The sequence below is a fragment of the Heloderma suspectum genome, chromosome 1 (assembly GCF_057233095.1).
Source record: "Heloderma suspectum isolate Gila_16-S chromosome 1, 16-S_ref, whole genome shotgun sequence".
Taxonomy (NCBI): domain Eukaryota; kingdom Metazoa; phylum Chordata; class Lepidosauria; order Squamata; family Helodermatidae; genus Heloderma; species Heloderma suspectum.
Window position 1 is genome coordinate 323,713,143 of NC_139458.1, and position 288,358 is coordinate 324,001,500.

Here is a 288,358-nt window from a genome sequence, read left to right on the forward strand (position 1 = left end):
ATTAGGGTGGTATCGTCTGCATATCTGAGGTTGTTGATAATTCTCCCGGCATTCTTAATTCTGACCTGTGATTCATCCAACCTGGCGTTTCTCATGATGTACTCTGCATATAAGTTAAATAAGCAGGGTGACAATATGCAGCCTTGTCGTACTCCTTTCCCAATTTTGAACCAATCGGTTGTTCCATGTCTGGTTCTTACTGTTGCTTCTTGACCCTCGTACAGGTTTCTCAGGAGACAGGTAAGGTGGTCTGGTACTCCCATCACTTTAAGAATTTGCCACAGTTTGTTGTGATCCACACAATCAAAGGCTTTAGTGTAGTCAATGAAGCAGAAATAGACGTTTTTCTGGAATTCTCTTGCTTTCTCCATGATGCAGCGAATGTTGGCGATTTGATCTCTAGTTCCTCTGCCTCTTCGAAACCCAGCTTGTACTTCCGGTAGTTCTCGGTTCGCATACTGCTGAAGCCTAGCTTGTAGGATTTTGAGCATCACCTTGCTGGCATGTGAAATGAACGCAATTGTGCGGTAGTTTGAACACTCTTTGGCGTTGCCCTTCTTTGGAATTGGAATGTAAACTGACCTTTTCCAGTCTTGCGGCCACTGTTGAGTGTTCCAAATTTGTTGGCATATTGAGTGCAGCACTTTCACAGCATCATCTTTTAGGATTTTCAATAGCTCAGCTGGAATACTGTCATCTCCGCTAGCTTTGTTGTTACTAATGCTTCCTAAGGCCCACTTGACTTCACTCTCGAGGATGTCCGGATCAAGTTCAGTGACCGCACTATCATGGCTATCAGGGACCTTCAGATCTTTCCTGTATAGTTCTGTGTATTCTTTCCACCTCTTCTTAATCTCATCTGCTTCTGTTTGGTCCCTGCCTTCTTTGTCCTTTATCATGCCCATCTTTGCACAAAACGTTCCCTTGAGATCTCCAATTTTCTTGAAGAGATCTCTAGTCTTTCCCATTCTGTTGCTTTCCTCGATTTCTTTGCATTGTTCATTTAAGAAGGCCTTCTTGTCTCTCCTTGCTATTCTCTGGAACTCTGCATTCAGTTGGATATATCTTCCCCTTTCTCCCTTGCTTTTTGCTTCCCTTCTTTCGTCAGCTACAGCCTCATCATGCAGCCACTTGGCTTTCTTGCATTTCTTTTTCTTTGGGATGGATTTCGTTGCTGCCTCCTGAACAATGTTACGGACCTCCGTCCATAGTTCCTCAGGCACTCTGTCTATCAGGTCTAATCCCTTAAATCTATTCATCACCTCCACTGTATATTCATAAGGGATATGATTTAGTGCATACCTGAAAGGTTTAGTGGTTTTCCCTACGTTCTTCAATTTAAGCCGAAATTTTGCAAGGAGCAGCTCATGATCTGAGCCACAGTCAGCTCCAGGTCTTGTTTTTACTGACTGTATAGAGCTTCTCCATCTTTGGCTGCAAAGGACATAATCAATCTGATTTCGATATTGACCATCTGGTGATGTCCATGTGTAGAGTCGTCTCTTGTGCTGTTGGAAAAGAGTGTTTGCTATGATCAGCGTGTTCTCTTGGCAAAACTCTATTAGCCTTTGTCCTGCTTCATTTTGTACACCAAGGCCATGCCTGCCTGTTATCCCAGTGATTTCTTGACTTCCTACTTTAGCATTCCAATCCCCTACGATGAAGAGGACTAGGGATGGCGGAGAATTTCTCCCCGAAACTTCGGGGGGCTGAGCGCCAACGTGTTCGGCCCCCCGAACAAGTTTCGGGGAGAAATCCTCTGCACCCCCCCGCACCCCGCACCCCCCCCCCCGGGACGGGACTTACCTTCGCCAAATGTCCCTCCCGGCGGCAGGTCCGGCTGGCGGTTCGGCAGGTGTTTGTGCGGGGCGGGAGCGGCAGCCGGTCTTTCGACCGGCTGCCACCGCCGCCATTGCAATCAAAGAAAAAAAAAACGCCCCCTGATAGGCTACGTGACGATTCACGTAGCCTATCACGGCTAGATTTGCAAAGTCAGCCGTGATAGGCTACGTAAATCGTCACGTAGCCTACCACGGGTGACTTAAAAAAAAAAAAAAAGCGCGTACGGATAATGGCGGCCCCCATAGGGAGCCGCCATTCCCGTTCCTTATTTGGTCGCTGTAGTCTACGTATAGATTTACGTAGACTACAGCGACCAAATAAGGAACGGGAATGGCGGCTCCCTATGGGGGCCGCCATTAGCGTACGCGCTTTTTTTTTTTAAAGTCACCCGTGATAGGCTACGTGACGATTTACGTAGCCTATCACGGCTGACTTTGCAGATCTAGCCGTGATAGGCTACGTTAATCGTCACGTAGCCTATCACGGGGGCGTTAAAAAAAAAAAAACTTTCAAGTTTGCGGCCGGGCGAGGCAGGAAGCATCCCCCCCCCCGGCCTGAACTTCGCGGGGGGAGCAGCGAAGTGCCTCCCCCCCACCGCGAACAAGCTTCGACGAAAGGTAAGTGACTTTCGTCCACCCCTAAAGAGGACATCTTTTTTTGGTGTTAGTTCTAGAAGGTGTTGTAGGTCTTCATAGACCCTCACCCTCAGCTTCTTCGGCCTCAGTGGTTGGGGCATAGACTTGAATTACTGTGATGTTGAATGGTTTGCCTTGGATTTGTACTGAGATCATTCTATCATTTTTAAGATTGTACCCCAGTACTGCTTTTCCCGCCCTTTTGTTGACTATGAGTGCTACTCCATTTCTTCTAAGGGATTCTTGCCCACAATAGTAGATATGATGGTCACCTGAATAAAATTCGCCCATGCCTGTCCATTTTAGTTCGCTGATTCCCAAGATATCGATGTTCAGTCTTGCCATCTCATGTTTGACCACCTCCAGCTTACCTTGATTCATTGATCTGACATTCCAGGTTCCTAAACAATATCGTTCTTTACAGCATCGGATTTTCTTTTCACCACCAGACACATAAAAGAATAGCATAGACATATAGGGTTGGATCCAGCTTACGTTCCACTGGCATTTCCTGAGCAAAGTCCCACTCAGAATGTTCCCACCAGTGGGAAGCGGCGGCGGGGTGGGGGGGGAGGTGATCCTTGCCAATTCCTCCCACCCTCTGTAGCCCCAGCACTTCTTCTTCCACAATTCTGGAGGGTACCCCGACCTTCTGGAGCATATTTTTGGAGAGGAGAGGGGACTGCAGCAAGAGCATGAAATCCATGAAGATCACCTCCTCCATTACCATTACACTATCAGAAATCCTCCACATCAGAAGCTTTCCATGGATGGAAGGAGCCCTTCTGTCCTTGGAGGTTCCAAGTCAATGCTGATTTTAGCAAGACCTATTCACAGAACTTTCATGTAGCAAAGCACCTCCTCTAAAGTTTTCTCACAAGATCCCCTTTTTGTTTGGTAGAAACTGAGGGTGTACTTGCAGAGAACTTAGAACGAAATTAGTTTTTCATGTCATTTTTGTAGGATAGGATTGGTGAACATGATCAGGGTTCCACTTGGGTACTCCAGAAAACTGATGAAAAATCAATCCCACTGTAATGTTTCAATGTATCAGATGGTCAATTCAAATGATCTTAGGAGAGCCAAAGATTACATCTGAGCTGTGATTGTTATTATTATGGTTTTTTGCAGATATCAAGATCAGAAGGATGTGGACTCACATTATTTTTATTGGGAGTGAAACCTAACATCCCTAGAAATGTGAGTATTCATCTTTCATGTAGTTATTGTGTGTGTGTGTAAAAATGTGGAACATCAAAGGAAATCCAAGTCCCCAATTTCACATTTATTTTTGTACAAGTTGTTCATCTGGGCAATTATTCTGAATTTTTAAAATGTTCTGAATGTATCATTCATTTCATTTCATTTATTATTTCATGTTTAGCCTTGAGAGGGGAAGACTGACAGAAGATATGATAGCGCTGTTCAAGTACTTGAAAGGTTGTCACAGAGAGGAAGGCCAGGATCTCTTCTCAATCATGCCAGAGTGCAGGACACGGAATAATGGGCTCAAGTTACAGGAAGCCAGATTCCGGCTGAACATCCGGAAAAACTTCCCAACTGTTAGAGCAATACGACAATGGAACCAGTTACCTAGGGAAGTAGCGGGCTTTCACACACTGGAGGCATTCAAGATGAAGCTGGACAGCCACTTGTCAGGGATGCTTTGACATGGATTCCTGCATTGAGCAGGGGGTTGGACTTGATGGTCTTGTAGGCCCCTTCCAACCCTACCATTCTATGATTCTATGATTCTGTTACATTTCTATATTGCCCAATAGCAGAAGCTGTCCGGGCAGTTCACAAAAATTAAAACCATTACATTATGTAAAACATAAAAAGCCATGCACATAAGGACATAACATAGATAGCACACACAACAATGACATATGTCTAAAAGAATTTAAAACAATCAGAGACAATCCAGGTCCTGATCAACACACCATGAGATCTCAGACTTGCCACACCCAAAGGATGGACGGATGGGTGGATCTCTGTGATCAGTCCTATCTCTCAAGGGGAAGCTCCATATGAAGCCACTTATCACCCTCAAAAGAGGAAATGCATCACCCCAAATAGGACTTCAAGTTGCATAAAAAATTGCATATGCTAATGTATATGGCTAGATAGGGATGTACGAAAGTCACTTACCTGTTCACGGATTATGCTGATGCTGGGGGGGAGGCACTCTGTCCCTCCCCCCAAGATTCCCCCCCCCCGAATCCAGGCCAGCCGGTTCCGCTCCGCAGGGATTCTGCAGAGCCGCTGGCCAGCTCCGCCAGCGGCCGGACATCCGGCCACTGGCTAGCAGGGACGCAAATGGTGGTGGCCGTAGCTGCCACCGTTTGTGTCCCTGCAGTCAGCCATGATAGGCTACGTAGATGTTTACATAGCCTATCACAGCTGGTTAAAAAAAAAAAAAAAACCCACGCGTTTTTAAAAACAACAACAACAATTAAAACAACAACAACAACACGGGTATGCAAATGGCGGCGCCCATGGGTGCCGCCATTTGCGTTCCTTGTTTTGGCACATCTTAGTCTACGTAAACATTTACGTAGACTACGGCGAAAATAAGGGGAACGCAAATAGCGTAGCATCTACGCTATTTGCGTTCCCCTTATTTTTGCCGTAGTCTGCATAAATGTTTACGTAGACTAAGATGTGCCAAAATAAGGAACGTAAATGGCAGCGCCCATGGGCGCCGCCATTTGTGTACACATGTTGTTGTTGTTTTTTTAATCAGCCATGATAGGCTACGTAAACATTTACGTAACTTATCACGGTGTTTTTTAAAATTTAGCCGTGATAGGCTACGTAAATCTTTATGTAGCCTATCACGTTTTTTTGTTTTTTCATTTTTTTTAAACTTGGAAATGGTGGTGGTGGCTGCCGGTCGGAAGACCGGCCGCCGCCGCCGCTGGCGAACTGCCGCTGGAGCCGCTGCCGCCGCCACCAGGAAGATCCACCCCAAGTAAGTCCTGTCCTGAGGGGGCGGGGGGCGGGGGGCTGTTCCACCACCGATTTCGGGGGGCTGAATGCCCTGGCATTCGGCCTCCCCGAGATCCGTGGTGGAACTTTTGTACATGACACCATAGTGTGGAAGATGGTGACCAGGGGCTTCTTCATATGGAGCTTTTATTCTGCTATTGAGATTGCTCACTCACAGAAGTTTGTGGGTCCTTTAGAAGCCGTAGTTAACCTCCAGGGTGTCTCCTGCACTAAATGACCTTTATTCCATTTTTAAATAGATCTGCGATAATGAGGTATCAAATTACCCTGCTTGTGTTCCACTTGAGTTTCCTCTGTGAAAACCACCAGGTGAAAACCACCAAGCCACCAGGAGAGGAGCTGGACCAATGAAACATATGGAAGTCTCACATAAGGGGGCGGAGGAGGGGCAAAGGGGAGGGAGGAAAGGAAGCACATGTAAAGGGAGTCTGTTGTGGTCCTCCATTTAAATGGGAGCAGAAAGCCCCCTTTTAAATGTGGGATTTTAGGCTGGTGTAGAGATGCTTCAGGTGACCTCTCTTCCTGCTTGTACAGTCTGCTATTCAGGTGCTAACTGTTAAGAGGCAACAGTTCCTATGAGTTTTTAAAAATTCTTTAAATTAGAATTGGAGAGGGCTGCCCTCTGTAAAAGAGAACACATCGCCATCCTAGGAAAGCCACTCACATTTGTAGACAAGATTGTTTTCTTTACATCTCTGTGCCGTGTCCTTTTTATGCTCCACAGAATCTCCTTCTCCTCTATCCTGAGTGGTCCTCATATTAACTCCCTTTTCCCCATGCCACACTCACAAGCCTGCAAGTTGGCAAGTGGCCCTCACCTTTGTCTTCTGCCTGTGTCCCAACACATTCCCCTATAGAAAATTCATGCTGCAATCCTGAGACTTACTTCTGAGTAAACCTGCATAGGATTGTCAGCCTGCTCCAGCTCTCCCTTCACCCAACTTCTCTCTGTCTGTCTTACCACCACCATAGGCCACTAATTTCAGTGGCAGTGTAAAAAAACAAAAGCCCTCAGGGAAAAAAGAAGAAGCTGTGCTACAACCACTGACAGTGGTGAACCTCATCTCTAAGAAAGTGCTGGAGAATTTTTCACCCCCCTGGAGAAAGTCAGGGAAATGTTCTCTCTCTCTCTCTCTCTCTCTCCCCCCCCCACCCATTTTTTTCTGCTCACGAACAGGGTGGAAAATTTTTAAGAAACCATTTGCTCACAGCTCTAGGTATTACCTCATCAGAACAGATGTGTGAATTGGGCTTTGAGCACTAGCTGAGACAAATCATAAACATGTGCGTTTCTCTATGTTGCATATGACATATGAGAGCACCAGCTTTTTACCTTTGGGAAGGAAGAAAAAAAAATTGCCCTGGCTGCATGGAGCTAATGCTATATCTGCTTTGCAAATTGCAATATGAAATGACCTCTAGCAGAAGTAAGCCTTAATAAGAATATGTGTTTTCTATTCACCAGGAAGTGATAAACTCGGACATCTAAATGTCAAGTGGATTTGCAAACCTGGAGTGTATTTGTTAACAGGCTTTTGTTATCGCTGCTTCCTTTTGGATGCACAGTAGTGGGGGAGAAATGTGTGCAAACAAAAAGGAAGTATTTTTGTATGTGCTGTCAGAGAACAGTGGTTGATCATTGCAGTGGGTACCATGCTTACTAGGGTTGCTTAGCAACACTAACCATCATTGATGCTGCTCTGATGAGGGAAGGAGAGGAGTTATAGATAGTAGGAAGTTTTGCTTGTTTGTGTTATTGAAAGAGATGGGACTAATTTTGGATATAGAGAAGGAGACACAATTTGGAGCTGGGAAAGTGACCTTTCTGAACATTTCTAGTTGTTAGTCATCTGATTTTAATTAGAAATAATATGGATTTTCAAGGGGTTTGTGTAGAATTCACTGGGCACACCATCCATAAACTGCTTTCCAGATTTGAGATGATGTTCAGTAGCTATCAGTCAAGAATTGTGTGGCATCTTTTCTCTTTTCCCTCTCCCTGAGCCAAGGTCTCTCAGAGAATGCTAAGTTGGCAACCATAGTGTCCTGTCCAGCTTGGCTCAAGATTCCCCCAAAGAGAAGTTCTTAAGCAGCTGCACTTACTAGAAGGATATGGAAGAGTCATGTCCAGTGAAGCAGAGTAGTCGAGTACAGCTATGCAGGATGGCAAGGTCAGACCAGGCAGGTTTGCTCAGGACCCTGGACAGATAACTGCAGCAGGTGTGGGCTGGCCTGGAACTCACTTAAGAAGAGCGGTTGTGTTTGTTTAGGGATGTTAGAGAATTCCACCACAGATCCCAGGGAGGCCAAATTCCAGTGAATTCGGCCCCCCGGAATCCGTGGCAAAACGGAGCAACCCGCCCCACCACCCCGCGAAAACCCCACGAAACAGAGCCTAACTGGCTGCGGCTCCAGTGGCTCCAGTGGCGGTGGCAGCGGCGGCTCCGGCGGCTCCAGTGGCGGTGGCAGCGGCAGCTCCGGCGGCTCCAGCCACTGCCGGGCTGCAGCTGCAAATGGCGGCAGCTACAGCAGCTGCCATCTGCATCCCTGGCAAGCCGTGATAGGCAACCTAAGTATCTACGTAGCCTATCATGGCTCAGGGCAGGGAGGCAAATGGCATAGCCGCCACCATTTGCATCCATGTCTTTAGCCATGATAGGCTACGTATATATTTACGTTAGCCTATCACGGCAATAGGAAGGAACGCAAATGGCGGCCTCCACCATTTGCGTCTGTGTCTTTAGCCATGATAGGCTACGTATATATTTACATAGCCTATCATGGCTGAAGACGTGGACGCAAATGGCAGTGGCTACAGCAGCCGCCATTTGCGTCCCGGTGCAGCCCAGCAGCCGGATGTCCGGCTGCGGGCGGCCTCGGCTGATGGCTCCGCAGAGTCGCCATGGAGCAGAGCCAGCTGGGGAGGATTCCAGGAGGAGGGATGGAGCGCCTCTCCCCCACTGCAGATTGCCCAGCGTGGAGCCAGGTAAGATTTTCATACATCCCTAGTTGTGTTTCAGGATGCTGGAGAAATTTGAGAAGGGCTAAAATAAGCTCAGATTTCTAAGAATCCAACCTGTGGAATTCATAGTCGCTATGGAGCGACCCCCTCAGGCTGCTCTGGGTCTGTGGACTTCCAGATGATTTTTTTTACTTTCCCAAAATTTACGGACATATATCCGTAGGAAAGTATGCAAGTTTCTGCTGAGGAAACGTTGAATGGAATGAGGGACAATACCCTAAATGTTATGTACTGAGGTAAATTATGTAAATCCTTCTGTAAATCCTTATGTAATTATTTGCGTATTTTCCTGCATAACGAAAAATATATTTGCATCCGTCTGTGGGCAGATGATGGAAAAAAAGGCACCCGACAATCTATGAAATACAGATGGAGCAGATTTTACACAGTCCATACATCCCTAGTTGTGTTAGCAACTTGCAGAGGCCTTCAGAAGTAGGGATGTACGAAAGTGACTTACCTTTTCACAGATTCTGTTCATGGGGGGGAGGTGTTCCGTCCCTCCCCCCGGAATCCTCGATGGGGGGGAGGCGATCTGGTCGTTCCCACCGGAATCCTTGATGGCCGGCTGTGCTCCATGGCGGCTCCGCGGAGCAGCCGGCCAGGCCCAGGCCAGAGCCGTCCGCAGCCGGATTTCTGGCCGCAGAGGGCTCTGGGTAACAAAAAAAAACCACACACGCGTTCGCAAATGGCGGCGGCTACGGCTGCCACCATTTGCGTTCCTTATTTTTCGCCGTCTTAGTCTACGTCAATATTTACGTAGACTAACACGAAGAAAAGAAAGGGGAACGTAAATAGCGTAGTGGGCACTATTTGCGTCTCTTTTTGATTCACTGTTTAAGCCTACGTAAATATTGATGTAGACTAAGATGGCGAAAAATAAGGAACGCAAATGGCGGCGGCCGTAGCCGCCACCATTTGTGTATGCGTTTTTTTTTAAAACCCAGACGTGATAGGCTACGTAAGTCTTTACGTAGCCTATCACGTCTATGGGGGGGGGGGAGACACAGACTGCAAATGGCGGCAGTGGCAGCCGTTCGGAAGACCAGCTGCCGCCGCCACCACTGCCAAAGCCGCCGCCATCCGGAACACCCGCCCCAGGTAAGTCTCGTCCCAGGGGGGATCTGTGGGGGGCGGGGGGGTGGCAGGCCACTCCGCGATGGATTTCTGGGGGCCGAATGCACTGGCATTCGGCCTCACCGAGATCCGTCGCGGAATTCTCTGGCATCCCTATTCAAAAGCCTTATGAAGGCTGGCAGGTCTGAACCCGCTGTTCACCCTGCCCCCTCTGAGGAGCTGTCTACTTCTTAAAGGGCCATTGTCTGATTCTGCAGCTACTAGCTCCTATGGTTTATGGGAGGCGAGGACTGCATCAAACCCAAAGAGACTGGTAAAGCCAAGTTCTCTGGCTTGGAAGTCCCAGAGCAGCAGAAGATGGCTTACTGGATGAACCCTCCTCCTCCTCCTCCTTTCCTGAACCATGGAGGGGGGGAAGGTGAAAATTAAGGCTGGGGAACATGACACATAGATGTACATACAAAAATGTAGATTTTTGACCATGGGTGGTCAAAAAGTTTATGTTTTGGACTTCAATTCCCAACTTTCCTGAATATTGGCCTTGCTGGCAGGCACTAGCTTGGAAAAAAGGAGGGTAAGGAGAGACATGACAGAGGTCTACAAAATTATGCATGGTGTGGAGAATGTGGATAGGGAGAGATTTCCCCCCCCCTCCTAAAATACTAGAACCCGGAGTCACCCTATGAAGCTGACTGGTGGGAGATTCAGAATAGATAAAAGGAAGTACTTCTTCACACCACATATAGTTAAACTATGGAAGTCGCTACCACAAGATGTAGTGATGGCCACCAATTTGAATGGTTTTAAAAGGGGGTTGGACAAGTTCCTGGAGGAAAAGACTATTAATGGCTACTAGTCCTGATGGCTATGTGCTACCTCCAGTATCAGAGGCAGTGAGCCTGTGTACACCAGTTGCTGGGGAACATGGGTGGGGGGTGCTGTTGTGCTCATGCCCTGATTGTGGCTTCCTGGTCGACAGCTGGTTGGCCACTGTGTGAGATCTACCTTCCGCCTATACCTGCTGTATACAGAAACATTCCATGCAGTGAAGTGCTAGAAAACACTTAGGAAAGTTATCCTTGATGTTTTGTACTATTCATCTGGCCACGGACCTTTGTCACTTTTTCATCACACACAAGCCCTATTCTCTCGTTATTCATGTCATGTGTAGGACATTCATATGGTGAAGCAGGAACACTGCTATTTATTTATTTATTTATTCATTCATTCATTCATTCATTCATTTCAATAGCCGAAGCTCTCTGGGCAGTTCACAAAAATTAAAACCAAACAGCACACAATAAAACAATTTAAAATATATAGAACATTAAAACCACAATATAACAATACAACCACAATAAAACCTAGCAGCAGTGCAGGAGTTTAAAATACAAATTTTTAAAACAGCAAAGCTAAAAGTTTAGAAAGCTAAAATGCTAAAATGCCTGGGAAAATAAGAAGGTCTTCACCTGGTGTCGAAAGGAATACAGTGTAGGTGCCAGGCGAACCTCACCAGGGAGCTCATTCCAGAGCCGGAATGCCACAGCAGAAAAGGTCCTCCTCCTAGTAGCCACCCACCTCACTTCCTTTGGCAGGGACTCACAGAGAAGGGCCGCTGAGTATGATCTTAAGGTCTGGGCAGGCACATATGGGAGGAGGCGATCCTTCAGGTAACCTGGCCCCAAGCCGTTAAGGGCTTTGAATGTTAACACCAGCACTTTGAATCGGGCCCAGAAATGGACTGGCAGCCAGTGCAGCTGGAAAAGTACTGAAAAAGTACTGCTAGCTCCATTCCCAATGTTACAGTCTTGAGATATACTTCCCTCCATATCCCCATGTTGAACACTGTTGTCTGCCAAGGAACCCCCTATGTGTGAGCAACTGCTCATGTAGTGGTGCTCCATGTAATTGGGATCCCCCATGCACAAGCAACTGTGCATGAGTAGAGGTCTGTTTGCAGATGCATGCACTCAATGCATGGACATTAGGGAGCAGGCCTAGCCAGGGAATGCACCCGTCAGGCCTGCTCCTGCTGAACCACATGAGTGCCCTACACATGAGTAACATGTGAATAGGGCACACGTTTGTATGAACTATGGACAGCTTGTATCTTCAGGTCATTGGCATTTCCATGGATGGCCACTTGTCTGTACAGTATACCAACACATTTATGACTTAGAGTAATGCTTCTTCAGCTCTTTCCACAACTTTCAAGATGTCAACTTGAAACTGGACCAGTCCACTCGTAAATTAAGGGATGGAGTGTTATTGACGAGCAAGCTCTGTTCCATGAATAGAAGAAAAACCAGGCAAAAATAGTCTGTCTCCAGTCCTTTTTGCCCTGTGGATTTTTCTGCTGCCTCCAGGTGAAAATCTTCCCCACCCCCTGCAATTGCCTCCACCAAACCAGCCTTAAAACTCCCTGGATCTTGGGGATCCACTCTAGATAGAGTGGATGTTGGCTATTAGATGTGGGGTGGGTCACAAGTTTTCAATTAACAACATTTAAAAGTTTACTGAAGAAAAATGTTAATAGGAAAAAGTTTAAAATCTGAATGGACGCACAAACACAACACAATGTGCTCACACAAAGGGTAATAAAACAACCAGGGATAAATGTACCCAGCTTACCTAACTAGGTTGTGTCCCTATTTTATCTAGATCCTGTATCCAAGCATTATCTTACTGTCAAAGGTCCAGCACTCTCAACCAGTTGTCCAGTTCCAGCAGTTCTGACCCTTTCTTTCCTTTGGGACTGTGGGTTTCTCCTCTGTTTCTGCCTTAAAATTAGTCATTTTCCTCCCCAACTCCAGCCAATCACCGGGGGTAGATCTTTGTTCATATTTGCCCTAAATTCCTTTGTCTAAGCATTTCTTCTGGCCTTCTGCAATTTCTTTTTTCTTCTTCCTGAGCAGACGTCCTGGCTCCTAGAATCTAACTAAACTTTTGACTTGATCATTCTGCAAACCATTGGCTTCCTGAGCAGAATTCGTGGCTCCTATAATTTAAGTAAACTTTTGACCTTTTGGTTGAAACTGATCAACACACACATAATTTAATCCCATAATGTCCAAAACCCAAACTAAATACAAAAATGGGGGGGCAGTTGTTTTCCTTCATATGGAGTATCATTCCCAATCCAGAAGGTACTTATCCCTCTTTAGGTTTTAAATTAGCATAGTAGGAAACATAGGATTATCATCACCAGTGACTGCTTTTCTGAATAGGGCGCTCTATTTTTGTCTTGTATATTTATTTAAGAAATTTATAGTCATAGAATAGTAGTAGGGTTGGAAGGGGCCTACAAGGCCATCGAGTCCAACCCCCTGCTCAATGCAGGAATCCAAGTCAGAGCATCCCTGACAAATGGCTGTCCAGCCTCGTCTTGAAGGCCTCCAGTGTGGGAGAGCCCACCACCTCCCCAGGTAATTGGTTCCATTGCCGTATTGCTCTGACACTCAGGAAGTTTTTCCTGATGTTCAGTCGGAATCTGGCTTCCTGTAACTTGAGCCCATTATTCCGTGTCCTGCACTCTGGGATAATCAAGAAGAGATCCTGGCCTTCTTCTCTGTGACAACCTTTCAAGTACTTGAAGAGCGCTATCATATCTCCCCTCAGTCTTCTCTTCTCAAGGCTAAACATGCCCAGTTCTTTCAGTCTCTCTTCATAGGGCTTTGTTTCCAGTCCCCTGATCATCTTTGTTGCCCTCCTTTGAACCCTCTCCAGCTTGTCTGCATCCTTCTTAAAGTGTGGTGCCCAGAACTGGACACAGTACTCCAGATGAGGCCTAACCAGTGCTGAGTAGAGGGGAACTAGTACTTCCCGGGATTTGGAAGCGATGCTTCTATGAATGCAGCCCAAAATAGCATTTGCCTTTTTTGCAGCCACATCACATTGTTGGCTCATATTCAGCTTGTGATCGACGACAATTCCAAGATCCTTCTCGCTCGTAGTGTGGTTGAGCCACGTATCCCCCATCTTGTAACTGTGCATTTGGTTTCTTTTTCCTAGGTGCAGAACTTGGCATTTGTCCCTATTAAATGCCATTCTGTTGTTTTCTGCCCAGCACTCCAGTCTATCCAGATCACTTTGAATTTTGTTTCTGTCTTCCAAAGTATTAGCTATCCCTCCCAATTTTGTGTCATCTGCAAATTTGATCAGCATTCCCTGCACCTCCTCCTCCAAGTCATTAATAAAAATATTGAAGAGCACTGGGCCCAGGACTGAGCCCTGCGGTACCCCACTCGTTACCTCTCCCCAGCTTGAGAAGGTCCCATTGATAAGCACTCTTTGAGTCCGATTCTGTAGCCAACTGTGGATCCACATGATCGTTGTTTCATCTAGCCCACTTCGAGCTAGTTTGCTCATCAGGATATCATGGGGCACTTTGTCGAAAGCTTTGCTGAAGTCGAGGTATATGATGTCTACAGCATTCCCACGGTCTACAAGGGAGGTGACTTGATCAAAAAATGAGATCAGATTTGTCTGGCAGGACTTGTTTTTGACAAATCCATGTTGGCTTCGAGTAATCACTGCATTGTTGTCAAGGTGCTTCCAGATGGATTGCTTTATGATCTGCTCCAGAATTTTCCCAGGGATTGATGTCAGACTGACTGGTCTGTAGTTCCCAGGTTCCTCCTTTTTACCCTTTTTGAAGATAGGGACAACGTTAGCCCTCCTCCAGTCATCTGGCACTTCCCCGGTCCTCCATGATTTCTCAAAGAGAATAGACAGCGGTTCTGAGAGCTCTTCTGCCAGTTCCTTTATGACTCTAGGATGCAGTTCATCTGGCCCTGGAGATTTGAACTCATTCAAAGTAATGAGGTGTTCCTTGACCATATGCCTGTCGATCTCAAGCTGCAATCCTGCCCCTTCAGCCTGTACTTCGCCTTTGCCAGGGGGGTCATAGACCCTCTTTTGGGAGAAGACTGAGCCAAAGTAGGAATTGAGCACCTCTGCCTTTTCTTTGTCATCTGTTATCATTTTGCCATCCTTATTTAATAGCTGAACAACCATTTCTTTCCTCTGCCTTTTACTATGCACGTAGCTGAAGAAAGCCTTTTTGTTGTTTTTAGCATCCCTCGCTAACCTCACCTCGTTCTCCGCTTTAGCCTTCCTGACGCCATCCCTGCAATTCTGTGCTACCTGCCTGTACTCTTCCTTTGTTACTTGGCCTTCTTTCCACTTCCTATATGTGTCCTTTTTTGTTTTCAGGTCATCCCTAAGCTTTTTGTGAAGCCACATTGGCTTCTTCTGTTGTCTTCCACCTTTTCTTCTTGTTGGAATTGTTTGTGATTGTGCCTTGAGAATTTCCTTTTTTAAAAGTTCCCACCCATCTTGGACTCCTTTTCTCGCTAGCATTGCTTGCCATGGGACCTTACTGATCATTGTTCTGAGTTTATTAAAATCAGCTTTCCTAAAATCCAGGGTACGCGTTTGAGTACACTCGGCTTTTGCTTCCCTTAGAACCAAGAACTCAAGTACAACATGGTCGCTTTCCCCCAGAGTTCCTGTAACTGCTACTTTATCCACTAAGTCATCTCTGTTGGTTAGGATCAAGTCAAGGATAGCCGATCCTCTAGTTCCTTCCTCTACTTTCTGTAGGAGGAAGTTATCCGCCACACAAGTCAGGAATTTCCTGGAGGGGCCATGTTTTGCAGAATTTGTCTCCCAACAAATATCGGGGAAATTGAAGTCCCCCATTACTACTACATCATGCTTCCTTAAAACATTGGCTATTTGCTTTTCAAAAGTTTCATCCTTGGCTTCTCCTTGATTGGGTGGCCGGTAGTAGACTCCGACCACCAGGTTCCTTTTATTCTTTGCTCCATTTATTTCAACCCAGATGCTCTCGATGGGGCTACCAAGCTCCTCCTCCTGTATTTCTGTGCAGAGATATGTATTTTTCACATACAGTGCAACCCCGCCTCCCTTTCTGTTCCTCCTGTTCTTTTTGAACAAGTTATATCCTTCAACTGCTGTATTCCAGTCATGAGAGTCATCCCACCAAGTCTCAGTTATACCTATCAAGTCATAATTTCCCTCCTGTATTAAGAGTTCAAGTTCGTTCTGTTTGTTTCCCATACTCTGGGCATTAGTATATAGACATCGAAGACCATGTGCTTCATAGTCTGGCTTTCTTCCTACATGTGTCTGAAGACTATTATTGGGCGCTATCAGCGCTGTTCTCTCCATTGCAGTGCATGCGCCTACGTCCATTGTTACCCCCAACATTACATCTCCCTTCCCCGTAGGATTCAGTTTAAAGCCCTCCTGATGAAGTTCTTCATGCTGTGGCCAAACACATTCTTCCCAGCCTTTGTGAGGTGCAACCCATCCCTAGCCAACAGCCCATCTTCCAGGAAGTATAGCCCGTGGTCCCAGAATCCAAATCTCTCTCGTCGGCACCACCTTCGTAGCCAGTCATTCACCCGGAGTATTTTTCGTTCCCTTTCTATCCCTCTTCTAACTACTGGAAGGATGGATGAGAAAACTATCTGGGCCCCAAAGTTCTTGAGTTTCCTTCCCAAAGCTTCAAAGTCTGACGTGATCTCTTCGTAGCTCCGCTTGGCGGTATCATTTGTTCCCACATGGATGAGAAGAAAGGGATACCTGTCAGTGGGCTTTATGAGTGCAGGCAACCTTTCAGTCACGTCTCTAATCTGTCCTCCCGGGAGACAACATACCTGGCGAGTCCACGGGTCTTCGCGACATACTTGGGTCTCGATCCCACGCAGCAAGGAGTCTCCCACTACTACCACTCTTCTCTTCTTCTTCTTGTAGGCCTGGGTTTCATCGCCTCTGTTTGACTGACCTTCAGCCTCTTGCTCACTCTCATGCAGGTTCCCCTGTGATTCTTCCTCTGCAGGCTGTCCTCCAGTCTCATCTGCAAGTACCTGGAATCGGTTCCACAGCTCCACCGCTTCCACTGGTGCAGAGTGGCGTCTAGTTCTTCTTCTCCTAACTGTCACCGTTTTCCAAGGAGTATCCTCTACTCCATTTTTCTTCACCTCAGCATTTCCCACTGCCTCATCTTGCTGTTGCTCTTCAAGCTTCTGGTCTGCCCTTTGCTGCTGTAGTTCCCCCATTCTAGTCCACCTTTCCATGTGTCAAAATGTCAAGCATCATTTTAAAAAATGCAAAAAAATAAAAAAAACAGAAAAAGCAGAAGCATAGCATTAGATTGATAAAATATAAAGACCATAATGAAATCTGAGAGTAGAAATAATAAACATACCCCCCTCATGGTTCAATTAAACCCATAGACAACTAAAATAATTTAAATGAATGGCTAGAACTTTAAAAAAGAATTCTCTGAATAGAAATGTGCCATTGCTATCCTCTGATGATATCATACAATCATAGAATAGTAGGGTTGGAAGGGGCCTACAAGGCCATCGAGTCCAACCTCCTGCTCAATGCAGGAATCCAAGTCAGAGCATCCCTGACAGATGGCTGTCCAGCTTCGTCTTGAATGCCTCCAGTGTGGGAGAGCCCACCACTTCAACAGGTAATTGGTTCCATTGTCGTATTGCTCTAACAGTCAGGAAGTTTCTCCTGATGTTCAGCCGGAATCTGGCTTCCTGTAACTTGAGCCCATTATTCCATGTCCTGCACTCTGGGATGCTCAAGAAGAGATCCCAGCCTTCCTCTCTGTGACAACCCTTCAAGCACTTGAAGAGCGCTATCATATCTCCCCCCATTCTTCTCTTCTCAAGGCTAAACATGCCCAGTTCTTTCAGTCTCTCTTCATAGGGCTTTGTTTCCAGTCTCCTGATCATCCCTGTTGCCCTCCTGTGAACCCTCTCCAGTTTGTCTGCATCCTTCTTAAAATGTGGTGCACAGAACTGGACACAGTACTCCAGACAAGGCCTAACCAGTGCTGAGTAGAGAGGAACTAGTACTTCAGGGGATTTGAAAGCTATGCTTCTATTAATGCAGCCCAAAAGAGCATTTGCCTTTTTTGCAGCCACATCACATTGTTGGCTCACATTCAGCTTGCGATTGACAACAATTTCAAGATCCTTCTCACTTGTAGTGTTGTTGAACCACTTGTCCCCTATCTTCTAACTGTGCATTTGGTTTTTTTTTCCTAGGTGCAGAACTTGGCATTTATCCCTATTAAATTTTATTCTGTTGCTTTCTGCCCAGCGCTCCAGTCTATCCAGATCACTTTGAATTTTGTTTCTGTCTTCCAGGGTATTAGCTATCCCGCCCAATTTGGTGTCATCTGCAAATTTGATCAGCATTCCCTGCACCTCCTCCTCCAAGTCATTAATAAAAATGTTGAAGACCACTAGGCCCAGGACTAGGAGTGTATGAACCCCACTCACCTGAGTCCACTAGGGGGTCCGCGGGGGAGGAGGCGACCCGTTCCTCCTCCTGGAATCCTCCTTGGCTGGCTGGCTCTGCTCCGCAGTGAGTCTGTGGAGCTGCTGGCCGGGTCCGTCTGCTGCCAGACTTCTGTCCACTGCCGGGCTGCAGCCGCAAATGGCGCCTGGCATAACAGATGTCATTTGATTGATTTGAATCCCTGCTCTTTGCCATGATCACAGCAAAGATCAGGGATGCAAATGGTGTAGCGGATGGCAGTGGAGTGAGCGGACGGACCCAGACCTGGTGGGTGGGAGGTAGGATCTGGCTGGTGTGAACTTTGCGGGGTGGCGGAGGTGAGTGGTTCGTTCAGCCATGGACTCCGGGGGGGGGGGAGATTCTAATAATGCAGCCTTATTGGAGTCCATAGCAGAATTCTCCACCACCCCTACCCAGGACTGAGCCCTGCAGTACCCCACTTGTTATCTCTCCCCAGTTTGACAAAATGACATTGATAAACACTCTTCGAGTCCGATTCTGTAGCCAACTGTGGATCCACCGGATCGTTGTTTCATCTAGCCCACTTTGAGCTAGTCTGCTCATCAGGATATCATGGGGCACTTTGTCGAAAGCTTTGCTGAAGTCAAGGTATATGATGTCTACAGCATTCCCACAGTCCACAAGGGAAGTTACTTGATCAAAAAATGAGATCAGATTCGTCTGGCAGGATTTGTTCTTGACAAATCCATGTTGGCTTCGAGTAATCACTGCATTGTTTTCAAGGTGCTTCCAGATGGATTGCTTTATCATCTGCTCCACAATTTTGCCAGGGATTGATGACTAGTGTGTAGTTCCCAGGTTCCTCCTTTTTACCCTTTTTGAAGATAGGGACAACATTAGCCCTCCTCCAGTCATCTGGCACCTCACCCGTCCTCCATGATTTCTCAAAGAGAATAGACAGTGGTTCTGAGAGTTCTTCTACCAGTTCCTTTATTACTCTAGGATGCAGTTCATCTGACCCTGGAGATCTGAACTCATGCAAAGTAATTAGGTGTTCCTTGACCATATGCCTATCGATCTCAAGCTGCAATCCTGCCCCTTCAGCCTGTACTTCGCCTTTGCCAGGGGGGTCATAGACCCTCTTTTGGGAGAAGACTAAGCCAAAGTAGGAATTGATCACCTCTGCCTTTTCTTTGTCATCTGTTATCATTTTGCCATCCTTATTTAATAGCTGAACCACCATTTCTTTCCTCTGTCTTTTACTATGCACATAGCTGAAGAAAGCCTTTTTGTTGCTTTCAGCATCCCTCGCTAACCTCAGCTTGTTCTCAGGTTTAGCCTTCCTGATGCCATCCCTGCAATTCTGTGCTACCTGCCTGTACTCTTCCTTTGTTGCTTGGCCTTCTTTCCACTTCCTATATGTGTCCTTTTTTGTTTTCAAGTCATCTCTAAGCTTTTTGAGAAGCCACATTGGCTTCTTCTGTTGTCTTCCACCTTTTCTTCTTGTTGGAATTGTTTGTAATTGTGCCTTGAGAATTTCCTTTTTTAAAAGCTCCCACCCATCATGGACTCCTTTTCTCATTAGACTTGCTTGCCATGGGACCTTAATTATTATTGTTCTGAGTTTATTAAAATCAGCTTTCCTAAAATCCAGGGTACATGTTTGACTACACTCGGCTTTTGCTTCTCTTAGAACCAAGAACTCAGGTATAACATGGTCGCTTTCCCCCAGAGTTCCTGTAACTGCTACTTTATCCATTAAGTCATCTCTGTTGGTTAGGATCAAGTCAAGGATAGCCAATCCTCTAGTTCCTTCCTCTACGTTCTGTAGGAGGAAGTTATCTGACACACAACTCAGGAATTTCCTGGAAGGACCATGTTTTGCAGAATTTGTCTCCCAACAAATATCGGGGAAATTGAAGTCCCCCATTACTACTATCTCATGCTTCCTTGAAACATTGGCTATTTGCTTTTCAAAAGTTTCATCCTCATCTTCTCCTTGATTGGGTGGCTGGTAGTAGACTCCGACCACCAGGTTCCTTTTATTCTTTGCTCCATTTATTTTGATCCAGATGCTCTCGATGGGGCTACCAAGCTCATCCTCCTGTATTTCTGTGCAGAGATATGTATTTTTCACATATAGTGCAACCCCACCTCCCTTTCTGTTCCTCCTGTTGTTTTTGAACAAGTTATATCCTTCAATTGCTGTATTCCAGTCATGAGAGTCATCCCACCAAGTCTCAGTTATACCTACCAGGTCATCATTTCCCTCTTGTATTAAGAGTTCAAGTTTGTTCTGTTTGTTTCCCATACTCTGGGCATTAGTATATAGACATCGAAGACCATGTGCTTCATAGTCCAGCTTTCTTCCTACATGTTTGTGAAGACTACTATTGGGCGCTATTAGAGCTGTTCTCTCCATTGCGGTGCATGAGCCTTCGTCCATTGTTACCCCCAACTTTACATCTCCCTTCCCCGTAGGATTCAGTTCAAAGCCCTCCTGATGACATTCTTCATGCTGTGGCCAAACACATTCTTCCCAGCCTTTGTAGGTGCAACCCATCCCTTGCCAACAGCCCATCTTCCAGGAAGTATAGCCCATGGTCCCAGAATCCAAATCTCTCGCACCAGCACTACCTTCGTAGCCAGTCATTCACCCAGCGTATTTTTCTTTCCCTTTCTATCCGTCTTTTAACTACTGGAAGAATGGATGAGAAAACTATCTGGCCCACAAAGTTCTTGAGTTTCCTTCCCAAAGCTTCAAAGTCTGATGTGATTTCATCGTAGCTTCGCTTGGCGGTATCATTTGTTCCCACATGGATGAGAAGAAAGGGATACCTGTCAGTGGGCTTTATGAGTGCAGGCAACCTTTCAGTCACGTCTCTAATTCGTCCTCCCGGGAGACAACATACCTGGCGAGTCCATTGGTCTTCGCGACATACTTGGGTCTTGATCCCATGCAGTAAGGAGTCTCCCACTACTACTATTCTTCTCTTCTTGTTGTTGTAGGCCTGGGTTTCATCACCTCTGCTTGACTGACATTCAGCCTCTTGCTCACTCTCATGCAGGTTCCCCTGTAATTCTTCCGCTGCAGGCTGTCCTCCAGTCTCATCCTCAAATATCTGGAATAGGGATGAGGGAGAATTCCTCCATGGACCCCAATGAGGCCAGATTCTAAGAATCCAGCCGCATGGCAGAACAGAGCACCCACCTCTGCCTCCCCCCGGAATCTGTGTGGGTTGGCTCCCTCCGTGTGTTGATCCTGCGGAGCCAGCTATTGGCTCCGCTTTGCTGGTGATACGGCCCACCACCATTGCCATGCCGTATCGCTGGGGTACGGTAAGTGAGTCTCCGGACACAAATGGTGTAGTGGGTGCCATTTGCGGCTGTAAAGCTGGTAGATTAGCCAAAATGCAGCCGTATATGGCTGCATTTAGGCTAATCTACCAGCTTTACAGCTGCAAATGGTGCCCACTATGCTATTTGTGTCCGGCGACTCACTTACCTTACCCCAGCAATACAACACAGCAATGGCGGCCGGCCGTATCACCAGCGAAGCGGAGCTGACGACTGGCTCTGCAGGATTGCCGCGGAGTGGAGCCAGCCCGGATGGATTTGGGGGGGGAGGGACAGATCACCTCCCCCACTGCAGACCCCCCCCCCGCTGGACCTGGAAGTAGGAGATTCGTACATCCCTAACCTGGAATCGGTTCCACAGCTCCGCTGCTTCCACTGGTGCAGAGTGGTGTCTAGTTCTTCTTCTCCTAACTGTCAACCTTTTCCAAGGAGTATCCTCTACTGCATTTTTCCTCACCTCAGCATTTCCTACTTCTGCCTAAGCTTGCTATTGCTCTTCAAGCTTCTGGTCTTCACTTTGCTGTTGTAGTTCCACCACTCTGTCCAAGATCTCTTCGTGTTCTCTTATGCTAGGGGTGGACGAAAGTCCCTTACCTGTCGTCAAAGGACGTTCGCGGTGTGGGGGAGGCGCTTCGCTGCTCCCCCCGCGAAGTTCAGGCCGGGGGGGAGGCTTCCCGCCTCGCCCCGGCCGAAATTCAGGCCGGGGGGGAGGCTTCCCACCTCGCCCCGGCCGCGAACGCGAAATTTTTTTTAAAAAAAACAAAAACGCCCCCTGATAGGCTACGTGACGATTCATGTAGCCTATCACGGCTAGATCTGCAAAGTCAGCCGTGATAGGCTACGTCAATCGTCACGTAGCCTATCACGGGTGACTTTAAAAAAAAAAAAAGCGCATATGCTAATGGCGGCCCCCATAGGGAGCCGCCATTCGCGTTCCTTATTTAGTCGCTGTAGTCTACGTAAATGTTTACGTAGACTACAGCGACCAAATAAGGAACGGGAATGGCGGCTCCCTATGGGGGCCGCCATTATCCGTACGCGCTTTTTTTTTTTTTTTAAGTCACCCGTGATAGGCTACGTGACGATTGACGTAGCCTATCATGGCTGACTTTGCAAATCTAGCAGTGATAGGCTACATGAATCGTCACGTAGCCTATCAGGGGGCGTTTTTTTTTCTTTGATTGCAATGGCGGTGGCGCAGCTGCCGCTCCCGCCCCACTCGAACACCCGCCGAACCGCCGGCCGGACCAGCCACCGGGAGGGACATTCGGTGAAGGTAAGTCCCGTCCCGGGGGGGGGGTGCGGGGTGCGGGGGGGGGTTCAGAGGATTTCTCCCCAAAACTTGTTCGGGGGGCCGAACATGTTGGCGCTTGGCCCCCTGAAGTTTCAGGGAGAAATTCTCCACCATCCCTATCTTATTCCCTGGAGGGTCGACAGTTGCCGCTCCAGTCCCCTTACTTTTTCTTCCAGCAGTGTGATGAATTTGCACTTCTTGCAGGTGCCATGTTGTTCTCAGGCAAGAAAACAAACATTGCACACACCTTGCAGGTCACCACCACTGGAGAGTCTTGTCCTTCCATAGCCTCTTTTCCCTTTTTGTGTCTAGCTTTCTGATTGTTCTAGACTAGCCTGTGCCTGCTCCTCTACTCACTAGAGGTTAAAAGCAGAGTCCCACTGGTGTGGAAGTGTGTGTTACAAGAAAAATAATTTTAAAAAAATTGTTATGGGCCTCCCCCTTGATCTTCCCTGCCGAACTGCCCTGTCCAACTCCTGTTTGCTCCCCCTGCTCACTCGCTCTGGTCGCTTGTTCTCTGGGAGCTTGCTAGGGATGTCAGATAATTTTGTGACAGATCTCGGTGAGACTGAATGCCAGTGCATTCAGCCCACTGAAATCTGTCGTGGAACGAAGCCCCCGCCCCCCAACCCACGAAAGGCGCGTGGGACAAAGTCCCCGCCACCCCCACCCCACGAAAGGCGTGCAAAACGGAGCACTTACCTGCTTCCGTCCGTGCTGCTTTGCAAATGGCAGCCATCCTGCAGCCGCCATTCGCTTCCTCCTCTTCATAGCCGTGATAGGCTACGTAAATACTTACGTAGCCTATCACAGCTAACGCAGGGATGCCATTTGCGTCCCTGTGGAGGCTGAGATAGGCTACGTAAGTATTTACATAGCCTATCATGGCAGAGGGGAAAAAAACCCAGCGTATGCAAATGGCGGTGGCTACCGCCATTTGCGTACGCTGGGGTTTTTCCCCCTGCCTTGACAGGCTACATAAATATTTACGTAGCCTATCATGGCTCAATACAGAGATGCAAATGGCAGAGGCTACGACAGCTGCCATTTGCGTCCCTGCAGGGCTGCCCAGCAGCCGGATATCTGGCTGCGGGCGGCTGGAGCCGGCCGGCGACTCTGCGGCTTGGCCGCAAAGTGCAGCCGGCCAGGCAGGATTCCGGGGGGAGGGACGGAGCGCCTCCTCCCCACCATGGATTGCCCGGCACGGAGCCAGCTAGGTGTTTCGTACATCCCTAGAGCTTGCTTGCTTCTGTAGTCCCTGGACCAGCTGGAGCAGCTTCCTCTGCTCTGCTCTGCTCAGCTGGGGGCAGGAGGAAGACTAAAACATGTTATTATTGCTAATAATTACTACTAATTATTTTAAAACTTTGTTGTATAAATGGAAGCATTACATAGCATTATATGTTTCTCTGCCTTGAAATGAAATTGATAGAATCTGTTTTGACAAACTTTGGATTGCATCCATTATAGCTTTATTTACCATTATTTCATTGTGTTTAGAGATGATTCAATTTTTTCTATCTTTCCCAGTTCGCTTTTGCAAATAACCCCCCCACACACACACACACACACAATACTCTAGAGTATCTGGCTATACCTTTATTCACGTTGTACATGTTGCTACATAATTATTTCTGCTATAATTTCATGAAGCTGAACATTGCCTTTGCATGTATCAAAATATTTTTTCAGCACTCTGAAATCTGTAGTGGTAAGATAAGCTTTATACCAGATCTCACTCTTCCCCTTCTTTTTCTTAATTATACTCTGGGTTACAGCCAAGTATTATTAATATGGCTTTGTACCGATCACTGTTTTTATCCATGGTGCAAAAATAATTCTTTTTCTGCCTAGACATTTTTTATTTTCATGCTATAGAGTTAAATACCATAGCATTTTGCTATGCCTGCCAAAAGAAGTGACATCCTTGACCACTAACTACTTGTCAGCCAAGCACTGATTAAAGAGTGACATGAAATATAAAAGGCTGGTCTATTTTATTATTGATTCATTTATTGCAAATTAAAGGATTTTCCTCTTATCCATTTCCCAATATTTCTACTTCCAAAAGATACCCACAGATAAACTAAAAGTGTCAGATTCATTAAAATTTAACTGGCAGAGCTTCTATTGCGCACCTGGGGAAAGAGATGGCATGTACTTCCACCCCTCAGGCATGTGGAATAACATGAGGATATTATATTATACACGCAGAGTCACAATCAGTGTGATACTTCCACTTCCCTCTTAAAAGTCCAGGGGTGGGGGAAGAGAACATGAATTGCACTACCATATATACGGGCCTTCATGTAGAGTGTTTACCTCCTAAATTACATGATAGGTGAAATGGAGAGGAGGGGTATGCACCCACTCCTCTACTGCACAAAAAGGATCACCACTAGTTAGGGTATGGACTGGGCCAAGAGCATATAATCCATCTGGAGAATTATGCCCCCCCCCCCTGCCAGTGATAGATGTGTGAATGAATGGCAAAGAACATTTCTGACCACAATGTCAACTCAATCAAAGGTCAGCCATTGTATATGTGGTACAATTATTGTGAGTTCTGGTCTGAGGGAGAAATACCAAGTGGTGAGCTGGATCCTGGATGATATTTCTACACAATAGCAGTAACAGATGCAGAAGTCTTCACCACTTCTGCATCTACTACTGCTGTGGGAAGAAAAATGAAGGAAGAAAAATGAAAAATGAAGCCGCCCCTGTCCTCTTTCTGCCCTGGCAGCATGAGCCTGGCAGAAGTGGTGGTTCTTCCACCTTGGAAATTTCTTCTCCCACCTCCATAGGTTTGTTCTGTCCAGCAGTTACCAATGAATGGCCTATCTTAAACCAAACTCAACAAGAAAGAGCAAAATAGGTTTAAGGAAGCTTATAAGTAATTGAGAATAAAAATACAGCTACAATAAAACAAACTTTTAATGAAATAACTAGACTAAAATGCGAAGTATAAAAAATGCTAGTTAAAATAGGCTTTTCCTAATACAGTTCCAATGCAGTAGGCTATACTAATACATATCAACCTAGCCCAAACGCGTTTCGACCGTTAAGGTCTTAATCAGTGGGAAATTGACCATAACGTCCTATTTTGAGAATTCAGTCTCATAAAATTTATTGTTGTTCTTTGCGCTACAGTTAAGGTCAAATTTTCTATGTAGACTGAACATAGAATGCAACCCTTATGTTGTGTGGACTGTTCTAATGGATATGGGCTTAAGGATCTAAAAAACTAAGTACGCATACCTGCATTACCAATGCATATTAGCTTTATACCAATTTAACTATCATGCCTCAAAGAACCCTGGGAATTGTACTTTAACAAGTAATTCTAAGCATTGTCTCCAGAGATCTCTAGCTTCTCTCAGGGTGCCAGAATCGGGTGGCTGTTTGTCCTCCTTTAATGGAAGCAGTCCTCTATTTGAAGGCCTGCCAGAGGACAGTCCTCTATTTGTTCAGGCTAAGTCCCATTTAAAGATAAAGAACCATAAAAAGGGAGAGCAGGGAGGGCCATAAAGTTGAAGCCCATCAATAGGTAGCACAGGTCACCTGGTCTTCCCCACTATAGTTTATTACTTAATAAATTTAAATTTCCATTTAAATAATAATAATTACTTCTAAATGTGCACACACACACACACACACACACTATCATATGCAAATTTTATGTGAATAGATGCCATCTTTTGTCCTCTTCTTTGGTGATATTTCCCCTTCTTGGGTGATGGGGGTGATGTGAAAATGGCCACCCTATTCCCTATCCCCAAACTATACTTCCCAGGGTACCCTGCAAAGAAGCTGTTACTACTAGTTTATAACAGACTGTTATTGCTAGTTTATGCTGTGGTGTAGATATGCCCTTCAAAGTCCAGGTTCTTGTGCTCCTGTGCACACTAATAGGGATCAATAAGCAGTTTAAAGATTGTAAGTACACAGTCTTCTGGTTTCAGTATTCTCCCAGTCTCCAAGGTGAGTATATTAAAATATTCTTTTTTTCTGTATCCAAAGGAAAATCTGTTTCTGAGCTTGAGCTGTGCATGATCTGGATTTGAAATATCTTATAAAAGCAGCAAATCATCTTTAATTTAGATGCTTTGTGCTGTAATTTATATATTCTCAGTGAATTTTAATGGCACAATATATTTAACTTATTAAGTATGGGGCCCCAGTAGCATAGCAGAAGCTACTGAATCAATAAGCCTTTTAAGATAATTTTATTTTTTCAAAAAAAAAAAAGTCTGGAAAAATTAAGGTAAAAAGAATACTAATTCATATGCCAAGTGGAAAGAGAGATTCAAATGACTCTGTTTTGGTTTTAACAAAGTCTTCAGGTATCTTAGTTTGATTTTAAGTTAATACAACTGAAAACACTAGTGATATTGGATGTGGTTTGAGGGTCAGCATATTCAAGTATTGGTTTTCTCTGCTCAAGTGTCTTGGACACTTTCTGCAACTAACACCTCAAGGACATTTGCTTTGATCTATTAGTGATATGAGCCAAACATTAGGAAACAGAGTAGCCAGCATGTAAACACAGTCCCCATCTTCCCCATTGGCAAGATGGGGGAAAGGACAGGGCAGGTGGGTACATACCAATGTGGGGAACCCCCCTCCACAAGTATGTAGAAAAGCATGCTTTTGACCATATGATCCACTCCCACTGCAAAAATTAGCAAACATCAAGGGCAACACGTGCATCCTTATGGCCGCAGAGAATGTTGACAGTGGAGGGCACAGAGACAGACCTTCAGCCAACCAGAGCTATGCTGGAGTTTGAATATGGTGCTAGGCCCAGGGGTGCTGAACTTCTTTCAGCCTGAGGGCTGAATTCAGTTTTTGAGAAGCTCTTGTGAGCTACATTCCAGTGGTGGGGCCAAAGGCAAAAGAGGTGACGCCCCAAATACCAGAAATAGTTTTGCTTATGGCCAGTAATGAAGCCTTAGGAGAGGCATTTCAACCTTTTAGAATGGCAAAAAGCTGCACAAAGGCTGGGAAACCACCAAGCGATCAATGATTGGGAGAAAGGGTATGGGGTCAGGGGAAGAGGGCATAGTCATCTGGGCAATCCTAGAGGGCTGAATTGGGATCTGGTCCCTGGGCCTGAGGTTCTGAACCATTTCATCCGACTGACCATCAGCTGGATAACCTGAAGAGTGAAGAGGGAATTGGCCTCAGGATGGATGTAGGCCCTCAAGCATCCCTCAAGTACCCCCACCCATGGCCAATTTCTTCCCCTCAAACCTTCCCCCTTCAGACTAGCAGATTTCCAGGCTAGCTTTGGGAGTTAAGAGGAGGAAATGTCTTTATTTAAAAGACCATGTGTACCTTGAGCTCAGTGGGTGATAAGACCCTGCGATAGCTTCAAGGCTGAAGGAGGGGAATCAAGCTCATGTGTACATAGGTTTCAGTTAGTAACTGAAGTAGAACTGCCTGGCTAGAGAGGAGGAACTGCTGGGGGCCATGCAGAACAATGGATGTATTTATTTGTTCACTGCCACAGCCTTTTTGCCTGAGCTGGGCAAATGGATGGGATGTTTAGCTTCCATTTTTATCAATCATCATTGCTCTCAAGCCATCTTGACATTTGCACGTTGGAGCGGAAGGTGATGAGGTCTTTCCTCCAGTTCTCCGACAAAGCTATAAAATGCCATTCTAAAGAACATATTTAACCATTTTATAAAAACGCTTTGGTTAGATCGTCAATATGACAAGAGAGGACATTTCTCTCCTGCTGCTTAATGAAAAGCAATGCAAGTAACAAGTAACTCAATGGGATATAGACATGTATAGGGCACTGCAGCCCTAAGCTGGGGCATGCTGGGAGTTGTAGGACTGTCTTCTGCCTAACATGAATAGGATTGTGCCCTAACTGAGATTTGGATTGTCTATGCCAACATCACAGGTTGTCTGTGGAAGAAGCAATGGGGACTAGGGGCTGATCTACACTGCGCCCACCATCGCAATGAATTCGGTGTCCCGTTGGGTTAAACACTCTTGCATTAAAACGTGATTATTCACACTCACCCATTTCCCCCGTTGCAGTGCTTCATCGAATGTGCAAGCTCGGTTCACACTCGAGCACTGTGCTGTTTTCCTGCGCGCGCTTGTCTGATCTTGGATGCTAAGTGGGGTCGGCCCTGGTTAGCAGTTGGATGGGTGACCGCCTAGGAATCAGGCTTCCTGCACTGAGCAGGGGGTTGTTGTATCCCCTCAAATGAGACTAAGTTTTACGCCCTCCTATCCCCCGCTTCAGATGTTTTTTTAAAAAATTAAGGCGTTATCCTCGCAGAATCAGGGCTTCTCCGTGATGGTGTGTTTTTTTTTTCTAATTGAGGCATGATCTTCGAAGCTTCAAAGTTGTGAATCAGAAGCCCTGACTGGGACCGACCCTGCTTAGCTTCCGAGATCAGACAAGCGCGCGCACATCCAGCCCTTTGCTTGTTGCTGAGGAAACGGGGGCTGCTGAGGAAGCTATGTGATCAGTAGCTGAAAGAAGACATGGGGCTGTCGAGAGCTCTGATTGGACAGGAGGGAAATACAAACACCGCCGCATATGGACAGGCGGGGGAGGGGACTACGACTGGATATTTTAGCGAAGGCGGAAAATCAGAGCACATTAAGGGGAAATACCAGGATATTAGGGTATTGAAAGTGGGAGCATGGAAGTGGGAAATTCCGGTTCCAATTCGAGGCAGCTACTGCATAGTGTGAAAGGCGGGTGGTGAAATCTCATTGGAAGCAAAAAAAGGCGGTAAGTGTAGATCCAGCCTAGGTCTTCAAATGTTGAATTTAGGCACAGTGAATTAATTGTGCATTGTAACCTTTACAGGCCAGCCCCAGACTTTTCCTTTCCTCTTTATGTTTAGACTAGATGACCCCCCGCTGCTGGTCTGTTTAGAGCCTTTGCCAACGAGCTAAGTAGAATCCTGTTAATAAACTATTTAGGGTATCAGATAGGGATGGGTGAATTTGTCAGTTTCACTTTCTCACACATTTGACTTTTTTAAATGTCAAGGTCCCCCCACCCCAAATATGAAGAACTTTGCAAATTTTGGTAAATTCTTACAAAAAATGAACTGAAACCCACCTGCACCACCCAAACTCAATTGGTACAGCTATTCCCAGCATGGAGAGGACCACGATGGACCTGCCTGCTGTACAGCTGTTAAAGACGAGGAGCCTGTTGGAAAAGAAGAAGTGCCAACCCTAATTCAGCACTAACATGGTTGAATACATAGCAATTCTGTTTGGGTCACTCCTTTGGGGAGTGATGAGGGCAAGGGCACCACCCCCTTCTCAATCATCTCCCTCCCTGTGTGTGTGTGTGTGTGTGTGTGTATGCACATGTGTGATTGTCTTGGGCAAGTGAGCTATCCCAGGGTGAGAGTGTGGAATAGCTGGGGAGGCTGAGGTCCAACCATCCCCTAGGTAAGAGCTGAAGGGTGGGGGCAATTGGCTAGGATGAGAGGCTAGTCTTAGCCTGGATGACAGCCTTATGGGAGTGTAGAGATGTGGAGTGCTGGAGGGGGGAGGGGGAGGGGGAGTAGGCCTATTTTAATTTTAGGGTGTTGCTGCTACAGTTTTTTACTGGCTTGGTTTGTTTGTCTGGCTGTACCGGACTTTTGTTATTAGTTTTATATCCTTTTAAAGTTGTATATGTGCTCAGGTGAATCTCAGGGGAGGGGAAAGAATGGGGTGCCCCTATTGGAGTAATCTTGGGCAGAGGGAGGTATGGTGTTGGGGGTTGGACATGCCAGGTCAGGGAAAGGTGGGACAGATATTTGAATCTGTCCCCTATCTTTCGGTCCTTTCCCCATACCTCAAAAACTAGGTTGTCCTGTCAGCCCACCCTCTGATCTGTTGGTGCTGCTTTTGAATGCCAGGTCAGTAAAACAATAACTATCCATGACTTGATTGTGGATGAAGGGGCTGACCTGGTGTGCATTACTGAGACCTGGGTGGATGAACTGGGCGGGTGGATCTGTCTCAGCTTTGTCCACTCGGGTATTCAGTGCAGCACCAACCTAGATTAGAGGGCTGGTGGGGAGGCATTGCTGTCATCCATAAGGATTTCATCTCCCTAAGGAGGAAACCCATCCATCCTAGCACCGGTTTTGAGGGTCTGGTCTGTACCTTGTGTTGGGCTAAAGAGACAGAACAGGTATGCTGCTGGTGTACCGCCCACCCTGCTGCCCAGCAGTCTCCCTTCCTGAGCTGGCTGAGATGGTCTCATAGGTGGTGCTAGAGAACCCTAGGACAGTGGTTCTGGGGGACTTCAACATCCATGCCAAGGCTATTCTGACAGACCCTGCTTGGGACATGGCAACCATGACAATGATGGGGCTGTCTCAGTACATCACTAGCCCAACACATGTGGCAGGACGTACCCTGGACCTGGTTTTTGCTGTTGGGTGGATCTGATTTTTGCAGGGGGGGGGGTCAACAACCCCATTGCCATGGTCAGATCATTTCCTTGTGAAGTTTGGTTTGCAGGCAGTACCAGATCCTCCCTGCAGGGGTGGGGGGCTGATATAGGGTTGGCGGAGAATTTCTCCCCGAAACTTTGGGGGGTCGAGCGCCAACATGTTCGGCCCCCTGAACAGGTTTCGGGGAGAAATTCTCCGCCCCCCCGCCCCCCGCACCCCCCCCCCGGGACGGGACTTACCTTTGGCAAATGTCCCTCCCGGCGGCGGGTCCAGCCGGCGGTTTGTCGGGTCTTCGTCCGGGGCGGGAGCGGCAGCCGGTCTTTCGACCGGCTGCCACCACCACCATTCAAATAAAAGAAAAAAAAAACACCCCCGTGATAGGCTACGTGACGATTAACGTAGCCTATCACGGCTAGATTTGCAAAGTCACCCGTGATAGGCTACGTGACGATTAACGTAGCCTATCACGGCTGACTTTGCAGATCTAGCCGTGATAGGCTATGTTAATCGTCACGTGGCCTATCACGGGGGCGTGGTTTTTTTTTAACTTTTTAGTTCGCGGCCGGGCGAGGCACCTCCTCCCCGGCCTGAATTTCGGCCGGGCGAGGCGGGAAGCCTCCCCCCCGGCCTGAACTTCGCGGGGGGAGCAGCGAAGCGCCTCCCCCCCACCGCAAAAAGCTTCGAGGACAGGTAAGTGACTTTCGTGCATCCCTAGATTAAGATGGTTCGCCCCCAGAGAGTTATGGAATCTGATGGATTCCTGAATGCTCTGGGGGATTTTCTGGCTGATAGGGCTGGTGATTTGGTCAAGGCTCTGGTCTCACTATGGAATGGTGAGATGGGAAGGGCCATTGATGCAATCGCTCCCAAGTGCCCACTCCGGTGCTGTGGAGTCTGTAATTCACCTTGGTTTACAGAAGATCTACAGGCAATGAAACAGGTTGGACAACAGCTAGAGCGCAGGTGGAGCAGGTCTTGGAGCGAGTATGATCGAATATTAACAAAGACTCTTCATTGTCCCTTTTATGTGGCAGTGAGGACGGCAAAAAAATCTTATTATCCATCCATCATTTCATCCTCAAAATGTTGCCCAGCAGAATGATTTTGAGTGGTGAAGAGCCTGTTGGGGTCTTTCTCAGGCTCAGATAAATTGGGATTGGAGCCCTCAGTCATTTGCTATATCATATTTGCTAGGCACTTTGAGGAGAAAGTCACTTGTATGTGCACAGAACCTGAAGCCACAGTTATCGCAGAGTCTGGGGAGGTGTCCAGTGTTCCGTCTGGTTGTGTTTCCTGGGATCAGTTTCAGTTGTTGCAGACTGATGATGTGGACAAGATGCTTGAATCAGTCTGGCCCACCACATGTAATTTTGGCCTTGCCCATCTTGGCTAATATGATCTAGCAGGGGTAGATTGGTTGGTTGGGTCCAGGGGGAGATAAATGCTTCGCTCTGTCAGGCAGTGGTGCCTGCCACCTTGAAAAAGACTGTAGTGCACCCTCTCCCGAAGAGGACTTCCCTGGACCCAGTGGTATGTAAGAACTATCACCCCATTGCTAATATTTCCATTTTGGGCAAGGTGCTTGAGCATGTGGCGGCTGGGCAGCGGCGGATGTTCTTGGAAGAAACTGATTACCTGGACCCATTTCAATCTGGTTTCAGGCCAGGGTACAGCACTGAAACAGCCTTGGTTGCACCGACTGACAACCTACTCCGGGTGAAAGAGAGGGGGAGTGCCGCCCTGTTGATCTTTATGGATCTCTCAGCAGCTTTTGACACAACTGATCATGGAGTCTTACTCGATTGGCTCTGTGGGATGGGAGTTGGGGGCACAGTTCTGCTCCTACCTGCAGGGCTGATTCCAGGGAGTGTATTGGGATTTCTGTTCTACCCCATGGCTTTTAAGCTGCTGGGTGCCACAGGGTTCTATTCTATCCCCCATGCTGTTCACCATCTATATGAAGCTGTTGAGAGGTCATTAGGAGTTTTGGGATGGGGTGTCACGAGTACACTGATGATACTCAGCTCTATTTCTCCCTGTCATAGGAGTCGGCTGAGGCAATGAAGGTGTTGGACCAGTGCCTGGAGGCTGTAATGGGCTGGATGAAGGCCAATAAACTGAAGTTAAATCCTGACAAGATGGAAGCTCTGTGGATTGGTGTTTCCCGAGTCTGGGGACTGGGTAAGCGACCTGTTCTGGTTGAGGTTGCACTCCCCCTGAAGGAGCAGGTGCATAGCTTGGGAGTACTCCAAGATCCATCCCTGTCACTGGAGCCCCAAGTGGACTCTGTGACCCGGAGTACTCGGGGCCAGCTTCAGCTGATCTGCCAGCTACGGCCTTTCCTGGACAGGGATAACCTAGACACAGTAGTGCATGTGCTGGTAACTTCCCAGTTAGACTACTGCAATGCACTTTACATGGGGCTGCCCTTGAAGATGACTCAGAAGTTGCAGTTAGTGCAAAATGCAGCAGCTAGACCGCTGACTGGAACATCATATAAAACCATATAACACTGGTTTTAAAGGAATTGCCCTGGCTGCCAATATGCTTCCGGCTGGAATTCAAGGTTTTGGTGATGACATTTAAAGCCCTAAATGGCTTGGGACCTCGATATTTGAGGGAGTGTCTCTCCCTATATATGCCTGCCCAAGGACCGAGATCTGTTGGAGGAGACCTCCTCTGGTCCCACCAGTGCGAGACATACACTGTGTATGATGGGATGTGGGAAAGGGCCTTCTCTGTTGTGGCACCCTGGTTGTGGAGTGCCCTCCCCTTGGAGGTGCTGACATTGGTTTCATTTTGGTGCCAAGTAAAAATATGGCTTTCCCTAAAGTAGCACACTGTTTTAACTGTTTTATTGTTTTAGATTTTAATTGGTCTTAGCTTGTTTAATGGTTTAATATGTTTTTAGCCATTTGAATTATTTATTATTTTATACTTTTAAAACTGATTTTGTCTGTATGCTGCCCTGGGATCTTAATGATATAGGGAGGGATACAAATGTTTTAAATAAATAAAAAAAATAAAATCTAGACTTTTAAGAGCTAAGCACTCAAAGTCCTGGGACTGGATGGATGAATCTGTCAGTTTTAGTTTCTCCCATATTCAATTCTTTTTAAAAAGTCTCAAGTTCTTTTTTGTCCTGAAAATGTAGAACTTTGCAGATTTTGGTAAATTCTTCTCAAAACAAAACTGAAATTCTCACCCATCCCTACTACCAGCACTTGATCTACTACCAGGTGTAGAGCCTGATCATGGTTCCAGAGACAACATAAGACATATGAACTGGGAGAACTCTGGACTCCAGGTTTAGGAAATTAGGATTTTAAAATCTCAAGGGGAGCCTGCCCTGATAGAGGAGGTTTTCTCTGCAAACAGTCACCCTCCACATGTAAAGGGTGATGAGAATGGTGAAAGAGGGGGGCAAAGCTAGTAGAGTTGTCTCCATTCTTTACTATGGATGTTGGAGAAATCCATTTGGGGGTGGAGTTCAATGGGTTTCCCTAGGCTTGCGCCCCCCCAACTTTGTTTTGGTTACCACCATGGTGCCCAAGTCAATCTGCAGTGAGTTGGGCCAGTTCATGGATTTTCCTGAAATGTTGCACATTTTGGGGGGAAGGTTCTACAATTTGCACAAATTTCTGAACAATTTGTGCAAACTATGGCTGAATTTGTGTGAATTACAGAAACTTCCAAAAATAAATGCACAAAAAAATTCCCAGAATTCAGGGAAAAGCCTTCAGCTTGGCTCACAGACACAAACTGGGTCATACATGCCACAGAACTCCATTGAGCTGAAAAAGAATTGGATTTCCCAGCAAAGACTTCCCCATTTTATATTTATGTATTTATTTCATTTCATTTCTATACCACTCAATAGCCAAAGCTCTCTGGGCAGGTCACAAAAATTAAAACCACAAAGCGCAGCGTAGAACAATATCAAATATGGACGTTAAACACAATATAACAGTACAACCAGAATAAAATGTAGCAGCAATGCAGAGATTTAAAATACAGATCTAAAACGCCAAAGCTAAAATGCTAAAATACTGGGAGAATAAAAAGGTCTTCACCTGGCGCTGGAAGGAGGTCTTTACATGGATAGCTTACACATGAGGAAAGTTCCTGAGTAGGGCTATGGTTGCAGCAAAATCTAGAAGTGCTGTAATATTGGTACTTCCCCACTTGTATGCGATGTGTGTCTGTGTAGGGGATTGAAATGGACAGAACAGTAAGACATAGGCCATGTTAGGAGATGTTCCTCTGATGATGTCATTTAGGAGAGCTCTTGGCTGCTTATGATTATCAGAGTTAGTTTGGTTCATATTTTAATGCAAACCTGCCTGATTTCAAACTTTTGAATCAATATGTGAACTGAAACTGATTTATCCTTTGAAATTCACAGTTCTCTGAAATTTGCAGTGGAGCACTCTAATCACACACACACACACACACACACACACACACACAGATAGAAAAAATATGTATACTAGGGAAAACATAACATTAAAAAATAATTTTATTAGGAAAAGTGCTTGTCAAAAATGAATATTGGACAAAATTGCATACAAATATGCATGGATTAGAAGAAATGTGCACAAAACAGCTTATGAATTTTCATGCATTTTTTAAAAATCTCCGTGTTCAGAATGAACCAAATTTAAGATGGGAAAAATGAGAAATGGAGAGAAACCAAAATGGAAAGATTCATCCAAACTGCATTTTTTGTATCTGTACTCTGCTGCTGCTTACAGTAGTTTGTGTGCACTGTGATCGAAAAGCAATATATAAGTGTGTAAAGCAATACAGAAGTGTGTGTGTGTGTGTGTGTGTGTGTGTGCGATAGATTCCAACTGTCTGGCAGTCATTTAGGTATTTTCCCCCTTCTGCAAAAAAACATTCTAGTGAAATCTTAAAATAAGTTATGCAAATTTGATCCTAGATTATTGTTTGAAGCACCCTCCATCACTCAATGTTCTTTTTATTGCTGGATCTACTGTGCTTTTGTAAAGCTAGTGTAAAACCAGAGAAGCACTTACGTTCCCCTTCTTAATGCTCTTTGCAAGCCCCTTCCCTGCCTCATTGGAAGCTTTCAGGCTAGTGACGAAGAGCTGAACTGACAAGGCGGAAGAGCGAGTCTCTGGTACTTTTTTTTCACGTGGACACCACTACATGGTTTTAACAGATCATTTTCCTCCAGCTTCTGACTTTTTGCAAAATTAATGATTTTGTGTCTTAAAATATTAAAATCTCCTACCAGCCCTGTGCATTTCAAATGCCCTTGCCCCAGTCTGCGATGGAGCAAGGACAAAGGGTTTGGAAAGAAAAAGAAGAAAGAACATGGGAAGCACTAGATCTGTTTTAAGGCATCCTGCACTTTGGCTTGGTTATTTTTTAAAAATATTCTTAAAAAATAAATAAAATAACCTAAGTAGGGTAAAGAAAAGAGAAACAGCTTGCATATATATTCCAGTGCCCACTATACTATAGTGGATGTGCTGTTGAATTTCGATTCAAGAAAACCACATCCAATGACCCTGTCTAATCATGATGCTGAACTCAGTTGCAAGAATGCCAACAGCTTTGTACCCGAAGGAGGCATATAGAGGGCGGTGCCTGCATGCTTGGGGGAACCCTGGGATCGGTAAAATTACTAGGAAGAAAAAAACTTAGGAAGAAGAACAAAAAAGACACTAAAAAGGGGTAAACAATACTGTATGCGTGTGCAGCCATGTGATTTGGGGGTGGCAGGAGAAAGGAGCATGGAGTGACTGCATGTGTAGATGAGTGAAGCCTTAGCCATTACATTTCAAAATCATCCCCCTCCCCGATCCTAACAGGATAACAGGAGGTAGGAGGAGGTGGTGGAGGAAAAGGAGGGTCGTATCTCTTGAGATGGAGGAAGGGGAGCAAGAGAAGAGTGGGAAAGAAGCTGAGTGGTGGATTGGAACATTCCCCTGCTCTCCAGGCTTGGAGGAAATGCAAGGAAATCTCCCTTGCTAGTGCCCAGGCACAGGGGGCCTTGCAAGTCAGTAGGTCAGTTCCATACCTTGCAAACCTCTCTGAGGCTGGCTGAGCATCATGTTCATCAGCCTCCACAGATTTCCTTCTATAGGAGGAGGAGTAAGGGGAAAAAAACCCCAAAGAAAGGACTCTGCTGCCCATGATGAGGCATTGGGCAAGGAGAGAAATAAAAAGGAAAAAGTGGGGTTGTAAATCCCCAAATCCTGGACTGCACATACATTGGGTCTGAGCATGTGCCTCAAGGATGATGGTTGTTTGACTTGGAAGAGTGAAAAGCAGTACTCGTGGAGGACAACTCCAAGCCTTTGAGCCAGGGAATGATCCCCTGGCATGGTTATGCAGGTAGCAAGGAGAGATGGGATCTCACCTGCCCTGGCCTAAGGGATGTAGCTGCTTCCAATGGGGTCAGGGCTGAATACATGGGGACTTAGGCAAGTTGCAGATCCTTGGGAGCCAATAAAGTGGTTTCTTACCTTTATTACAATTATGGCTGTTGTGTGTCTTCCATTTAAGGAATGTGGTCAAGCAGTGGCCACATCAGATTCCAGTGGATTCCATTAGCTCCATTTGACCAACATCTCACCATATGCACAGAAGCCTTCTGCATCAATGGGAAACAATCAGAGGACACCATTGAGCATGTTCAGCATAATGAGTTCATTGAGCCACATCAATGCAGCAAGCATATGTTATTGCATGGCATGGTAAGATCTGCTGTATTAACTGTGAGGGCTGTTCTTTAACAATGCCTATGAATTAACATTGTTCTTCCCCAATAGCCTAACCAGTTTGTAATATCCAATTTAGCTCCTGCCTCCTTCTCTGCCCCAGTGTGGTCTCCCACTTGGGTGAATCAATGCTTGTCCCATCCTTTCGTCAGCTCTACCATGTGGCATTTGCGCTGCAGCTCCTGCCCACCTATTTGAGTGGATCAGATGAAGTGTAGCATTCTTAGGAAAGGACAGAATCCCATCAACTGCTTCATACAGCTGCACTGGAAATACTGAAGTAAGAGAGTAAAGAGAGAAATAACACAATAACGTTACTTGGGCCTGGTTTATAAAGTGGGTTGGACCTAGATTTGGTCATACTTGGAGTAGACTTGCTGAAACCAGTGGGACTCAAGGTGGTCATGACTAACTCAAGCACATTGATTTCAATAGGTCTAATGTAGGTATGACTAAATCTGGTTCCTACCAGAATTGCAATATAGGATCCAGTTTTATATGGTCCTAATCCCCACACCACACCATTAACATTTGTAAAGAGTAACCACATTGAACAGTCCAATCATATGACTTTTTCCCCCCAAGCCAGGACCAGAGTTCACCTAAAATTTAGTAAAATATGTAGCAATATATAGATATATAGCATATATAGATGTGTGTATATTTCTCTTGAAAATTAGGGACATTGCCTCAAAGGATGTATTCAAATATGTAATTAAAGCCTTTAAGTAATTAAAATGACAGCCAAACCTAGCACTGAAATATTTATACAGAAGCCATAATATGTAGAGAAATTATTTATTTGTATTATCTTTAAACATTACTATCATTAATTGAACATAATACAATATAATTGAAATACAACACATAATTATGTTCAGATTTATCTACTGTTTTATTATTAGTGAATTTCCTATTGTTTGATTTAAAAGGTGATTTCTTTGGTGAAAAAAATGTGTCTGTCACTTTGTGTGTTTTTTTAAAGCAGAAAAGCAACTAATAAATAAATGAATGTTATTTAATGTGAATGTTGCACTGGTATGTTAGCTATGGGGTCGACAGGATATTTGACCTGATTTAGTTAGGCTAGTCTAGAGAAATCACCATCATGTCCAATATGAACTCCTATTTTCAGAACAGGAAAATCAGATTGTAAAAACATGTTTTGAAGAAAATCTTGTCTGCTATTTGTCTGCTCATGGGGAGATTTCAAATGGACTATGGTGGGACCATCTTCATGCTAACAAGCTCTGAACTGGTGAGACACACTGGTCCTAAGGGATTTTCTCAGGCAACTCCCCAAGCTGATGAACTCTAGGATTTCCCTGAGGACCTCCTCTTGCCAGCATGGGGATGCCTCAGACCACACGCGTTATTATCCGTCAACTATTTCCCAACCTGAAAGAGGCCATAGAGTTGTGATAATATTTATAATCCAAAAGTATTAATGTCCCATCCTTACCCTTGATCAGTCAAACACATGATTCCTGAAACTATAAAAATAGCAGTGAGCAAATGTGCTTTTCCCAACCAAACTGGATTAGGGAACAAAAGAAGAAGAAAGCCTAAATCATCCTAGGAATGGATTTCAGTTTCTGTAGTTTCTCATTTTTCAGTCTTAAAATCTGTGTATTCATTTATTTACTTACTTACAGCATTTTTACCCTGCTCTTCAGCCCCCCAAAAGGCTCCCGGAGTGGCTTATACAGATTAATATAAGATGGTCCATGCCCTCAAGCTTGCAATCTAAAAGACAAAGGGGATTCAGAGGGAAGAGGAAAAAGGCAAAACTCAGGCACCAGTTCTTGGTTTCAGAGTTTTTATATGAATGAATTGTTCATTTATAACAAAGTCCTTATAGATTTTCTGTCTGGCAGGGAAGAGCAAAAGAAGCTCCCTGCGACTCTTCCTTCTCTGGCTGATTATGGGGACTAGGCTGGTCTCCCTCTTGACATGATGTTTATCCTGGGAGGCAGGGGGCCCAGCCCCGCTCCTACTGGCCCTGGGCCTGGGTGCTCTGGCCAATGAATGAGGCCAGAATCTGCAGTCCCAGGGAACTGACAGCTCAGATCTGACAGTTTTCCAATCCTAAATTTGGTTCATTCTGAAGTTCGAGATATTTTTAAAAGTTTGCATGCAAATGTGGATGCAGTTTTGTGTGGATTTATATGAATACACACATTTTTGTATGCATGTTTGCCTAATATACACATCTTTGTATGCCTGTTTTGACTGGAGAACTCCATTGCAAAATTTGGAGAAGTGTGAATTTTGAAGATTAACTGAGTTTTGGTTTGCTGGTTGGTTTGAAAGTGCAACATTAGGTAGGTTTGCATTACAATGTGAACTGAACAAATTTCTCCTCCATCCCTACTTGTCCTCCAAATAGCAACCAGCTAATCTCATGTTGACTTGCTTGTCAGTATGTTCTGACAAGTTCCAAACACAGTGAACAGGTAACCTGCCTGGTCTGAAGAGTCCAAGCATAGCTGTCTTCCTATTGGTCTGTTTTCATCCCCTGAGGTGCATGAATGCAGCCTACCCAGCCTTCAGTAGGCCACTCATGTTTTTGTTTTTTTGTTTGTTTTCCTGGAATAAGTCATCTCTACCATGGAGCTTCAAATATGGAACTAAAAGATGGCTATGAATTCCTTTCTCTCTAAAGGATATGTTGGTGATCCAGAAATTCTTTCCCCATGAATACAGTTTGCAAATTTCAAAATATTTAAGCACATGCCTTGACTGAAATGGGAACTCTAAATGAAATAGCGGATGAAATCTAATCAGAACGGTAACTCCTGGAGCATTTTGTTGATACATACAATAACAGCATGAACACTCGATGGCCACAGCAGCTTTTTAAGAGATGCATTTTTGGCAATGAAATATTCATGGAAATTAACATGGCCATTTTGTCTTTTTCATCATGTGTGCTTTGTCATGCCGCCATAAGGTCAGGCACCCTGATCAATCTCTAGTCTCCCCTACTCTTTTGAATGCTTTTGTTTCATTAAACTCTATTAAATATGGAAGAGGTTTCAATGAAGCAGCAGTCCTTTGCACCTATTCAGGTTAGCACTCAATTTAGCACAGTCCACAAACTATTATTAGGATCTAGAAAATCACAACATTCATTAAGGAACAAAATGTTTCTAGCCCTTATGTTTGTGTGTGTCTTTAATGTAAATTATATACAAGTCAAAGACAATATATAGGTGCTAATGGTTTAGAAACAAGGAGTGTTAACCTTCTCCTGGGTGAATCAATACTTACGATGAATAATTAAACCAGTGACCACAATAAATGGCTTTAAAAATGGAATGGGTTCAAGGACCTATTTGTATACTTGTAAGGGATGTGTAAAGGTTTGGTTAAGTGTCCCACCTCCATGACCTGGTCCAGTGCATATAAATCTTTTAGTATGGCAAAATATGCCTTAACTGGGGACCTCTGAAGGGGACAAATAAATGAACACACAAAAACACTCCAGAACATCTCATGGCACAATCCAGTTAAGGTGATCAACACTTTCATTTCAATGGACCTCTATCCTGCTTAGCTTTGACTGGATTCTGTCCACAGATGTTATTCTTAATGTGAGAATGCCATGGCACAATATTCTGTCACTGTGTTATGCATGGGGTCATCGCTTTACTATAGGCCAGAGGTGTTGAACCTCTTTCAGACCAAGGGCTGAGTCCAATTTCTGAGAAGCTCTCAGGGGCTACGTTCCAGTGGTGGGCAGCGCCAAAGTACCAAAAGAGAGAGAAAGAAAAGTCTATTGTAGCTTAGACCTCTTACTGCCAATATCTTATGAGATATATTGTCAACCATTACAACCTTTTAGAATGGGAAAAAAACCTGCAGAAAAGTTGGGAAACCACAGAATGGTCAGCAGTCAGGGAAAAGGGGTGGGGCCAGGGAAAGGGAAAGGGAAGCATCTGGGGAACCCTAGAAGAGTTCCTTCTGGAACTGCAGAGGGCTCCCTCTGAACCCCACAGGGCTGGATTGTGGCCCCAGATGGGTTGGATTTGGCCTGTTGCCTTGAGATTCAACTTTATCCCCTCTTGAGACAACTACATCCACAGGAGAATATCTTCCTCACATTCTCACTTGCAGAACCCTGCTCCTCTATGTATTCCTACTGAATTCTCACATGACAAAGACATAAATTTCAGACAGAGAGTGCTAACCATCCACACACTGGAGTCTTTAACCACTGGACCAAAGTCCTTCACGGCAGGCAGCCTGGGTAGGCTGACAGGTGCCCTGGGGATGAGGCCTCAGAGTCTCTTTGCCCCTTTTATCCTCATTCACTCATGCAAACACACAGATAACATACCATAAGGAGGAAGCCAGATCCTGGGTCTAACAATTTAGTTTGAATTGCAGTCTGACCATTCTATTGGCAGGTGGTAAGAGTCCACCCCTTTAGAGATTTCAAAAGGCCTTCCACCTCTGTGATGATGCCAGGGTGGAGACTCAGTCCTCCAGGGAGACAGCAAAGGAGCAATCTGAGTCATGGCACCAGACACTTCAAAAAGAATAGGCCCTTTATTATTTTTTTTAAATGAGAGGGAGATGTGTGCTACCACGTAGAGAGGGGTAGTGCAGCCCTCAGAGATTTTGTTTTAGAAAATAGCATAAGGGGAATGGAAGTAAAACAAAACACAATGTTCACAAAATAGAGGAACATTACTATAAGAGCATGGAGTAAACCAGCAGGCACCAAGAACTTAAAAAAAGAAGCATTCTTGCTTTTGAGGGGTGAAGCAGAGGTGACAGCACAAGAATGGTGTGATACCCAGTCTGGGAAGAAGCAATATAAAAATAGATATTACAAAAAGTCAGAACAGCTTTGGCCAACACAGCATAGTAGCTGAGGTTATTCGAAGGGACAATAACTGATAAGTGAAGAAAGGGCAGAATATGGCACAACAATGTGTGGCTATAGTTATGTTGCTTTTTACCACTGATGTCACAAACACTATCCAACTGACTCCTCTAACACTGACAAACTGCATTCAGATTAGCGCAACTTAGGGAATTTGCACAAATTAAACTGGGAATCAGGAATGAGAAGAACATGATCATGTGTCAGTGGACACATGCTCACACCCATGTTTGGAGCTTTGAATGAGGCATGCTCGCATGTGTTGTGAACAAAAATGAAATTCTCATTCTTGTTGTTGTTCAGTCGTTCAGTCGTGTCCAACTCTTCGTGACCCCATAGCATGCCAGGCCTTCCTGTCCTGTGCTCTCTCCCGGAATGTGCTCAAGTCCATATTCATTGCATCGGTGATGCTATCTAGCCATCTCATCCTCTGCCGTCCCCTTCTCCTTTTGCCTTCAATCTTTCCCAGCATCAGGGTCTTTTCCAGGGAGTTTTCTCTTCACATTAGGTGGCCAAAATATTTGAGCTTCAGCTTCAGTATCTGTCCTTCCAATGAGCACTCAGGGTTGATTTCCTGTAGGATTGACTGATTTGACCTCCTTGCAGTCCAGGGAACTCGTAAGAGTCTTCTCCAGCACCACAGTTTGAAAGCATCAATTCTTCGGCACTCAGCCTTCCTTATAGTCCAGCTCTCACAGACATATGTTGCTACTGGGAAAACCATAGCTTTGATTATATGAACGTTGGTTGGCAAGGTGATGTCTCTGCTTCTTACTATGCTATCTAGGTTTGCCATAGCTTTCCTCCCAAGGAGCAAGCATCTTTTAATTTCATGGCTACAGTTACTGTCTGCGGTGATCTTGGAGCCCAAGAAAATAAAATCTGTCACTGCTTCCATTTCTTCCACTTCCATATGCCAGGAAGTGATGGGGCCAGATGCCATGATCTTAGTTTTTTTAATGTTGAGTTTCAAACCAGCTTTTGCACTCTCCACTTTCACCCTCAACAAAAGGCTCTTGAGATCCTCTTCGCTTTCTGCCATTAGGGTGGTATCGTCTGCGTATCTGAGGTTGTTGATAATTCTCCCGGCAATCTTAATTCTGACCTGTGATTCATCCAACCTGGCATTTCTCATGATGTACTCTGCATATACGTTAAATAAGCAGGGTGACAATATACAGTCTTGTCGTACTCCTTTCCCAATTCTGAACCAATCGGTTGTTCCATGTCCAGTTCTTACTGTTGCTTCTTGACCCTCGTACAGGTTTGTCAAGAGATAGGTAAGGTGGTCTGGTACTCCCATCACTTTCAGAATTTGCCACAGTTTGTTGTGATCCACACAATCAAAGGCTTTAGCATAGTCAATGAAGCAGAAATAGACGTTTTTCTGGAATTCTCTTGCTTTCTCCATGATCCAGCGAAAGTTGGTGATTTGATCTCTAGTTCCTCTGCCTCTTCGAAACCCAGCTTGTACTTCCGGTAGTTCTCGGTTCACATACTGCTGAAGCCTAGCTTGTAGGATTTTGAGCATAACCTTGCTGGCATGTGAAATAAGTACAATTATACAGTAGTTTGAACACTCTTTGGCATTGCCCTTCTTTGGAATTGGAATGTAAACTGACCTTTTCCAGTCTTGTGGCCACTGTTGAGTGTTCCAAATTTGTTGGCATATTGAGTGCAGCACTTTCACAGCATCATCTTTTAGGATTTTAAATAGCTCAGCTGGAATACTGTCATCTCTGCTAGCTTTGTTGTTAGCAATGCTTCCTCAGGCCCACTTGACTTCACTCTCTAGGATGTCCAGTTCAAGTTCAGTGACCACACTATCATGGTTATCAGGGACATTCAGATCTTTCCTGTATAGTTCTTCTGTGTATTCTTGCCACCTCTTCTTAATCTCATCTGCTTGTGTTAGGTCCCTGCCTTCTTTCCTTTATCATGCCCATCTTTGCACAAAACGTTCCCTTGAGATCTCCAATTTTCTTGAAAAGATCTCTAGTCTTCCCCATTCTATTGTTTTCTTCGATTTCTTTGCATTGTTCATTTAAGATGGCCTTCTTGTATCTCCTTGCTATTCTCTGGAACTCTGCATTCAGTTGGGTATATCTTCCCCTTTCTCCTTTGCTTTTCACTTCCCTTCTTTCCTCAGCTACTTGTAAAGCCTCATCAGACAGCCACTTGGCTTTCTTGCATTTCTTTTTCTTTGGGATGGATTTTGTTGCTGCTTCCTGAACAATGTTACGGACCTCCGTCCATAGTTCCTCAGGCACTCTGTCTATCAGGTCTAACCCCTTAAATCTATTCCTCACCTCCACTGTATATTCATAAAGGATATGATTGAGGTCATACCTGAATGGTTTAGTGGTTTTCCCTACGTTCTTCAATTTAAGCCGAAATTTTGCAATAAGAAGCTCATGATCTGAGCCACAGTCAGCTCCAGGTCTTGTTTTTACTGACTGTGTAGAGCTTCTCCATCTTTGGCTGCAAAGGACATAATCAATCTGATTTCGATATTGACCATCTGGTGATGTCCATGTGTAGAGTCGCCTCTTGTGCTGTTGGAAAAGCGTGTTTGCTATGATCAGCATGTTCTCTTGGCAAAACTCTATTAGCCTTTGTCCTGCTTCATTTTGTACACCAAGGCCATGCTTGCCTGTTATCCTGGTGATTTCTTGATGTCCTACTTTAGCATTCCAATCCCCTATGATGAAGAGGACATCTTTTTTTGGTGTTAGTTCTAGAAGGTGTTGTAGGTCTTCATAGAACTGATCAACCGCAGCTTCTTTGGCCTCAGTGGTTGGGGCATATCCTTGAATTACTGTGAGGATGAATGGTTTGCCTTGGATTTGTACTGAGATCATTCTATCATTTTTAAGATTGTACCCCAGTACTGCTTTTCCCACCCTTTTGTTGACTATGAGTGCTACTCCATTTCTTCTAAGGGATTCTTGCCCACAATAGTAGATATAATGGTCACCTGAATTAAATTCGCCCATGCCTGTCCATTTGAGTTCGCTGATTCCCAAGATATCGATGTTCAATCTTGCCATCTCATGTTTGACCACCTCCAGCTTACCTTGATTCATTGATCTGACATTCCAGGTTCCTAACCAATATTGTTCTTTACAGCATCGGACTTTCTTTTCAGCACTAGACACATCCACAGCTGAGTGTCCTTTCGGCTTTGGCCCAGCCGCTTCACTCTTTCTGGCGCTACTTGGAAATTCCCTCTGCTCTTCCCCAGTAGTATATTGGACACCTTCCGACCTGAGGGGTTCATCTTCCGGCGTCATATCTTTTAGCCTTGTGATACGTTCCATGGGGTTTTCTTGGCAAGAATACTGGAGTGGGTTGCCATTTCCTTCTCCAGTGGACCACATGGAGTCAGAACTCTCTGCCATGACCTGTCCATCTTGGGTGGCACTGCACGGCGTAGCTTATGGCTTCACTGAGTTACGCAAGCCCCTTCGCCACAGCAAGGCAGTGATCCATGAAGGGGGAAATTCTCATACATCCCGAATTTCAACATTCTAAAAGAGCTATGCAAGGACCAATACAGTGGCTGGAGGTTTACCCTAGCCATATGGTAAGCTCATGACACATTTCATGTGCTTGCACAACAAAGCATTTGTGAGATGACTCCAGTTTTCATACATGTCTATCAGCCATGCATCGTGAGGTGCAACTCCTTGTACACATCCTAATCTGGGGCAAAAAACTCAGTTTGGCCACATGTCAGAGCAATGGGATGATCACACAGCCCGAGTCCTTCACCAATACCTTAAGAGGCTATACCTTGATTGATACAATGTTCTGCATAATTTTTTTTTTACCTGTCACAAGGTGCTGCTGTGAAAACAGGTCTACACAATTTTGTTGTGACCCACGAAGATGAATGTAGTTACCCCGTTATACATAAAGATTGTGGCTTAGAAACATCTTGAGACAGAAAAGTACTTGAAACAGAACAGAAGCCAGTTTCAGACTTCCTTTGTCTATTCAAAGAATGAGTATGCCTGTGGCATTGTGGCGGCCAGATCTTTTTGGACTTTACAATGAATGCCTGTAAGTTGGGGAGGGGGGAGAAGGCAGCCTCCCACTGCACATCAAACACCTGCAATGTGTGTTGTTCACCGAACACATGAGGAATGTGTGAAGATCTGTGCCAGCTCCAAGTTTTTGATGGCCCTTGGGCAAGAAACCCTCAATGGGCTCCTCTCTCGGTGAGCTTATCTTCTCACCACCATTGCCACCAGCTGTTATTGCTCCTCCTTCTCTTTCTCAGCATTGCTACCACTTGCTTTCTTCTTGACAGGCAGAGAGAGCCAGTGAACAAGTAGGCAGTGACATCTACTGCACCTCCTTCTCACCACCACCATTGTCTGGGCCAGAGTAAGAGGGAGGTAAACAAGTAGGTTACAATGGTGAAGAAGAGGAGCAAGGCCAGGGGGCTCTTGTCAGGGCGCCCCTGATGGGATGTGGACCTTTGGCAGGTGCCCAAACATACCCACTCTTGGTGCCCGTCCTGGTGAGGATATACATGTGAGATTTTATTGGTATAACTTGATTTTAACTATTTCTTTAATATTCCCTCTTCACTGCTTGGGAATCTTTTATAGACATAGAGCAGTTTATAATTTTAAATAAATACATAAATAAACCTAAGAATGATCATCTAAGAGTTTAACAAATGAATATATTTGATATTAAAATGTATTACTTATCATAAGAGATCTTGGAAACAAGCACAAACTGCTTCTACTGTGTGGGTAATGCAGCTTTTCAAAGGGTCCTTGGCCCATTACTGAAGCCCCTATACACTGTAGAAAGAGATATGAAAAATACTTAAAATAACATTCAATACACTTGCACTCTAAATTGGAATTATGTCCATCCAAAATCAAACAGTAAGATTTCAGAAAATAGCTGCTTTTAATTACATATAGTAGAGTACAGCATTATAAATATAACATAGCAATTTATCTTAGAATATGTCACACAGTTATCTCCTGGAACAAAAAGTCAATAAATCCATCTGCTCACTATTTAAGCTTGTCCCCAAGGTGAGTGGCCCCTTGCATTGGCCATTGATTGCACTGGAGTGTTCTAGCCTGGTGCCTTCACTTTTAGAGGACAAAACAACAACAACAAAGCTTAACATGCTCCTTACAGGCTGCCTGAAGCTCCAAAGATGGCTGATATCAAAGTCATGAGCTAATAGAACCAAAACTGGTGAGCAAAAGTCCCAGAGGAATAGCCTGCTGAAACTATAGCCCAACCAAATGAAATCACATTGCATTCAACTAAGTAAGGCTGCTCATATAATTAATTTTAAGAAAACACAGAAACAGAGAAAGATAAATGACACTACATACATCCCTTTAATCACCACAATCTGGTAGTCATGGAGAGCCATGCAGTTTTGGAATTGGCTGGCTGCCAATTAAAAAGACAAAAAATGAAAATTCTGGGCAAGATCCAGGGTGCTACGTTTGAGGTTAGGTAACGCTTGTTCAAATCAATTCATTTTCTGACTTAAATGGTTCTAAATTCATGCAGCATATATATAAAAAGGTGTTTTGTAGCCTCCATTTTTCCTTTTTCTTAGGTACAATTATTAAGGGTTTTGTTTGTTTGTTTTTAAAAGCAAGCAATACATTATATTAGCATTTCTATGCTGCTGGAGACAGTAAAATAAAGGTGGGGGAGGAAAAGACATCATATATTCAGAATACGAACATTGCCAAAGGCTCGGAGTATGTTAAAACAACAAGAACAGACACTAAACACACACACACACATGCACGCTCGCGCGCGCGCACGTGCGTGCACACACACACACACAGAGAGGCATAAGGAAAGTCTTAGCAAAGTATTATCCATTATTAAATAGAAAGGCAGACCACCTGGAGGAAGCTGCTGCGAGGAGGACTATGTCCTAGTCATAGTTAATGTAATTCAGATCCACAGAGTGAAAGATCATTCTGCTACTAAATCATAACCACTTCATTATAAACGTCATGATTTTAAACATAGATTCCATTTAAACATTAAAACAAGTCTGTGGGCCTACCTTCAACCTTCCCTAATAGCTCATGGGCAAAAGATAAGAGAGAAGTGAAATTCCTTGGTTGAGATCCAAACTGTTTTGGTGGAAACAGGAATGGATTCATTCTACTCCAGGGTTGGGCAGAAGGTAAATCTCCAGATGTTTTGGATTTCAACTCCCAGAAGCCCCTGCCAGCATGGCCAATGGTCAGGAATACTGGGAGCTGAGGTCCAAAACTTCTGGAGATCTACCTTCTGCCACCTCTGTCTACTACTTTACCACAATTCCAGAATGGACTATGGAATCAGAACTGGCCTTATATGATTCAGTCTATTTGCCACCTCACTTATATTATCTACTCCAACTGGAAGCAGCTCACCAGCAGAAGTCTTTCCTGTTACTAGCTATGCAAGACTTTTTGCTGGAGATGCCAAGAATTGAACCTGCAAGCTTCTGTGTGCAAAGCACATATTCTACCACTAAACCATGGTCCCTCCCTTAACTATTGCCCCTCCCTTCTGCAATCCAACTTAGGCATGCACAAAGAGCTAATATGTAGGGACGGCAGATAAAACCACTGCAGACACAACTAAAGCCTGATTCTCAAGAACTTGACCTGTGAAGTCCACAGCGGAGTGGCTCTACTCCCCACTGGGTCTGCTGGATTCCCTGCGGGTTGGCTCTCCTCCATACTAAATGTTGTGATAGGGTAAGGCAGAACGGCACTTGGACACATAGATTTATATGCAAGATTCATGACTCTATTTGTGTATATGTCTATGGGCACATCCTCCCGATCGCCATTTTTTTGTTTTTAAGGACATGGCAGTCAGCAGAGACAGGGAGGAGGCAAATGGCTCTGGCTGGCAGGAGGGAAGGTAAGTGCCCCCAAACCAGCCCCCCCCCCGGAATCCAAGCAGAGTGGAACTGCTCTGGAGGATTACAGGGGGGAGGAACGGATCGCCTCCCCCACCGGATTCCCCACCGGAATAGACAGTGGGGAATCTGTACATCCCTAGACAGAAGTAACTCTCATTGAGTTCAGTTGGGCTTACTCCCAAATAAGTGGGTATAGCATTGCAGCCTTAGTCACAAAAAGGTGAATTTGAGCATAAGGCACATTATATAGATGCAATTTTAGAGTGATTTGCTTATAACCTGGGAATGCACTGACAAATTTGGTTTATTTGGCAATGGCTACTTCTGTCACTTTTAAACCGTACTTTTTAAATTAAGGATGAAAAATTTAATCAGGTCAAGTTGACGTTTACAATTTTTGGTGTTGATATGATGGTCAGAATACAGAAATAATTTGATTCATAAATTAACCCTATTGATATACTAGATGTTAGTAAATCTGCTATAACTTTCTTCCTTTTACTTTGTGGCCTACAACTTTTTTATTTTTTTTAACACTTGGGATGTATATTTAATCAGCAGCCAATATTGTCAATGTGATAAATGGGGATTGGGTATTTTAGAGAGGGAAATCTCAAGAGGGTTGATTAGACACCCCTGCACCGTACATCAACCAAAAGGCATTTCAGCATGACAATCAGTTTTGCTGGTGCAAAACCGTATGTCTAATTTGACAGTAAAGTTTCATCATCATCATAACTGTCACCACCACCCTTTTTTATGGGATTTCACCTAATGCACATCACAACTAGATGGACTTGTCCCACATATTTAGCAAAATGTGCCCAAGTAAGTCCTCCATCACAAGGTGGATTCATAGCGGGAACTCCCCACACTGATAATCTCACAGTTTTGCACTTAAACTGTTGTGGATTCAGTACCTGACAAATGTGTTTGAGGAACACAGGAAGCTGCCTTATACTAGGTCAGATTATTTCTCCATGGTCTTCTTTGTCTACCAACTACTGTCCAAGGTTTCAGGCAGAGGTCTTTCCCATCACCTGATCCTTCCAACTGGAGAGTCCAGTTGGATTGACTTTGGGATTTTCTGTATGCAAAGCATGTGCACTGCCACTGAATTTTGGTACCTCCCTGCCCAATCCATGATTGGGCAGTATTATCTGTGGTAACCTCATACTCCTACAATGGACTATTTGGACCAGCAGGGTCAGCACAGAGATGGGTACATTTGCCACGTCACTTGTGGGTGTCAAATATGCTGAACTAGTGTACCCCAAACCTAAACACAAAGCACTCCAGAATGACCCTTAGCCATCGAGGTGTTCAAAAACCTTTTCCTACCTTAAGGAAACATTGATTTTGCAAGTTTTACTGTAAGAGGTGGAAACATCCAGGTCTCCTTCTAATATGTACACATTTTTTATCATAACAAAGCAATTTCTACAGTACACAGTTGCTTTGGGGACTTTAACTTGATCCTCTATTTACTTTTCCAAAATGAAATCATTTTATTGCATATGGGAGTGGTTCTACACATTTGGGAAAGAGCACATGCATCTTTATACATCCAAAATCTTTTCATTCCATGACATATTATTACACTTAGAGGAACCATAAATTATTTCAAGTGGTTGCATGACTCTGTTTTATATAATACATCACTTAAAATAATAAAAATCATGTCAGGTATATGTTGTTGTTGTTGTTGTTGCCGTCATTGTTGCTGTTTGGTCGTTAAGTTGTGTCCGACTCTTCGTGACCCCATGGACCATAGCACACCAGGCCTTCCTGTCCTCATATCATTCCCTCTAAGACCTATCACTTTAGACAAAAAATAGGACCACTCAAAATAAGGCATTGCTTTCTATATATATGGGAGACTCCCTAAATACATAGAAGTAAGGAAGTTTGTTATCTGTCTGTCTGTCTGTCTGTTGATCTATCTCATACTTGCCTAGAATGGACCTGTGAGCTTCTGGGATCTCTAAGCTGCAGGATCCCAACAGACTGGGCATAGAGACAAGAAAATTCTAGAACAACTCAACTCATTGTCTGGATAGAGAACTTCCAGGTTCACATGGAATAGCAGCAACAGGGATTCCTGCCTTTGCTTTCTTTTGTTTAGGAGGAGTGGGGGCTCCTGCCCAGGAGAATAAAAAAAAAGGGTCTAACTGGGCATTGAACAGATTCTATGACTGTTTCTATTAAGTCTATGAGTGACAACAGTTGAGCCATGGAATTGTGAAAGTGTCTGTTAAAAATAAGATGATAAGAGGAGAGGGAGGGGGAAGGCATTAACCTGCTTGAACCCATAACAGCTTACACTACCCTGGGGGTAAGCATTAAGGTTGAGGGGAGTGCATTCCATGACGTTCAAAAACTCCTCTCTAAGTAATTGTCATGGATCAGATCTCTGAACCATCATCCCCAGAGGAGTCTGACCCTTCACCCTCAGAAGAGGCTCCAGACTTTGTAGGAAAAGACTCAGCTATGGAAAGTCATTGTGAGGATTCTATTTCCCCAGGACCCAATTCTCCAGAGGAACTCCCAGGGGCGGCTCTCCTGCATCAGAGGAAGCTCCATTACCACCCTCAGATTCTGAGGACTTGGGCCATGAAGACACTGGTATGCCACAACCACTCACACATTGTGAGATCTTCAGGGGAGGCACTTCTCACGTTCCCGCCACCATCACAGGCTTGCCTGATAGGAATGCAGGAGAGGGCCTTCTTGGTGGCTGCCCCAAGGCTCTGGAACTCCCTTCCCAGAGAGGTGAGAGTGGCACCCTCCTTGGTATGTTTTCGCAGGCAGGCAAAAACTTTTGTGTTCCGGCAGGCCTTTGAGGATAGGTAGTCTGGACCTGTGAGAATATGATAGAGTGGTACTATTGTTTATATTGTTGTTGGCTTTTTACATTCTAAAATTTTATACCATTTTAATATTATTGATGATTTAATTATATTTTTAACTTTTGTATATTTCTATTGATACATTTTAATGGTACAAGTTTTTAATGTTGTAAAGCCACCTTGAGTCCCAGGATTGGGGAAAAGGCAGGATAATAATAATAATAATAATAATAATAATAATAATAATAGCCCGTGGCTCCTAAAACAGACCAGGCCCCTTTAAGGGGCAAACCACAGTAGAAGTAAGGTGGATCTAAACAGCCTAGAGGCCAGGAACGTCCTATTTTAAGCCCCAGTCTTGGTCTGGATTTTGTTGGAGCAATGTATAGACATGCCTGTTTAACTTTCAGCCCCAGCCCAGCATCACTTGGAGCTTTCCATGGTGCTGATCTATTCCTATTCCAGAAAGCTGTCCTTGCTGATTGTTCCTGATTCCTGACCTTCCTGAAACCCCCATCTGATAGAAGTATTCTGCAACACTGGCTTCACCAGCATCTCAATGATACTGAGCTTTCACATCAGCAGAGGCAGAACAACAGAACAGTAATATGGCAATAAACAATAATATGCTGGGTTCAGGACTGGCAGCCAACCCCAAACCCTTATGGTGCCCTTTAGGGATACAAAGTGGATGTGGGAAGGGCTGGGGGGTGGGGAGTGTTTTCTGTGAACCCTAAGCAGCACTACAAAGCTCTTGCTCCAGGTTGGTTCAGGATGTAACATTTTGTTCACAGAGTCCCACTTGGGTTGATTTTTGTTTGTTTGTTCACTGCTTAGGTATTTTATCAGATGTGTATAAATCTTCATCATGTTGATGATGATGATGATGATGATATATGTCTACAGCACCATATCCCCTAAACCCAGAGGGTGTCAAACATTTAAAAATACATAGATATCTACAGTTAAAATGTCCCCTTAACTGTTTCTAGTCACTGAAAATATGCTTTAAAAAAACAACAACTAAAATAACTTCAGATGTTATAATCCAGAAACTCATATATTCCATTTAGTTCAATGGGGCAAGCACTCACTTGGCAGTGAACTGAATAGGATTTTAGGCATGCTTAACCTTCTTTGTATTGCATCAAACTCCTGGATTTTGGTAGATCTGAAGGGGGAGTACATTCCAGGGCAGAGAAGCTTCTATACCTTTTCAGCACCTTTTTCATGTCAGTATATTGGCAAAAGGTCCCAACAGATAGAAGTAATCATGACAGAGTTGTTTGGTGGCAGAATCAATGTTACTGTAAGAAAGAGATCATAATAGGCACTTTACTGGCAACCATAAGAATGGTGCCTTTAAGAAAAAACTGGCTTGAGCCAAAGGAGAAACATTGGCCTTAACAAAGGAGATTACTCAGCAAGTTTCAGTCACATGCTCAAGGCTAGATCAGGCCTTACCAAACCAATTGAGACTGCAAATATTCAAAAGGCCTCAAGGCAGGCAAGAGGTAGAATGAATCAAACATGCAAGTCATGAATCCCTGAAGTAAATCCACATCCTGACTAAAAGTCAATGGCTTCCTGATATAATACTGTGCGATGATCTGGTGACTAGCATTTCTGGTGAATGCAACTAAGTGACCTTGAAAATGTGGAGGGGATAGGCCCTCTGAGGGTTTTGGTTGATGTCTTGTGTGAACTGGCTGCTGGGTCGGAGGTTTAGCAGTGGAGATGTCATTCCCCACCCAGTTCTCTCCCCGACCCCCAGCTGGCTTGCATGTTTGACCTCACTAAGCCACTCCTCCACAGCTGCCTCACCCTTATTGGAACCTGTACTTGCTTTGGGTCTAAGCAGAAATGTGTCCCTGAATGGCTTATATGACAGCCAGTGGGACTGTGTGTGTGTGTGTAGTTTTTCATGAAACATGGGGATTACAAGGTTTGAGATCCAACTGACCAAACTTGGGCATACAACTAGTAACACCATTCTTTGCATCCCAGTGAAATACCTCCATATTTCCTGAGGGGTCTCATGACCTTACAAGAGATCTATGTGAATCCAACCTCTAAAACTGACATGATGGCTTTCAGATTCTGCACATCTCTGACAAAAGTTTCACAGACATTTAATTTACCTATTTTATATCTTACATTCCTGTTACAATGATATGAGAATATTTTGCCCTTACTATTAGCTTTCTGCTCATTGGAAGGACAGATACTGAAGCTGAAGCTCAAATATTTTGGCCACCTAATGCGAAGAGAAAACTCTCTGGAAAAGACCCTGATGCTGGGAAAGACTGAAGGCAAAAGGAGAAGGGGACGGCAGAGGATGAGATGGTGAGATAGCATCACCGATGCAATGAATATGAACCTGAGCACGCCCCGGAAGAGAGCGGAGGACAGGAAGGCCTGGCGTGCTATGGTCCATGGGTTCACGAACAGTCGGACATGACTGAACGACTGAACAACAACAATTAGCTTTCCGCAACTCCAAAAGATGGCTGGTTCTCTCCTATGTAGTCCTAAGTACTGAGCAGTAGACAGTCACTGTTTTATGTATTAGCTTCACTGTGCTGTGGTTGTTATAAATGTATTTAACTGAAGTCTACATTTACATATCCTTCTACCTGTAACACAGTCAGGAGAGTCTCTTGCTCTTTTGATAGTAATTATCTCCATCATACTGCTATGAGATGCTGTTGCTGAAATAGAGTGTAGCACATAGTCTCCATTATGTATTACCCTGAAGCAGCAATTAAAAAAATTGAAAGGCACTCTCTCACTTTTTAAAAACTTTTCGGGGGGGGGGGATAACCTGAGTACATACCAGATATAACTGTATCTCAATCCTGATTTTTTACACCAGAAACTGAGGTTCTCAGATTTTAATAAGGATATTATGGACCCAATCAACTGCACTGGGAGAACTGATTGGAAGCCATCTGAAACCCTGCTGATGTGTTTTCCACACCCTGTATCAGAACATACAGCACTTGGATCAGAAGCAATGAGTTTAAAACATATGAAACATTTTCCTTCCAGAAGCAATACAGCTATAGTAGGGCATTAATCAATAGATAGCTATATGTTTTCCTGTATGGGGCAAATAGCTTTGCAGAGGGTGGAATGTTGTTTGGCTCAACAAAATGGTGCAGTGGGAAATGATTACAGTAAACCCTTCAGCCCCCAGTACTATAGCTCCAATCTGAATCACAAGCCCCAACAGTTGAATTTAGCTTACAATCCTATACGTACTCACCTGGGAGTAACTCTCATTCAACTTGTTGTGAACTGCCCAGGGAGCTCTGGCTATTGTATAGAAATGTAATAAATAAATAAAGTTAAGCAGACTTACTTCTGAGTAGACATGCATAGAATTGCACTGTTAACCATTAAAAAGCCTCTGAAGGTGGCCTGATCACGGATCACCATAAACAAGCTGTCTTTTCTAATTTGGCTTTTCTAATTTCTTCATTTGCCATAGACAAATCCTAGGATTACAGGGACTTCTGGAGTGATTTCCGTGGAGCCATGCAGATAGAAAATATTGTATTACTGGAAATAAAGATCTATGTGGTTTTCTTTTTTAGGGATCAACTGTACATAGGAGGAAATATTCTTCCCAGCTCCTGCTCACAGATTCTTTGGTAAGAAGTCCACTCAGGCTTGCAATTTCAGTGTAATGTTCTTCCATGAGAATATTCCCATTATTTCATATAACATATAAGATTAGGATGTGAGTGACTTCAGTGAATTGTTTATGCCATCATCAATGTATTAGTTCTTAAGGTGCCACAAGACTTTTTGTTGTTTTTCAGAGACTGGCTAGAACAAACAAACAAAAATTATATCAAGGCTTGTTTGCACGATAAGATTACAAAACCCAGTCTGTTACTTAGCTCAGATCTAAGACCCTATGAGATCTTCCAAGACTTTAGATCTGATCTACCTATTCAGCTTTAGTGGAGTTAATGAATTCACTCTTCTCTAAGAAGTCCCTCTATTCATACTTGCGGAGTAAAATAAAATATTTCACTTCTTTGTTCAGGCTTAAATCCTGGTAATATGATGTATCTTGAATGTTTTTGGTTTGAGAAAAATACAAAAGATATCTGAAAAATGAAATTATTAAAATATTTATCCTTTTTTTCTTGTCTTTCATTACAGCTGATGTGGGTGGGAACTTCAAGATCAGGAGGAGGAGCCTAAATCTTTCCCCTTTTCCCATTTTCAATAGACGGCATGGCAGATCTGTCTGGAAGATGTAGACTAAACACAGTATTCTTCCATTTTTTTTGTGTCAAATAATGCCTGTAATATGGAAGAAGAAGTAGAAAGACAGAAAGGAGGAAAGGAAGCCCACAGCTCCCCCAGATCTCCTTTCCATACTCATATTTCTTTCACATAGAAATCCAAGAAGGAAATAAAGTCATATATATTTGGGCCAACTCATTGTTTCACAATACCACCTGTCACAAACTGACCAAGAGCTTAATTTTAACCATATATTTAATTCTCCAGTGTACACTATAGTTTTTAAAGTGCCGGTAGCATGTTCTAAACATCTATAGAAAACATTATGGAAAGGAAATGGCCGTTGGGGTCACTCATAATCAACATTTTAAATTCACTTAGTTGTCAAGCCTGTCAAGTGCAATGTGGCCTAGTGAATACACAATTAAGAAAAACAAATTCAAATGTAAAACCCAAGCCCCACACAATGTCCTTCAGAGATTATATGCTGAAACTCAATAACCTTAAAAAGGGGCTGTCTCTCTTGCCATTTTCCATTTGTATATGTAGCTTATCTGAAAAAAATGGTTCCCTGTTTCCACATGTCTATACAAAAGGATGTTGCATTCCTATATGGTGATGATGCAATCAAAACACTGTAGATATGTGGTCAAGAGTTAGTGTACTGATGGTGCAACCCAATACACATTTACCTGGAACCAAGCCCCATTAAATTCAGTGGGCCTATTTTGAGTATACACCCACAGATTGCAGAGAAAGGGCAGCTTAAGGTAAACAATTAATACACTATAGTCCCTTGATTATATAATTTCAAACCATATATTTATTTTTACTCCATCCCCTGCCCCCCACCCGACAACACACACACTGGGTCAGTTCGCATCATTGCAGCAAGGGAAACAACAGCCCATGGGTTATTTGAGCCTTGCTCCCCCCTCAAAGAAGCCATGCCGACTGGGTTCAGATGGCATAGCAAGCCGGGCCAGCAAGGGTAATTAGCAAAGTGTGGCTGGTGTGCAGCCAGCATTCACAGCATTGCTTGATAACCACGCCATGATCATCGAACCAAATCACTGTGTAGGTGAGTTTACTAAAGTAACTGGGTGTATTTTCTTTATAACTACAGCGGAGTTGATGTCTGCACTTGAAAGTGGACATCATAATATCTAGAATCCTTGTGCAGAAGTAGCTCCAAACTATACCCAAATCATTCTCGTTCCTCTCACCACCACCATACAAGTACCTTATCCTTTGCTATCTGTATACATGCATATTGAATATGAGTGTATGTCTATTCTTATGCTGTGCATAAGTTGAGCATCTTTTTAACAATTCTTATGGTTATGATAAACATGAGCATTCTTGGTTGCAAGGACATCCCATAGGAATCCAACCTACCTAACAACAAATTTGGACCATTGCATGCCAATGTTTGGCCACGTTGCTCATAAGTATGGATGTTGCAAGCATTCAGACAGAGGCACTTGCAAGAAAAAGCACCCTGTTCAAATGCTCATAAGCATTATCAAAGTGAGCAGGACTATCTGGCCCATGGTCACCTTGATACTGCAAGCACTGCCACTCCACGTGTCACAAGGAACTTACCTGGGACATGAAAAGGAAGCAGCTGGTGGCAGCGGTGGCAGGCACTCCCAGAGCTCCAGCTGAGCATCTTTTCCCTCTCAAGAAGATTCTCCAGCGGGAAAAAGATTCTATTGAAGGAAAACCCTTAAGGGTGCAATCCTATATATATTTAGACAGAAAAAAGTCCCATAACTGTAGGACTTTTTTCTGTTTAAACATGCATAGGGTTGCATCCTAACTTAAGGGAACAATTTTACTTCAGGTAAAACTAGACTCATATTTACCTCAGATTAATAATACATCCTAAGACAGAAACTCCAACTACCCCTGCCAGTACCTACTCCCTAACGTAGCAAAAGTGTATTGGCTTGAAGATGGTCCTGTACCTTGAGCTCTCGTGGTCATTGCTTTTCAGAAACATCTCACTTAGGCTGTGGCAGTTTGGCCTCATCCATAAGTGGTATTATCAACAGATACTTGGAACATCAGCCTCAGAATGGTGTGTTATCTGTCTAAAGTGCAAGTTTTGACAGGTTTGCACCATTCAAGACCTACTATTTGTAGTATGAACTCTGTGTCAGGTTATGTAGGCAGAAGTGTTATTTATAACACTTGGTGTGTGTGTGTGTGTGTGTGTGTGTGTTTACCATACTGTTCATTTACTGTAACAATAAAGTTTTGCTAATTATAGATGAAGACTAATGACAATATTGTGCCCTTTTTTCCCTGCAGTTACAATTTGGTGCAGTCACTGGGCATTATACACACATGTTCATGGGCATAATAAAGCTTTAAGTTAAAGATTATTCCCATGCCAGTAACCAATACCCATTTGCAACTACCAGTTACTGGTAGCAATGTTGAATGTTATTGTCTGGGCTGTAGAAGGAAAAATGAGGGCTCAGGTGTGTTTGTCACAAGAGAATGCATTCATATAGTAAAACACTGTAGAAGTCTGGCTTTTAACCTATCTATAGATAGCTGTCCTTTATCCAGTGTCTGCAGAAGCAGAAATAAAATCAATATGTGGAAACGAAGATGTGTGCAATCTTATTTCTCTTCATTCAACAACTGAGCAGATACATTTAGAAAAGAAGTCAGAGTTTACTGGTAATCACAGAGTTGGTTTTTTATGCCATGGACATCTAAAATATGCAACTTCCAAGGAGCTGGAAACACACTTTTCTGCATTAGAGTCCAAGACGGTGGAAGATTCATTCTGTCTTCCATGCCAAAATAGCACTATTTTTGAAGTCATGTATCAGTTTTGAAAGCAATAAGGTAGGTTTTGTCGCATTCAGTAGTTGCCTTGCCTGCCAAACACCTTCAGCAGAGGAATCATGCATCATCCTTTTGATGACAATGGAATAAAAGGAAGGGCTCACATTGTCCTAAGAAATATGAAAATATGCATGAACCATCAGTAATCTTCATTCCTCTTCTCTATTCCAAAGAACTGATTACCACATTGACTCAGAGAATGCATTATCTACAAGTCTTGCTCTTCAGATGACATTTACAGAGAACAAGCAGGACTTCCAAGTGGAAATTCCATTCCATTTCCTGCCAGGTTTTCCATTCCTCCCCACCATAAGTCCATCAGCATTCCTGGGCCACTGAAGACAGTCTTCATTGGCCTGTTTTGGGGTCTTGCAGCCATTAGGTCCCCTCCCCATATATCTTTTTTGTGGTTCTGCAAACCACAGAGTTCCCACAAACCTACTGATACTTCCCTCATGTACATGGGTGCTGCCATTTTAGCACTCAGAGAACTGGGATAGCTAATACTGTATATAGTGTCTGTGATATGGCCATGTGATGAAGCAAGCACATGCTACTGCTTGGAGGCTAGAAAGTCAGGTCACAAAAATGACAACAACAACAACCCCCAAACAAAGGGAAGACATATTCATATTTTTTCTGCCCCAAGCACTGATTATGCAAACCTACATTGCTGTTACTGTTGCTGCTAGTACATTTGTGTAGCCATTCTCAGCAGAGTGCTTTACCATCGGTATCTAAGTTCTCTTCTCAGAAACTCTGGGAGAGATTGTCTGGAGTTTGGGGGTTCAGTGCCACCAATATGCTGTGATGATACCCTGCTCTGCCTCTCCTTTCCATCCAAAGCCAAGGAAGCTGTTCTAGTTCTAAATCGGTGTCTGATGTCCGTAATGGATGGGGGCAAAGAAACTGAAGCTTAATCCAGGCAGGACAGAGGCACTCCTGGTTAGTTGAAAGGCAGATCAGGGAATAGGGATTCAACTAGTGATGGATGGGGTTACATTCCCCCTGAAGACTCGGGCTCGCAGTTCAGGTGTACTCCTGGACTCTGCCTTGAATCTGGATGCCCAAGTTTCAGTGGTGGCCAGGGATGCATTTGCGCAGCTGAGGCTAGTGCGCCAACTGCTGCTGTTCCTAGAGATATCTGATCTGGCCACAGTCATGTATGCTTTAGTTGCATCCCATCTGGACTATTGTAACATGCTCTATGTGGAGTTGACTTTGAAAATTGTTCAGAAACTTCAGCTGGTCCAGAATGCTACAGCCAGACTGTTGATCAGGACTGGTCATAGGGACTTCCTTGTTAAAAAAGCTTCACTGGCTACTGGCCTGTTTCTGGGCAGAATTCAAAGTGCTAGTTATGATCTATAAAGCCCTGTATGGCTTGGGACCAGACTACCTGGAAAACTGCCTTCTCCCATATGAGCCTGCTCAGGTCTTAAGATCTTCAGGAGAGGACCTTTTTTGAGACTGCTGCCTTCAGAGGAGCATTTGGTGGCAACATGAAAGAAGGCCTTCTTGGTGGATGCTCCCAGGCTGTGAAATTCCCTGAATGGGAAGTAAGGGGATGGGTTTGTGCCCTCTCTGCTGTCCTTTTGCCAGCAGGCAAAGATTTTTCAGTTCAAGCAGGCCTCGGCATTGAGCGGGTCTGTTGGGTTGGATGCTGTTTTTATTCTGTTGTTGTTGTGTTTTTAATTGTGTTTTAATGCATTTGTTTTATTCTTGTTTTAATCAAGGTTTATTTCTGATTGTAAGCCACCCTGAGTGCCATTTTTTCTTGGTAGAAAGGCGGGGTACAAATAAAATAAATTAATAAATACATTCTGTGGGATAGGTAATTTCAGAGATTATGTGCTTAGTTCAAGTGCCACCCAATTTGTGGTATGCAGAGCAGAGATTTGTGCCAGGGGCTCCCATATCCAGTCCCAAGTGAGCACACAAGCAACTCAGATTAATATAAGAATATCATAACACTTTCCCAACAGGCTTTTCCCTCTTGCAGACCAACTCAGGGGGCCGCCTAACTCTACTTTGTCTTAATAGTGTGGCTTGCAGCATTCACATCAGGGTTTTCAAAATTTAAGTGTGTGTGTGTGTGTGTGTGTGTGTGTGTGATTTCCATCAGGACCACAGTGCACAGAGAGAGGATATTTAACCCTTTTTCCCCCAGCCATGATTGCAATGAAATCACACCCTGAACTGCAAATAGCAATAGAAACAAAGCTCCCATTGGCACCCTGATTTTGCAAACCTACATTACTACTACTGTTATTACATTTGTGTAGTAGTCCTCAGTATACAAAGTGCTTTACCATACATAAGTTCTCAGCAGTCGTGTGAGATAGGGTTAGGACTGTTGGCTGGTTAAACTTTTCCTCTCCACACACTGTGCTTCCAATAAAAATTCCACACCCGCATACCTAATATTACGTTTTTTAAAAACTTGGACATAGCTGTAAACCACACTATTATTGTAATGTGCAGTTAGGCCCTGATGTACAAGCCCTTATTTAGAACAGACTGAATGGAAAAGGTTTGGAAAAAGGTGAAAGGAACATATGTTATGTTATTATTTATTGTTGATTTGTATGCCGCTTTTCAGCCCCCGAGGCAACTTACAAAGTTTAATACAAATACCAAATTCAAACAATACAATAAAATACAACTTCCGAGTTTAATGCTCAGCATATGTTGAGAGATATTCTCATTTTTATCATTTCTGTTATATATTCCAAGGCTCAGTCTTGGCAAATCAAACAGATTCTGGGATTCTGATCGTGCCTATGGAGGGAGGCTGGGATATTTACGTGGGGTTTTTTTTATTCTACCGCTCTGAACCGTACATGCAGAATACTGAATTGGTTTTGGTATAACTCCACTTAGTGCCACCAAAATGTCACTATATATTTCCTTATTCATAATTTCCACTGTCCTTATTTCAATTTGTACTAAAACTTTATCTCTTTATCACACAATTGTAGTGAGGGTCTAGGCTATAGGCATGGGATAAACAGACAAGGAGGTTTATTTAAAAGTAAAAAAATATTCATTTAAATTTATTTACATATTAGGATGTTCAGATGTTCTCAGTATGCTTTAATGATTACTTGCTTTAGGGAGCAATCCTATTGCCACTAGACAGTGGCTAGTCGGCCATAGGATATGTTGCTTTCTGGGAAATGACCTCGGAGCCCACACTCTGAGGTCATTTCCTGGAGAACCAGCCTCCCCCCACTTCCATGCTGCCTCGGAACAGCCCCGTCCTCTGCACTCGCAAGAGGAGTGTGGAATGGCTGCAAAGGGGTGTGACTGGGGGTGTTCCAGGGTGGGGAGGGCGGAACTGTCTGTACAACACATCCTATGTGTCATACAGCAGCCTCCTTCCCTGCTCCATGCTTCCATGGCTAGAGAGGCGCAATCGGCTCTCTAGCCAAAAGTGCAGGGCAGGAGAAGCACGGAGGGAACAATCCCCTCTGTACTTCTCCTCCCCTGCTTCTGATAGGTGGTCGCCTCCAAGTTCAGAGGCAGCCACCTATCTCAATAGGATTGCACCCTAAGATATACTTTTTCTTTAGGAAGCAGCTGTTCCTTCATTCTAGTTCACTTCCCTATTTAACCCAGTTGCCAGTTTACCCTTATGCTATCACCACCTAGAATAAGTCAGGGGTCTGGGCCTGGCATTCTCTTTCTGGTCAGGGACTTATTGCAAGGTTGCAAAAAAGCCTCTCACCTGTCTCTAAGGTTAGACTTGCAGCCCCATGAGATGAATGATCTTCAACAGGCAGGCTTGCCTCAGCTTTCCCTGAAGTCTCCTTCTCATCAGGGACTTGATGATAGGGTTGGTGGAGAATTTCTCCCCAAAACTTCGGGGGGCCGAGCGCCAACATGTTCGGCCCCCCAAAGAAGTTTCAGGGAGAAATTCTCCGCACCCCCCCGCCCCCGCACCCCCCCCCGGGACGGGACTTACCTTTCCCGAATGTCCCTCCCGGCGGTGGGTCCCAGCGGCAGTTCATCGGGTCTTCGTCAGGGGCGGGGGAGGCAGCCGATCTTTCGACCGGCTGCCGCCGCCGCCATTCCAATAAAAGTAAAAAAAAAAAAACGCTCCCGTGATAGGCTACGTGACGATTAACGTAGCCTATCACGGCTAGATTTGCAAAGTCAGCCGTGATAGGCTACGTAAATCGTCACGTAGCCTATCACGGGTGACTTAAAAAAAAAGCGCGTACGGCTAATGGCGGCCCCCATAGGGAGCCGCCATTCACGTTCCTTATTTGGTCGCTGTAGTCTACGTAAAGATTACGTAGACTACGGCGAAAATAAGGGCAACGCTATTTGCATTGCCCTTATTTTCGCCATAGTCTACGTAAAGATTTACGTAGACTACAGCGACCAAATAAGGAACGCGAATGGTGGCTCCCTATGGGGGCCGCCATTAGCGTATGCGCTTTTTTTTTTTTTAAGTCACCCATGATAGGCTACGTGATGATTTACGTAGCCTATCACGGCTGACTTTGCAGATCTAGCCGTGATAGGCTACGTTAATCGTCACGTAGCCTATCACAGGGGCATTTTTTTTTAAAAAAAACTTTTTATTTCGCGGCCGGGCGAGGCGAGGCGCCTCCTCCCCGGCCTGAATTTCGGCCGGGCGAGGTGGGAAGCCTCCCCCCCGGCCTGAATTTCGGCCGGGCGAGGCGGGAAGCCTCCCCCCCCCCGGCCTGAACTTCGGGGGGAGAGCAGCGAAGCGCCTCCCCCCCACCGCGAAAAGCTGCGAGACCAGGTAAGTGGCTTTCGTGCACTCCTACTTGATGACAAGGACACAGCAAAGAAGGAGTCATCCAGTTGTCTCCTTCTGAAGTTATGCTGCTTCATGAGGCCAACTGTCTTTTGCTGACAAGCTCGCCAGAAGTCCCACTTCAGAACTGCTTCCAGAATCCTCCTCTCGACCTCTCCTAGCAGCTCGCAGCTTCTCCCTGCTAAGATTTCATCTCCTTTCCTCAGCCTCTTCACTTAGGCTATGCTGTCTTCTTGTCCTTTCTCAGGCTCTTCTCTGCCTGAACTGACAGATCAGCCTCAAGTGACTCTGGACAGTGTTGGGACTGTCTTTTATACACTCTGTCCAGAGCCAACAGACCAATTACTTTTTGTGACACTGTTAGCTGCCTATCCACTGGCCTATATCTATGAGCCAATTAGAGTAAAAAGGATGTTAATAAACTAGCCTTTCACAAACTGTCCTTTATTCTCCTATCCAGTATATATACACCTGTTTCAACTGGAAACCTGCTAAGGTCATAACTGCTTCCTTGGTAACAGCAGTAACATCTTTATTGACAGTTGGCAAGCTGCCAATGGTGAGCCTCAGTTGCAAGGTAACTATTAAGCCTCAATTGGAGGTAACCTTTTCACTTCTCACCTTTAACAACTTCTAGTCACAACAATGCTATATTACATAATGCACACTTATTTATAAATTGTACACAACATTTTAATAACTTTTCCCTCAGAATACACTGTTTCTCCACAGTGCCCAAAGATATTCAGCACAAGCACTCTCGTATACCCAGCAATACTCCTTGTAGGTTTTAAGGATGATTACAAAGGGAAGCAGAGATAAAAAAAAGTAACCAAATCCCAAATTCTCACAGGTCTGTTATCTTGCTGCAAGGAGTCCAGCCAAATTAAACTGCTGCCCTTTCCTTTATCACCAAATAGGCATTTTTTCCTCTTTCCTATGAAGTTACTTTTTCCATCTTCAGTCCATGCATAGTTTGTACTTCAAAGAACTCAAGTGAAAACTAATTTCATGTCTTGCTTGCACACAGTATTTTTTTCTTTGAATTTTAAAAATCAGACTTTTCATCAGTCAGTTTTTGAGTACAAACAGGTAGTTAGGAGCTACACAAGATAATGTTTTCATATAAATTATTGATTTCACATTGGAAGAGATTCAGGTAACACCATAGGTAACTTTGAAGAAATTAACGTATCCCTATCACTCATCGATATTTAGGCAGTCTTTGTAATCCTATGATAAGTACACTTAACTTTGACTTTTTAGCTCAATCCATTATTGTTGTTGTTGTTATTATTGTTATTGTTGTTGTTATTATTATTATTTTGCTTGGAAAAGGCACAGAAACAAACTTGTATCTGCTATATGTTCATTATCAAACACACATTAATGGCATATCTACACTTCAAACATATCAGTTTTATGCAAGTTTATCTACAATGGTTTTCCCCAAAGAATCCTGGAATTAGTAGTTTGGCGGCAGTGTTGATAATTCATGGTAATCCCCCTCTCATGATTAGAGTTTCCAAGGTTTGGGGAGAGTGGGAACAAACAACAAATAAATCAGTTTGTGGAACATATTCTATTGGCATGCACTGTTATTTCAGAAATTCCACTCCTCCTCAACTCAGCTTTGTGGCCCAGTATAACCTAGGTGTTATGGCCTGGCCATACATTTATTGCAAGAGCACAGCACCTTGGGCAGAGCAAGTCTAAGATGGTGGTCATGGGAGATCCACAGCAGACAAACCACTTCCTAAACCCTGTCAACTCGCATCAGCCAAGTTGGAAGGTGTGGGTGGCTGGATTTTTCTTTTCTCTTCCCCTTCCCATTGCTTCCAATGATGAGAGGGAATTAACTATGCTAGTCTTTGGGCTGGCATGGTTTCTAGTTCTGTTTGGAGGTGTGCTAGGGAAAAGAGGAGGCCTAGGATTCTGCAGATCCTTGGCCACCCAAGACACTCCCCCCCCCAACTGCCCCATTGCTATCCCCTCTACCAGCAGGGTAACCACAGTGGTGAAAGATCCTCCACCACTGTCCAGGATGGACTTCAGCAGGTGCCAAACAGACCTCCCCCTCTGCATTATCCTACGGTCCCTGGGATGCTCTCCCAGGGTTCACAGCATTTTACTCTAAGGAGGAAATAACACATCTGCTATTTTTTTTTAAATGGCCACTCACTGGTTAATGACATGAATAACGTCACATCTTGTTTGAACCTACACCTGAAAGCATGAGAGATATTCTAGGGAAAAGCAGGTATCTTCCTTCTACCTCCCCAGGATGGCTCATAAACGGGGCTAACTATCCATGCACATACATGGCAGCCTTTACCATAGACTGAATGGACAGCAGATTGTGGGAAGTGCTGAACCAACTTTCTTGGTCCCCAACCCTCCATAGAGCGGGAGTGCAGAGACCTGCTTCAGGCTGCACCATGAGGCAAGGCAGGAACTGGTGCATGGTGCAGTGAGGCTTCTGGAAGTGTTGGTCCTAGCAGAAGGGGGTGGGATGTAGGATCCACTTCAGGCAGGAAAATGTCTTGGGCTCGCTGTTCTCTAGTGCCAAGAAAAGAATAAAAAACACTCCAGCGCTAGAACCTCATATCTCTTTCTGTTGCTCCTTCTCTGCGTCAGCACAAGTTGATGCTGGAAACACAAAAGTGAAAATGTAGCTACTAGGGTGGACACTTACACACTGCCAAAAATCAGGAAACACATCACCAAAATGGAGGACAAGAGGGGAAACAGATTTGCATAAGGTTTGCATGTGCTACATTTGTATGCACAGACACAAATTTAGAAATAATTACTTTAATTTAAATAGCTATGCAATCCATCTTGTCAGAGTGGGGAAGACTGTGACCAAGTGACCTGTGCGCCTTCTCAGTCTTGATGGGCAACTTCAAGCATCCCACCACGTGCTCTCCCCTCTTATGGTTATTGTACTGATTTGTTTTTATTCTTTCATCATTGTGTTTTGGATTTTGCTTTTAATGTATTTGTTTTATGCGTGTTTTAATTATGTTTTTATCTTACATTTTGGCTTTTATTGTTTTTAGCCACCTTGAATGCTCTTTCCTGGTAGAAAGGAGTATAAAATAAATACACAAACAAACAAGCAAATATCTTTGAACAGGACTTTGACTGGACAGCCCTTCAAACAGAGGACTGTCATCTGACATCCCTTCAAATAGAGGACACCTTCAGACTGAGAACTGTCCTCTGTACAGTAGGACATATGGCCACCCTAGCCATCCACACTGAGTTATAGCAGAGCAGGGTATGGTTCTGTGCCTTTAAGTTTAGTGAAAGGAAAACAAGAGCAGCTTGACAGAGACCAGCAGAGACAGACTCCAAAGATCCCTTCTTTCAAAGTACATTTGGCAATGAGACTGTGGAAACATACGACCTTTTACATACTTAGAGTGAGAAAGATGAGTTCCTGGGGAGGAAGAAAAAGTGCTCAATGAGATTAGCAGGGGATATCTTCGCTGCTGGGAATCCCACCACAATGTTTGCTCATCTGGAAGGAATCTAGCCCCGCTGTTTATATTTGATTAATAGCATTTTAACATACATCACAAAACTTAATACTTATTCTGTGGGAGAGGGCACTTATTTTGCAACTTGAAAAAAGAAAAGAAAAGGCAGAAAGACTTCTGTAAAATGGGCCAAGTGCAGCCAGGGGAATGTTGCCCAGGTTTTTCCATTAATATTAATTTGTTTCTGTAACGAATTCACACCAGTGAGATTTGCCAGGCCTGTTTGTGTTTGCAGTTAGTTTTCTGGCCAATGGGTTCCTTGCTTCATCAGCTAATTTGGTAGAATTATGCCTGAAGTGAATGTGGCTCTGCATACATATTGTGGAGTTTCTAAAGCAGTAACAGGAGCTCCTGGTGAAACAGCAACAGCTTTGAGAGGCAAAGAGGTGACATATTTAATAACCTCCGTTCCATAAATGAGGTATTCTCAAAGAAGGAAAATAGTGATAGTATTGTTTCAGGATTACATCTGCATCTATTTCATAAATATATTTATATAAAATATTCACTAAATAGGATGTGTTTACTTCTGGAGTCTCTATGAAACAGCTGGTTGAGTGGTAAACCTGATCCAGGTGATAATTGAATGTCCCCTCATGTTAAGCAAAACAAAAACCTCTCCCTGCAAATAGAAAATATGTCATGAAGAAGATTCTAGTCTAGTGGTCTCTCATGAGCAAATTTATCCTTTTTAGACTGCAGTCCTATCCCTACATACCAGGAGTAAACCCCATTAAACTTACGTCTGTATAGACATGTATAGGATTGTCACTTGCAAATATTTTGAATGGTAACAAATATCTTAAGTTCAGACACCCGCATAAATTTGTGTAACCTTTTGCGCCCAATATTTCCTTTGTGTCTGTCACTTACATGTTCTCCCATTCTCATATACCAGTCATTCCCAATCCAGTGCCCTCCAAGTGTGTGTGGTGCAACTCCCATCATTCTCAGTCAGCACGGCCACTGGCATTTGCTCACATTCATGCTCATACTCCCATTTAGCTAATAGGCACTGGCTGCCTATTAGCTACTAAGCCATGCACAAAGTTATCTTATTGTCACATAAAGCCATAAACACCTTGGGACCAGGATACCTAGCAGACCGCCTTCCCTTATATACATATACTCAGGTGACATTTAAGATCTTCAGAGGAGGTCCTGCTGGTCATTCCAAAATGAATGGAATGTCACCACGAAGAATCACAATGGCAGACCTTCTCTGTTGTGGCACCCACCCACTGGAAAACCCTCCCCTGTGCAGTTCTGGAGGCAGAAAATGTGACATCTTTTAACTGCCTCCTGAAAACACATCTTCTCACCAGGCTTTCCCTGGGCTATAACTGTTGCTGGGTTTTACTTTGGTTTTCCATGGTACTTTTAAACTTTTAAGGTTTTATATTGTGTTTTCTTATGTAGTATTTTATGGTTTTAATTGTTGTTAACTGCCCAGAGAGCCTCAGCGATTGAGCGGTACAGAAATGTAATAAATAAATAAATAAACAAATAAACAAATAAGCAAACATATCACTGTCATAATCTCAGTGGGATTATGGTAATGCACTCTATGTTATTGCAATTCACTCTTTGATGAGTCTTTATATAGAAACTTCAGCTGGTTATGAATGCAGTAGTGAGCATCTAGTGGGCATGCAGCCGGGGAATTGCATTACACCTGTCCTGCAGCACTGGTGACCAATTAGTTTCCAGGCACAATTCAAAATGTTGGTATTTACCTAAAGCCCTACTGGATTAAGGATAGTTTGGGGATCTCTACTTTCCATGCTAGCCTGCCTGCTCCCTAAGATCTTCTAGAGAGGACTTTCTTACTGTCCCATCCATCACAGAAGCTTGATTGGTTGGGACAAGAGAAAGGTCCTGTTTAGTGGCCACACTCAGTCTGTGGAAATCTTTCTCCAGGAGGCTTCGTTGGCCCCCTCTGAGGCTAAATTTACCAGATGGTGAAGGCTTTCCTTATCAGATAGATAGACAGACAGACAGACAGACAGACAGACCTGACAAACAAAGCCTTCACCATCTGGCAAATTTAGCCTGAGAGGGGACCAACCAAGCCTCCTGGAGAAAGAATGAATGTGTGTGTGTGTGTGTGTGTGTGTGTGCCTGTTTAATCTGCTGAGCCTGCCTTTGCTTTTATTTTATATTATTATTTTTTATTATTGTATTATCAGTCCTGGATCAGTGCCTAGACTCAATAATGTACTAGATGAGGGCCAGTAAACTGAAGCTGAATCCTGGCAAGCCCTGTGGGTGACTGGTTCCCAGGTCTGGGAGACAGGATCATTGCATGTTCTGGCCAGGGTTGCACACCCTCTGAAAGATCATGTTTGTAATCTGGGGGTACTCCTAGATCCACCATTTGTCGCTGGGGGCCCAAGTGGCCATGGCAGCTTGGAGTGCCTTTTACCATGGCAGGGACAGCTTGGCCACAGTAACTCCTAGAAACCTATTTATTTCAGGAACCCTTCCTTGACTGACCAGCCATGTTTTTGTTACTGGAATTTTGTTTTTTTAAAGTAACAGATTTGAATAAGGTGTTTTATTCTTTTATCTTTTTATCTTTCATTGTTCACAGCTCTCGAATCTGTTTAGATGTGGAGCGATATATCAATTCAGGCTGTGTACTGCTTCGGAGCCAGATCCAAATCCCAAAATGAATTGGGGGGACCTTCTGGGGGGCTTCATTGATCTCTGAAGCAGGTCAGAACAGCCCCGAGGTGGTCCAAAATGAAGCGGGTCGCTCCAAAGCACCTCAGTGTGCCTTGGAGATTTGGAACTATTCTGAAACCCAGACAGCCTATCTGTAAAATGTATCGACTTGCGAAAGATCAGGGGAAGAGGAGGTGGAGTGAGGGAAGAAGGGGAGAGGAGGAGGACAGAGGGGGGAAATGGTGAGCCTTGGCAAATGGCAACTCTAGATGCCAGATTTGGGCTGAACTGAATTTAACCCAGGAGTCTCCAATCAGTGAAAGTGGTGAAGGGTGTGTGTGTGTGTGTGTGTGTGTGAATTCTTCTTATAACAGGAGATCTCTCTGCTTTCATTTCACTGTGAGAGAGAGTTGGTTGCTGCTCGGGATGTCAGAGAATTTCGCCAACGATCTCAGTGAGGCCAAATGCCAGTGCATTCAGCCCCCCAAAGTCCATGGCGGAACAAAGTCCCTGCCCCCCAAACCTACGAAAGGCACGCGAAATGGAGCACTTACCTGCTGCCATCCACGCTGACTTGCGAATGGCGGCCGCTGTACGGCCACCATTCACTTCTTCATCATAGCCATGATAGGCTACGTAAATACTTATGTAGCCTATCACGGCTAATGTAGGGACGTCTTTTGCATCCCTGCGGAGGCCGTGATAAGCTAAGTACGTATTTACGTAGCCTATCACAGCAAGCCCCACCCCCCAGAAAACCAGCGTATGCAAATGGCGGCGGCTACGGCAGCCACCATTTGCGTTCCCTATTTTTAGTCATTTTAGCCTACGTAAATATGTATGTAGGCTATTACGGTGAGAAAAAGGGGAACACAAATAGAGTAATGGGCGCTATTTGTGTTCCTTTTTTATTTGCCGTTTTAGTTTGGCAGGTTCAATCACCTCCACAGGGGCTGCCAGGTCCCTGTATTTCATGTATTTATCTTCATAACAACTGAAAAGCTATGATTGTTTCTGCAATTCAGATCAGGTTCAAATCAGTCCAAGGTGACTCAAGGTTGATTCAGAAGGTCCAAATCAGCACCTGAACCATATTGGGGGATCTGTGCACACCCTAATATAAATATCAATGTAAATAAATAAATAAATAAATAACATTATGTAGTTGGTTTTAATTGTTGTAAGCTGCCCTGAATAATGAATATGGTATATAAGGGTATATACATCTTTTATATTCTATCTATCTATCTATCTATCTATCTATCTATCCAACCATTTATATAAATAGAACATAAGAACATAAGAAGAGCCATGCTGGATCAGACCTAGGATCTATCTAGTCCAGCGTTCCGTTCACACAGTGGCCAAGCAGCTGCCCATGGGAAACCCACAAGCAGGACAGCACCCTCCCAACCATGTTACACAGCAACTAGTGTACATAGGCTCCCTGCCTCTGGTACTGGAGTTAGCACAGAGCCACCAGGACTAGTAGCCATTGATAGACTTATCCTCTAGGAATTTGTCCAACCCCCTTTTAAAACCATCCAAATTGGTGGCCATCACTACATCTTGTGGTAGCAAATTCTGTAGTTTAGCTATGTGCTGTGTGAAGAAGTACTTCCTGTTATCTGTCCTGAATCTCCCACCAATCAGCTTCATAAGATGACCCTGGGTTCTAGTATTATGAGAGAGGAAGAAAAATGTCTCCCTATCCACTTTCTCCAAACCATGCATAATTTTGTACACCTTTATCATGTCTCCCCTTACTTGCCTTTTTTCCAGGCTAAACAAACCCAGCTGTTGTAACCTTTCCTCATAGGGAGATGCTCCAGCCCCTTGATCATTTGATTTGCCCTTGTCTGCAAGTTTTCCAACTCTGCTAAAAATATCCTTTTTTAGGTAGGGATGTCTAGGGATGTCAGAGAATTTCACCACGGATCTCGGGAAGGCCGAATGCCAATGCATTCGGCCCCCCAAAATTGGTGGCAAAATGGTCTGCCCCCCCGCCCCCCCCGGGACGGGACTTACCTTGGGCAAATCCTCCTGGCGGTGGCTCCGGCGGCAGTTCGGCGGCAGCGGTGGCTGGTCTTCCGACCGGCTGCCACCACCGCCATTTCCAGTAAAACAACAACAACAACAACAAAACGTGATAGGCTACGTAAAGATTTACGTAGCCTATCACGGCTAGATTTTTAAAAAATACCATGATAGGCTACATAAATGTTTACGTAGCCTATGACGGCTGAGTAAAAAAAAAAAAATTACGTAGGCTAAAACGGCCAATCAAAAAGGGACGCAAATAGCTCACGCTACGCTATTTGCGTTCCCCTTTATTTTCGCCATCATAGTCTATGTAAATATTTACGTAGACTAAGATGGCCAAAAATAAGGAACGCAAATGGCGGCGGCCGTAGCTGCCGCCATTTGCATACACGGTTTTTTGGTTTTTTTACTCAGCCATGATAGGCTACGTAAATCTTCACGTAGCCTATCATGTCGTTGTTGTTTTTTTACAAGACAAGACTGCAAATGGTGGCGGTGGCAGCCGGTCAGAAGACCAGCCACTGCTGAAGCCGCCACCGGAGCCGCCACTGCCCAGAACATCCACCCCAGGTAAGTCTCTTCCTGGGGGGGATCCGTGGGGGGGCAGGGGGGCAGGCCGTTCCGCCACTGATTTCGAGGGGCTGAATGCTCTGGCATTTGGCCTCACCGAGATCCGTGGCAGAATTCTCTGACATCCCTAGGTTCAAGTGCAGCATCCCTCTTGTACAGGCCCAGCATGTCCCCACATGTCCCCTAGTGCCTAACAAATCTGAGCCTTTCCTCCCTACACTGCCATCTCATCCACTCATTGAACTCCTCAGCTTCACCTGTCCAGCTGGCCCTGTGTATGGAACAGGTAGCATTTCAGAGAAAGCCACTTCTACCTAGCAACCTAAATTTGGCTTCCAGGACCTCATAACTACATTTCCCTATGTCATTGGTACCAACATGGACCATGACCACTGACTCCACCCCAGCACTAGCTATAAAGCTATCAGAACAGCATGTGATATCTGCAGCTGTCACACCAGGCTGGCAGTTTACCATGTGGTCTACATGCCCATCACAAACCCGCTGTCTATGTGTGCAATGAGCAAACCTCCCACTGTCACCCCCCGCCCGAGGCACCTCCTCAATGCGAGAGGATATTTGCTCATCTTGCAAGGAATAGGTCCCTTTTAAGTAGGGATGTTGGAGGAATGCGGGGGGGGGAGCAGAGCTCAACAAGCTTTCTTCAGTCCCCCCCCCCAGACTCTGCCAGTGCCAGCTGGCCCGCCTCGGTCTGCAGCGAGTTGGGTCAGTTGGTGGATTGTCTGTATTTTTTTAAAAAAATCGTGGAAATAGATATGTGTGCAAATTGCAGCCATAATTAGCAAACATGTTGGCTGCGATTTGCATAATTTGTCCAATTACACAAATTGTAGCCACATTTTGTGCAAATGTCTATTTCCACAAATAAAATTTTAAAAAGTAAAAAGTCCTCCTAATTCAGGGAAAACACACGTCATGGCTTGCAAATGCAAGCCAAGTCGCGTGCACTGTGGAAGTCCAGTGAGCCCTAAAAGGGCCAGATTTCCCAGAGATGGACATCCTTACTCCTGAGGGATCATTTCCCTTTTCCTCAGAAAGATGCCATCCTTCCTCAAGACACCCGTTCTCCATGATAGCAGAGGAGCTGTCACCCAGGGATTGGGACACTGCTATTAGGTCCCTGAAGGTCTCGTCCACGACCTCTGTGTCTCTCTTAGCTTTTCCAGGTCAGCACCCTTGACTTCAAAGGAACAAACATGTTCCTTGAGAACCAGGAGCTCATTATAACAAGTACACCCCCATGACTTCCGTCAAGCTCGTAGATAGTCATACATGAGGCATTCAGTGCAATACGCTGGATAGACCCCTCACCCCTGCTGGCTTTCTACTTTCGTAACTGTTTAAAATTTCCATTATTGGGTTTGTTATCTGGAAAATTAAGTTTACTAGGAGAAGGTGGGGAATTTATGTATGGTTATTTATTTATACTTACTTATTATGAGAAGGGAGGAAGAGTCGACTGCCCTGGTACGTGAGTGCTTAACTCACTTGTGTGCTGACATTTTGTCACTGGGGCTGAGACACTTCATCACTGGGGCTCCTCATGCTCGGAGAGCTGGCTCCCTTGCAAGCCTGACTCCTTATATAGCTCTAGCTAGCTTGGCCCGAAACAATGTTCATACCCATTATCACTGTTAACCAATACTGAAACAATGCTACCTTCCATTTTCTGCCATATCCCCTACAGCCAACAGCTCAAGCCTTCTCTGTTGATATGTGTTGTGTGCTGCTAGTTTGAACTTCTGAACTGGGATGGCCCAATTGGGATGACCAAAATTCTAAAACACCTCTGTCATTAAGCCAATATGGGGAGGGAGCTCATTTCATTTCAACAGAATGAAGTTAGAATTCTTACAGCTAATTAGCTCAGAAAGTTTGAAGGACTAGGGACCTCAGTGCCTCAGGATTCACTCCCCCCTTTTTGTTGAATTTCTTTACTTGGGTGTGGGGGCTGGGTGGGAAAGGGAAATCAGCAAATCCACTGTTTCCCTGAAAATATATGTGGTCTGTGATCTAATATGATACTTCATTCATTTCTCAGTGACCATGGAAACTGCTCTAACAGCTCATCCAAAGCTGGCTTTGACTTCACAAATAGGCCTATAATCTTTACTATTAAAATCACTTTAGCACTAAAATAAAAATAAAACAAAAAATAAAACAGGTACTATGTTACAGGACATTGCCCCAAAGCTCTGAGCTTTGTATTGTTCCAGTGTCCACTTTGTACCTGATTTGAGTATATTTTAAAAACCTGGAAAGTCACAATTTGCTTTCCAAATAATCAACCTAGACAGCCCAGGAGCTGAATTCTCTAACAGGATATTCAGCTATTGAAGGCTGCAGTCACAGGTGGCCAGAAGTGCAGCTGCAAAGAACTTCCTGCCAAGGGGGCAGAGCGGGTCCACAGGAAGAAATGTTCCTTTCCTCTCTCAGTCTGTTTTCAACTGTAAGGGAAGACATGGCCTACATGCCTGCACAATATCTGCCTGTGCAGCTTGCTTGCTTGCTCTTTCTTTCTTTCTTTCTTTCTTTCTTTCTTTCTTTCTGCTGTAGTAAACCCAGAGTAACATTTTGAACAATACGTGTCATGGAAGGATCAAATCATTCACAGGGGTTTTAAAGAACAGGAGGCCCTAGGCTCAGCCGCAGTGCTGCCCTCAAAAAATAGTACAGGGTTATTGTGCTGCTGGTTTTGTCCTTTTATCCTGACAGCAAATGCTTTTGAGAGCTGTTGGGGCTATGTATTAAGGCATGGACATTTTCAGGGCCCAGAGAATATGCAAATAACCAGGTCTCCCTTCTTCTCAGATTAGAATTTGTTTTTATGCAATTTTTATATCACGCATCACTGAAGTCCTCAGGGCAGTTAAAACATTTGTTGTTACAGTGGACAGTGTAAACCAGATGAATAGAGAAGAGAACACCTTGTTTATCTTTTGACAGAAAAAGATTAATGCTGCTCATATTTTTTCAAATACATAAATTTAAGCCGGTCCAAGTGTGTGCAGTGTAAGGACTGATATTTGAACAAAAGCCCAGTGATATCAGTGGAAAGGAAATTATTTTATTCACTTTTCTTTTGGTTGCTATCATGACATATGACTCAATATTTGGGTGGAGATCCTTTGACTTCCATTTTTTTCATCTTAGAATTGGCATTTAATATCTCTGCTGGGATATATGATTCATATATACTGTATTGTACTCATGTTACTTTTGAATCAATTCCATTTACAAATGTATGAGTCCCAGCTACCTTTTGGTAGTATGTATCACTTGAATCAAAGTTTGTTAAAAGTTTGGAAACATAAAATCAGAGCAATCCATGGAGCCAGAGTGCTGAATGTGGACTGAGGGGGAGGCTTGGGTTCAAATCCTGGATGCTTTGGGCAAGGTGCCATCTCTCAGATTAATTTGCCTCATGGTGTTTTTATGAGGATAAAATAGGATAACCCCATGTATGCCAGGCCTAAGCTCCATGAAGAAAGGGCATGATATAAATGCAACCAACCAATAAATAAGCCCATTTGTGCATATTATTAACAGTAGGCTCTAAACATTTATTAAATGGAGAAAAGATACAAAATCGGTCATTAAAAGGCCATGAGTGTACAGTGGGATCTTCGAGGCCTATGTAAATTTCACTCAAAATATAACTTGGCATAATATAACTAGGGATGTATGGATTCCCTACCTTCTGTTCTGGTAGGGAATCCACCCAGGGGGGAGGAGATCCATTCCTCTTCCCCCCCCCTTGGAATCCTCTGGAGTGGCTCCAGTCTGGGAGGATTTCGCAGAACCGCACCCCAGCTCCGTACCACTGACAATACGGTAATGGTGGCTGCTATTACCGTATCGCAAAGGATCTGGAGCTGGAGTGCTGGTCTGCGGGGGATCCTTGGGAGGTGGAGGTGAGTCGTGCCATTCTGCCACGGATTCTGGAGACCGGATTCCAAAAAATCTGGCCTCATTTGAGTCTGTGGCAGAATTCTCCGCCATCCCTAAATATAACTGAAGAAGATTACTTTGAAATAACTAGGAAGTAATCAAACTGTGCTAATGCTCTCTTTTTCATGGATGACCTGATATCTGTAATCACTGTACAGCATTTAGAATCAAAGGTGGGAAAAGAAGAAAGCAATCAAAGAGAAGCAGTTTCAGAATTGAGTGTAGATATGAACATAAGAACATAAGAAGAGCCCTGCTGGATCAGACCAAGGTTCCATCCAGTCCAGCATTCTGTTCACACAGTGGCCAACCAGCTGTCAACCAGGAACTCACAGGACATAAGTGCAACAGCATCCTACACGTGTTGCGTTGATCTGGGATCTATACTACACAGAGCTAGATATCTATCTGTATAGATAGTTAAAAGTCATCTGTTCATGCAGGCTTTTGCTGATTTGCTTAGTACACTTTTTGTTTTTATGGTGGCTTTGCATTTTATGTTAATTGTTGTTTTTATTAATTTTTTAGACCCACCCTGTGATTTGGTAATTAAGGGCAGTATATAAACATTTTAAATAATAAGAAGTAAATCAGATTGAATATATAATAAAAGTAATTTATGAAACATGTTTATTTGAAATGAATACATAAAATCCTACTGGTCTGTTTCTGGGCACAATTCAAAGTGATGGGTATGACCAATAAAGCCCTATATAACTTGGGACCAGGCTACCTGAATGACTGGATTCTCCTGCATAAGCCAGCCTGGGTTTTAAGATCTTTGGGGGAGGTCCTTCTCTCAGCCCCATTGCCACCAGAGATACATTTGGTGGGGACATGAGAGAGGGCCTTTTTCTCTGTGGTCCCTCTTAAACTCTGGAACTCACTGCTGAGGGAGGTTAGCTTGGCCTCCTCTCTGTTTTCCTTCTGCTGGCAGGCAAAAACATTTCTATTGAGGCAGGCCTTTGGCATATAAAAAGGGCTGTTGCTGAAGGGGTTTTTAATTGGTCGGGTGCTGTTTATTTCTTTTATCTTTGTGCTTTTTATTGTGTTTTTAATTTACTTTTGTGTTATATTTAAACTAAGATTTTGTTTTTAATCCGTATTTTACCCTGAACACCATTTTTGGGCGGAAAGGTGGGGTATAAATTAAATAACTAATTAATAAATAAAATCCTACCTCCTTCACAGATTTTTACTTAATGCTGACCCAAGACATTTTGTTGCCTGAAGCAGAGACTAAATGGTACTCCCCAGTCCCTCTCCAGCCAAAGCCAACACTTTAAAAAGTCTTGGAGCACCATTTAGGGCATATCATAATCCTGTGGGCTATGTCCTCATTCAATGGAAGCCTCTGATCTCAGAAGCTTTTGAGTATCCAATGTCCTGCTAGGTTGCTGCCAGCAGGGCGGGAGGAGCAATGGAGGTGATTTTTGCCTCGCCATCCTCCTGTTTGTACATTTTCCTCTAGATAGGCCTCTGAGCCCATGTAGAGTAGTCATGCTGGTGTGGGCAGGGCTGGGACTGGAGATGCTATAGGAAACATTGTATCCTGGCTTCTCCTCTCCCCTCCCCCTTCCACCCACTGGAATGCCCCTTTTCAGACCTCTCTGAGGTTCTCTGGGGCTGCTTTTCCAACCTTGGAAAGCAGTCAGTGTGGTTTTTTCCATGGCAGCTGTGATGGGGCCGGGGCAGGGTGAGGGATCGAATTCTGGAGTCCCCCATCCAATTCATAGCAGTGTCTGTGGCCTTGGAGGGAGGACACTAAAGAATCTCATGGTCCCTGGGAAACCCTCCAAGGACCATAGGATTGATCTCTTGGACACTAATTCCAGCCTTCATCTATACCCTACTTCATGGAGCTTCACTCTGCTGCATGGCGGGGTCAGCCTTGTCATTGTAGCATTATCCCTGTAGAAGATACGGTTATGAAAACTGACATCACCCAGATTCCTTTCAATAACTCAAATGCATGCTTTTTCACGATGCTCAATACATTGCTTCAGAAAGTTATGTTATCATTGAAATCATCACAGTCAACTTGCAAGCACGATCACAACAGTGTAAATTGCAAGCAATACCTTTGAATTGTAGACAGTAAAAACAAGTGATGGGCAAACACAGCCCAACAGAAGTTATAATTTGCTCGAGTTACAAATTCCTCTGCCCAGTCTTTGATGAAAGCTCTCCATTATTCCAAGATCTTGTTGTGTATATACGAGTTGTTGCATATGCACATCAACAAAGTGCAGCTTGGGGACCTAAGCATGGCGTCGTGCTTTGCATTGTGACATCATGCGTCATTATGTGTCCCCCCCTCTGATTGGCTATTTGCATACGCTCTACCGCTTACCCTGCAGCTGGAACTGGTGCACACAGCTGCAGTGTGAGTGGGTGTGGCACAAATGGCACGAGGAGGCGCTGCAGAACAGGCATGCCCATCTGCCAAAGCTGAGCTCCCTGCCTTGCCTGCCAGCTGCCTCAGGCTATGCCGCTCCCCTACCAATCTACTCTTCCTTGAACTTCCATTCTGGTACCCCTCACAGTGCAACCCACCAGCACCCAAGTCTAAACTAAACTTTTACTTACCAAGAAAAAAGATAATCCTGTCCAGTACTAGTGGAAAATGGCCTTGGTGGACTTGATGGACACAGGAAGAAAAATAACCCACAAGTGAAAAAGAAACGTTAAACAAGGGGCAGATGCTTGCAATCTACATGTTTGTTTCTTTGGTTTTCAGATCCAAACTTTTACACTGACTGGCTTGGAAAACAGTAACTAAAGAATTACGTGACATCATTCCACAAGCATGAGCACTGAAAACCGGGCTTTTACATTTCCCTCAGAAAGTAAATAGTTCAACCAACCTACATCATTCAGGACAAGCACATAAATGGCAGAGTTTAGATGTTTTAGTCATGCTGACTGCACACTGGTACTCATAGGGCTGGGGAAGAATCTTGCCTGAAGCTCCTGAGAGCTGCTGCCATCAGTACTGGGCTAGCTGAATCAATGGTCTGACTTGGTATAAGGCAGCTTCCAATGCTCCTATGGTCTATTCAAGACAAAATGGCCTTAGAGGACTTACGGAAGAAAGCATTCCAGTTGTATCTGGGGTTGCTTGCTACATCCTGTGGGAGGGGCTGTGGCTCAGCGGTAGACCCCCTGCTTGGCATGCAGAAGGTCCCGGGTTCAATCCCTCCATCTCCAAGTAGGGCCAGAAAAGAATCCTGCCTGAAACCCTGGAGAGCCGCTGCTGCCAGTCAGTGTTGACAATATTGGGCTAGATGGACCAAGAGTCTGACTCAGTATAAGGCAGCTTCCTGTGTTCCTATATGTGGGAGCACTGTGTGATTAACCAGGGAGGTGCACTTTGCACCTGCTCAGGGGGTATTTTCATTTCTTCCTGTATTATGTGTCACTGTCAAGGCCAGGCCCTGGAAACAGATGCCAAGGATGAACCCTGGTGACGCAAACGAAATGGAGCCCTTTGTCTAAGGCTGTCACCAAGATGCTAAAGTTTTAAACTCGTTGGTTCTGCCTCCGCCATAGGATCCATTGATCCAAAGGGAATGTTCTTCCAGAGAATGGCAGCCTGATACGGCCTGGCCACTTTATCTTGTTAATTACATTACATCAACGTAAAAGGTGAAAGTGATGCATCCTGTGTTCCTATGTTCTTAACATAATAGATTCTATCAACGAACCACCCAATTTTGAGTTTCGGTGGCATCCCTAAACACAAACAAACAAACATGTAAACCAATTAATCCAGAAAAATTGTAATATTCTCCATTGCTTTGTCCAGTCTCTGGCAATGTTTCCCCCCTGTTGATCATTTTCTAATTTATAGTCCCTTGAAAACTTTTTCGACTAATTTATTCTCCCAAACTCTTCAAGGAATGCACCTAAATCATCACCTTTCCCTTTTAAATATCCAGTGATTAAAGTACCATGTTCTAGGTCTTATCTTGTGAGATACAAGTTAGTGCCTAATAGCCCAGCAGCTCCCAAGATTACCTGTTCATGTTGGTAATTTTCACAGCCTTGAAAAAAGTATTGAGATAAATCACATCCGTGAAATACTTCATGCTCTTTACTTCCCTGAGCGGCATGATATTTCAGGGCAGTCTTTCGCTGGGGCAATTGCTTTGTAAGGAGAGAGTACTAGAGCTTTATAGTTAGACTGGAGGGGGAGTAGCTTCTCACCCTGCCCCACCAAAGACCCTGTTGCCACAAGGAGCCTTGGTGGGGCTGCACTTCATTCCTGCTCCAGCCATTTTTCGGCAGAGGGGCTTTTTTCTCCCTACACAATGGAGATCACTCCATTGGCTTGTATAGGGAACAATCCTTGCTGCTGAAAATTGGCTGGGGAGGAGAGTTCACCCACCCCCCACCAAGGACCCTGTTGCCCCAAGGGTCCTTTGTGGGGGCTAGACTTTTCCCCCTCTCCGGCCATTTCCCAGCACAGATTCCCCCCCCCCCCCGGTACAAGTGAATGAAGGAATCACTCACTCCATTCACTTGCGTCAGGGGGGAAACAGCTTGGTGGGCACTTCAGCCTGACCTTGTGGGCGCAGTGGCACCTACAGGCACCACATTGGGGACCCATTATTTGAAGGAACTGAAAGGGAGAACAGTTTGGTTCCACCCATACTTATCACTTTGTTATATGAAAATATCTGGTTATTTATTATCTAATCTCTTACAGACTCGATGATTAATTTTAAAATTACACAAATAATTACTTTAATTGTTCATGTGCTTGGTATTATAAAAAATGCTGTTATTTGACTTAAGATTAGACTTCTACTTATCTCAAGTCTCTTCAAATTGATTTTCATATAAATTCCTTCAGGAAGGTTTGGTTCTCCTGCTGAATGCTGTATATGAGAACATCATGTTGGGACTCCAGAGTGGGGAATCTTATTCTTTATCAAAATTCTCATTTAAGGTACAACTGTGTTCCCATTTTAAGATGTGAGTGACTTGGATATTCTAATGATGTTCTTTATTTCATGCAACTGCAGCTGTTTCTTATATTTAAGTAACAATAGCTGCAATCAAAATATATTTCTGTCATTGTCTATTGCAATCATCACCAGCTCTGCTGAGGTCTTAGTTCTTTAAGATATGATGTTAAACAAGCTTTGCTGAAATATGTACCATTAAAAAAAAATCAACACCAATGGAGTATTTGACCCCTTTTTCTAGTTCTGGTGCTGTTAGAGAAATGGTTTCTATTGTTTCCAATTGGGAGGAAAATAACATATCTGATTTCAATAGAAACAGCCGAGATGGGGAATTTAAAATAGAACATTTAACACGAAGTCCCCAAGAAAACCCATTTAATATTGACAAAATCCAAGGATATGACTTTCATATTTCAGTGCTATCATATTCTCTGTCCTTAAATATTTTTCATGTGATCCTCAGCCATCAGAAATTGCTATGCATTAACTGTCTCAGATGAGAGAAAATACTGAGAGCATAATCCAGCCAAAGTCAAGCACTTTTAAGTTCCGTTTCTAGGGGAGTTAAGCGTGCACTTAAATTGCTCTCGTACAAACCAACAGCAGATAAATGCTTTGTTTCGCTTTGTGAAAGTAGCACAGTCTAATGATCTCCCCAAGGGGCCCAAGTAGATTTGACATTACCTATGGTCCTAATGAGTGAACAGTTTTATGCCTTGCAATGGATTGTTTTAATTCATCCATGTTTGGCGAAAAATAGCGGACAGCTCCTGGCTGAGTGTTTGTCCTTGCCTCCCTACATGATCCCTGTTATCCATGCTTGTCTCTGCTGTGTTTTGGTTAAAAATGTGCTAGTTCTGAGTCAGCTCTACCACACACACAGCAGCCAGTCTTCTGGAACAGAGCCAGTTCTACTCTACCCGCCCCCCAGTGCAATATAAGCTAAATTTTCCCAGTCATTCGTGTTCTTGAAAGGATTATCACCTGAACACAGAGAAGTAGTCTGTAGATGTGTTTTGAGACACACATCCTGAGCAATCCCGGGAAGAGATAGTGATAGCAGTTAGATACCTACAGAAAAACACACACTTCTTCAGAGTGGGCAGATTGTTCCTCCAGCAGTTCATTTCGTTCAAGAGGTGTAGCGTATTCCCCCTCCTCAGAAAGGACAGTGATTACAGCAATCTTGTAAAAATATGAAGTCACTGTTTGTTTGTTTGTTTGTTTGTTTGTTTAAAACATTTCTTGGCCACCTTTCAGGGCAGAAGCCCTCCCAAGGTGACTTACAGCAATACAGTACATGAAAAGTCAGTGTGTTGTTCCTTGCAACACTATTTTTATACCTGATATACTAGAAAAAAGCAAGCCTCAAAGATATTGTATTTGAAAGTAGCCCCATCTCATCCTGTATTTGGTTGGGCGGGGGATCCGAGATTAACAGTGAATTCTATGCATGTCTGATCAGAAGCAAGCCCCATTGAGTTGAACAGGATCTACTCCCAATTAAGCATGCTGATCAATAGGGCTGTGTACTGCTTCAGCCCAAGGCCCGAGTCAAAGTGGGCTGCTTCAGGTCACTTTCTGCCCCCTCCGAGGTGAAGCGGAGGGGGCATGAAGTGATCCGGAGCGGGTCGGGGGCTTACCGAAGCACTGTCTCAGTGTGCTTCAGAGCTTTGGCCCCTGGCCCAGCGCCCCCCCCCGGTACCTCCAGGTCCTTGCCTGAGCTGTCTTCTCCGCCGCCACCACTACCATCTCCTCACCACTGTGCCTCTGCCTTCTCCACTGCTGCGCCGCTGCCGCCTTCTCGGCCGCCATCTTCGCCTTCACTGTCTTCATCACCACCCACCTCCATCTTCTGAGGCCTGGATGCGCAGCGACTCATCTTCTCCCAGGGAGTCACCTTTTCTAAAATGGCAACCTCCTGGAAGTTCCAGGAAGTTGCCATTTTAAAAATGGTGACTCCTTGCAAGAAGAGTCACTGCATGTCCAGGCCTCAGGAGCTGGCGGGCAGTGGCAGTGTGTCAGTCCCACTTACATCATTGCTGCCACCTTTGCCAACACCACCACCATCTCCTGAGGCCTGGACATGCGGTGACTCTTCTTGCAGGGAGTCGCCATTTTTAAAATGGCAACTTCCTGGAACTTCCAGGAGGTTGCCATTTTAAAAATGGCAACTCCCTGGAAGAAGACGAGTCTCTGCACATCCAGGCCTCAGGAGATGGCGGTGGTAGCGAAGACGGAGGTGGTGGTGAAGGCGATGGCAGCGGTGAAGACAGCAGCAGAGGGTGGTGAAGGCGGTGAAGGTGGCAAAGATGGCGGTGCAGTGGAGAAGGCAGCAGTGGTGCGAAGGAGAAGGTGACGGCTGTGGCAGCAGCAGAGGAGGAGGCAGCCCAGGTAAGGAAATGGGGGGTTGCATGGAGGCGTCAGGGGGGACCCAAAGTGGGGTTCACCATCCCAACCCCGCTTCAGGTTAGGGGATGAGGCAGGTTGCCCCCGCCCCTGAATCTGCTAGAGCCAGATTGGGCCCTCCTCAGAGGGTCCCTGCACAGCCCTACTGATCAATCAGTGCAACAAAGTCACAAAACCATCTCTAATTGCTGGGTCAATTTTACCCATACATGCATGCACGCATGCACACACACACACATGTGTTGAATCACAGTTTCTCTACAGCAGGAGTGGGCAACTTCTTTTTGGCCTGCAACTCACATCAGCCAGAGCCAGCATAGCCAATGGTGAAGGATGATGGAAGTTGTAGGCTAAAACATCTGGTGAGCCAGAAGTTGCCCACCCCTGTTCTACAGACACACATGCACCCAGACACAGAAACACACAAGCATAAGAAGAGCCCATCTGTACCAGACAGAAGGCCTGTCTAGTCCAGCATTCTGTTCCCATAAGCGGCCAACCAGATGCCTGTGGGAAACCCACAAGGGGGACATGAGCACAACAGCATTCCCCCACTCATATTCCCCAGCAACTGGTCTTTAATAGTACAGTGTCTCTAATCTGGAAGCTAATAGTCATCATGACCAGTAGCCATTGAAATCCTCCATGAATTTGTCTAATCTGTTTTTAAAGCCATCCAAGTTGGCATCCATCTTTACATCTTGTGATAGCAAATTTCACAGTTTAACTATGCACTGCGTAAAAATGTACTTCCTTGTGTCTGTCCTGAATCTGCCACTATTCAGCTTCATTGGATGACTCAGGTTCTACTATTATGAGATAGGAAGAAAAAATCTCCCCTTTCCACTTTCTCCAAACCACGTATAATTTAATACCATGTCTGCCTGGATCCACACTTTCTCCCCATAGCTAAAAGGCTCCAAACATTGTACATTTTCCTCATGGGGAAGTTGCTTTGGCCCCTTGAGTATTTTGGTTGCCCTTTTCTACAACTTTTCCAGCTCTACAATATCTGTTTTAAGGTGTGGTGACCAGAACTGCACACAGTATTCCAAGTGTGTTTACATTGTAGATTTGTATAAAGGCAGTATGATATTGGCAGTTTTATTTTTTTATTCCTTTGCTAATGGACCCCAACATGCAATTTGCCTTTTTTCATGGCAGCTGCACAGTTGGTTAATGTTTTCATTGAGCTATTCGCCACAATCCCAAGATTTCTTTCTTGGTCAGTCTCTGCTAGCTCATATGCATATATGTAAAGTTAAGTTTTTTAGTCCCATTGTGCATCACTTGTTTACATTTAGCCAAATTTGCCATTTTAATGCCCACCCACCCCCCAACCCTAACCCCAGCACTATCTACCAGGCTATCTAGATGACATGTGACATCCACATTCTGGGCAGAGGAGTCACTATGTGGTCTACATGACTATCATAAACCCAGCTATCTGTGTCTCTAATGACTGAACTGGCCAACACAAGAGCTCCCGTCCCTTAGAGACATATCCTTGGTGGAAGAGAAAGGCTTCACATCTGAACATTTCCCTCATCCTTGGAATGCCGCCTTCCTTTCCTGAAACCTTCATTCTCTGTGACAGCAGAGGAACTCTCACACTGGGCATGGGATGCCACTATCAAGTCTCCAAAGGTCTCATTCACCAAACTCTAACCCTCTCTCAGCTTCTGCAGGCCAACCAATGTGGCCTCAAAGGAATGGGCTTGTTTCCTGAAAATCAAAAGGTCATTGCACCAAGCACACACCCATGGCTTCTGTCCAGCAGGCCAGGCAGATAATCACACACGTGCAGTACCCTGGATAGCCCCCACAGTCCTGCTGGCTTTCTAGCTTCGTAACTGTTTTTCCTTGTTGGATTTGTTTAGCTGGAAAGCTACATCCTTTATTATCAGAAAAGGGGGAAGTGTTGACTGCCCTTGCCTCCTTCCTGTGTTGTTAAACTTGCACAGGTGCTTAACTTGCTTGCTTGTTTCTTTGTTTAACTCCTTATTACCTTTACTCTTTGTCACTGGGGCTGAAATACTCCATCAGCTGGGGCTTCTCTTCACACTCACAGAGCTGGCACCCTTGTAGGACTGTCTTGCTTTTAATAGCCCTGGATAGCTGCCCCCAGTGGCACCCAATTAAATTAGGAGGATCTTCTTTAAAAAACAATGGTGTGTGTGGCTCAACTACTGGACTGCTCTTACTCCAGTGAGTAAAAATCTAAACTGGTTGAACCTCCTGGGAATGTAGACAAAGGGTGGGGATTAAGGGGAGAAGCCCCTCTGAGAATGCAACCTCTGACTACCTAAATCTGCACTTTTCTAGACTTACACTCTGTTTTTTTAAAAACTGAACTAAAAGCTGAACACCAAACTTTAGCTTGTGAACTGTAGTTAAAGACCTAAAACTGAGCCTACACTGAGCTATACACTCACGCACACACAAATGCACACAGATATATATATATATATATATATATATATATATATATATATATATTCAGTTACTGATTATTTATTCAGGTTGATATATAATCAGATTAATCAGTAATTGGAGTCCAGATTCTGTTCTTAATTCATGGTTCTCGAAAACATAATTCCAATGTAATAGGTGAAGCTTCCACTGAGAGAAAAATGTGAAACAATGAGAATTATGTTACATAACACACTCACATCTGTTTTCTTCTTCTTTCCACCAAAATCCCTGTGTGGATAGCAAAATGTGATATTATTCACCATTCCCAGCAGGGCGTTGCTGCTGTGTAGACTCCACAGAGTGAGGCTCATAATCATGCTGAATGAAGAATTCTCATATAAATGCCACCTCAAATCTTTCCTGAAAACCTAACTTTTTCTGGCAAGCCCTTGGCTTAACCCCTTCATTCTGACTCCCCAATGAAACAAACCATAACTTATACAACTGCATTTGCCCATATTTATCCCATTATCCTTGCCTCTTTGCCGTCTCCTGACTTGAATTTAGATTGTAAGGTCCTGGGAGCAGGGACATGTTTGTTTGTTTCTTTATATTGCTCTTCAGTGCACCATGTCCACCATCATTATCTTTATTCATATAAGAATTTGTGTGTGATTCAAAGCTTTATTTTTGTGTGTCTGATTAAATAAGAAGAATGTGTGTGTCTTTAAAAGTTGAATTATGAAGCCGTACATGTGCAGAAGCATTCTGTTCTATGAGTAAAAGCAGTATGCATAGGGGAAAGTTCCATTTAATGCATAGAGCACTTTCCTGCTTAATGAGAAGAACCAGGAAGCTTCCTGTGTGCATAGAAGTCTACAGATGTGTCAGAGCCACTGACTGAGTTCACACAACATGCTAACCCACACTCAGTGGTTGGGTGTGGGTTATTTGTAGGGATGTACGAAAGGCACTTACCTTTTGCAGATTATGTTTATGGTTGGGGGGGAGACGTTCCATCCCTCCTCCGGAATCCTCACCGGGGGGGAGGCGCTCCGTTCCTCCCCCCCCCCCGGAATCCTGGCCGGCCGGCTGTGCTCCGCAGGGATTCTGCCATAGCCGCCGCCGTTTGCGTCCCTGCAGTCAGCCGTGATAGGCTACGTAAATGTTTACATAGCCTATCACAGCTGACTTAAAAAATAACAACAACGCACGTACGCAAATGGCAGTGGCCATGGCCGCCGCCATTTGCTTTCCTTATTTTGGCACATCTTAGTCTATGTAAACATTTACGTAGACTAAGATGGCGAAAATAAGGGGAACACAAATAGCGTAGCATCTGCTACACTATTTGCATTCCCCTTATTTTCGCTGTCTTAGTCTATGTAAATGTTTATGTAAACTAAGACGTGCCAAAATAAGGAATGCGTACGCCAAAATATGTGCCAAAATAAGGAACGCAATTTTCGTACGCACGTTGTTGTTTTTTTTAAGTCAGCCGTGATAGGCTACGTAAACATTTATGTAGCCTATCACATTTTTTTTTTTAAACTGGAAATGGCGGTGGCGGCAGCCGGTTGGAAGACTGGCTGCCACAGCTGCCGCCACCGAACCACTGCCGGAGCCGCCGCCAGAGCTGCCACCGCCAGGAAGATCCGCCCAAGGTAAGTCTCGTCCCGGGGGGGGCGGGGGGCAGGCCGTTCTGCCACCGATTTCGGGGGGGCAAATGTGCTGGCATTCGGCCTCCCTGAGATCCATGGCAGAATTTTCATACATCCCTAGTTATTTGTTGAACTGTGGGTAAGGATGGACGAAAGTCCCTTACCTGGTCCCGCAGCTGTTTTTGGTGGGGGGAGGTGCTCCGTTTCTGCCCCTGAAATTCTTGGCGGGGGGAAGGCACCCATCCCTCCTAGCCAAAATTCAGGCCGGGGGGGAGCGCCCCACCTCTCTGGCAGCAAAAGAAAAAAGTTATGTAAAAAAAACAAAAAAGGGATAGGCTACGTAACGATTTACATAGCCTATCATGGCTAGATTTTCAAAGTCAGCCATGATAGGCTACATAAATCCTTACGTAGCCTGTCACGGCTGACTTTGAAAAAAAAAAAGCGCGTACGCAAATGGCGGCGCCCATTGGCGCCGCCATTTGCGTTCCTTATTTGGGCACGGGTAGTCTACGTAAAGATTTACATAGACCACAGTGAAAATAAGGGCATCGCTATTTGGCAACTCATTTGTGTACGCGCTTTTTTTTTTTCCCGAAGTCAGCCGTGATAGGCTATGTAAAGATTTACGTAGCCTATCACGGGGGGGGGGGGGGGGACGGCTGACTTTGAAAATCTAGCCGTGATAGGCTACGTAAATCGTTACATAGCCTATCACTTTTTTTTTTTTTTTTTTTACTTTACTGGGAAATGGTGGCGGCGGTAGCCGGTCGGAAGACCGGCCGCCGCCGCCAAAACGCTGCCGAAACGCCGCCGGGACCCGCCACCGAGAGGGACATACGCACGAGGTAAGTCCCATCCCGGGGGGGGCGGGGGTGTCGGAGAATTTCCCCACCAATTTCGGGGGGCTGAATGCGTTGGCATTCGGCCTCCCGGAGATTTGTGGAGAAATGCTCCGACATCCCTAACTGTGGGTTATTTGTTGAACCATGGGTTAGCATGTTGTCTGAACCCAGGACATTTTCTGCAGGGTGGCTTGTTAACCATGCAGTGCGGCTTATTTTTCTCAAACAAGCCACCATGAGAACCCATGGTTTGTTGCATGGTTAAGCCACACTGCATGGTTAGCAATGCCATCATGTTTACCTATTATGTGAATGTTCTTCTATGGGGCTGGCTCACCAGTAAAACAAGAGAGCTATTTAACGAGAAAACCACACATTTTATAATGAGATTTCAAGAGATTATTTTTGTCTGAACTTTTATTATTAAAGTTCTTCAAATGAGGACGGGGCCATTAAATTTTTTTTGTTAATGAATTATGCCCTGCAGGAATATAATTTCTTGGCAAATATATATATATATATATATATATATATATATATATATATATACACACACACACACACATATATATATATATATACTAGTCTTTACTTCTGGGAAAGATTGTGCAGTATTTTTATATCTTCTAATAGTCTTGGAAATCTAAACTCAAGATGATCCTTTTGAAATAACACATTGAAAAGAAATTAAGGGCACAATCCTATGCATGTTTAGACAGAGAAAAGGCCTACAACTCCCAGCCTTCCCTAGCCAGCATGGATTTAGGATTGTGCCCTAAATGTTTTAACAGTTTTTAATTAATTTAGACTCCTGAGCTTTGTTCACCTCTAACATTTCCCTTAACCGATTCACAAATGTAACTGTTATGAACTTTCCTGTGGGTCTTAGGGAATTTGTTTTTCATCAAGGGTTGCCATAATCATATAATTACATCACTATTGATGAATTGCAATAACAAGCATTCATTATCGAAAAAACAGCATGTCAGGCATGCACCATTTCCAGAAATCATATGGCAGTGATGTATAAAAGATCCACTGTAAATCAATGCTGCCTTTCCAGATCACTTTTAGCATACAGATCCAGTGAGCGATGTAAGGCAATTCTCCCTCTGAGAGCCAGACAAAAATGTTAAGTGAGGAAGTGTTATAATAAAGTGGTAATAGATTCCTGCAAAGGGCATGTAAGGAAGTTCTTTATAACATTAACTACAGAGGCCATAGGAAACCAGGCTTAATAGTGGAACCCAAACTCGCCCCAGAAGGAATTGGATAGTATAACCAGAGGTAGACTTCCTTCTGTATTAAACACACCATTGAAGGAGTATATGTGGTTATTTCAGCTTCTTAAGATGGATGGAGACATTCAAACAATGTAAAAAATGAATTTTTGGGGAATAGAATCCCAACTGTTGCCCATGCCCCCAACCTACATATGTTGATCAGAACCTGCACACATGAGGGGCAATAGGTGAGAATTTAGTTTCAGTCAGTTTGAGTTTTATAAGAATATTCAAAAATTCATGAAGTTCTTCGTGGGCAGTATCCAATGCGATCACTCCGCTTATGCTATTGACATTGCAAATGGACTGTAGCGCAATGCCAATAGTGTATGCTAGTGTGATGGGTATTGGGGAAAACCTGTCACACCAGCATACATTATTGCAGTTATGCTAGAAGTCACTTATACTGGCCCAGCACCAATGGTGTAAGCAGAATGGCAACATTGGATGCTGCCCCATATTCAAGAAAAAAAATCAAATGTGGAAGAAATGGAAACTGACTGGATCCTTAGCTCTTAGGAGTCTTTGTTTGAATCCCTATATATTCAACAACATTAGTGCTGAATTAGGGTTACCACTTATTTTTTTCTGTCAGGCTCCTCATTTTTAACAGCTATACAGCAGGCAGGTACATCATGTGCCTCTCCATGCTGGAAATACCTGTACATATTGAATTTGGGTGGGGGAGATGGGGAAGAATTTTGTTTCAGGTCATTTTTGATAAGAATTTACCCAAACTTGTGAAGTTCTTAGTATTAAGGAGAGAAAGACTTGAGATGTAAAAACTTTGTATGTGGGAGAAAGCAAAACTGTCAGATTCGCCCATCCCTAGTATCCCAGTGTGTGTAGACTCTGCAGGTATAATCTGTATTATAGTACATGGTTGCAGGAAAAATCCTGTTGACTACAGACAATCAGGAATTTGCAGTGACATTCTCTGAAGTCGCTGTGTCAGCTCCAACATTTCAGTTGGACCTTGCCCAAACATGAGGCAACTGTGACCATGACATGTAATGTATTGTCTCTTCAAAAATAAATAAATCCAGTTTTAAAAGCCATTAAGCAACTATTAACAATGAGCAGTACATATTCTTTTGTATGACATCATGAAGAAAGATTAATTTCATCTGGAACTCTGCTAATGCATCTAGTGTTGCTGCTTATCAACACCCATCAGTGAAGGAAATGGTCACATATTTTTTTACAAAAACAAACACTGCCTGTTTTCACAGCCTGACCTGTATCTTTCTGTGTTTGTAATGCTTTTTACTGGACCCCAAAGCAGGTGTAAGGCAACTGAAATAGTATTTATGATTGATTTATGTGATTATGTTAATACGAATTGCTCTAGTTTACACGTTGCTGAGAAACAAACTACCATTAAAAGTTTAATCATGATATAGGCTATTGGCCACTGATGAATTTGTGCCAAGGACATTCCATGCCAACTGAAGGAGTTGCACTGGCTACCAGTTGTTTTCCAGGCCAAATTCAAGGTGTTGGTTCCTTTAACTGGCCCAGCCTATCTCCAGGAGCACCTCCAGCAACACCAGACAGGCCGCTCAACAAGATCAGCCTTGGATGGCCTCTCTGTCCAATCAGCCAGGACAGCTAGGCTGGTGAGGACGAGGGAGAGGGCCTTCTCTGTGGTGGCCCCCACTCTGTGGAACTCCCTCCCTTGGGAGCTCCACCATGCCCCCTCTTTAATGAAAACATGGTTCTTCAGGCAGGCATTTGGGGTGGGCTAGGGAAATTTTAAATAATGTTTAATGTGTAATTTTACTGTTCTAAATTGTACTGTTGTACATTCCCTAGAGTGGCTGGGTGACCGGCCAGATGGGCAATTAAGAAATTTAATAAACAAACAAACAAACTGACTCAGGCAGACCTCTGTGCACCTGTGAACAAATGGGATTTTGCATGACTGGACTTCCCTGCTTCATTCATTCCACAGGCACAAAGGCATGAATATACAAAAGAGCCTGCCTCTTCCTTTTGGGAACAGAATGGGAAACCCCTCACAAATAGAACTCTATGAATACACAGATGGCTCCATGTACAGAAGAAGTCAGTTGGATCCAGCATCTTTTCCACTAGGAGGATTCCCTGAGTGGAGGTCTGCTTAGAATGCTCCCACTGGAGGAAGGATTCCATCTGCATCTCCCAGCATCACCTCCCCCACTGTTATGGAGGGTCCACCAACCCTGTGAAGCAGATTTGGGAGGGCATAAAGGACTGCAGGGGGAGGGGGAATCAACAAAGATTGCCTCCCCTTTTTCCTCCAGCAGCATTCCTCCACTAGGGATGTATGAAAGTCACTTACCTTTCCGCGGATTATGTTCATGGGGGGGGAGACGTTCCATCCCTCCCCTCGGAATCCTCGACGGGGGGGAGGCTATCTGGTCCTCCCCCCCCGGAATCCTCGATGGCCGGCTGTGCTCCACGGCGGCTCTGCGGAGCAGCCGGCCAGGCCCAGGCCAGGGCCGTCTGCAGCCGGATTTCCAGCTGCGGAGGGCTCTGGGTAAAACAAAACAAAACGCGTATGCAAATGGTGGCACCTACAGCTGCCGCCATTTGCATTCCTTATTTTTCGCCATCTTAGTCTACGTAAATATTTACGTAGACTATTACAGCAAAAATAAAGGGGAACGCAAATAGCGTAGTGGGCGCTATTTGCATCCCTTTTTGATTCGCCGTTTTAGCCTACGTAAATATTTACGTAAGCTAAAACGGCGAATCACAAAGGGACGCAAATAGCGCCCGCTACGCTATTTGCGTTCCCCTTTATTTTCGCCGTCATAGTCTACGTAAATATTTACGTAGACTAAGATGGCGAAAAAGAAGGAACGCAAATGGCAGCGGCTGTAGCCACCGCCATTTGCGTACGTGTTTTTTTTTTCTGGGATGTGATAGGCTACGTAAGTCTTTACGTAGCCTATCACGTCTCTGTAAAAAAAAAAAGAAACAAAATGCCAGACTGCAAATGATGGCGGCGGCGGCGGCAGCTGGTTAGAAGACCAGCCACCGGAGCCGCCGGAGCCGCCGCCGCTGCTGCCCGGAACATCCACCCCAGGTCTCGTCCCGGGGGGTATCCGCGAGGGGGCGGGGGGGTGGCAGGACGTTCCACCATGGATTTCGGGGGGGCGAACGCACTGGCATTCAGCCTCACTGAGATCCGTGGTGGAATTCTCTGACATCCCCATCCTCCACTAGATCAGGCTCATGCGTGTGTTCCCTTTCTGTTCCTCTCCCATTCTCTTCGGGTAGAAAGGAATTGATGAAAGGACACACTACCAGATTCTTTGTTTTCAGAATCTCACAGAAGACAGAACCTCTCTCTGTAGCTTCTGCCAACCAGATATGGACAGTGGGTTCGGATGAATCTGCATATAGATGGACCTAATATGGCTTGCTTCAGTTAATACATCATTTTTTTCTACCTTGTTGAGAAGAGGAGTGGAAGACAGGGCAGAAGGGATCTATGAGAAATTCATTTTAGTTCATTTTTAAATCAGAATTTACCCAATTTACACCTTCCAGAACCTAACGCAATCTGTGGCTGAAGTCTGTACATTTCTGAGCTTGTAATGCAATTTGTGGAACAAAAGAATGTGTTCAAAACATGTGTACATTTGAAAGAATTCCATGTTAAAAATGTGTACTTTGGGGAAATTTGCACAAATTTGCACTGTAATCAATGGGAGAAAAATATGTACATTTCAAGAACATGCACAATTGATGTGTACATTTGGAAAAATGTGCATGGAGATATGCATATGCATGGAAAAATATGCACGGAGATTCATGTGAAAAGAAAAATAAAGCTTGCAATCTTATGTGGACAGAAGCTGGAATGAGCTTCAAGGTGAAATTCTGAGAACCTCAATGAATTCAAGTTTTGCTGATTCACATACAGGGCAGTGCAAGGACAGGGCTGCTTGAACCTGAGGCCTAGAGTGCAATCCTAGTCATATATACTCAGGAGTAAATCCCATTTAGTTCAATGTGGCTTACTCCCAAATAAGTGGGAATTGGATTGCAGCCTTCCTCTCCATCTGTCCTGTTCCAACAACTTTATAATCTTCATTGGTTTTTAGTAGGGGTGGACGAAAGTCACTTACCTGTCCTCGAAGCTTGTTCGCGGTGGGGGGGAGGCACTTCGCTGCTCCCCCCGCGAAGTTCAGGCTGGGGGGGGAGGCTTCCCGCCTCACCCGGCCGAAATTCAGGCTGGGGGGAGGCTTCCCGCCTCGCCCGGCCAAAATTCAGGCTGGGGAGGAGGCGCCCCGCCTCGCCCGGCCGCGAACTCCAAAGGTTTTTTTCAAAAAAAACAAAAGCCTCCGTGATAGGCTACGTGACGATTAACGTAGCCTATCACGGCTAGATCTGCAAAGTCAGCCGTGATAGGCTACGTTAATCGTCACGTAGCCTATCACGGGTGACTTAAAAAAAAAAAAAGCCCGTACGCTAATGGTGGCCCCCATAGGGAGCCGCCATTCACGTTCCTTATTTGGTCACTGTAGTCTACGTAAATCTTTACGTAGACTACGGCGAAAATAAGGGCAACGCTATTTGCATTGCCCTTATTTTTGCCGTAGTCTACGTAAAGATTTACGTAGACTACAGCGACCAAATAAGGAACGGGAATGGCGGCTCTCTATGGGGGCCGTCATTAGCCGTACGCGCTTTTTTTTTTTTTTAAGTCACCCGTGGTAGGCTACGTGACGATTTACGGAGCCTATCACGGCTGACTTTGCAAATCTAGCCGTGATAGGCTATGTTAATCGTCACGTAGCCTATCACGGGGGCATTTTTTTTTCTTTTCTTTTCTTGGAATGGCGGCGGTGGCAGCCGGTCGAAAGACCGGCTGCCGCTCCCGCCCCGCACGAACACCCGCCGAACCGCCGGCCGGACCCGCCGCCGGGAGGGACATTCGGCAAAGGTAAGTCCCATCCCGGGGGGGGTGCGGGGGGCGAGAGGGTGCAGAGAATTTCTCCCCGAAACTTGTTTGGGGGGCCGAACACGTTGGCGCTCAGCCCCCCGAAGTTTCGGGGAGAAATTCTCCGCCATCCCTAGTTTTTAGCCTTGTGCTTTCTTAGGCCATCATTTATCTTGTACTTTCAATCATGTAGTTCAATGATTGTCCATGGTAAGCTACTAACTAAAAGACAAATAAAACACAATGGTTTGTCCTGGGACACCTTTCATCCTTCAGTCGGGAAACCTAATCTCCTTCTAAAGCGTTTCTTATGCTACAGGCTGCCAAATCAGCAAACCTGAATGATGCTTCATTCATGCACAAATAACATTGCTTTTCAATATGGATTGTTAACCTATAATTAGATGAAATCACAGTTTCTAGTTAATGAATCATTCTCTTAGGCTCATTTGTACTTCAAGCCTCCTGAGAGATAGAATATTTGAATTCTCTTACCATTCTACCTCAGAACTCTGTCCAAGCTCATGCAATATTTCCTGAAATAAAAATTGCTCATGCTCATTTCCCCCCATCAGCATTCTGTGAGAGAACTAACCAGATTAGAGGCATTGCAACCCAAGAGGTAATATATTATAATTAACAGAATAGATCTTGTTGCGTAAGCAAGCCTAACTGTACGTTCACTGAGTGTTTGGGAGCGAGCCACAGTTCTCACTCAAGCTTAGTCACTGCACCCACTCATATGTGTGCACACATGCACAAGCATGCAGGTGGACACAGACATGCACCGCCTTGCCCCTGCTGCCCTCTTATATGCACAGTCTCTCACATACCCTCAATTTGTGTTTGAGGGCCTCCAACACAGAGAGATGCTCTCCCCCCCATCTCAGTGTGCAGGGCTGGGGAAGTTTCAAACTCCTTCCTTGCACACTGGGAGCACTTTGCACCAATCAGCTGGGCAGTGGAAGACTAGGCATGTGATTTAAATGAGGAAGACAATGTGCAGGGCTGACTCTCCCATGCATCTTCTTCCCCATTGAAACCACACTCCCGGCAGCTCTTGATGTTGAATTTACGAGGTGGATTTCCTAGGTGAGAGGTGAGCAACATGCCAGCTGCATGCACTTCCCCAAGGGGAGTTTTTCAGCCCCCATTGGGTTCCCTGCCAATGTGGTGTGGCCCCCACTGCTGCTGTGATACCAGATTCCCAGTGCTTCTGCTGGGAAATAACAAGGCACACACTTCCTACGCACCTTGTTTCCCAAGAGAATTGCTGCTTCCACAGAGAAACAGGGCACACAGGGATCCTGCACTGTGTTTCTCTGCAGGGTCTTGCTCCCCCAGCCTACCTAACAGCTGTATGGTGGGCTGGGGGAGGGCAGTTCTGCTGGGAAGCAAGGTGCACACTCCCCACACATCTTGTCTCCCAGTAGAATCACTGGGAATAAAGTCGCCCCACCACTTCTGGTTTGTGGCATGGCCACTTCTAGTTATGGCTGTGGCAGATGAGGGCTGCACCCCACGGAGGGTTCTGGGCAGTCCAATGTGCCCCCCCAACCCTCTGCAGTTGCCCACCCCTGCTCCAGGTACAACACTGGTGGAGGGACTGCACAGTTTTAATGGCCTCTCTGTCTCACAGTTCCTCTGCTGAATGTTCCCTTAATTGTGTTACTGCTGGTGTGGCACTTCTGGCTGAGGACAGGCGCGGACTAGCTTGTGCTGATACAGGAAGCATTACATTGGTAGCCATTGGAGCAGAACCATAAGAGAAGGCTCCAAATCAGTTCGGTTCTAAGTACTTCCTATCTAGGCTATGGATTAGGCCATTTCATAGAATCATAGAATGATAGAAGAGTAGGGTTGGAAGGGGCCTACAAGGCCATCGAGTCCACCCCCTGCTCAATGCAGGAATCCAAGTCAGAGCATCCCTGACAGATGGCTGTCCAGCCTCATTTTATCCAGTCTGTCCTCACTATAACCCTGACAGGTAGGTCACTCCATGTTATAGATCACATATGGGCATCTGGTGGCCCTCTGTCTTCAGAGGCCTTTTGTGTGTCCTGCAAGGGTCCCCTAAGCTCCTGCCTCCTCTGCTGCTGAATTCTCCTTCCTGCCCCATTGCTGCTGCTGTGATGGGGCTGGGGAAGATGGCACACAAGGAGAGTCATCCCAGCACACCATCTTCCCCAGCACGATTGTGCTCCCACCAAATTGCGGAGGCAAACGACAGAGAGAGGAGGTCCAATGGGCCCACTGCATTGGCCAAGTGCTGCAGCACTGGGACCTCCCGCCCCATCCCTCACTGGGAGCAGTTAGGGCAAACACTAGGGATGTGAGAACCCACCCCAGCTTGGGTTCCCCGGGTGCCTGCTGAAGCGCCATCCCCACTCACCTTCCCCTGGACCTGCATTCGGGCCACCCATGGGGTTGGCGAGTTGCCCGGACTCACCACAATCCCATCTGGTGAGTGCCCACAATTTTCCCACCCTTGGTTTCTGCATAAAAAAGTAAGTTTAAAAAAATCTGCATATTTAAATATGTGCAGTATGGGGCCAGGAAAACTTAATATGGACAATATTAAAGGCATTATATCTCTAATATTGTGCATATTAAGCTTTCCTGGCCTCTACTGTGCATATTTAAATATGCACATTTTAAACTTCCTTTTTTATGTAGAAACCAAAGGCAGGAAAATGGCGGGTGCTCACCGAATGGGATCCTCATGAGTCCGAGAGGGCGTGAGCGGGCATGAGCGGACGCGAGCAGGGGGCAAGCAAGGACAGCGCCTCGGCGGGTGCAGTCCAGGGGTAGTGCGCCCCCCGACAGACTCCTGGACCCAGTTGGGCACCCACAACATCCCTAGCAAACACCCCACTGCCTGCAAGTCATGGGCTGGAAGACCACCAGTGTCTTTGGTTTCTCTGGACCTCTCATTATTTTGCCCAGTTTGAGAGAGGTCACATAGATTGGTTGTACAGCATGTTTTGTATGGCTGAGGTCCCAGATTCAAACAAACCCCTAGTTTCTGGTAAAGACTCCCAGGTAGGAGGGAAAGATTTATGCTGGAGTTACGGGCAAACACCTGTTGGACAGGGGCCAACTGCATCTGTATGTCCACTGCCCTTACTGTAGACAAATAGTTACTTTAGGGGAAGATGTTGCATCCTGCCCCAGAGGTCACTGAAGTAGAATATGCAGTGCTGATTCCCAATTCAGTGGTGAGTGCATCCCATTTTGGGCATAACAAATGCATAGCCAGCCCCTCTCCATAACGGAAGCTGAGCTTTCTATCCTCCAAAGGTACTGCGCTCATGCAAGGAAGCCATTTGCATGAGCAGTAAAATTGGCAGGAGAACTGCTTAAGGCAGTATATGAACTCACTCCTAGATGGGGATAAGAAATGTCTGAAAATAATGGTGTCTTGAAAATACATGGCCTATGCCTGGGTTCTGTTTGGAATGGATGATCCCTGTAAGGCAAGGAGAGAGGCAGGGTGTCCCTGAACTATGTAAGCATGAGTGCCATCTTCACCTTGGTGTGTTTATTTCCCTTTCACACCATCAGGCATAAGCTTTACCCTTCCCATTGTGAAAAGTGATAATAGGTTTTACCGGTAGTTGTTGGAGCAGGACTTCAGACATCGATCCATTGTGTGTTCATTTGCTCTGCTCCTTTATAGGGCTGGGTGAGGAATTTGTTTTATTCATTTTTGGTCAGAATTTACCAAAAATCACAAATTTCTTCAGAAACAGAATGGAAAGAACATGAGAAATGTGGAAGAAAGTGCAGCTAACAGATTCTTCCATCCAAACAGAGGGCTTTGAGAGCTTAGCTCTTAAAAGTCTGGATTTGGATCTCTGTATATTTAGCTATGTTTGTGGTGTTGAATTAGGGTTGTCGCCTCTTTTTTTCTGACAGGCTCCTCATCTTTAACAGCTACATGACACTGATGACAGGCAGGCACAACACGGTCCTTTTCATCCTGGGAATAGTTGTACCTATTGAATTTGTGTGGTACAGATGGGTGAGGATTTTGTTCAGTTTATTTGTTGAGAAGAATTTACCAAAATCTGCACATTTCTTCATAAACAGGATGGAAATAACTTGCAATTTTTTAAAAAGAAAATGAATGTGGGGAAAAGTGGAACTAACAGATTTATCTGTCTCTTTTGTTGAATTACTTACCACGTTTACTCATTTTGGTTATTTATATTCCTAGGGGCACAGTCCTATGGCTGCTAGATAGCAGCTAGATGACCAAAGGATTGGTTGGTTCCTGAAGAACTGCCTCCCCACCCCCTCCCCCACTGCCTCTTAGGTGGCTGGATCGTCCTGTGCTCCACGCTTGGAAGAGCAGTGTGGAGCGGGGGGAAGGGCGGGGCATTCCTAAGTGCTGGTACAACACTTCCTATGTGTCGTCCAGCCTCCCTACCCCATGCTCTGATGTCCCACAGCTAGACAGCTGAAATCGGCCATCTAGCCATGAATGCAAGGCGGCTTGAGTGCGGACGAGACGATCCCCTCCACGCTCCTCCCGCCGTGCATTGGATAGGCGGTCGCCTCTGAGTTCAGAGGCGGCCACGTCTCTGCATGGGATCGCTCCCTAAATAGTTTAACTGTTATGTTTTGTTTCAGTCACTGAGGACTAAATGGGTTCGCAGTAGAAGAAAGATGAATGCTTTTTACTCAAGGCTTGTGCTTGAGGAAAGTGACATTGTAAATATGGTGCGCTGGCAAAGTGGCAGTTACTCTTACGACTAAGAGGTGAAAATGAAGCCAGCTTTCTGTCTTTATATATGGGAAGACAGGATTGAATTCTGTACCATCTGATTGGAGAATACCATTCTAAAGATGCCAACTTGCCCTAAGGCTACACAGTGGTGGGTTGATGGAATGTTGGTCACATTAAATCTGATTGGCTGGAGAGTTCCAACAGGAGCAAATATGAGGAATCTGAGTCTGACGGGAGTCTGTCAGGAGAGCTTGCCTCAAGAGTCATCAAGAGGCTGGGAGCCTGAGGAAGGCAGCAGCAGGAAGAAGAGCAGCTACAAGACTGGGAGGCTGAGCTTAGAGCATGGGAGGCAGAAGCTGGAGAAGGTCTGCAAGTGAGGAAAGGAAGACTCCTGGTAACCTGTGGTGCTGAAGCCTGTGGTGGTGGTCTGAAGACTGAGCAGCTGCTGAATCAAACTGAAGACTTCTGGAGAAGCCTGGTGAACATCCCTGAAGGTTCCAGGTAGAAGTCAAACCCAACCAGAAAGAAGACTGCCTTTCAAGCCCTCATTGTTAGGCCTGTGAGTGAACTGGGGTGGAGCTTTTTGATAGGGGAATTGGCTTATGGTTGGTTGGGAGCAGGAACTGGAGCTTCTAATATGTCTTGGGTGGTAAAAGTAACCATACAGAAACCCTGTTTGAAAGTAGTAACAACATTCTTAAATAATAAGCTTTCTTGTTTACTTTTTAATAAAATACTTCATGTCTTTGTTTACTTTCCTGGTACCTCTGATCTAATTTGTCTCATGCCTAATGACCAGCTATCTTAGAGGAAAAGGTGTATTTTGAATAAAAGGATGTAGTTTAATGGTGTGGCAGCAGAAGTGAAAGGAAGGATTACCCAGTAGTGAGGGGTGATCTTCAACATTTGGTAATAAAGGGTGGGTTTGCCCTAGTGGAGATGTCCCCACTCTCAAATTCTCCACACCTGCGCTCATAGCAAGATAGTGCTGACTATCAAAGCAAGGTGGTGCTGAGATATTCTGTTTTTGCCACTGACTGGGACAGACATAGTGTTTAGGAGGGAAGCATTTGACCATTTCCATGGAAAGAATTAGGTGACACATGTTTTTCTGTTTTTGAGGAAATATACATGGATAAAGAAGTGCCAGAACAGATTAAAGTCTCTGATCTCAGTTTCAGAGTCTGGAGGGATTTGTGGCAAAAGCAGAGATTAATGTGACTTCCAGCACTGAAGCTAATGGCTATGGCTGGCTTCCAGTGAGGACTGAAGGACTATGAAACAATTAATATCCTACTTACTTTATTAGAAAAATGTTGATATAATGTTTCAATTACAATCCATCTTTCTGTATACTTTATACACATATTGTAATGTAAGAAAGTGTGATAATAAAGGACCCTTGTGTATAATTAAAGTTACAAATGACTTCAGCCAGTAACAGAGAGAGACAGAGAGAAAAGCACATGCCACTTCTCCTGGAATAATTTCTGTAGTTATGTTAAGTATCTTCAGAGACTGAACCATATTATGCAGCTGAGTGGGTTTCTTTCTGACCATCCAGTGTGCTATTTTCAGAAGTAGAAAGATCCCTCCTCCACATACACACCATTGCTACCGTAACTGTTGACATGGGAAGCTGAGCTCAAAGCCAATTGGATCCTTTGGACATCCTCAATATCCATCATCAGCTAGTCCCAGTCCCTTACATGCACACTTACCTGGGAATAAGCCCCACTAAATTCAAGGGGGGTTTCTTCCTAGCAGATATCCATAGGATTGCACTGTTTGGCTGCAATCCTATGGTCCCTGGGGTAGAGTCCCAGGGTATGGGGGATGTGGTGGACCTCCCTCTCCATGGGCAGACAGGGAGATCTGTCCTTGGAGGTCCTACCTGGATGGTGGCAGACAAATCCAATACAATGTCTATCCATGGGGCATCCAACACCCTTGAGACTTCCTCCCAGGGACCGTAGGATTTCAGCGTTAGTATATAGTTGTTGTTGTTGTTGTTGTTGTTGTTCAGTCGTTCAGTCATGTCCGATTCTTCGTGACTCCATGGACCATAGCACGCCAGGCCTTCCTGTCCTGTGCTCTCTCCTGGAGCGTGCTCAAGTTCATATTCATTGCATCGGTGATGCTATCTAGCCATCTCATCCTCTGCTGTCCCCTTCTCCTTTTGCCCTCAGTCTTTCCCAGCATCAGGGTCTTTTCCAGAGAGTTTTCTCTTCGCATTAGGTGGCCAAAATATTTCAGCTTCAGCTTCATTATCTGTCCTTCCAATGGGCACTCAGGGTTGATTTCCTTTAGGATGGACTGATTTGACCTCCTTGCAGTCCAGGGGACTCATAAGAGTCTTCTCCAGCACCACAGTTAGAAAGCATCAATTCTTCTGCGCTCAGCCTTCTTTATAGTCCAGCTCTCACAGCCATACATTACTACTGGGAAAACCATAGCTTTGATTAGATGGACCTTTGTCGGCAAGGTGATGTCTCTGCTTCTTACTATGCTGTCTTGGTTTGCCATAGCTTTCCTCCCAAGGAGCAAGCGTCTTTTAATTTCATGGCTACAGTCACTGTCTGCGGTGATCTTGGAGCCCAAGAAAATAAAATCTGTCACAGCTTCCATTTCTTCCCCTTCCATATGCCAGGAAGTGATGGGGCCAGATGCCATGATCTTAGTTTTTTTAATGTTGAGTTTCAAACCAGCTTTTGCACTTTCCTCTTTCACCCTCAACAAGAGGCTCTTGAGATCCTCTTCGCTTTCTGCCATTAGGGTGGTATCGTCTGCATATCTGAGGTTGTTGATAATTCTCCTGGCAATCTTAATTCCGACCTGTGATTCATCCAGCCCAGCGTTTCTCATGATGTACTCTGCATATAAGTTAAATAACCAGGGTGACAATATGCAGCCTTGTCGTACTCCTTTCCCAATTTTGAACCAATCGGTTGTTCCATGTCTGGTTCTGACTGTTGCTTCTTGACCCTCGTACAGGTTTCTCAGGAGACAGGTGAGGTGGTCTGGTGCTCCCATCACTTTAAGAATTTGCCACAGTTTGTTGTGATCCACACAATCAAAGGCTTTAGCGTAGTCAATGAAGCAGAAATAGACGTTTTTCTGGAATTCTCTTGCTTTCTCCATGATCCAGCAAACATTGGCGATTTGATCTCTAGTTCCTCTGCCTCTTCGAAACCCAGCTTGTACTTCTGGTAGTTCTCGGTTCGCATACTGCTGAAGCCTAGCTGGTAGGATTTTGAGCATCACCTTGCTGGCATGTGAAATGAGCACAATTGTGCGGTAGTTTGAACACTCTTTGGCGTTGCCCTTCTTTGGAACTGGAATATAAACTGACCTTTTCCAGTCTTGCGGCCACTGTTAAGTGTTCCAAATAGGGATGGCGGAGAATTTCTCCCTGAAACTTCGGGGGGGCCGAGTGCCAACGTGTTCGGCCCCCCAAACAAGTTTCGGGGAGAAATTCTCCACCCCCCCACCCCCCGCACCCCCCCCCAGGACGGGACTTACCTTTGCCGAATGTCCCTCCAGGCGGCGGGTCCGGCCGGCGGTTCGGCGGGTGTTCGTGCGGGGCGGGGGCGGCAGCCGATCTTTCGACCGGCTGCCGCCGCTGCCATTCCAATAAAAGAAAAAAAAAAAACTCCCCCGTGATAGGCTACGTGACAATTTACGTAGCCTATCATGGCTGACTTTGCAGATCTAGCCGTGATAGGCTATGTTAATCGTCACGTAGCCTATCACGGGGGCGTTTTTTTTTTTTTAAGCTTTGGAGTTCGCGGCCGGGCAAGGCGGGAAGAATCCTCCCCAGCCTGAATTTCGGCCGGGCGAGGCAGGAAGCCTCCCCCCCCGGCCTGAACTTCGCGGGGGGAGCAGCGAAGTGCCTCCTCCCCACCGTGAACAAACTTCGACGACAGGTAAGTCACTTTCGTCCACCCCTAGTTCCAAATTTGTTGGCATATTAAGTGAAGCACTTTCACAGCATCATCTTCTAGGATTTTCAATAGCTCAGCTGGAATACGGTCATCTCCGCTAGCTTTGTTGTTACTAATGCTTCCTAAGGCCCACTTGACTTCACTCTCGAGGATGTCCGGCTCAAGTTCAGTGACCACACTATCATGGCTATCAGGGACATTCAGATCTTTCCTGTATAGTTCTTCTGTGTATTCTTTCCACCTCTTCTTAATCTCATCTGCTTCTGTTAGGTCCCTGCCTTCTTTGTCCTTTATCATGCCCGTCTTTGCACAAAACATTCCCTTGAGATCTCCAATTTTCTTGAAGAGATCTCTAGTCTTTCCCATTCTGTTGTTTTCCTCGATTTCTTTGCATTGTTCATTTAAGAAGGCCTTCGTGTCTCTCCTTGCTATTCTCTGGAACTCTGCATTCAGTTGGATATATCTTCCCCTTTCTCCCTTGCTTTTAACTTCCCTTCTTTCCTCAGCTACTTGTAAAGCCTCATCAGACAGCCACTTGGCTTTCTTGCATTTCTTTTTCTTTGGGATGGATTTCGTTGCTGCCTCCTGAACAATGTTACGGACCTCCGTCCATAGTTCCTCAGGCACTCTGTCTATCAGGTCTAATCCCTGAAATCTATTCCTCACCTCCACTGTATATTCATAAGGGATATGATTGAGGTCATACCTGAATGGTTTAGTGATTTTCCCTACGTTCTTCAATTTAAGCTGAAATTTTGCAACAAGAAGCTCATGATCTGAGCCACAGTCAGCTCCAGGTCTTGTTTTTACTGACTGTATAGAGCTTCTCCATCTTTGGCTGCAAAGGACGTAATCAATCTGATTTCGATATTGACCATCTGGTGATGTCCATGTGTAGAGTCACCTCTTGTGCTGTTGGAAAAGAGTGTTTGCTATGATCAGCGTGTTCTCTTGGCAAAACTCTATTAGCTTTTGTCCTGCTTCATTTTGTACACCAAGGCCATGCCTGCCTGTTATCCCGGTGATTTCTTGACTTCCTACTTTAGCATTCCAATCCCCTGTGATGAAGGGGACATCTTTTTTTGGTGTTAGTTCTAGAAGGTGTTGTAGGTCTTCATAGAACCGATCAACCTCAGCTTCTTCAGCATCAGTGGTTGGGGCATAGAGTTGAATTACTGTGATGTTGAATGGTTTGCCTTGGATTCGTACTGAGATCATTCTATCGTTTTTGAGATTGTACTCCAGTACTGCTTTTCCCACCGTTTTGTTGGCTATGAGTGCTACTCCATTTCTTCTAAGGGATTCTTGCCCACAGTAGTAGATATGATGGTCACCTGAATTAAATTCGCCCATGCCTGTCCATTTGAGTTCGCTGATTCCCAAGATGTCGATGTTCAGTCTTGCCATCTCATGTTTGACCACCTCCAGCTTACCTTGATTCATTGATCTTACATTCCAGGTTCCTAAACAATATTGTTCTTTACAGCATCGGATTTTCTTTTCAGCACCAGACACATCCACAGCTGAGTGTCCTTTCGGCTTTGGCCCAGCCACTTCACTCTTTCTGGCGCTACTTGGAAATACCCTCTGCTCTTCCCCAGTAGTATATTGGACACCTTCCGACCTGAGGGGCTCATCTTCCAGCGTCATCTCTTTTAGCCTTGTGATACGTTCCATGGGGTTTTCTTGGCAAGAATACTGGAGTGGGTTGCCATTTCCTTCTCCAGTGGACCACATTTTGTCAGAACTCTCTGCCATGACCTGTCCATCTTGGGTGGCCCTGCATGGCATAGCTTATGGCTTCACTGAGTTACGCAAGCCCCTTCGCCACAACAAGGCAGTGATCCATGAAGGCGTAGTATGTAGTATATGAGCCCAAATAGGTTCTTGTCCTTAACTGGTCATCTCTCTTGATTTTCAAGCTGCCTTTCCCAATCTAGTTCCCTCCAGATGTGTTGGATGACAACTCCCATAATCCCATCAGCACTAGCTGGTTGGGAATGATGGGATCTGTAGTCCAACATATCTGGAAGGCACTAGGCTGGGGAAAATTGCTTTACACCTTCATACGTTTGAAAACCTATATCTAAAACAATGAGATATGGCCAGAGTATGATCAAGAATATTTTCAATCCATTCACTTTCATGACTTTAATTTTTTTTACATTGTTTTCTTTGTTTGAAACCTTCTACATTAGGTCTGCTTAATATATTTTAGGACATTTATTTCTTCTTGATAGGTATGTAATTCTACCTGTTTTTGTAGACTAGGGGAATAAGTGCCATTATGTGTTCTTGAAGCCAAAATATGTGAAATAACAGCCTATCCATGCCATAGACAACAAAATCTAGTAAGTCAACCCATATGAATGTTTGATTTCATTTCACCCTGTTTCAGACTTTAACAAGGAACACCCATCTATCCAAGGGTTTACATTTTAAAACCATAGAATTAAAATATCTTCCTCTTGATTTGAAACATATCGGGAACACCCTCACTTCAGAAATCCAATATTCCCTTCATCAGCAGGACCCAAACCAGAAATAGGTCACACCCTTCTGACAAATCAACAGTGTTTTTTTGAGTAGAGTGCCAGTGATAGTATTCAGAGATAAAAAGTGCTACATGATTTTTAGGAATATGAACCACTGAATTCATGCCACACACACACAAATAAGAAAGAAAGAAAGAAAGAAAGAAAGAAAGAAAGAAAGGCCTCATCTTTAGCTCAGTCCAAGTCCAGTTTAAAGATAAAGAACCATTAGCAGACAGAACAAACCGAGGCCTTGAAGTTGCCCATCAACAGTGTCTGCTGCCTAGTTGCTGAGCGGCCAAGCAGATCCCTGTCTTGCTCACTATGGTGAGATGAATTGTATTTCTATTGAAATTATAGTACTTATTTCCACATTAACATTTAGACATATAAATTAGTATATGCAAATGTTATGCAAATCTGTGACTTCTTTTCTCCTGTATTTTTGACAAAGCGTTCATGGCCGCCCTGGCACAGGACCTGTGTATTTGTGGTGCAATATCACTGAATAGGGGTGTCAAAATATAAAATACTCTCCCCATAAAACTCTACCATGTCATGGTGAAGGGGTCTTTTTGTCTTCTTCCTGAAGCTCTACTATGAATTATTTATATTTATTTATAAAGTTTATAAGTCACCCTTCATCCACCCCTGTCTTGCACTCAGGTTCTTGGGCAAGTTACTCAACTTTAGGTCTCACCCATTTGCTTTTCTGTGAAACCGTTATTTTGTGATTTGTTGCACCCACCATAGCAGCCATTTTGTGAATGGCCAATGCCATGGTAGCCATTTTGTGACTGTACCCATGCATATATATTTTTTCAAAATACTAAGTGTGTCCACTGGCCCAGAAATGTTGTGGACCCCTGCTAGAAGTAGCTCTGTAGGGTTTCAGACTGAAGAATTGCCCAGTCCTACCTGGGGAGGCAAGGATTGAACCCAGGACCTTCTTCATGCAAAGCATGTGCTCTATTCACTGCAAGGCCCATTTTAGTAGGGTATGTTTTGGCCTGGTTAAGCTTCTCAGTGGCTCCAATGGATGGCCAGCACTCTCACAACCAGACCAGAATGTATGGAAGCACCCACTGGATGAACAAGTGACTCCATTGGGGGTGGGATGGGTGGGGAGGGGGGCTATATACATTCAAGTCTCCCCCCCCCAGCTGCCATAATAATTCAAATTGGGGGTTCTGGCATGTATAGCTGCCATGTGGAAGTGTCACTTCATACAACTGGCACCTCCACACGATCCTGTTTGGGTTGCAAGCCCACCGGCAGCCCTGTACATTGCGGCAGGTAATCACATGGGGGCTACCAAACATCTGAACCTGGACTGAAATAAAACAGCATGTTGGATGAAATCAAAACCTGCTGCTTTCCAAGTCTATGATTTCTTAAACACTACAATCCCTCTGACTACATTAATAAAAAATGCAAACCCACACTTAGTTCCACACTTAGTTCCTAAGTCTTGCTTAGAGCAATGGGGTTTACTAGTGCAGCCTCTCTCTGGCATCTCTCTGAGTTGGTTCAGTGTCAACAACCATACTAAGGCCCCATTACTATTTTTATTGTTGATGTCTGAGTGAATAATCCGTTTTAATAAGTCTTTATTTGTGAGTAAATATTTCTAAGCTGACACAGCCTAAATGTGTCCATGCATACAGTGAGAAACCTTATGCTTAATGAGAAAATGAAGGTTCTTCTTTTTTAACTGTTTGTTTTAATGAAGGAAATGAAAGGGGCATTAATGGTCGGATTTTATGGCTCTTTCCAAATGGCTTTGAAGAAAGTATTAAATGCAGTTCCAGGACCAGGAATGTGATCTATTGCTTCATAAAGGATTGCAGTTCCACAAGGGAGCCGTAGAACTACTTAAGCATGAGAAAGATGACACCAAATAAATACCATTACTGGCATTTGTTCTCTGTCTTCTGAAACTTTACTGTTTACTTTGCTTATACTGCAGATAAATAGGGATGGATACTGGCATGCTGCTAAAATCTATCAGGGCAAAATTCAGCAGCTGTTTACAGTCTTATGAGTTAGTCCACACATATTCTGCAGAAGGCAAAAAAGAGGAAGTACAGAACTTGTTTTTAAAACCACCGTGCTTTGGTTTTAAGCACTGTCATGCTACTCTGCAAATTGTTTAACCACATCATTGCATAGAATTGACTTTCTAGTTAATTCCTATCCATTTTCGCCAGAATAAGACCTATATCAGCAATATAATACATTTATAAACTAATCAGGGACTTTCTGTGTTGCTCTTTAGTAGTGTCTGCATCAGAAAAAACAACAACAACATTGAGGGTACAAAGTACATATCTAGTGCATTTCAGGGTTGTGTGTGCTTTGTCCCACATGTTAGCTTTCTGGAAGAGAAAGAATGGTAGATTTCACATTCATGCTTACATTAAACATTCAACATTTTTTTTCTGAGTTAAGACCTATTAATTTTGATGGAGTTAACTTTTATCTGTTTTATCTGTTTTTTTATTTTATCTCTTCACCCACAAAAAGTTGGTGACAGGGTAGCATACAAAGATTTTTAAAATGTCTACTACAACAAAGCATCAATCCATAAAAAGGAGAGGGCTAGAACAATTCACAAACCAGCTAAAACCATACCAGCAAACAAATTAAAGTGCCTGGGCAAATAAAAAGTTTTACCATGGTGCCTAAAAGGGTACCAAATTCACGCTAAATACATCTCCTTCGGGAAGGCATTCCAGGCTCAGGGGCATTATCACAGAAATATCCCTCCCCACTGTGCCTTCATAATGCACTTTCCTTACCAAAGACAATGGAAAAAGGCCTCAGTGACCTTAATGCCTGGGCAAGTAGGTATAGGAGGAGGTTTTCCTTAAAGATATTGGGTCGCAGGCCATGGAGAGCTTTAAAGGTAAACATCAGCACCTTGAATTTGGGCTTGGAAGTGATTAGATAGTCAGTGTAATTCTTTCCAGTTAGAATCCTGACCACTGAGCTCTGCACTAGTTGACGCTTCCAAACTGTCTTCATGGGCAACCCCATGTAACAGTAATCCTACTTTGGAGGTTACCAGAGCATGTGAGAGTCACTCATATGTGAGTGAATGGCTTGGAAAAAATTGAAATAACATGTTAATGCCAACCTTTCCCATGGAATCAGCACCCTGTTCTTGGAGTGCTGTCAATTCCATGGGAAAGATGGATGCAATCTCTCTCCTGCCCCCAAGGTTTGTTAATTTCAGTATGCTTCTAGCTGCACTGAAGTTTCTCATGGCTAGTGGATCCCACTGAGCTGTGAGAATGTCCAAAGTGTGCTTGACTTAACACCACTAAAACATGTATCACTCTAAGTGGGATATGTCCATGATTCAGCTCTAGATATACACCATAATGAGGGCTCCCAGATGGATATGTACTTACTTATCCACAGCAAAAGACAAATCCAGGCACTGCAATGGGGCACAGTGATTTATTGATTTATTTATAACATTTGTAGCACACAGTATCTCAAGGTGGCTGCCAAATGGAATGTAAATGGAAATTATTAAAATGATAGTTTTAAATACATGCCTCACAACAACAATTAAAATAATGTATCATCAATTCCATACAATAAAACAAACTGAACTAATTAACATAAAAAACTAAAACATCAAAGCCTAAAAAACAGTACCACTGCAGCACATTAGACTTTCCATCTAGTGAAAGGTCTTCCAAAAGAGAGGGGCAAGTCAAGGAGGAAGAAATACTGGTGAAACTCTCAGTATACATGCCACAAAACAGGGGCAACCACTAACAAAGTCATGCTTCTTACCACTGACAAAGGGACTCAGAAGTGGGTTCTCAATTATGACCTTAAAAGAAGAGTGAGTTCATATAGGAGAGGTGCTCTTTGCAATATGTTGGGCCCATGCATTTTTTTAAAGGTACAATAATTTTACAAGAGTAAGTAGCTGAATATATTCCCTTGCAGAATAAAAAGCTTCAACAAGTGGAGATGATTATTTTTTTTATTTATGGAGGGAGCAATCCTGTGTGGATCGATGGTTGCCTCTGAGCCCAGGGGCAACTGCCTATCCAGTGCAGGGCAGGAGGAGTGGTGAGGAGAGGATCTCCTCCTCGCTCCCCCCGCCCAGCTCTCATGGCTATTTAGCCAATTTCGGCTGTCTAGCCGCAGGACCTTGGAGCACAGAAAGCGGCGGCCAGACAACACATAGGATGTGTCATACCGGCATTTCTGATGTCCTCGCCCCGCCCCGCCCCCAGGAACGCCCCATTTTTGCTGCTCTGCACTGCTCTTATGAGTGCAGAGTGAGGGGCCAATCCACGCTGCCTACAAGGTGGTGCGGGAGGGGGTCGGTTCTCCAGGAACTGACCTATCCTATGGCCATCTAGCCACTGACTAGTGGCCATAGGATTGCACCCTTAATTACATTTCTATACTGCCCAATAGTCGAAGCTCTCTGGGTAGTTCACAACAACTGAAACCATAAAATACAACATAAGATGCACTATAAAAGTTTTAAACCACAGTATAAAATAGAAGTAAAAGCCAAAATAAAACCTAGCAGTGATACGAAGATTTCAAATATAGTAACAGATTTAAACAGAAACTGAAAGACTAAAATGCCTGGAAAAATAAAAAGGCCTTCACCTGGCCACGGAATGAGTACAATGCAGGTGGCAGGCAAGCCTCTCTGGGAAGCTCTTTCCACGACTGGGGTGCCACAACAGAAAAGGCTCTCCTCTTAGTAGCCAGCCACCCACCTCACTTCCTTTGTCAGGGACTCCTGGAAAAAGACTGCTGAAGGGTCTTAGGGTCCATCAAGGTACATATGGGAGGAGCTGATTCTTCTGATAACCTGGCCCCAAGCTGTTTAGGCACTTTGAATCAGGCCTGGATATGGAAAAGTACTGGCATAATATGATCACGTTGTCCAGTTATCTTGCAGCCCTCTTTTGGACCAGCTGAAGGTTCCAGACTTTCAAAGGCAACTCCACATATAAAGCATTGCAGTAATCCAGATAAGAGGTTACTGGCGCATGGATAACCGTAGCTAGGCTATCTCTGTCCCTATGAGGATGTAATTGGTGTATCAGTCTAAGCCACTGAGTGTCACTGAGTCTACCTGTGCCTCGAGTGGCAGTACTGGATCCCAGAGCACCCCCAAACCAAGAACCTGATCATTTAGAGGGAGTGCAACCTCTAAAGGTTTAACTTCATTTAGCTGGGAAGATGAACCACCCATTAACAGTACCTCCATCTTGTCTGGACTGAGTCTCAGTTTATTGGCCCTCATCCAGTCCATTACTGTGCCTAGGCACTGATTCGGAACAGCCACTGCTTCACCAGGGTTTGATGAAAAGGAGAGATAGAGCTGGGTGTCATCTACATCTTAGAATCATAGAATCATAGAATAGTAGGGTTGGAAGGGGCATACAAGACCATCGAGTCCAACCCCCTGCTCAATGCAGGAATCCAAGTCAGAGCATCCCTGACAGATGGCTGTCCAGCCTCATCTTGAATGCCTCCAGCTTGGGAGAGCCCACTACGTCCCTAGGTAATTGGTTCCATTGTCATATTGCTCGAACAGTCAGGAAGTTTTTCCTGATGTTCAGCCGGAATCTGGCTTCCTGTAACTTGAGCCCATTATTCCGTGTCCTGCACTCTGGGATGATCAAGAAGAGATCCTGGCCTTCCTCTCTGTGACAACCCTTCAAGCACTTGAAGAGCACTATCATATCTCCCCTCAGTCTTCTCTTCTCAAGGCTAAACATGCCCAGTTCTTCCCGTCTCTTTTCAAAGGGCTTTGTTTCCAGTCCCCTGATCATCTTTGTTGCCCTTCTCTGAACCCTCTCCAGTTTGTCTGCATCCTTCTTAAAGTGTGGTGTCCAGAACTGGACACAGTACTCCAGATGAGGCCTAACCAGTGCTGAGTAGAGGGGAACTAGTACTTTGTGTGATTTGGAAGCTACACTTCTACTAATGCAGCCCCAAATAGCATTTGCCTTTTTTGCAGCCACATTACATTGTTGGCTCATATACAGCATGTGATCAATAACAATTCCAAGATCCTTCTCGCTTGTAGTGTTGTTGAACCAAGTATCATGCATCTTGTAACTGTGCATTTGGTTTCTTTTTCCTAGGTGCAGTACTTGGCATTTATCCCTATTAAATGTCATTCTGTTGTTTTCTGTCCAGCACTCCAGTCTATCAAGATCACTTTGAATTTTGTTTCTGTCTTCCAAGGTATTAGCTATCCTGCCTAATTGTGTGTCATCTGCAAATCTGATCAGCATTCCCTGCACCTCCTCCTCCAAGTCATTAATAAAAATGTTGAAGAGCACTGGGCCCAGGACTGAGCCCTGCAGTACCCCGCTCGTAATCTCTCCCCAGTTTGAGAAGATCCCTTTGATAAGCACTCTTTGAATCCAGTTCTGTAGCCAACAGTGGATCCACTTGATCGTTGATTCATCTAGCCCACTTTGAGCTAGTTTATTCATCAGGATATCATGGAGCATTTTGTCGAAAGCTTTGCTGAAGTCAATGTATACTATGTCCACAGCATTGCCACAGTCCACAAGGGAGGTGACCTGATCAAAAAAGGAGATCAGATTCGTCTGGCAGGATTTGCTCTTAACAAATCCATGTTGGCTTTGCATACTAATCACTGCATTGTTTTCAAGGTGCTTACAGATGGATTGCTCCAGAATTTTCCCAGGGATTGATGTCAGACTGACTGGTCTGAAGTTCCTAGGTTCCTCCTTGTTACCCTTTTTGAAGATAGGGACAACATTAGCCCTCCTCCAGTCATCTGGCACTTCACCCGTCCTCCATAATTTCTCAAAGAGAATAGACAGCAGTTCTAAGAGTTCTTCTACCAGTTCCTTTATTACTCTAGGATGCGGTTCATCTGGCCCTGGAGATTTGAACTCATTCAAAGTAATGAGGTGTTCCTTGGCCATATGCCTGTCAATCTTGAGCAGCGATCCTGCCCCTTCAGCCTGTACTTCGCCTTTGCTAGGGGGGTCATAGACCCTCTTTTGGGAGAAGACTGAGTCAAAGTAGGAATTGATCACCTCTGCCTTTTCTTTGTCATCTGTTATCATTTTGCCATCCTTATTTAATAGTTGAACCACCATTTCTTTCCTCTATCTTTTACTATGCACAAGGAAGCCTTTTTGTTGCTTTTAGCTAACCTCAGCTCATTCTCAGCTTTAGCCTTCCTGATGCCATCCCTGCAGTTCTGTGCTACCTGCCTGTACTCTTCCCTTGTTGCTTGTCTTTACTTCCACTTCCTATGTGTGTCCTTTTTTGTTTTCAGGTCATCTCTAAGCCTTTTGTGAAGCCACATTGGCTTCTTCTATTGTCTTCCACCTTTTCTTCTTGTTGGAATTGTTTGTAATTGTGCCTTGAGAATTTCCTTTTTTAAAAAACTCCCACTCCTTTTCTCATTAGACTTGCTTGCCATGGGACCTCACTTATCATTGTTCTGAGTTTATTAAAATCAGATTTCCTAAAATCCAGGGTACACGTTTGGCTACACTCAGCTTTTGCTTCCTTTAGAACCAAGAACTCAAGTTTAACATGGTTGCTTTCCCCCAGAGTTCCTGTAAGTACTACTTTATCCACTGTTAGTTAGGATCAAGTCAAGGATAGCCGATCTTCTAGTTTCTTCCTTCACTTTCTGTAGGACGAAGCTTTCCACCACCCAAGTCAGGAATTTCCTGGAGGGACCATGTTTTGCAGAATTTGTCTCCCAACAAATATCGGGGAAATTGAAGTCCCCCATTACTACTATCTCATGCTTCCTTAAAACATCAGCTATTTGCTTTTCAAGAGTTTCATCCTTGTCTTCTCCTTGACTGGGTGGCCGGTAGTAGACTCTGACCATGTTCCTTTTATTCTTTCCTCCATTTACTTTAACCCAGATGCTCTCGATGGGACTACCAAGCTCATCCTCCTGTATTTCTGTGCAGAGATATGTATTTTTAACATATAGTGCAACCCCACCTCCCTTTCTGTTCCTCCTGTTCTTTTTGAACAAGTTATATCCTTCAACTGCTGTATTCCAGTCATGAGAGTCATCCCACCAAGTCTCAGTTATACCTATCAGGTCATAATTTCTCTCTTGTATTAAGAGTTCAAGTTCGTTCTGTTTGTTTCCCATACTCTAGGCATTATTATATAGACATCGAAGACCATGTGCTTCATAGTCTGGCTTTCCTCCTACATGTTTGTGAAGACTACTATTGGGCGCTATTAGAGCTGTTCCCTCCGTTGCAGTGCATGAGCCTTCGTCCACTGTTACCCCCAACATTACATCTCCCTTCCCTGTAGGATTCAGTTCAAAGCCCTCCTGATGAAGTTCTTCATGCTGTGGCCAAACACATTCTTCCCAGCCTTTGTGAGGTGCAACCCATCCCTTGCCAGCAGTCCATCTTCCAGGAAGTATAGCCCATGGTCCCAGAATCCAAATCTCTCTCATCGGCACCACCTTCGTAGCCAGTCATTCACCTGGAGTATTTTTCTTTCCCCTTCTGTCCCTCTTGTAACTACTGGAAGGATGGATGAGAAAACTATCTGGGCCCCAAAGTTCTTGAGTTTCCTTCCCAAAGCTTCAAAATCTGACGTGATTTCTTCGTAGCTCCACTTTGCGGTATCATTTGTTCCCACATGGATGAGAAGAAAGGGATACCTGTCAGTGGGCTTTATGAGTGCAGGCAACCCTTCAGTCACATCTCTAATCCATCCTCCCAGGAGACATACCTGGCGAGACCATTGGTCTTCGCGACATACTTGGGTCTTGATCCCACACAGCAAGGAGTCTCCCACTACTACCACTCTTAAGTTACCTCAGCCCATAACTCTGGATGACTGCTCCTAGAGGTCTCCTATTGATGTTAAACAGCATGGGGAATAGAATAGAGCCCTGTGGAACCCCATAGCATAGTTGCCAAGGCACAGAGCAATAATCCCCCAGCTCCACCTTCTGCAATCAGCCATTCAAGTAGGAGTAGAACCACTGCAGCGCCGTGCCTCCAACTCCCAACCCAGACAGCCTATCCAGAAGGATCATGATCTATCCTATTTCACATTCTAACAGAGACAAATACAAGACTGGTCTACCTTTCTTACTTTTCCTAGGGGCAGGTAATACCCAAATTTGAAAACCTGGTCATAAGATGGAATCAGCATCCATCACCCATCATTACCCATCATTCTTGTATTCAAATCATAGTATGGTAGTTACAAAACTCTATGAAGCCCCCATGAAGTTTTCCTTTCCATCCAGCTTGTTGTTTATTCGGTCAGTCGCTTCCAACTCTTCATGTGACTTCATGGACCAGCCCACGCCAGAGCTTCCTGTCGGCCGTCGCCACCCCCAGCTCCCCCAAGGTCGAGTCCGTCACCTCCAGAATATCATCCATCCACCTTGCCCTTGGTCGGCCCCTCTTCCTTTTGCCTTCCACTTTCCCTAGCATCAGCATCTTCTCCAGGGTGTCCTGTTTTCTCATTATGTGGCCAAAGTACTTCAGTTTTGCCTTTAATATCATTCCCTCAAGTGAGCAGTCTGGCTTTATTTCCTGGTGTATGGACTGGTTTGATCTTCTTGCAGTCCAAGGCACTCTCAGAATTTTCCTCCAGCACCACAGTCCAAAAGCATCTCTCTTCCTTCGCTCAGCCTTCCTTATGGTCCAGCTCTCGCAGCCATAGGTTACTACGGGGAATACCATTGCTTTAACTATGCGGATCTTTGTTGTCAGTGTGATGTCTCTGTTCCTAACTATTTTATCAAGATTTGTCATTGGTGTCCTCCCAAGAAGTAAACGTCTTCTGATTTCCTGGCTGCAGTCAGCGTCTGCAGTAATCTTTGCGCCTAGAAAGACAAAGTCTGTCACTGCCTCCACGTTTTCTCCCTCTATTTGCCAGTTCTCAATCAAGCTGGTTGCCATAATCTTGGTTTTTTTGAGGTTGAACTGCAACCCAGCTTTTGCACTTTCTTCTTTCACCTTCGTCATGAGGTTCCTCAGCTCCTCCTTGCTTTCAGCCATCAAAGTGATATCATCTGCATATCGGAGATTGTTAATGTTTCTTCCAGCGATTTTAACTCCAGCCTTGGCTTCATCAAGCCCAGCACATAGCATGATGTGGTCTGCATACAGGTTGAATAGGTAGGGTGAGAGTATACAACCCTGCCATACTCCTTTCCCAGTCTTAAACCAGTCCATTGTACCGTGGTCTGTTCTTACCGTTGCTACTTGGTCGTTATACAGATTCCTCAGGATACAGACAAGATGACTTGGTATCTCCATACTACCAAGAACTTGCCACAGTTTGGTATGATCCACACAGTCAAAGGCTTTAGAATAGTCAATAAAACAGAAATAGATGTTTTTCTGAAACTCCCTGGCTTTCTCCATTATCCAGTGGATATTGGCAATTTGGTCTCTAGTTCCTCTGCCTTTTCTAAACCCAGCTTATACATCTGGCAATTCTCGTTCCATGAATTGCTGGAGTCTACCTTGCAAGATCTTGAGCATTACTTTACTGGCATGTGAAATAAGTGCCACTGTTCGATAGTTTGAACATTCTTTGGTGCTTCCCTTTTTTGGTATGGGGATATAAGTTGATTTTTTCCAATCTGGTCGCCATTCTTGTGTTTTCCAAATTTGCTGGCATATGGCATGCATCACCTTGACAGCATCATCTTGCAAGAGTTTAAACAGTTCAGCTGGGATACCGTCGTCTCCTGCTGCCTTGTTATTAGCAATGCTTCTTAAGGCCCATTCAACCTCACTCTTCAGGATGTCTGGCTCTAGCTCACTGACCACACCATCAAATCTATCCCCAATATTATTATCCTTCCTATACAGATCTTCCGTATATTCTTGCCATCTTTTCTTGATCTCTTCTGCTTCTGTTAGGTCCTTGCCATCTTTGTTTTTGATCATACCCATTTTGGCCTGGAATTTACCTCCGATGTTTCTAATTTTCTGGAAGAGGTCTCTTGTCCTTCCTATTCTATTATCTTCTTCCGCTTCCACGCATTGCTTGTTTAAAAATAATTCCTTATCTCTTCTGGCTAACCTCTGGAATTTTGCATTTAATTGGACATATCTCCCCCTATCACTGTTGCCTTTTGCTTTCCTTCTTTCTTGGGCTACTTCCAGCATCTCAGCAGACAGCCATCTTGCCTTCTTGGTTTTCTTTATCTTTGGGACTTTTTTTTGCTGCCTCCTGAACAATATTGCGAACTTCTGTCCATAGTTCTTCCGGGACCCTATCTACTAAATCTAGTCCCTTAAATCTATTCTTCACCTCCATTGCATATTCATTAGGAATATTCATGAGCTCATATCTAACTGACCTGCGGGTCTTCCCTATTCTCTTTAGTCTGATTCTAAATTGTGCAATAAGAAGTTCGTTATCTGAACTACAGTCAGCTCCAGGTCTTGTTTTTACCAACTGCATAGATGTCCGCCACCTTTGGCTACAAAGGATGTAGTCAATCTGATTTCGGTGTCGACCGTCTGGTGAAGTCCATGTATAAAGTCATCTCTTAGGTTGTTGGAAGAGACTGTTTGTTATGCACAGTGAGTTGTCTTGGCAAAATTCTATCAGCCTATGTCCTGCTTCATTTTGTTCTCCCAGACCATGCCTGCCTGTAATTCCAGGTGTCGTTTGACTACCCACCTTAGCATTCCAGTCTCCTGTAATGAAAATAACATCTTTTTTTGGCGTACTATCCAGTAGGTGCTGCAGATCCTCATAGAACTGATCTACTTCTACTTCTTCAGCATCTGTGGTTGGGGCGTATATTTGGATCACTGTGATGTTAAATGGCTTACCCTGAATTCGAATTGAGATCATTCTGTCATTTTTTGGATTGTATCCAAGCACTGCTTTAGCCACTTTATTATTAATTATGAAGGCTACTCCATTTCTTCTGTGGTCCTCTTGTCCACAGTAGTAGATCTGGTGGTCATTTGATGTGAAGTGGCCCATTCCAGTCCATTTCAGTTCACTGACACCCAAAATGTTTATATTTAATCTTGACATCTCCCCAATAACCACATCCAATTTGCCCTGGCTCATAGATCTTACATTCCAGGTTCCTATGGTGTGTTGATCTTTAGAACATTGGATTCGTCGTTCACCACCAGCATCATCGGCTGCTAGCCATCCTTTCGGCTTTGAGTTAGCTGCGTCATCACATCTGGGGCTAGTTGAACTTATCCTCTGTTCCTCTCTTCCTCCCCAGTAGCATTTTGACCATCTTCTGACCTGGGAGTCCCATCTTCCGATGGTATACCGACCTATCTCTGGTTGTACTGATCCATTTAGTTTACGTGGCAAGAATACTGGGGTAGGTTGCTGTTTCCTTCCCCAGGGATCGTATTTAGTCTGACCTCTCTGTCATGACCTTCCCATCTTGGGTGTCCCTTCATGGTTTAGCTCATGATGTCATTGAGGTGCTCAAGCTCCAGCACCACGACAAGGTAACAATCTCCTTTGCTGGAGTCTGTCCAGCTATAGCAACATAAATATTTTACTGATTATCTCCTAGAGCTCAGGGAGATTCTCTCAGTTTTTATGTGACGTGAGTTCTGGCTACATAAGATCTTGAATTATGTTGTTGTGAGTGTGACCATCTTGATTCTTAGGGATTTTAATGGAAGCTGAAAATGGTTGAAAATGTTCTATTGATGGCCAGGCAGGTGACACCTCCATGGCTGATGAAAACTTCATAAGTTGTGAGGAATCTGCAGGTGGATTTCTGAACATTTTTATTTGTGCTTTAAAGCAGCCACTGGGGTCACTGAGTTTTGAATGGAGCAGCAATGCTGGTGAAAATGTAGAAAATTGACCTTTTTCTTAATTTTTTCAAGTGCCCCCTGTCAAAACACACACATATACACACACTGTTATTGTTTCTACTGCAGGACTTTGGAGGATGTGACAAATGTGACTGTACGAAAGTCACTTACCTTTCGCGGATTATGTTGATGGGGAGGGGGGAGGCGTTCCGTCCCTCCCCCCAGAATCCTCGCCGGGGGGGGAGGCACTCTGTTCCTCCTCCCCGGAATCCTCTGCGGCTGGCTGTGCTCCGCGGCAGCTCCACGGAGCAGCCGGCCAGGCCCAGCCAGGCCAGAGCCGACCACAGCCAGATTTCCAGCTGCGGAGGGCTCTGGGTAAAAACAAAACAAAACCGCATACGCAAATGGCGGCAGCTACGGCCGCCACCATTTGCGTTCCTTATTTTTGCCGTCTTAATCCACGTAAATATTTACATAGACGGCGAAAATAAAGGGGAATGCAAATAGCATAGTGGGCGCTATTTGCGACCCTTTTTGATTCACCGTTTTAGCCTACGTAAGTATTTACATAGGCTAAAACGTCGAATCAAAAAGGGACGCAAATAGCGCCTGCTACGCTATTTGCATTCCCCTTTATTTTCACCGTCATAGTCTACGTAAATATTTACGTAGATTAAGACTGCAAAAATAAGGAACGCAAATGGCGGCGGCTGTAGCCGCTGCCATTTGCGTATGCGGGGGTTTTTTTTAACCCACCCAACCATGATAGGCTACGTAAAGATTTACGTAGCCTATCACGTCGTGTTTTTTTTTTTTAACCTAGCCATGATAGGCTACGTAAATCTTTACGTAGCCTATCACGTCTTTTTTTTTTTTTACAAGCTTGGAGATGGCGGTGGCGGCAGCTGGTCGGAGGACCAGCTGCTGCCGCCGCTGCCGCCGAAGCCACCGCCAGAGCTGCCGCCGCCCGGAAGATCTACCACAGGTAAGTCTCGTCCCGGGGGGGATCCACGGGGGGGTGGCAGGCCGTTCCGCCACGGAGTTCGGGGGGCTGAATGCACTGGCATTCGGCCTCACCGAGATCCGTGGCGGAATTCTCTGACATCCCTAGACAAATGCCTTTTTCTGCTGTAGCTCAACAGTGCCCCCTAGAGTATCTGGTAAGCTGGTACCTTGCCAGGAAGTTTGAATAAGTACACATTCTATTTTTTGTCTGTGAATATACATCCAGACCTTGAGCTCTTTTGAGCACAGCTTTGTCCAGTTGGAACTTAGATGCAAGTTTATAGTTTTTAAGAAGGTGGGTTCAGCTGCTAAGTAAATTTCTGTTTTATTGGCTAGACCACTGACATAAGACATCAGTGTATAGCAGTGATCTGGCATTAAATAGCAGTGTGGTGCTGCTATTTAATGCCAGATCAGTCTGCAATAAGACTGCACTCATTCACAATTTAATTGTGGATGAGAGGTCTGACCTAGCATGTTTTACTGGGGCTTGGGTGGGTGAGCTGGGTGGAGTCAACCTGACTCAGCTCTGCCCACCTGGGTACTTAGTGCAGCACCAACATAGGTTGGAGGGCTGGGGAGTTGCCATGGTTCATAGAATTTCCATCTCTATCACCAGGAGACCACTCCACCTTGGAGCGGGCCTTGAGGGGTTGCACCTGGTGTTGGGCCATAGAGACAGATTGGGGATGCTGCTGGTGTACCACCCACCCTGCTGCCCAGCATCCTCCCTGACTGAGCTGGCGGAGGCAGCCGCAAGTGTGGTGTTGGAGGAAACCAGGACGGTGGTTCTGGGTAACTTCAACTTCCATGCTGAGGCTGTCTCTAGAGTTCCACCTCAGGACTTCATGGCCTCCATGACAACCATGGGGCTGTCTCAGTATGTCATTGGCCCAACACATGAAGCAGGGCAACCCTTGATTTGGTTTTTGCTCCAACTTGTGAGATGGGTAGTCTGAAGATTGGGGGGCTCCAAGTAACCCCATTGTCATGGTCAGACCATTTCCTGGTGAGATTTGAACTTACGGTATTACTCTCCTCCTGCGGGGGTCGGGGACCTATTTGGATGGTCCGCCCCAGGAGACTGATGGAATCCAATGGATTTCTGAATGCTCTTGGGGATTCCAGTGGAGAGAGCTGGTGATCCAGCCGAGGCCCTAGCCTCACTGTGGAACAGTGAGATGCAGAGGGCCATCAACTTGATTGCACCTGAGTGCCCTCTCTGGTACTGAGGAGCCCATTCTGCTCCCTGGTATAGTGAGGAGCTGCGGTCAGTGAAACAGGCTGGATATCAGCTAGAGCGCAAATGGCACAAGACTTGAAGTGAAGACGACCGAGCACGCTCTAGAGTGCATAATCATGCCTATTGCATGGCAGTGCGGGCAGCAAAGAAGGTTTATTTTGCTGCCTCCACTGCATCCTCAAGTAGCCATCCAGAGGAGCTCTTCTGGGTGGTCCGGCGGTTGTTAACATCTTTCCCAGTAAATGGGCCCTGGCCCTGTCAAGGACCCGCTGTGACCTTTTTGCATCACACTTTGAGGACAAAATCGCTTGTCTCCACAGCAACCTTGATGCTGTTGTTGGTGCAGTACCAGTCAAGGTGTCTGATGCCACCATCTGCCTGATTTTGTGGGATCAGTTCCAGTTGTTATGGCCTGATGATGTGGACAAGATACTTGTAATAATGCAACTGACCACGTGCCCTCTTGATCCCTGTCCCTCCTGGCTAATAAAAGCTAGCCGAGGGGGTATGACTGGGTGGATCCAGGGAGTGATAAATGCTTCCCTACAGGAAGGGGTGGTCCCTGCTGTCCTTAAGGAGGCTGTAGTGCGGCCACTCCTGAAGAAGCCCACTCTGGACCCAATGGTATTAGACAACTACCGCCCAGTCACAAATACCCCTTTTCTAGGGAAGGTACTTGAAGGGGTCATGGCGGCCCAACTGCAGGCACTCTTGGAGGATACTGATTATCTAGACCCATTTCAGTCTGGGTTTTGTCCTGGTTATGGAACTGAATCAGCCTTGGTCACCCTGATGGATGACCTTTATCAAGAGAGGGACAGGGGGAGTGCAACCGTTAATTCTGCTCGATCTCTCATCGGCGTTTGATACCATCGACCATGGTATCCTCCTGGATCAACTCCATGGGATGGGTATTGGAGGCACTGTGCTACAGTGGTTCCGGTCCTACCTACAGGCCAATTTCAGAGAGTAACATTGGGTGACTATTCCTTGACCCCTTAGCAACTGAGCTATGGGGTGCCGCAGGGTACCATCTCGTTCCCAATGTTGTTTAACATCTATATGAAGCTGCTGGGAGTGGTCATTAGGGGATTTGGAGCTAAATGCCATCAGTATGCTGATGACATGCAGCTCTATCTCCCTGTGATATCTGAATCAGGGGAGGCTATGCAAGTCCTGGAACAGTGCCTAGACTCAGTAATGGGCTGGATGAGGGCCAATAAACTGAAGCTGAATCCTGGCAAGACGGAAGCCCTGTGGGTGAGTGGTTCCCGGATCTGGGAGATAGGCTCATTGCCTGTTCTGGATGGGGTTGCACTCCCTCTGAAAGATCAGGTCCATAGTCTGGGGGTACTCCTAGATCCATCATTGTCTCTGGAGGCCCAAGTGATTGAGGCGGCTTGGAGTGCCTTTTACCAGCTTCAGCTGGTTCATCAGCTACGGCCTGTCCTGGACAGGGAGAGCTTATCCACAGTGGTACAGGCATTAGTAACCTCCAGACTGGATTACTGCACTGCGCTCTATGTGAGGCTGCCCTTAAGGCTGGTCTGGAAGCTGGAGCTAGAAGATGCAGAATGCAGCAGCTTGGCTGTTGTCAGGAGCTGCCCCTTTCCAGTGTGTAACTCCTCTGCTGAGGGAACTGTACTGGCTGCCTATTCACTACTGGGCCAGGTTTAAGGTATCAGTACTAGTGTACAAAGCCCTAAACAACTTGGGACCAGGATACCTGAGAGCACCTCCTTCCTTACCAACCTGCCCGGTCACTGATATCATCAGAGGGCATGTTCCTGGTGGTTCCACATGGGCCCATGGTCCAGTTGGAGTCCACCAGGAAAAGAGCCCTCAGTGTGGTGCCCCCCTTCCTATGGAATTCCCTGCCTTTAGAGGTCAGGCAGGCGCCAACATTGTGTGCCTTCCGGCGCCTCCTGAAGATGTTCTTTCAAGAGGCCTTCCTTGCATGACCAACCGTGGTTTGTTAAACTCCACTTTGTTGGGGTTTGTCTTCTTTAAAAAATTTTTTAACACTTTTAAGCATTGTTTTATTCTTGTACCATGTTGTTCACCACTCCGAAATCTCCTGATGAGGAGCAGTATATAAATATTGTAAATAAATAAATAAATAAATAAATAAATAAATAAAATCAGTGTATCACATTATTGAACAGGATATCACATTACTGAACAAAACAATAGCCAGTCACTGCTAAGAACCTGGCTTTCACTGATCTCAGATTCCCATGAAGATGTGACTTTGCTCTCAATCTGGGTCTTACTAACAGTATCTAATCAGGAGGCCAAAGATCCTCTCTCAGACTATTACTTTTGCAAGGAACTTTGAATATGCTCTGAAACCTAGGACTCTACTCAAGTAACATGTAACTAACTAAGTTAGATTGACTTTACTGAAGTTTATTTGGAATTCTGTGTGTATGTGATGGTTGACTACAGGTTTACAAAACTATGCTTTGTGTTCATAGGATACTTCGCAAGGTTTTGGTTAAGTTTTATGTCTTCTGGGCTTGCAGGCAGGAAAATACCAATGATCTCCCTTTCTCCTAGAACTGGGCTGAAATGAGGGGTTCTCGGCAATAGGGTTCAGAAACTCTTCAAGCAGCTGGACAGAGCAAGGTGTTCAGGTGAGGATTAGCCTGCGGTGGCACTGGTAGCCTAGCACTAATTACTTTTTGGAAACCTTTGTAAAGAAGGTTCTCCTGGGTTGGGGTTGGGTTTCTTGGGCTTACCTTACTTAGGAGGTGGCTGAGGAGTGAGCACAAGTGTCCTGTGTTTCATTGTACAATCGTCTCTCTGGCAGCCTGTGGCTCCCTCAGCTTCCTACACTTCAATTAAACGTAATTCCTCCCATGGGGCCTTTTCAGATCAGGACGTGCAGGCAGCCTGGGAGGCTAGCTGTGATGAGGTATGCTCAAAAACACCACTAAATAAACTAAATCATCCTTAATGAGGCAGAACAATGGAAAAGAATGGGGAGAGAAAACTTTCAGGAAATTGGAGGACTAGCTCCACCTCATCCCTGGAGCTGGACACCACGCTGCCCCCACCTACATTGAGGTGGATGCAGACTGGGGGCCAGCAGCCTGCCAAGACAGTTGATGCGGTTGCAGCACAACCCCACCCCACAAACCCTTACCAAAGAAGACAGAAGCTGTGCTGCAAGCCTTGCCAATGGGGAGCCCTACCTGGGAGAAACTGTTGAGAATTTCTCCTCCCCCTGGAGAAATTTGGAGAGATTGTCTCCCAAACTTCTCTGCCCACAAGTAAGGTGGAGAATTTCAAGAGGCCACTTGCTCACAGCTCTATTTTAAAGTAAAAACTGGAATAAGGGGATATCTCCCACACATTGTGTAGTTTGGCTGGCCCTTACACACACAAGTCAGAATGAATCCAAGTGCTTTTTATTCACAAAGAACTGGCAAAATTGTCACAGCTGCCTGAAAGGATTAGGATGTAGTGTATGTGTTTAGCAAGTACACATTGTGCATCCTCTGATCTGCTACTATGTTGTTCTGCCTGTGTGCTTGTGTCTAGATATAGACCAGGGGTGCAGAACCACAGGCCTGGGGGCCTCCAAGGAGCCCAATCTGACCCTCTGAGGTTCCGGATGGTCCTGCCCATTGCCCCACCCCTTTCCTCCCAACTACCAATGGTTGAAATGCTTCTTCCAAGCCTTAGTCATTGGCAGCAAGCGCTTGAAGCTAAAATAGGCTCTTATTTTTGGTAATGTGTGGTTTTTGGCCCTGCCCCATTTGCCTTTGGCCCCACCCACCCCTGGAATGAGGCTCCGAGAGCATCTCCAGAATGGAATTTGGCCCTTGGGCTGAAAGAGGTTCTCCACCCCTGATGCTGATTCAGTTAAAATGTTCTACCCATCACTACCATCAATATCCCTGTGGATGACACAGAACTCACTGGTCAGTAATAACTATGGTTGGTAGTAGCCATAGCACTTCCACTAAAAAGGATAAATAAAATAGGAATTTATGCAAGATGGAGTGACGGATAGCCTTCTAGGCTGCTCAGCATTAATGTGCATATTCAGACGAAACAGGATTAGAACCTAAGATTTTGTTTCAGATGCACAGGACCAGAATTCAGTACTGGTTAACCAATTTAGTATTGGTTAATAAGTTTGAGTTCAGTGCTAGAGCCGAACTTTGAAACAGAATCTTGACTAGAGCTAGAACACCAGTCTTGATTTCAGCCAGAATGCACTCTCAGCCTTTCACAAGATTTCAGGATGGATGCTGTGGGCAGCTTTACAGTACCTCCAAGTCATGCAGAGACCCTGATTGATATAAACCTGAAAACCGACGCCTCTAATAAGACCATTGGCCAAGCATCTAATTAGCATCCTAACCACTAGAGTGGGATGCAAATCTTGCACAGATTTCCCTGACATCTGTCTGCGCATATTGTCTCCACATATTGCCTGGACATCCAGTGGCCATTGAGGTGAACTTGTGTTTTGATGCCAGTATTATGACAATCATTCATCAAACAGAAAGTGGCTTAGGCATTTACAGAGACTGGATTTTCTGCTACTATCAAAGCTTTGCTTTTCAGAGCATTACATTCTTATATTTCTCAATGCTCTGGGTGTGTGTCCAAGACCAATAACTCATTAACTTGATGACTCTGGGTACGGTTTCCTGAATCAATACTACCATTCTAGCAGAAACACAGAATCAGACAATTGCATAATGAAGCTGTCTGTCTTTATTTACACAATGTATTTTTGTAACCACGAGGCCAGATAGAACAGTTCTGTGTAGCAGCTGTCATTATATTTCCCCCCTTATCTGTGTCCTGTCTGCCAATGTTATAATTCACCAGCTGACACCCGCCTTGGCAAAGACCAAGGCGAGTTCTTCAGTGCCAAAACAACAACAGCACTCTGAACTATGACACAATTCTTCTAAGTTCTAGTTAGCAACAGAGGATTGTGTTTGGCTTTTCCACTATTCTGTTGATACACTTCCCTGCCATGGGGGTGCCGTACAAATTAGTGCTGAGACACAGTTACAGCTCTGTTGTGCGCCTTAGATAAAGGGCATAGGGAAGGGGGATGGGACCAGCTGTAAATGCGGGGCCCAGGAGAGAGGGGTGGCAAGCCCAGAAAAAGAAACTGAAGCTTTCAAAAAAAGTGCAGAACTGGAAGACTAGAAACACTGGATGGGAGATCGAAACCATGTAGTGCTATCGTTCTTTAAGATGAATATTTATACATTGTCATTGTCTTATCCATTTGTTCTCCTTCCATCAAAACCAACGCACTGCTACATATATCAGCGTTTGGTCCATTTTACAGTTTTGCACATGATGCAGCAGTGATCTTAATACTTCACTATGACCTCCAAGTGGGTCTATGAGAGTGAGAGTATGCATGTGGTGGCTTTGACCCCACCTACTTCTGATCCGGGCCCTGCCCATGTGTGGCTCCACCCCCACCCACCACTTGCATGTGACTCCCAGAAGATTTTCCATGAGGGAACATGGTCCGCAGGCAGAAAAGGGTACCCACACCTGTATCATACACATTTAAGGATCAAGCTGGCCTATGAAAACACATGAAGAAGAAAAGTAAATTGGCCATTAATGGATTATGCCCCAAGGGAAATGGAGGATGTTGGGCCCTCCAGGATAATATATCATCAGAAATAATCAACAGAGCAAAGTATATTACAAGAGAGATGCCACAAGTATGAATGCAGGTGTCACCTGAATAGCCATCTGCAAAAGGAGAATATTGGCTCCTTAGCTGACTATGTGTTAGGCTGCATATGCAAGGATGGAGAAAAATGTAGAATGGCATTGCTTGTCTTTGACATACTGAACTAATTTTCATCGGCATTTAGCTTGCACAATGAGTCAGGGCTTAAAATAGTGTGTAATGACACTTGGGCATGGAACAACTTCAAAAATGGTTAGTTTATTTAGGAAAATGCATAGCTAATTGCACCTAAAGCACACAGATAACAATTTGGGGTTTTGTTTTAGCTAATTGGCCTAAATAACAATTAGACTAAATAACAATAACACTCATTATTGCTGCTATGAAGGTTATCTGGAATATACAATTGGATGAGGTCAAATGTATTTGTATGACCACTGAAATATCGTATTCTCACCATTAGTAATTGCGGAGAAGGAATTGTTATAAGTTCAATACTTCTAATTTAATTTCCAAATTATTATTTCACAGTTATTCCAGGCATGTTCCAATACTCTTGAAGACAGTACTCCCAGAAGTGGTGATAGATGTGAACCAGGAAGCATTACAGGAAGTCTTTCTCAAACTATGGAATTCACTGCCACAAGATACAGTGATGGCCACCAATTTGAATGGCGTTAATTAGACAAATTCATTGAGGATAAGGCAATCAATGGCTACTAGTCATGATGACTTTATGCTATTTCAGTATCAGAGGAAGTTTGCCTCTGTATGCTAGTCACTGGGAAATATGACCAGGAGGGTGCTATTTTAGGTTTCCCACAGGCAGCTCATTGGCCACTGTGTGAACAGAATGCTGGACTACATAGACCCTTGGTCTGATCCAGCAGGGCTTTTCTTGTATTCTTATGTTCTTATTGTTATAAGACAAAGTGCATTCTTTGTTGGTTTGGCCATGATGAAACTTTGTCACCTCCTGTGCTGATCCTGAGAGTCCCTTTGCACTAGTGGTGGTGACCAGAATGGAATCAGCACTTTATGCTCTGATTTAGGGCACAACCAGTCTCCAAGAAAACACAGCATCTGGAAGCTGAATGTAGGACTGCATGCCCTACCACTGAACTACAGTGCCTCCCTATTGTTGATGGAGCAAAATGGGATGAATTTAAATGCAAGATGTTATTCTACTCAGTTTTAAGATCCTATTGCTCAGAACGGCTCTTTGGGGATAAACTAATTATTGGCATGCAGTAGTCTACTGAGCCCAAAAAGAAAGTGTACTCCACAAAAGGACAGTATATCAGGCAAAACAATGACAGAAAAGAAAATCTAGAATTTTGACCTCATTTCTCTGGAGAGTCATAACATGTACAATTAAAATTTGTTCTTAATGAAAGCCCTGATGAAAAAGTTTGTTTTGTAATCTGCTTTACCACCGGATAACAACTAAGAGCCATTATGACTCACGATTTCTCACTCATTCTCAAAGGGTGGTGATTTTAAGAGCTATAAAGCCCAGTTTTCTACCCAGTTATCTTTCATCAACTTTGGTAAGCAAGTGCAACTTCCAGAACTTCCATTCCATAGTGATTTACTCCACTGGAATAGTATGTTGTTGAGCAGTGCTGTATTTGAGAGCCAAAGTTTTATTTATTTAGTGATTCAGTGCCATCACAGTACTATCCATAGATGAGGATTAAGAAGTTACAGATACACATTGGAACTGCTTCTAAATTTATACTACCTTCTGCGTGTACACCCCCACCCACAAAACACTAATCTGTTCCTATGGTGAATGTGCAGAAATGCTGTGCACATAGTGTGCAAATATCGGTGGATTGGAGTAGTAGTCTCACACCAGCATTACAGGAGGAATGGAAGATATATTTGACTGCTTCCAAAGAGAGCCAGTGTAGTGTAGTGGTGAGAGTGATGGACTGGGAGCTGGGGCTGGGAGATCCGGGTTCTAGTCCCCACTCGGCCATGGAAGCTCACTGTGTGACTTTGGGCCAGTCACAGACTCTCAGCCCAACCTACCTCACAGGGTTGTTGTTGTGAGGATAAAAAGGAGAGGAGGAGGATAATGAAACCGCCTTGGGTTCCTTGCAAGAGGAAAAAAGGCAGGATATAATGAAATAAATAAATAAATAAATTCCCCACCCAGGGAAGCATAAGAACAAAGCAGCAGCTCATATTTTCAACAAATGCAGGAGTGGGGGGAAATTATCATGCCTGCTAGCTCCAGCCCTAACATGGCTGCACCTACTGCTCATGCCTGTCTGGCAGTTGTGAGCACAATGTGCAGTCACCAGAGTATGTGGCCAGCAGACATATCAGCATTTGGGGGTATAGCCAGTGTTGGACATGTCTAGCTACAGATGGGTGAAAAAGTGATTTTTGCAGTCACTGAGATTCTCTGAAAATCACCTTGAAGTTGACTTCACCTCATTGAACAAAACAAAAAAAGAGCACAATTGAACAAAGTGCGCGTGTTGAATGCGAAAAATGCACTTTTTCAAAAAGGCGCACCAAAAATGTGCTCGTCTGCCCATAGAGTAAAGCGTAAAATTCTGCACTTTTAAAAGTTCTCTTTTTTTTAATGCACATTTTTCCAAACATGTTTGGGAATTTGTGAACATTTTCAGAGAACATGCTGTCTTGTTCACGTTCGTGGTCAGGGTTGCAAATAGGACAAGTTCACATGATTTGCGAACATAAACAGAATGATGACACACTAGCTTCCTGATACACAGTTGATGAATGCATGGGGGGGGGTGCATGCAGACACCCCCCCCCTCACAATATAGTAGAGTCCAGGCAATAGGAGTCTAGGATTTTCCTCACAATAGATACAAAGATTAGCTACCAAGGTGGGATGGGTAGAGATAGAAAATGCATGTTGTGCGGGGCATCCCCTGTAGTTGCTAGGCAAATTGGACCAGACCAAGGGTCCATCTAATCCAGCATTCTGTTCACACAGTGGCCAACCAGCTACTCACAGGAAACTCACAAGCAAGACATGACCTCAACAGCACCCTCCCATGCATCGGCCCCAGCAACTGGTGTACATAGGTGTACTGCCTCTGATACTGGAGGTAGCATTAGAGATGTTGCGAGTGCCCAACTTAGTCTGGGAGGCCAGCAGAATCCCCCATGCCCAGACCCCCCCAGGCCCCGCTCACTGAGCTCCAGGGTGCTGACAGACCCAGATGACGAGCGCCTTGGCTCGGCTAGTGGCCAGAAACAGCCTGGACTTCTCATTGCATGCGCCCCAACCTCTCTTGCTATCTCCTCCTCGCAAGGAGGAGATGGCAAGAGCGGCAGGGATGTGCTCAGTGCCTCCTTCTCCAGCTGCCTGGTCAGCTGTCAAGGAAGCTTTCTTGACAGCTGACCAGGCAGGATGGGGCCTCGCCTGGGGCCCTGGGGCTAGCTGTTTCCTGCCCATGAGGAGAAGATGGCAAGAGCAGCTGCAGTGTGCATTGTGCTGAGGCTTCCTCCTGCCTGGTTGGCTGTCAAGGAAGCCCCCTGCTTATGAGGAGGAGATGGCCAACAGCTGAGGCATGTCTGCTGACCCCGGTAGTCAAGCCCTTGTGCCCATATACACAACATTAGAGGTGTAAATGCCTGTAATCTGGTGTATATGGGCTATTCACGCCCCCCCTTTTGTGTTTATACAAAAATGCACATTTTTGCAAGCATCTTTTTTTCTTAATATGGTGCTTGTGGTGCTCACTGACCACTTCTGGGTGAGTGCAGGTGGCTTGGTGAGTGCGGGGGGGGGGGGGAAGCGAGCATGGGTCCAGGGGGGGCATGAGTGGGGGCAGGGGCTGGGTGGGCATCTGGAGAAACTGTGTGGGGTGCCTGTTATCTTGTACTTGCCATTCCACACTGACAGGTATTTAAGGGTGCTTTAGATGACATCATCACCCTCCAGTTTTGCTCCTGTATTTTATAAGCACTTTTGTGAGCTTTTTTGGGAGTGTAGAAAACCTGTATTTTTTGGCATTGCAAAACAAAGGGGAAGTCCCCACTTGTGTAGTTGCATTATTCTGCTATACAACAGTGCCACCTAGAGGTTATGTAGCAGAAAGTATGGAAAGGCAGGAAAGGCAAATAATTTCATGTACAGATATGATCTTAATTCTGCAATGAATCTGGAAGTAGATACAGGGGGTTAAACAGTCTCATCTAGAAAAGTACCATGCGGTCAATTGCTAAAACTGTTTCAAAATCTGTTCCCCATCCCCTAGAAATATAATTAGAACAATTACTGCTGTTTTGCAAAAACGTAAAAAACTAAATGTGCTGTTGTTTAACTTTGGTCTGAAGGCTTGATTTTCACCCCATGCCTAATCACCTTACTACACTACCCAGAGTTGGCTGGGTCAGTTAGAAAGTCACAGTGGATAAAGGGCTATTTCAGTGGATGCAAACAGGGGAAAAAATAATATATACCCTTGGTGACATTGGTGAGGACCATAGAAAGAGCTAAGTGAGTTGGTTTGCTCCCCTGCCCTCCTTCTCGTGATGCAGGCTGCAGCATGTGCCATCACAGGTGGATTCCAGGTGAGCAGGCAAGGCAAAGCACTGGGCAGTGGGGAAGCACAAGGAGGCAAAGTTCTCAGCTGGCCTTGTTAGCCAGGGGTGTTGAGAATCTCTTTCTGTCCGAGGGACAAATTCAATGTCAGACAAACTCTCAGGGGCTGCATTCCAGTGGTGAGCAGGACAAAAGACAAAAGGGGTTGGGTCATTTTTTAAAAAAAACAACAACCCAGGATATTGTAGCTTCAAGCTCTTACTGTCAGTAACTAAGCCTTAGGAGAGGCATTCCAACCCTTTAGAATGGGGAAAACTGCACAAAATCAGGGGGGAAAGGAGGGGGCACAGTGGAAGGGGGATATGGCTATCTGGGGATGACTAGATCAGGCTCCCCGGCCTGAGGTTCCCCACTCCTGCTGTTAAGAGTGGGCCGAGGTAAAGAGCAGTAAATCTATAGCCACCAGAATATAAGTTTCTCAGACAAGCAAGACTGACTTGGATGCCTTTATAGCCTTTATGGGGACACCATCTGGTGTTAAAAGGCTCTGTTGCTGGTGTGGGTCACTGTGGCTGCCCTCCATACATAAAGTTCTCCCTTTGGGCTAGAACTCAGTAATGGTCCAAAGAGCGACATTTTTCTGTCATTTATCAGGTTTGCCTGTTCAAAACCCATCAGCCAATCAAATCCTTCTATGGACATGCATGTTAGCATGCAAGCACCCACAGAAGTTGGTTAAGGCTGCAGGTGCTTACACCATTGAATTCAACGGGGCTTACATTTGAGCAGACATGTATAGGATTGCACTGTAAGTCCTATATCTGCATGTGGTACGCCCTGTAATATGGTAAGCTGCCCTCCACCATTTTCAAACAACACAATCAGAGTCCCAAGGCTTTTGGGGTACATGCAGACCTCAAAACAGTAATAACAAACCTTTCCAAATTAGGGATGTATGAATCCCTTACCTTGTTCCGCGTGGGGTCATTCACGCTGGGGGGGAGGCACTCCGTTCCTCCCCCCAAATTCTCCCTGTCTGGCTCCACTCTGTGGTGATTCTGTGGAGCCGCTGGCTGGGGCCGCCTGCAGCCGTGATAGGCTACGTAAATATAAACGAAGCCTATCACAGCAAAAGACAGGGACGCAAATGGCAGCAGCTACGGCGGCCGCCATTTGCGTTCCTGCCTATTGCCATCATATGCTACGTATATATTTACATAGCCTACCACAGCCTCCACAGGGACACAAATGGCGTCGCTGCATTAGCTGTGATAGGCTACGTAAATTAGGGATGTACAAAAGTCACTTACCTTTTCAACAAGGCAATTCGCGGTGGGGGGGAGGCGCTCCGCGCCTCCCCCCGAAATCCTTCTCTGGCTGGCTCCACTCCATGGAGATTCCGGCCGCTGGGCAGCCTTCCTTCCAGAAGAAAAAAAAAAAGGTGTACACAAATGGCGGTGGCTATGGCGGCCGCCATTTGCGTTCCCTTTTTTCCGCAGTTTTAGCCTACGTAAATATTTACGTAAGCTATTACGGTGAAAAAAAAGGCAACGCAAATGGCGTAGTGGGTGCCATTTGCGTTCCTTCCCCCCCCCTGCCGTTTTAGCCTACGTAAATATTAACGTAAGCTATTATGGTGTGGGGGGGGAAGGAACACAAATAGTGCTGACTACGCTATTTGCGTTGCCCTTTTTTTCGCTGTAATAGCTTACGTAAATATTTACATAAGCTAAAACTGCGAAAGAAAGGGAACACAAATGGTGGCCGCCATAGCCGCCGCCATTTGCGTATGTGGGTTTTGTTTTTGTTTTTTTCTTGGCTTGCCATGATAGGCTATGTAAATACTTACGTAGCCTATCACAGCAAAGGGCAGATGGCAATGGCGGCCATGGCAGCCGGTTGAAAGACCAGCCGCCGCCGCCTCCGGACCCGCCTCCGGACCCGCCACCGGACCCGCTGCCGTCCGGAACATCTGCCTCAGGTAAGCCTTGTCCTGGAGGGAATCCGCGGGGGTGGGGGTGGGGGGGTAGGCTGTTTCACCACGGATTTCGGGGGGCCTGAAATCCGTGGAAGAATTCTCCGCCATCCCTAACGTAAATACTTACGTAGCCTATCACGGCCATTTGACGGAATGTGAATGGTGGCTGCAGATGCAGACGCCATTCGCAGAGCACCGGACAGCCGACACAAGGTAGGCTCCGTTCCGGGCCCATTTCACGGGGTGGTGGGGTTACTTCGTTCCACCACAGATTCCGGGGGGCCGAATTCACTGGAATTTCGCCTCCTTGGGATCCGTGGCGGAATTCTGTAACATCTTCATTCCAAATAAGAGGTAAATGCAACTGCAAAGCAAAACCTTTAAAAAAAAATTCTACAGCTTTCCCTACTTGACGGTTGGGTTCTATCCCCCTATCCTTTAAATACCAAAGTTTGCTAAATGTGATGGGTTCAAAACTGCAACACCTTCCTACATTTCATCATGTTTGCTTAAAAAACACACACACACAAAATTAACATTGTCAATTAAATATTTTCTTTTAAAAAATACACAAATATTATCTTTCTGATCAAATAGCTCTTTCTAAATTATATTTTGAAGAGATACCAATAAACAATTCAGGAGAAATGGTGTGCTGTTCAAGTTCTGACTATCCAAACATATTAGACTTGATTATGCACTGCCAGCTGGTCATGTTAAGAACTGCAAAGATTCACAGGGCACTGTGAATGTGTGGTAGGTAATAAATCTGCCAAAGATTATGGAGGTTTATATATTTTAACATACTGTGATGTGACCTTAATCTCCATAAGTCTAAGAAAAAGAAATTCTGCCTCTTTATAAAAGGGCCATTATCTACTTGTAGATAATGTTGTTTGCAATTTAATTCTGATGTTGAAGGTTATTTTTCTTGATGGGTATTGTTTGGCATATAATACAGAAAGATGCAGCAGGGGAGAAAATAGATGTTGTGTATGTTCTTAAAATAAAACCAGAACCATATATTTTGGATATGATGAGAAAAATATTGTATGTTGTTTCAAGAGGCATTCATTTTTGGAAAAGAAACTGAGATTCACATTTGAGGATAGTGAAAAGAGAGAGACAGAGTGAGAGAGCGGAAAATGTAATTTACAAAACTACAAGCACGTGAAAGTATTGGGAAAGTCTGTCTTTTTTGTTTGGATTGTTTCCTGAAGGGAATTCAGATATAGATTATTTCTGGTACTCTGATTCCAGACATAAAAGTAAATAAGTACCACAATGTGACATTGAATAATGGAAACCTGATTCCCACTAGCTTTTTGTGAAATAATATACAAGTTTTAAAAGCATGCGGCAGATGACAGCAACCATCAAAGAAGCTAAGTTAAATGCACAAGGTTTTGTTTTGTTTTTAGAGAATGCAGAAAGGGCAGGAAAGTAAATTCTGCATGCATGCCCCAATCTAGTTAGGGGCAATATGTACATGGAATCAGGTTCCTTGATGCATATTCCTTGCTGGATAAGCAACTGTGCACACAAATTGGTGCTTCCTCAATCCAGTTCAGAGATTCTGAATAGTATTAATCACCAGTTCAGGACCAGTAAAGGGACGGGGTTTAGAAGTCCCAGCCTGCTCCTCACTCCCTGCCAAACATCTCATCAGTAGTGCTATTGTCACTATTTAACATGAGTACTCACGTCTCACGAGGAGCCCTGATTGAACACAAAAACAAAAGAAGAGCCATGTTGGATCACTCCATCTAGTCCAGCATCCTGTTCAACTAGCTGCCTCTAGGAAACCCACAAGCAGGACATGAGTGCAATAGCATCCTCCCAGTCATGTTCCCCAAAAGTAGTGTATGTAGGCCTACTACCTCTGATAATGGTAACGTATGGCCATTAGGACTAGTAGCCATTAACAGCCTTCTCCTCTATGAATTTGTCTAATCCCCCTTTAAAGCCACCCAGATTGGTGGCCAATGGAGGCATGGGGGGAGCCAGCCCTGCTGTTTTAAAACTGTGCAGCTGCAAAGAAACACAGCTAAGAAACAGTGGATGCCTGTTGATTCAAAGCTGCACAGCTAAGAAAGGGTGGATGCCAGGACGGATGGTTTTCTTTAGGGATGTCAGAGAATTCCGCCACGGAACTCGGTATTCGGCACCCCGAACTCCGTGGCAGAATGGCCTGCCACCCCCCCGCCCCCCTGCGGATCCACCCCCGGGACGAGACTTACCTGGGGCGGATCTTCCGGATGGCGGTGGCTCCGGCAGCAGCTCCGGCGGCAGCTGGTCTTCCGACCAACTGCCGCCGCCGCCATTTCCAGTCTTGTTAAAAAAAAAAAAAAAGACGTGATAGGCTACATAAAGATTTACGTAGCCTATCATGGCTGGGTTTAAAAAAAAAAACACACGACATAATAGGCTACGTAAAGATTTACCTATCATGGCTGGGTGGGTTTAAAAAAAAAACACCCGCGTATGCAAATGGCGGCGGCTACGGCCGCCGCCATTTGTGTTCCTTATTTTTGGCCGTCTTAGTCTACGTAAATATTTACGTAGACTATGACAGCGAAAATAAAGGGGAATGCAAATAGCGTAGCAGGCGCTATTTGCGTCCCTTTTTGATTTGCTGTTTTAGCCTACGTAAAGATTTATGTAGGCTAAAATGGTGAATCAAAAAGGGATGCAAATAGCGCCCACTAAGCTATTTGCGTTCCCCTTTCTTTTCGCCATCATAGTCTACGTAAATATTTACGTAGATTCAGACGGCCAAAAATAAGGAACGCAAATGGCGGCGGCCATAGCCGCCACCATTTGCGTACGCGGTTTGTTCCCCCCCCCCAGAGCCCTCCGCAGCCGGAAATCCAGCTGCGGACGGCTCTGGGCTGGGCTGGGCCTGGCTGGCTGCTCCACGGAGCTGCTGCGGAGCACAGCCGGCCATCGAGGATTCCAGGGGGGAGGAACAGAACTTCTCCCCCCTATCCAGGATTCCGGGGGGAGGGACGGAACGCCTCCCCCCCACCATCAACATAATCCGTGAAAGTTAAGTCACTTTTGTACATCCCTAGTTTTCATGAACATGTAATCAAGCACTTCACTGAGCCCGTGTGTGTGTGTGTGTGTGTGTGTGTGAGTGTGTGAAGCCTGTTGATTAGGTAGTTAATATACATCAAACACAATGTGGTAGTCACTCTCCCACATCACCATCTCTGTGCCCTCTGTTCTCAGTGCCTGTTGCAACCCGGCTCATTCTGCTCTGTTTCTGGGTGGGGGTAGCTGCCTGCCTCATAAATGTGTATGTATGTGGGGTATGTGGGGTTTGTATGAACATCTACTCATAAGCAAGTCCTCCATTGCACTTCGTTGAACACACGAGGGAGGGGGAGCAAGCCTCTGCTCATTGGCTGCCCCACACCTTCACAATTGCTGATGTTCATTTCTACTTGCGGCAGGACTTGCCCACCCCACTCCAACTAATGCGGCTTCAGTTCCCATATACACCGCAAAAGCGGAGAAATACAGCACTGTATGTACTGTGGAAAGAACTAATTCGATTCTGTAAAAATGCGGATTTTACTAAGGATGTACGAAAGTCATTTAACTTTTTGTGGATTCTGTTCATGGTGGGGGGGGAGGCATTCCGTCCCTCCCCCCAGAATCCTCGATGGGGGGGAGGCGATCCGGTCCTCCCCCCTGGAATCCTTGATGGATGTCTGTGCTCTGTGGCGGCTCCGCGGAGCAGCTGGCCAGGCCCAGGCCAGGGCCGTCCGCAGCTGGATTTCCGGCTGCAGAGGGCTCTGGGTAAAAAAAAAAAAAAAGTGTATGCAAATGGCGGCGGCATTTCTTATTTTTCGCCATCTTAGTCTCCGTAAATATTTACGAAGACAAGAAAGGGGAATGCCCGTGGGGGCGGGGGGGTGGCAGGCCATTCCACGATGGATTTCAGGGGGCCGAACGCACTGGCATTCAGCCTCACCGAGATCCGTCACGGAATTCTCTGACATCCCTAGATTTTGCACAAATCGCTTCACTAAGTGTTTCCATTCACATTGGCCCCTGGTGACCTGAGCAAATATCAGGCAGCCATTCAGCTTTTCCACCACCACCCAGATCTGGCTAAAGGAAGGGATGGCAGCAAGACCACCTGCGTCAGTCAAGTAAGCCTCCTTTCACCAGTAAGACAGAGAAGTCAGATAACTTGCCTTGGCCCCAAGTAGGGATGGCAAATTTTTCAAGCTCAGTCTTGCTCAAGTTCTACTTTTTCCACTGCTAGGCTTATTCCGTCCTGGTTCAGATTGCAGGCCATTTTTTTAAAATGGGCACATTTTTCAAATGTGTGCATTTTTGTATGCCATTGATCCATTGACTAAAGTATACTTTTTCACATGTTAAATGTATGCATTCTCTTTGCACATTTCTCAGATGTGTGCATGTTTTCAAGCACAGTTTTTGTTTGTTTTGCAAACAAACATCGCAAACCTGGAAATGTATAGATGTCTGATGTCACGTTGCATTTGGTGTCGTATTTGGTTCCAGGAGGTGTAACTTGGGAGATCGCACATAAAAACATGAACCCAATGAATTACTCACCTATCCCTTGCCTCAAGACGTTCCTGCAAAGGCTCCTCATCCAGCCTGCAAAACATCCTTGAATGGCCTCCAAGCTTGACCCCCTTTGCACTAGGGTGAGTCCATTTGCACTAGGGTGGCCAGGTATTCTAATTTACAGAGGTCATTCCTCTAATTAGGAGAGCTGGCAGAGGACAGTCCTCAGTTTGAAGGTGCCGTCTATTTGATGGGCTGTCTGGTCCAAGGTTTGTTGAAGTCAAAGAACCATAAGGAGGGAGAGCAGGAGACGTGAAGTTGCCCATCAACAGTTAGCACTTTGACAGTAGACTGAGCAGGCACACAGGTCAACTGGTTGGTCTTCTCAACTACAGTGAGATGGACTGTATTTTTATTGAAATTATAGTTATTATTTCTAAATTTTTATCTATATATATAAAGCTGCATATACAAATGTTATGCAAATTGGTGCCCTCTTTTTTGGTGATGCAATTTCCTGTTTCTGCCAATGCATAGGTGGCCACCCTAATTTGCACACTGTGCATTGCCCACATGGGGACGCTGCATAGTATGTGAAGCCAGGGACTCCTCTGCACTGTGCCTTCTCCCACTGGGGGAAGCAGCCCCAACTGAACTGCGGACTGGAGCACTCTTCCAGCCACTGCCTCAGTCAGTGTAGCTTTGCGGCATGTGAGCCCGTGCACAGCAACGCCAGTCTCCAGGCACAACCCCAGCTAGAACCCCAGCAAGCACTTTGGCCAGGGACCAGATAACCACAGAGATATGGCCACACCCCTGGACATCATCCTGCCTGTGAGGGGCTGGATGGGGGGGGTCATTTAGCCGCCCATGAAAAACTGTTCCCCACCCCTCTCTTAGAAAAATGTCCCAGTCAAGCTTGCATGAGAGTCTGAGCAAGTAGGAGACCTCCTGTTGCTGACTGCCTTTCATTGCCTTCGAGTGCTCAGGGCTCAGGATCTGACAGAATTGGATTCTTATCAACACTGAGTCACTGAGGCCTATTTAAACTTTCGGACAATTGGTTTTTATAGATTTCACCCCAGAAATTCTGAGGCAGAATTCCAATGTGTCAAACGAAAATCATTTTCCAGCATCTAACACAGTATGATCTCTGCGGTGTGCAGTAATCAGAAGCACGGTGGAGGTATAGCAGGTGAATGCGTGCACTACAGTGGTCTTGAATGTGTGTATTAAAAAGAATAGAAATACAATTTTAAAGAAGAATAATTGATCATCACATTACTGACAGGAGTGTTCTTTGACTAGGGAGCTCAGTGGTAGTTAAGTGAAACCAGAAGAGTGCTATGATACATCTCAAAGACAATAAAAGCCATTACACATTCAGTTGACTGAGATTTGTAGATGGCAAATCAAACCTTTAAAATAAAAAGTCCACTAGGGAGTTTGATGATATATATTTTAGGAGACTGTTTGGCCATGTCATATGCTGCCCTGAAATTACAAAACAGAAGAGGAAGAAGTGTGTATGTGGTTTTGGTTTCTGGCATATTTGGTTTTTTATGGATACATACATACATACATCTTTGTTTCTTTTTTAGGGTTACAGCATATTCAAGTTGAGAGCCAGCTTTTGGAAACCACCCAAATTATTTGTTATGGATAGCTGAATGAGGGAAACTTAATGTGCCATAGATGCTTATATGCCCAAACGCTGGGAGTTAAAATATATATGATGTTCAGTAACATATCGTTTTCCTAGGGATGGCAGAGAATTCCGCCACGGATCTCAGGGAGGCCGAATGCCAGTGCATTCGCCCCCCCGAAATCTGTAGCGGAACGGCCTGCCCCCCCCCGTGGATCCCCCAGGGACGAGACTTACCTGGGGCGAATCTTCCGGGCAGCGGTGGCTCCGGCAGCGGCTTCAGCAGCGGCAGCTGCAGCGGCTGGTCTTCCGACTGGCTGCTGCCACCGCCATTTGCAGTTTTTTTTTTACACAGATGTGATAGGCTACGTAACTTTTTACATAGCCTAAAACGACTGGGTTAAAAAAAAAAGGCGTACGCAAATGGCGGCAGCTATGGCCGCTGCCATTTGTGTTCCTTATTTTGGGCCGTCTTACTCTACGTAAATAATTACGTAGACTAAGATGGCGAAAATAAGGGGAACGCAAATAGCGCCCGCTACGCTATTTGCGTTCCCCTTATTTTCGCCGTCATAGTCTACGTAAATATTTACGTAGATTAAGACAGCCAAAAAGAAGGAATGCAAATGGTGGTGGCCATAGCCGCCATTTGCGTACACGGGGTTGTTTGTTTGTTTGTTTGTTTTACCCAGAGCCCTCTGCGGCCGGAAATCTGGCTGCGGACGGCTCTGGCCTGGCTGGGCCTGGCCAGCTGCTCTGCGGAGCTGCCACGGAGCACAGCCGGCCGCGGAGGATTCTGTGGGGAGGAACGGAGCACCTCCCCCCACACCATCAGCATAATCTGTGAAAGGTAAGTGATTTTCATACATCCCTACGTTTTCCCCAGACATTTTCTTTAAGAACATGCAGCCACCAGGGGTGTGGCATTAACCTCTTTAACAGGGGTAAGCAGCCTGGTGGTCTCCAGGTGTTTTGGACTAACCTCCCCAAAAGAGAGTTTTGACTGTTGGATGGTATAGAACTGTAATAAATTAATAATGTAAAAGCCTGAGCCAGCATGTCCAGTGCTCAGGGACTATGGGCATTGTAATCCAAAACATCTACAGTGCAATAAGTTGCCTACCCTGCTAGCAATCTTCTAACTACAGGCCCCTTCATCCCTGATAGGAAATAATATTCCATATATCAATTTCAGATTAATGAGAAGCTTTGCAGGTCTCTCCTGTGTGGAAATTTCTTTCCAATTACCTCTTTCCCTTGGGTCAAGTTCCCTGCCCCCCTCCCACTTGGGGAAGGTGGTAGAAACTGGCATGGAAGTAGGGATGGACAAGCCCACCCCCATCTGGTATTGGTGGGTGCCTGATGAAGCACTGCCCCCACTCGAGTCCCCCCCCCAGACTCGTAAATGGGACATTTATGCCTCTAATATTGTGTATATCAAGCTTTCCCAATCCAAATTTACACATACATAAATATGGACATTTTTAGTGACCTCCTTTTTTCCATAAAAATAAGCTCAGCAAAATGGCAGGTGCTCACAGATAGGTCTGTGGGGTATGGCCCAGGGGCACAAGCAGGGAACATCCAGGAGGGTGAGAGCAGGGTGAGCGAGGCCAGAGGCTCAGTGGGTATGGCCCAGGGGCACAACTGGGGGGGAGCCTGACAAACTCCCGGACTCAGTTGGCCATCTGTGCCATCCCTACATGGAAGATGGGGCAGAAGAAGAAGCCAGGTGCAGACCCCAATTCAAGTTATAATTTCAGGCTCCTCTTTCAAAGTCTTACACCATTCATAATAGACACAGTGAGGGCAGGAGCAAATTCAATGCAGAAAGTACTGACAGTGACAAGCACAGTATTAACACATTTATTATATGATTATGATTGCCATCACAACTGGTACTTCCTGCACTGACCTGTCTTCTGACCTCACTGTTTACAATGCCTTCCCTCCACCCTGCCACCACCAACATAAGTACTATAAAAAACCTGATACTCTGCATAATACTCCATGCATCTGATGAAGCATCCATTCAAGTTTAAGCCAGAATAACAGTCTTTAAGATGCCACTTTAGCCCTATTCAGGCATTATGCAAAGTAGTGAAACTCACCCTGTGAGCAGAATGGGGCTGTGCTGAGTACCCAGCCTGCGATGTCACACCACATCATAGCCCTGCCAATAGATGTCCATGCACAGTGCAAACACCTGCAGCAAGGAGGCATGTACAGCTGTATGCATGCAGGCTTCCACATGATTCAAACCCCCAGTTGTGCAAAGGCTGCAGTGCTGTATGCGTGGATGCCTATGGGCAGGACTGCAATGTGACCTACAGTGGTGAGAAAAAAATTGTGAACCCTAATAATAATTATAGAAATTCCATAGTTTTACCACAAGTCTTTGTAAATCAAAACCAGTCCTTTTCTCAATATCCAATAGGGCTTATATTACTCAACTCCATGTCTTGTCAAAATGATGTATACATTAGGCAAACCAAGAGTACTTAAGAGTCCGGGTATGTGCAAATGTCAGTGAATCCCAGGTTGCATGAGCTCAATTAGAGGGAATAATTAGAATCAGGTGTTTAAGTAATTAGGTAGATCTTCAGGGGTGAATTTGGGAAGCCCCACCCTATAAAAGGATCAGGAACTTTGTGAATTTGGTTTTCACCATACGATTGTGTGGAAACACATCATGCCACAATCAAAAGACATCTCTGAGGACCTGAGAAAAGCAGTTATTGCTGCTCATCAGTCTAGAAATGGTTACAGAACCATTTCTAAGGATTTGGGGCACCACCAATCCACTGTCAGACAGATAGTATACAAATGGAGAAGGTTCAAGACCACAGTCACCCTCTCCAGGAGCAGTCATCCTACCAAAATCTCTCCAAGAATAAACCGGCACATCATCTAGGAAGTTAAAAACAACTCCAGAGTATCATCCAAGTATTTGCAGGCCGCTCTCGCCTTGACTAATTTGAGCGTTCATTACTCAACAATCAGAAAAAGACTGAACAAGAATGGGGTTCATGGGAGGAAACCACTGCTCTCTAAAATGAACATTGCTGCCCGTCTGAAGTTCACTAAAGATCGCATAGATGATCCCCAAGACTTCTGGAACAAAGTTCTCTGGACAGATGAGCCAAAGGTAGAACATTTTGGCCTCAATTAGAAACTTTATGTTTGGTGAAAAACAAACACTGAGTTTGAACAGAAGAACCACATCCCAACTGTCAAGCATGGTGGTGGGAATGTGATGGTTTGGGCCTGCTTTTCTGCTTCAAGACCTGGAAAGCTTGCTATCATTGACACAATCATGAATTCTGCAGTGTATCAGAAGATTCTAGAGGAGAATGTCAGGCCATCCGTCCAATCCATGAGCTGAAGCTGAACCAAAAGTGGGTCATGCAACAAGACAATGATCCTAAACATACAAGCAGATCTACAAAAGAACAGCTGTGGAAAAAGAAATTCCGTGTTTTAGAATGGCCTCATCAAAGGCTGGACCTAAGCCCCATTGAAATCTTGTGGCAGGACCTGAAACGAGCTGTTCATGCAAGGAAGCCCTCACATGTCAGTGAGTTGAGGTAGTTCTGTACGGAGGAATGGGCCAAAATGTCTCAAAACTGATGTGGGAGACTGACTGACTGACCAACAGTTACAGGAAACACTTACTGGAAGTCATTGCTGCTCAAGGGGGTGCCACCAGGTACCGAATCTAAAGGTTCACATACTTTTTCACACATGGATATTGAATGCTGAATCAGTTGTGGATAAATAAATGTTGAAAAAGCACCTTGTTTGTGTGTCATGTGTTTAATCAGGTTATCTGTTGTTCTTTATCTAGGATTATGGGATTAGATAAAGATCTAATAATATTTTAGGTTAGAAATATGTGGCAGTCCTAAGGGCTTCAGAAACTTTTTCTTGCCACAGTAATATTGGGGGTGGGGCTACTCAGTGCATCCCTGTTCCTGCTGATGTAGTTTCACCATTTTTTCTAATGCACAAATAAGGCTTTTGTTGTATACACTTTAATGCAAGTAGTTTTTCAAACCAAAAATCAATCATATTTTTAAGCATACAAAAAGATAGATGGGATGGGGCAGCCTTTGAATTGCAATAAACACAAACTGAATTTGAGCATTCCATCTGATGTTCCCCAGTTCTCCATTTGGAGAAAGAAGCCATATGATGTTTCGTGGCTTCCAGAGTAAGGAAGAAGGGCATGCAGCAAAACAGCAGGCTAGGCCAGAGAATTTTCTTTGATGACATAGTTGCTACCGATGACCATACTGTAAGATTTTTTTTTTTAAATGATAAACAGTATTATAAACCAGTAGGAACCCCCCCCCCCCAAGCTGGCCGCATACTTCACCAATGGACTTAGCCACATTTTCCTTTCTCTTCCATCCCAGGGCATAGTCTGAAGGCACATGAGGCAGCCATCCTGCTGAAGCTAAGCAGGTCTGGGTCTGGTCAGGGCTTGGAGGGGAGACTACCTGGGAACCACATGTAGCCACCCGGAGTTCCATTATGGAAGGAAGGTGGGATACAAATATAACAAACAAACAGACAAACAAACCTTTCTCTATCCCGTCAGCTTTTCAGTGGTACCACAGAAAAAGGTGAGGGGCAGCACCAAACAATCAAAAGAAAAAGAAAAAAGCAAAGTCTCGGGCTTGTGCTCGGGCAAGTTATAATAATGTGAAGACTGGTCAGTACATTTTTAATACATCTTCATGTGTTGTGTCCTGGTATACCAATTAAAACAATTCATTTGAGGAATATTCTTTCACTCACAGTGTGAGTTGTTTAACTGTTGACCAATGTTAGGGATGGTGCAGGAGTTCAAAAAGGACCCTGCTCACCGAGCCCTGGGGCGCTGGCAGACCTGGCCGCCAAGCACCCCAGAGCTCAGCGAGGGCTGGGAGCACTGCGGCTGCCCAGCGCTCTTGCCCTGGCCTCCTCAGGAGAAGGCCAGGGCAACAGTGCTGGAGGCTGGCTGTGCCAGGACCTGTCCTGCCTCCGCTGGCCATCAAGGAAGCCCTTGACAGCTCACGTGAGGTGGAAGGGCCCCAGCAGCACCCCAGCACTCTCACCCTGGCCTCCTCTCAAGGAGGCCAGGATGAGAGCCCTTGGGGCTGGCCACATCGGGACCCATCCTGCCTCCCCCAGCTGTCATGGAGTTCCTTAACAGCTGGGGTGAGGATGAAGAGCCTTGGCGGCACCCCAGGACTCTCACCCAGCCTCCTCTTCAGAGTGCTGGGGGCTGGCCACCCTGAGGCCTTGGCGGTCAAGCCCTTGTGTGCATAAAGCACAAGGTCTTGACTGCCAGAGTCCTTGGCACAGAGAGGATGGGAGGCTCACCAAGAGGGTCTGGGCCATGCAAGCTGGGCCACACGAGCTCCCCCACGCCCCAGACAGAGATGGACCCATCCATCACTATACAACGTACACCATTCCAGGCCAGAGCAAGATACATATATACCCTTTGCCACTCAGAAAGGTCATGGTTGCACATCTCAGTCTTTCCCTCTGCATTTGATTCAGGGGTGGGTAATTTGTGGCCCTCCAAACATTTTGGCCTACAGCTCCCATCATCCCTAGCCAGCACAGGAAAGATGATGGGAGCTGTAAGCTAAAATATCTGGAAGGCCACAAGTTGCCCACCCCTGATTTATATGGTTCCTACTTACCTCACCACTGCCTGCTGCCTCAAGAGGCCTGACTCCTTCCCCTCAGTCCTATCTAGTTGTAGCCGTGATCCCTGTAGCCATGATATAGTGGGAAAGTGTACAGAATTATGGCCAGCAATGGGTTGGCTTATTTGTCTGGAATCGTATAATGAGCAGAGTTCATGTTTTGTTTGCATGAGACCTTGTAGAGTGTTTTCCTCAAGTCCTGAACTGTTGCTTTGGTGTTTCCAGGACAAAACCCACATTGATTCTCATTTGTATGCCCAGATTAAAACTTGCAGGTTCCCTAAATGTGGTTTGTTATCTTCTTCTCTTCACTCCCAGCTTTTCTATGGTGTTATCTTGCTTGTAATAGCAAAGCAGTTCAGGAACAAAATCTGGGCCAACTGAGGTCACAAATATTTGGGATGTTATTATAGAAGAGCCTTCTCCAGGCAGGTGCCCTCCAGATGTGTTGGACTACAGCTTCTATCATCCCCAGACACACTGGCTGGGAGATTATGGGAGTTGTAGTCCTTAAGTGCCATTTTTGGTAGAAAGACAAGGTACTCCTACTTCTACTAATAATAACTACTACCACAACAGCCACCTGACTGGAAGTCACCAACTTGGGGAAGACTGTTATAGAAGATTTGCAAGTAGCCAGTGTGGCTGATGAGTCTGGAGTCCATTCTTGGGCACCATAGCAACTGAGGTGGGACAGGCAGGCCCCAGATCCTCACTTGAGGGAGATATGAGGTGGCTGGGGGCAGGTATGTTAGCACTGTTCAGGTGTACAGTCAGGTAATCCTTGTGTAGCCTGCTGGCATGAGCACATAATGCAGATAATATGCAGATATTAATGCAGAGGCCTAAACCCAATGTTATGTAAGCAGACTTCCACTCATGCAACAGGAGTTTCCCTTCCTGTTCTCCCTGCTGCAGTCCCCCACACATTCCCCAGATCTGCTCTGGAGAGTCTCCTCAAGCCTCTGGAGCAGCTTTGGGGCACACGGGGGGCTGCAGGGGAGAGGGGAAATTCACTCTACCAGTAATGTCTGTTCCGCTGGTGGAAGAACACCAGTAAATACAACCCAGAGATGCCCTCCCTCAGCTGCCACCCTATACCTCCCTTAGGTAAGGATACAGGTTCTCCTTTGGCTGCCTCAGGCTATATGTCTCACCAGCCACGGTGGCAACTTTCAAGGGAAAAACACTACTTTAGTTGCCAGTCTGGCAACCTTATTTACAATTAGTCTTATTTTTTTTCTTTTAGTAGGAAATACTAAAGTGTTCTGTGTTTAATAGCATTCCAGATGCTTGTTCCATTATGTTAACAACCAGAAGTCTGCCATTTCTCTGTTTTACACAAGTGCAAATGTCGCACCCCAGTGTAAAGATGGGCTCTGAGCAGCATATGGAAGAATGCAGCTAAAAATATCAAACAGAGCAACACATTAAAGTGAGAGCAACGGACTGAAATTATAAACCCACAGTGAGAGCCCTTTTGTGCTGTAATGAAGTGAAATTAGGTGATCAGAAAATCTAGGAATAAATTAGATTTCCACCCAGCCAAGAATGAGGGAACACAAACAATGCTTCAGCAGTTATATCCATTCCAAACTTAATGACTGTGTACAGTTCAACCAAAAAAGTGCTTTTACTCACAGCTTCCAATTTTTCCACCTTCTTTCTATCCAGTATATACTTGCACATTTTTGTTGATGAGATTTATATTTTTGTAATACTTGTCTTGATGTCATTGGGTGATTTAAAGAACACACATCAAGGGGACAGGTTGGGATATGGATCTGGTGTGGTGGCCATGTGGGTGTTCAGCATACCTTGTAGAAGAAGCAATGAGCATACACTTTGTACATGTGCACTGTGCATACTCTTCCAGAAGTGATTCTGAAAGCTCATAGAAATTGGGGTGGGGCCAGTTGGGTAACCTTACACTCCTCCATGTTCAGTAAACCGCCTTGGGATGGCAAATGTGTGGGCCTCCAGATGCTGTTGGACTGCAGTCACCCTTATCCCTATGCAGAACAGCCAATGGTGAAGGCTGATGGGAGTTCCAGTGCAGCAACATCTGGAAGGCCACACATTCCCCAGCTCTGGTCTACACAGCCCTAGGACTGGTCTTGATTTGACAACATTTCACGTTGTTTTTTTTAAAATCATTCCAGTTTTTTTGTTTTGTTTTTGCATTTCATTTCATAGCATTTTTAAGAAATAATGAACCCAAAGATTACCTAAACATAAAGAAGGCAAAGTGTGTCTCTACTTGCATCTAATGTGAGATAATGGGCATCTGGGGGACACCGAAGTGCTACAGTACTTTAGCCAGCTGTGGCATTGCAAAATCAGTTTGGAAGTACAGAACTACTCAGGCTATATATATATATATACATATATAACCAAATTCTCTAGCATGAACCCTTTTTTGTATTTCAGAAGATGGGATTCATTTTGAGGTATAGCCCAGCCCTCTGCTTATTTACTCAGAAGTACAGAACTGTGCAAAAGTCTTAGGCCACCATTAGATTTGTTGTTTTAGCAATGGTATAATGACCACATATAATTATTTCTCAGTCTCTTCATTAGAATACAACCAGAAAATACAGGAAATTTGTATGCAGTATTCAACGATAAAAAAAAATCAGAAAAAACAGCTTCCATAGGCTAAAGTGGCAAGTATTTAGTGTCACCTCCCCTTACACTAGAGTAACAGCAAGCGCCTGACCAGGAATGGTCTTTGTGGAAGGGTAGCAGCGAAGAAACCACTTTTGCGGAAGGAGAACAGGGTGAAAAGGCCAAAATATGCTAAAGCTCACAAAGCTTGGAATGAGGATCAGTGGAAAAGAGTATTATGGAGTGATGAATCCAAGTTTGAAATTTTGGGGTCCAATCATTGACAATATGAGAAGAAGAGTTGGAGAGAGATGGACAAATGAGTGCTTGCGGCCTTCAGTGAAACATGGTGGAGGGTCTGTCCTGGTTTGGGGCTGCATTTCTGTCAGTGGTGTTGGCGATCTTGTCCATATTGATGGGATCATGAATGCTGAAAAGTTCAGACAGGTTTTAATTCATCATGCCATTCCTTCTGGAAAGCGCCTGATTGGGAATTGTTTCATTTTTCAGCATGATAATGTTTCCAAGCACGCTGCTAATGCAGTGAAATCATATTTAGCGAGGAAAACAGCTGATAAAACACTGACAGTCATGGACTGGCCTCCACAGAGTCCAGTCCTGAATATTATAGAGGCAGTATGGGATCACCTGGACAGAGAAAGAAATAAAAGACAACCTACATCTAAAGAAGAACTCTGGGAAGTGCTGAAAGAAGCCTGGTATAATATACCAGAAGATTATTTCAGAAAACTTCAGGACATTCTCCCCAAAAGAGTTCAAGATGTGCTTAGAGCCAAGGGAGGTCACACTAAATACTGACTTTTGCCTCTACATATTTCCTGTATTTTCTGTTTGTATCTTAATACAGAGACTGAAAAATAATCATGGATGGTCATTAAAACTTTGCTAAAACAGAGCTGGTGGTGGCCTAAGACATTTGCACAGTACTGTAAGTCCCAATGAGACTTACAAATAAGTGCATATAGCAGGAGTCCCCAACTGTTTTGGATCCATGGGTGCATTTGGGAATTTGAGAAACTGCCATGGGCACCACCACAAAATGGCTCCCATGGAGGATGTGGCTAATCACATATTGGCTACCATGGGGATCTGGCTAGTCAAAAGTGAGCTAAAAAGGTGTGCGTGTGGTGGCGGCGGCGGTGAGATACGATGAGGCTAGAGCCTGGATGGAGAGGAAAATAGCAAGGCAAAGGCATAGAGGGAAGAGAAAGAGCAAAGCTAGAGGCTAGTTTGTTTAGTTTGGTAGTTTAGTTTGTTCTGTAGAACTTAATGTGAGTTATGGAGAATTGAACTTGCACCTATATGCAGAGATATCTCTCCCTTCATGAGCCCTATCCAGGCATTATTGCCTGAACCCATGAAGGGAGAAGTGGGACTGTGCTTGCTAGCTCCACCCACAATGGCCCCATGAATGTCTGTTCCACCTTCCCATGTTGAGTGGAAAGCTTGGTGTGTTTGGCTGAACATGCCTAGAATCCTCCCTGAGATAACTGGGAGGGTTCCCATCCATAGGAAGGAATCTTTGTATGTTTAGTTGAATATGCAAAGCATCCCACTACAGACCTTCTCATTCAATGCCCCAAATGGCAGAGATGGTGTCAGGAAGGCTAAAGCTCAGAATGAGGCAAGATTAAAGAGGGATACTAAGAATAACCAAAAGGGCTTCTTAAGATATGTTCAAAGTAAAAGGAGGACAAAAGTAATGGCAGACCACTCTGTGAAGATGGTAAAATGCTGACACATGACAAAGAAAAGGTGGAACTGCTTAACTTCTATTTTGGCTCAGTATTCTCCCAAAAGAGGATCTGTGTTCCATCTGGCATATGACAAACAGGGGTAGGAGTGCTGCTTGAGATTGACAGAGAGAAAGTCAGGGAAGATCTAGACATCTTAAATGAGTTAAAGTCCCAGGTCCAAATAAATAGCAATCTAGGGTGTTGAAGGAGTTAACAGATGGACTCTCAGAATCTCTGTGTATTATCTTCGAGAAATCCTGGAGAATGGGTGAAGTACCAGTGCACTGGAGGAGGGAAAACGTTGTCCCTATTTTCTAAAAGGGCAAAAAGGAAGATCCAGATAATTATAAACCAGTCAGTTTGACATCAATACCTGGGAAGATTCTAGAGCAGATTGTAAAGCATTCACTCTGTAGGCACCTTCACACAAATGCAGTGATCACTGGAAATCAGCATAGATTTGTCAAGAACAATCCTGCCAGACAAATCTTATTTCGTTTTTCAACTGGATAACTTTCTTAGTAGATTGTGGAAATGCTGTGGACATAATATATCTTGACTTCAGCAAGGTATTTGAAAAAGTGTCCCATGATATTCTGCTTAGCAAGCTAGTTAAGTGTGGGCTGGATGGACTACTACTACAGCAATTCACAGTTGGCTGAAAAACCATACTCAAAGAGTGCTTGTTGATGGTTCCTCATCAAACTGGAGAGGGTACCACAGGGTACAGTCTTGGGCCCTGTATTCTTTAACATTTTTATAAATGACTTGGAGGAAGAGGTGGGGAGAATGCTTGTCAAATTTGCAGATGACACAAAATTTGATGGGATAGCTAATACCTTAAAAGACAAAGGCAACATTCAAAATGATCTTGATAGGTTAGAAAACTGGGTAGAAAATAACAGAGACCAAATTCTTCATTTAGGAAAAAAATCAAAAGCACAGGTAGAAGATGGGAGATACCTGGCTTGGCAATAATACATGTGAAAAGGATCTTGGAGTTGTAGTTGATCACATGAATATGAGGGCTCCTTCACACTGAGCTTTTATCCTGAGATTGAGATTGCTCCTTCACGGAAGTTTGTGGGCTCTTTACATGACGCCATGACCCTGCCGTGTCCCTCCAGGGCATCTCCTGCGCTAAATGCCCTTTGTTCCATTTTTAAATAGAGCGCAGATAATGAGCTATCAAATTACCCTGTTGTGTTCTGCTTCAGTTTCCTCTATGAAAAGAGGGAAAGCGGCAAGAAGAGGAGTGATATCAATGAAAGATAATGGAAGACTCAGATATGGGGAGAAGGAGCAGGGAAGGGGAGGGGGAAACGAAGTGCATGTAAAGGGAGTCAGTTGTGATCCAGCATTTAAAATGGAAGCAGAAAGCCCAGTTTTAAATGCAGGATTTTAGGCAGGTGTAGAGTTGCCCTGAGTCAGCAGTGTGATGTGGCTGCAAAAAGGCAAATGCAATTTTAGGTTGCATCAATAGAACTATAGTTTCAAAATCATGGGAAGTAATACACCCACTCGACTCTGTGCTGGTCAGACCTCAACTTGAATACTGTGTCCAGTTTTAGACACCACACTTTAAGACAGATTCAGATAAACTGGAACGGGTTCAGAGAAGGGCAACAAAGATGATTGGGGTACTAGATTAAGTCCTACAAGGAAAGATTGAAGGAGCTGGGCATGTTTAGCCTTGAGAAGAGAAGACTGGATATGACAGCACTTTGAAAGTACCTAAAGAGATATCACACAGACAGAAGAGGACCACAACCTGTTTTCTATCACCCAAGACAGTAGGACACAAAATAATGGGCTTAACGTACAAGAAGGCAGATTCCAGTTGAACATCAGGAAAAACTTCCTAAAGGCCAGCAGTCAGACAGTGGAACCAATTGCCTAGGGAGGTGGTTGGCTCTACATCCCTGGATGTATTCAAGCAAAGACTGGAGAGCCATCTGTCAGGGATGCTTTAAACTGGATTACTGCACTGAGAAGGAGGTTGGCCTCTTCCAACTCTATGATTCTATAATTCTATGACATTCCCAATCAAATTCTGAACTGAGACTAAATAGCTCACAGAAATGGTGGCTATCCTTTTTGCACCACATGGGAAACTGCATGTGAAAGAAGAGTCTTCCTCATATAAAAACTAGCAAGCTCCAGGTGACAATTTTAAGCCATGCATCTTAAAGAGAGAGTATAATGTGTGTGTGTGTGTGTGTGTGTGTGTGTGTGTGTAGGGGGGGGAATCTCATGAATGATAATCCTGATATTCTAAAACAATGCATTCCATACTAATAAATGCACAAATTAAAAGGCTTAGGCTCAAACTGAAGCTAAAGTCTTGACAATTATAAACCTAGAACAAAGCTTGAATAAACACAACTTTTGGGCAGTATAAAACTGGAAAACAGATCAAAAGACCCAACAAAATGTGTACACACGCGCACACACACACGCTATACTTCTAGAAAGTGAGTACATTGGTGAGATGTATTTAACTAGGATATAAGAGTATTTTAAGGGAAATGTAGTTTATCAGGATGTGCAGAGATAAGTATAAATGGTATCCCTGAAATAGAAAGTAGATATAATTTTACTCAGGTGCCATGCCACCACTGCAATGGAATATGTTGAATTCTATTTGTAAGTGATATTGGTAACAGACCGATTTCTGTGAGACACTATGATAATATGTTCATTCAAAAACATATAGTATATGTTAATACATGCACGAAAACTTTCAGAGCACTGACATATTTGCTCCAGATATTCTTACAGATGGAACTAGGGACCCTACAGGATGGGCCCAGGAGGTGGAGCCTAGCAGGTCAGCAGGCAAAGCAAACATAGAACTGTATCCAGTGTTAGTCCTACTTCAAGTAGAAATGAATGGGACTTCATTAAAATGAATGGGGCTTCAGTTAGACTAACTTTGGATAAATCCCATAATTTATACATCAAGTGTGATATAATATAATCAGAAAGCAGGAACTAATCTCTGCAGAAAAAAGAAGTCTTCAGATGGTAAAATCAGGTAAACCAAATCATAACCTACAAGGCAAGCAAACAGACAGCACACAGATATGCACTATAGTGTTCAGAAAACTTTTGTTATTGAAGTCAGTAAATAAAAGAAATAAAGAAGTTAAGCATTTATGCTCTTCTAGAAGGCATTTGTCCCATTTTACTTCTGGGGCTGATAGAGGACTGGTCTGTATTAGAGCACAGGATTAAAGAGACTGACTTGACCTGGAGCATGTATTACACATATGCAGGACAGATGCATTGGCTATGAAGCAGTAGAGAGGGGTGGGGAAAGCAGAAAAGCAATTGGCTGCTATCCAGTGCAAAATACCTTTCAAAAAGCTAAACTTCCACAGTGCCTGACAGCCAAGGCAGCCCAGGCACTAAAAAAAAGTCCCCCAAAGATGTTCTACACAGGAAGTGGCAAAGGCTTGGTATATGGTAGGAATATATGGATTTTGCAAAATCCATTCCATCTGCGTTTCACTGATTGTCAGGTGCCTTTTGTTCCATCGTCTGCTCATCAACAGAATCAGATTTTTTTCCAATTTCTCAAATGTGCACACATTTGCATTTGTACAAATTCACTTGAGAACATGACAAATCCCCCCAAAATGCGCAACCCCCTGAAATGCACAAATCCCCCTGAAATGTGCATTTTCATGCTTAAGCCTATGGAGGAAATGCACATTTTCAGCCAGTGCTTTTTATTTTACATATTTTTTCCATGACTAAATTTGCATAAAATCCAGAAAGTAAGTCAAAAAGGGTCTGCAAGTCTGTGGAATCCATGCAACTCAGGAAAATCCAGTCCCTGTGGAATCCACAGATCAGATTCATAGAAATTTGAACTTATTTGATTCTGTTGTGGTGACATTCCTATTATGTGGCACCAGCCATATCTTAAAAATCCTGCCTAGCATGGAATAAGACTAACAAAGAAAGTACCTTACACACACAAATGGAAAAGAATTCAGAAAGCATGGCAAATTTAATAATTTTGCTAAAACGTGTTGAACTAGAGAAAAACATGTCAAGGACAAGTATTGTTAAGGTTAAAAAAACTGCACACAACAGCCAATGGGATTTCCTCAGTGGTACGCTAATATCTTCAGCTCCTGAAGACAAATAGCTGCCCTGAAAACTAATTAGAAATGTTATACTGCTATTAAATACATCCAGTGTACAAAATATTTTAAGAGGGAGTGCAAAACTCAAGGATATTATTTATTGTCCATGAAGGACTTATTCAGACAAACAGATGCACTGGATACTGCACTTGATGTACAGTAAGGATCACCCTTACATACATTCTATGTGGTAATGCATTTTTATTTAAGGCCAGTTTGGGAAACCTTCATTGGCTGAAAAGCAATGTATAAATATAACAGACAAACAACTGTCCCTAAAAAGGAGGGTAACATCTGTCACTTTCTCTTTCTCATTCGATTTAAAAAATAAAAATAAAAAAATCTCAAGTTCTTTCCATCTAATTTATGGGGTAAAAAATGCAAATTTTGCTAAGTGCTTATAAAAAAACGAATTGAACAAAATTCTCAGTCATCTGCACCACCCAAATTCAATAACTACAGCTACTCCCAGCAGGGAAGGGACTGTGTTGTACCTGCCTTCATTGTACCACAAACATGGCTGAATACACAGGGATTCAAACCCAGACAATAATAAGTACTCCATGTCCTTGGCCTGTATGGACAAATCTGTCAGTATTCCTTTCTTCCACGTTCAGATATTTTAAATATCAAGTTCTTTCCATGCCATTTATGAAGAAATTGCAAATTTATGAGGGAGAGAAATACAATCTACATATTAAAGGTATTACAGGGAAAGACTATGGTACATATTAAAAGTAACATGTAGTTTGGCGGTTATATACCCAGTTCGGGAGCTAAATATAACATTTCACTGCAGATCCTGTACGATTAAATTTATAACCCTCATTTAAACCAAGAATTTGAATTGAGCCTCATCCCTTCATTCCTCTGTCTATGCCCAATTTAAAAAAGGATATAACTCAGAATGGATATGGGGTGCAAATGGTTCTCCCTTGTCTCCATAGTAAGTACACAACCACATCCCTGCAAAATACTTCAGGCAAGTTTTAGCAACAAGTAACACTTCAGATGACATAAACTTTTACAGTCAATACATTTTATCTCTACCAACAAATATCTTTAATGGGCCTAATTTAAATGGCATTGTTAAAATAAACCAACACAGAAAAGTTAGGGGGAAAATCAAATAAGCCCAAATAGTTACATTAAACTAATACTGTTAAGACTACCATATAAGAGCCATCCTGATAGAAAGGAGATAAGATATTCCTAGGCTGCAATTTCATAGAAAAGGCCACTAAAAATGTCAGCAAAGGCAGACATGAGCATCTTGTCTAATGAAGTCCACAGGGAGAAAACAAAGACAGCAGCTGGGTAACCTGAACATCACCGTGAAGGGATTCATTCCTAAATGCTTTTTCTGCCAGAAGGAGAAATCATCACCAATTAAAGCCATCTTACGTGAATGTGATAGCAAAATGTCAAGTTGACCAAACCATCAAACCATTCCCTGTTGGGAGAAAATTCAGATTTCTGAAGGATCGATTAGCTCTATGTTGCAGCAAGCCCCATTTCCTGAGGAGATTAGATAGATAGATAGATAGATAGATAGATAGATAGATAGATAGATAGATAATGTAATTATAGCAGTTGAACTAAGAGACAAATGTGTGGTAAGTATTTTACCTTTGTTCTTTCCTCTAGCACTGTGTAGAGAAATGAAAGTGAATGGGCCTTTATCAGCGTTAGTAGAGCCCTAGGCATTCTGACTCATCATTTTTACCACCACTCATCATCTTTCATATGACTTTACAGCATGAGCTCAAAGACTGGTGAGTAATCATCATTTTTTGAGAGTCTTATCATAATCAGTCACACACAGAGCAATGATACAATTACTTCTGAGCAATTATCAAAGGATATTTTAGTTAAAAGAAAAGCTGGTTGCTCAGAGAAGGGGCAAAGTCAATAAACAAAGAGAGGCAGATGGGAGCTATACTCCAGGCACTGGCTTGAGCCTGCTTCTGTTGTTTTTGGGGGTGGGGGTGGTGACATTTTGTTATCTCTGTGAGAGCAGGGGCAGCCCTCAGCTGTGAAGAACAGGTGGGTAAAAGGTCCTGGCTTTACCTTCCTCACGCACAGAGTCTTGTTTTGCTCGAAGAAACAGAAGGGAGCTGTGGTTGCTCTTTCAATTAAAGGCTTGTTAGCACAAACAGGAGCACAAGCAACTTGCTCCAAGGGTCATTGATTTATTGCTGTTTCTCTGAGCCAACTACCCTTGTTTATATAGGCAGGGAATCACAGTGTGTTTTAGCAGCATACGTAATGTTGGCTAACACAGGTATATCTTGTGTAGTGAATCTTACCCACCTGGGCATACCTGAGATAACAGCGGTCCTATTGTTTACATCATAGCAAGAGAAATCAGAGCTAAAACAATGCCCCTGATGATCCAAGCACTCTGTTTCTTGCTTCAATTTTGTCTCAGGTCCTGTATAAACAACTAGTATCTCTTAGACTTTTGGAATAAAGTGGTGTGTGTGTGTGTAAATAATTAGCTTTTTGCAAAATCTCTTTGAGTTTTGACTCAGGTCATAAATACTTTCAGGCCAATCCCTCCCTGCCTCCCTCCCTTTCTTTCTTTCTTTCTTTCTTTCAAAAACCATATCCGGTTACAAACCCAAAGAGCCTTCTACTGGGTGGAATGTAATGATCCCAGCTGGAATTTTGCCAGAGCCCTGGGGTTAATACACACACTCTCAGAAAAAAATGTCAAACTATCTTGATTATCACACATGGCCAGGGCTGGGGTTTGCTTGAGTGTTGACACCACCAACAATGTACAACACATTCTAATCACACTGCAGGACTGCTTTGGTGCTCTAGTATGATTATATATGCCAAGGCTCATTCCCCCAAAAACATATGTTGACTCCAAATACAGCTCAAATGTTCTGCTTTGAAAAGCAATATTGACTCAATTCAAGTGATAGCAAGGACAAAACAATCTGTTCCAAATGATCTGCAACATTCTATGAAGCATGTATCTTCATCTCCTTTAATTATGGGAAAAGTTGAATTTCAAAGAGATTTATTACTTTCAGTTCACTGATTTTTGTAGCATTTTTTTTTACCAAAGTATTTAATGTAGAGCTGTACACTGATTTGATCCGAAGCCTGAATGATGAGTCAAAGCAGGCTGATTCAGTGGTGCCTTGTTGCAATCAGAAGCAGATCAGAACAGCAAGGCACCCCAAAGCGAAGCAGCTCATTGACAAGGCATCTCATCCACCTCGGAGATTTGCAGTTCTTCTTATGCCTTGTGAGCAGCCTGTACAGGCTGTCCCCAAAATGATCTTCTGAAAGATCATGTGGAGGAGGAGGAGGAGGAGGAGGAGGGAGGGGGGAAGGGGAGAGGAAGAAGAAGCACCAAATGTATCAATTTGAGAAAGATCTAGCCAGCGGGAGAGGCAGAAGATGAGGGGGAGGGGGAGGGAGAGGGGGTGAGCTTTGCTGTGAGTCAGCTTCCAGTTGCTGAGAGGTGGCGTTACTGGAGAGGAGAGGACTGTCTGAACATTATTTGGCTAGAACAGTGGTCTCCAAAGTGGGGTACACACACCCTAGGGGGTGTGCGAGATGATCCATTGGGGTGTGCAAGCTGCCTGATAATTGAGCAGCCTCCCACTGCCCTGATGAGCTGCCATTGTGTGCAATTATGGTGGTGGCAGTGGTGAGAGCAGCAGGATGGGAGCCAAGGCGGAACCTCCATGGCATTTCTCTCTTGGCTCCACTCCTATCCTGCCTCTGCTGCAGCCACTGAGAGCTACTGCACCAGTCTCTTCTGGGCATGGCAGAGGAAGTCACAGCACTGGAGCAGCTGGCATCCTGCCAGAAGAGAATGGGAATCCTTCCCTCTCTCCTTTGGCAGAATGAAGCTGAGAAGAAAGCACGTGCTATGACAGTTATGTTACGCTCTCCCCATCCCATCCCAATAGAATAGGTTTACCATCCATTCTTCTGGAATAGGTTTACCATCCATTCTTCTTGTTTGTTCATTTAAAAATCCAGAAAATTTCACTGTAGTTGCTTATCTTCCCCCCACCGCCACCACCACCTTTTCAATTCTCTCTCAACCATTAGTTTGCCCTTACTTTGATTCTGGATAGATAGATAGATAGATAGATAGAGTACTTTCCTTGCCTTGTTCTTGGCTTTCCTCCACCCCCACTTCTCAATTCCTGTATTCCTTCCCTTCCCATTTTTATCTCTTTTCCCTTAATTTTTTTTTTTAAACCCTTTCTCTTCTTTTAGGATTATAGTTAGTCTCCCCCCTTGCTTGTAGTTTAGTCTTTGCTTTTGCTAGTGTGTGTGCATGTGTGTGTGTAGGGATGGCGGAGAATTTCCCCATGAATCTTCGGGAGGCCAAGCGCCGAGGCATTCGGCCCCCCGAAAGTGTTGGGGAAATTCTCTGATGGCCCCCCGCCCCCCCGGGATGGGACTTACCTTCAGCGAATGTCCCTCTCGGCGGCGGGTCCCGGCGGCGTTTTGGCGGTGTTTCGTCGGGGGCGGGGGCAGTGGCCGGTCTCCCGACCGGCTGCCACCACCGCCATTACAAAATAAAAAAGTTTAAAAAACAAACAAACACACACCCATGATAGGCTATGTGATAATTTACGTAGCCTATCATGGCTAGATTTCCAAAGTCAGCCGTGATAGGCTACATAAATCGTCACGTAACCTATCACGGGTGACTTTGGGAAAAAAAAAAGCGTGTACGCAAATGGCGGCGGCCCATGGGCGCCGCCATTTGCGTTCCTTATTTTGGCACGTCTAGTCTACGTAAAGATTTACGTAGACTACGGCGAAAATAAGGGCAACGCAAATAGTGTTCCCTTTTTTTCGCCGTAGTCTACGTAAATCTTTACATAGACTAGACGTGCCAAAATAAGGAACGCAAATGGCGGCGGCCATGGCCGCCGCCATTTGCGTATGCACTTTTTTTTTTTCCAAAATCACCCGTGATAGGCTACGTGACGATTAACGTAGCCTATCATGGCTGACTTTGAAAATCTAGCCGTGATAGGCTACGTTAATCGTTACATACCCTATCACGGTGTTTTTGTTGTTGTTTTTTTACTTTTTCTTTCGCGGCCGGGGAGACGGGGCGCTTCTCCCTGGCCTGAATTTCAGCCAGGCGAGGCGAGGTGCCTCCCCCCCCGGCCTGAATTTCGGCCGGGCGAGGCTGGACGCCTCCCCCCCCTCACCTGAACTTCGGGGGGAGAAGCGAAGCGCCTCCCCCCCACCGCAAATCACCCCTGCGAAAAGGTAAGTGACTTTCGTACATCCCTATGTGCGTGTACTTGTGCTGTGTGGACAAGCAAACTGTGTGTGTCAGAGGAGTACACACAGTCCACATTTCCAAAAACAGTGGGCGAAGCACTACACACATTAACAGCTATTATTTAAATAATATAATCCTACACTGTGTGTGGCAAAACAAGCCAGCCCAATATGAGGCATCTTCGGGGCCTTGGCAGGGGCAGAGGTGGGCGAGGTGCTGCTGTGCCCTCCTGGCAGGGTTGCTGTGTTGCTACCTGCCTCTGTCAGTCTAGCAGACAACTGTTGTTGCTCTTCGTTCAAGTCAGTGTGCCCACCTGGCAGGATTGCTGTCTTTGTTTGCTGCCTGCCTACCAGCCAGTGTTTCCCCAGGCAATTCAGCCAAAGAGACCCTGTGAATAAGTAGTACTTACTAGGGGAAAGGGGTTATTTGCACTTCAAAAAAAAAAGCAGAGTTTAGGGATAGTGACCTCCTCATCACTTCAACACCTACCTTGATTATCCCTTTATGGACATTGGTTTGAGTTTCTGAGAATGGCACAATTTACCTGTGCTTGCACAAAAAACTCCTGGGCCAAACTGTCTGAGATTTGGTAGGTGATTGCACTCCAGGTGGCTGTGCCTTCCCCAAATTTCATGTATGTATCATAGAAACTGAAAAAATTATGGCCATTTGTGTTTTCCCATGTAAGTCAATGGAAAAATGTCAAAAATGAGTGATTCGGATGTCCTAATCTCGCTTTGGATTTGGATCCGAGTTGAAGCGGATGGGGTCTGAACTGGTCAGAAGCAAAGTGGGGCCGCTTCAGAAGGCCCAAAGCAGCATCTGAAGCAAAGCAGGAGGTCCATGAACAGCCCTAATTTAATGTAAGATTTGAGCAATGCTCACCCTATGAAATTTGGAAGGTCATAAAAGTTATTCCAGTCCAGAATAGCTGATATCGCTTAGGCAGCATTTTTCTAAATATGATATGCTCCACTATCTAAAAATGATAATTATGTGTTAGTCCACAAAGCTTTGGGGAAAAAGTACACCATTAGTAGGCTATGCCAGTGCACTAATGGTGATCCGTTTTAGTTGTTATTTGTCATTAATCATTATTGATATTTTAATTAGGGCTGTGCATGGACCCCCTGATCCAACTCAGAGGCTGCTTTGGGGTTTCTGAGTGGGCCCAATTCAGCTTGGTCTGATTTGGGGGAGGGGCGACTTGCTTCGGCCTATGAAGCTGAAGTGGGATTCGGATATCTGAATTCCACTTCAGCACCCTCCCCCCCCCCAACACACTGCACAGTCCCCAGCTCTTTACCTGGGCCCTTGTTCCATGGAGTGGGGAGGCCGCCACTGGGGAAGCTGCTGCTGGCACTGCCGGGGGAGCTGTCTTTATCTGTCGCAGCCCTCCAACCACCCATTCTGTCCTCTTTGGAAGGAGGGAAGAACGGGTGATTGACAGGAGGCACCAGCCGCCTGTCAAACCTACATGGCCTCCTTCCTTGCATGGAAGGAGATCATGCAGATTTTACAGGCAGGAGGGCAGGTGTCGCCCTCCAACTGCACTGTCTCCCTTCCTTGCAAGGAGGGGAGGGCACACGGCTGAAAGACAACTCCTGCCTCTGCTCAAGCCTTCATGGGTTCCTTGCTTGAGAGAAGTCAGTGAAGGCTTGAATGAGGCCTGTGGCAGCACCTCGCAACAAGGGCAGGCTGCTGCCAGTGCTGCTGAGGGAGCTGCTGCCCCCACCAGCTCCTAGGCCCTCTGGACCAGCAGCCATCTTGTTGTTCTCTGGAATGGGGGCAGCCATTTTTAAAATGGCAACTCCCTGTATTTCCAGAAATACAGGGAGTCCCATTTTAAAAATGGCTCCCCCACACTAGAACAACAAGATGATTGCTGGCGTGTGTCCAGAGGACCCAGGTAAGGAGCTGAGAGCTGGGTGGCAGCAGTGGTGTCTGGGCCTCTGGATCACCCCATAGCAGAGCGAAGCACTTTGGAGCGACCTGATTCATTTTGTGCCACTTTGGACCCCCTCTGCCATCTCGGAGTGGCCCAAAGCAACCCAAAGCCCCCCACTTTGACTCAGAGCCCGGGCTTCAGGCTGAAGCAGTACACAGCCCTAATTTTAATATGTATTATTATTAGTGTTATTATTGATATGTATTAATATATTTCAAAAGACAACTATTATTTTTTTCTTTCACATGTACTATATGTGCAATTAAGTACATTCAGAAGGTATTTAAATAAAATATGTACCCTGAATTATGATCTATTATTAATAAAGCTAAAATGGCTAAACTATGCTCTTAGATTTTACCACATTTACATATTCCACTTACCAGGACTGATTTAGGATTTACAATACAACCCTATGCATGTCTACTCAGAAGGAAGCCCCACTGAGTTCAAATGGGGTTACTCCTAGGTATGTGTGTGGATAGGGTTGCACCCTTACTAGCTGATTCATCTGTGATTTCACAAGAGGGTGCCCCCATTCAAAATCCCCCCCCCCCCCCCAGGTACAGAATCTTTTGACAGAAACCTTCCATGGTGTACACTGAATATACCTGAAAGTTAGGTTAGGATCGGATTAACTGATCTTGATTTATACGTAAGTGTACAATACAAACACATCATTACCAATGTAGATTTTACATGGTCTTAATGGCCCAGAAGGTGGGCCCAGAAATGGCCCAGAAAAATGTATCCCTGGTTTTTTGGACTATATTACTGTGGTAGTATTTGAACTGTGGTAGTATTTGAAATTGTTCACTACAAGAGAATTGCTCTTGTAGTGAACAATTAGTCAATCTCAATAAATAATGGCCCTGGATTAGGATAAGTATGCCTACCCAAGGAGATACAGAACCTGTTCAATGGGACCCAGGTCAGCACTGCAATCTGGATGTGTGTCCACAGCTATATTAGATTGGTTGTGCAGGTAGGAACCTGGTTCCACCTGTGGATCTCCCCTGCCATGTCAGGACATTATTGTCTACCATTACAAAGGCAAAGCCGTGTCATATTAAAGGCAGGCCAGTTTATTGAGGCATTCACTTCCATAACCATAAAGTAGATTAAGACAATGGCAGATAGGTATATAGATGCACTGAGGTACACTGGAAGATTCTCTTTACAACATCAGAATGAAAACTAACAATAATGAAAAAAAGACTTCTGATCAATAATCTAAACAAGTGCTGGAGCATCAAATTCATACTAAACAATTGCCAAATACCAAGGGGACAAACTTATTTTTTGTAGGGTGGGAATGACCATAATCCTTACTGCAGCCTTTCCCAGCCTGGTGCCATGCAGACATGTTGGACTATAACTCCCAGTGGCCAAGCTGGCAGGACATGATGGTTATTGTTGTTCAATACCTCTGGAAGGCACCAGGTTGAGGAAAGCTGCCTTAGCGGGATTTCTGTTTGACACTGTAGCCGCTGGCCTGTGGCATACCTCAGGGTTCCTTCTTATTCCCCATGCTATTTAACGCAGACATGAAACTACTGGGAGAGATTGTCTGGAATTTTGAAGTTTGGTGCCACCAGTATGTTGATGACACCCAACACTCTCCTTCCTTTCCATCCAAATCCAAAGAAGCTGTTCTAGTTCTAAATTGGTGTTTGATGTCAGTAATGGACAGGATGAGCACAAAGAAATTGAAGCTTAATCCAGGCAAGACAGAGGCACGCCTGGTTAGCCGAAAGACAGATCATGGAATAGGGATTCAACCTGTTGTGGATGGGGTTACTCTCCCCCTGAAGACTCAGGCTTGCCACCTGGGTGTACTTCTGGACTCAGCCCTGAAGCTGCATGCCCAGATCTCAGCAATGACCAGGAGTGCATTTGCGGCTGCAATTTACATATAATTAAGCACCAACTATGCAAATGGCATAAAATATGCCAATTACAGCCATAATTCGCCCAAGATACACAAATTGTGGCCACAATTAGTGTATCTTGTCCTATTTAAAGAAAAGAAACAACCGTGTGAAATCCAGAGGACATGCTGGGAAGGAGAGCTGGTCTGCTGTGGATTCCACAGTTCGGATTTTCAGGAATCCGACCTCATTTGGGTCTGTGGCAGATTTCTCCAGCATCCCTGGGTGTTGTTGTTGTTGTTGTTCAGTCGTTCAGTTGTGTCCGACTCTTCGTGACCCCATGGACCATAGCACACCAGGCCTTCCTGTCCTGCGCTCTCTCCCGGAGTGTGCTCAAGTTCATATTCATTGCATCGGTGATGCTATCTAGCCATCTCATCCTCTGCCGTCCCCTTCTCCTTTTGCCTTCAGTCTTTCCCAGCATCAGGGTCTTTTCCAGGGAGTTTTCTCTTCGCATTAGGTGGCCAAAATATTTGAGCTTCAGCTTCAGCATCTGTCCTTCCAATGAGCACTCAGGGTTGATTTCATTAAGGATTGACTGATTTGACCTCCTTGCAGTCCCCGGGACTCGTAAGAGTCTTCTCCAGCACCACAGTTCGAAAGCATCAATTCTTCGGTGCTCAGCCTTCCTTATAGTCCAGCTCTCACAGTCATACATTACTACTGGGAAAACCATAGCTTTGATTAGACGGACCTTTGTCGGCAAGGTGATGTCTCTGCTTCTTACTATGCTGTCTAGGTTTGCCATAGCTTTCCTCCCAAGGAGCAAGCGTCTTTTAATTTCATGGCTACAGTCACCATCGGCGGTGATCTTGGAGCCCAAGAAAGTAAAATCTGTCACTGCTTCCATTTCTTCCCCTTCTATATGCCAGGAAGTGATGGGGCCAGATGCCATGATCATAGTTTTTTTAATGTTGAGTTTCAAACCAGCTTTTGCACTCTCCACTTTCACCCTCAACAAGAGGCTCTTTAGATCCTCTTCGCTTTCTGCCATTAGGGTGGTATCGTCTGCATATAGGAGGTTGTTGATAATTCTCCCGGCAATCTTAATTCCGACCTGTGATTCATCCAACCCAGCGTTTCTCATGATGTACTCTGCATATAAGTTAAATAAGCAGGGTGACAATATGCAGCCTTGTCGTACTCCTTTCCCAATTTTGGACCACTCGGTTGTTCCATGTCTGGTTCTTACTGTTGCTTCTTGACCCTGGTACAGGTTTCTCAGGAGACAGATAAGGTGGTCTGGTACTCCCATCACTTTAAGAATTTGCCACAGTTTGTTGTGATCCACACAATCAAAGGCTTTAGCGTAGTCAATGAAGCAGAAATAGACGTTTTTCTGGAATTCTCTTGCTTTCTCCATGATCCAGCGAACATTGGCGATTTGATCTCTAGTTCCTCTGCCTCTTCGAAACCCAGCTTGTACTTCTCGGTTCGCATACTGCTGAAGCCTAGCTTGTAGGATTTTGAGCATCACCTTGCTGGCATGTGAAATGAGTGCAATTGTAAGGTAGTTTGAGAGCTTCGGCTATTGGGCAGTATAGAAATAAATAAATAAATAAATAAATAAATAAATAAATAGTTTGAACACTCTTTGGCGTTGCCCTTCCTTGGAATTGGAATGTAAACTGACCTTTTCCAGTCTTGCGGCCATTGTTGAGTGTTCCAAATTTGTTGGCATATTGAATGCAGCACTTTAACAGCATCATCTTTTAGGATTTTAAATAGCTCGGCTGGTATACTGTCATCTCCGCTAGCTTTGTTGTTACTAATGCTTCCTAAGGCCCACTTGACTTCACTCTTGAGGATGTCCGGCTCAAGTTCAGTGACCGCACTATCATGGCTATCAGGGACATTCAGATCTTTCCTGTATAGTTCTTCTGTGTATTCTTGCCACCTCTTCTTAATCTCATCTGCTTCTGTTAGGTCCCTGCCTTCTTTGTCCTTTATCATGCCCGTCTTTGCACAAAACGTTCCCTTGAGATCTCCAATTTTCTTGAAGAGATCTCTAGTCTTTCCCATTCTGTTGTTTTCCTCGATTTCTTTGCATTGTTCATTTAAGAAAGCCTTCTTGTCTCTCCTTGCTATTCTCTGGAACTCTGCATTCAGTTGGATATATCTTCCCCTTTCTCCCTTGCTTTTCGCTTCCCTTCTTTCCTCAGCTACTTGTAAAACCTCATCAGACAGCCACTTGGCTTTCTTGCATTTCTTTTTCTTTGGGATGGATTTCGTTGCTGCCTCCTGAACAATGTTACGGACCTCCGTCCATAGTTCCTCAGGCACTCTGTCTATCAGGTCTAATCCCTGAAATCTATTCCTCACCTCCACTGTATATTCATCAGGGATATGATTGAGGTCATACCTGAATGGTTTAGTGGTTTTCCCGACGTTCTTCAATTTAAGCTGAAATTTTGCAACTAGAAGCTCATGATCTGAGCCACAGTCAGCTCCAGGTCTTGTTTTTACTGACTGTGTAGAGCTTCTCCATCTTTGGCTGCAAAGGACATAATCAATCTGATTTCGATATTGACCATCTGGTGATGTCCATGTGTAGAGTCGCCTCTTGTGCTGTTGGAAAAGTTTGCTATGATCAGCATGTTCTCTTGGCAAAACTCTATTAGCTTTTGTCCTGCTTCATTTTGTACACCAAGGCCATGCCTGCCTGTTATCCCGGTGATTTCTTGACTTCTTACTTTAGCATTCCAATCCCCTATGATGAAGAGGACATCTTTTTTTGGTGTTAGTTCTAGAAGGTGTTGTAGGTCTTCATAGAACCGATCAACCTCAGCTTCTTCGGCATCAGTGGTTGGGGCATAGACTTGAATTACTGTGATGTTGAATGGTTTGCCTTGGATTCTTACTGAGATCATTCTATCATTTTTAAGATTGTACCCCAGTACTGTTTTTCCCACCCTTTTGTTGACTATGAGTACTACTCCATTTCTTCTAAGGGATTCTTGCCCACAGTAGTAGATATGATGGTCACCTGAATTAAATTCGCCCATGCCTGTCCATTTTAGTTCGCTGATTCCCAAGATGTCGATGTTCAGTCTTGCCATCTCATGTTTGACCACCTCTAGCTTACCTTGATTCATTGATCTGACATTCCCGGTTCCTAAACAATATTGTTCTTTACAGCATCGGATTTTCTTTTCAGCACCAGACACATCCACAGCTGAGTGTCCTTTCGGCTTTGGCCCAGCCACTTCACTCTTTCTGGCGCTACTTGGAAATACCCTCTGCTCTTCCCCAGTAGTATATTGGACACCTTCCGACCTGAGGGGCTCATCTTCCGGCGTCATCTCTTTTAGCCTTGTGATACGTTCCATGGGGTTTTCTTGGCAAGAATACTGGAGTGGGTTGCCATTTCCTTCTCCAGTGGACCACATTTTGTCAGAACTCTCTGCCATGACCTGTCCGTCTTGGGTGGCCCTGCACGGCATAGCTTATGTCTTCACTGAGTTACGCAAGCCCCTTCGCCACAACAAGACAGCAATCCATGAAGGGGATCCCTGGGTGAGCAGGCTGCAATTTGGAGGGGAAATTGCTGAAATTTCCCCCTCCCCATTCTGCTGATGGAAACCTTCCATCTATGGAGAGAAACTACTTGGGTTCCATCCTATGCATATAACTATTAAAAGTGATCAATTCTAGTCTTCTGGATGTATCTTCAGACCACTGTAAGAGATTGTTTATCAAATGACATTCAAACAAACAAAAAATAAATATTGTACTCTTTGTTTCTTAGTTCAGCATTGCCTCCTATAGTGTCTGAGAGAACATTCCATTCTCATTTTGCAAGAGCATATAAAGAAATACTGTGAAGACTGTAAAACCCCAAAGGCCATTGCATTTGGTATCTGTGAATTAACTGAATTATTTGAGGGTTTGGTCTGGATACAAAGACAAGGCAATGGGGGAAAGAATCTCCTATTGTCTTTAGTGGGTTTTAAATGTAGGCTCTGCATCTTTTCAAGTCTCCAGACCAGAACAAGTACTTCAGAACTTCACTAAGTTCACAAAGATAGCTGCATTTATATCTGGAAAATAGGCAATGCTGTGGTGAAAAGGCAGGAAAATGGGATTAAGCTCAAGTTAAAAGAAGGAGAAAGAGGCATGCAATACCAGATGGCTTTAGTTATTCCAAAAATGCCTCCTGTTCTTATCTCTCAATGGTTGTCTTTGCTTTAAAAAAGCATGTAAATATATAACAGAAAAAAGAAACAAAATTATATGTATCCTACAAAAAGGCAGATGTTGCTAAATATATATGTATTTGTTTCAATTTGCATGATGTTTTTTTTTTTTTGCAGGACAATATTATAAACACACACACACATCTTCAAACTTAGAAGTCACCTTTCTTTTTAAAGGCTTCCCACATTACTAAAAACAAAACATTAAACCTTGCGTAGGTAATGACTAGTGCCAATATTTCCATTTTAAAACCCAAATCACTGTTGTTGTTTGGAGACAGAGCAATATACATGTGTGTGTGTTCTACTTTGTTAACACAAAGGTAGGGGCATTGTTAACTTCTTAAACTTGTGTTCATTTCTGCCATAAATGAAAGATCTTGTTGCTGTTGTTTAGGATAAATCATCATACAAGGTTAATTAAAGTGTAAGGAGCTGCTACAGTGAGTGTCAAAAGCTGAAGCTACAGGTGGGTTTAGATTTGGATGTTACATCTGTTGAGCTTACCAACAAATCTGCCTGATGCATTTGGCAAAGGCAACCACTTGGATTTGGCAGTTTGTGTAAGTCTCCATGCTAGCACCGCTGGTCCCCAGAAGAAGTGCAATGCTGGAGCAATGCCTTTCTTCCTATCTGCTTGATGGTTAAAATAATTTGGAATTTTGTGAAGTCGCTACTGATAGAACACTCCAGTGAACACATCTTTGGATGATACCCAGAGAGGGGTTTAAACTTGTAGCAACTTGTAAGTCAAACTAACTGTGCCACAAAGCTGACAGGTTTATACAGTGTTTCCAGAGGCATAATATTTTTGCTTACCATGTAGAATAAGGTCAGGGCACATATAGTATGAAGGGGTGTATTAGTGCCTTGCTATTTTTTGAAATCATCCTCTATTGTATTTTGTCCAGTGTGAAATACATAGAAGTGTTCAAGAGAGTCAAGTCCCAATTGTGCATTATTTTGTTTGTGATTACACTAGAAATAAATATCTCAAAACCCTAAGTATATAATTGTAAGATTATTATATTCTAAGAGCAGCATGGCTTCTTTCCCTTTAAGAGCTCTGATGAAGTTGTTTTTGCAGTTTCTCAGTGAGTGAATAAATTGCCTCTGATTTATGTGGCTCCATCGTTAACTCCTTAAAGGGGCATTGTTAACTTCTTAAACTTTGTCCCTTCTGGGAAATAGCCACACGCTGCATAACTGGCAATCCCAGTGTTGATGGGTACCGAATATGAGTCAATAGGTGCCTGCTTTAACTCACTTTAGAGTTTAATTTAAAAATAAATAAATTGCTGTATACATTTTACAAAAGTTGTTCTCTGTGCTGACAAATAAGCTAGATCCCTTATTTGTATTATGAATATATTTTATTTTGTTGTAATTATTCATTTCTTTGTTTTCTCTTTTGACTTATGGTTTAAACAATAAAGTTTGACTAGCTGACTATGTCTACTGAAGCATAGTTTGGACCCATCAAAGACAACTTTGCCATCAGTACAGCAGAATCTGGGCAGATAAAAATGTCAGCACGAGAGAGACAAGAGGCAGCTGGCCATACACCCAAAGGTCATGAGAACTGGCCCTTAGGAGTAAGAGCAGAGAAGTGCCAAAGAAAAAATATTCAATGTATCATTTTTAAAAACTCAATTAGAGTTCATCTTGCAATGCTTTAGTAAGGAATTTATAGAGAGTTCCTTTAGTTTTGCCTAGGCTAGAATTGCAAAGGATAGGTGGATCTAACTGGGCTTAGCTTTGTATATTCGTTTTATTTAGACAGAACTCTTGTTGACCCAAAAGGCAGATAACATTTTAAAACAGAGGATTCTCATCAGCTCAGTTGTTGCCCATCAATGCCTATGCTTGCATACAAGTATACCAGCAGGCAGCACAAGAAGCACTAAAGCATTGGAAAGACTGTGTAGAACTACCACGTTTCTATCTAGCTCTCCTCTTCCATTTGGTACAAGTTACTCATGTTCTGAATTAGGGATGGATAAACTGTCAATTTTGGTTTCTCAGTTCTCTGTCCTGAGCAAGGTAACTACAACAAAGAGCTCAATGTAAACTGTTAACCCAGGGAAGGTCTGGTTGAAAACTGAGGGCTTACATACTTGCTGATGATTCACCAGTTGTAGCTGGGTCTGCTCCTTCACTGGTTACAACTGAATCTTCCTCATCAAGAGTACACCCTTGCTCCCAAGTAGGCCCTTCTTCCTGAGTAAACCCTGGGTGAAAGAGTCTTCTGGTGGACAGGTAGATGCTCTGACAATGAATTTTAGCATCTCACCTGGTCCATCATCACCAAGCCTCTGGAGAGCCATGGGATGAGTCAGGAACCACAGCAGGACTGGGGTCAGAGGGGTACTTTGGGATCTCAGGTAAGTTATCCTTGCAACAGGACTTCTCAGGTTGACCATGTCTTCTATGGTACTGAGCTGTGCTGAGGGACTGACATCCTCCTCCAAAGAGGTCTCCTTTGGGCTTGGGTTGGCCAGGAGACTGACATTTTTCAATCTTAAATTCAGATCACCCTGAGCATTCAAAATTAAAAACAACACCATTCACGTGAAATTTCAGACATATTTTTGCACACATTTCTCCCAATACATATATTTTTGTATGGAGTGTTGCCTAATATGCATGGATTTTGCAAGCAATCGTCTTAATATAATACATTTTTAAATGTTGTTTTCCATAATATACACATTTTTGTATGCATTTTTTTAAAAAATGGGAGAACTCCATTGCAAAATTCAGAGAAATGTGAATTTTGGAGGATATCTGAATTTTGGTTTGCACATTGGTCCCAAAGTGCAAAATTTGGTAAGTTCACATTATACTGTGAACCAAATGAATTTCTCCCCATCCCTACTCTGGAGCACATGTAATTTTCATTAACCAAGAGAGGGGGAATGACCATACCTCTAATTCTCCCTATCAGCCCTTCACCCTACCTGCACACATCTTAGCGCTGTGAGAGTGAAAAAACAGGACTTCACTGAACCTGAGGCATTCTTCCATATGTAGGTATTGCATGTGAGGTAGATTGGATTGTGCCTATTTGTTAAATGGGGCGGGGGGGAATCAGTACTGTAACTGACCTAACATCATTAAATAGTACCTACTTAGGGTCTGGAAATCTTTCAGAAGTATGAAGACCATTTCAAAAAAACATTAATTAACTCAATATTCCCAGCTCTTACATAATGCTAGAGGAAGTGTTGGAAAATATATACCATAGGTGATATGAGATCAGGAAATTCCTGACCACCAAAATATCAAACAGAGCTGGACCTAATTGACATAGGTTGCAAAGACAAACAGGTTTTTGGGAAAGGAGTAAGGTTACCATCTGGAACCATGTTCTCTCCTGAATTTAGCTGAGATAAATGAAAACATGCTCTTAAATACCTCCTCAAATCTGTTTGACCCTATTCTGGCTCGTCAAGAAGGTTAAATAGCTAGGAGAGGTGCTTTCTTGTTTTGAAATTTCATTAAATTGGTTTTGAACAGGGATAATTCTTTCCTGGTTCATAGGAGCAAAGCATACTAGAATGGAGACATAGCGGTGGCAGATTGTTTTTTGTTAAGAACTAGACATGAGTACAGAAATATTTAAACACTACAGCCGCTATCAACTGCTTCACGTTGCAAATACATTTCACCTTTAAATATAATCTGCCTATGTGAAAAATACTTAATGCAGAAGAAAATACCTAGGCCTCTGATTTATGACACTGGCCCTGTTCAGGCATCATGCTAAGCCATGATGATTAGGCATTTCTGCTAACCACTGTGGCTTAGCATATAATGGGGAGGGGAGAAAACCACATTTCTTGTGGTTAGTAAGCCACCCTGGCTAACCACTCCCCTGCAACAGGGTTGAGAGACCCAGGGGCGGCTTACTGTGTCACCTGGCAGGCTCCCCATTGGTTAAAAACAGGCTCTGGAGGACTTCCAGGCCACAATCATAGAGTCTGCCAGCTAGAGAATCTGCCACTGCCAGTGATGCTCTAGCCACCATGGACTTTGTCTATGGTCATGTGGCCATTTCAGACAGTGGAGCAGCTACTGGCAGCCCATTTGCACTGTGAGGACAACCACGCTGGGACAATTTCCAGGTAATTATGGAGGGGGGTGGTTAGCAGAACCATGCGGCACCGGCGCATGGTTCCACAATTGCCTGGCAGGCTCACATGTTGTGGTTTTGCTACCCCCCACCCTGTGGTTACCCTAACCACCCTCTCCCCAAGCACATCTGAACAGGGCCACTGTGTTTTAGGGTGGGTTCTGGTGGTGTAGCAACCTAAACCATGCATGGTTACTGTGAATATTAGATCAGAGCATCAACTAACTTTTACCAAGGACATTTATTGAAGTCCACTGTCATAGTTAAGGGAGGGGACACACAGGGCCCGCCTGACCATGAAGCACGATGAAGCAACCTGTTTCGGGGAGGGGGGTATAGGAAGTAAAAACTGGGTGACTGAATGGTACAACAAGACATTTAAAGTGTTGGCCCTAGCAGGGGGCACCATTTTGGCTCTACTTCAGGCAGTCAAGTGTACCAGGCACTGTAGTCACATATTCAGTCAGTTCTATATGTCAGATATCTCTGGATGTCTACATACAAAGCAATGCAGGATGGAGCTAGGCATGCAACAGGGCTGCCCCTAACATCAGGCCAGGAGTTCAGGCAGCACCTTTTTCAGCCTGAAGGCAGAACCCCATTTTGGAGAAGCTTTCAGGGGCTGCATTCCAGGGCAGGGACTAAGGCAAAAGGGCAAGGCCCCCAAACCAAAAATATCAGCATATTTCAACTTAAAGCTCTTACAGCCAGTCACTAAGCCTAAGGACAGGCATTTCAAAGCTTAGAATGGACAAAAGCGGGGAAATCACCAGACAACTGGTGTTTGCGGGAAAGGGGCATGGACTTCCAGAGAAGCCTGGAAGGCCAGACTGGGACTGCCAGAGTGTTGGATTTGGTGCCTGGGCCTGAGATTCTGTGCCCCTGCAATAGGTAGAGTCAGATGGCTGCCTCAGGTAGCAAGGCTGGGGTGTCATGAAAGGGCAGCAAATGGTTAGTTATTTAGTTAGTTATTATTACAATTTTAGTGGCAGGGAGGGGGAGAGTGGCTTGCCAGATCTTCTGCCTCACTTGTCAAAATAACATGTCCAGCCTCGTGTGTTACGCAACTTAACTTGTTGTGCGTGTGTGTGTGTGTGCGCGCTGTGTGTTGTGCTGCCTCAGGCAAAATGTCTTGGGCCAGCCCTGTCAGGGAGGAAGTTAAAATGGGGAAGAGCTACATGGCAGACTATGGCATGAGCAACAATACAGCATGAACCTTCCAGCATCTCATTAGTAGTAGTAGTGGTGGTAATATGCCCTTTCTCCCAAAGGAGGCCAAGGTGGTGCACAACATAAGAAAATTTATGTAAACATCATTTATAAATAATTTAAAACCGGGGTGGGGAAACTCTGCCCCTCTTCCTGGTCACACCCTTTTCCCCAACTCCATTTGTTGGTTTTACAGCTTTTGCATGGTTTTATTCCCATTCTAAGAAGTTGAAATGCCTCTCCTATGATTTTGTTGCTGTCAGGGAGAGCTAGGAATGTGCAAACCCAGCCCTGTCCAGGTTCTCCGGGGGCCTGCCCAGCCCCTGCCCCCGCTTGTCAGTCCCTGGACTGCACCCAAGCCCCTCCCATGCTCACGCCCCTCCCACACTCATCGAGCAGCTCACACTCACCCCAGCAGCCTTGTCGAGCTCCATGATCACCATTTTTTGAGAACTAAAATGGAGATCACAAAAACGCGTATTTTTGCACATACACAAATATGCGAATTTTTTCAATCACCATTTTATGTTTCAAAAATTGGTGACTGCTGAGCTCGACAAGTCCGCCAGGGTGAGTGCGGACCACTAGCTGAGCATGGGCAGGGGACAAGTGGGGCAGGGGTTCAATGAGCAGGGCTTGGGGGTGCAGGCAGGGGGGGTTCCGCCAGATACCTGGACAGAATAGGGAGTCTGTGCCACCCCTAGGGAGAGCTATAAGCTAAAACCCACTTCTTCTTGTGAATGAGTTCACTGAATGTCCACCTTCCATTGCCATTGCAAGATGTTGTGGCCTCTCCTCTCCGCTTTCCCCATGTCTGTAGCATATTGCCAACTTTTCACTGAGGTTTCTCATTTTCTTCTTCAAAATTTCTGTGGAGGCTGTACGTCCACCCCACCCCCAGTCCTAAGCCAGGGTGCTCAACTTGAGAGACAGTGACAGAGAGCAAAAATCATAGTCCATGTCCCGTATGTGCTGCTAGCCTTTAGCATTTTAATGCTGCATGAAAATGGGCTTCCAGGAATATTGATGACTAATTGTCAAGTTCAGCCTTCCCCAGCCTGGTGTCCTCCAGATGCATTGGACTGCAACTCCCATAATTCTCAGCCAGCATTGCTGGGAATTATGAGAGTTGCAGTCCACTGCATCTGGAGGACACCAGGTTGGGGAAGGCTGCCTTAGATGGTCCTCATAATGATTATTTATTTATTCAAAAGGTTTGTACGACACTCTTCATCTAAAAGATCCCAGGGTGGTTCACAACAGACTAAAGCCATCAATGCAGACATAAAGATAAGGCAGGGGAAAGGGGGCAACCAGCAAAATGCAAACATAATAATCACAACCAGAACGAGATATTAAACTAAAAAACTTTTTTTTAAAATGTCCTGGGAGAATAAAAAGGATTTTCCCTGGAACCTAAAGGATATCAGGATAGGTACCAGGTGAGTTTCTTTTGGGAGGAGTTCCATAAATAGTGTGCCATGGCCGAAAATGCTCTCTCCCAGTTTGCCATCCTCCCCACCTCTGATGGTAGCGCTACCCAAACATAAGCATCAGCAGATGAACATAATGCCCATGCAGGTTGATCAATCAACCTTTATTTACAGTCAACAGACCAATAGTACAGTATATTAAATATACATGTTTTAATAAAATATATATTAGTAAGATAGATACAAAATCAGTAAAGAACTGAACAGTAAATTTGTCTCCACGAGAAGTGTAATCAAACAATCATAGTGAGTTTAGTGAGGATAACCAGGTTCAGGAATTTAGCCACTTGCTCAGTAATTAACTTGTGGGTACCCTGGAGTAAAATAATCATAAGGGACTCAAAAGAGCAGCCAGGGAAAAATGGTGTGATGGGATATAATAGGTCTTTTCTGGCCTCTTGATAATAGCTAAAGTGAATAGAATGTGTAAGATGGACTCCACCTCAACATTGTTACAGGGGTAGCATCTGTTATTCATTCGAGTTTTATTAAATCCGTCTTCTAATAGTTTGGAGGGGAGAACATTAAACCTTGCCAAGGAGAATGCCTTCCTATATTTAGGAATAGTTAGTCCTAAATAGGGCATTCCATCTTTACAGGGGAGGCATGATAGACCCAATAACTGAGGGGAACATGGCTCCTGAGCAGCTCCTGATAATTTGTGTCTGATAGTCTCTGTTTAACAACCAATTCGGCACTTTCTAGATCCAGAAATAACAGATGGGAGGGTGATAAACCTACTGTGGTGACTTTCTGCACCATAGCTTTCATCCAAGGAGATTCAAAAGAGTTAGCCAGGGAGTTAGGAGTAAGCAGAAGACTGCAATGGAGCCCAAAATGGATAGAATAGATCCATGACAAGCATTTTAGGAAGTTCAGCCCAGCCTCCAGAGTAAGGGCAGCCCCAGCAACATACCTGGGATCACCGAATATAACTCTAAGAAAGTAGGATTGAGTTCCAGTTGATATGGGGGCATCTGTTCCTTTTGGTACCAGGATCCTAAACAGTATAGGGCCATTCATATGGCAACTTTCAAGTGTTCAGAGTGATTCACATATATTATCTTGGTTGTCCTTACCATAATCTTGTGTGGTAGGCTGGTATTATTATCCGGTCTTGTGGACCAGGGCCTGAGTCTGAGATACTGTGTCTTCCCGAAGGCTGCCTAGTAATCTCATGGCTGTGGAGAGATTCAACCAAGGTTCTTCTCAACTCCTGCCTGCCTCACCCTTTTAGCTGAATCAGTATATCAGATGGGGGAGGGCTATTTATTTGTCTCACCATTTACAAATTGCATAGTGTCTCTGGAAATGTGAATAAGGCCACAATCCTATACCCACTTACCTCAAAGACAGCAGGCATTACTTCTGAAATGAAATATGTAGGATTGCACTGTAAACATGGCAATAAAAGTCCTGACAGTACTGTCACGTTTTCATCCGGTGGGGTGTCTATCAGTCTTCCCTTTAACAAGCCACGTAACGACATCTGAGAACCTAGTTTATCAGTCACAGAGCCATGAGACAATGCATGCAACTCTCAGCCTCACACACAAACTGAGGACCCATACATACAAATTCACTTCAGCTGTAATTTAATGCTTAAAAAATTACAAGCAGTTTGTGTAAACTTCCCTGATTCTTGGCAACACCACAAGTCAGCTGCAATCTCCAAGCATAATAAATGCCTTGGTTCAGATTCTCCTCTGCTGCACGTCGGGTTTGTCTGCAGCTCATTAAAATGCTGAAGGCTCTATCCAGAGCCCAGATGTGTTTTTAAAATGTAGCTCAGCAAGTAATAGCTGTAGTGAAGGATCTTTCCTGTCTTTTGCAGTTTCCATTTTACAATCAAGCACACTGCGATAAAATTACTATGGCCATCAGCAATTGTTTTCTGAAGGAAGCAATAACTAGCAACTAAAGTTCATGGCATCTTTTAAATCACTACTTGGCATTCAGCAATCTGAAAATTAACCATCTGTAATAGTACACTCTGAGCCCAGCATACCTATGTGAATTTCCTAACTGCAACAAACATAATAAGCAAGAGCCTTATGCCAGGACTATGTGTTTGGGAAAGCTGGGTCTGCATGAAACAATTGCTGAGAGTCTGGGTGAAAGAGCATTTTGCAGTGGAGAAGAGTAGGCAGGAGGAATATGCTTAACCCTTCTCCCACCCTCTCTTTTCCCCTCTTTTCTCCATTCCCCAGTGGTTTTCCCTCCAAGACACAGCAAGCATCCATCTGAAACCTTGTCTTGGAAGTAGCACCAACTAGTCAGATTGATCTGACCTTCATTCTGAGCTTGGTGAAATTTCTCCCATTGCTTGTATTGGGTTTGTCACAGTGGCTCTACGTCAAAGCGGTAGAGCTGGCAAGTATGTGCAAAGTGTCTTTTTCACAGATTGCATAAGACTTTCTTCCTAAAATTCTTGGTTACTTCACTGAAATAAAATCTACTCCATCCCTTGAACTTTGGCTAGCTTTCGTTTAGGTCTGTTCCTTGGAAAATTTAAGACAATAACCCTTTGGAACTAGGTTTTCCCCCCATTTAAAAACAAAACAATAATTCCTTATGCAGCATTGCAAGGACTAGATATATTTTTAAATATAGACAGCAGTATATACATCTATTGAATAAATAAATGGAACACAAGCATTTAGTGAAAGTAAAGGCAAAATACAGTCCTATCATATCACCCCTAACCAGCATAGCCAATGGTGAGGGATGATAAGAGCTGCAGTCTGACAACATCCGGAGTGCTACAAGTTGCTACCATAAAGGGTGTACATAGGGATGTTGCGGGCACCCAAGTGGATCCAGGAATTTGTCGGGCTCCCCGTGCCTGTGACCCCCAGACTGCGCCCGCCAAGGCGCTGTCGTTGCTCACCCCCCGCTTGCACCTGCTCGCGTTCTCCAGGACTCACCACGATCCCGTTCAGTGAACACCCGCCATTTTTGTGCCTTTGTTTGCTATATAAAACAGGAAGTTGAAAAATGCACATATTTAAATATGCACAGTTTGGAGCTAGGAAAGCTAAATAAGCACAATATTAGAGGGATCATACCTCTAATATTGTGCTTATTTAGCTTTCCCAGCTCCAAACTGCGCATATTTAAATATGCACATTTTTTAAACTTCCTGTTTTACGTAGCAATCAAAGGTGCAAAAATGGTGGCCACTCACCAAATGGGATCGTGGTGAGCCCGGGGCACTCGCCGAGCTCATGGGCAGCCCGAGTATGGATCCGGAGGGGTGACAGCAGGGGCACCACTTGGGCGAGCGCCCGGAGAAACTGAGTTAGGGTGAGTTCTTACATCCCTAGGTGTAAACTCCTTTTCTGATAGAATTAGATTCCAAGGATTCAGTTTCTGAATGCTGCATGGAATTCCATTCAATTCCAGTGTCCCCCTATTTGTTTAGTGATTGTTTACAATTGAGAGATATTCTTTTTTATGGGACACTAGTCAACCCTTAGAAAATGGAAGTTGGTGGACATGACTTAGGATTACATGAGTTTGTTCGAGAAGAGCAAAGGCTTGAGACTACTGCACAACGTGTGGAGTCACATTGCAGATTAACATTGTTTTATGTTTTATGCCACTCCTCGATGGTTTATATTTATGGACCCAGGATTAGTTGTCCAGTTATTTATACACTTCTGTTAATAATAAATACATAAAAACACCGGAACTGTCCTAAAGGAAAAAAGAAAGCATATTGAGACCAGGGCTGTTCAGATGCTTGCTCTCTCACATATATACCTAATGTGGGGAGGGGAAACAAAACATTACCTTCCACAGTGCATAGGTAAGTGATGCTTGTGTGCGTACAACTCTATGTGTACAGGCTCTCCATGACAGCAGGAATCCTGCCTCAATGTATGAGGAATACAAATGGGGGGAGCATTTGAATAGCCCTCATGTTTCATTTGTAATATTGTAGGAACCCTACAGCCAACCACAGACTTATAAAGAAAGTCATGCAGTGATAAGACCTTTACGGTTGCAATTCTCTGCACAATTCTCTGTCAGTATGTCCCGTTGAATAAAATGTGACTTGCTTCCAAGTTAACATACACAGAAGGATTTGACTGCAATAAAGCCCCTTTATTGCTGTCAAATAGGAATTACAATAGGAATTACAATAAAGTAATTTGTACACATATTTAGGAGTGAAGTGGGTACAATTTTGTTCTATACCACAGCGTTATCAGTTAGTTTACCTCAAAGAGCACTAGAACTTGCTCCTTTCTCACATTGTTCAAAAGCTTTTAGTCCTGGGATTAGAAGTCAGATGTCAGTTCTAAAAGTCTGACTTTCAGACCCCATTCACCTAAAGTCAATGGTCGTTCTTCACAAATTTACAAATTCTGCCAACTCTCACACGCTTGTGCTTTTGGATAGTGTGACCTATCTCCTCTAGATCTCATTTAAATTGTTTGTCTGCAGATTATTCTATTATGAGCTGTCATGAAGATTTTGAAGAAGGCTCAAATGACAGGCTATAAAACCAGAAACTGAGAAATGTATGCGTAAGACAACAAGAGCCCTCCTTCTGGAGTAAGTAACTTGCTTCAAACAAAACCTGTCCAGGTCTGGGCTTCATTTCAACAAACATTAGAATTATCTTTACTCTAAGAACAAATGCAGCAATTGTGCAGAGCCCCTAAACAAACAAACAAAATTAAGTAAGGATTTTGGGAGACCATTTTATATGAATTGTTCTAATAATTGTCTGTTAATATTTCACAGTTAAATTCTATTTCAGAAGTTACGCCCAGGTGTGTACAGGATTTCAGCCTCAGTTGAAATACTAAACACAATACTAAAAGATACTTACAGAGAAGCAGGTGCTGGCATAACCATTGACCCTTCACTAACCTGACCTCTCTGGAAGAAATGGCTTCATAATTTTTTGCCCCTCTCAAAATGAGTTCTTCCATGACTGCTTTTAGTGAATGTCTCCTAGAATCCTTGCTTATAAATATATAACTGGCTTTGTAATAGATCAGCATGTCCAGTTCTCTAGATCCCATAAAGCTAAGATGCCCATGATTGAATTAGGAGCTTAACTATACTTCACTCCCAGACCGTGACACATCACACTCCATTAAAAAAATCAGAAACACAATGTCAGCTGAAATTGCTAATTCTGATCTACTCTTCTACTAGAGACCTGCATTATTATTTTTAGTGTAGGCATATTAGATTTTTAATAATCTTTACTGATAAATTAAAATTATAAGGGGCTGGAGCAACTCCCCTGTGAGGAAAGGTTATCGTCTAGGACTGATTAGCTTACGAAAAAGGCAAATGAGGGGAGACATGATAGAGGTGTAAAAAATTATGCATTGTGTGGCAAATGTGGATACAGAGACATTTTTCTCCCTCTTTAATACTGGAAACCCGGGTCATGCCATGAAGCTGATTGGTGGAAGATTCAGGACAGATAAAAGTACTTCTTCACACTAGGGATGGGGGAGAATTCTGCCAAGGACTCCATTGAGGCCAGATTCTAAGGAATCCGGACCCCCGGAGTCCATGGTGGAACGGAACTTACCCCTGCCTCCGCGTGGAATCCTCTTCGGCTGGATCCTCCGGATTGCCAGCGATACGGCCACCGTGCCGTATGGCTGGCTGAAGGGACTGACTGTGGATGCAAATGGCATCCAGGATGCCATTTGCGGCCATAAAGGCCTTAGTTTAAGGTAAATGCAGCCATCCACAGTCACTTCTCTCCCGGTAAATGCAACCATCCACAGTCACTTCTCTCCCTTCAACCAGCAATACGGCATGGAGGCTGTATCGCTGGCACTTTGGAAATGGCCGGCAGCTCTGCAGAATCGCCGCAGAGCAGAGCCGGCCGAAGAGGATTCCGGGGGGAAGGAACGGATCGCCTCCTTCCACGTGGACCCCCCCCCCCGGAACAGCAGGTAAGCGTTCCGCCCATCCCTACTTCACACAGCACATAGTTAAACTATAGAATTCACTAGTACCACAGGATGTAGTGATAGTCACCAATTTGGATGGCTTTAAAAGCATTTTAGACAAATTCCTGGAGGAGAAGTTTATCAGTGGCTACTAGTCCTGATGGCTGCGTGCTACCTCCATCGTTAGTGGTGGTGTGCCTGTTGCTGGGGAACATGTGCTGGGGAACATGGGTGGGAAGGTACTGTTGCACTCCTGTCCTGCTTATGGGTTTCCAGCGGGCAGCTGATTGGCCACTGTGTGAAGAGAATGCTGGACTAGAAGGACCCTTGGTCTGATCCAGCAGGGCTCTTCTTAGGTTAGTATGTTCTTGAGATTGTGGAGGGGTGTGTGTGGTAGGAAGGACAGGTGAGCAAGCAGCATTGCCTCAGGCTCCCTCTTCCCTCAGTAGCCTCCTTCACAGCCTGGAGCACTCTCCCTCACAACTTCTATAGAAGTTCTGGCTGTCCTGGCCACAGTTCCTCAGGAAGGAAGGGGTGTGTAAAAATGCGCTCCTTCCTGCTACCCTTGTTCTCACTAAGTCTGACAAGGAATGCCAGATACAGGGCCAAAATAGACATCAGCTACATCTCCCCACCCCATTTTTATTCCAGAGTAGGTGCATGGCCCCTGATTTTAAGATCTGGATTGAGTAGAAGTGAAAAAAGTCATCACTCCTAGACACACATTGAAAGATTGTTTTTGTTTGGTTTATGTTGGGGGAGGGTTGGCCCCTAGAGTTCCTGTCCTGCAGCCCACAAAGCCAGTCCCCTGGCCTGCCTGATGATTCTTGCTCTCTGGAGGAGCACTAAAAGGGTTAATGGTTTAGGTGGAAATCGCTCCAGGCTTAGCATTAATAGACTTTTAGCTGGTCTGACCATCTATGATCAAAGCCAAATGGCATCCGTTCCATTGCCTCGCTGCCCTTTTCCATTTCTTATTCTTTCCCCAAACCTCTTTTGCCATTACTGAACTCACAAGCAAACAGATGGGGCACCTTGTGAAGGAAAGAAAAAAGAAACCTCAGTGAGGTCTCAAGGTCCCAGAAGTAGCTGCTTAAACCTGACTCCTAGCACAGATGGCCAAGGATGGTAGATGGGGGGCAAAAGATCGAATTACTTCACTCAAATTCCCGGGGCTTCTTTGGAGCCTTAATGGACACCAGGTAGTTAGTACAGCTTAGAATATGATTTTCTTTTGCTCCAGGCACTGTGCTTCCAACAGGCTAGGATATGCCAACTAAACCATTTAAGACCCCCCCCCCCAAAAAAAAAAAACTCCAAGCAGAGGAGCAGCTCTTTGTCTACAGGTCTGCATGGAGAATCCTAACCTTGTTATTAGTATAATGATATTGACAGCAGTAAAGTCTTCCATCCTGCTCTTCTGTGGAAGGACGCCTTGGCTTAGTAATAATTAGTATCCATTATGATGAAGCTCACTGGGAACTGTGGGTCCAGCCCTCGTCGGCTACAGGTGCAGGATTATCCCAGTGACCTTTCGCTCCCAGAGTACATAATGACAACAGGAGTGGGAAGCAGTCAGAAGGGCCGCTCATGCCTGTTCATCATCCTTAAGCATTAACAGGTAGCTTAGCTATTCACACCAGAATCCAAGAGAGGAGATCAGCATCTGAGGTGCCAGGGAGTGCAAAGTATCACATCCAGGACTCAGTTTTTCTCTGTCCGGGATTTCCTTACACATATAACCCCTTTTTTTGTTTCAGAACAGAGACCGAAGCATTCTTCTGAAGGCCCAAAGCACACTGATAATGTTATCTGTGAATGAAAACAGAATTAGAACATACGAACAGATATATGCTGGATGGATTGTCTGAGTGGCAGCCAATGCCATGCTTATCACATGCTTTGTGAGAATTCTATGTTTCCAAATAATCATTTTTTTAGGTGCAGATGTGATCCTGGGGCCACATGGAGTTTGAATGGGTGCTGATTAGCAGTTGTCATACAGTCAGACGATGCAATGCTAGAGAACTTTCCAATGACATGTAGAATGGGCAGGTGTTTCCTTGTAATACGGAATCAACTTGATGATGAGCCAAACAGCTGCTTCAGGAATAAAAAAGCTGAGTTTCAGAAATACAACCTAAGACATAAAAAGAGAAATAGAAAAAAAAATACTGTAAATATTTCAAGATTTGTCTGATTCATCCTTCCTCAATCTGGTGCCCTCCAGGTGTTTTTAACTCCAACTCCCATCCCCAACCAGCACAGCAGCTGTCAGGACCCCTGAGAGTTTTTGATCCAAAATATCTAGAGGACATCAGATTGGGGAAGACCAATCTAATCCTTAGATAATAGGGTGATGGTGGTGGTGATAAAAACATTACAAATAACCCCCCTTTCCCTAGAGTTAAAGAGAAAAATATTTCACACTAAGGATTTAACTGTAAAATAAAAATCTAGGGGAGCAGACGAAAAGGAAACACTAGAATTCTTCTGAAGAAGAGGAAAGTGGGGTTATTTGTATTCATATTTATAGTTGGCCCTATCTAGCAATGTGTGTAACTCCCAGATTTCCTAGTCCAAAGTAAATAGTTGTCTAGTTTAAATCCAGGTACCCTTTTCCATTGTAGACTATCACATTTGTAACATGAAAGTTTATGATACTATATCTTCTGCAGTAGCCATTTTTCATTGATATTGCAGGTCCTGGAATATTTTGCTCATAGTTACAGTGCATCATGTGTTTTATAGTCTTATGGGTGTGCAGACAGTTGTTGCCTTGCATAATATTAGATAAATGCAGTTGTTGCTGGAGTGCACTACCCTGACATCATTTCGTGTGTCCACTCACAAGGACCTTGGCTCAAAAGGTTACATTTTATCTGGGAAGGACTGAAATTAAGGATCTAGCAAACTAGGACAAAGTGTACTTGAAAGTTTTCCACCAAACTCTCTATTGAAATGGACAAGAGAGGGTCCACACCCTTTATAAAGTGGCATAGCACCTTCTGAAATAGTTAATCGTCAACCTTCTTCCTAGTTCTAATCTAATCAAAGCAGCGCTGTATTACCAGGCTATAGAAAGCTCTGAGATGTCAAGTGCCCATTACAAGAAGTACTTAAAAACTCTGTCTAAATCTTAGTCCCCCTCCTTTGTAAAGCAGGAAAAGACAATAGTATTCGGGGGTTCACCTAGAAATCACCATTCAATGACCACCCACTCTTTTGTAAGCCTTCAAGCCTTATAACCCCTGAGTTCAACAAGTCTCTTCTGATTGTGATTCCAAGGGCCATGCACATGGGAGACACTCTGGATGTTTCCAGACAGAGGGCTGCTAATGTTACCAGTCAATAAGTATTGTGGAGCTATTCCGTCTTTCCCCCCCCCCATAACAGATTTTTTATGGAAAGAAAAAAAGATGGAAAAGTAGTGGGAAAACAGAGCAGAAGATAGCATCATCTGGAAACACACACACACACTTCTAAAATTTGATGAATGAATTAGGGGTGATTGCATAATAAGAGCCTCATCTGCAGCACCCTCTAACTAAGTGTTTGGAGCTGCCATCTAGGTGCCCATTCTTCTTCCTCTGAACTCCAGTTGATTCCAGAAAAGGCTCTAGCTGTAATAAATGTAGCTTGACTTAACCTGGAGTCCTGGCTTTGAGTGCTCTTTTCCTCAAATTCCTAGTTCCAGGGAACTCCATCTGATAAGTGCCATGGTTGAGGAAAGACTCTACTTTTGACTACTTTTAGATTGACCTTGATGCTAAGGTCCGTCTTGGATCCTCCCTTTTTTAATTCAAGTTTTATTCTGAGTTTCAACAAAACAAAACATAACACAACCAAAATTTGAAAATATAACAACATACTCTAAAGTCCTCAGTTTCAAATATTACAATATTTGGGGGAGGGGGGAGAATAGATTACACATAAACTTCAGTAAAAGCAGACCAGATATCAAAATATAGGTCCATTTGCAAGCAATGCCTATATATCACTCTTTCAAATGTTGCTAGTGTTGTTGTTGTTATTCAGTCGTTAAGTCGTGTCCGACTCTTCGTGACCCCATGGACCATAGCACGCCAGGCCTTCCTGTCCTCCGTTCTCTCCCGGAGCATGCTCAAGTTCATATTCATTGCATCAGTGATGCTATCTAGCCATCTCATCCTCGGCCGTCCCCTTCTCCTTTTGCCTTCAGTCTTTCCCAGCATCAGGGTCTTTTCCAGGGAGTTTTCTCTTCACATTAGGTGGCCAAAATATTTGAGCTTCAGTTTCAGTATCTGTCCTTCCATTGAGCACTCAGGGTTGATTTCCTTTAGGATGGACTGATTTGACCTCCTTGCAGTCCAGGGGACTTGTAGGAGTCTTCTCCAGCACCACAGTTCGAAAGCATCAATTTTTCGGCGCTCAGCCTTCCTTATAGTCCAGCTCTCACAGCCATACATTACTACTGGAAAAACCATAGCTTTGATTAGACGGACCTTTGTTGGCGAGGTGATGTCTCTGCTTCTTACTATGCTGTCTAGGTTTGCCATAGCTTTCCTCCCAAGGAGCAAGCGTCTTTTAATTTCATGGCTGCAGTCACCGTCTGTGGTGATCTTGGAGCCCAAGAAAATAAAATCTGTCACTGCTTCCATTTCTTCCCCTTCCATATGCTAGGAAGTGATGGGGCCAGATGCCATGATCTTCATTTTTTTAATGTTGAGTTTCAAACCAGCTTTTGCACTCTCCATTTTCACCCTCAGCAAGAGGCTCTCTTTAGATCCTCTTCGCTTTCTGCCATTAGGGTGGTATCGTCTGCATATCTGAGGTTGTTGATAATTCTCCCGGCAATCTTAATTCCGACCTGTGATTCATCCAACCCAGCGTTTCTCATGATGTACTCTGCATATAAGTTAAATAAGCAGGGTGACAATATACAGCCTTGTCGTACTCCTTTCCAAAATTTGAACCAATCGGTAGTTCCATGTCTGGTTCTTACTGTTGCTTCTTGGCCCTCGTACAGGTTTCTCAGGAGACAGGTAAGGTGGTCTGGTACTCCCATCACTTTAAGAATTTGCCAGGGTTTGTTGTGATCCACACAATCAAAGGCTTTAGCATAGTCAATGAAGCAGAATAGACGTTTTTCTGGAATTCTCTTGCTTTCTCCATGATCCAGCGAATGTTGGCGATTTGATCTCTAGTTCCTCTGCCTCTTCAAAACCCAGCTTGTACTTCCCGTAGTTCTCGGTTCGCATACTGCTGAAGCCTAGCTTGTAGGATTTTGAGCATCACCTTGCTGGCATGTGAAATGAGCGCAATGGTGCGGTAGTTTGAACACTCTTTGGCGTTGCCCTTCTTTGGAACTGGAATGTAAACTGACCTTTTCCAGTCTTGTGGCCACTGTTGAGGGTTCCAAATTTGTTGGCATATTGAGTGCAGCACTTTCACAGCATCATCTTACTAGTGTTGTTATAGAACTGCAATTAGCACACAACTGAAAACTGGTTTAGGTATAATAAACAAATATAATATAACAATAGAAACACACTTAGGATTGTTTATAATATTTGCTGGTTTATCTTTTAGTGAAAATAATTAGTGCTTAAACAGATAATATAAATGTGAAAAAATAATGTAAATATAATATTATACATATAATAGTAGAAAATTTGAACATCTATATCAAAAAGTATATTCAACAAAGTCTTTCTGAAAATCTTTTTCCAGGAATCTTTTCTGAAGGTCTTTACAGGAACCTGGTGTGATCCTGTTTCACATATATATATAGCTTGTTCAGATTGAAAAAATCTGTAAAGATATTGCAGATACTAGTCTATGAAAAACTGTGGCCCTGTTTTTTGTTCTATAACTAGTGTTGTTATAGGCAGTGAGCTTTTATCCTTCCAGTATTGTAGTATCAGTCTTTTAGCAGCCAAGAGGGTGTGAAAGATCCATTTACGCTGACCACGTCTTACATTCCAAAAAGCAGGTAAAGAGTTTAAGAGAACATGTGCATCAGTAAATATTAAAGAGCTTTCCAATACAAAGTTTATCTGTATGATATCTTCCTTGCAAATGGAGGCAACTATCAGGTATTTCCAAAACATATGAATAAAAGAAGCATTAAATGCGTTTAGGGATGTACGAAACTCACCTTTTCACGGATTGATTTGCGGTGGAGGGGAGACGCTCTGTCCCTCCCCCCGGAATCCTCGGGGGGGAGGTGATCTGGTCCTCCCCCCTGGAATCCTACCCGGCTGGCTCCGTGGCGGCTCCGCAGAGTAGCCGGCCAGGGCTGTCCGCAGCCAGATTTCCGGCTGCGGCCACCATTTGTGTCCAGCCAGGCTGCCGTGATAGGCTACGTAAGTATTTACATAGCCTATCATGGCTAACCCCTCCCCAAAAAACAAACCAACATACGCAAATGGCGGCGGCTACGGCCGCCGCCATTTGCGTTCCCTATTTTTCACGAATCTAGCCTATGTAAATATTTACGTAGGCTAGATCGGTGAAAAATAGGGAACGCAAATGGCGGCCACTGTAGCCGCCACCATTTGTGTATGCTGGTGTTTTCTTGGGGGGGGGTAGCTGTGATAGGCTACGTAAATACTTACATAGCCTATCACAGCTGCAAGGACAGCAATGGCGGCTGCAGCAGCCCGGCTGCAGCTGGCCAGGAGACCAGCCGGGGCTGGGGCCAGAACCACCGCTGCCGCATCCGCCCCAGGTAATTTCCATTCTGGGGGGATTCTGCAGGGGGGGGCAGGGGGGCAGGAGGCTGTTCCGCCTTGGATTCTGGGGGGGCAGATTCTAAAGAATCCAGCCTTACTGGAATCCGTGGCGGAATTCTCTGCCATCCCTAAATGCATTACACCTCCAACAATTAGCTGAGTTTGACAAACCTTTGTTAAAGAGATGCTGTGGCATCCAATAGACCCCAAACAATTTTTTTTCCTGAATAAGATGTAACCAGAGGTCCATAGAGATATCAGATACAGATGCCAAAATGGCAGTCCATTGATTAGACAAAACAGGACATTCCAATTCCCTGTTCCATTCCTGCTGTAGACTCCGTGTATCATATTTATTCACTGATAATAAGCATGTATAAACATGAATTGCAGGTTGATATACCTGATCAGCTTCTGTAAGTGTTTCCAGTAGCAAAGGAGACTCTGAGGCAATAAAAGCAGCAGGACTGAATCTAGATACTAAGAAATGTTTCAATTTCAAATACTGCCATTCAGCTGTAGCAGGCAAATCAAATTTATCTTGCAAAGTTGAAAATAGTGAAAACTCATCATCAACACCCAATAATTGATCCAGAGCAAAGATTATTTTATCTGTCCAGGTCCTCCACAGAAACATTTTCTTTCCTATCTTAGATCTGGATTTCCCCATAAAGTCAATTTGGCATGGGAAAATGGGTCAAACTAATCGGTATGACAGTATATGCCACGCATCTCTAACTAACAAGATTGTGGGAGGAGCTCTATTCACCTTAATGTGCTAGGAATGGGAACCTAAATGCCATCCATTTGGAGAGAGGCTCCAGACAGGAAGATTCCAAAACTGACCAAGGTGGAAAATTAAATCTGAGTGGAAAAGACCAAAATGTAGTAGAGGTCAGCAATTAAGCCCAATCATATATAGCAAGATCCTGAAATCCGAACCCACCTTCTTTAATTGGAAGTTGCATCCTTTTCAAAGATATTCTTGGTGGAAAGGAACCCCAAAATAATTTATGAAACAAGGCATTACATTTTTGGAAATACAGTATTTGCCAGGTATAAGTATGGGGATCCCCCATATAACATAAATGATTCGCAGTATAGTATTCATCTTAAGTGTATTCACCTTACCCCATAAACTCAACTTTAAAGATGTCCATCTATCTATTTCTCGTGAAATATGCTTAATCAACTTATTTAAATTTAACTTAATCATTTGAGATATATCTCTAGGGATAATTATTCCCAAATAAGTAATAAACTCTGGGCACCATTGAAATTGCCAATTGGCTAATACACTAGAGTATACCCTATCTCCAGTTGGCATTATTTCTGACTTTGACCCATTAATTGAATATCCAGATAAATCACTGAAAGTATTAATCAATTTCATCAAAGGTGGAAACAATGACTGGAGTTTCAAAACAGCAAAAGATAATCCACTTAAAAATTAATTTTAAATTCTAAGCCAGAACGCACAAATCCATGAATACTACTATTTTGTCTAATAGCACATGCCAGGGGTTCCAAGCATATGTCGAATATCAATGGGGAAAGTGGACAACCTTATCTGGTGCCCTGTCTGGGGGGGGGGGGCAAAAATAAACTGTTAGTCATTACTCTCGCTCTTGGAGTGGAGTATAAAATTTTAACCTATTTCAAAAATTCCATAATTAAATTACTAGATGTGGTAAAAATAAAGTTCCAATGAATTTTGTCAAAGGCCTTTTCTGCATCCAAGGAAATGATGGCTGCCTGGTAATTCTTTCAGAATTTAAAGAGACTAGATCAACAACTAATCTAAGATTATCAGCCCCCTGTCTATTTTTAATAAATCCCATCTGGTCCAGTCTAAAAAATGCAGCAATAACTTGCTGCAATCTATAGGCCAAAATTGCTTAGGGATGGCAGAGAATTCCGCCATGGATCTCGGGGAGGCCGAATGCCAGTGCATTTGGCCCCCCAAAATCTGTGGCAGAACGGCCTGCCACCCCCCCGCCTCCCCCGCAGATCCCCCCTGGACGAGACTTACTTGGGGCGTATCTTCCGACCGGCTGCCACCGCTGCCATTTGCAGTTTTTTGTGTTTTTTTTTTACGCATACGTGATAGGCTACGTAAGTTTTTACATAGCCTAAAATGTCTGTGTAAAAAAAAAAGAAAGGCGTACGCAAATGGCGGTGGCTACGGCCGCCGCCATTTGCATTCGGGTTTTTTCCCCCCCAGAGCCCTCCGCGGCCGGAAATCCGGCTGCAGATGGCTCTGGCCTGGCTGGGCCTGGCTGGCTGCTCCGCGGAGCTGCCATGGAGCACAGCCGGCCGCGGAGGATTCCGGGGGGGAGGAATGGAGCGCCTCCCTCCCATCCAGGATTCCGGGGGGGAGGGATGGAACGCCTCCCCCCCACTGTAAACATAATCTGCAAACAGGTAAGTGATTTTCGTACATCCCTAAAATTGCTGTTAATATTTTGATATCTACATTAATTAATGATATAGGTCAATAGAGTAATAGGTATGATCCTTGCCAGGCTGAGGAATCAGGATGCCCCTTAGCTCCTTCCTGGTAAAAAGAAGATAACTCCTTCTTGCTAGCTTTTCATTTCCCACTACAATCTCTCTCCTTCCCCACCCTCCAAGAGTCAAAGCAATTCACCATGCAATCTCCTTGACAACATTACTCTTCACACTCACCTCCAGTCTCTGGTACAGCCTTCAATAGTTAACCATACTTTGCCTTTTTATTATACTTTCTCAATAAACTCAATTTCTAGTAAAGCTCTGATCTCATCTTAGGGATGGCTGAGAATTCCGCCACGGATTCCAGTGAGGCCAGATTCTAAAGAATCCGGCCCCCCAGAATCAGTGGCGGAATGGCCTCCTGCCCCTGCTCCCCCCGCAGAATCCCCCCGGGATGGCACTTACCTGGGGCGGATTTGGCGGCGGCGGCGGCTCGCACCGTGATAGGCTACGTAAGAATTTACGTAGCCTATCACGACTAACGTAAAAAACAAAAACAAAAACGCAGCGTACGCAAATGGCGGCGGCTACAGCAGCCACCATTTGCGTGGCATATTTTTCGCCGACTTATCTTACGTAAATATTTATGTATGCCAGAACGGTGTAAAATAAAGGAACGCAAACAGCGTCCACTATGCTATTTGCATTCCACTTTTTTCCCCGCTGTTTTATCTTATGTAAATATTTACGTAAGTTAAGTCGGCGAAAAATAGGCCATGCAAATGGCGGCCGCCATAGCCGCCACCATTTGCGTTCGCTGCGTGTGTGTGTTTTTTACATTAGCCGTGATAGCCTATCACGGCTGTCTAGCTAGACGCAAACGGCAGCCGCTACGGCGGCCGCCATTTGTGTCCGCACCAGGCCGTCCGCAGCCAGAAATCTGGCTGCGGACGGCCCTGGCCGGCTGCTCCGCGCCCTGGCTGTGGAGTGGAGCCGGCCATCGAGGATTCTGGTGGGGAGGACCGGATCGCCTCCCCCCCCTTCGAGGATTCCACGAGGAGGGATGGAGCAAAGGTAAGTGAGTTTTGTACATCCCTATCTCATCTCTGTTGCAACCTGAGTACCTTACAAGGGCACTCTTCTACCTTGAGTAGAGGTAGTTACCATCCAAAGTTAGCATGATATTCTCTGTATATTTGGAAGTTTCTCACCCAGCTCTACCAGATAGACAGAAGTAGGGATGGCAGAGAATTCTGCCACAGATCACGGTGAGGCCAAATGCCAGTGCATTCGGCCCCCCGAACTCCGTGGCGGAACGGCCTGCCCCCCTGCCCCCCTGCGGATCCCCCCCGGGACGAGACTCACCTGGGGCGGATCTTCCGGGCAGTGGCGGCTCTTGTGGCGGCTCCAGCAGTGGCGGCAGCCAGTCTTCAGACCGGCTGCCACCGCCGCCATTTCCACTCTGGTAAAAAAAAGAAAGAAAAAGAAAGACCTGATAGCCTATGTAAAGATTTACGTAGCCTATCATGACTAGGTTTAAAAAAAACAACAACAACGTGATAGGCTACGTAAATCTTTATGTAGCCTATCATGGCTGGGTGGGTTAAACAAACAAACAAACCGCATACACAAATGGCGGCTATGGCCGCCGCCATTTGCATTCCTTATTTTTGCCCTCTTAATCTACATAAATATTTACGTGGACTATGATGGCAAAAATCAAGGGGAACGCAAATAGTGTAGCAGGCGCTATTTGCATCCCTTTTTGATTCCCCGTTTTAGCCTACGTAAAGATTTACGTAGGCTAAAATGGGGAATCAAAAAGGGACGCAAATAGCGTCCGCTACGCTATTTGCGTTCCCTTGATTTTCGCCATCATAGTCTACGTAAATATTTACGTAGATTAAGAGGGCAAAAATAAGGAACGCAAATGGCAGCGGCCATAGCCGCCACCATTTGCGTACGTGTTTGTTTTTTTTTACCCAGAGCCCTCCGTGGCCGGAAATCCAGCTGCAGACGGCTCTGGCCTGGCCTGGCCAGCTGCTCCGCAGAGCTGCCGCGGAGCACAGCTGCCCTCGAAGAATTCCGGGGGGGAGGAACGGGGCGCCTCCCCCCCCGGCGAGGATTCCAGGGGGAGGGACGGAACACTCCCCTCACCATCAACATAATCCGCGAACAGGTAAGTGACTTTTGTACATCCCTAGACAGAAGTGTATTCTCTGGCAGAATGGATCCAGTGTCACAGTAGCAAATGGCTCCTCTTGCACATTTAAGCTACCCTGTTCCCCCGCCCCCCACCCGCCCCGAGTCATTCATGCTTCAGTAGGGCTTATTCCTTAAACATGAACAAGTATAGAAATACATTTCTCAAGCAAGTGTGGTAACACAGTGGATGCCAAAAAAATAGTGAGTATGTTGTAAAGTCTTCCCACAATACAGTACTCTACATTTCTGGAAAATCAGTTTTGGACCTCGGCTTTTTCAAACCAGTATCTGGCAGCAATCCTAAAGTTATTCAAAGAGTCCAAGGTGGGCAGCTGCAAGTGGTTTGACTCAGAGATAGGCAACCTTTTGGGGCTACGGGCACATTTGGCAATTTGAGAAACTGTCCTGAGCATCACCACAAAATGGCTGCCATAGGAGGCATGGCAAAGGACAAGTAAGCTGCCCCAAAGACTTAACTACAAGGCAGAGGTGGGTTTTGACCTCCAGTAAACTAAACATCTTCTTTGAACCCACAGTTTTTAGCACCAACAGAAAACTTTTTCACAGCAATTCCAGCTGCGGGTAAGAAAATGTGTTAATATTTTTGTTTAAGTGAAGGGGGTGGGGCACCGTGGTGGGTGCCCAGAAAGGTGTCCAGCAGCACATTGGTGCCTGTGTGCACCATGTTGCCTGTCCCTGGTCTAACTAGTTAAGCCTCTGGAGAAGTTGCCATATAGAATCCCATGTGGGGCATCTAGTCCAACTCCTTACTCTCTCTCTCTCTCTCTCTCTCTCTCTCTCTGTGTGTGTGTGTGTGTGTGTGTGTGTATATATATATATATATATACTCATCATGTTATTTAAAAAGCCAAATGTCACTTTTCCTCCAATTGCCGGTATTATTATGAGGAAACAGGATGAACAGGGAGAAAGAAGATCAGCCTAAAAGTTATATTCTGTCAAATGCAAGTGTAGCTTTTATCTCATGCACTTGAAAAAGTATTGATTTTCATGAAAAGTCAGGCAAACACAGCACCTTAGAGGGACCATTCCAGGTTTTCAGAGAATGCTTTGCATTGGACCACAGAGGATTGTTTTTTATCATCACCATCATAATTATTTTATTGTCTTGCAAATAGGGCTGTGCACCGCTTTGGTCTGAAGCCTGAATAACAAGGTGAAGCGGGCTGATTTGGAGGTGCCTCATCGTGATCAGAAGTGGATCAGAATAGCAACGAGGTGCCCCAAAGTGAAACAGCTCCTCCACAAGGCGCCTCATCCACCTCATATATTTGGAGCTCTTCTTATGCCTTCTGAGCAGCCCAGACAGGCTGTCTCCAAAATGTATCAACTTGTGAAAGATCACATGGAGGGGGAAGGGGAAAGGAGGCAGAGGCACCAAATGTATCAATTTCAGAGCTATCTCTTCTTGATCATCCCAGAGTGCAGGACACGGAATAATGGGCTCAAGTTACAGGAAGCCAGATTCCGGCTGAACATCAGGAAAAACTTCCTGACTGTAAGAGCAATACGACAATGGAACCAATTACCTGGGGAGGTGGTGGGCTCTCCCACACCGGAGGCATTCAAGGTGAGGCTGGACAGCCATCTGTCAGGGATGCTCTGACTTGGATTCCTGCATTGAGCAGGGGGTTGGACTCGATGGCCTTGTAGGCCCCTTCCAACCCTACTGTTCTATGATTCTATGATTCTATCCAGCCACTGGGGGGGAGGGCAGAATACGAGGGGGGGGGAAGGAGAGAGGAAGCAGAGGAGGAGAAGGGAGGGAACTTTGCTGTGAGTCAGCCTCCGTTTGCTCATTGTGAGAGAGGTGATGTTACTGGAGAGGAGAGGACTGCCTGAACATTATTTGGCTAGGGCAGTAGTCTCCAAAGTGGGGCGCACAAACCGTGGGGTGTGTGCAAGATGATCCATCGGGGTGCACGAGCTGCCTGATAACTGAGCAGCCTCTAGCTACCTTGACAAGCTGCCATTGTGTGCAACAATGGTGGTGGTGGTGGCGGCAGCAGCAGGATGGGACAGGAGCTGAGAGGGGACCTTCATGGCATTTTTCTCTGGGCTCCAGTCCTACCCTGTATCTGCTGCGGCCACTGAGCGCTACTGTGCCAGTCTCTGCAGGCATGGCAGAGGAAGCCGCGGCACTGGAGCAGCTGGCATCCTGCCAGAACGGGAAGGAAATTAATGCTTCCCCCTCTACTTTGGCAGAACAAAGCCAAGAAGAAAGCACGTGCGATGACAGCTATGTTAGTGTCCCCACCCCACCCTTCTGTAATTGGTTCACTACCCATTCTTCTTGTTCATTTAAAAATCCAGAAAATTACACTGTAGTTGCTTATCTTCCCCCCACCGCCACCTTTTCAATTCTCTCTCAACCATTAGTTTGCCTTTACTCTGATTCTGTCTAGATTTGATAGATAGACAGATAGAGATGTAGAGGTAGAGACAGATAGTACTTTCCTTTCCTTGTTTTTGGCTTCCCTCCACCCCCTCTCCTCAATTCCTGTATTCCCTTCCCATTTTTAATCTCTTTTCCCTTAAAAAAAACCCCATCCCTTTTCTTTAGTTAGTCCCCCCCCACTCTTTGCTTGTAGTTTAGTGTTTGCTTTTCTGTTGCTCATATGTGTGCGTGTGTGCGCATGCATGCGTGCTGCATGGACAAGCAAACTGTGTGTGTCAAAGAACTACACACAATCCACATTTCCAAAGACAGTGGGCAAAGCACTACACACATTAACAGCTATTATTTAAATAATATAATCCTACACTGTGTGTGGCAAAGCATGCAAGCCCAATATGAGGCATCTTCGGGGTCTAGGCAGGGGCAGAGGGCTGCTGTGACCTCCTGGCAGAGTTGCTGTGTTGCTTCCTGCCTCTGTCGGTCCAGCAGACAACTGTCATTGCTCTTTGTTCAAGTCAGTGTACCCACCTGGCATGGTTGCAGTCTTTGTTTGCTGCCTGCCTACCAGCCAGTGTTTCCCCAGGCAATACAGCCAAAGAGACCCTGAGGTTAATGACTGTAAATTAGGGATGTACGAAAGTCACTTACCTGGTCTCGCAGCTTGCTTGGCGGTGGGGGGGAGGCGCTTCGCTGCTCCCCCCGAAGTTCAGGCCGGGGGGGGAGGCTTCCCGCCTCGCCCAGCCAAAATTCAGGCCGGGGAGAAGCGCCTCGTCTCCCCGGCCGCAAACTTCAAAAGAAAAAAAAAACGCCCCTGTGATAGGCTATGTAACGATTAACGTAGCCTATCACGGCTAGATCTGCAAAGTCAGCCGTGATAGGCTACGATAATCGTCACGTAGCCTATCACGGGTGACTTTAAAAAAAAAAAAAGTGCGTATGCTAATGGCGGCCCCCATAGGGAGCCGCCATTCGCGTTCCTTATTTGGTCCCTGTAGTCTACGTAAAGATTTACGTAGACTACGGCAAAAATAAGGGCAACGCTATTTTTATCATGTATTTATCATGTATTTATCATGAAAAAAGTTATGGCCATTTGTGTTTTCCCATGCAAGTCAATGGGAAAATGCCAAAAATGTGTGATTCAGATATCTGGATATTTGGATGGGGTCCAAAATCAGTCCGAAGTGGGGGATCTATGCACAGCCCTAGTTGCAAAATGAACTGTGCAAAACCAAAATTGAAAGAACTGTTGTTGTTGTTGTTGTTATTATTATTACTACTAAAAATGCTGTTCTCAAATACTCATCAAAAGACCTGCTGGGCATACTGAAACCTGGGTAAGGTTGCCAGACCCCAACCTACCCCTCTGTCACAATTTTGTGGCCACAAAGGATAATACAGGTGCAGCATTACTGAGCAATAAATGAAAATTTTGCTTGGTGAGGGGCCCAAGGGTAGGAGAAGCCACAGGTACACATTTGCAATGGTGTCCAAGACATGAGTGGGATCTCTGATTTACAAACTGGTGACTGTAGCACAACACCATGAGTCAGTTGCAACTGCTTTGTAGAGGAATTATGCCTGCGCTGAGTCGGATACACCAGTGCAAATGCTTTGGCTTGCACTGTCAGAATTAAAATGCTAGACAAATGAAAACAATGTATAAAGGTTAAAACTCATTCATGATGAAACTAATTACTCTCTTTGGATATTGCTCCAGAATATCTGGATTAAGCCCAGTGAACAATAACCTGAATATTTCTCCTAGTTTTCTTCTACAATATCAAATTCCTTTTATTCCCAGGAAATATATCAGTAAAAACAAAAACAAAAACACCCCAAATCCTTTTAAATCCATAAGACATTCACAGAGGAACAAAAACTTGCTGTGGAATTACAGTTCAAACGAAACAGAGGGGAGCTGAATGGGGTGGAAAATCCGGTAATTTTATCAGCGCACAAATGAAAGTGCCACTTTTTGTGAATTTAATCACTTCAGAGAATGAAAGTGGAAAACAAGTTCTCGATAGGAAACTTGAAACAATTCAATGCCAGCCATTGTAGGTAGGCATTCCAGTGCCTCAATGCACACAATTGCCTAGACATGCTAGAAGTGCTACGTGACTAAAACTTCACTGTGTGTGATGAGAATACACACACACACACACACCCATATATGCGCCTGTATATTTCCTGGGAGGAAGACTAATAGAACAGAGTGGGATTTACATCCAGGTAAACCTGTATCGTGACACTGCCAAATTTCATAATTAGTTCGCTGATCAAACTTCACCTGTTCGTAATGCTCATCTTTTTAATGAGCCGGACCTGGCATTTTATGAATTTGCTATTAAGTTTGGAATTGATCACGAGCTTCTGAACATATGAAGTCTGTATCTAAACAATGCTATTTCTGCATATGATCTGCGTTTGTTGGAGTAACCCTTTTCTTGCTGACAGCAAACTGTGATGATGTCTCTTTACCCCATAACCAATCACATCAGCACACACACTCTCTCCTGCTCTCGTAGGATCAGATTTGAGTTGCTGTTCTTCATACAATACTTTCTTTTATTTTGTTTGGTAAGTAAATGTGTGCTTTACTTCTGCTGGTGGGTGGAGTGTTTCTGTGAGAGGCCACTTAAAAACAACGAATCAGGAAGGGGGTATATAATGTGGTGACTCATGATGTCATGCTGTACTACACATTTCCAAATTACAGCTCCCAAGATGCACTTAGATATTGCGCATGTGCAAAAGCTCATTTATGCAGAGTGAGAGTTCCTGTCTCAGCTTACATGGGTGAGTTCATTATTATCTGAGGAAAGTCCACCCATCACTAAACCTGTATAGGATTTCATCGTAGAATAACAAGGACCGGTTTGGGCAGTCCTATGTGCTGAATTAGTGCATTTCATAAGGCATTAATAGGGATGGTGGAGAATTTCTCCCCGAAACTTCGGGGGGCCGAGCGCCAACGTGTTCTGCCCCCCGAACAAGTTTCGGGGAGAAATCCTCCGCACCCCCCGCACCCCCCGGGACGGGACTTACCTTCACCGAATGTCCCTCCCGGCGGCGGGTCCGGCCGGCGGTTTGGCGGGTGTTCGTGCGGGGCGGGAGTGGCAGCCGGTCTTTCGACCGGCTGCCGCCGCCGCCATTCCAATAAAAGAAAAAAGAAAAAAAACGCCCCCTGATAGTCTACGTGACGATTAACGTAACATATCACGGCTAGATTTGCAAAGTCAGCCGTGATAGGCTACGTCAATCGTCACGTAGCCTATCACGGGTGACTTTAAAAAAAAAAAGCGCCTACGGATAATGGCGGCCCCCATAGGGAGCCGCCATTCCCGTTCCTTATTTGATCGCTGTAGTCTACGTAAAAATTTACGTAGACTACAGGGACCAAATAAGGAACGCGAATGGTGGCTCCCTATGGGGGCCGCCATTAGCGTACGCGCTTTTTTTTTTTAAAGTCACCCGTGATAGGCTACGTGACGATTGACGTAGCCTATCATGGCTGACTTTGCAGATCTAGCCGTGATAGGCTACGTTAATCATCACGTAGCCTATCACGGGGGCGTGGTTTTTTTTTTAAAAAAAAACTTTTGAGTTCGCGGCCGGGCAAGGCAGGAAGCCTCCTCCCCGGCCTGAATTTCGGCCGGGGCGAGGCGGGAAGCCTCCCCCCCGGCCTGAATTTCGGGCGAGGCGGGAAGCCTCCCCCCCCCGGCCTGAACTTCGTGGGGGGAGCAGCGAAGCGCCTCCCCCCCACCGCGAACAAGCTTCGACGACAGGTAAGTCACTTTTGTCCACCCCTAGGCATTAACTAATAGGACAGCATTGACCCCATTTTGTTAACAACAACACAACAACAGCAAATAATAATAATAATGTGAAAATAAGAATTGGCGCTAACATTTTTGCAATCTTCTTTAGCAATAGTTATGGCTGGATGGGGAGGAATAGGCTGAAGCTGAACCCTGACAAGACCGAGGTACTTTTGGTGGGAGACAAGAGGAGGCTGGGGGATGTTGACCTGGTGTTGAATGGGGTACGGCTACCCTTGAAAGACCAGGTCCGCAGCCTGGGGGTCATTTTGGACTCCCAGCTGTCCATGGAGGCTCAGGTGTCAGCTGTGAGCCGGACAGCGCTGTATCAACTCCATCTGATACGGCGGCTGCACCCCTTCCTGCCCGACCATCTGCTCCCATCGGTAGTACATGCCCTGGTCTCCTCTCATTTAGACTACTGTAATGCGCTCTACATGGGGTTACCCTTGAAGACGGTTCGGAAGCTGCAGCTGGTACAGAACGCGGCGGCTCGCCTGATTAAAGGCAGCCGCCGGCGAGATCACATCACTCCAGTGCTGAAGGAGTTGCACTGGTTACCAGTTGTTTTCCGGGCCAAATTCAAGGTGTTTGGTTTTGACCTTTAAAACCCTATATGGTTCCGGCCCAGCCTATCTTAAGGAGCGCCTCCAGCAGCACCAGACAGGCCGCTTAACAAGATCAGCCTCGGATGGCCTTCTCTCTGTCCCATCAGCCAGGACAGCTAGACTGGTGGGGATGAGGGAGAGGGCCTTTTCGGTGGTGGCCCCCACTCTGTGGAACTCCCTCCCTAGGGAACTCCGTCATGTCCCCTCTTTAATGAGCTTCCGTCGTGCATTAAAAACATGGTTGTTCAGGCAGGCATTTGGGGTGGGTTAGGGTATTTTAGAAAATGTTTTTATTGTAGAATTTTATTGTTTTAAACTGTTTTTATTGTATGTTGTACATTGCCCAGAGTGGCTGGGTGACCAGCCAGATGGGCGATTAATAAATTTAATAATAAAATAAAAAATAAATAAAATAAATTGGACAAGTGCTTTGGAACATGCTCATCCTAAACTACATCATTCAAATTGGGTAGATCCAGATAGACTGACATTTCAGGAACTTTTCCCTTCACTTGTTTTCAGTATTGACTTTTTTTCATTTGGAATCTAATTTATCCTTTTCAGTTTATTAAACATAACACCCTCCCTAACTGTACATATTTGTTAAGGTAGGTGTCCTCTTCTAAAGCACTTCTGAGCTGGCACTGCAAGCCTTCATATTGTTAGTAAGTCTAATCTTGAGTGAGTTTTAATTGCAACACCTGAAGATATCAGTTGAACTCTTATTTAGCGTTCTGCTTTTCACATCAGAAGAGAAAAGGTAACCTAAACCTGATGGATATTTTCCCTCCATTCCGGCACAAATGCCTAATCCAGCTGGTTTAAGATTGTTAAAAAGGCCATTGTGTTAAAGTTGTATAGACCAATACTCCAAACAAGATTTTGGAATAATAATGCAGGTTATTCATAATTCACAAAGAAGCTGTTCTCCCTCCCTCCTCTCCCTTAGTCCTCCCAATTTGGTTTCAGTTCCACTCATTACATCTTTCCAGTGTTCTTTTTAATGCAGTTTTATCAGGTTTAACCCCTTTAATGGATCACTGCCTTGTTGTGGCGAAGTGGTTTGCGTAACTCAGCAAATAGCGTTGCCCTTATTTTCGCCGTAGTCTACGTAAATCTTTACATAGACTACAGCGACCAAATAAGGAACGGGAATGGCGGCTCCCTATGGGGGCCGCCATTATCCGTAAGCGCTTTTTTTTTTTTTTAAGTCACCCGTGATAGGCTACGTGACGATTGACGTAGCCTATCACGGCTGACTTTGCAAATCTAGCCGTGATAGGCTACGTGAATCATCACGTAGCCTATAAGGGGGCGTTTTTTTTTTCTTTCATTGCAATGGCGGCGGCGGCAGCCGGTCGAAAGACCGGCTGCCGCTCCCGCCTCGCTCGAACACCCGCCGAACCGCCGGCCGGACCAGCCACCGCGAGGGACATTCGGTGAAGGTAAGTCCCATCCCAGGGGGGGGTGCAGGGGGCAGGGGGGTGCGGAGGATTTCTCCCCGAAACTTGTTCGGGGGGCCGAACACGTTGGCGCTCGGCCCCCCGAAGTTTCGGGGAGAAATTCTCCGCCAACCCTAGATGGCAAGACTGAACATTGACATCTTGGGAATCAGCGAACTAAAATGGACAGGCATGGGCGAATTTAATTTAGGTGACCATCATATCTACTACTGTGGGCAAGAATCCCTTAGAAGAAATGGAGTAGTACTCATAGTCAACCAAAGGGTCGGAAAAGCAGTACTGGGGTACAATTTTAAAAATGACAGAATGATCTCAGTACGAATCCAAGGCAAACCATTCAACATCACAGTAATTCAAGGATATGCCCCAACCACTGAGGCCAAAGAAGCTAAGGTTGATCGGTTCTATGAAGACCTACAACACCTTCTAGAACTAACACCAAAAAAAGATGTCCTCTTCATCATAGGGGATTGGAATGCTAAAGTAGGACATCAAGAAATCACCAGGATAACAGGCAAGCATGGCCTTGGTGTACAAAATGAAGCAGGACAAAGGCTAATAGAGTTTTGCCAAGAGAACACGCTGATCATAGCAAACACTCTTTTCCAACAGCACAAGAGGTGACTCTACACATGGACGTCATCAGATGGTCAATATCGAAATCAGATTGTTTATGTCCTTTGCAGCCAAAGATGGAGAAGCTCTATACAGTCAGTAAAAACAAGACCTGGAGCTGACTGTGGCTCAGATCATGAGCTGCTCCTTGCAAAATTTCGGCTTAAATTGAAGAACGTAGGGAAAAACACTAAACCATTCAGGTATGACCTCAATCATATCCCTTATGAATATACAGTGGAGGTGAGGAATAGATTTCAGGGATTAGACCTGATAGACAGAGTGCCTGAGGAACTATGGATGGAGGTCCGTAACATTGTTCAGGAAGCAGCAACGAAATCCATCCCAAAGAAAAAGAAATGCAAGAAAGCCAAGTGGCTGTCTGATGAGGCTTTACAAGTAGCTAAGGAAAGAAGGGAAGCGAAAAGCAAGGGAGAAAGGGGAAGGTATACCCAACTGAATGCAGAGTTCCAGAGAATAGCAAGGAGAGACAAGAAGGCCTTTTTAAATGAACAATGCAAAGAAATCGAGGAAAACAACAGAATGGGAAAGACTAGAGATCTCTTCAAGAAAATTGGAGATCTCAAGGGAACGTTTTGTGCAAAGACGGGCATGATAAAGGACAAAGAAGGCAGGCACCTAACAGAAGCAGATGAGATTAAGAAGAGGTGGAAAGAATACACAGAAGAACTATACAGGAAAGATCTGAATGTCCCTGATAGCCATGATAGTGTGGTCACTGAACTTGAGCCGGACATCCTAGAGAGCAAAGTCAGGTGGGCCTTAGGAAGCATTACTAACAACAAAGCTAGCAGAGATGACAGTATTCCAGCTGAGCTATTTAAAATCCTAAAAAATGATGCTGTTAAAGTGCTGCACTCAATATGCCAACAAATTTGGAACACTCAACAGTGGCCGCAAGACTGGAAAAGGTCAGTTTACATTCCAATTCCAAAGAAGGGCAACGCCAAAGAGTATTCAAACTACCGCACAATTGCGCTCATTTCACATGCCAGCAAGGTTATGCTCAAAATCCTACAAGCTAGGCCTCAGCAGCATGTGAACCGAGAACTACCGGAAGTACAAGCTGGGTTTCAAAGAGGCAGAGGAACTAGAGATCAAATCGCCAACATTCACTGGATCATGGAGAAAGCAAGAGAATTCCAGAAAAATGTCTATTTCTGCTTCACTGACTACACTAAAGCCTTTGATTGTGTGGATCACAACAAACCCTGGCAAATTCTTAAAGAGATGGGAGTACCAGACCACCTTACCTGTCTCCTGACAAACCTGTACGAGGGCCAAGAAGCAACAGTAAGAACCAGACATGGAACAACCGATTGGTTCAAAATTGGGAAAGGAGTATGACAAGGCTGCATATTGTCGCCCTGCTTATTTAACTTATATGCAGAGTATATAATGAGAAATGCCGGGTTGGATGAATCACAGGTCGGAATTAAGATTGCCAGGAGAATTATCAACAACCTCAGATACGCAGATGATACCACCCTAATGGCAGAAAGCGAAGAAGATCTAAAGAGCCTCTTGTTGAGGGTGAAAGTGGAAAGCACGAAAGCTGGTTTGAAATTCAACATTAAAAAAACTAAGATCATGGCATCTGGCCCTATCACTTCCTGGCATATAGAAGTGGAAGAAATGGAAGCAGTGACAGATTTTATTTTCTTGGGCTCCATGATCACCGCAGACGGTGACTGCAGCCATGAAATTAAAAGACGCTTGCTCCTTGGGAGGAAAGCTATGGCAAACCTAGACAGCATAGTAAGAAGCAGAGACATCACCTTGCCGACAAAGGTCCGTATAATCAAAGCTATGGTTTTCCCAGTAGTAACATATGGCTGTGAGAGCTGGACTATAAGGAAGGCTGAGCACCGAAGAATTGATGCTTTCAAACTGTGGTGCTGGAGAAGACTCTTATGAGTCCCCTGGACTGCAAGGAGGTCAAATCAGTCAATCCGAAAGGAAATCAACCCTGAGTGCTCATTGGAAGGACAGATACTGAAGCTGAAGCTCAAATATTTTGGCCACCTAATGCGAAGAGAAAAGTCACTGTAAAAGACCCTGATGCTGGGAAAGATTGAAGGCAAAAGGAGAAGGGGACGGCAGAGGATGAGATGGCTGGATAGCATCACCGATGCAATGAATATGGACTTGAGCACACTCTGGGAGAGAGCGGAGGACAGGAAGGCCTGGCGTGCTATGGTCCATGGGGTCACGAAGAGTCGGACACGACTTAACGACTGAACAACAACAATCAGGTTTAACAGTAGCTGCGCCATGACCAAATGAGTGCCTGAATTTCCAGCACAATCCTATGCATGCCTACTCAGAAGCATGCCCCAATGAGTACAATGGACCTTATTCCTAGGCAAGTGTGTATAGGATTGCAGAACTGACAGATAAATGTGCTCAGTGGTTTTTAAAATGAACTTTCAAACCCTGTTAATATTTTATTTTTCATTTCCTATTAGAGTATCTCACTTGAATCAAAATATTCTTGAAAAAAGAATAAATGCATTTTTAATTTACAGCCCCGCTGATCCAAATTTTCCCTCACCAATTGAAATTGCTTGCTCACTAATTAATCAGTGAAAGCTTTAGCTGATTAATCTATTGATTAAATTGATTACACTTTGAATATATACACTGTGCATTGCTTCAGCCTGAAGCCTGAGCTCCAAGTTAAAGCAGGGCACTTCAAGCCACTTCAGGTCTCCTCCGAGGTGAGGTGGAGGGGGCACAAAGCAGCACAAAGTGGGTTGGGTCACTCCAAAGCACTTCTGCACACTTTGGAGTGATCTGGAAGCCCAGCCTAGCCACACTGCGGCCGCTGCCACCACCCAGCCCCCAGCTCCTTACCTGAGCCCTCACATGCCAGCAGCCATCTTGTTGTTCTGGGTGGCAAGCCGTTTTTAAAATGGCAACTCCCTGTATTTCCAGAAATAGATCCTGCAGGATCTATTTCCAGAAATACAGGCAGTCGCCATTTTAAAAATTGCTCTCCTCCACTCCCAGAACAACAAGACGGCTGCCAGTACAGGTCTAGAGGGCCCAGGAGCTGGCAGCGGCTTCCCCGGTTTCAGCAGCAGCGGCTCCCCCAGCCTCCTGGTGGCAGCAGCTCCTCTGGCAGGAAGGGGATTTGAATGTCTGAATCCTGCTTTAGCTTAGGAGGCTGAAGCAGGTCGGGGGTGGGGGCGAATCAGCCCAAAGTGAATCGGGTCTGTCTGCCTCAGAAGCCCCAAAGCAGCTTCTGAGGCAAATCGGGGGGGCCATGCACAGCCCTAACGTGTGTGTGTGTGTGTGTGTGTGTGTGTGTGATAGACAGAGACAGAGAGACAGAGAGTGAGTGAGTGAGTGAGTGAGTGACAGCAGAAAGCTAGATTGACTAACAACAGATTAATTTCAACATATATTTAATGCTGAACATTTGAGCTTCCACCCTCATCAGTGTTTAACATCACAGCTACTTATGAGAACAGAAGCTGAAATGATTAGCTCTAAATATATTTTGAGATTACTCTGTTTTTAGTCTATTTATCTTCCTTATATATTTTAACTTAAGGCTGCCTGCATCCATAGTAGATCCAGAGCCTCCTTGTTGCTTTGCTGTTGTGCCGCTTTATACCTCTCTCTCTCTCTCTCTCTCTCAGTGTGTGTGTGTGTGTGTGTGTGTGTGTATGGTGTGCTTTGGATTGGCAGAATCCTGAATCCAGGACCAAATTGGGCTGATTCAGACAGATTCCGGAGATGTCCAAATTGAAGTGGGTTTCCTCTGAAGTGGCCTGAATCCGAATCTGAACACTCCTGAAGATTCATTAGCAAACTGGATTCAGAAGGACACAGAGACACAGACAGTATGTCTCCAAAAACAGATCTGCTTTCCCCCAAGCTCTCCATAAAAGGAAAACACCAGGAAGATGGGGAGAGGGCAGAAGTCACAGTACAGGAAGATTCCCTGCCTCTTGATTAACTTTTCATCTATCTTGCTTTATACAGAAGCATAGCCCAATCTTCAAAATAAAAGGTGTTGTTAAGGTTATTCAGGTAGTGCTTGGCTGGGAGGTGGGAATGGTTTAGAATTGGACCATTTTCCCCCCCAGGGCTTTTGATTAGCTAATTCCAAGTTACCCTCATGGGTTAGTCATTTGGGTGGTAGCAACCATGCTGGCATTCGCTTGTTTTCCCCAGATGTAAGGAACATTTAATCAGTTAATTCAATCAAGGATTCTCTGTTTCGACTCTGTGGTACATTGTTCCTGGAAGTTCACAGAGCATGCCTTCCAAAACACAATGGATTCCTGAGCCAAGATGCCAGGATAATGTCTATTAGGTCCACAGTGCACACGACATGTGCCAGAAAGCCAAGACTCCTGGCGCTCCTGTGCAACATCAAGCTATGTTGTGAATGCAGAGCAAAGGTATTGAAGGGGTAGGGAGTCTTCTTTTTAAGAAAATGATCAAGATGATGCAGAGGGTAACATTACCTTGCATCCTGGAAAAATGGTTAGCAAAAGGCTATTTTGCAAATATCTTGCAAAAGCAGGTGGTGTAGATGGCCATCACTGTGTTACCATGAATAACTGAAGAGGTTTGAATGAACCCTCACTCTAAAGCTGCATCAACCCAATATGTTCAAGTTGTCCAGGGAAGTCCACTAAGGCTAAGCAGAAATTATTGGGGTAATACCCCATATGTGGAGAGACCCCTTTCACACCTACAGTTGCATATTACCCTGGGCAGTTTTTCATCTGCAGAGAGCAAACTGTTGATGGTAACTAACTGTTCTCTGGATATATTGTGCACTGGAGTACTATTGACAATGTCCTAAAAGGACAAAGTTCGAGAAACATTAACCTCTGAATTACTGCATAAACTATGCAACTGGGGTTGGACATTTATGCCATACCTGACTTGAACATTAAGGTATATTTTGTTTAAAAGATGAAACCTCTTAATTTTGCTGATGAGCTGTAACACAATATTGAACACCAATTATCAACTTGCTAAATTCAACCCTTTTATCTAAATTCAACCCTAAATCCTTAAATCCAATGGCATCAAGTCTTGGAAATGTTGAAAAAGATAACCAAATCTTGAAATTAGACATTTGTTTGTTTTCTTCTGAAGCATGTTCAACCTAGGAGAAAACACACAAGAATGTTTGTTCCCCAAAGTCAGTTTCTGAATGCCTTTTATCTTGAAGAAGTTAACATTTTAGAAGCAGTAGCAAAATAAAGCATGCTTGTCTTGGAATACTTTTAAATAGCACAAGGATGCAAGTTTCTGTCTTGCAGAAAAAGGGAAGGAAAGAGGGTTTTTTTAAGTTTTGTCATTTCAGCAATTGCTGGGGATATTTTAAAAGTGTCATTATGCTGACCATTTTTTCCCCGTCTACAATGTGATATGCTGAAGGACTGATAAAAAAAACAGCCAACTTATCTGGGAGACGCAAGCTGAGATGCTATGGACTTCAGTCGAAAGGTCAGGGATTCAAACCCACTTCTCCTTTTCTTTTCTTTTCCCCAGTCTTTGGCAGCAAAATTCACAAGTTTCAGAACTGATGGGGGGGGGGGAGCAGCAGAAATGCTGTGGTCATATAATTTTCCAAGTAGTTACAGGAGGGTAAAAAAGGCCTCAGGTAAAAATGATTTCTCTCCCATTCACTACTCTATTTTTAATAATTTTAGGTTGGTATTTCAAAGCTGTTCTCATTTCAAAGACAACAATGTGAGAAAGGGAGCTGGCAAAGACAGAGTCCTTGTGGCTCTAATGGAGGCTTCAAACTATGGCACCGTAAAAAACAAGCACTACAGTAATGAAAATGGAAACACAATTCACCTTCACCTTTGAGAGAGCGAGAGGGGGAGCAAGCACTTCAAATGATTATTTACATTTTTCAATAAAATGTGTACTGTTCCTCCCACCCCTACCAGTGGCTGACAATTACACTTTATTGCTCATGTTTTAATCTGTTTTAGTCACTTTGATGGGATAAAAAGGTAGGGCAAAAAATATCTTAATTTAAAAAAGATATGTACAATTAGCATTGTATCTGTTTTACATGCGCCCCACTTCCCTGAATGGTGAGATGGTGCCCAAGATATCACATCCGAGGTTTGTAAGTACTTACCTTTGTAAGCAACTCTGGGAGTCTTTTTGGCTAAAGGGCAGAGTATAAATGCTAGAAATAAAATAAAAGGTTTAGGCAACTATTGTATACTCACTTACCTGGGAGTAAGCCCCATTAAGCGCCACAGGATTTACTTCTGAGTAGACAAAACTAAGATTTCACTGTTAGTATGGCTAATTATGATGCCTTGTATGATATGTGTTTACATGTATGTACTTGCGTCTGTTGAACATCAGGAAGCAGACAGGAAAGATGGCACCTGTCTGCAAAGCAACATCACTTCTCTGTTGCTTGGTGGAGATCAATTGATGTTTCCTCAACAGACAGTGCTGGTGCAAGCTCTCCCACTGCCTGAGATGGGAGGGCACACATGTGCTGCCACGGCCCACCATTGCCACCACTCCATATCCCTCTTGCCCATTGCATCCCTGGAAAATTGGGGTTCTTAATTGTGAGGAATACCTCCATGGTTACAGGAGGTGCTCTGCTTCAGACCATCACTTTCCACATGCACAGTTAACAGATGCAATGACAGAGAGAGGTGGGCCTGGAGCTCTCCTCTCCTCACACATTTGTTAACATCTGAAGAATACTTTTCTTTTCCAAATGATAATATCACCTAATTTTTATTGTCTAACTTACTGGCTTGTTTTGTCCTACAAGTATTTTGAGTGAAATCCAATGCTCCACTAGTGGAAGTACACTCATGTGTTGGGAGTTTCCTCCTCTCCTCCCCACTGCAGCCCCTCCTCTGCAATGTGCTTCTGAGGGTTCCCTGAGCCTCTGGAGCAGATTTTGAGAGTTTGCAGCGGCTGCAGGGCTAAGGGAGATTTGCCCCTCCCCATTCCACTGAGGGAAGCATTTCTGCCAGCAGGGAGACATAATTCAGGATGGAGTTCCCCATCGGACCCACCAGCTTCTTCCCCAGGTCCTGCCCCCTCTCCCAGGCTCCCAGCAGAGACACACTCCAAAGATATGCTTTTTCCCTTCTGAGCACTGAAAATTGCTGCCTTTCTCTTATGAAAGTGAAAAACTCTTATCTCCTTTCAGCTGCTGGGTGCAAGGCTTGGGAAGGAAGCTGCTGAGTGATTCAGTCAGTCTGAGGCTTGTTCTGAGTAGATATGCAGAAATCTGTCCCGTTTAACTGTGAGTAGGCATGATGCTCATGCTTACTTTTGAGTAGATAGGCAGAGGCTTGTCCTGCTTACTTCTGAGTAGGCTTAAAATAAATTAGAATTACAATTTGTTCTCAACCACTCTCCCTTTGGCCATGCAGCCCAAAGATGGAGTTTGGGGGGTTTCTGTCTCATCATCTTGATAGCCTGAATATAGACATATTCTGACACTATCTTTCACTGCAGATAATATAAAAGTATTTGATAGAGTTCCATTTGCCCTACATATTTGGTTGTGCTTTCAACATTTCTGGGAATAGCACCCTCTTTATGTTGCACTGATTGTCTGAAAGAAGACACGCAAGTTATGTTTCCACAATTATGACATCCAGGTTTTTGTCTTCATATCAGTGTTCTCCCAGCTGTGATTACACCAGGTAACTTCATTGAACTAAAGAAAAAGGTTTTGGAGGGAGCAACCCTATGGCCACTAGTCCGTGGGTAGACGGCCATCGGATATCTGGTTTCCCAGGTACGTGGAAAACCAGTGTGGGCTCCAAGGTCGGTTCCTGGAGAACCAACATTCCCCCTTCTGCACTGCCTCATAGGCAGCATGGAATGGCCCCAAGCTCCGCGCTCAGAGGAGGTGTTCCGGGGGGGGCGTTCCCGGGGGCATTCCAGAGCTGGGAAGGCGGAAATGCCAGTATGACACATCCTATGTGTCGTCTGGCAGCCTCCTCCCCTGCTCCACCTTCCCAAGGCTAGACAGCAGATTTCAGCTGTCTAGCCACAAATACAGGGCAGGAGAAGTGTGGATGGAACGATCCCCTCTGCGCTTCTCCTGCCCCGCATTGAATAGGTGGTCGCTCCAAGTTCGGAGGCGGCCACTTATCCTGATTGCACCCTAAAATGCTTACCTGTGGATACTTCTGAGTGTTAACTATGACATGAAGTGATGATCAAGTGTGCACACTGAAGATCTTTAGAAAACAGGGGGAAAGGTGATTATGATGATAGGTGGGCGGGCACATGGATAGATGGATGGACCTGGGGAATCCCTTTCCATAATCCCACTTCTTTGGTACATGGGGATTCTGTGAATGAATACAGCATGATGAAGCTGAATGCCAGGCTGCCCACACAAGACTGGTCTAGGTTCCCATTTCAGCTGTGCAAATGTACAGTTACAAATTAAGCATCGCAGAAATGCATCTAGGCAAAATGGGTTTCCCACAGATACGGTTATTATGTTACACAGCCCTTGCTAATTTCGGTCTCGGTTCTTACACTGTAATTCCCACCATTCTAAAATTGTAGCTTATTCTTTCAGGCTACATACGGAGTACATTTACTCTAGAGTGTATACATTTAGAATTTCTCATACCTACTACTTTGCGTATGAGATGGTAGAGACCACTTTTCATCTCACTCATGTATATTATGTGCTTGTACATATTGAAGTGAATTGAATTATATTTGGAGAGAGCCAGCAAAAGTAAAGCACAAAGCAAAGCCATTATAAAACATGCCAGCTTTATTTGTTTCCAAATTTGTCTCAGGATTTTCTACCCCCACCCCCATCTTGTTTCCCTTTGTACATTAGAATGGCAAGGGAATGGGAATGGCAAGGGGACATGTGATTTCGATGGGGTGAGATGTGACAAACAAGGCCAAAGTGTTTTGGATTGATTTGGAAGCATGAAAGATGCTTATAATTACCTTCCATGTGTATTTTGATTGCATTTTGGTCACCCATGTGGCAGGATAATAATCCCATGGATAAGCAAAGGATTTGAAACTTCTGGACAGACTTCCTTTCAGAGTGTCAACACAAAGTATTAGCAACAGAAGACTTTTAAAGTTTATTTGCAGAGTTCTTTTGGATAAATTCCTGAGGGGAGGCTATGGGTCATGCTATATTCCAGCAGCCACTAATATCACTGAAAGGTAGTCAGGATACTATTCAGGATACTATTCACTCCAAGAAGCGAAGTCAACATATTATGCAATACACAGGGCAACATTGACAGACCCTCCCATAGCATACAGGCCACCGCCACTGACACCCACCGATCGTGGTGTTCCACACTGACAATGCTCACACAGTAGCCAGCATGGAGGGAAGCAATACATGTATAGCACTGATGGATTACCTCTGTGACATTTAGAGCTGAAGCCTGGTGAGCTGTGGTGGTGGAAAGCTCCGTAGGCAGTTCACCCATGGAGAGATCTATCCTAAAGACACTGTGAAGCTAGTAACACAGGGCCAGGGGACATGGGAGACATGTACCAAAGTCATGCTTTGAGGCAAGGATGCTCTTTCGCTTGCTTATCTAGCTGTCATGCCTTCTGCTTGCAGAGCTGAGATTCTTGTTGGGTGTTTGTATATCTGGAGGCCTGAGGAAGAATACCTGCAAATATCAGGGTTAGCAACAGTAGGGCTTTCCAATATTGATTGGGAGGACTTTGTTCAAATCCTCATTTACTGTGCACTTATGGCTGCTTCATATGCTACAGTTTTGCTACATGGATGTACTTTCTCTGCAGCCAATTCCTAATGTTGGAGGTGTTCTAATCAGGATGTGCAAATCAGAAAAACTCAAGCTCATCAAGGTACTCCAGATTCTACCTCAAAGCGCATTCCAACTTCTGTCTGTATCAGATTGTGAGCTCTGGTGTTTGCTCTTTGCATGCACAAAAATATTATTTTCATGCATATTTCCCCAAATGCATGCATTAATGGCATGCATTTTTTAAATGTATGGGTTTATTCCATTGATTAAAACAAGTTCATGCACATTTTGCAAATGTACACATTTTCTTCACGTGCATTGTTCAAATGTATGCATTTTTGAAATGCATTTTTTGTCGTTCTGCAAATTGCCTCACAAGCTTGAAAATATACAGACTTCAGATTGCATTTGGGTCCACGTTTGGATCCAAAAGGTGTGACTGGGTAGATTCTGATGTTAAACAAACTGAAATTAATTTCTTATACATTCCTGGTCCCTAAGCAGCAGGGTGGAGAGCTGCTGCCAGTCACTGTAGACGGTACCAAGGTAGATGGACCAACTGAATGACTCTGTATAAGGCAGCCTCCTGTGTTCCTGGGTGCTTCCAGATGAGGCTTTTATTGCACTATCACACTGCCTCATTCATGGAATTGTATGGGGGGGGGGTGCGCCCACACAGACAACAACATTGTCCATTCATAACACGCCAATGTTTTCCACTGCTTCTTCCATCTTTTTTCTTGCCATGGAAAACTTGTTAAGGAAGAAAAGATGGAATAGCTGCATAGTGCCTTCTAATTGTTAGCACAAAGAACCTTCTTGCCTGAAAGAACCCCCTGTGTTCTAGGATGGTCTTGGTAAGTCATTTCTTTTTCAGTCCAAGTTCCTATCAGTTTAATCTGAATCATGGTTGCCTATTGTCGTGTTATGAATATTTTGAAGAAACGTTAGTAAAGTTAGCAGAAGTGGCTGAATAAAGCAGACTGAATCCAGAAAGAGAAGGGCTTGGCAAACCCTAATGAGACATAAACAAATAGTCCCCTGACTAAGCAATCAGAAGTACGAAACAACAAAGCAAATCACATCAGGCTTCTAGCAGAATGAAACCAATACTGCTACAGAACATACTGAACATGCTAGTCTTTTTAGACACAAAAAGACCAGGCTTAAAAGGAAATTTATTTGGCTCCACCGGGCTGATAGACATTAGGCAACATCCCTCCTTGTGATCCTTATTTGCATCCAAAGCACTCTGATGTATCCAGAGCTGTTAATTAGCTCTGCACTCTGAGTAACCCTTGCTATTGCACCTACTAACTGCTTTACAAACTCCAAGAACAAATTAACGCTTTGCCTGCACCTTTACTTGGTGTGATTCCCTGTCACTGCTATTCCAGCAGGTAACCTGTAAACTTAGGCCAGACCTTGGTGCCACAACGAAATGCCACAGTGCAACAAAATGTCACAGTGTAGAGTGTTCATGTTCATGGTTTCGGCAAACCAAGAATACTCTATTCTGTACCCCATCCCTCTGGTTTCTCTTTCCCTTCTCCCCACCAACAGCCAGTAAGCATTCCATTCCAACTAAGCATGATCAGTGTTCATTGAGCTGTTCTTGAGGATCTTCCCTCCCTTGGGGATGTTTTTCCCCTAAAGCTTTCTTGTACTTCTGCAAAACTTGTACTTCTGCAAAACTTGGTTCCCCAAGCATGCCAATACATCTCTCTTGTGCATAGATGGTGCTATTTTGGCTACATAAGGACTCATACTCGGAGAATGTGTTTGCTATTGGTATATAGGATAAACAACTGAGGCTGGGTCCACACATGTGGCAGAATGAGATGGTAGAATGGATTGTTCCACTTCAGCACTTATTTATTTATTTATTTAATTTATTAGTCGCCCATCTGGCTGGTCACCCAGCCACTCTGGGCGATGTACAAGCATATAATAAAACAGTTTAAAACAATAAAATTCTACAATAAAAACATTTTCTAAAATACCCTAACCCACCCCAAATGCCTGCCTGAACAACCATGTTTTTAATGCACAGCAGAAGCTCATTAAAGAGGGGGCATGATGGAGTTCCCTAGGGAGGGAGTTCCACAGAGTGGGGGCCACCACAGAAAAGGCCCTCTCCCTAGTCCCCACCAGTCTAGCTGTCCTGGCTGATGGGACAGAGAGAAGGCCATCCGAGGCTGATCTTGTTAAGCGGACTGTCTGCTGTTGCTGGAGGTGCTCCTTAAGATAGGCTGGGTCGGAACCATATAGGGTTTTAAAGGTCAAAACCAAACACCTTGAATTTGGCCCGGAAAACAACTGATAACCAGTGCAACTCCTTCAGCACTGGAGTGATGTGATCTCACCGGCGGCTGCCTTTAATCAGGCGAGCCGCTGCGTTCTGTACCAGCTGCAGCTTCCGAACCGTCTTCAAGGGTAACCCCACGTAGAGCGCATTACAGTAGTCTAAATGAGAGGAGACCAGGGCATGTACCACCGATGGGAGCAGATGGTCAGGAAGGAAGGGGTGCAGCCTCCGTATCAGATGGAGTTGATATAGTGCTGTCCGGCTCACAGCTGACACCTGAGCCTCCATGGACAGCTGGGAGTCCAAAATGACCCCCAGGCCGAGGACCTGGTCTTTCAAGGGTAGCCGTACCCCATTCAACACCAGGTCAACATCCCCCAGCCTCCTCTTGTCTCCTACCAAAAGTACCTTGGTCTTGTCAGGGTTCAAATTCAGCTTATTCCTCCCCATCCAGCCACTCACCGTCTCCAGACATTTGGACAGGGATTCTACGGCCAACCTTGGTGAAGATTTGAATGAGAGGTAGAGCTGCATGTCATCCGCATATTGATGACACTGCACCCCAAACCTCCTGATGATAGCCCCCAGCGGCTTCACATAGATGTTAAATAGCATCAGGGAAAGGATGGAACCCTGTGGCACTCCACAAGTGAGTGGCCACAGGTCCGAAACCTCCTCTCACAGTGCTACCCTCTGGTACCTGCCGGAGAGGAAGGACCAGAACCACCGCAATACAGTGTCTCCAATGCCCAACCCCTCCAGGCGGTCCAGGAGGATACCATGGTGAACGGTATCAAAAGCCGCTGAGAGATCGAGGAGAACAAGGAAGGAGCATTCGCCCCTATCCAGAGCCCTCCTCATATCATTCACCAAAGTGACCAAGGCCGTTTCTGTCCCATGCCCAAGCCTGAAGCCCAACTGAAATGTGTCTAGATAATCAGTTTCTTCCAAGTGTGCCTTCAACTGCATCACCACCACCCGCTCAATCACCTTGCCCCAAAATGGCAGATTCGAGACTGGGTGAAAGTGGTTCAGAACTTGGGGATCCAAAAAGGGCTTCTTTAAGAGTGGTCTTATCACTGCCTGGGACAGCACTCTGCAGACGCGATAGAGGCAGCATAATATTCCTTTTTTGCTGCCTTCATCGCCACATGATAGGCTGAAGATACAGCTCTAGCCTGTGTCTGATCGTCTTTGGAGCGAGACTTCCGCCACCGGTGCTCTAGCTGTCTCACCTCCTGTTTCAGAGCTCATAACTAGGGATGGGGGAGAATTTCTCCCCGAAACTTCGGGGGGCCGAGTGCCAATGCATTCGGTCCTCCGAAGGTTCGGGGAGAAATTCTCCCCCCCGCCCCCCCCCCGGGATGGGACTTACCTTTTACAAATGTCGCTTCCGGCGGCAGGTCCCGGCGGCGGTTTGGCAGGTCTTCGTCAGGGGCGGGGGCGGCAGCCGGTCTTTCGACTGGCTGCCGCCGCCGCCATTACAAGAAAAATAAATTTAAAAAAAAACAACGCCCCTGTGATAGGCTACGTAATGATTAACGTAGCCTATCACAGCTAGATTTGAAAAGTCAGCCGTGATAGGCTACGTTAATCGTCACGTAGCCTATCATGGGTGACTTTGAAAAAAAAAAAAAGCGCGTACACAAATGGTGGCCCCCATAGGGAGCTGCCATTCACGTTCCTTATTTGGTCACTGTATTCTACGTAAAGATTTACGTACGCTACGGCGAAAATAAGGGAACGCTATTTACGTTGCCCTTATTTTCGCCGTAGTCTACGTAAATCTTTACGTAGACTACAGGGACCAAATAAGGAACGCGAATGGCGGCTCCCTATGGGGGCCGCCATTAGCGTACGCGCTTTTTTTCTTTTTTTTTAAAGTCACCCGTGATAGGCTATGTGACGATTAACGTAGCCTATCACGGCTGACTTTGCAGATCTAGCCGTGATAGGCTACGTAAATCGTTACATAGCCTATCACGGGGCTTTTTTTTTTTTTTTTACTTTTCTTTTGAAGTTCGCGGCTGGGGAGATGGGGCGCTTCTCCCCGGCCTGAATTTCGGCTGGGCGAGGCGGGAAGCCTCCCCCCCCGGCCTGAATGTCGGCCGGGCGAGGCGGGAAGACACCCCCCCTCGCATGAACTTCAGGGGGAGAAGCGAAGCACCTCCCTCCCACCATGAAAAAAGCTGCGGGACAAGGTAAGTGACTTTCGTACATCCCTACTCATAACTGTGGATTGAACCATGGTGCAGTCCGAGCCCTGTTCAGGGGGAGAGGGCATTTCGGAGCCACCCGATCTAATGCCCCAGTGATTGCGGCCTTCCAGCCACCCACCAAGTTCTCGACCGAGTGGCCGTTGGAGTGCTCCAGAGAATCCCCAAGCGCGTTCAGGAATCCATTTGGATCCATAAGATGCCTGGGGTGGACCATTTTAATGGGTCCTCCACCCCTGTGGATGGGTTGTGGAACCGAGAAGTCTAACATCACCAGATAGTGATCTGACCATGACAAGGGGGTGGTGGATATACCCCCGACTTCCAGATCACTCCCCGCTTCTCCAGAAACAAACACAAGGTCTAGTGCATGACCGGCTACATGGGTGGGCCCAGTTAGAATATGGTGCAGCTCCCAGGAAGCCATGGTCTCCATGAAGTCCTGAGGTGCTCCTGTGAGGATGGCCTCTGAATGTACGTTTAAGTCCCCCAACACCAATAAGTTAGGGGACTGTACACGCATATCCCCTTCATGGATCACTGCCTTGTTGTGGCGAAGGGGCTTGCGTAACTCAGTGAAGCCATAAGCTATGCCATGCAGGGCCACCCAAGACGGACAGGTCATGGCAGAGAGTTCTGACAAAATGTGGTCCACTGGAGAAGGAAATGGCAACCCACTCCAGTATTCTTGCCAAGAAAACCCCATGGAAAGTATCACAAGGCTAAAAGAGATGACGCCGGAAGATGAGACCCTCAGGTCGGAAGGTGTCCAATATGCTACTGGGGAAGAGCAGAGGGTATCTCCAAGTAGCGCCAGAAAGAGTGAAGCGGCTGGGCCAAACCCGAAAGGACACTCAGCTGTGGATGTGTCTGGTGGTGAAAAGAAAATCCGATGCTGTAAAGAACAATATTGTTTAGGAACCTGGAATGTCAGATCAATGAATCAAGGTAAGCTGGAGGTGGTCAAACATGAGATGGCAAGATTGAACATCGACATCTTGGGAATCAGCGAACTAAAATGGACAGGCATGGGTGAATTTAATTCAGGTGACCATCATATCTACTATTGTGGGCAAGAATCCCTTAGAAGAAATGGAGTAGCACTCATAGTCAACAAAAGGGTGGGAAAAGCAGTATTGGGGTACAATCTTAAAAACGATAGAATGATCTCAGTACGAATCCAAGGCAAACCATTCAACATCACAGTAATTCAAGTCTATGCCCCAACCACTGAGGCCGAAGAAGCTGAGGTTGATCGGTTCTATGAAGACCTACAACACCTTCTAGAACTAACACCAAACAAAGATGTCCTCTTCATCATAGGGGATTGGAATGCTAAAGTAGGAAGTCAAGAAATCACCGGGATAACAGGCAGGCATGGCCTTGGTGTACAAAATGAAGCAGGACAAAAGCTAATAGAGCTTTGCCAAGAGAACATGCTGATCATAGCAAACACTCTTTTCCAACAGCACAAGAGGCGACTCTACACATGGACGTCACCAGATGGTCAATATCGAAATCAGATTGATTATGTCCTTTGCAGCCAAAGATGGAGAAGCTCCATACAGTCAGTCAAAACAAGACCTGGAGCTGACTGTGGCTCAGATCATGAGCTTCTAGTTGCAAAATTTCAGCTTAAATTGAAGAACGTCGGGAAAACCACTAAACCGTTCAGGTATGACCTAAATCATATCCCTGATGAATATACAGTGGAGGTGAGGAATAGATTTCAGGGATTAGACCTGATAGACAGAGTGCCTGAGGAACTATGGACGGAGGTCCGTAACATTGTTCAGGAGGCAGCAACTCAATCCATCCCAAAGAAAAAGAAATGCAAGAAAGCCAAGTGGCTGTCTGATGAGGCTTTACAAGTAGCTCACGAAAGAAGGGAAGCGAAAAGCAAGGGAGAAAGGGGAAGATATACCCAACTGAATGCAGAGTTCCAGAGAATAGCAAGGAGAGACAAGAAGGCCTTTTTAAATGAACAATGCAAAGAAATCGAGGAAAACAACAGAATGGGAAAGACTAGAGATCTCTTCAAGAAAATTGGAGATCTCAAGGGAACATTTTGTGCAAAGACGGGCATGATCAAGGACAAAGAAGGCAGGGACCTAACAGAAGCAGATGAGATTAAGAAGAGGTGGAAAGAATACACAGAAGAACTATACAGGAAAGATCTGAATGTCCCTGATAGCCATGATAGTGCGGTCACTGAACTTGAGCCGGACATCCTAGAGAGTGAAGTCAAGTGGGCCTTAGGAAGCATTAGTAACAACAAAGCTAGCGGAGATGACAGTATACCAGCCGAGCTATTTAAAATCCTAAAAGATGATGCTGTTAAAGTGCTGCATTCAATATGCCAACAAATCTGGAACACTCAACAGTGGCCACAAGACTGGAAAAGGTCAGTTTACATTCCAATTCCAAAGAAGGGCAACGCCAAAGAGTGTTCAAACTACCGCACAATTGTGCTCATTTCACATGCCAGCAAGGTGATGCTCAAAATCCTACAAGCTAGGCTTCAGCAGTATGTGAACCGAGAACTACCGGAAGTGCAAGCTGGGTTTAGAAGAGGCAGAGGAACTAGAGATCAAATCGCCAACATTCGCTGCATCATGGAGAAAGCAAGAGAATTCCAGAAAAACGTCTATTTCTGCTTCATTGACTACGCTAAAGCCTTTGATTGTGTGGATCACAACAAACTGTGGCAAATTCTTAAAGTGATGGGAGTACCAGACCACTTTACCTGTCTCCTGAGAAACCTGTACGAGGGTCAAGAAGCAACAGTCAGAACCAGACATGGAACAACCGATTGGTTCAAAATTGGGAAAGGAGTACGACAAGGCTGCATATTGTCACCCTGCTTATTTAACTTATATGCAGAGTACATCATGAGAAATGCCGGGTTGGATGAATCAGAGGTTGGAATTAAGATTGCCGGGAGAATTATCAACAACCTCCGATATGCAGACGATACCACCCTAATGGCAGAAAGCGAAGAGGATCTCAAGAGCCTCTTGTTGAGGGTGAAAGAGGAGAGTGCAAAAGCTGGTTTGAAACTCAACATTAAAAAAACTAAGATCATGGCATCTGGCCCCATCACTTCCTGGCATATAGAAGGGGAAGAAATGGAAGCAGTGACAGATTTTATTTTCTTGGGCTCCAAGATCACCGCAGACGGTGACTGTAGCCATAAAATTAAAAGACGCTTGCTCCTTGGGAGGAAAGCTATGGCAAACCTAGACAGCATAGTAAGAAGCAGAGACATCACCTTGCCGACAAAGGTCCGTCTAATCAAAGCTATGGTTTTCCCAGTAGTAATGTATGGCTGTGAGAGCTGGACTATAAGGAAGGCTGAGCGCCGAAGAATTGATGCTTTCAAACTGTGGTGCTGGAGAAGAGTCTTACGAGTCCCCTGGACTGCAAGGAGGTCAAATCAGTCCATCCTAAAGGAAATCAACCCTGAGTGCTCATTGGAGGGACAGATACTGAAGCTGAAGCTCCAATATTTTGGCCACCTAATGCGAAGAGAAAACTCCCTGGAAAAGACCCTGATGCTGGGAAAGACTGAAGGCAAAAGGAGAAGGGGACGGCAGAGGATGAGATGGCTAGATAGCATCACCGATGCAATGAATATGAACTTGAGCACACTCCGGGAGAGAGCGCAGGACAGGAAGGCCTGGCATGCTATGGTCCATGGGGTCACGAAGAGTCGGACACGACTGAACGACTGAACAACAACAACAACAACAACACGCATATCAGACTTCTGAAAAAGAACAACTCTCTACAAATCAAAAACTAGCAAATCAGAAAGGAAGGTTCTAGCCTATCTTTCCCCAACCTGGTGCCCTTCAGATATTTTGGCCTACAACTTCCAGCATTCCTGACCATTGGCCATGCTATCTGGGAATGATAGGAGTTGCAGTCTAACACATCTGGAGGGCATCAGGTTGTAGAAAGCTGTTCTCAACTGTGACTTTGCCTTCACATTTCTGCCACTGAAAATAGCATCCACATGTCTTGCTATTCCTTTTCATTCCACAAGATCTAGTACAGTTTACCAGTATCCTGGTGTAATGATGTTGTCTACTTCCTGACTGCCACTCCATATCACTGGCAGCTACTGGTGGGAGGCAGGGAAATGCACAATCAAGGTTGTAGCACTCAGAAAAGTAAATGCTCTGTATAAATGATACGTGGAAGTGATGGCGGTACTTTGGCTGAACCTTCATGTAGTTATGTTGTCCCAAGAATTTGCCAGGAAATGAATCAAAGAAAGGCCCTCAAAAGGGTCAAGCTGAATGTGGGGACGCCAAGCATTCATATACACAAACTCAATCAACTCTTACCATTTTCACTCCCACAAAACCCAATAATCTATTCTATATCTGCACCTTTCCCTTTATTCCAGAACACTGTGAGCTACTTACAAACAAAAGAATCTTTAGAGATCCTTTGTCTGCGTTTTTGAAGACTTCCTGCAGCTAAACCTCAAAACTTGGCTTTCACTTTTTCAGGTCCTCACCTTTGCATATGCCAGAAAACTCACATACATTGACACAGAGCCATTTGGAACTACCAAGTTCAAGTTTGCAAGTGCTCAGAGACAAAAAGTGGGTTTGCCAGATTTCAGACGTTGACTCTAGAGGGAAATGTCGGTATTTCCATCAACAGATGCATATATTCACTATAAAAGTAACGATGGAACTCAGACATGTAGTTTTCATATGCACAAGTCCCATATTAGGTATTTTTTGAGGAAGTGAGAGGGTTTACAGAGGGTGAGATTTTAATTTACCCAAGGGAGGAATAAATATTTTTAAAAGAGGAGTCTCTGCAAAGCGGATGTGCCATTTTTCTCATGGGTGGATGCAAGTGAAAATTTTATGATGCAGCTTCAGAACTGATCCACTGCCACGTAGACTCTGCAAAAAGGCAGTGCCTTTAAAAAATATGAAGAGCATGATCCAGCCAAGATTAAGGCATAAGCACTTTTATTTCCTGCTGAGTTAAATAGGGCAGTTAAGAGTACAATCCCATGCAAGTTTAGACAGAAAAAAGTCCTACAACTCCCATCCTTCCCCAGCTATCCATGCTGGCTGGAGAATGCTGGGAGTTGCATGACTTCTTTCTATCTAAGCATGCGTAGAATTGTGCCCTTAGTGCATGTTTCAATATCTCCCATTAAATTCAGTTTGACTCCAAATTGCTTAACTTTGGCTGGATCATGTCCTAAATTGTAACTACTCCTAAACTAAGAGAGCATGCTAAATGGGTGGGAAAGTGAAGTAGTGAACAATCCACCACTTCCACCAGCCACAGCAGGAGGGAGGGGGCAGTTTTCCTTCAGTGATTTCATTCATACCCTGTTTTTTTGTTCGTTTTTTTAAAAAATGTTCCCTGTTGGTTTCATTGGCAAGGGGGGGGGGGCGGGTAACTAAGCCAGTTCCAGAGGATCCAGGGGAACAAAGGGACTTTGGATACAGTGAATCCAAAGCCAACTCCAAACCACCCCTGGATCCATTAATATTAATCCTGGTCCATTTATATTAACTGGAATTTTGAAGTTGACTTCAGTGTAATGAAAATTCCACCCATTCTGCCTGCACTGAAAGTCATTTTTAAAATTCCCATAAGCACAACTTTTGTTTCGAAATTCTGCCTCCTAAAGCTATGCACTTTCAAACCTTTTTTTGTCCATGAAGAATGCTTGTTGTTTTACATCTGAAGGCATCTTAAGCCTGTATGAGTCTATATAGGACCATATTTAGAAGAACTTGATGTTATCTACTAACATTCCATGGCTATACAAAAACAATTTAAGTTCTGAGGAAATTGTAAATAATGAAAGCATGCCTTTATTTTAAGGAAGTATGTTCTGTGTCACAACTGTTCCTTCCATTACCTAGTTCTTCTTTCCTCTTCCATCAGATGGTCTCCTAGAAGAATTAAAATTATAAGATAATACCCACCACTGGTTGGTGGTTTGAGTCCATTACTCAGTGGTGGCTGGTCTGTTAGGATGAATGGGGCATTATATCACCAGGATCAGACTGCCCTCTTTATCCAGTCTCCTCCTTTGTTATAACCAGTCTAGAAAGTGGCATTGGTTGCCAGCCTCCTCCTCAGTCAGTCTCTCATATTTGTGGAACTCCGCAGGTAAATCCCTCCCTGCAAAGACTCGCAGGCACACAGCATCTTTTTATTGCTTAACGAAGAAATGGGGGAAGGAGGAGCAATAAGGGGATGGAAGGAAAGACTGATAGGTGTTGGCAAGCTGTTCAGTTCAGAGTGTGTACAAATATCCCACCCCAGCATTTGACAGAATATGGTGTGGTTGCTTTAAGAAATTCACTTAGCATGGAATCAGTCAAGGAGTGGAGAACTTACAGGACCAGCTGAAGAGCAAGGGATTTAGCAAGTAGGGATGGTGTGGGCATCTGGTTGGGGCTTGAAGGATGCCAATTTCTTGCTGGATCGGCCCCCTGGACACCAGTCCACAAATCCTCACACTTGTCTGACTCAGAGAGCCTGTATTGTTGCATAAATGGCCCCTTTACAGTCACCATTTGTGTAAATGGTTATTTATGGAAAAGGCCGAGCTGCCATTTTTACGGAAAATGGTGTCTTGGCGAGGGAGCAGCCAGCTGTGCACTGCGTGCAGGGTGCTCAAAGACTGCCCAGCACCTCACCATGTCTGGGGAACAGGGTCGTCCAGCCAGTGGGGGTTGGGTGAGCAACGCATGGCACGGGACGGACAGGGTGAGTTCACCCATCCCTGTTAACAAGCCATTTTCCCATGAGGGCATCAAGACTTGGTCATGTACCCTGGTCCAGAATTTGCAACACCACCCAATCAAGCAGCACTAGATGAAGTGGCTCATAATTAGACTGGGCAGAGCCCTCAGGAACTTAAATATGAATACTCCTCATGCACAGAGTGACTTCCCTCCAGGTGTGGTATAATTATTGATAAGTACATTAGTGGGACTGGGATTTGCCCAGCCTTAAGCACCACCATTTCAGCAGAGCATTGTTTTTCATTAGATTTCACCATCTCAGCATGAGCTAGCTCTTTTGAGACCGCTGATGGCTTTAGCATCAAGTTGTCTCAATCCTTTCTCTGGTTATCCGAAACTAGGGATGGGCGAATCTGAGAGATTAACTTTCTCTCCCACATTCGGACTTTTTAAATCTCCAATTCTTTCCTTCCTGAATATGAAGAATCTTGCAAAGTTTGGTAAATTCTTATCAAAACCAAACTGAAACGACATTCCCACCCATCTGCACCAGCCAAATTCCATATAGGTACATATATTCCCAGAATGGAGAGGACCATGATGTGTTCCCCAGACGCAATGTATGCATCTCCTGGCACATACATTGTGCTCGTTTTGGCGGCAGGTGAAGATCTTTATATTCTCCCAGGCATTTTAGCTTTTCAGTTTGTTTTACATCTGGTATTGTATTTTAAATTTTTGCACTGCTGCTAGCTTCTGTTTGGCTATTATTTTTACTTTTATATTGTAGTTCTAAATTTTTAAATTTTATACCATATTTTACTGTCTGTATTTTATCATCTTGTATTTTATGGTTTTAATTGTCATGAACTGCCCAGAGAGATTTGGTTACTGGGCAGTCTCAATCAATCAATCAATACCTGCCTGCCATGTAATTGTTAAAGGTGAGGAGCCTGTAAAAGAAAAGAGAGGTGGTGGCAACCCCAATTCAGTACTAACATGGTTGAAAAGACAGGGATTTTAACCCAGACTTTTAAGAGCTTTTAAGCCCTGGGCCTGTCAATTTTGGTTTCTCCAACATTTAGTTTTTTAAAAACCTTGAGTTCTTTTTGTCCTGAGTATGGAAAACTTTTGCAAATGTCAGTAAATTCTTATCAAAATGGAACTGAAATAAAATTCTCAACCATCCCTATCCAAAACCAATATTGACTCTGCCCAAGAATCTTCCCCTTCTTTCATTTTATTGTCATCGTTGGACCCAGAGCCCGTTGTCCCTTTGTATTTGTTTAAATCTGGGGAATCCAATGGTGCCCATGGCCACCACTGTGCCTGTGGACTCCTTTCTTAGCACCCACAAGGGTCCCTGCCCTACTTGGTATGTATGTATGTATGTATGTATGTATTACATTTCTATCCCTCCTTTTTTCCTTCAAGGAACCAAAGGTAGCTGCAGGCAGGTATGTCACAGTTGCTTATATGATTCTTCTCCTCTCCATTTTATCCTCACAACAACCCTGTGCAGTAGGTTAGCCTGAGTCAGTGACTGGCCCAAAGTCACCCAGTGAGCTTGACAGCTGAGTGGGGACTAGAATCTGGATTTCCTGAGCCTGGTCCATCACTCTAACCACTACACCACACTGGCTGTCTTTACATTTTTAAAATTAATTATGTTAAAATTATTTTTGGAGGTTGGCATGCTTCAAAGCAACGTGCTGCCCTCCAGTGCTATCTTTATTTTGTCTGAAGAGAGTGACTTTGTGTTAGGAGCTCAGACCCCCACCTGTGCCTTGCACTTAAGTTCTTGGGCAGTTACTTTTCTTTTAGAAGTTACTTTTCTTTTAGTTTGCCTTTTGGGAAATGAGTGTTTTGTGACTGGCCATGCCCACCATGGCAGCCATTTTATGAATGGGCAAGCACCCCATGCAGCTATTTTGTGAAAGTGCCCATGACACTCTCAAAATTCCAAATCTGCCCATTGACCCAAAGACATTGGGGATCCCTAGTTTAAATCCTATAAAAACCCTGGGCTCAAAGTCCTCAGTGTTCTGGTATCCCCAACGGTTCTGCTCTACTGAAATCATTCATTGGGTTCCAGGCCACCAAAAGAAAAGGTACAATTTTGCCGAAATAACTTCTGGTTGTGTGACAACAAGCCCAGTTTGTTCTGGGTTCATCTGCTGGCTCTTGCTCCTTCGCTGCAGTCTCTAAGCAATGAAACCCAGGATTCTGTCTGAGTTTTGTCAGACCTCTTTTCCCAGAGCACCCACTCTGGCTGCCTAGGTCCCTACTTTGGCTGAAGTGAGGACCTGACTGCAGCCTTTCTCAAGCCTTCCTTTTCTTTCCTTCCTTCCTTCCTTCCTTCCTTCCTTCCTTCCTTCTTCGGAGGAACTTCCTTTGGAGTTCCCCCACACCTCTGGGCTGTCTTCAGAAACTATCCACTGGGATCACAGGAAAGGTATCTTTCAGTCTTTTTGCTATGACTTGTCACTTCCACCCCTATATCTGCCTTCCCATTTTATGTTTGTGTGAATGTGCTGAGTGATTCCGCCCATCACATTAGGTTACCTCTGCAAAGACTCATGATGACCAAAGTTCAAATGTCCAATAAATGGGTGATCTCTGAATGTGTGTATGCCTATACACTTGTCTGCAGAAGAAGTTTGGTAATACCGGTCTGTTCAATGGATACATGGAATCCATTGACCAATCAGGGACTCAGAAGGGCCTCTGTGGCCTGGGCTGGCAGGCTGGCTGGGCTTAGTCTGGCTTAGGACTTCTTCACATGGAGCTTTTATCCTGCCATTGAGCTCGATTACTCATGGAAGTTTGCAAGACCATTATATGACGTTGTCATCCTCCAGGGCATCTCCCACACCAAATTACCTTTATTCTGTTTTTTAAAAGGGAGTGTCTTCTGGAGGGGACTGGAGAAACACTTTGAATATTGGGGATTGGGGCATTTTGGGGGTGAAAGAGACTGTGTTCTGAACTGTGCAAAATAGACTTGCATACAAGTTGGGGCACAGTGTTTAATTTCTAAAGAGAAATGCGAGGAATGGGGGAAGCCTTGCCATCTGTCATGTAAGCCCTGTCTTTCACAGTGTGTGTATGTGCATGTGTGAGGAACAGAGAGAATGATAAGGCTGCACTTATTATTGCAGAAATTACTTATTGCAGAAATTAGCCCAGAACCTAAAAAGAGATCTCTGAGATCATTCTTAGCAAGCAAATAGGAGCAAGTTTTGAAGCCAAAAATCTAGCTCCCAGGCCAAGAATCCCTGTTCTGGAGGGCAGCCTGGGCCAGGAGCAGCTGTGTCAGAATGCTGCCAGTTCAATGTGCTTTAACACTGCTTCTGTTTGACTCTAGTCAGTCTCACAAGATTTGGACACTTCATAGATACAGAGAAATAAGTCTGCATAAATACCCTTAAGTATGATCTTCTGAATCTTAGTTTCAGTTTCCTCTCATGATAACAGGCTTGCCCCAGCCCAGTTCCTGGCTCCCCAGATTCCCTGGGTCTCTAGATCCCCAGTGAAGGTCTTGTACCCATTCTTCCCTCCCCTCACTTGGCCCCTGGCAAAGACCCTCTCCCTCAGGCTCTTCTTGCTTTTGGTCTTCCACCTTCTCCAAGCAGGGCTAAGGGGAAGATCAGCACAGCTGTCTGCCAGTGCCAACAACCATTTTGTTTCCTCTTTAGAGCCCAGCACAGGAAACACCATCAATCCAGATCCCAGAAGACTGAGAAGCAAGTCATATAACCATACTAGCTTGTAGAAGATTACTCCAAAGGTCTCTTTCTCTCTCTCTCTCTCTCTCCCTGCTTCTGTGTTTGATGGAGCAAGCCTCTGATACCACTCTATACCTCCGCTTTCCCACCCTAGAATGGTAGCCTAAGTGGAGGATAGGGTTGGATGGAAAGGGAAGTGGAGGCCATGCTCTTTTTTCCCCAGCAGAGAATCAAGTATGATAGCATGGAACCCTACTGAACCAAAGTAAGAGTCTATTTATACGTTCAGTTAGAAGATAAGTATTAATGAATTTTAAACTAAGTGAACTTAGTAGCATTACAATGGAGGAAAATGGAGACAAAACCAGAGTCAATTGGCTACACCTACCATGGGCTTTGGGTCTGCCTACCATTGGCCACCCTGCCCTCTACCCTACCATTCACAGTGGGCCCAAGCCACCACTGATTGCAGTACAGAATGGGCCAAATTAAAGTGTCCTTTAATTCAACTGAAATATAAATAAATCCCTAACACATGTATTACCTAGGCAATATCAATATGGTATGCCATCCTAGGCTGTAGCTACTTCCAGCTTCACCGTTACTTTGGAGCTAGATAGCTGTCAGAGAGGCAAAGCGCTGGACCTAAGCCCTAGATTTGTCAGCTCACTGGAATAGACACATGGAGTCTATACAACTGAAGCTGTCATGCAGCTGAAGCTACTATTCCAAGTACTCAGCTGGCAACCAATACCATTTACAAAGGATAACAGACTTGGAAGGGACCACATACTAGTACACATGCTATATACATCAACAATTTAATGTATTATTTTATATTGTTTTTACATTTTTTTTATATTGCATTATATGTATTTTTTATGTAAACTGCTTAGAGATCTTAGGGTATCAAGCGTTACAGAAGTAGCTTAAATAAATAAGTAGGCCTTCCCTCTGACTGGACACAACAGTTTCCTGAAAGATGCTGTTGTTGTTGTTGTTGTTCAGTCGTTCAGTCATGTCCGACTCTTCGTGACCCCATGGACCAAAGCACGCCAGGCCTTCCTGTCCTGCGCTCTCTCCCGGAGCGTGCTCAGGTTCATATTCATTGCAGAAAGATGCTGTACAAGTGCAGAAATGGGGGCATACATTTGAAGCCCAGCAAAACCTATGAGAACGAGAACAGACAATACCAGTCAAACTGTTGGAGATTACTTATAGCATTTCAAACTCATATAAATAAGCCATTTCTTACCTTTTCTACCTCAAAATCAGCATGGACCATACTCAAACCAACCTCTCCTACACTGCCAAGTTTCAGATAATTTTCTGAGCTGTTTTCTGAGTATAAGCCCTAGAAACTCTTGCCCCCTAATTTCTGGCTATAATGGTGGAATGCAACTCACCCTTAACTATAATATCCTATATGGTATGCCTTCATTGTGAACCAGAAAAGAAATGTGTTTAAAAATTTTGTTACTTTTCACTTAAAAAAATATCCACCTTTATTGGGCTGTTAATTCTGCTCCTTCTTTAGCATATTTTCTTAACCTGTTTATACTATAAGAACTTGAATGATTATCTCACACGGATCTGAGTGTAATTATCTGGAGGCCGCTTACAACTGTTACATGTGCATATGTTCAGTTCAAAACAGGCATTTCCGTGCTATATTTCAGCATTCTTGAGGCAAGGCGGCTTATAAACTTACTTTTTGCCTTAGAACAGGGAGAATAAAGGGAGGAGGAGAGGGAAAAACGTTTCACTAATTAGCTAGGCTTTTAGGTTAATGGCTGCGTGAGATGGCATGAAATGGTTATTATTTTTATAGCTTGCTTTTTATCTAAGGAAAAGGAAAGTCAAAGCATATTGTGAGAAATGGCCACTCTTGCCTCAAGGGAAACACACAAGAAAGATGGTTATGTGTCATGTGTTTAAATTTCCATGTTGTCTCAATGGAAGGTCAAAAGTCATTATTTATTTTGAGACAAGAAACTTATGGGGAGGTGAATAAATAATTAGGTTACTTTCTTTTTTCACTCTAATTTCCTGTTCTGGAATGTAGGCAAATCACCCACAGCAACCCACAGAAGAAACTGACACTGGAACATTCGTCTCAATGGGATGAGCAGTTTATGTTAACCCAGAAACATGTTTATTTAACTCGGACACAGTTGCATGGCCTTCAGTTCCCTGTGGCTGGCCAGGCTCTGAAAAAAGGGACAGAAATAGCTCAACAGAGTCATGTAGAACAAGTATGCTATGAAAGTGAAAATTGATTTGTAACAGTGACTGAGTTAAAGTGGTTGGGCAAGGGTTAAAGTGCAGAAAGCAATGCAAGGTGATGGCCATTTCCTAAATGCAAAATCTCCATAATAGGTTCTCAGGAACATGTTGATGTTTTCATTTGTAGACTAATATGCACAGTGCATATTATATCTTCTTCTGGCATGAGTCTGAGTATAGCGTGTGCGTGCATGCGCACATGCGCACTATACAATACTATGTCCTGACTTTAGTTAATTTGCTAGTACATTTTACCATAGTAGTTAAGTAGGGTAGAAAGACAGTTAGGTAATTAATTACTTCAGGCATAGTACTCAAATTCTAAAACTGTAACCCTATGCTTAGTTACTTGGGATAAATTCCATTCATTTCTAAGGAAACATGGGCAGGATCAACTGCATGCCACATTTGACATAGGCATAACAGTCATTCCTGGTTTACAAGAAGGAAGGAAGGACAATTGGTTGTGTGGGTATCTTTCCAAAAGGTGTCTAGTCCATGATACAAGAAATCACATGTTCACACCAAAATATCATAATAGTTTTTGTATAGGAAAATGTCCCGCTTTCCCTAATCATTCTACTATGACAGTCATGTGTGCTTTGTGGGATATGGTTGCACCATGATCGCACCATCTAATGAACAATGCCCATGACATCATCAATGTTAAAATGTAGAATTCTTACCTCTACCCCATTTGGCTGGTTTTTAGTCTCCTTTTACTTTTGTTTAATCTTTAAAACTTGAGTTTTCCTTCACTGGCCCACTCCAGTTTGGGAGCACTTATCTAGCTAGTTCATGTATGTCACCACCTGAGCCTCTTCTGTAACAATGCCCCTGCCACTTCACATACATTTTATTTTTTCTTAAATCTGAAGCCTTGTCAACATCAAACCGCTTTGGCATTGTCTGAACACTATGGCTGTTTGGAATTGTTCCTATTCTATCTTTTTTAATAGTGCTGTTACATTTACTGACGTTCACTCGATATGTTGTTGTAAATTATACTTACTGCGGTTCGTTATGTTGAGAGCCTGCTTTGGGTACAACTTTGAGATTAAGCATAACAACAACACATGTACAAAAGGCTTTGATATTGCAGTTCTATTGCAGGCAAGCCATGCTTTGTCCAGCATCATGTTTTAGTGCCGATCGTTCCATACCAATCAATACATGTAGGGAGAGGATGGCGTTGCACCCACCCACAGGAGTGAGGCACAATGGGCTGTTTGCTCACCTGTGGCGTGGGCAACCCAGCCAATGAGGGGGGTGGCTCAGCAGTGGCTATAAGATTGTAAGCCCACTTCCTAGACATCCGTCTAATTCAGCTTTACACCCAGTCTGATTCAATTCTGCCAAGTAGGAATTTTTTCCCCTGTTATCCTTATTGTCAACAGGAATGAGAGGCTTTTTGACCTATTCCTCACTGCAGAGCTGGGAAGGGGCTTGTTTCCAGGTGGCGCAGCCAGTTAAAACCTCTTAGAGGGGTTATCTGGGGTTTTACAGTGTCACAGACACACAGAGAACACGTAACTCTATTTCTCCTTTCCACCAGATGCCAGGGAGGCAGTGGAAAGTAGGAACGGACAAATCTCTCAGTTTTGGTTTCTCTTCATTTGTCATTTTTCCAGTCTTAAATTCATTCCATCCCATTCCTGCATCAGTGTGTGATGTAGTTGTTGTTGTTGTTTTTTAAAAAAACTTTTCCTTAAAAATTGTACACTGAATTTTTTCATGCATATTTCTCCTAATACGCAGGTTTTTGTATGCCGTTTTGCCTAACGTACACATTTTGTAAGCAGTTTCTCCCAATATACTGCATTTTTGTAAATGAACTTCACTGATACATGAATTTTTGTACACACATTTCCCTAAAGTATGCATCTTGTACACATCTTTAAACTGGAAAACTGCATCACAAAATTTTCAAAAGTGCGAATACTGAAGTATAACTGCATTTTGGTTCACATATTGGTTCAGGAAGTGCAAATTAAATAGGTTCACGCTGAAATGTGCACTGAACGAACTTCCCTCCTACCTGTACTTGAACCCCTGCATCAGCGATGTGAGACTGTGGTTGGATTGGTCTAATTCTGATTCCTATCACTTCCACATATGCGGCCCCATTTTGAATGTGCATTTATGACAGTCATGGTGGCAGCTGAGCTTTGTAGCTACTCGGTGTGGAAATTACCTGTAAAGCAAGAAGGGAATCATTTTTAAAAGTTAGCCCTCAGATCACCTCACAACACTGGAAGTTTTCAAAGAATCCCCACAACTATCCAGAGAAGTGTGAAATAAGGAAGTATGAGAATTTCGTTTCTGTTTGCAAATCATGCAATATGTCCCACTCACAAGCCCAAACGTGAAAGTGAACAAGAGTGGTTTTCCCCCCCGAGAAATGTTTGCAAATTCCCAAATTTGTGATTGTGTTCCAAAATTCATATTTTTTGAAAATGCGCTTAGAAATACACTTAAAAAATAAAATAAAATGCATTTTCATGATTTAATCAGTGGGGGGAAATGCACGCTTTTGAAAAGTGAACAGAGAAATCTCACTTCTCCTGTTAGAACAAGCTGAACAGCACATTGAAAACTAACACGAGAATGAGATGAAAAATCAGATTTGTCAAAAACAAGTCCTGCCAGACAAATCTGATCTCATTTTTTGATCAAGTCACCTCCCTTGTAGACCGTGGGAATGCTGTAGACATCATATACCTCGACTTCAGCAAAGCTTTCGACAAAGTGCCCCATGATATCCTGATGAGCAAACTTGCTCGAAGTGGGCTAGATGAAACAACGATCCAGTGGATCCACAGTTGGCTACAGAATCGGACTCAAAGAGTGCTTATCAATGGGACCTTCTCAAGCTGGGGAGAGGTAACGAGTGGGGTACCGCAGGGCTCAGTCCTGGGCCCAGTGCTCTTCAACATTTTTATTAATGACTTGGAGGAGGAGGTGCAGGGAATGCTGATCAAATTTGCAGATGACACAAAATTGGGAGGGATAGCTAATACTTTGGAAGACAGAAACAAAATTCAAAGTGATCTGGATAGACTGGAGTGCTGGGCAGAAAACAACAGAATGGCATTTAATAGGGACAAATGCCAAGTTCTGCACCTAGGAAAAAGAAACCAAATGCACAGTTACAAGATAGGGGATACGTGGCTCAACCACACTACGAGCGAGAAGGATCTTGGAATTGTCGTCGATCACAAGCTGAATATGAGCCAACAATGTGATGTGGCTGCAAAAAAGGCAAATGCCATTTTGGGCTGCATTAATAGAAGCATCGCTTCCAAATCCCGGGAAGTACTAGTTCCCCTCTACTCAGCACTGGTTAGGCCTCATCTGGAGTACTGTGTCCAGTTCTGGGCACCACACTTTAAGAAGGATGCAGACAAGCTGGAGAGGGTTCAAAGGAGGGCAACAAAGATGATCAGGGGACTGGAAACAAAGCCCTATGAAGAGAGACTGAAAGAACTGGGCATGTTTAGCCTTGAGAAGAGAAGACTGAGGGGAGATATGATAGCACTCTTCAAGTACTTGAAAGGTTGTCACAGAGAAGAAGGCCAGGATCTCTTGATCATCCCAGAGTGCAGGACACGGAATAATGGGCTCAAGTTACAGGCAGCCAGATTCCGTCTGAACATCAGGAAAAACTTCCTGAGTGTCACAGCAATACGGCAATGGAACCAATTACCTGGGGAGGTGGTGGGCTCTCCCACACTGGAGGCCTTCAAGACGAGGCTGGACAGCCATTTGTCAGGGATGCTCTGACTTGGATTCCTGCATTGAGCAGGGGGTTGGACTCGATGGCCTTGTAGGCCCCTTCCAACCCTACTATTCTATGATTCTATGATTCTATAAGCTTTGAAGTGGATTTTGGAGAATTTAGGTGAGCTCAGAAACCTTGGCTCTCCCGTCCCTCATGAGCAATGTGAAGAATAACTCTGTCCCGATCTGCATATTCATCTGGGAGGTGTGGATCAGGACAGTTTGCCTCAGAATACAAACTGGATGCATTCCTTCAGCATGCCTAAGCTGTGATGGCCTAGATGTGGGCTAACAAGCTGAGATTTTAATACACAGGGATGTGTGTGTTTCAGTAGAAAAGCCAATCTGTGGAAGTGTTTCTGGACCAAGCCCTGTCAGGAGAGCTGGTACTACTGCTCCACTGCTGCCCTTCCTAGACAAGGCCGGCCTGAGCACATGCTTTGGTTCTATCCAGGTTGGCTCTTGCAACATATCTCTGCAGGGCCTGCCTTTGAAGACTGTTAAGCAATTACAGCTGGTTCAGCATGCTGCTGTTAGGCTGTTGATGGGGTCTCATTATTCAGAGCACATCCCTTGATTCTCTGTTTAATTTGCATTGACTCCTAGTGTGTTTCCCAATTCAAAGTGCTGGTTGTTACCTTTAAAGTCCATACAGCTGGGCTCTGGGATATTGGAAGGACTGCCAGCTCTTGCATGACTCTGCCTGCCAAGATCTTCTGGAGTAGCTCTGTTCGGCATCCCATCACTGTCTGTGGTATGCTTAGGGATGTCTGTTGCACAAATTATGCAAATCACTCCCACAATGTGCATAAATCACACAAATTGCATTGAGCAACTTGTGCACATTTCTATTTATACAAATGAAAAACAAAAACCACAGAAAAATCTGCAAGCTGGCCCGACTCAATAGAGATTGCAGGGAAATAAGTCAAAATCTGGGGGGGGGGATAAGCTGATGAAAGCTTGGCAAGCTTCACCCCCAGACAGATTCCTCCAACATCCCTCGGTGTGCCTGGAGAATATGCAGAAAAGGGCCTCCTCGATGGTGGTACCTAGGCTCTGGAATTCATTCCCCCAGGAGGTTCATTTAGTCCCTTTCCTCCAAGCTTTCAGGAAGCAGCAGGAACATCCAGAGCACAGGGGAAGAGACATCCAGAGCACACCACCACTCTTGTCTGTTGGAGCTTTAAGAACTGCACCAGAATGAGAGAGTGAAGCATCAGAGAGATCAGTTGCTGCAGGCTGTAAGAAATGTGGTTGCTATTTCCTGCACTTATACTCTTGGTTTGTTAATGCCTCAATTCACTGGAAAGCTTTGGTTTATTTGGCTCTGGCTTACACTTTGCTGATAAATAATAATTGATATTGTGTTGTAATTGTTGATATTACCTATTTTGTAATTAATTTGAAATGTTATGTTAGTATTAGTGAAATTATTTGTTTGGGTTGTTTATTGTTATAATGATGTCCTATTGCAGTATGCTTTCTTGCTTCTCTATTATGTTGTGAGCCACTTTGGGAACATTTTGTGAAAGGGGGGCATAGTAATTTAATGATGATGACAACCATCAAGGTGGCTCTGATCCCCAGAATTTTGTTTAGGATGCTGCCATTTAGTGAGTTATTTGTTCTTTCAAAATGCCAAAAATGTTATTTGTATTGTGTTTGTGAGCCACAACAGAAGCACCATGGGCTTCTGAAAAGCACTGTGTGTGTGTGTGTGTGTGTGTGTGTGTGTGTGTGTAGATAGCAGTCTTCCTTGGTCACAGCTGGCAAGACAGTATGGTTAACAGGGGAAGAGAAGGATCATGTTTGGGTGAGTTTCCTGAGGCATGAGAAGGAAATTTCCCCTAGACCAGGAGTGCGGAACCTCAGGCCAAGGGGCCAGGTCCATTCCTCCAGGGATCTCCAGATGGCCACATTCCTTCCCCTGGCCCCACCCCCTTTCCCCAAACCACCAATTATTTGGCGATTTCCAGGCTTTTGTGCAATCTCTCCCCCTCCCCTCTAAAAGGCTGAAATGCCTCACCTAAGGTTTAGTTACTGGCAGTAAGCGCTTGAAGCTAAATGATGCTGGCATATTTGGCCCCACCCCTTTTGCCTTCAGTCCCACCTTCTAATGGAATGCAGCCCCCAATATCTTCTCTGAAATTGAATTTGGCCATAGGGATGAAAGAAGTTCCCCACCCCTGCCCTAGATGAGACACTGAGTGACAGGGACCAGAACCCTCTTTCAGGCATGCCTTCCTCCAACCTGAAGATGGGGGAGTGATGGCTCTGGCAGGCATCTCTGAAGTTCACAACGAATGCATGGCTGCATGGAAATGGGAGCAGTGAGGCCTAACTGCTCCCAGATTAGGAGCCTAGGTATAGCTTGTCTGAGCACAGAGTAAAGCAATGTTACCGCTATCTCAGCCCAGCAAGGTTTATCTGCACTGGATGTTACAGTCAGCTCAGTACAGATCTCTGTTAGAATAGTTTAAAAAGTGGTGGCCCTTAATCCAATTTATGTGTCTTACCTCATTATTCCTGGGAGTGGGTGCAAGTCAAGTCTACTAGTCAATGCCAGACTAAATTATATGGTAACATTCCAAGCAAGCTGTTAAAACAAGCAGTAAGGGATCCCTAATAACATAAGTAATTCAATTACTGGCCATGAAATTTCTGTCTAAAACATGGGGAGTTCTAGAGGCTCTGCATTTCAGCTTTAAAAAAAAACCTTCAGGAAAGTATTAGTAATTTAAGAAAACCAAGAGCTCCTAATGATTATAATTATCTTCAAGTGCCATGTTTTGGTGCTTATCCATGGTATACAGTTAGAAACCTTGGGCATGCAGCCAGTCACAGTGACACACAAAAGCTGAGTGTACCCAGAGTGTACCTCTGCAAAGTGCCAAGGGTGTCTGAGTGGAATACGGGGGGTGGGGGTGCCGTGCCTAGCCTTTGTTTAGGAAATAAACACATAACTGAAGACTACAGAAATGTGTGGTAATAACCGGCAGTGACTAAAAAAAACCCATGGGGTTACTAATCATCATTTTGGCATAAAAAAAAAGCCACCCTGATCTACCTCTCAGGACAGCAGCCTCTAGTTATTTCAAGCTCAGATATGGTTAGATGATAAAGGAGTACATTCCTGATTTATTCTGAACTAGGAATCCTTTAAATCACTTCAGCTGCACGTGTGTTCACACATGCAGCTTTATTTCTCTCTATCATCTGAGTCAGGTGAGGCTGTGCATGTGCTAAACTGGTGCCTCGGTTTGGTAATGGGCTGGATAAGGGCCAATAAACTGAAATGGTATCCCAACAAGAGACAAAAGGGTTTTTAGAACCAGGGAATTGGTGTTCAACCTGTTCAGGACAGGGTTGTACTCATCCTGAAAGAGCCTAGATTGGGGTGCTCCTCAATCCAACATTGTCACTTGAAGACTAGGTGGCCTTGGAGGCTTTGGAGCTTATTCTTTATTTATGAAATGTATGTTTGTTAGTTTATAAAATGTATAAAGTGCCCTTCATCCGCAAGGGATCCCAGGACAGTGCACACAACATTAAAAACAAACAAATCTAATTTACAAACCATACAATTACACATGAAAAGACAAATTCAAACAGCAGCTCTTCAACCAGCAAACCAAGCAAAAGCGCAACCATCAATTCAGTTTTAAAATAAATTAAATATAAATTTTTAGACTGTAAAATTCTGAAATATTGAAATGCTAAAATGCTTGGGCAAAAAGAAACGTTTTAATTTGGCATTAAAAAAATAAATAAATCCAGCCCAGGCTTTATTTTAAATAAATAATATCCAAGGCATAAAATCCAAATGTGTTAAGCCAGGGCTCATTCCTTGCTTTCAGTTCTTTTTTTCTAGTAGCTGCCTGGCAGATATCTCAAGTATACAAAAAAACAATGAAGACTATACAGTAAATTGGTAATACGTCACTAGGGGACAGTATACCTAGGCTGTGAATGAGCTTGGGGATGCTGTGTGTTGAGTGAGTTATCCAGTTCGGCTTCCTTCAACACAAGCTTTTTTTTGAAGCATAATTCCTACCTCCATGATGGGTGCCACCTAACTCCTAACATGTTCTAATACAGATACTCACCACATCCAACAGTCTTTTATGGATGCAGTAATACTATATATGTGAAGAGAACTACCCTACTGCAGGTTTTCCATTCACTTCAGTGCTGGTGACAAGAATGCCAATTGGCCTTTGAAGGGCAGGATATACATTTTATATATAAATAGAAATAACATTCAATCTGCACAAAGATGTATATGTATTAGGCTGTCCTTTCCATAGATGTGATTGGACAAAACCTTTTGTGTTCAGTCTGTTTTCCTGAATAATAATTCGGTATAATATTTACTGAGGCTTGTTAGACTTGACAGGTTTTGTATGATGGCAGACTGAGTGTTTTAATGGACTGTATAATTACAGTTTTATAGATTTTATTGCTCAGATCACTGTGTACTGTACATCATTTCAGAGGCTTTTCTTTTTGTAGAGAATGCAACTCATCCTTTGAAATGTAAATACAAAGAAAATTATAACAGAAATATAAAGGGCAGTATCCAACAGGGTGCTTAGGCTACAGGCTATGCCACTTGTAACTCTCCCATGTTTTCCCACTGCTTCTTCCATCTTTTTCTTTCCACAAAAAATCTGTTAAGGAGGAAAAACAGAATAGCTGCACAATGTATTTTGATTGGCTGTGTTAGGAGCCTTCCCTGTAGAACAGGGGTTGGGAACCCCGAGGGCTGAATACAATCTTGGGGAAGCACTCAGGGAGCCATGTTCCAGTGACAGAGCCAAAGCAAAAGGGGTGGGATCAAAAATACCAAAAAATACAAGCAAGCTCTTACTGCCAGAATTTAGGCCTTAGAAGAGGCATTCCCATCATTTAGAATAGGTGGAAAACTCCATAAAAGCTGGGAAACCATCCAGTGACTGGTGATTGAAGGAAAGGGGCAGGACTGGGAGAAAGGTGCAGGGCCATCTGGAGAACCCTGGAGAAGTGCCAGAGGACTGGAGGAGGGCTAATGTTGTCCCTATCTTCAAAAAGGGTAACAAGGAGGAACCTGGGAACTACAGACCAATCAGTCTGACATCAATCCCTGGGAAAATTCTGGAGGAGACTATAATGCAATCAATCTGTAAGCACCTTGAAAACAATGCAGTGATTACGTGAAGTCAACATGGATTTGTTAAGACCAAATCCTGCCAGACGAATCTGATCTCATTTTTTGATCAGGTCACCTCCCTTGTGGACTGTGGGAATGCTGCTGACATAATATACGTCGACTTCAGCAAAGCTTTTGACAAAGTGCTCCATGATATCCTGAGGAGCAAACTAGCTCAAAGTGGGCTAGATGAATCAACGATCAGGTGGATCCACAGTTGGCTACAGAATCGGACTCAAAGAGTGCTTCTCAATGGGATTTTCTCAAACTGGGGAGAGATAACGAGCAGGATACCGCAGGGCTCAGTCCTGGGCCCAGTGCTCTTCAACATTTTTATTAATGACTTGGATGAGGAGATGCAGGGAATGCTGATCAGATTTGTAGATGACATAGAATTGGGTGGGATAGATAATGCCCTGGAAGTCAGAAACAAAATTCAAAGTGATCTTGATAGGCTGGAGCGCTGGGCAGAAAACAACAGAACAAAATTTAATAGGGATAAATGCCAAGTTCTGCACCTAGGAAAAAGAAACCAAATGCATAGTTACAAGATGGGCGATACTTGGCTCAACAACACTACAAGTGAGAAGGATCTTGGAATTGTTGTCGATCACAAGCTGAATATGAGCCAACAATGTGATGTGGCTGCAAAAAAGGCAAATGCTCTTTTGGGCTGCATTAATAGAAGTATAGCTTCCAAATCCCGGGAAGTACTAGTTCCCCTTTACTCAGCACTGGTTAGGCCTCATCTTGAGTACTGTGTCCAGTTCTGGGCACCACACCTTAAGAAGGACACAGACAAACTAGAAAAGATTCAGAGGAAGATAACACAAACTAGAAATGATTCAGAGGAAGACAACGAGGATGATCAGGGGACTGAAAACAAAGCCCAATGAGGAGAAACTGAAAGAACTGGGCATGATTAACCTTGAGAAGAGAAAGCTGAGAGGAGATATAGTAGCGCTGTTCAAGTACTTGAAAGGTTGTCACAGAGAGGAAGGCCAGGATCTCTTCTCAATCATCCCAGAGTGCAGGACACAGAATAATGGGCTCAAGTTACAGGAAGCCAGATTCCGGCTGAACATCAGGAAAAACTTCCTGACTGTTAGAGCAATACAACAGTGGAACCAATTACCTTGGGAGGTAGTGGGCTCTCCCACACTGGAGGCATTCAAGATGAAGCTGGACAGCCATCTGTCAGGGATGCTTTGACTTGGATTTCTGCATTGAGCAGAGGGTTGGGCTTGATGGTCTTCTAGGCTCCTTCCATCCCTACTATTCTATGATTATGCTAATCCCACCAGCATGGGTGGAGAGGAGAAATAAGACACTGTGGCTTATTCTCCTTCATAATCATGTGAACCCAGCTATGAATGATCCCTTTGAATTATCAACCCTGGCCAGATATATTACCCTCTGCCTTTATGGTTACTTCTTACAGAAGCCAATGTGATCATTTTCAGGGCCAGCAGAACAAGTTTGCTGAAAGTAAAATGAGAAATTAAATGAAAGATAAATTCTTTGTTTAACATGGTTATTTGGTGACCCTTCTTTAAAAGGGAACCAGTCCAGATTTTTTTAAAGTATGTATTTTAAGAGCTCTTTTAGAATGTCATAGAATAATTTTATATGGTGTAATGTGGATTAAATGTAGCTTGGGCTAGGCTGATTACCATTTCATTAAAGTGGCATATAGCTGTGGATTAGACCAAGAGTTCTTTTATTGGCCAAGTTGTACTCTCAGCAGAGAAATGCATCATCAGCATACACTTCTATTGTCACAAATTATGAACCTGGAGTTCTTGAAATCTAATTACACTTGACACAGACTGTGCAATCGCTAACCAGTGCCAGTAATGAGAACACTTATTCCAATCGGAAATTTATGTCTCTCCTCTGCAATAGAGAAGTGGAGGCCAGAGGCTTGGAGAAAATTAACTGGAAACAGAACCAGAACTAATCTGTTTATCTAATTTTTGCCAGATGTGCTAAGGTAATCTCGCAGAAGGAATAAAATAAAAATCTCAGGCCAAACACAATTAGTGTGTGCTGAACTTTTTTGAGGATGCGTGAGCACAGCATTGTTCAGAAGGCAAAATAGAGGGGTTGCATATTGTAATGTTTTAGGGGGATCTAGTGTTAGCAGATGAGATGAGTGAATTAGGATTCCTCCTAGGTGGTATTATTATCATTATTATCATCATCATCACTTATGGTCATCATACTTATGTGAGTCCTGAAGCACATAATATGGATTCAGGCACCTTGTTTGGTGATGTGCAGTGCAATTTGCTGGATGTGTGATCTGTTGTTAGACATATTGGAGTAGGAAATGATGTATGAAATAAACCATCACAGTCCAGTGCACAGAGAATACAGTGAGTGTCCTATGCATAATTGCTGTGAGTGGTGCTGACGGACCAAAGGACTCGCTTTGTACAGTTTGTGTTGAGCATCATCGTGTCCCTTATATAAACAATTGTAGAGCACTTCCAAAACTTCCTCTTCTTAGATATAAGGAGCTAATTATACCAATGGTAAACAGAGCACTGCTATTGGTTCATTTCTTATCCTGGCTGCTATCATTTCTCCAAGGTCTGGTTTGTTCTTTCCAAACTAAATGTGACTACAGAGTTGCACAAATGCACCTCCATCTCTTTAAAAACTTTTTTCAAAGAGTACCAATTGGGGGAGGAGCAATCTTGGTTAACTCCTCCCTGCATGCTGTTTCCCAAACATGAAGATCAACCCCAATCCCGTACAGCTATTTGCTGTGGTTGGGAAAGCTGTGTGTCTGTAAGGCAGCCTTCCCAAAGTTGGTGCCTCCAGATATTTTGGACTTCACACTTTTCTATTATGTGTAGCTTTAACTTTTATTTTATTGTATTTTATTTATAAAAGCATTCATATGCTGCTTTTTCAGCCCTAAAAAGCAGCCCCAGAGTGGCTCACAATAAAGCGATATACACTACATACACTAAAACCATCCTAAATAAAATAGAAGCAAAATTAGACAAACTTTTAGAGATGCTGGTGATTCGACCTGGGATCATTTTTCATGCACAGAGCATGTGCTCTGTCAGGAACTGGGTTCCAATTGCAGCCCATTTACTTTGTCCCCTAGAAGTCAATGGACATCACTGAGAATCAAATCTGATCCCTGTCTGCATAGACCTGCCTTGAGTCCATGCTAGAGTGTGTCAGAATGTTGGGACTTCCCTTTTCATATGCAGGTAGATAGATATAGATGGTGGTAACATCTGCATAATTAATATGGGCAAGGTGTAGAGGGAGGACTCTTTTATTGCAAGCACTTCCTGTGGATGCAATACATTTTTGTGCCCAGATTTGTGGCCTTTTCATGATCCTTCTTAGTGAGCGTCAAAGGTGAAGCACAGGTGCCACCCTGCCAGTGCAGCATTTTACTCACATGCATACAATGTCCCATCAAAATTGTTAATAATAAGTAGATGTGCCAAACTGCCTTCATTAAAATAATGGCTTATTACACACATGGACATCTTGGTTACAAGCTTTGAGTATTTATTTTATTATTTATTATTTAATTTATTAATCGCCCATCTGGCTGGTCACCCAGCCACTCTGGGCGATGTACAACATACAATAAAACAATAAAATTCTACAATAAAAACATTTTCTAAAATACCCTAACCCACCCCAAATGCCTGCCTGAACAGCCACGTTTTTAATGCACGACGGAAGCTCATTAAAGAGGGGGCATGACGGAGTTCCCTAGGGAGGGAGTTCCACAGCGTGGGGGCCACTACAGAAAAGGCCCTCTCCCTCGTCCCCACCAATCTAGCTGTCCTGGCTGATGGGACAGAAAGAAGGCCATCCGAGGCTGATCTACACTACAGAGTAACACACTGCTGAAAAGCAGATCCTTAATTATTGGCTTGGATGCCTTATTTAGATTAAATTAAGATGTGCACGGGCCACTTATCCAAATATGCACCATTATGTGATTGTACAACTCTCCAGGATCTGGAGCGGTGGGGGGGGGGGGAGGTGGAGAGAAAAAAAATGCAGAATGCAGTATAAAGAGCAGAGTCCCATTTCCTGGGGTTCAGTTTTTAAAATGGTGTGTGTTTCTAGCCCTTATGGCTGTGACAATGCATGCTGCAATTTCAGAAGATAGAGAGGGAGGCTTTAGTGTTTGGCACAACTCCTTGCCCCTTTTCATGATGAGCAACACCTGAATTATGCAAAACAGTAACATACAGAGGAAGTGTTCAAAAGAAGAAGCTATACACACTTTTTAATTTGCATAATGCATTCAGGTTATACAAGTTAGCTTTTCTTGGTGCAGAATTTGAATTGCCTTGTACTCAGATCCCTAACTGTTATTACTGATGCCTAGACAGGACAAATACTTTCAGATCCTACCCATATTTAAGCATAATGGGTCTCTGAAGCTGGATACAATGCATGTTTATGTGGATCAGGTAAAGTCATGGAAGCTGGGAATCTCTTAATGAGGTTCAGTTTCCTTCAGCAGCTTTCCAAAAAGCCTGTTATGATTTTAATTATAGCAATCCTAGTAAGAGTGCAAATTTCTTTGATAATTTATATACATGAATGAACAAAATGGTAGCTTCTCACTGACACATGAAAAAAATGCCCTGTGTATAACCCTTGTTCTTATGTAATGTTTACTTTGTGTGGCTACAATGTATCTGAGTAGGCCTGAGGCCTTGTTTTGTTCCTCATAGAGGAAATCCCCCCCAGAGATATAGTAACAAAAATTGTTCTAAGAGCTGGGCAGCAGGAGCATAAGCATGTTTACTCCAGCAGGTTTTGGTTGACATTGATGATTTAGATTCATTTCAGTCCAGTTTCAGACCTGGTTATAGGACAGAAACAGCATTGGTCTCTAGGGAGGATTTCCTCTCCCCAGCACTGCCACCACCTAAGGGGAAAGTATTCCTTCACTGGGCAACCCCACCTATGGGGTTTCTTAGGCTAGATTTACACTACTGCTTTATAACAATATTGAAGTGCACTGATACTTGTTGGGGCACATTACACATTCTATATAACGCTATCGTGGTGTTATTTCCTGCTTTTTATTCCACATTATCCAAAATACTCCAAGAAATGTCATTGTGTGTCCTACAAGGTATAAATGCACAAAAGGGATATAGCGTTACCATGATGGGATTGTAATGATATGACACAAGGTGTAGATCTGGCCTTATTTAAAGCAAATGCCTATATTTCAGGGCCTAAGGAAAACTCTGCCAATATAACTCAAGAGTTCCACAACCTGACCCTTTACCGCTGCCACCAATCCTGTTAGAGTACTTTAAAACCTCCTAGTAGCTGATATAACAGGCTTAGGCAGTGTTAGGCATGGGCACCAACACTAGAGACAAAATGAACTATTAAACAAGTGATTTATTAAAGGAATAATCTGTACACAAGGGATTGCAAATACTTACACTGGGGTTTTCAAAAGACTGCTTAGTGACAATTATTTAGGACTCAAGAGACGCTGTTGCTGCTACAAGCCTCTAATGCCTTTGCCTTGGGCCAAATTCCCTAAACCTCCACCCCAGCCGGATATGCTTATACCAGATGCAGCTTCTGGGTAGTCCCCCTCTGACACCACAACTCCTCCGGTTGTATTTCGGGTTGCTTGGACAGTTCATCTGGGTTTTTACAGCTTGCTTGTATAACCTTCTTTTGGCAAGATCTTAGGGCAGCCTCCTGGCATCACACAGCCACCTGCTCCCTACTCCTGATCTTCACCACCCACGTATGGTTACCTCACAAAGAAAGAATAGCTACTGTTCACTTTCTTAGTCCTTCTATAACACTGCCCACCAACAGCAGACCTCTTCCTTCACTTTCCAGAGACTGAATAACTTAACTGCCAAGTTGCCAACTGTCATACTTTAACGGTCATTTCCTAACTGCTCTTTCCCACCTACCTAGAATCTCCGGCCAATCAAAATTGAATTTACCTGATCCAGGCCCCCTCTGACAGTATTCAAAGCAATTGTCTCTCTCCCCCCCTTCAGGACATCACTAAGCAACTACTACACAGGTATTTGACAATAATAAAACAAGGCCTCAGGCCTACTCCTAGACATTTCAGTGGCTTTCAGTACCATTGACCCTGGTATCCCAATGGACTACTTACCTGGGATGGGCCTAGGAGGCATGGTTGTACATCGTTCCAGTCTTTCCTGGATGAGCGGTCTCAGAAGGTGTCCTGGGGGGCTTCTGCTCCACATAAGGGTCTCTGGTCTATGATGTGCCACAAGTTTCCATTTTGTCCATTTTTAAACATCAGTATGAAACTGCTGGGGGGAAGTAATCTGGGGGTTTGGCCTCAAGTGTCTAGAGAAGGGGCAGAATTTTGTTCAGTTCACATTTTGATACAGACTTACCAAATTTGCACTTCTTAGATCACTATGCAAACCAAAACACAGTTGTCCTTGGTTATTCACACATCATCATCATTATTATTATTATTATTAATATTCTACTAATAATAATACTTTTTTACACTTAAACCCCACCAAGGAACCCAAGATGGCATACACAATCCTCCTCCTCTCCATTTATCTTCACAACAACCTGGTGAGGTAGGTTAGGCTGGGAATTAGTGTCTGGCCCAAAGTCACACAATAAGATTGATGGCCAAGTGGGGACTAGAACCTGGATCTCCTGAGCCCCAATCCATCACTCAAAACAATACACCACACTGGCTCTCACCACGCTTTCCCAGTTTTTGTGATGCTATTCTCCAAACAAAAATGTGTACAAAAATGGGTATACTTACATAAATAAGTATAATTTATACTTATAAATTATAAGTATAAAAAAATGGGGATATTGGTAAAAGAAATGTACCCACAAAATCATGTTATAAGAGAAAGCTGCTTGCAAAAAAATCATGTACTATGCCAAAGTGAAAACAAAAAATGCATATACTAGGAGAAACATGTCAAAAGAGGCATATGAATTTCTGTGTGGATTTTTTTTTTTAATCTATCTAAAATTGATGTAGAAACAATGTAGGACAGAATTAATTGAAGCTGGATAAATGACAAAAGAAAAACTGAAATTGACAGGTTCACCCTTCCCTAGTTATATCATTAATGTGCAGATGATGCACTGCTCTGCCTCTCATTTTTAGCTGCTTGTCCCAGGAAGACTACTGTGAGATCTTACCTTGAAATCTCACAATGGTCACCAGTTGCCCAAGCCATCCCAAGACCGTGCTCACCAAGATTTTGCAAGTCTGCTCCAGTCTCCAAAGGATGGCACCACTTCTTCTGGGCCCACAATCCACCCCTGCCCTGTCAAGATTTACTGCAGGAAAGAAAGTGAGGCACCGTTTCCCCTGGTTATTTCAGGTGCCCAGTTCAGTCATTCATCAAGATAGTAAGAGACTTTGTATGGTGGTGGAGAGGGTGCACTCCCCTTCCCCTCCAGAAAACAGATAACATCATTGTGATGTGGCTGTTCCACAGAGAGGTCAGATAACACGGAGGCCTTGTTTGTGTGATCTCTGCCCTTTTATGAGGGATAAACATATATGTGGTTAGACGTTTGCACAATCAAGTGTTGACATAGAACATCTACTTACAGTGATTTGATCTACATGACGGAGGGGATGGGAGCACATCTCCTCCACCACATGAAAACTTCTTCTGGCTTAATAAAGACACAAAACATATTCTTGTTGCTGTTGCTGGTTAAATTTGTTTGCAATTGTGCCTTCTTTGGGCTGTGTCTATGATCCTTTCTCAGTCTATGTTTACTTGCGTTGCATCTGAATGGAATGATGCTACATGTCCCACAAAAAAATACAGATATCTCGTTCCTAACCACCCACACGCTTGGCACTGGACTGAGATTTTCTCATTTCACACTGAGTCCAAAAATGTTTTGGACACTTAATTACAAAATAATATATGGGGCTGGGGAAATTAGTTTAAATCATTGAGGTTTGCTATTGCCAAGAACAGAACAGAAAGGTTGCATGTTCTAAAGGACATCGGATATGTTACAGTAATTAAATCTTGATGAGCTTCAGATTTTGGTCTCAACTGTTAATTTACAAAATTAAAGCACTTTCAGTGACAGTGTAAATCTGTAACTTGTTATTAAGTGACCACACCTTGCTTTGGTGCTCATTAAAAGAGAAATAATTCTGTTGGTCTTTAAATTTACCCATTTTCTGAGGGAATTTCTCAGGAAATACTAATATCTGTAAACTACATTTGGGCTGCAATCCTATACACACTTACACAGGTTTAAGTCCCATTGAATTCAGTTAGGCTTACATCTGAGTAGACATGTCTCAGATTGCACTATTATACTCAAAATTTGCATAGTTTAAACTAAAAACAGATACATGATGTTCAGCTGTATATCCTTAGTGGGATGGAGGAACATACAATGAAATATTGGGATAGTTTTTATTCCTGTGCAGATGTTGGCCATGCATATTTACATAAGCCTGAATTCTTAGAATTCAGAAGAGGCAAAATTCGAAGAGGCAGAGGAACTAGAGATCAAATCGCCAACTTTCGCTGGATCATGGAGAAAGCAAGAGAATTCCAGAAAAACGTCTATTTCTGCTTCATTCACTACGCTAAAGCCTTTGATTGTGTGGATCACAACAAACTCTGGCAAATTCTGAAAGAGATAGGGGTACCAGACCACCTTACCTATCTCCTGAGAAACCTGTACGAGGGTCAAGAAGCAACAGTAAGAACCACACAGGGAACAACCGATTGGTTCCAAATTGGGAAAGGAGTACGACAAGGCTGCATATTGTCGCCCTGCTTATTTAACTTATATGCAGAGTACATCATGAGAAACGCCGGGTTGGATGAATCACAGGTCGGAATTAAGATTGCTGGGAGAATGATCAACAACCTCAGATATGCAGATGCTACCACCCTAATGGCAGAAAGCGAAGAGGATCTCAAGAGCCTCTTGTTAAGGGTGAAAGAGGAGAGTGAAAAAGCTGGTTTGAAACTCAACATGAAAAAAACGAAGATCATGGCATCTGGCCCTATCACTTCCTGGCATATAGAAGGGGAAGAAATGGAAGCAGTGACAGATTTTATTTTCTTGGGCTCCAAGATCACCGCAGACGGTGACTGTAGCCATGAAATTAAAAGATGCTTGCTCCTTGGGAGGAAAGCTATGGCAAATCTAGACAGCATAGTAAGAAGCAGAGACATCACCTAGCCAACAAAGGTCCATCTAATCAAAGCTATGGTTTTCCCATTAGTAACGTATGGCTGTGAGAGCTGGACTATAAGGAAGGCTGAGTGCCGAAGAATTGATGCTTTCGAACTGTGGTGCTGGAGAAGACTCTTACGAGTCCCCTGGACTGCAAGGAGATCAAATCAGTCCATCCTAAAGCAAATCAACCCTGACTGCTCATTGGAAGGACAGATACTGAAGCTGAAGCTCAAATATTTTGGCCACCTAATGCAAAGAGAAAACTCTCTGGAAAAGACCCTGATGCTGGGAAAGACTGAAGGCAAAAGGAGAAGGGGATGGCAGAGGATGAGATGGCTAGATAGCATCACTGATGCAATGAATATGGACTTGAGCACGCTCCGGGAGAGAGCGCAGGACAGGAAGGCCTGGAGTGCTATGGTCCATGGGGTCACGAAGAGTCGGACATGACTGAACGACTGAACAACAACAACAAGAATTCTTAGACCCTTGTTCAGAGACAGCATACATAACAAAATGCAGTATGCAACTTGTAATAACAGCACTCCTTTAGCAGATAAGGACACACATTCAGTGGTATAGTAGTAAATTTTTGAAGTGCAAGCACTCATCATGACATTTCCCATAGCTACAACCCAAGGAGTCCAAAAATTAGGGGTGCACGAAAGTCACTTACCTGGTCTCGCAGCTTGCTTCGCGGTGGGGGGGGAGGCGCTTCGCTGCTCCCCCTGAAGTTCAGGCCGGGGGGGGAGGCTTCCCACCTCGCCCGGCCGAAATTCAGGCCGGGGAGAAGCGCCCCGTCTCCCCGGCCGCGAACTTCAAAAGAAAAGAAAAAAAAACGCCCCTGTGATAGGCTACGTAACGATTAACGTAGCCTATCATGGCTAGATCTGCAAAGTCAGCTACATGATGCTACATGCCCCTGTGATAGGCTACGTAACGATTAACGTAGCCTATCACGGATAGATCTGCAAAGTCAGCTACATGATGCTACATGTCCCACAAAAAAATACAGATATCTCATTCCTAACCACCCACACGCTTGGCACTGGACTGAGATTTTCTCATTTCACTCATTACAGGGATATTTGCTCCCTGTAGTCTACGTAAAGATTTACATAGACTATGGCGAAAATAAGGGCAACGCTATTTGCGTTGTCCTTATTTTCGCCGTAGTCTACGTAAATCTTTACGTAGACTACAGGGACCAAATAAGGAACGCGAATGGCAGCTCCCTATGGGGGCCGCCATTAGCCATACGCGCTTTTTTTTTTTTTTTAAAGTCACCCGAGATAGGCTACGTGACAATTAACGTAGCCTATCACGGCTGACTTTGCAAATCTAGCCATGATAGGCTACGTTAATCGTTATGTAGCCTATCACAGGGGCATTTTATTTTTTTTACACTGCTTGTAATGGCGGCGGCGGCAGCCGGTCGAAAGACCGGCTGCCACCCCCGCCCCTGAGGAAGACCTGCCAAACTGCCGCCGGGACCCGCCGCCGGGAGGGACATTCGTGAAAGGTAAGTCCCATCCCAGGGGGGCGGGGGGGCCGAGAATTTCTCCCCGAACAACCTTCGGAGGACCGAATGCGTTGGTGCTCGGCCCCCCGAAGTTTCGGGGAGAAATTCTCCCCCATCCCTACCAAAAATTCAGGTAGCTGTGTTGATCCATAACATCAAACCAATTCTAGGGGGTTTCATCTGCTGGGAGCAGGTGTTTTGTAAAGTGAATGGGTTTAAATTGTCCATTCAAGATCAAGCCACCCCCAAGTAGGGATAGACGAACCTCCCGATGTCCAGTCCGGGGGTTCTACTGTGGGCAAATTTGGGCCACTCGGAACTTACCAGATTTTTCCGGAGCCCTGGTGTACGTCTTTCTGACTGCGTGTCTTTCTGGCTTTAAACAAGGAAAGATACACTCATGGTGACTGCGATTAGCCTATCTCGGGAAAATTACAGCTGTAATTACACCATTTGCAGCTGTAAGGCGCTTACTTCTACATCAATTGCAGGGGTAAAGCACTTACTTCTGTGTAAATTGCTGCTGTAAGCGCTTTACAGTTACAGTTTACATAGAAGTAAGTGCTTTATGGCTCCAAATGGTATAATTATGGTTGTAATTTTCCCAAGATGAGCTAATGGCAACCGCCATTAATGTAACTTGCCTTGTTTAAAGCTGGAAAGATGCCCCACGCAAAATCTGGAGGATGTGCAGGTGAGTGGGGGCCGATTTGCTGCCGACTTTGCAAGTCAGATTCTTGGGAATCCGGCCTCATTGGAGCCCACAGCGGATTTCTCCAGCATCCCCACCCCCTAGAACTTGACATTTCAACAAAGGAACAATATATTGTTGATTGGAAATCGGCCCCCTCACTAGCTACTGTGAAGATTGCAGCTAAGCCTAGAGGGAACAGGGAATTCTGAAGGGGGTGGCAGATGATGTCAGCATCCCTGCTAATAAAAGAGTGCTGGCACTACATCCCTGTGAGCCCTGGCTCCATTGCACCACTGCACACATTCCCATCCTCAATGCACTATGGACTCCAAAACCTACCATTGAATTCAGTTTTTCCTAAAATTCATCAGCAGCCTAGACTGCTGCCTTTTATAAGTTGGCTTCATACAGTCCACACTGTACAGCATTCTGACCTAATCAAGATAATAATCTCTTTATTCACTTAAAGTTAGTCAAGAGCAAAGTTCTTGGTATGACCAAACCTCTTAGGAGCGGTGAGGTTTGTGTGTGTATGTTTTCGAACAGATGCTCAGTGAAAATCCCATAACAGCCTTCTTTGTTTTTATACAAATGTTTCTTCTCTTCCCATCTTTAATCTCCTGCTTACTTCATAGATGTAATGATGACCAAAGCTCTGCAGTTGGAAAGACAGAAAGATCAAGCTGAATAAAAACCCAGCACATTAATATTTCATTTGACCTCCATGTAGCAATGACCCTGTGACCCTCCCCTCAAGTTCTCAGACAAGAATGTAGTACACAGAGATCTCTCCACTGCTATCATTCTACAGTTAAATCACTCCTTTCATCTCCTTCTCCTACCACACCCACAAAACCTACTATAGTGACATTTTCCACTTCTTATTAGACTTATCAGTTTAAAGACATTAATTGGGGGGGATATTAATTTGTGAAGTAGAATTCAAATTATTTCCCAGCAGCTTCTTTAAAGCAGCTCTTCCATTAGAAAGCAATATTCTCATAAATTCAGACTGTGTGAACCATTGGCTTTAGAAATAGTACATTTGTATCCAATCACAGGAAAGGGATTTGTTGTTTATTCGTTCAGTCGCTTCCGACTCTTTGTGACTTCATGGACCAGCCCACGCCAGAGCTTCCTGTCGGCTGTCGCCACCCCCAGCTTCCCCAAGGTCAAGTCCATCACCTCCAGAATATCATCCATCCACCTTGCCCTTGGTCGGCCCCTCTTCCTTTTGCCTTCCACTTTCCCTAGCATCACTCAGCATCTTCTCCAGGGTGTCCTGTCTTCTCATTATGTTATGTGGCCAAAGTACTTCAGTTTTGCCTTTAATATCATTCCCTCAAGTGAGCAGTCTGGCTTTATTTCCTGGTGTATGGACTGGTTTGATCTTCTTGCAGTCCAAGGCACTCTCAGAATTTTCCTCCAGCACCACAGGTCAAAAGCATCTCTCTTCCTTCGCTCAGCCTTCCTTATGGTCCAGTTCTCGCAGCCATAGGTTACTACGGGGAATACCATTGCTTTCACTGTGCAGACCTTTGTTGTCAGGGTGATGTCTCTGCTCCTAACTATTTTATCAAGATTTGTCATTGCTCTCCTCTCAAGAAGTAAACGTCCTCCTAAGAAAGGGATGTATTCTAAGATATTTGAATCTTATACTCAATTTTGCTTTGTTATGCTATTATCCCCTTTTTCGGGGAGGGGGGACATTGTTAATATTTATAAACATTCCAAATTAGGCTAAATCCCATGGAACCCTTTTTAAATCCCAGCACTGACGAAGTGAAATAATTATTTAAGAAAATAACAACAGTGAGTCCTTGAGCATGAGGACACCTCACAGATGAGAACAGTGGGAACACATCTATGTGTACCCAAAACATTCTCTGTCATTCGTGACAGCACATTCTGACCCCTTGTACACTGTGTATTGGCTTCAGCAAGATCAGCCCAAGACATTTAGCTGCCTGAGGCAAAGCATAAGATAGTGCCCAGCCTCCTCCACATACAGAGGCTGACTGGACTGGCAGCCCAATCTTCAGCAATGGCAATAGGACCGAGTCCTTCACTGTGCCTGAGACGTAAGGCTAAACGAGAGGTGCAGGGCCCCTCCAACAGAGGGCAACAGCAAGGCGGCTCAGGAAGAAAAACTGGGGGCTATCACTTCTGCCCCCCATAGCTCAACATCTCCCACTGTCAGTGACCGTGGCTGGATCCACACCTCATATCACATCAGTGCGATCCCATCGTGGTGCCTCTATATCCCCCTTGCGCATTTATACCTGGTAGCACACACAGTGACATCTGTTGTGGTATTTTGGATAATATGGAATAAAAATCAGGAAATAACGTTAGAGAAATGGTATACAGAATGTGTAATGTGCCCCAACAGTTATCGGTGCACTTCAATACTGATAAAAAGCGCTAGTGTAGATCTAGGCCATCTCACTCTGCCTAAAGCTGGCCCTGGTTCAGGAAGACATAACTGGCTCTCCATCTTCTTGTTGAGGCATTTCAACCTTTTCGAATGGAGAAAAACCTGCACCAAAACTGGGAAACCACCAAATGGTGAGTGGTTGGTGGAAAGGGTGGGGCCAAGGAAAGGGAGTGTGGCCATCTGGGCAATCCTGGAGGGCTATATTAGGACCTTGGGTGGGCCAGATTTGGCTAGCAGGCCTGACGTTTTCCACTACTGCTTTATATAAACCAGATCTGCACAAAATGGGGCCCGTTGAGCAGATGGCAGCCCCAAAGCATGTGTGGCGGGTCACCAGGGACTGGCGGAATCAGAGCATCTCTACACCAGCCTAAAATCCTGCATTTAAAATAGGGATTTATGCTTCCATTTTAAATGCAGGATCACAACGACTCCCTTTACATGTGCTCCCTTCCCCCCTCCCCTTCCCCCCTCCTTCTCCCCGTATCTGACTCTTCCATTATCTTTCATTGATCTCGCTCCTCTTCTTGCTGCTTTTCCTCTTTTCATGGTGGAAACTGAAGCGGAACTCAACAGGGTAATTTGATAGTTCATTATCTGTGATCTATTTAAAAATGGAACAAAGGGCATTTACTGCAGGAGGCACCTTGGATGATCATGGTATCATGTAAAGAGCCTGCAGACGTTCTTGAAAGAGCGATCTCAATCTCAGGATAAAAGCACCATGTGAAGAAAGCCTCAGTCTCCTGTTTCTCTTGACTGCCCAGAACAGCAAAACTGGTCATTGTGGATGTCGCACACCTGGAAGACCACAATCGATGACTGGTGCACTGATGTAGCTTGATGCATCACGTGCTGTGCAGGCCTGTTTTAAACACGGCTGGGGAAAGGAATTTGATCGAAGGAGTTTGCTGTGTTTCAGGTCTATGAAAGCAAAAACTAGGTAGATAGACTACATACACACAGATTATTATTTTTGTAGCGCTATATGGTATTGCCACCCAATGTGTCCTGTGTTTTTGATGTAGTGTTACTGGATTCATTTCTTCTTAGTGGGGTAGCCCCTCCCTGAGAGTTAATAGCTTTGCAATCCATTGAAAACCATACCCAAACTGGCAAATATTTCCCCAGAAACATTTTTTTCTGATGCTTGTTTGCATGTATCTCAAAGGCTCAATACTTTCCTTCCTAAATATATTTCACCAGTCATCAGACAGTAAAATGCTAAATAAATGTAAGTGTGAGGCTGTTTTTCTGTGGAAAGTTCAGTTTACTGAGGGCTACTTGTCCTTTGCATTGATGTTCAAACTAGACATGAACTCTAAAATATGTTGTTGTTGTTTGGTGATTAATTCAGTATCATGATCTTTTCCTCCTGAGAAGCACATTGGCTTTGTCACAGTTCTCAGGGCTGCATATATCCGGCTGCTTCACATTCTAAATGAAATACATTTCCAAACAGTCTTCCTGAGGTCTCTGTGTTTCCTGGCAATGCATTCTGACTATGTTTTCTGTCAGTATGCTTTTACAGAAACATTCAAATAAATTGACTAAACTGCTATGAAAACAATATTGATTTGATGACAGCAATTGGTTTATTATTGGAACTGCTTGGAAAAACAATACTGATAACACATAAGCTGATATGAACAGCACATTCTTGCTACAAATCATATTTAGGTGTTAAGTTTTTAATCCCTTTCCAAAACTGGGTTTAGTTAGGTTTCTGGTTGAGGTTTAATGCTGCTAAGACTTCACATCTAGATCAGACTTGAAAAAACTAAGTTTCTACAGGTTGATATGGATTTAGCTCCTCAGTTGATTAATAATAAATTAAATAAATGGGTAGTTCTTATTTTCTCACACAGGTGTTTAACTCACCTGTCTGCTTCACTGTTTACCTTGACACTCCAGCATGGCTGGCTGGGGAATGCTGGGAGTTGTAGGGTTTTTTTTTTGTCTAAATATGCATAGGATTGCACCCTAAAAGAACCATGACTGGGAGGTGGTGCATTGCTAATGGAATATAGCAAACACCTGAGCTGAACACAATCCTGGATGCTTGGAGATGTATTCTTCTGTAGTGTCTGTAGATTTTGATCACCTGCACCTCTTTATCCAGCCTTCAACATTCCTATCAGGGTTAGCAGCAACTTGAAAACAAAATAGTTGATCATAATAGGAAGCCATCCTACTACACTGGAATTCTAGGAACATAGGGATGCTGCCTTATACCAAGTCAGCCCATTGATTCATTTAGCCCAGTATTGTCTACACTGACTGGCAGCAGCTGTCCAGGATCTCAGGCAGGGGTCTTTTCCAGCTCAAACTGGAGATGCTGGGAACTGAATCTTGGATAGTTGCATACATCATGCCAGTGGAGGCTGGTGGTTCCAATTTCGGTGGGGCTGTAAATCCATTCTGGGTTTCAGTCAGAACTCTAAAGGAGCTATCCAAGGTGCTTAACCCATTTTGGGGATATGGTTCAGCCCTTTAGATAACTCCTTTAGAGTTGCAGCTGGTTCTGACTGAAACCCAGAATGGATATACGGGCCCACCAAAATCGGAGCCATGAGCCTCCACCGGCTGTACCACTGAGTTGCAGCCTTTCCCCCTTATTCTTATTAAAATATACTCAAGTACAGTAATGTCATTATGCTTGTTAACCATTATATCATCTGTTGGGGTGAAGACTCAGAAACTGTAAGCCCCTCCCCTAATCAGGAAATTTCATGAGGCAAAGATTTGCTTCATTATTATAAATCATAACATTTTAATCTGTGCATTGCTGGTCCAGCTTTATTTTTTTCCCTGCTACTGGCTTAGAGGAATGTCACCAGGAATTTAATCATGCAATCCTGGTTCTCCATCAGCTGCAAATTCAATAGTATTTTTATTTATCCCATTATCTTTAACTGTAAGTGAATTAGAGCATAGCAAGGCAGCGGTAAAAAGCAAGCAAGCAAGCAAGAAAGCAAGCAAGAAGCACATCAGGTCCTGTAGGTTTCAAATTAATGATTATTCACTTTTTCACAAGTGTTGAAACTTTTACAGCATATATTTGGGATATTATTCACCCAATAACTGTTAAAGTTAGACATGGAACATAACTGCAAAGGCTGTTTTTCACAAAATACCAGAAGTACAGTAAAAAGAGTCTCAAAGCATTAACTGTTGTACAACAGCTTTTCTTCCACATTATATTCCATGAAGTTTTACAGTCCTGGTTAGCCATGTTACATTTTCAGACATGCCACAAAACCCACAGTTTTCAATTACCATGGCTTTTAGACTTATAAAGAAACAGATGGTGAAATAAATAACACCATTTTAATGTTGACGTTTACCCTGAACTGCCTATTCCTCCAGTTTCTTTGAACACAGAAAGCCTTATATTGAGCCTAGCCATTGGTACTTCTAGCCCAGTTTAACCTAAACTGATAGCAGCGGCTGTCCAGAGTATCAGACAGGAATCTTTCTTACCCCTATCTGGGTTTTCCAGGTATTGAAATTGGGGCCTTCGACATAGAATGCATGCCCCTGTCTGTACAATGTTGTATGCTGGTGACAAGGTGTAATAGTAATAATCACAAATGAAACCTAACTACCATTCATAGGGCAGTATCCAATGCTGCCTGCATGCTAGTGTGACCCATCGGTAGCACAACAGAAAGACAGTGGATCCTGCAGTGATAGGAAATGAATAAAACAGTCATTTTCAGAATGGGATAGGTCAGCAGAGTTTTCAGAAGGGAGCTGCGCTGACCTGTCCCATTCCAGGAATTAGTGGGCTTCACCACATAAGTCTAAAATCCCACATCCTTACTGGGGCTTCTGCTTCTGGATTCTTTGTGGGATTAAGATCAGCTCCTTTACACAGGCTGACATGTGCTATTTTTATTCCTATATGTTTCATTTTACAGCCACTAGATGGCACTACTGTTATAGTGCCATTACAGAAGTACACAGCAAGTAAAGCACCTCATCGTGCTGCCTAGAGAAAAAATGGACTTTCCCGTATTTTACAAAGGCAGGATAAAGGTCATAAACCACAGGAGGTGCCCTGAAGGTTGACTACATCATTAAAGGACCCACAAACTTCCATGAATAACCAATCTTGATCACATGATATAAGGCCCATGTTGAGAAGCCCAGTGTTTCTGTTCATTTCTTATTATTAATTATTAATTATAATTAATAAATTAATAAATAATTATAATTATAATTATTGTCAGAATTGCTAGTTCCTGTTGCTCAAGAGGTGGGTCCTGCTAGCACAGGAGAAATGGGAGCACAGCAGCAGTATTGGATGCTGCCTATAATCTTTAGACAGGATTCAAAATGTTCTGAAGCCCCATTGGATCCCATGGGCTTATACTGAAAACTCAGAAAGAAGTTGTAACTTGCGGGGGCAGGGGAATGCTGAAGTTAAACTGGCACTGGGGTGAGGTGGGGATCCATGCAAATTTTATACAGGCAAACATTTTAAGGCCTAGGGAGGAGGCAGATTAGGCTTCAAAATCATCATCTAATAGCTGTTGTTGTTTTTAAATTAAGAGCCAGATGACTGCCAAATGGCAAGAAATCTTGTCCAGTCCAGCCAATACTGAATCACAGTTCAGACTCAGAGTCAGGGATGCTAACTATGAAAGACACAAAATATAATAGAAGTCAACAAACCGTAGAAGATGGTCACGTCATCACAAGAATATACATAATGAATAGCTTCCATGAAGGGTAGGTTGGTGGAGGAAACTCTCTAGAACAATCACAGGATGAGAAGGCTCCAGTATGGTATGCATTGATGGAATTAGTATTTTTACAAAGTCCCAACATAACTCTTGGGACTACAGCATGTCAATTACAGGATAATGATTCCCAGTTTAGATCAAGGTAGGGCTGATTAATAAAGAGACTGAGATCAGGAAAAACACACATAGGGAATTACAGGAAACACATTAATGTTTGGAGCTTCCTGAGAAGGAGAGTATGCTGAAAAAAGTGATAGTCGATGACAACTCTGTTATGTGTGTATGTAGGGTTTGTAATTTCTAGTGAAACATAATTTCACTTGTGGTATACTAAAAATGGGATAGAAAGTCTTAGACCCACTCTTTTTCATATTTGTCAGCAGCACAAAAAATGTTCATGTGAAGCACTGCTGGATGGTATATTGAATGGTAATTTCAGTGATACCAAGCTTTAAAATAGAAATATTCTAGGAGAGATGCCGTTCATGTAATTCACAATGGGGATTTTTCCTAAGTTTCAAACATTTGAATCAGTACCATAATCATATTCTATTACATACCCAAGAGACAGTGGAACAAGTATTATTGTTTTAACTATTATAGTTTTCAAGGAAAATGCACTTTAAAGTTTGCCTGGCAACAGCAGAGAGAGAGAACAATCCACTTACTGACTGGCAAGATTATGACATTGCTGCTCTGCTTTCCCAGCTTCATCTGAGAAAGTCTGGAGCTCTTCTATTGTGCTTTGTCTCTCTTTTCTACCTTTTTTGATAGCCCACTTGGGCTGAGCCTACAAGTAGAAGGAGCTTCAATCCACCCACCACCTCCTTCTCCCCAGAGTTCATAGACAGTCTGCCTCCTCTGATCTCATCTCCCTTGCCCCCCATTCCAAGGGTTTCCCCCTGCAACATGGGAGACAATCAAGACATCAGACTACACACCTTCCATGGAGTCTCTTTGCACTCAGATCTAGTAATCCCTCTTCCTGGATGCCACTTCCTGGATGCACCCTTCCCAAGCGTCCCTAGACTGGGAGTGGGGAAAGAGAATGCTCAGTGCCTTCTCCAATCTCCGACCAAAATCAGGGCTGCAACAACATTCTCCTCCTCAAGATTGGTTTCAAAGACAAGATTTTTGTGGCATACCAAAAACAGTGACAGCAGATTGATCAGGAAAAACAGGAGAAACATACACTAAAGTCTAGCACAGGAACAGTAGCTGAAAGAAGACAGCCCCCATCTTCCTCCCCTCTAAAAGAGTTATCAAGGAAGGCAGGAGAAAGAGGGAAAGCACAATAGAATACCTGCAAACTTTCTCAGAGCTTCTCCACACCAGGCTTTTTATCCTGCAACTTACCAGAGCTTCTGCTTCCAGCTTCTTTATGGGATTAAGATCGGCTCCTCACATGGGCTGACATGGGCTTTTTTTCCAGGACTTCCTTCATCTGCAAGTTCTACATATTTCATCATACAGCTACTAGTTGGCACTGTGTTATAGCAGAACTGCACAATTTCACACGGCCATTAAAGCGCACTAACATTTATTACTGCATTATCCCCAATCTTTTAAAAGCTGGGATAAAGTTCAGAAAGTGCGGGTGATGTCCTAGAAGTTGATGATGCCATTTAAGGGACTTGCAAACTTCCATGAGTGACCAATCATGAGTGTGCAATAAAACCCTTGTGTAGGAATGCTCTCTGTGATAGCTGGGGGGCGGGGTAGGGACAGTGGCAATGTCATAATCTGATCAGACAATAGGGGCCAATTTTAGTTTCTCTCCAGGATTGCAGTTTTCAGCTAAAGTGCTTTGAAAATAAAATAAAAATAAAAACAACAACAGCTAGAGGTGTTTTTCCCCCCTATAGCTATTAACTTAGCAACTGTTGACAACGTTTTGAATCCTGAAATTTAGAAAAAAAAGAAAGAAATCCCCACTGTGTGCATGGTTTTTAACAAGTAAATAGCATGTGTGTGTAGGCGGGGGGTGTATCTGGATTGGGACCACAGTGGCTGGGGAGAAAACCCCTTCCCTCCACATCAGGGTCCTGATCCAGATCAGGGGGCCATGCCTGCTAGTTACTTTTTAAAAGCCATTGACACATTTCCTAATTTTGTAAATGGCATCTCATCAAGTTTGGCCCTTAGAGTCCTCCTCTTTCTCACAGGGATATATATCCAAAGACACAAAAATAGGGGGGTGAAGGGTAAGAACAATGCAGGAATACCTCTAAATCCACCCCAGAATATAATCGGTCCCCATTATGCACTGAACTGTAGGATACAGCTTTTTTGCACCCAAAAGTCACCAAATGGAGATGGTGAAACCACCAATAAGTTACTAATTAATGTCAAATACATCAGTGTCAGTTTCAAATGTCACAACCAGTAAAATGGTGATGACAAGGACAAAGCATCACCAAAAAGTCCTCAAACTGATGCTCAGAAGTAGAAAATGCATTCTATGCGGTATACTCAATGCATTTCAACATAGTGTTTTCTTCAGGAGCAAGAAGATGCTATTCTGTTATATTGCTCCACTATCTTGTTGTAGCTGTAACACTGAACGCAGTTAGGGATGAACAAATCAGTCAATGTTGCCTGCATTCAAACACAAGCCCATACCATCTTGTTTCTGCATCAGGCTGAGATTCCCCCCCACCTCCCCAAATGGTCAGCATGAAAATGTGAAAAACAAGGGATAACTTTGTGTATTAGTGCGGGAAATGTGAATTAGGTCAGGTTTCTTAAAACTGTGGGCTGAACAAAATTCTTCCCTATTCCCGAGTTGGATCCAAGATTATCTTTTCATGAGCAGAATAGGTACTGCTGATGGAATGAGACTTCCCTGTCCTCTCCTCGACCCTACAGCACACCACCACCACCCAAATCTGCTCCAGACTGTTGCAGGGATTATGATTTTGGACTCAACCCATCATGTGCAATCCAAACCTAAGCATGTTTACTCAGAAATAGGTCCTCCTAGTAAGTAGGCTTAGAACTGTAGGCTTAGTTTTTAAATAACAACCCCCCAGTATACTGTTAGTATGAAGTAGTGGAATAATATCTTGACCCTGAAAACAAAGCTATGCTTAAATACATTGGGCATACCATGTGTCATGACACATTTTCTACTTCTGAGCATTGATTTGAGGCTTTGCATCAATATGTTTTTTTAATTCAAATGTCAATACTTCTGAAGCTTCAGAAAAAACAATTAAAAAAACCCATTATGGATTATTTATTTACCCTCCTTTCCAATATATCCATGAATGTCTCAGCACATGCCTCAGCACATGTCCAAGCAGAAAACATTTTCCAGTTAAGAATTTGTAAATTAAGCTTCCCTCACAACCACTAAATTGTTGGCAGGACTAACCCATAAAAGGGGTGTTCCCAGCTTAGGGGTGCTATCCTCAAAAGAATTATACACTTTCCAAAACACAGCTGTATGCAATATTCCTGCTAAGGAGGAACTGAAATGGAGCATCTGTTGTGTCCTCTTAACCCGAGTGACAAAATAAGCAAGGAATGAAGATTGGAAACAATTATTTCAGTTTTTTCTGACCTCTTAAAGAAAAAGGAAATTTGCCTTTTTCATGCTCTTTGCCTCACAACAGTTTGTTTAGTAAACTGTAAAAATTCTCTCTCTTTCTTTTGCTTATATCATGAACAAACAAAATCTAGCAGATTAATTGTATTTTACATTAAAAGTAATTGAAATGTCAGTTTACTATAGAATAAGGATGGAGAGTTGTAAGGAAAATGTTTATTTTCATATTAGCTTTTATGTCAGTAGATCTATGACAATATTGTTCAAAAGTAGAGGTCATGGGTGTAAATGTGGGTAGGGGGTGAGCTTAGAGATTTGGATCAGTTGCTGTTTTCACCTGATGTCATCACTATTACAGTTACTCACCAATATTGCCACACATGCAGCTGATGTTGCCATATTATTTTGTTTTAATATTTGTATTTTATGTTTTTAATGTATTGTACACTGTCCACAGAACTTCAGTTATTGGGTGGTTTAAAATTACAGTAAATAAGATAAAATAAAATAATTACCCACCAATATGGATCCTATTTTCATTTTTTACCTCATCAGAAACATTTTTATAATACAGTGTGCGTACAGAACTAACAATGGCCATCATATGTGAACATATATGATTATGTCATTTAAAGATGCTGCTCTGCTTGCTTATGGCCGCCATTTTTAACTTTGACACACAAGGATGTTAAATTCAAAATGACAGTATGCAGGAATGACAGGGGTGGGCATTGATGGCAAATGCAATGATTAGGCACAGATTAGCCACAAGTGAAGCAGGCCAGAAGCAGAGGGAAGGGGGCAATAGGTTTCTGTTTTGTTCTTGGGGTTGATATCTAAGACCCCTGTTGATCTAATTCAGGGAACCTATCTCCACATGCAGTGTTACTTAAGATGTGGAAATTTTAAATTTGGAATGCTATCTGTAATTCTCTCAATACAAAAAACTGCCTTGAGGAATTAAGTAAGGACAGCATGAAGTAGTGAAGCATTTACTTTTTCTTGGGGCCTAATGGGACCTGCATAGTCAAGGTTCCTCTGCTTGGATCTTAGTACTGGGGCTTCTTTACAGTCAACAGGATGGGAGGGGGAAATAAGGTAGCCATGCAGCCTGGGGACCTGCAAGCTTTATTTCTATATAGTCAAGAAGACTGAAAGCATAACAAGAAAGAAATCCACATCGATAAGTGGGAGTGTGCCGGGATAACAAACTACCTGTGGAATTCTGAGGACTTGGTCAATATGTAAAACATCCCAATTATATTTTAAGAGATCCTTTTTTGGCATCACTTTTTTTAAAAGGTAATTGCTATTTCTGTTCAACTTTCATTCTGCCACCAATATAAGTGCATATATTGGAAGTATATGACCTTACTGTAGTAGGTCTAGGTTTGCTCTCTCTTGACTCCAGTAGGATTCCTCTGCTTTTAACCAATACATCTCAGATGTGGATTCATCAGCCTTACTTCAGAAAAGCTGATAAAGGTTTACAACTGCTGCCCTCTACCATCAGTGTAGGCACCAGCCTTAGGTGCTGGAAATCCCAGTTAGGTCACTACTAGAAAGGAGAGGTATGGTCAGACTCTACATAATGGCTAAGTGGTCCAAAAAGCATGGAGAGATATAGTAATCGCTACTACTTGGCTACTGAAGTATATATGTAACAACATAGCTCTAGGCAGATGACTTTGTAGGATGAATGAATGCCTGAAGGGGTCATGGCATCACCCCTGTCCCTGATCTCCATGTGTAGATCATGTTTGCATAGATAGCCTATCGTTGTATAGGTAGAGGAAGTGACTGTAAGAATCAGCAGGCCCCAAACACAACTTTCTTTATCACACACAGAGATGATGAACTTAGCAGAAGCTCCACCAACTGTTGCTAATCCAAACTCTACAGGAGCTGCCAAGACTCAAAACAATAACTAAGCCATAGCCCCCCACCCCCAGGATACATTACACCTATGAAGGTGTAAACTCTAGGGATTGCAGAGAAATCCACCATGGACTCCAGTGAGGCCAGATTCTAAAGAAACCCTCGGAGTCCATGGCGGAACAGACTACCCACCACCACCACCCCATGGAATCCCCCCGGGACGGACCCTACCTGGTTGTCAGCAGGTTTTTAAATCTTTACGTAGGTTTAATCTTTACGTAGCCTATTACAGCAAAGAGCAGGCGCACAAATGGCTTAGCGAACTCCATTTGCATCCCTGCCTTTTGCCGTGATAGGCTACGTAAAGATTTACATAGCCTATCATGGCAAAAGGCAGGGGATGCAAATGTACGGGTGTACAAAACCACGCTTACCTGGCTTCGCTGGGGTCCACAGTTAGGGAGAGGCGATCCATTCCTCCGCCCAGAATCCTCGACGGGGGGGGGGGGAGGCGATCCGTTCCTCTCCCCCAGAATCCTGCCTGGCCGGCTCCGCTCCGCGGCCAGTCTGCAGAACCACTGCCGCAGCTGCCATTCGAGGAGCACCCACCGGCGAATGGCACCAGGTAGGCTCCATTCCGTGTGTATTTCGCGGGGTGGGGGGGCTTTGCTCCACCACAGATTCTGGGGGGCCAAATGTGCTGGCATTCGGCCTCACTGGGATCCATGGCGGAATTTTCCGCCATCCTACGCAAATGGCATCCACTATGTCAGACGCCATTTGCATCCGAAGACCAGCCGCAGCCAGAAGACAGGCAGTGGCCGGCCCCAGCCGGCAGCTCCGTGGACTCGCCATGGAGTGGAGCCAGCCAGGGAGGATTCTGGGGGGAAGGACGGATCACCTCCCCCCCACTGCAGACACCCCCACCCGGAACAAGGTAAGGGATTCGTACATCCCTAGTAAGCTCAGCTGTAGTGTGTGCATCTAAATTCTAAGCTCTATATCAGGAGTGCAGGACTGCATTGAATATGAGGCTTGATGTGAGGATAGACATGAAAAACACGAATGACGTCAGGATGACTTGAGGTCTGGATAATAAGAAATTGTATTGAACTTGTAATAGAATGTACACCTCAGTCCCAAACACTGATGTATAGCCGTAACATGGTGGGCATTTTAAATCATTCCCCGTGGCAGGCGTGTCCACGAGGGACCACTTGCTGGGCAGATCAGGCAAACTTCTCCACAGACATAGAAGTGGGGTGGGGGGAAGGGGCACTGCCTTGGCATGGAAAGTTGCTCAGTCAATATTGGCCAGCTGGTGCTCAAGAATGCTTGCTTCTGAATTCTGCCTCCACAAGGAGTGATTTGAATGGGTTCAAGGCAGTCTTATCACCTGCAGTTATCTTCAGATCCATTGATTTCAGGGAATTTACTTCTAAGTTGCTATGATTAGAAGCACAGCCTGTTGTTGTTGTTCAGTCGTTCAGTCGTGTCCGACTCTTCGTGACCCCATGGACCATAGCACGCCAGGCCTTCCTGTCCTGCGCTCTCTCCCGGAGCGTGCTCACGTTCATATTCATTGCATCCGTGATGCTATCTAGCCATCTCATCCTCTGCCGTCCCCTTCTCCTTTTGCCTTCAGTCTTTCCCAGCATCAGGGTCTTTTCCAGGGAGTTTTCTCTTCGCATTAGGTGGCCAAAATATTGGAGCTTCAGCTTCAGTATCTGTCCTTCCAATGAGCACTCAGGGTTGATTTCCTTTAGGATGGACTGATTTGACCTCCTTGCAGTCCAGGGGACTCGTAAGAGTCTTCTCCAGCACCACAGTTCGAAAGCATCAATTCTTCGGCGCTCAGCCTTCCTTATAGTCCAGCTCTCACAGCCATACATTACTACTGGGAAAACCATAGCTTTGATTAGACGGACCTTTGTCGGCAAGGTGATGTCTCTGCTTCTTACTATGCTGTCTAGGTTGGCCATAGCTTTCCTCCCAAGGAGCAAGCGTCTTTTAATTTCATGGCTACAGTCACCGTCTGCGGTGATCTTGGAGCCCAAGAAAGTAAAATCTGTCACTGCTTCCATTTCTTCCCCTTCTATATGCCAGGAAGTGATAGGGCCAGATGCCATGATCTTAGTTTTTTTAATGTTGAGTTTCAAACCAGCTTTTGCACTCTCCTCTTTCACCCTCAACAAGAGGCTCTTGAGATCCTCTTCGCTTTCTGCCATTAGGGTGGTATCGTCTGCATATCGGAGGTTGTTGATAATTCTCCCGGCAATCTTAATTCCGACCTCTGATTCATCCAACCCGGCATTTCTCATGATGTACTCTGCATATAAGTTAAATAAGCAGGGTGACAATATGCAGCCTTGTCGTACTCCTTTCCCAATTTTGAACCAATCGGTTGTTCCATCTCTGGTTCTTACTGTTGCTTCTTGACCCTCGTACAGGTTTCTCAGGAGACAGGTAAGGTGGTCTGGTACTCCCATCACTTTAAGAATTTGCCACAGTTTGTTGTGATCTACACAATCAAAGGCTTTAGCGTAGTCAATGAAGCAGAAATAGATGTTTTTCTGGAATTCTCTTGCTTTCTCCATGATGCAGCGAATGTTGGCGACTTGATCTCTAGTTCCTCTGCCTCTTCGAAACCCAGCTTGTACTTCTGGTAGTTCTCGGTTCGCATACTGCTGAAGCCTAGCTTGTAGGATTTTGAGCATCACCTTGCTGGCATGTGAAATGAGCGCAATTGTGCGGTAGTTTGAACACTCTTTGGCGTTGTCCTTCTTTGGAATTGGAATGTAAACTGACCTTTTCCAGTCTTGCGGCCACTGTTGAGTGTTCCAGATTTGTTGGCCTAAGTGGTATTAATCAGGTATCTCTGTTTCACCATTTATGTATCCTGAGAAATGTAATAGCCTTAGGTAAATATGCTCTCTCTCCTACAAAAGATAGCATCTCAAACAATAACTTAATAGAAGAATTAAACCATCAAAGGCTGAACTGCTACACATAGCAGTTATACCATTATCATGCCATTATCATAACTAATGGTGCCCACTGGTATCATGTGTACCAATAGTTATGATAATGGTATGATAATGGTATTACTGCTATGTGTAGATTCAGCCAAACTGATTTCCTGAAATGATCTGTGGTAATTGATGAAATATTAGTCCTGCCTAATATCACTTGTTTACTTTCAGGATTTGGGGTGATATTTATTACACTCTCAGTATTGTTCTTTTTAATTTGACAGTAACATCCCAGTGAAATGAGAGGTTAAAAATCATCTCCATTTTACAGAGAAGTAGCAAAAGTGCTGTGAAATATCATAACTTGCCTGAGATCAAAAAAAAGAGGCCAAGAACCCTTAGAAATTAAACCCAGATTTCCTGAGCAATGGAATGTCCATTGTTTCAAGCAAGAAAGCACACATGGTGTCTAAGAGGATGGCTTGCTATTTTGTTAAGGACTGATGGTATGTTTGCTACTGAATTAGACACAGGCAGTCCAATACTCACAGAGGAAATAGAGGAGGCTTTACTTGTAGTAGAAAAATAGCTTAAGAATCAAACAAAGAAGCTAATTACTGCTTATAACCCAAACCTAGGAAACAACAGAAAACAAAAGTGGTCCAGTTGATGCAGTTGGCCCTAGTAAAGCCAGGTCAAGTCTTTATCCAAAGACTCATTCGTAGCAGTATTGAATAGCAGCCAATACCTCTCTAAGCTGGTATGCTCATCAAAAATACTCTACACCATGCACACACACACACACTTACACACTTGCCTGCAACTTTATTTGCCTCTCTCTTTGAAGGTCCACTTTGCAAGAATGCTCCCTGCTGTACCTCACAATCCATGCTCTCATTTGACCTAGAAATGGGTGCCATATTTTAAGAAGGACATTGACAAACTGGGACGTGTCCAGAGGAAGGTGACTACAATGGTGGGGAAACCAAGCCCTATGAGGAATGGTTGACAGAAACTAAACTTTAGGGAAAACTTCATAAAAGTGGACATTTCTACACCAACCCCAAATCCCGCATTTAAAATGGGGCTTTCTGCTTCCGTTTTAAATGCAGGATCACAACTGACTCCCTTTACATGCGCTTCCTTTCCCCCCTCCCCTTCCCTGCTCCTTCTCCCGCTCTCCCCATATCTGAGTCTTCCATTATCTGTCATTGATCTCACTCCTCTTCTTGCCGCTTTTCCTCTTTTCATGGAGGAAATTGAAGCAGAACACAACCGGGTAATTGATAGCTCATTATCTGCGATCTATTTAAAAATGGAACAAAGGGCATTTAGTGCAGGAGGGTCACGGCAGGGTCACTGTGTCATGTAAAGAGCCCACAAACATCCGTGAGGGAGCAATCTCAATCTCAGGATAAAAGCCCGGTGTGAAGGAGCCCAGTAAGAGCTATTTGAGAGTGGAAAAGACAGCCTTGGGAGGTGGTGGAAGTCTTTCACGAGAGGCTGGAGGGCCATCGGTCAGGGATGCATTAGTTGCATTGCCAATCCTGCACTGAGTAGGGGGTTGGATTAGAGGACCTCCAAGGTTCGGTGAAACATACAGGAACTAATCCCAGGCTTGTTTGCTCACTGTTTATCAAAGATTGGTACTTGCTGAAGATTGGAGAAAGCTGAACAGGAAGAAACAGGAGAAACTGTTCCAGGAAAACTTTGGAGGGATTCTGCCAGAAACAACCAGGTTCCTGCCAGAGTCAATAGATGGTGAGGCCTACACAGGCATAAGAATCAACTTCCAGATCATTTGAAATGCTTCAGTCAAATATGGGACCTCACTATATATTGTACTATCTAAGTTGTCGTAAAATGGTAACAAGAGCTCCTAGCTTGTGGTGAAGTTTTGGTATGAGAGAACCTTCTCCTGGCATAAGAATTGTGCACACTATTCCTCCTGTACAGCTATGGGACAGATGGTCTTCATAGGGGTGGCAAAGGAAAAGGTCCTCTTGTGTGTGGCTGCCAATCTCACATTAGGCAGCCACAGCAGAGAGCCCTCAGAGGACTTAGGTGGTAGACTGGGACGTAGGGGAGAAGGCGCTCCCTAAGGTACCTAGGCTTTACATGGTCTAGGTCCAAGGTACCTTAGGGAACACCTTCTCCCCTACATCCCAGTCTACCACCTAAGGTCCTCTGAGGGCTCTCTGCTGTGGCTGCCTAATGTGAGATTGGCAGCCACACACAAGAGGACCTTTCCTTTGTCGCCCCTCAGTTGTGGAATGACCTGCCGGTTGAAATGCGCCTGCTGACCTCATCGAAGGTTTTTAAGCAGGAATTAAAGACTCTATTATTCCAGCAGGCCTTCCCTTTTTAGAACTCTTGTTCCTTTTTGTTGACTCTTGTATACTTAGACTTAGATGCAGGACTTAGATTCCTGCACTGAGCAGGGGGTTGGACTCGATGGTCTTATAGGCTCCTTCCAACCCTACTATTCTGATTCTATGATTCTATGACTTGTGCACCTCCTGCCTACCACCACTGCGTAGCAAAAAGAAGAAAATAAATAGGTAGCATTGCAATAAGTCTGGTTCACACGGTATAGGTTGGGTTACTTGTAAAGTATTCTGTACGTTATGAGCACAATGTCAATGGCTTTTCAAAAGCAGGCCTCATGTGATGTGAATACTGTGAGTTTGTGTGTTTATTACATTTTATCCCTTTGTCTGTTCCTGCCTTCCCCAACCTGGTGCCTTGCAGTTGGGCTGGAGCACTGCTTCCACTATCCCCAGCCCCAGTGCTGGCTGGGGATGAGGGGAATTTTAATACAAGCCATTTAGAGGGTGCTGGGTTGGGAAAGACTAGTTTATATGAAGTTTCATTAGGAAGCTTGGCTGCTATTTAGGATAAGAACATAAGAAGAGCCATACACCAAGGGGTCCATCCAGTCCAGCATTCTGTTCACACAATGGCCAACCAGCTGTCAACCCACAAGGGTAAGTGGTATCACCACAGCAGGTTACACAGCAAAGGACTTAAACTGGGCTTCTTTGGTTCTCAGTCAGAATCTCCAGATCTGCTTGTAAAGACTCTGAAACAGTAAGACTTAAATCTCTCTAGCGGCAGCCAGTGTCACTGCCAAATATGGAATGGTATGGAAGTGGTGCAATGGTGAAAATATTTCCTTCTTTTCCTTTGAAAACTGAGGGGCTACGATTTGACTAGTGATCTGACAAATAAAATGCTATTTCTTGAAAGTGTAAGATTCAGTATCAACAGACAACGATGTAAAAGTTCTGCACAGCCTTACAAGCAAGTATATTGTTTGTGATTGTTTAATTGCTTGTTTTTAAGTATCTGCAATAGGCAGCACCCCCACCTTATTTGGTACTGAGTCAGTTGACTCAGCCACTGTTTATTTTGATTCCATTGTACAGATTGTGACATCATTACTCAAAACTATTCCTTTGAGATAATTCTGGCCCTTTGTTGTGATGACACACTTTGATTCTAGAGGCTGTTGAATAGAACACCAACTGCAGATTAAATATAGTGTCTTAACTGGCCATTCCCATCAGACGTTGCAGTAAAATAGTTCTTTTTTCATGCCTACCCACCCAATTGCCCAGAACTGATTCTAATCATTGTAAGAGGAAGTGGCTGTTTTCCATGAAGAATAATGATAGCTTGTAGATAACCAAAAATAAATAAAAATGCAAAGAATGTATAGAAAGAAAAATGGCTTCCTTGCTGATCACTTTTTATCACTGCCAAATGTAGCTGAAATGTGGGAACAGAAAGAGCAGGCAGACACACACACACACACACGCATTATATAGCAGGAAATACCATCTTTAATCAATCTCATTTAAGGATTTGATGGACACATAAATCTTTTCGTAAGTGTGTGTGATAGTGCTACTATAATGTCAGAAGAGAGCTTTGAGCATTTAGCAGAGTCCTAAGGTCAACCTGTTTGCTGTCTTTCCATGTGTCTTTCCACCACCCAGTCATATAAAGCCCAACATGTTTATACTTAAACAAGCATTCCTAAAGCAGGATATTGAGGTCATAAGACTAAAAAGAGATTGACAAGACTCTGTGTAACAAAGAAATGAAATTCTCAGCAGTCATGTGCTTAACTGCCTTGAGACTCCCTTTGAGCACCTCAAACAAGAAATAGGGAGGAGAAACAGGCCAACCCTGAACATGTTCTCACCACTCAGTGGGAGATCTACCTAAGCTAAATTGACTTTTGCACATTAGAACAAATTGGGTTGCTCTGGAATTAATTAAATTAATTAACCATTTGTTTTGGGCAAGCAAGTAATGAAACACTGGAAGGCCCGCTTTGATAAACAGGCAAGGGCCCTACCCGAAGCATCAGCAAATAAAGGCTAACAAAGATGCATATCTACTGTTGTACCAATGTCACAAACCATATGACAGTGGTGTTAGAGGAAGATTGCTCCGATATGACATACAGACACAGTGAAATTAACGATTTGAATAAGGATATAAATCTTCTGACCAAAGAACATTTTCAAGTAAATATAGCAACACTGGATTTGGCCTACATTTCTTCTTATCCAATATTACCTATTGTATTATAGCTTTGCTGCAAAATGCAACATTTTCATTAAAAAAGTTACATTCCTAATAAAATTCTAACACAAAGGATGGAGTATGTGTATGTGTTTTGTTTGGGTTTACTGAAACTTACCTTTTTTGTATGCTATTGTTTTTCTGCCTTCATGAAAATATTTTGCTGTTTGCCTCTTCTAATCTTGATGTACACAGTGCCTTTCACTACCACCTCAGGACTGAATTATTCAAAAGCTCAGCACTACCTGTCATCTCATAATTGTGAGAACATGTTACTAGGACATCCATGCATAATTTGAATGGCTCCTTTTTTGTTGTTCCAACATTTGATGCATTTATTCCTCCTCCAGGTTTGGGTGTTCACTAGTAACTAGATGGAAGGGTGAAATTCACCCATTCCCAGTGATTTGCCACTTAGTGATAGTCCTGCCTGCTGAGACCAGAAAGAGGACTGCAGTGAAAGCAGACAGCTTCAGTTAACCCTAACCCCTTGGTAAATTCATTCAACCCCAGCATGAAGTGATCAATTGATTAAAGAGTCAATCATTAATCTAGTAAAATTTCTTTAATTGGTTGACAGCCTTGCTACTAATGTGATCCATGCATGTAGGTATGTGTTATACCTAGTTTTCTCAGAGGGCTTTGCGTAAAGGATGCTGAAAGGAAAACCAGGTGCATAAATGCTGTTTTCCCTTCTGAACAACATTGAACTGATCCCCAAATTCTATTTGAAACCAAGGAATTTAAAAATCAATTTAAGCATAGGGAGGAGTTGATAGGGGAGCTCTCAAAATAACTCCACCATGCTGTGTGTATGCGTACATGTTTGCACCCCTCTGGGTCACACTCCACGTGTTCCCTGTTCCTTAACAGGCAGCTCCGATTGTGAAAATCACCCAGATATGATGATGAACTATTTGCCTTCCCTTGGTGTTCTCAGGTTCCTATGGCAACCAGAGTTAGCCAGTAGTGGCCTGGAACTGAGTCCTGTACTTAAATGTTGACTTTGAATGCCAGATTCTCAACGTTCGACTCTCACTTCTGTGATGTTGATGTCCCCAAGTAACTGAGGATTAGTATTAGTATTACATTTATTTATATCCCGCCTTTTCCCCAAGACTGGGACTCAAGCGGCTTTACAACATTAAAACTTCTACAATTAAAACCTATAAATAGAAATATAAATACAAGTGTACAAAAGTTAAATATAATTAAATCATCAGTATTAAAATTGTAAAAATATCAAAACATTAAAAGACAACAAGAAAAATAGTATCCATCCATCATATTTTCACAGGTCCAGACTAGTTATCCCCAAAGGCCTGCTGGAACAAAAAAGTGTTTACTTGCCTACAAAAGCATATCAAGGAGGGTGCCACTCTCACCTCCCTGGGAAGGGAGTTCCATAGCCTTGGGGCAGCCACCGAGAAGGCCCTCTCCCACATTCCCACCAGATGTGCCTGTGATGGTGGCAGGATGGCAAGAAGGGCTTCCCCTGAAGATCTCAGGCACGAGTAGGCTCATAGGGGGGAATATGGTCTTTCAGATAACCTGGACCCAAGCCGTATAGGGCTTTATAGGACATGACCAGCACTTTGAATTGTGTCCAGAAACAAGCTGGGAGCCAGTGAAGCTGTTTTAACAGGGGAGTTGTATGCTCTCTGTAACCAGCCCCAGTCAGCAGTCTGGCAGCAGCTCTTTGGACCAGCTGAAGTTTCTGAACACTCTTCTGAGGCAGCCCCACGTAGAGCGTGTTACAGTGATCCAAACAGGATGTAACTAAAGCATGTGTCACTGTGGCCAAGTCAGACATCTCAAGGAACGGGCATAGCTGGCGCACTAGCTTTAACTGTGCAAATGCACTCCTGGCCACCGCTGAAACCTGGGCATCCAGGCTCAGGGCTGAATCCAGAAGTACACCCAAGCTGCGAACCTGTGTCTTCAGGGGGAGCGTAACCCCATCCAGCACAAGCTGAATCCCTATTCCCTGATCTATCTTTCGACTGACCAGGAGCACCTCTGTCTTGTCTGGATTAAGCTTCAATTGGTTTGCCCTCATCCAGTCCATTACTGCCTACAGACACCGGTTCAGCACCCCAACAGCTTCCTTGGAATTAGATGGAAAGGAAAAGTAGAGTTGGGTGTCATCAGCATACTGGTGACACCGAACCCCAAAGCTCCGGACAACCTCTCCCAGTGGTTTCATATATATGTTAAATAGCATGGGGGACAAAAGCCCCTGAGGGACTCCACAAGCCAGGGAGTCGAACAGAAGTCCCCCAGCACCGTCTTCTGGGTCTGCCCCTCCAAGAAGAAATGGAGCCACTGCCTCCAAGTCCCATCCCAGCGAGGCGGGCCAGGATACCATGGTTGATGGTATCAAAAGCTGCTGAGAGGTCCAGCAGAACCAACAGGGACACACTCCCCCTGTCTAGTTCCCGGCGTAGGTCATTCACCAAGGCAGCCAAAGCTGTTTCTGTCTCATAACCGGGTCTGAAGCCAGATTGAAATGGATCTAGATATCTGTCTCATCCAGGAATCCCTGGAGTTGGGACGCCACCATGCACTCCAATATCTTGCCTAGAAATGGAATATTGGAGACTGGCCAGTAATTATCCAATATGGTGGGGTTCAGGGAGGGCTTTTTTTTAACAAAGGTCTCACCACCACCTCCTTCAAGCAGGCTGGAACTCTGCCTTGCCCAAGGGAGGCATTAACCACTCCCCTTACCCACTCAGCCAGTCTACCTCTGGCTGCTTTTATGAGCCAGGAAGGGCAAAGATCACACGTGGTGGCTCTCACCTCCCCCAGGATCCTGTCCACATCCTCAGGCTGTACAAATTGAAAAGTATCCAACAACACCGGACAAGCAGGGGCCAAAGTTACATCCACTGGGTCTGTATCAACTATAGCGTCCAAGTCAGAGAGGATCTGAGTGATTTTGTCTGCAAAGTGCTGAGCAACTTGCTCACAGTGGGCTGTCAAGAGGTTTAAATTATCCTCTTGTGGGCTGGTGTGTTAAAGACCCCTAACCACTCAAAACAGCTCCGCTGGATGGCTCTTTGCAGATGCAATAGTGGCAGAAAAAAATATTTTCTTTGCTGCCCGTATTGCCACAGAGTAGGCCTTCCAATATGCTCTAGCCTGTGTTCGGTCGGATTCACTGCGAGTTTTCTGCCAATGTAGCTTTAGTTGTCTTCTCTCTCGTTTCATCACCGCCAGCTCCCTAGAAAACCAGGGTGCTGGTGTGGCTCCACTTCGTGAGAGGGGACACTCAGGAGCGATGGTGTCCATAGCCCTGGTCATTTCTCCATTCCAGAGATCGGCCAGGCCTTTGACAGAATCGCCTACCAAGGCAACAGGGAAATCCCCAAGAGCCATCAGGAAACCATTCGGATCCATCAGCCTCCTGGGGCGGACCGTCGTAATCGGCCCTCCACCCCTGCAGAGGTTCCAAGTGCCAGCAAGTCTAAACCCCACCAGGTAGTGATCTGTCCATGACAACGGAACTATAGAGTTCCTCCAGTCTCTATACTATCACTATCACCCCATCCAGCACAGAAACGAGGTCCAGAGTGTGCCCAGCATCATGGGTGGGGCCAGATACCTTCTGGGACAGACCCATGGTTGTCATGGTGGGCATGAAGTTTTGAGCCGCTCCCGCCAGGGCAGCCTCAGCATGGATGTTGAAATCCCCCAGCACAGCAAGCTGAGGGGTCTCCAACACCAAATCTGTGACTACCCCTGCTAGCTCAGGGAGACTGTTGAGCAGCGGGGTGGATGGTACACCAACAGTATCCCTATTCTGTCCCGGGCACCCACCTTCAAATACACACACTCAAACCCAGCAGACTGAGGGATAAGGCACCTGGTGAGGGGGATTGAATCCCGATAGACCACTGCCACTCCACCTCCCTGCCCCCCAGGTCTTGCCTGCTTCTGGACAGAGAACCCTGGAGGGCAGAGCTGAGAGAGATTACCCCCCCCCCCGGCATCATCCAGCCAGGCCTCTGTAATACAGACCAGGTCAGTGTGCTCATCCAGGATCAAATCCTGCATAGCAGTTCTTTTACCATTCAGCGACCTGGCTTTCAGCAGCAGCAGTTTCAACCAAGGGGGTCTGTTGCCTGGGCCATCCAGGTTATGTGAGTTGGGGGACAGTTTAAGGACAGTCAGCACCCTATTGTTACACACTCTGCCTTTAGAGTGTGACTGTCTCCCCCCTCCGTAACTCCCTCTGCCTTATAGAACCCTCATGGCCGTTCCCTGGCTCCCAACACCTCCCCCCTTCTTTAAAAAACACATGTCTAGTGCAGGCAGCCCAGTAGACCACACTGAGGCAAACAGTCCCCTTCCCTTCTTTCAAGCAGGGGGACAGGCCTTGCCCTTGTGTTCCCCCAAAGTGGCTCCCCCAAAGCGGCGACACACACTCCCACCCCCACCGGGACCTGGGTTTTATGCCCCAGCTCCCACGGGTGTTGCAGCTGGGAGTGGGGTGGTGCTTGGCTGGACCTGGGTCTGCAGTAGGGATGTACGAAGGTCACTTACCTTTTCGAAGGGTGACATTTGCAGTGGGGGGAGGCGCTCCGTCCCTCCCCCTGAAATTCTCTCCGGCCGGAGATTCCGCGGAGCCACTGGCCGGGGCCGCCCGCAGCCGGACATCCAGATACTGGGCAGCCTGCAGGGACGCAAATGGCAGCGGCCACAGCCACCGCCATTTGTGTCCCTGTATTTTGCCGTGATAGGCTACGTAAATATTTATGTAGCCTATCATGGCAAAAAAAACCCAGAAAAAAATGCGAACGCAAATGGTGGCAGCTACGGCGGCCGCCATTTGCGTTCTTTTTTTTTTTTTTGCCGTTTTAGCCTATATAAATATTTACGCAGGCTAACATGGCAAAAAAAAAAAAAAAGGGAACGCAAATGGTGGCCACTGTAGCCGCCGCCATTTGCATTCCCTTAGTTTTGCCGTGATAGGCTACGTAAATACTTACGTAGCCTATCACGGCTTCCGCAGGGATGCAAATGGCATCCCTGTGTTAGCTGTGATAGGCTATGTAAGTATTTACATAGCCTGTCACAGCTATATGGAAGAAGCAAATGGCGGCCACAGACACGGCCGCCATTTGCAAGTCAGCGCAGACGGCAGCAGGTAGGTGCTCTGTTCCGGGCCCATTTCGCGGGGTAGGGGGGGCGTTTGGGCTTCGTTCCGCCACGGATTTCGGGGGCTGAATGCACTGGCAGAATTCTCTGACATCCCTAGTCTGCAAGGAGGCAGAGTAGAAGTCCCCCAGGTGGAGATAGCACCCCAGCAAGGCAGCAGCAGCAGCAGCGGCAGGAGCACTGGATCCCACCTGCCTTGCAACACTGAAGGGCTCCCTCTCCTTGCAGCAGGGATGGAAAGAGTAGGGATGTCAGAGAATTCCGCAACAGATCTCAGTGAGGCTGAATGCCAGTGCATTCGGCCCCACGAAATCCATCACGGAATGAAGGCCCCGCCCCCCACCCCACCACACGAAAGGTGCGCGGGACGAAGTCCCTGCCGCCCCCACCCCACAAAAGCCGCGCGAAACGGAGCACTTACCTGCTCCTGTCCGTGCTGCTTTGTGAATGGCGGCTGTCCTGTGACCGCCATTCGCTTTGTCTTCATAGCCGTGATAGGCTACGTAAATACTTACGTAGCCTATCACAGCTAATGCAGGGACGCCATTTGCGTCCCTGCTGAGGCCGTGATAGGCTACATAAGTATTTACGTAGCCTATCACAGCAGGGGGAAAAAAACTCAGTGTACACTCTCGACACTGTGAGCTCCCTCCATTTGTGTACGCTGGGGGTTTTCCCCCTGCCGTGATAGGCTACATAAATATTTACGTAGCCTATCACGGCTCAATACAGGGACACAAATGGCGGCGGCTATGATAGCCGCCATTTGCGTCCCTGTAGGGCTGCCCAGCAGCCAGATGTCCGGCTGTGGGTGGCTGGAGCCGGCCGGCGGTTCCGCGGCTTGGCCGCGGAGCAGAGCCATAAGGGCAGGATTCTGGGGGGAGGGAGGGAGCGCCTCCCCCCCACCGCAGATTGTTCGGTGCAGAGCCAGGTAGGTGTTTCGTACATCCCTAGGAAACAGTCCCAGGTCAATAGAGGTCTGGGTTTTATGCCCCAGCTCCCACAGGTGTTGCAATGATAATACCACATAAAAGTGAGTGCATGTGTGCACGTGTGTGCGTGCGTGCGTGCGTGTGAGAGAGAGGGAGGGAGACAGAGTGCGAGAAAGAAAGGAAGGAAGGAAGGAAGGAAGGAAGAAAGAAAGAAAGAAAGAAAGAAAGAAAGAAAGAAAGAAGTTGTGTGTGTGTGTGTATACGCACGTGTAAAGGGTTGTTTGTATAAATGTTATGGGAAAGATATATTGTAATGCATTATACACCCATGTGAATCTGCTGAAATTCTCACTTAGTGTACTAACATATCACAATTACTTAAGCACTCAGCAATTACATAAATCCTCTGGGTGATGAGCCAAAACTCTGCCACAGAAGGGGGAATGAACATGCTGGGCAAGTGCACATTATTTTTAAATGGGTAGAGACTATAATGCAAAGCTGACCATTTCCCCCAGACCTGAAAGCTGCCAATCAATAACAGCAAATGACAATGACTTCATCCACAAGGCACAGAACAAAAGAGAGATATGAAGAGATTACCATAGCCTGGTTATTGTGACACTGTTTCAAAATGTGCTTTAAGTTTCTATATCCTTATTTTGTGTGGAGATATTTTATGCCACTTTTCTCTTTCCTGCCACAGAAACATTATTTTGCACATTTTAAAGAAAGGAACTCAGAAGCGCTGGTTATAATTTTAGTTAAAAATAGATCCTTTAAATATTGTGGCTGAGGAGAAGAATGTTGAAAGAATGTAGTAGGAAAACTAAATTAGCTCAGTTTATAAATTATATTCTGGTGTCTTGGTTTTTCTAGCACTGACTCTCTGGAGCAGCAGCAAATGCCTGTGATATTTTCCCATTCTGAGTGCTCCCTCACTGCAGGCTTTCTTGTTATGGGGCCACCTGGGATCAAAGCTATTCTCCCCATCCTGCAGTCTCAGCTAACTCCATTAACTCTAATTACAAACACTTCTGTTATACTAACCAGATTTTATGGCTTCCAAAGGTTGAGCCTCATAGGGAAAGAGAAAGTACACATGGTCTAGATGGTTTCTTCATCATTATTATGGCCATACTATACATTAAACTTCTTTAAAAAAAATAGGTAGCTCTGAACTGGAATCACTTTGTTTTTAACTGATGCAATAAAATAACACTTGAATTTTAACCTGAAGTGTGCAACATCAGATGTATGCTTGGGAGCTTCAAATGAGGTGAACTTGAGAGCTAAAACAACATAGCATAACAATTTACCACGAGGTCAAAGCAAAATAAAACATGGGTCTTCTTGTTACCGTATTCATGCTGCTGACATGCACCTCACCTCTTGGAATGCAGTGACATCAGGAGTGTTCTTCTACATACACCATGGAAGAAAATGCATTTCATGCCCTCTCCACTTAAAACGTTGCCATTGTTGCATGCTTCTCAGGAAAACTCTGACAAAGATGGCATGTCAAATGAGTCAACAAGGGACTGACAATCCAAGGACATTTTAAACGATCCTGCCCCTTTCCTTCTCTCACAGTGCAGTGGACATTGAGCAGCTTTACAGCCTCTCTGAACAGGTATTTCAAGCTGGATGACTTGCCTGCTGCACACTTGCAAGTTGAGACCATATCATAAAGAAGAGGCGAGATTCAGTGCTTGGGTAAATAGGACCACGCTGATTTATTGCAAGAGATCGGCAGCATAAGCAATCAGCTCTGCAGGCTCATGCTGAGACAGGGGCCCTGATTAGCAGCCCTCTCCCCTGCTGCCATACACGGACAGCCACACCTGCGCTGCCCCACAGCCAGTGTCTTGCCTGGCTACAGATCTGCTGGCCACATCTTAGATGTGCTGTGGAAAGCTCCAGCAATGCACTGCCCTACCCCCAGCCTTGTGATACGTTTCATGGGGTTTTCTTGGCAAGAATACTGGAGTGGGTTGCCATTTCCTTCTCCAGTGGACCACATTTTGTCAGAACTCTCTGCCATGACCTATCCATCTTGGGTGGCCCTGCACGGCGTAGCTTATGGCTTCACTGAGTTACGCAAGCCCCTTTGCCACAACAAGGCAGTGATCCATGATGGAGAAGACTCTTACAAGTCCCCTGGACTGCAAGGAGGTCAAATCAGTCCATCCTAAAGGAAATCAACCCTGAATGCTCATTGGAAGGACAGATAATGAAGCTGAAGCTCCAATATTTTGGCCACCTAATGCGAAGAGAAAACTCCCTGGAAAAGACCCTGATGCTGGGAAAGACTGAAGGCAAAAGGAGAAGGGGACGGCAGAGGATGAGATGGCTAGATAGCATCACCGATGCAATGAATATGAACTTGAGCACACTCCGGGAGAGAGCGCAGGACAGGAAGGCCTGGCGTGCTATGGTCCATGGGGTCATGGGGTCGGACACGACTGAACGACTGAACAACCCCCAGCCACACAGCTTTAGGTGCGTGAGCCAGTTTAAGCTTCAAAGGAGGTTCCTTTCCTCATCCCCAAAGCCCCATGGGAATCAAGTCTAGGGACCAAAAAGGTCATCCCCCATGACTGAAAAGGTGTGAACTGCATTGTCTTCACAGGGAGGGATGGTGGCTACCAAAGAATGAAGAGAGCTGAGGCCCAGACAGGGTGAGCCTGAGTTTATGAAGCAGGGGTGTTGAACCTGAAACCCACGGGCAAATGCGATCCACCTGCAGTCCCAATCTAGCCCTCTGGTGTTCCCCAGATGGCCACACAGCACACACCCTTTCTCTGCCCCATCCCCTTTTCCCCAAGCACCAGTCATTTGGTGGCTTCCCAGCTTGTGTGTGGCTTTTTCCCCCTTCTAAAAGGTTGACATGCTTCTGCCCATGCTGAGTTACTAGCTGTAAAGGCTTTAAGCTAATACGTCGGCATGTTGGCCCTGCCCCTTTGCCCACACCCGTTGCCTTCAGCACTACCTACCAATGGGATGGAGCCCTCGAGAGCTTCTCCGAAATTGAATTTGGTCCTCAGGTTAAAAGAAGTTCCACACTCCTCTTATGCAGGCTCTGGCCCTGTCCTCTGCCAACATGAGGACGCAATGTGTGTCAGCACGGTGCTTCACTTTTGGTATGGCTACAACATCGCCCCACCCACTGCTCCCTCAGTCAGGGGCAAAACAGAGCACACTTCTGCAAAATTTGGCATGTCCACATGTAGGGCTGCATGAGAATTTTGTTTCAGGTCGCAAATCCTTGGAATATGCCCCATTCACAATTCCAAACACAAAAGCATTTTCTCCAAAAATCTTCACAAATTCCTGAACTTGCATTTGCATTCACAAATGTGTACTCAACAAATGCACAACTTCCTCAACACGTACAACTTTCACAAAACACACAACTTTTAAATCAACCCTGCTTTAGTGTATGGGGAGATTTGCACAATTTTGAACATTTGTGCAAATTTGGGAGTTTGGGGCAGAACTTTTACATTTGATAACTGTTTGTTTTGTGCAATGTTCCCATTTGGACAAAACAAACAGTGATCACAAATGCAAGCGCAAATTGAGGAGAGACAAGCAATGAGCTGGTGTTTGGAGAGCTCAAGTATTGCTTGTTCGCCCATCCCTACCCACATGGGCTTAGCGGGCCACCTTTCTAGTGGCTAAATAGGATTTTTCCCCCCTTGATAGCTTGATTGATCATGGCTGTAGCCACTGCCATCTCCACCTTCACCTCCTCCTCCTCCTCTTTCTTCTTCATCTATTCTGCAGCATTAGCTTTAATACAAATTTGTCATTTTTTATAATTAGGTTAAACTGGCAGGCTCAGGGCAGGTAATGAGAGATGACAGAGAAGGAAGTTGGAAAGCACCCTGATTTCTAGACCCACACTGAAACTCAGTATTTTATTATTTATTTATTAACTATACAATCTCAAGAGAAACCAGCCAACTAGCAGATGCCCTTGGGTCAGGGCATTTTACAATAATAAATCATTATATAAATCATATGATCAGTAGATCTGCATGTGCATGCACAGTTGTTGTCAAGGCAAAGCACATCTTTTCAAACAGGACTGTCAAAGAGGGCTTTCAAACCAATTCACACATCATCTGATGTTGCAGTCTTTGAAAAGTGCCTGAGTCGGAACAGGCATAGCTCAGTAGTAAAGCACATTGCCTTGCATGGGGAAGATCCCCAGTTCACTTCCAGGCACTACCAGGGAGATGATCAGGGAGCAGGTGATGACCTCTGCCCAAGGGCTTGGAAAGCCTCTGCCAGAGTAGACAAGACTGGGCTAGATGGGCTGACACATATGTTCAGATGGGCAGCTTCATATGTTCATATAGCCTTCAAGCGATGCGCATGCATATGAGTGTGCGGCACGACTGAATTACTCTCCACTAACTGTGTGAATTGTCTTTATTGAAAAGAATTGCGTTTGAGTTGCCAGCAAACAATATGCCATGCACAAGTCATGACTTGATGCCACAATCAACAAGGAATAAATGCCTACATGTGAACTACACCCAATGAACAGTTAAGAACATAATAAAATGGAGCTATCTTCCCTATGAATTTGGATGGCTTTAAAAGGGGGTTAGATAAATTCCTGGAGGAGAAGGATATCAATGGCTACTAGTCCTGATGGCTATATGCTACCTCCAGTATCAGAGGCAGTATCCCTTTGTACACCAGTTGCTGGGAAACTTGGGCGGGAGGGTGCTGTTGCACTCATGTCCTGCTCATGGGTTTCTTGTAGGCAGCTGTTTGGCCAGTGTGGGAACAGAATCCTGGACTAGATGGACCCTTGGTCTGATCCAACAGGGCTCTTCTTATATTCTTATTCCTAACCTCTTTCAACACAAGAGTCGGTCAAATTCAATTTCAGCGTAGCTCTCAGAGGCTACATGTTAAATAGTCTTGACAAGAAATAGAAAACAGGATTGATGAAACTACATGACATGGTTTGACTTAAAATATCATGAGAATGTGAATGGGTGTGATTTGAGCAAAGGCTTGTAATGCAGTATTAGAAATAAAAAGGTAAAGGTGTCCCCAACCAGTCGTGTCCGACTCTAGGGGGTGGTGCTCATCTCCATTTCTAAGCCGAAGAGCCAGCGCTGTCCGAAGACGCTTCCGTGGTCATGTGGCTGGCATGACTGAACACCGAGGTGCATGGAACGCTGTTACCTTCCCGCCGAAGCGGCACCTATTTATCTACTTGCAATTTCTTGCTTTTGAACTGCTACGTTGGCAGAAGCTGGGACTGAAGACGGGAGCTCACTCCGTCATGCAGCACTCGGGTCTTGAACTGCTGTCCTGCCGACCTTCCAGTCTGCAATTCAGCGTCTTAACCACTAAGCCACCGCGGCCCCTCAGTGTATTACAAATACTCACATATAATCTTACCTTCCTGCTAAGAAGTGGGCAACCACATTCTGCACAAGCTGCAGTCTTGAAAGACTCATGTTGGAGGCATTGCTATAGTTGATCCTAGAGGTTAGATGCAGATGAAATCTCTTTATCTCCATTCCAGAGGAAGGCCTTTAGCCTATGGTAGATGTATCCCCACTACCTGGTGGCTAGAGAGGCCATAAGGAGAGGGCAAAAGCAGGGCAGATTTGGGTATGACCCCCAGAATTTTTAGAAAAGGGTTCTGTTTTATTGAAACAACAATGGTTCAACCCTAATTTCATTTTTTGCAAAGTAATCTATTGATGCCAACTTGGCCAAGAATACTCTCTTCATAGCCACCTGTGCATCAAGCACATCAAGAGTGGCTATGTGGTGTGGCCATTCTCCTGCATAATAGGTGGCCATTCTTGGAGATTCTCCTATGTTCGTGAGTGCCTGTCCGCCATTTGTTCTTCGGGAAACACCACTGCTATGTGTAAACATTGGGAAACACCACTTCAGGAAACACCACTGAAATTCTCCTATCCCAGGAATTTCAGGCACACAGCATGTGGACTACAACTACTTGCCAAACTAATAATGTTGACTTGTTTTGTAGTTCTGAAGAGTAACACCAAGTGCTTGAAGTCACAAATGTATTCATATATAATTGATGATGGACAACAGCCATCTACTACTGGTATACTATGTCTGAACTGATACAGCCCAGCAAGAACTGCACCACATCAGCCTGCTGCCTGTAGAGCTTGGCTCTAAGTTTGTAGTTATGAAGACTGAATTACAGTCCATTGCCTAGCAGACAACATTTCAAGTACAGCCTCTGGTTTGGGTAATGTAACTTGAAGAGCTGGAAATATTACATACCATTTACATCATTGCCAATTCAATTTTACAAGTTATGTTAGGAAACACTGGAAAATTTGGTGCATTTTGATTTAAAAAACACACAAACCCACTTCCTCTCAGTATTTGGTTTGTAATAAAAAACATTTGTTGGCATTCATGCATGCACTTTCCTACCGGTAGATTTCAGAATTACTGCAAAAAGACAGTTACCATAATTTTTCATTTAGCAATGGCAAAAGAATTGTCCTTTGCTAGTAGCAGCTAACTTGCTGGTATGTTGACTGTATAAACCGTTGCCAGAGAGAACAGATAAATGGTGTGATGGTTGAAAAACAAGGCATAATATATTTTGCATAGTGTCAAGAAAATTAACTGGACGTCCCTGACTAGCTCTGTTTGTAAAGTCTGAGACAATCCCTGCTGACAAGCTTGATCTGTTATTCATCCAAAAATGAGCCATTTTCTCTGTCTCGGACTTGAAAGCACAATTGAAATAATACACCAAGAATAATAGAAATTCCAGATACACTGTTTTTCATTATGAAACCAGCTCAGCAAAACATATAAGACTGAGCATAAACATGAGAATATGTTCAGTATCCTTCTTTTTTTCTTTTTTAAAGTCAGTTATTATTTATTTACCAAAGTTGCATCCCTGCCCTTCCTCTAAGAAACTGAGGGTCTTAGGGGCATCCAATTTATTCCCACAACAATTCTGTGAAGGAGGTTAGGCCAAGAGACAGTGACTTGCCTGGAGACACCCAATATGCTTCATGGCTGAGCAAGAATTTGAACTCTGATCTTTCAAGCTCAAGAAACTACACTATAACCATACCACACCGGCTCACTCAGATAGATTCCTCACAGAAACAGATCCGTAATGAAGCAAGGAAAGACAGGTGAAAGCACAAATGAAATAACCTTTAACATGACTTCATGTGTCATTATGAACTAGCTGCTAAGAGAATCTTATCGTGTATTTCAGTAGACATAGCATTTTGAATTACAGAATGCTGTTAATTAGTTAAAGTAGAAACAGGACAGTAATTTCTTACTGTGTTATTTAAGTTGTATCGCAGAAACTGAGTACAGTCAGAATTTCTAAAACACAAGTAGAAACATGCTAACTGGTTGGGCAAATGAAAAGGCTATTAAAAATCCTAGCAAATCTTTTAATGTCAGTTTTTGGTATTGTTAAATAATGATATTATACCGAAAAGGTATAATATCATGATTTAACAATTACTTATTATGCTATCCAGTTCGTTCTCATTCTTCCATTCCAATCCCACACACACTGGCATGGACAATTTCCTTCACTTGCTTTGCATATTACAATTGTAATCCCACATGGCTGCAGGATTAGTGCTTTAATTGGTCCTTCCTTACTTCAGGCTAAGCTAAATCTAATGTTAAATGTGCCTTTGCATTTAATATACTTTTTTTAAAAATGCAAAGAGTATCTATGGTGTGTGTGGTGGCGGGGGTATCAAGATGGCAGTAAGCACTGAGGGAGAACCTAACCCTTTTCTCCCTTGCTGTGGTGCTGAGGAAAATGTCTTCCAAAGGTGCTACTTGCATTTGGAGGAAATCCTCTATGATGTGGGAGGCATTGTTCCCTCCCCCCCGCCCCCAAGCCTTGAAGAAAACGTTGGGAGGACATGGCAGCTTGCTAGGCCACCAAGGGAGAGAGTTTTTGTTGCTGCTTGTGTCAGAGACCAAACAACATTGTTTAAAAGATGGGTCAGCAGAGGGAGGAGGGGAGGCCATTGTTGCAGTTGCTTGCCTTGGTAAGCCCACTCCCCTCCCCGAAAATATGTAGAATTTATCCTGCTCCTAAAGAATGTTCTGCAAATGCTGCCCCACTTCCTTGACCTGAAAATGGAGCTGGAGAATTGGGCTGGCATTTTCAGCTGTGCACTACTACAGACAGGATATTTTCAATTTAAATGACGAGTTACCTGGTTGCTGCTACAGTTGTACTTTATAGCAAAAACCAAGCAGTGTGATGTAATAGAGAGTGTCAGACTGGGACTGGGGAGAACCAGGTTCAGGTCCCCACTCGCCCATGAAGCTCAGTGGCTGACTTTGGGCCAGTCCCTGACCTGGTTTGCACAATCTCAGGGTGATTAATAAGCCACCATGGCTTGCTATCCACCCTTGTGCATTCTGGTTGCACACTGGTAGGATTTACATAATTAACCTCATTAGACACGGCTTGTGACATCCAGACCTGATGGGGGTAGGTTGTTGGGGTGGTTAACAAACTACCCAGCAACCCTAAAACAAGGCCACTGACTATCAACCTAACCTACCTCACAGGGTTGTAGTGAGGATAAAATGGAGCTGAGGAGAAGAATCATGTACAGCACCTTGGGCTCCTTGGAGGAAAGACAGGAGAGAAATGTAACAAATAAATTAATAAAAATATTCCATCCCAGTCCTATGTCTTGTCCCATCTTCCTTTGCTAGGCAGACAGAACTTCTTCCTTCCAATATCCAGGGTTCACATGGATAATTAACTTACTCCAGGGCCTGCAGGAGAAGCCACCACCACCACCACCACCACCGGGGAAGAGGCGTGCTTGCCGCCGCTGGGCCTGCTGCTGCCGCCGCTGCCACCACCACCAGGCCTTCCTTGTGGACTTCTGCCTGGCAGACTGCCAGTCCCTGCAGGACCAGGCCCCCAGGTACCCAGCCAGCTGTGCTGCTCCACCTGCCCCTCCTTGGAGGGGCTACATAAGCTGGCTGGCTGAGGTGGCCTGGGAGAGCCAGGGCCTGCAGGAGAAGCCACCACCACCGGGGAAGAGGTGTGCTTGCAGCCGCTGGGCCTGCTGCTGCCGCCGTTGCCGCTACCACCGCCACCAGGCCTTCCCTGTGGACTCCTGCCTGGCATTTTTAAGGGGATTTTAATTGTTTTGTTTGTTTTATTTTGTTGGGGGGGATTTTGTTGTGGTTTTTAGGGGTGGGTAGCCTGCCTGATAGGCGGGAGCGAGGGGGCATGTGTCCACCTGATGGAGGCAGTGGGGGGAGTGTTGGGGGCCAGAACATACCGAGGCTGGGTGGCAGGCGCTGGCGGAGCGCTAGGGGCAGGCCATGCCAGCTAAGGGGAACAAGGGAGAGATGTGTAGTATCTGTCCCCTGCTCCGGGCCTGTCCAGAGCCAAAGGATGGCTGGGGGAGGCGTGACCCCATCTTCTGGCCTTCGTTTGCTGCTCTGCAATGCCAGGTCTGTTACCCAGAAAACCTCCCACATCCATGACATGATCCTGGATGAGGGTGCAGACCTGGCATGTATTACGGAGACCTGGCTGGCCGAGGCTGCTGCTCCAACCCTTGCAGCCATGTGTCCAGCTGGATTTTCGTATGCACAGCAGCCGAGGGCTGGGGGGGGAGTGGCTGTTATCTACCGAGAGTCCTTGGTCTTCACCAGACCCCCTCTCCGGGAGACCAAGGTTGTTGAGTGCATGTACTGGAGGTTGGGCCCGAAGGGCAGTCTGGGGATTCTGCTCGTGTACCGTCCACCCCGCTGCACGACTGACTCCCTGGCCGAGGTGCTTGAGGTGGTCTCTGATGTGCGTCTACAGTCCCCTAACTTACTGGTGTTGGGGGACTTCAACGTACATTCGGAGGCCATCCTCACAGGAGCACCTCGGGACTTCATGGAGACCATGGCCTCCTGGGAGCTGCACCATATTCTAACTGGGCCCACCCATGTAGCCGGTCATGCACTAGACCTTGTGTTTGTTTCTGGAGAAGCGGGGAGTGATCTGGAAGTCGGGGGTATATCCACCACCCCCTTGTCATGGTCAGATCACTATCTGGTGATGTTGGACTTCTCGGTTCCACAACCCCTCCGCAGGGGTGGAGGACCCATTAAAATGGTCCGCCCCAGGCGTCTTATGGATCCAAATGGATTCCTGAACGCGCTTGGGGATTCTCTGGGGCATGCCAATGGCCACTCGGTCGAGACCCTGGTGGGTGGCTGGAATGCCGCAATCACTGGGGCATTAGATCGGGTGGCTCCGAAACGCCCTCTCCCCCTGAACAGGGCTCGGACTGCACCATGGTTCAATCCGCGGTTACGAGCTCTGAAACAGGAGGTGAGACGGCTAGAGCGCCGGTGGCGGAAGTCTCGCTCCAAAGACGATCAGACACGGGCTAGAGCTATATCTTCAGCCTATCACGTGGCGGTGAAGGCAGCAAAAAAGGAATATTATGCTGCCTTCATCGCGTCTGCAGAGTGCTGCCCCAGGAGGCTGTTCCAAGTGGTCCGGAGCCTGGTCGGTCCTGTGGCTCCGGAACCACTGGAGCATTCTAATGCCTCCTGTGAGGCTTTGGCAAGGCACTTTGCAGATAAAATTGATCAGATTAGGTGTGTTACTCTGCACACTATGGATACAGTTAGTGAGCAAGAGGCGGCCTGTGGCAAACCGGTTTTGTGGGATCGGTTCCAGCTTCTTCCTCCTGATGAAGTGGACAAGGTGCTTTCATCTGTAAGGCCGACCACCTGCTTACTTGATCCTTGCCCATCTTGGCTCATTATGGGCTGCAGAGAGAGACTGGGTGAGAGGATCAAGGCGGTGGTGAACGCCTCCCTTGAGGAGGGAGTGATGCCATCAGCCCTCAAGGAGGCAGTGATAAGACCGCTCTTAAAGAAGCCCTCCTTGGATCCTCAAGTTCTGAACAACTTTCGCCCAGTCTCAAATCTGCCATTTTTGGGCAAGGTGATTGAGCGGGTGGTGGCGGTGCAGTTGAAGGCACACTTGGAAGAAACTGATTATCTAGACCCATTTCAGTCGGGCTTCAGGCCTGGGCATGGGACAGAAACGGCCTTGGTCGCCTTGGTGGATGATATGAGGAGGGCTCTGGATAGGGGTGAATGCTCCTTCCTTGTTCTCCTCGACCTCTCAGCGGCTTTTGATACCGTTGACCACGGTATCCTCCTGGACCGCCTGGAGGGGTTGGGCATTGGAAACACTGTATTGCGGTGGTTCCAGTCCTTCCTCTCTGGCAGGTACCAGAGGGTAGCACTGGGAGAGGAGGTTTCGGACCCGTGGCCACTTACTTGTGGGGTGCCACAGGGTTCCATCCTCTCCCCGATGCTATTTAACATCTATGTGAAGCCACTGGGGGCTATCATCAGGAGGTTTGGGGTGCAGTGTCATCAATATGCGGATGACACGCAGCTCTACCTCTCATTCAAATCTTCACCAAGGTTGGCCGTAGAATCCCTGTCCAAATGTCTGGAGACGGTGAGTGGCTGGATGGGGAGGAATAAGCTGAAGCTCAACCCTGACAAGACCGAGGTACTTTTGGTGGGAGACAAGAGGAGGCTGGGGGATGTTGACCTGGTGTTGAATGGGGTACAGCTACCCTTGAAAGACCAGGTCCGCAGCCTGGGGGTCATTTTGGACTCCCAGCTGTCCATGGAGGCTCAGGTGTCAGCTGTGAGCCGGACAGCGCTGTATCAACTCCATCTGATACGGCGGCTGCGCCCCTACCTTCCCGACCATCTGCTCCCATCGGTAGTACATGCCCTGGTCTCCTCTCGTTTAGACTACTGTAATGCGCTCTACGTGGGGTTACCCTTGAAGACGGTTCGGAAACTGCAGCTGGTACAGAACGCGGCGGCTCGCCTGATTAAAGGCAGCCGCCGGTGAGATCACATCACTCCAGTGCTGAAGGAGTTGCACTGGTTACCAGTTGTTTTCCGGGCCAAATTCAAGGTGTTGGTTTTGACCTTTAAAACCCTATATGGTTCCGGCCCAGCCTATCTTAAGGAGCGCCTCCAGCAACACCAGACAGGCCGCTTAACAAGATCAGCCTCGGATGGCCTTCTCTCTGTCCCATCAGCCAGGACAGCTAGACTGGTGGGGACGAGGGAGAGGGCCTTCTCTGTGGTGGCCCCCACTCTGTGGAACTCCCTCCCTAGGGAACTCCGTCATGCCCCCTCTTTAATGAGCTTCCGTCGTGCATTAAAAACGTGGTTGTTCAGGCAGGCATTTGGGGTGGGTTAGGGTATTTTTTTTAAAAAAAATTTATGGTAAAATTTTATTGTTTTAAATTGTTTATGGTGGGTTGTACATCGCCCAGAGTGGCTGGGTGACCAGTCAGATGGGCGATTAATAAATTTAATAAATAAATAAATAAATAAATAAATACTCTGTCTTCTTTTAAAATATTCCTGATATTAGAGAAATAAGAGGAGGCGGAGGAGGCATGCCTCTGACCACAAACCCTAAAGAAACACTTGACCTTTATGTGAGCTGGTCAGTCTAGATCTGGGTGGGTGGGAGATCTGGAATAATGGAAAGAATAACATCTCCTGCCAGATTGGCACTTATATTAATTGTGATATGTTTGCAGTGGATGATGCTACTGGAACCCATTCTTTTTCCCTCCCAAAGGTCATAGAATAAAGCAAGTATCACATGTATCTGCCAGCCAAGTCACAGAAGCACACATATCGATTAAACTATCTGGATTCCTTAATGAAGTGTAACTGAGTCTGGCTCTTTACTGGCAATTATTTGATTACCTATGACATCAATAAATTCAGAGTAAAAATATTTTGGCTACGACAACACAGATTTATTTCTTTTTGTCTTTTCTTTTGGCTGCTGGTAAATCTGTTGGATGTTAGTTCTGAAGACTGAGAAACAACAAATCTTGCAGAGTCTGGCAGAGTGTGGATTCAACTGCAGCATGTGTGTGCGTTTTAAACCAAACTATGTCAAAGCAAGTCTGAGGTCAACTCCAGGCTACTTGGTAAGGCATACAAAAATATGAGTACACTGAATGTTTGGGACCCTCTGCCTGTAGTACTGTGATGGGATTGCTTACTAGCCATGCCAACTAATGACAGACCTGCTTGCAGCAAATGTTTATTATCTTTCATAGCAGTGGAGGCTGGTGGCTCCAATGTTAGTGGGGTGGTGAATCTGCTGCGGGTTTCAGTCAGAACTCTAAAGGAGCTATCCAGGGCGCTTTTCACCTTGAATAGCTCCTTTAGAGTGCTGACTAGTTCCGACTGAAACCTGGAGTGGATGCACCGCCCCACTGACACTGGAGCCACCAGCCTCCACTTTTTCATAGTCATTCTCTGAGACTTCTTTGAGCGTATGAAAACTTTTGACACTCAGTGGTGCAGCGAAGTTTGGACCTTGGGACCAAAGTTCAGGGCCCCATGACAACTAACTAGCAACTATGCATTTTCATGTTTACTCTAGAGTAGAAGCAGGGCCCCTGATCTGGATCTTTAAAGCCCGCTACCCCCAAACTAGGGTCCTGATCTGGATTTGGACCTTTGCACCTGCACTAGGGTAAAAAT

General features: G+C 44.5%; 1 long non-coding RNA gene across 1 annotated transcript; it reads right to left on the bottom strand.

Moving 5' to 3' along the window:
• Window positions 1-34,810: 34,810 nt before the first annotated feature.
• LOC146359431 (uncharacterized) lies at window positions 34,811-156,209 on the bottom strand. The gene is made up of 6 exons (XR_014787267.1): window positions 156,184-156,209; window positions 47,357-47,456; window positions 39,396-39,488; window positions 37,933-38,017; window positions 37,488-37,615; window positions 34,811-35,192 (listed from the first exon to the last, which is right to left on the bottom strand). It is a non-coding gene; the product is annotated as an uncharacterized LOC146359431 (long non-coding RNA).
• Between the last annotated feature and the right edge of the window lie 132,149 nt (window positions 156,210-288,358).